Genomic DNA, 288,358 nt, shown 5'->3' on the forward strand with positions numbered 1-288,358 from the left:
ATTTTACAGTCTGACACACACACACAAACACACCCACACACACTCTGCTGACCTTGTCAGTATACAGGGTCAATAGCCCCCTTCCAGTCCATTAAGTAGTTATTGGCGAGGTTGCTGCTCTTTGTGAATAATGCAGGCTGTTGTGCAAACACACGCAAGCTTTTGACAAGCCAAGCATCCTGACATGTCGTTTGTAATGTGACAGACTGAACACCCTCAGAAATGAAATAAACTGAAAAAGTGTAACATTTATTTACGATAAAATCAAAGTAAGAGCAGACAGGAAGTCAAAAAGCTTCTTTCCAGAGAGCAGAAGGGAGAGAGAGTTTAATGGAGACATGTTGGCGGCCAACACAGTTTGCAACAAGCAGATAAAATGTTCCCAAAACAAACAGACTCCAGATAATCTCAGTTGCTGTGGTTTGCCAGGAACAATTAGACCAGGTGAAATGCTAATCTGATCCAGCTGTTCTTTCTAATACAGCGTCAGCAGAAACATAGAAACAAACCAAGGTCGTCTCTCTGTGTACGTTATTGTTGGGTTTTGGTGTGGACTCTCAGTCTGAGAGGAAGAGATATACGTGGATCATATTTGCGTGTGTATTTGTACACAAAGTGATGCGGATATCTGTTAGGGACAAGGACAGACAGGCTCACACTGATAAGCTCCCTGATGAAATATACCCATCCTTATTCATACACCCTGCTCTCAAACCAACACTGCTGCTCAGTCATAGCTTTTCCAATAACCTTTCAAAATGTGCAGTAAGAGATGATCATTTATTCTGATGTACCGTATCAACGAGCAAAACTTACTACAGTCGACTCGTCTTTGAGATGCCAGGGTCCATTAAAAGCTGTGAAATATGCTGTGGAAATCGATGCATTAGAACTAAGAGATGAGAACATGTGCTGATGGAGGACTTCTTTACTCTACTTTATCTTTAAAGCTGAATCCTGGGCTTTTTTCTGTGGCGAGCCTTTGCGATCAATCATCAATTATATTCTGAAAGGCTGTCAGACATTTAAATGCCAAATGTGCAGGACAGCAGCACACTTTCATCAAATAAAGGTTTGCTTGCACAAAGTTTGCTGCTTCAACGTACTGAAATATTCTAAATAAAACCTCTTCTTAGAACACTTTACAGCCAAAAGTATGTGGACACTCCTCAGTCCAAAAACAGCAAGACAACCAGAAAATGTTTTCACAGTCACAGTATTTCTGCTCATCCCAAAGGTGTTGGATGAGGTTGACAGTCTGACTGAGTCTTGATTTGTAAAGACCAACACCTCATGGGTTTCTGCTGTGAAAACATTTTAAATTTCTTCTTCTAAATGTAGATGTACCACACTAAGGCCATACGGTCAAATTTAAATAATTGATTTACGATGTAATAATAGTTATTTTATTGGGGTCCCCCCCCCCCCCCCCTTCAAAAAGTTACCATATCCTGTGGCAGTGTTCTTTTTCCAGTCAGATATATGTTCATGATACCTGCAAATTAATCTTTTTGTATTTGTTGTGTTCCCTGAAGTGGCGTATGGTATCTGCATGTAGCATAGCTTCCAAAGTAGTTTTATGAAAACAGCAAATTTGTTGTTTTGGTAACTCATGGGGGGCAGGAAGACTTCCATTTCGGTTGTTTCTCCTTTATTTCTGACTACAGCAGAGGTCCTGGTGTCTTAAAGTGCAGCTGCTACCAGTAAACCATGCTGTGCCGGCTTTGAAGTTGTTGTTTTTTTTTATCTTTGGCTGGGCTGCTTGCTTTTGATTTCAAAAGGTGAAAGTAAAAATCTCATTTCAATCTATTAAGAATCAAAATTGTGACAAACCTGCTAAACTCACAGCAATTTCTTTATGGACCTTGCACAGAGGCATGATCATGTGGAATAGGCCTTTTCCATATTCTTGCAAAAAAAGGGGAAATCGCAATGTTGTGTTAAGTATGATTGTGTGCACTGAAGCAATAGTTCTACATCTTGGGCTGGCTTAGCTTAGCATGAAGTTGAGGTCGAAGCTGGTGGAAACAGCTCTTTTGTGTTGGTGTTATCTAACTATCGGCAAGAAAGCAAATATATTTTACATTTTAATATTTTCCCCAGTGTAAAAATGATGTGGCTACAATGAATAGTTGGAACAAGCTCACAGAGAATTAAGCCTATGTGATGCTGGCTAACTTTAGGCTAAAAACTTCAAAATTTCATTGCTATCATGCTACAAACAATTCAACTTTTCTTTATTTCTAAAAAAGCTGACATTATGGAGCTATTAGGTTTCAAAGTATCTCCTTCTAGGCTGTAATGGCTCTGTTGCCAGGAGCGACCAGGTAGTGGAAGATGATGAGGGCCCGCCTCGGGCGGTCACAGCTGCCATAAATCTGCCCGGGCTGACGCAGGACTGTAATGGAGGAGATTGCTGCGATGTCCGTGTGTAGCCGGGGAAAATAATTGTATTGAATCACAGCTCAGGGGAATAGGTTTTTTCATGTTTTACAGTGCTGAGGTGAGGAAACACCTATTTCTTCTTGCTGTGTCGGCGTCCGCTGCAGCAGCTTGGTCTGTTTCAGCAGATGGATGGTGACCGAGGCGGTAATGATGCAAGTTGTTTCAAAGTGCTTGTAACATGGATGATGGTGATGAAGATGATTAGGTGGAGGATGGAGTGCAAGATGATTAAAAGGAAGAAATAATGATGATGAAGATAATGTTAAATGTGATGATGCTGCAGAGTTTGCAGAAGATTACAGAGAGCCAAAGTCCGTTTAATGCAATCTCTCATTAGGCATTTCTTTCATCATCGTCTATCGAACAGAATTAAGTCTGAGCTTTACTTTCTTTATTCTTAGACACATTGATGTACTACACCCGTTAGCATTAGCAAGTGTAACCTTTTTAATGTAGACTGTTTAATGAATAGTTTGTGTGGACAAAAAAAAACTACAGCTCCCATGAAAAAGTAGTATCATTTTTTTCAACCCCAATTCCCAAAAAGGGACTCGTTTAAAATGTGACTAAAAATTCGTTGAGACCCATTGCAAGTGAAAACCGTACAAAGACGATATATATTTTATGTTCAAACTGATAAACATTTGAATTTGACTATTTTTTCTATTTACATTTTACACATTGGAATAAAAAAAATGAATGAACAGCATCACAACTTTTGGGATTTGGGGTTGTAAACATTTTTAAAGCTCTAATCTTTCTTGTCAAAAAACTTTTACAGTCTTTATACATTATGTTCTGCTGTTATAACAGACCAAGATCCATTTTTCAATATAGTAAAATAATATATTTTTAGCTACAATCAGAGTGGCTCCGATGCTACTTTAACTTCAATCAATACCATGTTTTCCCACAAGACTGAACAGTCATTGTTTTTATTTTCTGTCATTGCTTGCCCTATCTTAGAACATCTGTGTTTTTTTACTCATACTTTACCAAACATTTATTTTTTGACCCTGCACGGCACTCCCTATTTTTTCCTCATAACCCTGGGATGATTTGAGACATGCCTTGGCAAGTAACACAGTGCTTTAGTGTTTGTATTTTCAAAAAGAAAGCTTTACTTTTACAAGACAAGTTTTGTTGTTTTCTGGGCCGATTATATTGGCAAAATCTATTGATGATACCTGCATCTTGTCACCCATGAACTGCAGGTTCAGTTCTGAAAAGCAATCTTAAGCAACCTGTAACCACACAAAATAAAGATTAGCTAATAACAATCCCCATGCCTTTTGGTTGAAATAATGCAAGATTACTTTATGAGGTCTGTGATTCAGACAGTAAGCTCAGACTGTTCTCACCTTAAAAATGCCCCCATAGGTTGTATTTTTTTTTTCTTCCTGTAAATCGCTTTGGATAAAAGTGTCTGCTAAAAGACTAAATGTAAAATGTGTCTACAAGCTGCTCAGTACGACCCATATTTATGATTTAGACCGTTCTCCCGTTAGAGGGGAGGACGGTCTAAATCATAAATAAACACTATCATGTCCCATGTGGAAACAAAAGTAAACATCACATTCAAACATCACTTCCAAAACAACTCATCATGTTTTTTTTTTACATAACTACATCGATTCCAGCATTTATATACATTTATTTACTTTTAAACTATTAAATCTTTAAAATCTAGTTTATCTAAGTTTTTTGTCCTAATCCCAGAGAATTGATTTTGTAGCCAAAATTCAACCAAACTGTATCCTTTTTTTTTACAACAGCGAACCTTCCTTGTATGTATAATGATGCATGCGCTATTTTTTGAAGTGACCTGCTCTGTAGCAGGAAACGCTCATATGGGTGGTTTTGGGTGGTATTGACAGACGAACTATTCTGTGGTTTAGGTTGGAGATCTTGTTGGTAGTTTGCTGGGCACGCTAATGTTTGCAGCTTACATTAGAGTAGATAAACATACATTCCTTACACATTTGTTCCTGTTTTTTAAGTTGTGAAAATGTAATAATAAAGAAACCACCCTTTAGTCTAGTATCTAGTGTGTGTTAGCCTATTTATGGTCTTTTGTTCCACTGTATGTATGAGTCATGCATATGCAGAAATTATATCTAAGTGTAAACCCCTGATGGAAAGAGTATTCCTCTTTCTGCAGCCCCATGCACACCTCAGAATGTGGGGAAAAATCAAAGCTTGGTGGACATGCCATGCCTAGTTATTGTAATGGTTATTGGACAATTGCGGTTTGGGAGGGGGTTTAGCGGCCAGCCAATGCCATTCATACTGAAAAATGTACATAATAAAGAAAAACCTAAGACTCAAACTGGCATGACCTCTCATAATGAAATGCAGCTGACCTGAGTTTGACTCTCAGCTGAAGCTTTTAACAAACCTCTCTGACTCTCTGTGGCCCAGGGATTTTTTTAGGCTCTTGTATTGATCTTTGCTTTGTGGCTGCTTCAGCTGACAAGCAGCAGAAATCTATCCGTGCTCTGTTAAGTGTCCTGTGGAGATTCATCGAGGCATGCCTTCAATTGCTCAGCGCAATCTCGGCCTTTTCTTAATAGCCTGCAGTGCTCCTCAGTCAGGTCTTCATTAACGCTTCCCTTTCCTTCTGGTTGTCATAGTCATGTCTGCGTGAGTGTGAATAGGTTATCTGAAATGTATATAATTATTACAAATAACTTAAAAAAGATATGAAAATACATCCAGTTTTAGTAATTTTTCAAACCATTATCTAACCTCCCTATCACCTCAGTTGGTCAAATTAGTATTACTGAGACAAGAAGTTTGTTTCTTTTTTTCAAATACATACAGTAAACAATGCTTTTTTGTCATTTGATGTTATTGGGTATCTACGATATCATCCTCCTTGTTTCTTTTTGAATTTTTTTTTTTTTTTTACATTTTTAAACCACACTGTGTCCTAATATTTCGTATTCATCTTTATGAATGATGATGAGCTTGAATGAAACCCTGATGGAAATAAGTCCAGGGGGCGATTTATCACATATTCCAATATGTTTTATTTTGTAAATATAACAGACAATAAACCAGATGAACAAGAAAGCTAAATGTGCCTATTTCCATTGTTGTCCTTGATGTAAATAAAATGAATTACCACCAAATCATACATGTATCATCAACAAGAAAATCAAGAAAATATAGAAATAGAAAATATCAAGAAATAAAATATGTGGATTTTTTTTCTCTTTCTCTTGGTTTAGCATGTTAGCATGCACGATTATTCTTGCCCGAGTTTGCTAACACTTACACACCTGGCATCACAGCAATAAAGCAGGGCACGTAGTGAACCATTTTTTATCTATTTAGAAATTAATGTAATGCTTTTAAGATCTTTTTAGGATCTTGACAGAGAAAATGTGATTTCACTGCAAATACACAGAAGCTCTATAACTGTATGCTATTGCCTCTGATTCACATTATTACGCTCAGTACCCATCTTATCAGTATTCACAAGACATATAGAAATTGTACAAAGTGACCAGGAAAGAACCGAACCTCTTTTCACACAAAATTCTGATAACATCTATTCTCAAATTCACTGGAGTCGATCAAAAAGTTGGCAGTCACTGTTGAGCTCTGTATGTACATTTGTTTCTGTGAATGAAAATAGATTAATAAATAATAATTATAATAAGATAATTGATTAGTCTTCACTGATGGGACAGATGATCATAGGTGCAGAGTTTCCACCATCATTTTTCATGGGACAGAAGAGTGGGAAGAGTTTCTCAGTGAAGTTGCAGCCAGTAAAGGAATACATAAGAGCTGCAGGACCTACGTCATAAAAGGAGACAAGACCGTCCTCATAGTCCACAAACACCCCCACCTTCTGAGGCTGAGACTTCAGAGAGAGACGAACTGGAGGGGTGTCACGAGCTGTGTAATCATTGCCATTTCTCAACCATAAACTGTAGTTACCGTACAGACGGCCCAGTGTGATGTGTGTCTTCCTGTTGATCGACTCTGTGGTCACTCCTAAATCCCATTTAGTCTTTCCTTCGACTAGAATCTCATAGTAAAATCTGCCTGAAGAGAAACTCTGCTTTCCTAAAACACAGCGATTGAGAGTAAATCTCTCCAGGTTGTCTGGAAGGTCTTTCTTAACACCATGATACACTTGTTTCCCATCATCAGACAGGGTGAGGTTGGGATGTGCTGTATCAGGATCAAAAGTCACGTCCACTGCATACTGCTGGACTCTCTTCAGCTCAGCTGTAAACAGTTTCTTCATCTCTGCACTGATTGTCACGTCCAGCTGAGACACAGCTCTCATCACAGTCCCCTTATATGATGGACAGATGCTCACCTCTCTCCAGTTCTTGGTGGGTGTTGGATGGAGGGTGTTTAGGGACTGGACAGTCTGGAGAAAATGGAGGTGGTCTTCAGAGTGTGAGAGCTGCTCCAGCTCTGTGCTCCTCTTCATCAACGTAGAGATTTCCTGTTCCAGCTCTCTGGTAAAGCCTTCAGCCTGTTTTTCTGTCGTTTCCTGCTTCTCTTTGACTGTGTCGATGAAATTGGCCTGTGCTTTCTCAACAGACTCCTTCAGAGAAGTGAAGACCTGAACACCTTCTGCAATCTCTCTGTCTGCGTTTTCCTTACTGAGGTCGACCAAGTCTTTAATCTCCTGAATCTTCAGTTGTCTCTTCTGGATCATGAGCTGAACTTCAGCCTCTGTTTTCCACAGAGTTGCCTTCTTCTGTTCATATCCTTCTTTCAGTGGAACAAACTCATGTGTCCTATGGTCCAAAACAGGGCAGAGCATGCAGACGCATGTCTGATCTGTCTTACAGACCAGCTCCAGGGGTTTATCGTGCTTCAGACACATCCTGTCCTCCAGGTTCGCCACAGGGTCGATCAGCTGATGTCTTTTCAGGCCGGACATTGTCAGATGAGGTTCCAGGTGAGTCTCACAGTAGGAGACCAGACACACCAGGCAGGACTTCAAGGCCTGTAGTTTGGTTCCAGTGCAGAGGTCACAGAGAACTTCTCCTGTTGTGGACACTTGTTGCTCTGAGCTGCTGATGCTGCTGAAGCTGCTGGCGCTACTCCTTCTGCTGTCTGCTTTTTGTTGAGCTGTCTGTTTGAACTGAGCAGCCATCTTCGAGATGAAAGTATTGATGTGAAGCTCTGGTCTTGTGTCGAAAACCATTTCACACATCGGACACTGGTACTGGTCGTGAGTATTCCAGTGTTCATTGATGCAGTTTTTGCAGAAGTTGTGTCCACAAGACGTGGTGACCGGATCAGTGAACACATCCAGACAGATGGAGCACAGAAACTGATCTGCAGATGGCAGATAGTTTACAGCAGCCATTTCTACACATGATGAGAAAGAAAAGAAAAACATTTTTATTCAAAATAGTTAAAGAAATAAGTGTAATAACTGCTACTTAAAGTAGAACATGATGATCCTATAAAAGTGATTTAAAATTATGTATGTGGCATTTTAAATTACAGTGAATCAACAATATATAACTAATTCTGGCTAATTATAATCAAATTAAAAAGGTTTTCCTTTAAAAGGGGGAAGGGCTCAGAAATACAATTGCCATATTTTTTTTGTTTTGCTTTTTTTAATGTTAATATAAGTATAACTGTGTTAAATAGGCACAATATATCGTCATAGGCACTTGAATCAAAATTGTATTGTGGCAGACTTTGTAATAACAGCAGTGTCTTTGTCCAAATAATCAATACATTATATTTTGATTGAACTTGTAAATTGTCACCCTTACTGTTCTCTGGCAAAACCGCACAGAAAATGTCTACACCCTGTTTGCTATAAAGAAGCAAAGTTTGCTATAAAGAATAGCACTGCCAACAAATCTCTGCTTCCTTGATGAAAAGCACATCACCTTTCCCCCAGCTCCTTCACATTAAAAGCCTCTGGTTCCTCTGGTGGAAAGCTTTTATTGTGAAACTGGCTGAGCAAATAAAGAATAGAAATATGTAGGAAGCGATCAGTATAATAGCTGGAAGGTAGGGCTGCATTCCAATCACATAGGTTGTCTTGTGACTTTTAGTGAATAATGTATCCTCCCTTACAAAGTATGTGCTGTTGCATGCAACATCAGGGTATTACTACATTGTCACATCATTAGGCCTTGAAGTTTGACCCTCTTTCAGTCTGTTGTTGCCAGCGCCATTTTCTTTGCTGCTGCGTGTTGGGGCAGCAGCATCAGAGCCAGCGACACCAACAGACTTGATAAAATTATCAAGAAGGCTGGCTCTGTACTTGGTCTCAGGCTGGAGACTTTTGGGACTGTGGTGGAGAGGAGAACACTAAACAAACTGCTGGCCATCATGGACAATGATCAGCACCCTCTCCATCACACAGCACCTTCTCTCACAGGCTGCTCCAGCTCCGCTGTCATAGGGACAGATATAAAAAAATCTTTCCTTCCACATGCCATCACACTGTACAATAACAAATAATAGTCTGGTTCATTACATACTGTCTATGCACATTATGTGTTCTTTATGCACACTGTTCATTGCACCTTATTTGTTTCATAGCACCAACATTTTTATACTCTATATTCATATTTATTCTGCACTGGAATTCTGTTCTACTCCTTCTTTAGACACTTTATATTTTATTGTATTTTTATTGTATTTTTATATTTTATTGCTTGAAGTATGCCTAGGTTGTTCTTTTTATTTAATTGTGTTGTCATTGTCTATGTGTGTAATGCTGCTGCTACACTGTAATTTCCCAGCTTGGGATAAATAAAGTCTCTCTATCTATCTATCTATCTATCTATCTATCTATCTATCTATCTATCTATCTATCCATCTATCCATCTATCTATCTATCGATCTATCTATCTATATCTATTGCCCATAAATGCGGAGGATTATGGGTCAGAAGAGCCAGAAAAGCATGCTGGCTTGCATACTGTGAAATGTGAACAGATGAAGTCAGACATTCTGGTATTTTTTGCATACTGCATTTGACATACAAGCTGTCTTGATGTACTAAATCCTTTTCTGAGTGAAATGATACTCCAAAACCACATATTTTCAGTAACAAGTTGCTAAAGTCCTGAGAACTAACAAAGATGCTGTTAAAGTGGGATTCTGTAGTGGGCCTGTGGAAAACAGACATAGTTACAGTATGTTGTCTCTGATTTCTTAGTAAGATGCGAGAAGCTTGAAACTTCTTTCAGTCACTCTGACGTTCTGTGTAATCCTGGTTGTTGTTAGTGTAAATATGATCAGCTGTACTCACCAGTGTTTGCTCTGCTGTGTTGTTGAGAATAACCTGATGAACTCAGTTTTATTCGAGAGAGAAACGGAGACTTGTCTCAGCTGCAGCTTGTCTGCCAGTTAACTTCCATTTCCTGAATGTGACGTTGAGCTCTGCTCAGTGTTTGCTCCGCCCCTTTACTGCAGCTCTGCTGTTAGGTTTTGTTTCCTCCCTCTGATTTACACAGTTATTGGGAAACACCAGCATTCCCTCTGGTTTATATGCAGCAAAGGTTGTAGCTATATATAGCTAAGGTATGTCAGAAGGTGTTGCTTAGCTTGAAACTTCAAAGTGCCTCAGGTTGACTTTAACCAGAAGAGTTTAGGTTAGTTCAATGGACACAGTAAGAGACACACAAATCTGTAAAATGTAAATGAGAACACAGTCCAAGACAATTGCTGTCCTTGATGTAAAGATGTTTTATTACCATAAAATCATACAGCAAATACAATATATATCAACAAGAAAATCATAAAATAAAATATGCTAGTAAATAGACAAAATTCAACCTGAACTTTATTCCAAGATTCAGGAACAGAAAAAAAGATCAAAAGCTGTTAAATTTATCCCGAAACACATGTGAGCTTGCTCATCTGTCTGACCTGGCACAGTTACTGTAGACAAAATGTGCTATTTGTCTTTCCAAAGATTTGATGAGGGCAAAATGAAACTTTCAACTACATCCACAGTAGAGCTTTATGGAGCTAATCCAACTGGCATGGTGCTAATACCTCCAACTGCCAAATGGAATCTTGTGAAATATTGTATTGTTGCATTATTTTTTACTTCTATGCTATTTGTTAGTGGAGTGATTTTACATTCTTGATCTGATGGATTTTTTATTATTAGGACATACAATACATTGTGCTGCTGCTGTTTTGTCTATGTTTCTATAATTGTCCTTCAGGTATTGCAGGTATTTACAGTAAACTGGGTCCCAACTCAGGGGTCGAGGTCCTTTTAAGGGGTCACATGAAAATCTGAAGGGTCACAAGACGATTAAAAAGATAATAAAAGAGAATTTGTTGGCCTACACATTTGCTTCATATATTAGTGGGCTTTTGTTGCCCTGTGTTTTGCCTCTCAGGCTTCACAGTAGCTACTGCCTAACCCTCTGATTGGTGGATGTTTGTGTCTGCAGCCTGGGAGAAAGACTGCAGGTGAGACTCAGGCCTGGGGGGGGGGGGAAATATCTTGAATCGGCTCTTTTTGATAAAAAAAAAAGCAGAAAAACGTATCCATAATTTTATTTGTATAGACTAATATTTGCTGACAGAAATACAGAATTGAACATATACATAGATAAGACAAGTGAAACGCAACAGGTGAATATGGTGAAAATTCTAACTAATAGACATCACCATGAAACTTTCTCAGTTTATTACTTACATTAAGACAATTCTTTTTTACATTACAAGTTTCCTGATATGTTATGTTTAAATATACAAATGAGGCATTATCTTATTGGGTAGAACAGCAATCTGAACATTTGATAAAGCCAGGTTAAAAAATCTTGTTTTATTTTGTTGATAAATTGCAGCCAAAAGTTTTTGCAATTTTGGACATCAGTTTTTATCACTCTCAAAAAACACTGTCAACAGCCATTAAAAAAATCAGTCTTGCAATATTTCCAGAAAAAAAACAAGTTCTATAAATTGGGCTATGAATAATATATGAACAAACCTCTGTGAAATAAGATGATTGATTAGTCTTCACTGATGGGACAGATGATCATACGTGCAGAGTTTTCATCATCACTCTTAAAGGCACGGAAGTATGGAAAGAGTCTCTCAGTGAAGTTGCAGCCAGTAAAGGAATACATAAGAGCTGCAGCATCTACGTCATAAAAGGAGACAAGACCGTCCTCATAGTCCACAAACACCCCCACCTTCCGAAGCTGAGACTTCAGAGACAGAGGAACTAAAGAGACATCAAGAGCTGTGATCTCATTGACATTTCTCAACAGAATACTCCATTTACCATACAGATGGCCCACTATGAAGTTTGTCTTCCTGTTGATTGACTGCCTGGTCACTCCTAGTTCCCATTTAGTCTTTCCTTCAACTTGAACTTCATAGTAAAATTTGCCCGAAGAGAAACTCTGCTCTCCTAGAACACACAGATTGACAGAAAATCTCTCCGGGTTGTCTGGTACGTTTTTCTTTGCACCGTGATTCATTTGTTTCCCATCATCAGACAGGGAGAGTTTGGGATGTGCTGTATCAGGATCAAAAGTCACGTCCACTGCATACTGTTGGACTCTCTTCAGCTCAGCTATAAACGGCTTCTTCATCTCTGCACTGAGTGTCTCTCCCAGCTGAGACACAGCTCTCATCACAGTCCCCTTATATGATGGACAGATGCTCACCTCTGTCCAGTTCTTGGTGGGTGTTGGATGGAGGGTGTTTAGGGACTGGACAGTCTGGAGAAAATGGAGGTGGTCTTCAGAGTGTGAGAGCTGCTCCAGCTCTGTGCTCCTCTTCATCAGCCCAGAGATTTCCTGTTCCAGCTCTCTGGTAAAGCCTTCAGCTTGTTTTTCTGTCATTTCCTGCTTCTCTTTGACTGTGTCGATGAAATTGGCCTGTGCTTTCTCAACAGACTCCTTCAGAGAAGTAAAGACCTGAACACCTTCTGCAATCTCTCTGTCTGCGTTTTCCTTACTGAGGTCGACCAAGTCTTTAATCTCCTGAATCTTCAGTTGTCTCTTCTGGATCATGAGCTGAACTTCAGCCTCTGTTTTCCACAGAGTTGCCTTCTTCTGTTCATATCCTTCTTTCAGTGGAACAAACTCATGTGTCCTATGGTCCAAAACAGGGCAGAGCATGCAGACGCATGTCTGATCTGTCTTACAGAACAGCTCCAGGGGTTTATCGTGCTTCAGACACATCCTGTCCTCCAGGTTCGCCACAGGGTCGATCAGCTGATGTCTTTTCAGGCCGGACATTGTCAGATGAGGCTCCAGGTGAGTCTCACAGTAGGAGACCAGACACACCAGGCAGGACTTCAAGGCCTGTAGTTTGGTTCCAGTACAGAGGTCACAGAGAACTTCTCCTGTTGTGGATAAGTGTTGCTCCAAACTGCTGCTGCTGTTGGTGGCTTTTTGTTGAGCTGTTTGTTTGAACTGAGCAGCCATCTTCGAGATGAAAGTATTGATGTGAAGCTCTGGTCTTGTGTCAAAAACCATTTCACACATCGGACACTGGTACTGGTCGTGAGTATTCCAGTGTTCATTGATGCAGTTTTTGCAGAAGTTGTGTCCACAAGACGTGGTGACTGGATCAGTGAACACATCCAGACAGATGGAGCACAGAAACTGATCTTCAGATGGCAGATAGTTTACAGCAGCCATTTCTACACACGTTCTGTAAGAAAAGAAAAACATTTTGTTCAATATCTGTTTGAAAATAAATAAGTGCTATTACTGGTTAAAGTAGAACATAAGATACTGGAAGTTTTAAATTATATATGTGGCACTTTGACATGCAGTGAACCATTTGAACCAGTTGTGCTGAAAAGCTCAGGCTTGCTATTAGGGGTGTAACGATATATATATATATATATATATATATATATATATATATATATATATATATATATATATATATGTATCAGTGATCCACCTCATCATCTAACTAATTCTGGCTAATTCTATTCCTATTTATATTAATTTTTGTTATTTAAAAGATTTTCATTTAAATGTTGGGAAGAACTCAGAAATAAAATTGCCATATGATTTTTTAAATTTCCTTTTTGTATGTGAATATAAGTATAACTGTGTTAAGTCTGCACAATATATTGTGGCACGCCTTTCAATCAAGTCAAAATTGTATTGTGGCAGACTTTGTGATAACAGCAAAGGCTGTATGGTTGTCCAATATAATATCACATTTTGATAAACTTATAAATTAACACATCTACTGTACTCAAAACGGCTCAGAAAATCTCCACACCCTGTTGTTTAAACCAGTTTGTCATAAAGAATAGCACTGCCAACAAATCTCTGCTTCCCTGATGAAAAGCACATCACCTTTCCCCCAGCTCCTTCACATTAAAAGCCTCTGGTGGAAAGCTTTTATTGTGAAACTGGCTGAGCAAATAAAGAATAGAAATGTGTAGGAAGCGATCAGTATAATAGCAGGAAGGTAGGGCTGCATTCCAATCACATAGGTTGTCTTTTTACTTTAAGTGAAAAATTTAGCCTCCCTTACAAAGTATGTGGAGGGACTGGGACATACTACTTTGTGTATTTTGGGTCAGAAGAGCCAGAAAAGCATGCTGGCTAGCATACTGTGAAATGTGAACAGATAAAGTCAGACATTCTGGTATTTTTTGCATACTGCATTTGACATATGAGCTGTCCTGACGTACTAAATCCTTTTCTGGCATAAAGTTTGAGTGAAACGAAACTCCAAACCACATATATTCAGTCACAAGTTACTGAAGTCCTGAGAGCTGACACAGAGGCTATTAAAGTGGGCTACTGTAGTGGGCCTGTGGACAAACAGACATAGTACAGTATGTTGTCTCCAGTTTCATAAGTATGAAGCAAGAAGCTTTACTCACCAGTGTTTGCTCTCCTGTGTTGTTGAGAATAACCTGATGAACTCAGTTTTATTCGAGAGAGAAACGGAGACTTGTCTCAGTTGCAGCTTGTCTGCCAGTTAACTTTCATTTCCTGAATGTGACGTTGAGCTCTGCTCAGTGTTTGCTCCGCCCCTTTACTGCAGCTCTGCTGTTAGGTTTTGTTTCCTCCCTCTGATTTACACAGTTATTGGGTAACACCAGCATTCCCTCTGGTTTATATGCAGCAAAGGTTGTAGCTATATATAGCTAAGGTATGTCAGAAGTTGTTGCTTACCTTGAAAAATCAGTGCCTCAGGTTGACTTTAACCAGAAGAGTTTAGTTTAGTTTAATGGACACAGTAAGAGAGACACAAACCTGTAAAATGTCAATGAGAACACAGTCCAAGTCTTGTTTCAATTGCTGTCCTTGATGTAAAGATGTTTTATTACCATAAAATCATACAGTAGATACAATATATATCAACAACAAGAAAATCAGAAAATAAAATATACTAGTAAATAGACAAAATCCAACCTGAACTTTATTTCAAGATCCAGGAACGGAAAAAACATCAAAAGCTGTTACATTGATCCCGAAACGCATGTGAGCTTGCTCAGCTGTCTGACCTGGCACAGTTACTGTAGACAGAAAGTGCTATTTGTCTTTCCAAAGATAAGAAGAGGGCAAAATGAATCTTTCATCTACATCCACAGAGGAGCTTTACGAAGCTAATCCAACTGGCATGGTGCTAATGCCTCCAACTGCCAAATGTAACCTTGTGAAAGATTGTATTATTGCATTATTATTCCTTATATGTTATTTATTAGTGGAGTGATTTTATATTCTTGATCTGATGCATTTTTTTTATTATTAGGACATATAATATTTTGTGCTACTGTAGGCTGCTGCATTTGTTGTAGTTTTGTCTATATTCCTATAAAAGTCCTGTGGGTATTTACAGTAAACTGGGTCCCAACTCTTTTTCATTTTCCAAATGATGCATTATCTTATTTGATAGAACAGAAATCTGAACATTTGATAAAGCCAGGTTAAAAACTCTTGTTTTATTATGTTAATATATTTCAGCCAAAAGTTTTTGCAATGTTAGATATCAGTTTTTATCACTGTCAAAAAACACTGTCAACAGTCATAAAAAATAGATTTTACAATGTTTTCAGAAAAAAGTTCTATAAATCAGGCTATGAATGATATATGACCAAACTGCTGTGAAATAAGATAATTGATTAGTCTTCACTGATGGGACAGATGATCATAGGTGCAGAGTTTCCACCATCATTTTTCATGGGACAGAAGTATGGAAAGAGTTTCTCAGTGAAGTTGCAGCCAGTAAAGGAATACATAAGAGCTGCAGCATCTACGTCATAAAAGGAGACAAGACTGTCCTCATAGTCCACAAACACCCCCACCTTCCGGGGCTTAGACTTTAGAGAGAGACGAACTGGAGGGGTGTCAAGAGCTGTGTACTCATTGACATTTCTCAACCATAAACTGTAGTTACCGTACAGACGGCCCAGTGTGATCTGTGTCTTCCTGTTGATCGACTCTGTGGTCACTCCTAAATCCCATTTAGTCTTTCCTTCGACTAGAACCTCATAGTAAAATCTGCCTGAAGAGAAACTCTGCTTTCCTAAAACACAGCGATTGAGAGTAAATCTCTCCGGGTTGTCTGGAAGGTCTTTCTTAACACCATGATACACTACTTTCCCATCATCAGACAGGGTGAGGTTGGGATGTGCTGTATCAGGATCAAAAGTCACGTCCACTGCATACTGCTGGACTCTCTTCAGCTCAGCTGTAAACAGTTTCTTCATCTCTGCACTGATTGTCTCTCCCAGCTGAGACACAGCTCTCATCACAGTCCCCTTATATGATGGACAGATGCTCACCTCTCTCCAGTTCTTGGTGGGTGTTGGATGGAGGGTGTTTAGGGACTGGACAGTCTGGAGAAAATGGAGGTGGTCTTCAGAGTGTGAGAGCTGCTCCAGCTCTGTGCTCCTCTTCAACAACGTAGAGATTTCCTGTTCCAGCTCTCTGGTAAAGCCTTCAGCCTGTTTTTCTGTCGTTTCCTGCTTCTCTTTGACTGTGTCGATGAAATTGGCCTGTGCTTTCTCAACAGACTCCTTCAGAGAAGTAAAGACCTGAACACCTTCTGCAATCTCTCTGTCTGCGTTTTCCTTACTGAGGTCGACCAAGTCTTTAATCTCCTGAATCTTTAGTTGTCTCTTCTGGATCATGAGCTGAACTTCAGCCTCTGTTTTCCACAGAGTTGCCTTCTTCTGTTCATATCCTTCTTTCAGTGGAACAAACTCATGTGTCCTATGGTCCAAAACAGGGCAGAGCATGCAGACGCATGTCTGATCTGTCTTACAGAACAGCTCCAGGGGTTTATCGTGCTTCAGACACATCCTGTCCTCCAGGTTCGCCACAGGGTCGATCAGCTGATGTCTTTTCAGGCCGAATATTGTCAGATGAGGTTCCAGGTGAGTCTCACAGTAGGAGACCAGACACACCAGGCAGGACTTCAAGGCCTGTAGTTTGGTTCCAGTGCAGAGGTCACAGAGAACTTCTCCTGTTGTGGACACTTGTTGCTCTGAGCTGCTGATGCTGCTGAAGCTGCTGGCGCTACTCCTTCTGCTGTCTGCTTTTTGTTGAGCTGTCTGTTTGAACTGAGCAGCCATCTTCGAGATGAAAGTATTGATGTGAAGCTCTGGTCTTGTGTCAAAAACCATTTCACACATCGGACACTGGTACTGGTCGTGAGTATTCCAGTGTTCATTGATGCAGTTTTTGCAGAAGTTGTGTCCACAAGACGTGGTGACCGGATCAGTGAACACATCCAGACAGATGGAGCACAGAAACTGATCTTCAGATGGCAGATAGTTTACAGCAGCCATTTCTACACAGGATGAGAAAGAAAAGAAAAACATTTTATTCAAATTAGTTAAAGAAATAAGTGTAATTACAGCTGCTTCAAAATTATATATTTGATGTTTTAAATTACAGTGAACCGACTATATATAACTCATTCTGGCTAATTATGAATCTAATATAAAAATATTTTCCTTAAAATGTATTTTGTAGGTTAATATAGGTATAATTGTGTTAAATAGACACATTATATCATTGCAGGCCCTTGAATCAAATCACAACTGTATTGTGGCAGACTATTGTCCATATTTGTCCAGGTAATCAATATATTATATTTTGATTGAACTTCTAAATTGTCACCCTTACTGTTCTCTGGCAAAACAGCTCAGAAAATGTCTACACCCTGTTGTGTAAACCAGTTTGTAATAAAGAATACCACTGTCAACAAATCTCTGCTTCCTTGATGAAAAGCACATCACATTTCCACCAGCTCCTTCACATTAAAAGTCTCTGGCTCTCTGGTGGAAAGCTTTTATTGCGAAACTGGCTGAGCAAATATAGAAAAGAAATATATAAGAAGCGATCAGTAGCCTATAATAGCAGGAAGGTAGGGCTGCATTCCAATAACATGTTGTCTTTTTACTTTTAGTGAATAATGTAGCCTACCTAACAAGGTATGTGCTGTTGCATGCAACGTTTGGGATTTACTACATTGTCACATCATTAGGCCTTGAAGTTTGACCCTCTTGCTCATAAATGCTGAGGATTATGGGTCAGAAGAGCCAGAAAAACATGCTGGCTTGCTTATTGTGAAATGAGATGTTATTGGACATTCTGGTATATTTTACATACTGCATTTGACATACGAGCTGTCTTGACGTATTAAATCCTTTTCTGGCAAACAGTTTGAGTGAAACAAAACTCCAAACCACATATATACACAAGTTACTGAAGTCCTGAGAGCTGACACATAGGTAAAGTGGGCTACTGTAGTGGGCCTGTGGACAAACAGACATAGTAACAGTATGTTATCTCCAGTTTCATAAGTATGAAGCAAGAAGCTTGAAACTTCCTTCAGTCGCTCAGACGTTCTGTGTTAATCCTGGTTGTTGTTAGTGTAAATATGATCAGCTGTACTCACCAGTGTTTGCTCTGCTGTGTTGTTGAGAATAACCTGATGAACTCAGTTTTATTCGAGAGAGAAACGGAGACTTGTCTCAGCTGCAGCTTGTCTGCCAGTTAACTTTCATTTCCTGAATGTGACGTTGAGCTCTGCTCAGTGTTTGCTCCGCCCCTTTACTGCAGCTCTGCTGTTAGGTTTTGTTTCCTCCCTCTGATTTACACAGTTATTGGGTAACACCAGCATTCCCTCTGGTTTATATGCAGCAAAGGTTGTAGCTATATATAGCTAAGGTATGTCAGAAGTTGTTGCTTACCTTGATGCTACATAGTGCTGCAGGTTCACTTTAACCAGAGTAAGAGAAACACAAATCTGTAAATTGTCAATGAGAACACAGTCCAAGTCTTGTTTCAATTGCTGTCCTTGATGTAAAGATGTTTTATTACCATAAAATCATACAGTAGATACAATATATATCAACAACAAGAACATCAGAAAATAAAATATACTAGTAAATAGACGGAATTCAACCTGAACTTTATTCCAAGATTCAGGAACGGAAAAAAGATCAAAAGCTGTTACATTGATCCCGAAACGCATGTGAGCTTGCTCAACTGTCTAACCTGGCACAGTTACTGTAGACAGAAAGTGCTATTTGTCTTTCCAAAGATAAGAAGAGGGCAAAATGAATCTTTCATCTACATCCACAGCAGAGCTTTATGGAGTTAATCCAACTGGCATGGTGCTCATATCTCCAACTGCCAAATGGCACCTTGTGAAAGATTGTATTATTGCATTATTTTTCCTTCTATGCTATTTCTTAGTGGAGTGATGTTATATTCTTGATCTGATGCATTTTTTATTATCAGGACATACAATGCATTGTGTGACTAGAGGCTGCTGCATACGTTGTAGTTTTGTCTATGTTTCTATAATATTCTTGCAGGTATTTACAGTAAACTGGGTCCCAACTCAGGAGTCGAGGCCCTTTTAAGGGGTCACATGCTAATCTGAAGGGTCACAAGACGATTAAAAAGATAATAAAAGATAATTTGTTGGCCTTCATTTATTTGTAAATGTTAGACTCACAAGTACACATTTTTTCATTTATTGTTGGACTTTTGTTGCCCTGAGTTTCGCCTCTCAGGCTACACAGCAGCTACTGCCTAACCCTCTGATTGATGGAGGTTTGTGGCTTCAGCTTTAGAGAAAGACTGCAGGTGAGTTTCAGTGAATGAAAAGCCTATTTTTAAGTTAAAAAAAGCAGAAAAACGTATCTATAATTTAATTCGTATAGTCTAATATTTGCTGACAGAAATGTAGAATTGAACATATAGAAAGATAAGACAAGTGGAGACATGACAGGTTAATAGGGTAAAAATTCAAACTAATAGTTATCACCATGAAACTTCCTCAGTTCATTACTTACATTCAGGCAATTCTCTTTTGTATTACAAGTTTAAATATACAAATGAGGCAATATCTAATTAGACAGAACAGAAATCTGAACATTTGATAAAGCCAGGTTCAAAATTCTTGTTTTATTTTGTTGATATATTGCAGCCAAAGGTTTTTTTTGCAATTTTGGACATCAGTTTTAACCACTCTCAAAAAACAGTCGACAGCTATAAAAAAAATCGATTTTGCAATGTTTTCAGAAAAAAACAAGTTCTGTAAATCAGTGTATGAATGATATTTGAGCAAACCCCTCTGTAAAAACCTTCAGAATATAGAATGACACAGGTAGGTTTGGTATGTAAGTGCTACTGGAGTGAAGATTCAGGCTCAGAAATTGAAAAAAAAAAAATACAAATGAAGCATTTTCTGATGCAAACTTTTGGTGATTGTAGGAGAAATCTACAGATGCAAGTAGATTGTGTTTTAAAATAAACACCTAAATGGGTATTTTGCATATTTTCTGTCGACCAGTCATATTGTGACAGCAAAATAAAACGTAGGATTACTTAAAATATAAAAATTCACAAGTGCAGAAAAACACTGTTTTTTCACTTAAAGGACTTGTTGTAGTAGAGGGGTTTATATATAATATTGAGTGGAAGGTCTCTTGTGAAATGTATGAACCGGTTATGTATTTGCTTGATAAATGTGCAGGAAACAGAATTAAGATATTTTAGCCTAGTTTATTGGAGTTTGCCAAACCAAATCTACACCCTTGAAAATATGAAGAAAGTATTGATGTGTATCAGCCTCATGTATGACTCATCCCAGGCTTTTCCTGCTGGCATTTGCTGTGCATTTTTTTTTATTTTTTTTGGTTACTTTTTATTTTTTTGGTTTGATGATGTGTGTAATAGGATTGCATTGTAATATCCGGGGGCCGGTCCAGAGTGGAGTGGGAGTGTCTGCTCTCCCTTTCTAGCAGGAAAACGCTGGAGGAGACCCACAGTGCAGCCACACCGCCGCGCACTGCAGAGGAGAGAGCGGGACACAAACACCACCGGGGAATATGTCCGCTTTCTCACGCACCGAGGGACGCTCACACCACCGGCGCAGCGCGGTCAATGCCTCCCCACTGGCCCTGCTTTAGTCCAGCAGACACACATCGCCGTGTTTACCACTTATGCTCTGCTGAAATCTTCCCTGCTGCTTCTGGTCCATCCCCGTCCCCTCCTCCCCTCTCTCCCTCCTCCTCCTCCTCCTCTCCGCCGTCCCGTCGCCAGGATGGACAAGACGCTCTGCAGTCCGCATCCCGTGACCAACAAAGCCAACTCTTCCTCGTCGGACCGCGGGAACTCATCGACGAGGAAGCCCGGGAGGTGCGGGTCGCACAGCCCCGGCTCCGGCTCGCTGGGCGGCCCGGCCGGAGCAGGAGGCAGCCGGGGAGCTGTGCTGGGGAACAGCATGAATTTGCAGCAGCAGCAGCCACGCAAGAGGCAGCTGGAGGGAGTGCTGAGCAAATACACCAACCTGATCCAAGGCTGGCAGAACAGGTAAGGGCACGGATGCACTCAGGTTCAGAGAGGAGAAGGGGGCGCTTTGGGTTCAGGTGTCAGATGGCCTCGTGTTGTTATTTGCTCCATCCACGTTGCACTTTTACCACCACGTCACTGTGGGGGGGAGGAGGAGGAGGGGTGAGGGGGTTTAAGTCCAAACCCAGCACACATGCCTGCAGGCCTCCTAATAAACTACTTTACTGGCTAAACATAAGGGTAAACAAACACTAAAAACTACAAAATCACATCATAATACAATTTTCAGAGAGACCCAACAGCCCTGCATTAAATCCTGTCTTTGGCTGATGTATCAGATTTCCGTTGACCCAACTCTGTGGTCATGTCTGATGCAAGATTCATTGCTGTTCTTGTATTTAGAGCTGAAACAGCAGCTATTTTGGTAATTGATCAATCGTTTAGTAGCCTGTACTGTGCAACTATCAGATCTGCCCCCTACATTGTTTAGGTTCAGAACATAGTTTAGCTTTGCTTGTGTTTCTGTTATTTGTGATTTTAGCTACCTGCTCTGGTCTGTACAGCATCTGGTTAACATGGGTGATTTTTAAATATGCTTTAAAAGGACATTTGACTTGATTTGACAAATTTATTATGCAGAAGGGCCCAAAATGAACTGTTTTTTCTCTCAGTCCAATAGTAAACTGATTATCTTTGAAGTGTTGTTCAGACAAAACAAGTAATCTAGAGATGTCCAATTTGGGAAATGTAAACAACAAATCTAAAATATGAACAAGTTATTTGAAAATGACAATAGCTGTTAGTTATAGGTAGCACTATTGTTGTGTTGCATTGCTTTTTCCGATATTATGGTGCTATGTTAGACTAGAGCTGCTGTTAGTTGACAGATCAGTGAGTTGATTGACCTAAAAAATATTCACCAAGTATTTTGGTAATTGATTTAACTGAAAAATTACTGATTTTCTGTTGATTGACTAATTGATTATGTTAGTTATTATATAATATTTGGTTATTTTGGACATGTTTGTATCGACAGAGTCTGCTGCCAGTTTAGAAACTGTGTCTCCATTACAGACCATAATTTATCCAGATATATTAGTCTATTTTTTACTGTATAATGTCAACTATTGTAGGGCTTTCCTCCACAAATTAATTTTAGTTGGCTCGATTAATTGATTTAATTGACAGATCTGTAAAACTGAGTTTCTCTACAAATTGTTGTGCAAAAGCACCACTTTAAATCTTGTGTTTAGCAGAGATACGCTCATAAGTTTCTTAAAAATAAGTAATTCAGCTTGAGAAAAGCATAGATACCTGCTCAAGGGGATGCATTCAAATTGTCTATTTTATTACTCCAAAAATATTTAGCTCAATATTACATATGACACAGGAAAGCACCCATTCACTTAGTGGAAATGTGACATTTTTTGGTGTTTTCACAAAAAAAATGACTGAAATGGTTATGAAAATAGTTGCTGTTGCAGTAGATGTTTTTTCTGTGGCTCACAGTTTTTTTTTATAAACTACCACCGATCTGAATCAACAGCTGCCCAAGTCTTCACGTCTTGTTTTGTCTAACCAACAATTCAAATCCTTAAGATACTCAATTAAATATTACATGAGACCAAAGAAAAGCAGCAAATCGGAAGAAGTTGGAAGTAGAGTGTGTTTTGTTTTTTGAAGCAATATCATTGAAACGATTGCTTGATTATGACGGTAGTTCAATAAATCAATCATTGTAACTCCAGCTATAAGATTCCTAAAGACGGCCTGTATTTTATTGCTGTTGTATTGGATTGTAAAGGTGGACATTGAGCCTGAAACATCACCACAGTTGCACTCATTCCTAATATGTTGTGAGTGATATTACATTTGCTTTATTTTATTGCTTTGAACTGCTCATAGAGCACTGCAGCCGCTCGCATAATGAAGTGCAGAATATCTCCGCGGAGATCACAGCGGTGCATTATTGTGCGACTGAACTTCATGCAGCATTTATGGGTTCACTCCCTGCCCTGTCCAATCCACTCGACTCAAACACAGAGAGAGTTTTTATTTTATTTTATCAGATTATGCTTTTAATTTGAAAATTCGACCATAACCTACACTTGTTGTTGTTGTTGTGAGCCACGTATGGAACATCTGGTTGTGGTTTGAGTTGAATAACGAAGGCTGTTCTTGTGAATTTCCTACAAGCTGCTCAACTTGTGCTCAGTTAACATGATTTATGCAGGATTTCTGGCCTGCAGCTGTAGTGTGACGATGAAATCATGACTTCTTTTTCATCAATATGCACACACAGAAATAACCGTCCCATTGTCGCTGTAGCGGTGCCTCTGCTGCAGAGAAGAAGAAGGAAGCTGAGGAGTCTGTATGATCTGGGCTGGAAGCCAGTGTATAATATGTGAGAGAGGGGTGAGGTAGGGAGGCGGAGGTGGAGAGAAAGAATGGCTGCTCCCTGCTCTGCCATTAAACTGACAGGCAGATGATGCACTGAACTGCTTCTTGATATGCACCCACAGGAATAATACCTGGGTGTACTATTCATCACTCACACATGTTCATCTCAGAGAGGTCACTGATCAAAAGAATTGCTTAACGTTCATGTGGGATTTGTTCTCTGCTCACACAAACACACACAAATGCAAACAAATACCAGAGTATATAACGTGCAGGATGCTGAGAGCAGGATGTAAGCTGAGTTGTGATCAGGAAACATGTTTTTTTAAAGGATCAGTTTGTTCTTTGGATGTGAAGGCACCTGTCCCGTTTCAATTTCAAAGTGCCTGAAGGTAAAGGTCTCACTTTCAAGTAGAGATTCAGGTAAATGTGTAGACGGAGAGCGTGTGAGCTGACTCAAACATCCTGAAAATGTAGCCCTTTTGAAGGAAACCAAAGATCATATTTTGCTTTAAGCAGGTTCTTCCAAAGTCACAATGTAGGTTGAATGCGACCACTAAAGTGATGGTGTTTATTCTATACTTGGAATTAAATGAGTTAACCTGTCTATAAGTATATTAAGTTGATTCCTGGAGTCGTTTTATAATTGCATATTGTGCATTGTGTGTTGTATGAGACCATTATGCTGCTTTCATGACCAGAAAAAAAGCAATTTTCTTTTTTAAAGATATATCCATTCGGAGGGTTGCATGACAGTCATAAGTGAATATTTGAAATATAGGAGACTGGGTATTTTTCTTGTGTCTTGTTGTCAGGAATGCTGTTTCTAAAACTTGATTTTGCTAGTAATATACTATAAATTTGAACTGCATGTTAGGTACGGCTCTGTATTGTTTAAAAATGTAACGAATCAGTACCAATGTCAGTACCCTAAAGTGACACTGATACCAGTACAGATACCATTTTTTTCATCCATATTTTTGAATGTCTTGAGCTTCGTACTCCATCAGATATCCTGTCCTCTGACTTCACCACTCCACAGACTGTAGGGGTTATAGCTGCTGCTGAGTGCAATCACGAAAGGGGACAAAGAGTATCAAATTCAGATATCGTTTGACTGGAGAAGTTTTGATACTACTCAGTTCTGCTTTAGTTCGGTCGATACGTAAGGTATTGAATACTGTTACCCAGTCCTTTTTAGGTCAGCTGTCATTTTTTTTGCATTATTTTGACTTTCTATTGCCTTTGAGACTATTAAACAATTAAATAATTAAATAACGTGCGAAGTAAAGCACAGTTTTACTCCAATTTAATAAGTGTAACTTGATTTTTTTGGGACATTGCTGTCTCCTTTTGTATTACAAGTTGCACCTTTGGTGGTAAACATTGTGTTTTTGGATTTTTATTTTTCACTTGTCTGTTCTTTTTCATCTTCTGTAGTCTCTGATCTTCTCTGTTTCTCTGGCCATTGTTTGGTAATAGGTTGTAACTTATTACATTACAATTATTCACATGAAAGTGTTACAATACTGTTGAGGCCCAAATCATTACTTTTAACCTTAAATTCTTGACAATTTCATATATATATTATAGCAGAGTTATAGTCCCACATGAAAAATAGTCATTTTTGTGTTTCTTGGCTTAACAAAATGTGAATAATGATCGGGTAAGATTTATCCTTATTATAAGCTTTTTTAAAGACCTGTTGGGTGGTAAGTCTACCACAATTTCATTTTTACAACTTTTCATTTAAATTTGCTCATAATTTTATCAGTTTTATCAGTGCTTCTTGCCACGTTATTGTTTTTACTAGAGAAATGTAAAAAAACCCAACTAGAATTGGAGAGCAAGTTCTGCATTTAAAATGACTTGTGATATTAGTTTTTTTTCTCTCCAAACCAATTAAAAGGAGAAGAGAAGAATCTTTTCTCAGGTTGTTAAAGTTAATCTCTTTAAGTGCCCACAGTATTTATAAATAGAAACATTTGAAGGAGGAGAGGCGGTGCTGGTGTGGTTTGGGAGTAATTACAGTCGTCAGTCACGTTCCAATATTTATCAGGCGGAGGAACACATTGTGTGTTTGGCAGGTGGTGTCGTGGTGGGCAGCAGACCTGAGTGGAGCTAATTCTGCCACTGTGTGGGTGGCCATGTGTCAGTGTGAAGTGCTGTTATGTTGTGTAGGTGCTGTGTGTGTGTGTGTGTGTGCGAAAATGTGCTGAAGGTACACATTTCTATACACATGCACATATACATACTATATTAGTGAGGACCCTTACATAATGCATTCCTTTCTCTTTTTGTTTCTAGTTTCTATTGGTAATAACAACAATATTGTACTACTCAAAAAGTTAATTGCAACTTGACGCTGTTCTTTTCTGCGCAACATGAGTAAATTGTCTATTGAAGTCTTCTGGAACAGCAGGAGAAATGCAGTGTTGGACCAGGAGGTTAAATATATTTATTCAAACAAACTTTATGTCATAGTTTTAATAAGAACAAAATTGAATAGAGGAATACAAGAAAAATAGAATAAGATAAATCAACATATAAACAACAAACCCACAAAATGGTACTAAATTCATATGAAGTTTAATAAGAAGCTCATCAGGTAAAAGCTGCCAAAATCAGGAGCACATCACATTAACTGTAGAAAGTGATTTGAAGTGGTGAAAAGACAAGAAGAGGGGTGAATACTAAGATAAAATTTCTTAACAATACTTTAACACAAGGTCTTTGGTGGGTTATCGTAGTTGCTTGAACAGATTCAAACGGGAGACTTGTTTTATTGGGTTTTTTTAGCCTGCTGTTATTTTCTTGTTTTTTGAATGCATTTCTGCAGATGCAGACACCAGCTCAGAGTAGAACTGTGCACCTGGCTGGTGGTTCCTGACCTGCTTTAATCTTCTTTTCAACTTTATTTGTTGACTACATCCATTTGGTTAGTGCACAGAAAAAGCTAAAACTGCCCGCTAGTGTGACATTTGTCTGTTGGGATCCCAATACCAGTGCAGTGCTCTATGCCTTATTTCGCAATGTTAATGTAGGTGGAAAATAATTCTGCCTTCTGCCTGGTGATTTTGATCTGTACTGTGTGTGTGTGTGTGTGTGGCTTTGTGTCTGTGTGTCTGTGTGTGTTTATGACCAGCTGCTGTGAGCTGCAATTGAGGTTTAGGGTTCAACTTCTCATGCAGGGGAGATATTTTACTGTTGTTCGTTAATAATCTGGTTTGAGTGTTTGTGCATCATATTTAGGTTTTCCAGAATTTGCATGCAGATCACAGCGTACAAAACAGTCAGAGCTGTCAGACTCCTTTTTCAGAGATGTTGTTCTACAAAGTGGGATCTGAAACGATTGCTTCAAATGTATGTCTTCCTGAGCGGTCAGCAGGGTGGGGAGGACTTTGTGAGGGATGAATCATTTCTTTGCAGATGTGCTCACTGGAAGAGGAGCACTGCTGTGCTGCTTTGATCAAAGTTGGGGTAATGCGGCTCTGCTGGGTGTGAGGAGTCTGATTTCTTTTGCTGCACTTATTTAGATTTTTTCTTGAGGTGGCTTGAATTTGTCTTGATTGTCTGACTGCAGTTGGTTGGTTTGCTGGTAGCTGAAAAAATCTTTTTCAGGAGTAAAGAAAACCATCTCAACTCAAGATTCATTTATTCATTTCTTTTGAGCTTTCGAGCATACAGTTGCTCAGTTGCACTAGGACAGCAGATGCAAGTCAACAAGGACAACGAGGTCCCTCTGAGCCAAACTCAGTCTGCTGCTGAGGACCATGTGAAACGGTTGAAAACTCCAGAGCAACAGAGTTAAGTAAAGATTGCTTTGTTAGGTTGTTTCAAGGTCAAGCTCCTTTTCTTGTAATATTTTGATCAAAGGTGAGACTTGAAACCTGCATTTGTGTTATTTTAGTGGTTAACTTTGAATCAAATCTGTGTGAAGTCACTGAGCCACTGAAAAACGCCAACTCAGAAGACCTAGTTTATGGTGTTACGACATGGTTATATTAAGGAACAAAAAACACTTGGTAAAGGTTAGGGAAAGATTTTTCTGTTTAATGTTAAAAAAACAACAACTCCCAGTATGGGACTCGGAACAATGCTGTTGAACTTATGGGATTTTGGTCCAATGGGAGATTTTTGGACAATTGGGGCGTCGGAACAATGCTATGGCACTTAGAAATAGACAGTATGCTGTATGCTTAATTTGACATGGCAGAGAGCCCAAATGAAAGAGTCTAGTTTTTTCTAGTTTTGGAGTTTTTCTGCCTCCTTATGGTTAAAAATAATTTGATGCAGCTTTAAGAACGATCTCCAGTCATGGTATGTGACAGTAAAATGTTGGCTTTACATAACCCCTTTGACCCCGCAACACTACACATCTTCTAACTCACATTTCCTGCCAATAACAAGGGTGATTTAGTGCCTTCCTCCTGGTCTGACGTTGCTTTGCTCTTTTGGCAGTTAATTCTTAAAAAACGCTCAGCAAATTCTGCTGACAAGCTATTTCCTGCATCAGGAAATGGCAGCGTTTCAGTTGATGTGGATAAATGTGTGTGACTAAGCTCTTTTAACACTGTTGTTATTGTTATGGTGGCAATTTTTTTGAATGATTTAAGCAAAAAAAAAAGGAAAAAAGGATCAGTATTGAAAAGCTCTTTGTTGTTACAGATGTCTACTATTGAGTGGGTGAGTGATTACATTTCAGAGCAACTGGGGATAGCTTTTGATTAAAAATCTGAAAAGTAACCTAAGGTAAATGTAGTGTTTTCCATGTCTGGGGAAAAAAAGCAAATTTTTCATACAGATAGATATATTTTGATCCTAATTGAACTGAAGGGTAGTGCAGTAACACTGCTGCAAATGCTCCACCAGTGTCCTATCATTATCGTTCTGTTAGCCCAGTCTGCTGCAGCCACAGGCCCCGAAGGTGAAAAGTTCACTGCAGGTTGGACATTATCAGCACTGCTTTGACACGAGAGGCTGAATGTAAAGCCCAGGGTTTGTTATCCAGCGCCATCCATCATGTTAAAGGTCTGCATTGTGGTTTAGCTGCAAAGGCAGGACTTGCCTGGAGGGGTCAACGGTAAAAGCCTCCGCTCTGCTGACTGAACACAGGATAAGACTTCATATACAGTAACAGTATGTGTGTGTGTGAGAGAAAAAGAGACGGCAGGATAAAAACTGACTCAGGCAGATCGTTCCCTGGTTGGCTGTGGTCGACATAAATCACCAGCTCTCCTGACGGAAGGGGGCAAGACCGCGAGTGAGGATCAATTTTCAGAGAGCAGTATTCACTGCATCCTCTCTGGGAAGATCTAAAGGGTTCATGGGAGAATGTTCGATGTGAAGGATGCAGTAACACACATAACTGAAGCCTGAAGCCATTCATAATGTGATATTTACTCTAAAATATCAAATGTTAGATATGTTTAGTGGTGAAATGGTTAGCTGATTAATCAATTAGAAGATGTTTATAATATTGCTTGATAAGAGCCCAGATTATTTACTGTCTCCAGCTTCTAAAGTTGCTGCTTTTCTCAGTTTTAAATAACAAGTTTAATGTGCCTCTGTTTTGCAATGTTGGTTGGACAAAACAGTAATTTTAAGACGGCACCATGGGCTCTGGAAGCGTGTGCACTTTCTTGTTCTCTAACATTTTACAGACTAAATAAATAATCAAAAACAATTTTGACAGCCTATTGTCATGCTAGCAGCTCTATCAGGCTGCAGTTGGACAGAATGGTGCTTTGAGCTAAATGCTAACATCAGCATGCTAACATGCTCACAGTGACAAAAGTAACATGTTGATTTTAATCAGGCATAACAGGGGTGGAGCAAAACTGTTATCAGGTTGCCATTGGCATTTATTTAGAAAAAATTGGGCACCCATTTTTTATTGTATACAGATTAGGGATAGCCAACTGTAAAACTATGCTTGGGAGACATGTTTGTTTGATAACCCAGTTATAACAGTCAAAATGCTTTCAGGGACGAGTTCTGGCTTGTGAAAAACTAAAGATTTTGATTGCAAAAGGCAGGAAAATATGAATGAATGGCCTTGATTGTTGTTCTTTGGCAAGTGACCATTGTATAAGCGGGATCATTCCCTTTGAGGTGTCATAATTGGGAATTAATGGACTCCACTGCACTTTGGACGGTTCTGGCCTTCCTGTCATCCATTAAGTCCTGATATTGGACCCCTCATCTGGGATTATCCCTCACATTTTTAATACGGATCAATCAATAAAGAAATAATCAGATTAAATGATAATGAATGTAATAATGAGTTCTAATCCTGTCTGTCCAGCAATGGATTGATTGGACCCATACCCAAGATATGTTTCATATTATTCGCCGATCGAATATTAATCTGCAACTATATTTTTGTTAATTGTTTAAAATCCAAACATTTGTGTAGATTTGCAGCACAAATGTTACGAAATTGGATGGACAGTCTGACAAAACAAGCAATTTGATGAGTGTGATTATGTTTTTTCACCATTTTTTAAAAACATTTCAACAATGGCTTGAGAAACAAATAACTGATATTGAAAGTAGCCTCTAATGTTTAGCCATACAGTACAAAAACAAGTCTTGTCAGTGTGTGAAAGTACAGCACGGGGGAAAATTGAAGTGAACTGTAGCTGCTCTTTGAAATCTGTGAGACACCTATTAAAAATCAACACCTGTGGGATGCTGGGGCGGACAGGTCGTATCTTCAATCATCACAACCCTGACGTGGCAGCAGGAAGAAGCAACAGCTGTGTCTGCAGAGAGCAATGCTTCTTAGTAAAGGCCTGATCAATACTGCAGCTCCTGTAATCGCGGATGGAAAGGGAGCATCGATTGTGAACAGGGGGATTATCACGGAAAAGAGGATGATACACGGAGCAGAACAGGACAAAGACAACTGCTATTACCTCTGGCCACTGTACACAAACATGGAAAGGTCAGCCAAAGCCACCCAGTGCCACTCTGGCCCGTGTTGAACTGCAGAACCAGAAAACAAAGCAGAGCAGACAGGCTGGTTTCTTGAATGTCATACACAATCCTTTCTGGCCGCAGGAAATGAAATGTCTCCCTCTCTCATGTGTCTGTCTGCCTCTGAATCTTTCCTGCTGCAGATGAGTGAGGCAGAGATTCAATTACGTGGTGATTGAATGTGATTCATTAATCACAAAGGAGGAAATGTGGGGCTTAATTTCCACGCCTCGAGCTGTGGCTTCAGCTCGAGATGACCGCACTAATCGCTACCTTGAGTAATTTGGAATTGAGCTGCTGGGCTTCATGTTGGTGAACGCGGGCTTTAATGTGCACAAAGGGGGATTTCTAACGCATCTTGCATGAAGAGAGCTGTGGTAAATAACATCCTGCAGGCGTTGTTGCATGGGAGCTGGGAAATTTAAGGGTGCTGTGTGTTTTACGGCAGCTCTCTTTTGCCTCATTCATCGCCCTCCTCCTCCTCGCTTTCTTAGCCTCACACATCCTGAAAGATAAAAAAGTTTTGCCCGTAAACAAGCTGCGATAATGAGAGCATAAAACAAAATGATGATCACATTAACGGTGCTTCCCTCTTCTTTCTCTCTGGCCCATTTACTCTCTTAACTCTGTCTTTGTTTTTCTCCCATGCAGGTACTTTGTGTTGGACCCGGAGTTGGGACAGCTGCAGTACTTCGTCAACGAGCAGGGGAAGTGCCAGAAGCCCCGGGGCTCGCTGCCCCTGATCGGTGCCTCGGTAATCCCGAGCGACGAGGCTCCGCATATGTTTGTCGTAAACTCTGTCAATGGAGAGCTGTACAAACTCAGAGGTATGACCTCATGCTGGCCTCAGGCTGCCCATATATGGCAAAGTGCAACCACAGTGGAGTGTGTTTTATGTTGGAGTCACATACTGGGGGGGGGGTATGAATGAACTTTTCCCGTACGGTATTTATGAATGCACAGGCTTATAGAAAGCACTTTGTAGAATTAAAGCTGCATCGTTTAAGTCTTGAAACTGCTTCAATCAATGTTTTCTATTTGAACAATGGATCTCACAAAGGATTAATACTGACTCTGCAGTTTCCGTCACCTCTATGGAGGACTTTGGTGTCCTTTTGCTCATTGTTTTGGTTTCATGACGTTCAACTTTATTGTTTGATTCAATCTCACTGCTCTCATAAGTTGTTTTTCCATCAATTAATTTATCTGCGCATTTTTTTTTTTGCATGAGAAAAGCTCGATGAAAACACCAAAATTCGATAAACCAATTGAAAACGCGCATAAAAGTATTCTTTAAGCTCGCTTAAGTGGATTTTTGTCTTTTTTGAAAAAAACAATCAAAAAAGTTGATGGAAATGTCCCTAATTCGCATTTTCTTTAATGCAACATTTTCAAATTTTCAATGAAAAAGCTGCACCATTTCACTCTACCCAGCACTTAACAATAGTAGGCAGACACAGTTAGCCACTGGCTGGTAAACATTGTGAAGCATTGATCAGCTAAAGAGGTGGATATTTCCCTTCGGTACAGGCTAAAATATACAACAGACAGAGAGTTATTATTGGACTTGTGTGTTCAGGTGTCAAAATCACAACTCTGAATGAATAATAATGTTGCTTTGTGTCTGCTGGATGTGTAAAAATGCAACTGTTTGACATGTAAAGCTGATGCAGCAAACTTGTTAGCGATTTTGTGTTCACAGCTTGTTTCCCCATATTTTTTACCTTTAGTTCCCCTTATTAATTTGAATCTGCCTTCTCTCTAATAAAACTAGATGGTGCTCTCTTGTGGTGTTCAAAAAAAGAAGAAAATAATCAACAACAAGTACTTATTTATATAAAGATAATCCACACTTGTTGTGAGCAGTTTCATGTAGGAACTAAGCTGGAAAGTAAATAGTTCCTACTTGGGGTGTAGATCAAAAAAAGCATGTTTAATTATTAAAACCAAAGTAGGATTGGTGGTTGACAAAAAATTGCAGATTTTGCCTTAGTGTGGTATATTACCCAAATAAATATTGAAGTCATATCACACTTGTAGCCATGTAGTCTATCATTTTAAATCACTATCACAATACTTTAAATGTGAATGACACAATTTCAGGACACAAAATCAATGATCTGCTTATTATTACGTATCATGACTCTAATGTCTAAGAAAGTCAATCGTCAGTGCTGAGAAAAAAAAGTTTGAATTAGAAAGTGATTTGAATGATGACTTTAAAACCAAAACTATGATCATGTTGTGGTGTCCTACATGAAGCTGCCTCCACACCAAAGGGAGATATCACTTTAAGACCCAGTGCCAGACAAAGAGCCTGTAGCCGGTCACTGTGTTGACGGCCTTTGCTTTCAGTGACCTGTATCTACCGAAGCGAGAGAAACTCCTTTTTACTGTTGCTCCACTTGAGCCGCTGGAATGTCCCCTTACACTCTCGAGGGGGAGGATTTCAGAATAACTTGGCCTATATTCCCTGAATAACTCAGTGATCTGTGTGTATTGAGCTAAGAGGAAACAATGATCCAACGGAGAACAAGTTGAGCTGATGTGTTTTACTTCCAATGCCTCATTGAGATTCGAGATTTATCTCAGAAAGCCATAAAGCGAGAAAAGCAATGTTTGATTCAGCTCAGCTAAACAAACATGAGGCCTGTTTTGAAGTTTGGCTGGCGCCAACTACAAAAACACCTTTTTAAATATTTTTCTCTGTAAATAATTAGTTTATCAGCTCTTGCACTCAAAAAATCTCAATTTCAGTAAACAGCAGGAACACAAAGAGTCTCATGTACGCCCTCCGCCGTCTGTGATTTGAGATTAGCCTTCAGATCTGGTATTGGTTATCATGGGAATCCCTGAAAGCCTGAGAGTGGGAAAAAAAGTAACTTCAAGGTTCAGTTGGGAGTCATTTTCCAGTATTTGTAAGCTGTGTATAATCTCGCTGATGGTCTGTGTCTAAAGCTTTAAATGATGCCTTTATTCTCATGTCGATACCTTTTTTTTCTCCAGAAGGCTTTGAATGAAGTTCCTTGTTGTTGCTAACTGGTGATACTGGATACACAGAATGTGTAGCAGCCTTGAAGTGAGGGAGTTTCAGTGATTCATTAACTAAGAAGCTACTGAAAGACCAAACTGTGTTATCTGACTGTCCAACCAGCAGAAACAAGGCAGGAGGGGCTCTGAGCTGATCAAAATGTTATATTAGTTATAACCTACACTCACAACTTTTAAACTTTAGGAAAAGTTTTTTTTGCTCCAGTTTTTGACTCAGTTTTTTGGGGCTGAATGCAGCTGGTGAGGAAGACTGCAGATTCTCCTCAGGGCTGAAAACAGTCTCCAACTCCACTGCAGAGAAGTGGAATAGAGCTGACAGATATATCAGTTGACTGATATTATTGGCCGAATGGCCGTTATTGGCCTATCAAAGACCTATTGGTATCAGTGTGTATGCTGTCTAATATGTGACATTACTCAAAGAGTGATTTAGAAATGGTGTTAGCTTATTAGTTATTTTTTTTAAATAGTTAGCAATTGACTGAAACTAAACACTAATGATGTTTATTTAGTTATTGCAGAGAGGTGAAAGAAATCGGTGCACAATCCACATAAAAAGATCTTTTTTCATTCCAGTTCAAATAATTACTATGTTGGCCACCATATCGGTTTATCAATTAATTTCTCCCCTCTATAGTCAGTATCAGCGTCCATCTGAAAAATCCCATAATTGTGACTTGAATTAACTAAAGACTTGACCTGGAGTTAGAAGTTAAAGACTTCTCACTGGACTTGACTTGAGACATGAAGACTTGAATGATTTGTCTGTATTCAATTCATGTTTTCAATATAAAAAAATTAAAATATTCAAAAAGGTTTGTTGCTGTTTGAATGAGGTGAATGCATTATGTGCAGCAGCAACCTATGTGTTTTTGTTGTACAATATGAATATCAAATTTAAATATGATGTATTATTTGCTAAACATACGTTTATAAAAATTAGGAAAATAACATTTACATTTATATTACTTCTTTTTTATTGTTGTCAAAGGACCTCTGGCTTCCTCTTTGGTGTCTTTCTGTGCAACAACAGACTCATAATTAGTTACAACTCAGTAATGTCTCTTAATAAATGCAAGAATATCTCATTTGATCTACTGGGGGACTTATATGTGACATCCTGCACAGCTGTAAAGTATCCTGAGAGTTTTTCTCTGGCTATAATCCAAATTGTAATTAGCTAAAGCGGAGTAATATAAAGGGAGTATTTCATTATCGGATATCGGGAGACTGTCAGGCCTCGTGTTTTGCTGCTGAGCAAAGGTGAAGAGCAGTGGGAATTTAATCATGTCTGAATGCACAGATGGCAAATTAAGCTGTTTATCAAACGATGTCACAATGAGACAGTTGGTTAATGAAAGGGTCAACTTGTGTTCAGCTTTCAAACTGGCTGATTAGGATGCATGACACAATCTCCTTTGTGCATCATTAAAATAAAATAAAAAATGGCAGTATTTTGATGCAGAAACCTGTCATTATGATTGAGCATTATAAACCAACTCAGAACATTCCTCACTACATATCTGACTAAATATGTTGGCCATTTCCAACTATTGGTTTGGATTTTGATGTGATTTTAAAGTTTGTTGAGAGTTCGATGCGGACAGTTAATCAGCTGTCCTTTGGCTCATGATCACAGACTTTACAAGAATATATTTGGAAGTAATGTACTTTAATGTGATGGTCCACTCTCACTGCCAAGCCGCTTTTAGCCAACTGGCATTAAAAAAACAAGCACACACCTTCTCACTCGCATGTTTTACCTCCGTGCCTCTTTTCAGCCTCTGAGGGTGAAGACTGTGGCTGCCAAAAGGTGGCAAAATTATTGTGGACCAACCAACTGACAGAGCGAGCTATAGAGCTGCCTGTTGCAGCTAGTTAGCGGATTTTCCAAAATGTCAAACTTCACACATCCACCCACATTTTCTCTGAATAATGATCCACTTAATACTTTTACTGGAATAGATTTGTACCATTTTCTTACTTCTAATGCAAAAAAATCAATAAATACACTTTTCTATCAAGTCTATAACAGCAGTTAAAGACCTGTTGGCAGGGTTCCTTTCTTTTCCTTGTGATATTTACATTTACATTTGGTCATTTAGCAGACGCTTTTATCCAAAGCGACTTACAGAAAAGGGAAACAATCAAGGTATATTGTGATAAGAGGCGAGAGTGCAGCAATAAGTGCTAGTTACAATTCTTTAAGGAGTAGAATTATTGTGTGGTGATATATCATTGTATTTTGAGAAAACATAACAAGACATTTAAAGAAGTCACATTTGCCTCTGTGAATTTGTGAATGCCATTTTTTTTGACAATTTCTTGACAATATTTTGATGTTTTATACACTAAATGGTAATGAATTAATTGAAAGAATAGACAGATTAATTTATTCTGCAAATAATCAGTAGTTGCAGCCTAACGGAGTACAACAAACGTGAGCTGCAGCAGTCTCATCACGAGTGAATAAAAGCCTTCTAAAAAAATTACGACAAATTTTCTCTTCGTTCTTAAAGTTTTATTATACATAATTACAGGGATAAAACGTCACTGTGTCATTGTGATAAGAAGAGGCTGGTTGCTGTAATCACCAGGCCACTCCACTAACCTCTCTAGTCTCCGTCAGCTTGTCCATTTCCTTGAAATATGCGTTTTAAAGTGCCCCGCTCATAATATCTCTCAGCACTTTAATCAGATCTAACTGCCAGTCCGAGCATTAATTCTCAGACTTACCATTATCATAACCAATAACGTCTTTTGCAGCGCTGTAATTAAAATGGGTGTAATTAGACTATGATAGTGTTGCTATGATTGACTGAGGATGAGGTTCGTCTCTCTCTCTCTCTCTCTGACTCAGTAGTGATCATTCAGCCGTCTCTCTGGGACGGGTATTGACATTTAAATAGGACACAGAGACCAGTACAGTCTATTGTGGCTCATTTTGAATGTGCAGACAGACCAGCTACGTTGTTTGTTCCCTCGGTTTCCATCTCCGACCAGATGCATTCATCACATGAATAGAGCTGTCAGCGTGTCACCTCCAAGTCTGCACCTCCTGTGACACAAAACCAGCTTTGAGATTTTCATCAATATCATCCTATTCCCCCTGAATGAGAACAGCGCTCTCAGCTATGAGCAGCGTGTGTATCTCTTGCGTCACCATGCGAACAGGTGCATATTAGCATAGCCACACTGCTCCACTCAATCCAGACAACTAATTATCTTTAATCACAGCTAGGCTTGTGCACATCAGAGAAAAATATCGGATTTAGACGTGTGATCGCTCGCAGAGTAAGTGGCCCCTTTACAGTGAGTGATTTCTGTGGGTGATGACAACAAGGAATAAGTGGGGGAAGGTTGTTACTTGGCATTTTTGCAGAAAGACAAGCTCAGCACAGGTGTTTCTGTGTGAATACTCTTCTCTCCCCGGAGAGGCGAGCAGCCACTCCCAGTGGGAGAGCACATCTCAAACGCCGCTCTTGTCAGGAGTTTCTGTGAACGTCTCATTTTCCCAGAGTTGCCTCTTCACTTAAAGAGACCTTTTGTAGGTGTTCGGAGGTGGGCGAGTGATTGACAAGTGCAAATTGAATCCTCCATACGTTGAAATACCTTCCATCAGTATGTCAAAAAACACTTTAACACTCACCAGAGAAGTTTAAAGTTTCATTTCAGTGGTGATGTAATTCCTTATGAATCTAACGAAGCTATCAATCCTCGTTTATCCAGTCTCTTAACAACTCTCAATTCCAATGTTTAAAGCTTTTCTTTGGATGAAAATCAGGAGAAAAATACTTTGATACCAAATGTCTGACAGCTAGAGCTTAAACAAGAGTGGATTAAATATGTCAGTTCGCTTCAAACAAACCAGGTCGTCCAACAAGTCATAAAAAAATATCTACCAAAATGATTAACAACTTACAGTCTCTTCTCAAAAGCATTGATGGGTTGTATATGCAACAAGTGACCAAAGTTGTTGTACAAATTGCTGAACTTCTAGTATTTATATCATCTCATAAATAACAAATAATGATGAAATTGGTAATCATGCTTACATGATAATGGAAAAGTGAGGAGAACAAAAATATGATCCTGAAAAGTCCCAGTGGAAATAACAGCCTATGTTTGAATCTGAATGATGTTTTTTGGCAGACCTGAAGCATTATTGTAATTATTGTCATTATTATTTCCTATTTTCCATCCTCAGTCTTGTGGGTCTGATGTGTACATTCATGCGCAGCTCTGTAAAGGTTTAGTGTGTACCATGTTTTTTTTATTTTAAATGGGTGCTCCTATGTGCTGCCAGGAGCCTTTGGTGATGCCTGCAGATGCAGACTTGACATTGATATATTACCCAAAACCACCAGTTGTGGAAAGAGTTTTCAGATCCCTTACTAAAGTAAAAGTACTAATACCACAATGTGAAATTTCCCCACTACAAGTAAACGTCCTGCATTCAAAACTTACTTCAGTAAAAGTAATAATACAAAAAATCCCACAAACAAACACAAAAATATATACTAATAATAAATGCCAAAAGCAGCCATATAACTAATGTATGTATGTATGTATGTATATAAGGTGTATAGAATGTATGTATATGACTTATTTTTTTATATTGTTTATTCTGTTATCTATGTGTCTATATCTTGAGCAGCTGTGATGACTAAATGTCATATCTTACCACACTGTTAAAGTACTCCACTGCAAGTAAAAGTCCTGCATTCAAAACTTACTGAAGTAAAAGTACATGCATATCAGCATCAAAATTAACTTAAAGTATCAAAAGTAAAAGTGCTTGTTATGCAGAATGGCCCCACTCAGATTGATAATAAATTATATTTTTGGATTATTATTATTGATGCAACTATGTAATATACTGTTATGAGGTTTAATAAAAAAAAAAGTTTAATCACTTTAAATTTTATGTTTTTTAATGATAACTCTCGACCTGAATAGTAACTAAAGCTGTCGGCTAAATGTAGTGGAGTAAAAAGTATAAAGTTACATAAAATGGAAATACTCAAATACCTCAAAATTGTACTTAAGTACAGTACTTGAGTAAATGTACTTAATTGCATTCCACCACTAAAAACCACTTCTATTGACTGATCACAGTGTTGATTAAAGTATTTATTGACACAAAACTCAGATGTCTTAAAAACAGTTTTTGGGCTTTATGCATCACTGGTAAGACTGACAGCAACTGATAAAACTAAAAATATACACACAGCTACAGAATGTGAGCTCAGCAGAAGTGCATGTTAAGTCAATCACTGCAGCTACTAGCCATGGACGTCATGTACAATATGTATGTCTGTGGTTGACTTCATTAGCCATCTCACCACTGATCTCGCAGACTGAATCCAAATGTCCGGACTTCAGCGCACTTGTGGATATTGTGGACACGTTCCCGGGAAGTCTCTGAGTGCTGAGGGGCATCCAAATCCACAATCCATTCAGCCCAAAAAGGACCTCAAGTGGATTTTCTGTCCGCTTGGGGACTTCACTAGTCATTAACAAAACAAACTCATTAAAAATGTGTAAAAAATAACAACTGTATAAACCCTCCTGTTAAGTTATTGACTCGGGGCATGTTTAATTATCCAAAAGGGTCAGAAACCAAAAAATCCCCAAAAACTTTTATATTTATATTACATGAGTAATTTAAAAACTCCATTACTAACCATTTTAATTAATATTTAATGGTGTTCTTTACCTCTCACAGATCATGGTTCATTGATGATAATTCATTCATTTTCCATAAAAATGCATGTTAAAACTTATTGTAATGTACATTGGAAAGACCTAGATATAAAATAACATGGTTTTACATTAAGTAGATTTTTAGTTATTTTTTATTTTACATTAATGTTATTATTATTATTTATTAAAAAAATGCTTTTAACTATTTGTTTTTAGATTTTTTTTTACTTTGAAATGGGTCAATTTGACCCGCAACATAACAAGAGGGTACCTTTGATCATATGGGGCAGGAATAATATTCAACCAGATCATGATACAAAAATATGTAGAAATATCTGCTGTGGAGGAAACAAAATATGTCTTATAACTTCAGTATTCAAGTAGTGAAACAGACTAAAAGGCCTGTTTGTCAGTGACTTTTATGGCCTTGCAGGCTTGAACACTTGCAGATATGAGGTAATGACGGTGAACTTGTCACAGTGTGTACGACTGAAGGACATTTAGATTCCAGGCAGAGTGTTACATAATCAAGCAAACAAGGCTGTGCTCAGGCGTACCGATTTGTGTTTTAGCTGACATTTTTACAAATAATGCAGGTCTGCTTTTTTGTTTATTTCAGTAGAAGCAGAATGTTAAAGTAGAGACTAGCACTTAACCACCAGATGCAGTCATTTGCATAATAATCTGAAATCAGGTGCAGCCATCTGCCATCTTTAAATCTTTTGTTCCTCTTTTCTTTTGTTGCTGAGACTGACCTACAGCTTGAACTCCATGTTATCAGACTCATCAGAGACATTGTTCTCTCATAATTAGTCAGTGAAATGGGATCAGAAGGATATTATTTTCCAGTCTGACCTGCAGCAGGTCAACACAAGTGGACAGTCAGCGTCTCCTTCGACTGGAAGAGCTGCAGCTCGCTGTGTTAGTCAGCAAGTCTCTGCCTCGACCGGCTATTTGTGTTTAGATAACAGGGCGCATTGTGTCTGTGCCAAGGGGAAAAACCACAAGCATGCAGAGAGTATCAAGCTGCTTCCTGCGCGGCTCACAAATCGGCCAAATGAATTGCTGCTGTCTCTTGAATACCGAATGTTCAATTTAGCATAGAGGAGAAAATGAAGGGGTTCAGATGTGAAACACAGCCCTCAGGACATCATTCAGGTGGTAACAGGGTCACATGTGTGCCAGCTGAATAATCATTTGGCTGCAAATGAGATCGCTGACATCCAGCAGGTCGTCCTCACTGATTTCTTTACAGCACAGCTTCACTAGTTACCATTAAAAACACTCATTAATACCACCTTTAAACCTGCTCTGTCATGGCTAGGCTGCTTTTCTCATCATTTGATGCACTTAAATGCACTTAAAGAGATGGTTTGACATGAGTAGTAGTCAACAGTAGACAGTGGTGAGTAGCAACTTGCTGTCAGAGAGAAGAAAGCAGAAAGTGCAGCTGGCAGTTGTGTATCAATAGTTTTGATGCAAACATTGACGGTATATGTGAAAAGGTGAACCAGTGTCTGTTCTTTCAACAAGTTCTCCAACAGAAACAGCAGAAGAGGTCGTGTGTCAGTACCACAAATTACGGCATGTAGACACGAATCGTAGCTCGCGCCTCATGCTACAATGTTGCGTTCTAAATATAGCACACACGTACTGTCCACAGTTTCTGTGGATTTATGTTGTAAAACCACTGACCTTAGGTTTAGGGCAAAAAACGTCTGTTAAGGCGTTATAAAAGACAGTTTTAAACTGAAAATAAATGTACGTAAATGCTGGACATTAGGTAGTTACAAGGGTCACGTGATTGCCGCAAGTTACGTAAAAAACGTAAGTTACGTAAACAACGTAACTCAAGTTAAAAGTGGTTTACTTTTGTTTTCATACGGGACGCGAACTTCGCTCTCCTGGGTGAAAGTCCACCTTTTGTTCGACCCATCCACCACCTATATTAACGTTTTGGACAGGAGAACAGGCTAGTTCTTTTTAAGGAAGCTGCAGAGTTTTAATGTAATGTTTTGTTCTGCTTTTATTGAGTCTTTACTTTCCTTTAATGTTGTCTTAAAAACAAAAAAAAAACTGGAAAAAATGGTAAGGCTTTGCTGTAAAACAACTGGTGTTTGCCTTAAAAATCTTAAGCAGCTATTTGAAGAAAGGTTCATCTCGAAAGCTTGGACCATTGTTTCTGACTTTATTAACCCCTTGCATGCTGAGTTCCAGCTGCTTTCTTCAGGACGAAGGTTTAGTTTCCCTAAATGCAGCACCAATAGGTACAGTTTCTCTGTTGTCCAATCTGCTATTGCCGCTCTTTACAAGCAATGATGTCAGGACGTTATGCTTCTTATAATCCTACTCCATTTAACAGTGAGTGATAATTGGGAACTGTGTTGTGTGCACTATTGCACTTGTGTGTATCTTGTACTTGCCTATGTACTCTAATTGCCCCTTAGGGACATTAAAGTTTTACCTTACCTTACCTTTTATTGCGGAGAATGAGTATTAAAACCTTAAAAAACTATTCTGAACTTCCAAACTCTGTAAATGAATATGAATGACTTCATACTGAAACGACAGGAGAGTGCTTTCACTCCAAACCAAGTAATCATGTTTCCCAAAATGGACAAACTGTTCCTTTAATGTGCATCGATCCGTTGTTTTCTTTTTGTGCCTTATGGAGCCATTTCTCCCTTTTCAAGGATAAGTGAAGCCTTCAGCTTGAGTTAAACTTACAACAAAACAACTTAAGTGCATAAAAGGGCTGCTGGCTTCAGATGCTGCCCTGTAAAAAAGAAATGAAACCACATTTGAAACCTCACACACCCAGGACGTGCCCTAAATACTAAATGTGTGCGGGTTTGTGTGTCTGCTTCCTATCACACCACATTTCTGCTCAGTAAACCATGATTAGGGTCAGAAGACTTTTTGCTATGTTGGTTCACACCGGATGAACATGATCTGATGATAATGGAGCTGAAAGTATTTACAGAAGGCTGCAACAGATAATAAGTTTTCATTTGCAGCTACCAGTACTTGATTATTTACAAAGACCGTGGTCCTTATCAGGCGTTAAGACATGCTGAGCTCCTGATTCAAGAGCTTAAACAAACAAGCAAAAATCTGCAACAATTTAGAAAATTAAATTAAAGGGACCATAACATGATTTTTCCTTATTTTCTGTCATACATAAAATGTTACAGTGCCAGACTTTCATATTAAACATGGCCAAAGTTTCAAATAATGCTGTAAATATACGTTAAAGCAATCCTTGTGAGCATATTTCTATAGAAATGCCTTTAAGTCTTTGCCTTCAGCTTCTCAAATGCGAATATGCTACTTGGGCTTTTGGGAAATTGAAAACCAATTTGACTTTTTTCTCCTTTTTTTGTCATTTTATAGCCTTAAAAATAAAATATTGGATAAAATATGGTAGTTTCCAGAAGAAACAACAATGAAAATATTCAATAGTTGCAGCCCTACATGTGAAAAGGAAAGTTTCTAATTTGCGTAGATTTTTCACCATTTAATAACATTTTCTTTATAGTACATTTTTTATTTATGTGCGCTCTCCTCCTAAACGGCACCAAGAATAAACTTGTGCAGGAACAGTGACTTCATTAGTCCTTTATTCACTTTTATGGCTGAAAATAGTGACATTTGAGTGTAAAATTATATGAATCAGACAATTAAATAACCAGTTTTTATTTATTACCTGGAAATCTCTACAAGGTTCCTAAAACTCCCCAAATTACATGGAGGACATTACTTCTGTGTCATCAGAAATTACAGTATTTCAGCATTTCATCTTTTAATTTTATTCCTACAATTGTGGGTTGAACTCCTGAAAAGGCACTTTGGGAATACTTTGACACTCAAACAGTGACCCTTTATGAAATAATCATCTTACAAAGATCCTCAAATATTAAAATGATCCTGTGATAACTGGCGTCTTGTTCCTCCAGCTGGCATTTAGCGCTCTGCATAAACCTTGGGCAATAATTTAAAAGTTCATCTGTGGAAATGGAATCCACAGTACAATAATAATAAAAACTGAATGGATGTGGAGACACTTTGAAGCAGATGGCTTTCTTATAACTGCACATTGACCTGACGGTGAACTCCTGTACGGCTTTATTGGGGATTCTGTCTTCTGTGTGTGTAAAAGAAGTTAAGACTTGTAATTTTATTAATGTATTTTTGTTCTGTGTCTCTCTGTAGCCTCAGACGCCAAGGAGCAGCAGTTTTGGATCAGTCAGCTCCAAGCGTGTGCCAGACGCCATTCTGACAGCAGTGCCAAGGTAAAACACACACACACACACACACACACACACACACACACACACACACACAGAGTAACAGAAACAGAGTTGTAAACATGACTCTGGTCCAAGCTCTTGGCATGTCTTCAGTTCCTGAGGAAAAAGAAGTGAGCGGAAAGCATCCACATTTTCTAGAGGTGTAAATCAGCAGAGGCCCCACGATACAATTTTATCCCGATACTTTAGTCACGATATGATATTATTGAGATTTTAAGTATTTTGTGATATGGTGAGTATTGCGATATAATGTATTGTGATTTAACTGTTTAACTGCATTTTGTGTCCACAAAATTAAATTCAATCAAGAATTGTTTTGTCAAATAAGAGAAAATTCTCAGTCTATTCACCTCACTTGAGTCTGTATTTCTCCACAATGAGTCAAACCCACAGACTGACCAACAAAGTGTTCTGTCAAACTGAACTGAACTGATATCAAACATGTATGGACGACAACAATTGCAGCATTTGCTCAAACTTTCCTCAACTTTAAGCTTCACTGCTCTGACGCACATGGTGCCTATAGATTCCTTAGATCTTCTAGTTTCATATGATAAAAGTGAGCCTACTACGGCCTCCGAAAACAGCGAAAATACTGACTGCCTGCCGCCACTAAATATCGATATACTTGGCGGCCATGAGTCGATATAATATCGCCATGCAAAATATTGCAATATTATACTGTATCCATTATTTTCCCCCACCTCTAACATTTTAATTCAGATTCCTGTTCTCTCCAGCTGTAAAAGTACCATCTTAATAAACTCTGGTCAGGTTCATGAGTTCAACCATTTTTGTGTCTGTGTGCAGGTGAAAATCCTCTGTACAGTCCTGAAAAGTTGTAGCCCTCTCTTCTTTTTCTGTTCTACTTTTAGTCTACTGTCTTTTTTAATGAATCTAAAGGTGAGATATTTTTCCCCCATGCCATTTTTCAATTTAACTGGCATCATCTCCCCTGAGTCTCATTTAACGCTCCCTCTAAAGTTTTAAAGTTCTTTCCTGACTTTCTTCATCTCCCTTCATTCTCATCATCCCAGCCTGCTAAAATGACTTGTTTTCTCTATGAAGTTCTTAGTCAGGAGATATGCTTGCTACTTGACAGTGTAAGAGTAGTACTCACATTTTTCACAACATGCTGGATGTCACGCATGATTGCGCACGCACATCAGTGCATCAGTGACAAAAGGCATCAGAAGTCGGCTTAAATCCACAAGAAAAATGTAATCACAGGAAGTTATAATTTGTTTTAAACATGTCTTGGTGTGTGGTGAGCTGCCAAAACCAAAAAGGTATGAATAAAAGTCTTAATTTTTATACATATACATTACATTATCATGTTATGCATTGCATCATGTTATGCATGTTATTCCTTTTTTATACTTGCCTATCCCCAAGTTACAAGTTGTGATAATATTTAGAATTATGACAGTAAAATAAAGAAAAAGTCCTGTGAGAAAGTAGTCTTTTTTGCCCCTTAGTTTTTTGTGTGGTCCCAGTGTGTATACAAATAATTGGTCTATTAGAAGTTTGACTTCTGTGCATTAAAAAAATTACCCGGACCTTCTGCTGCTCTTCCATATTTCATTTCATTTATTCAGTACTATTGGACTGAATGGATACAATTCTGACAGTGAAGCTAGTTATTTTGTGGGTTGTGATGTTGGTAAAAAAAAATTGCAGATGTTTCTTTACCAATGTTAGTCTATTGGAAAAGTCGGCATCATGTGACGCACCCACAAATTGTATTTCTACCAATTCTCTGCTATGTCAAATCGGCATCAATGCCACGCCACTCCTCCTGGGGGCTTGGATGTACCAGCCTACATATACTGTATACATGCTCTCTGAATTAACAACATAACAGAAACAGTTCAGAGGTTTCTATCTAGTATCTTTAAATATTGTAACCTACTGGTGTTTTGCCAAGATTGCCATCTACAACCTGCAAATCCGGTGTTTCTATACGGTCTGACTTCCCTGGTGTACCCTCTAGTTAAAACCTCCAGTAACACAGGCAAATATGTGGACAATTGTGTTCACAACGCAGCCCGTTGTGTTCACAGTTAAACAGCAAGTATATCTCCGGCTTTATAAATGGTGGAGCAATCACAACCTTCAATATGCAAACTGAGTTTAAGGGTGTTTCCATATCAATTTGTGGCTTAATGTGGGTGTGGAAATGAGGCTTGCGTAGGTTCACTCAGCTCCACAAGGATTGAGATTTATAAAAAAATCATGTGTACATGTGGTTTTAGAAATCTGACATGCACATGCACATTTCTGTCACACAGTTTTAGCTGTGAAATTAAACAGAGTTTTATGCATCTGGCTCCTGGAGTGGCACTCTTTGCAGAGCTCAGCTTCCACGTGTCATGTGTAGCTACTCCCGCTTGTCTAATTCAAGAATATTTTTAGCACTTCCATTGACAGAAGACTTAGCGATTTAGGGAAATATGGCAGCACGTTCCTGCTATTTGAGGAGGGGGGTGTCGCTAAATGTCCCTGGTTTCACCTTCCTCTTCATGTCTCCATTTCTGAAAGATTACTGTGATTGGTGTACAGTAGTTCTACCTCTTATCCACCACCAGTCTTTTTAAATATCATGGATTAATATTTGGGCATTTCTGGGGGGTTTAAGTGTGGGCTTCGAAGGATTAGTCGGTGTTTGTGTGTGTGGTGGGAGCTGTTTACATGTCTTGTTGGGTGAATCCCCATTGGCCTGATCCGGTGGAAAAGAGGCGAGAAGTATTCCAAACTTTATTTTTTCTTTGGCAAACTTTTGGTATTAAAGTTGATTTTATACACAGAGGCAGTGAGGTGTTTTTCTGTAGGTCTTTTGATAAGAATGTACAAAAATCCCTGCAAAACACAACATTAAGAGCCTAAGACCTTAAGCAATACCATAGAAAATATTTTCTATAAGAAGATTTTGGAGATTTGAACATTTGGATGTTTTAGCGATTGGATGGCAAGCACTTCTGTTCAGTAAACAGAGAAAGCCATCCATCCTCTGAATGCTCTAGGTCTATAGTTTGTTGTTATAAAGTTTCATGAGGCTGTGATTATCCTAGAGGTCACGGCAGGTAATTTTATACAGCAAGATGCTCTCACTGCAATAAAATGGCTACTATGGGGACATCATGCATGAATAAAATTGGGCTCATTGAATCCTCAAGGGTCTCAGCTTTCTAGTCATATCCAATTTATGTAATTCCAAGAATGTTGAGGGACCTGAGTGTGCAGAAATATTCAAATAAATCATTTTTAGAATGTGCAGAATTAACAGAATAATGCATGCAAAAAAACTGCATGTTTTTGCCCCAAACTTTGAAAATGACCATGTCAGTTTTTAACTTAAGAGGATTATTTACCCCCTTCCCAAGACAAGCTAGTATTACATTGTTGGTACCAATTGATACCAATTAGGTTGTCTAGTTTAATATGGTACTAATATCTTCACTGTAGCTGGAAAACTGAGTCTGGTGCAGATTTTTATTGTGGCAGGATGTCGGGTCTCAGAGGGTTAATCTGTGTGTATGTGTGTGTTTGTTTTCAGGTGAGGAAGCTGAAGGGCTCAGATGAACACTTGAGTGTGGAAAGAGCAGGAGGAGGCCAGGAGTTGCTGGTAAGTCAAACACACACATCCCTGAGCACTTAAGATGCTTTATAGTTCCTGTTTCACAAACATATTTCCGCCTTGAGACATTAGAAAGGACACAGAGCTGCAGCTTCAGTCCTTCAATGTGGGAAACATTCTTTGCCACTCTTTTACTCTTTCATGTGTCTTTTTAAACAATTAAATACTGCTGGCTCATTATGCTGCCTCATTGCCGGCTCGTTTATTCAACACGTTGCTCCTCACTACCTGAAACTGCTGCACAGCTGGCGCCAGAGGAAAGTCCAATTACTCTGCTCAGCCGTGATGAGAAAAGCAGTCAAAACATGTACAAAAAAATTGGATAAGCAAAGAAAAGTGAAAAAAGGGAGGGTGGCCTACCACTCTTTTTCCTCCTGGTCTGCGGAGCTGAACAGGCGTTTTGTTCCTGTTGGTTGACTGTGGGGCATTGCCACAGCAGCAGCTGTTATTACTGTACCCACTGCTGAGGTCTAATCCTTCCCTGAGCTGCACTGTCTGCCTCTCTGATCGTTATCGCAGCTACTCCGGTAATGCGACAGCCAGCAGTGGAGACACGGCTTCATCTCTGATAACAGAAAAGGTGGACCAGGATTTATTTATTACACAAAAGTAGATACATTTGCCGGTCTTGCATTAAGGAGGCTTTTATTTTGAAGTTGATGAGGGAGAAGAACAAATATGAGGTGTTTGGGTGGCAGTTTTCTCCTCAGTACTTTATCTATGGATAGACATGGACAAAATGGCAGGAAAACCTGAAGAAAAGCTGAAACTGTATTTCTCAGACAAAGCAAAAAAAAAAAAATCCAACTTCACAATCTCAACTCAAGGTCCATTTAATTGCTCCTCCAGAGCTGTTGACCAGATCTTATGGTTTGCATCAGCAGATGAAGTTACCAGATAGTCATACAGACATGTACATTTTTCTTCCCAACACCCAAATAAGCTTTGATATAAACAAGAAAATGGCCAAGTTTTGATACAAAAGAAACCCCCAATTGATGTGGGTTTCCACCCACTACCCTTATGTGACTACTAGGAGTTGGTTAATTGAGAAAATAGCAGCTGGTGGTGCTCGTTCTCCAGTCGGGTGCCATTAAATCATTGCAGGAGGAGAAGCTTTGAGGTGGCACAATTAAAAAAGCGCCAGTCAATCCTGAAACAAAGGAAAATAGTATCAGAAGCATGAATGAAATACAGCATTTATGTTTGTTTCACGCTTAAATTTTAGGAATGCTGATCGCTCCACACAGATGTGATGTTTCAGTCAGATGTTTTATGGATGTCTGATTAAATAGTTTTTATTGTTTTTATTGCACTTTTGTTGCATTTTGCCTTTATCGATGGGCCACAAAGCCTGGCATGAAAGATTTTTTTTCACAATACTTAAATTCAGTTGAATACTTTTTCTGCTAAGGAAGGATTTATAACTGCGTTGAAGTCATGATCAGAGTTGGACGGATTCTTTAAATGTTAAGAGAAGTTGCTTCACAGCTTCCTTTTTTTCACAGCTCCTTTAGTGTTGGATACACTGGACCATCTTTGAGCAAAGTAAAGGAGATAATGCCATCCCACAGTTCTTGCAGCAACATTAACTGTTCAACCATCATGCAAAAATCTGTTCTCAACACGTCATGCCACATCTTGCCACATCTCACATAAATTTAACAATTATTTTCATACAGTCATACTAACTGGGATTTCTGTGAATAAATATTAGTGGCCAGGAGGGACAGCGTGACCAACCATCCTTGATGTGACAACCACCTGGTTTCACTTTTTGACTGGCAGCTTATATTCCTTTCTTTACTCCAGTTACAATCTTGGTAATGAAGTAATATTTTTCACAGAGTTGTTGATATTTACACAGCTTGCATGAAGCAGCAAAGTTAAAATGCACGGGGTGAAGTATGATGTAAGATGTTTTTTTTGTCGTCCGTCTTCAGAACATAATTAAACAGCTTAGTGTAAGTGCAGTCAGATTCTCAGAGCATCGCTGTTTCTCTTGCTGTCTATCGCTTTTTTTCTTTATGAACCCTCCTTCACACCTTTGCTTAACCTAATGATGTTTTCATCAACAAAAGGAAAAACATTAAGAAAAAGACATAGGAAGTCATTTTTTTTAAACTATTCGACTGAAGCCCGGAGCTGCTGAGCCAGAGACTGAGCACAGCTGCTGATAATCAGCAGCCTGGCAAATAGACCAGTAACTACAGTGTGTAGCTACACACACACACACACACACACACACACACACACACACAGAACTCATGACAGGAAGGACACCAAGAGTCAAACTGTGGACTTTGACTGGTAATGGTGATGTTGTTTGCTTTCTTCTTGAATAAAGAAATTGTATGTGTGTCTGGCTTCTGCCTGCTGCTACGTTTGTTGGCTTTAAATGAGTTCTGTTGCAGTAGAAATATCTTCATATGTTGAAATAAGGTTGAATTTCACTTAAAGTAGTCGTATCTGTGTATATCCAGCTCTCTCTGTGTATTTTAAAAAGTACTTTTTTACCCTTGCTAACTAATGTTATTACTGAATAGCTAATTGTGTGTAATTAGTGTTGTTCCCCGTCGTGCAGAAAATGACAGGTCAGCAGCTGACCGTTGCACCAGCAGCTACCCACGCTGCCTCTCACAGGGCCAAGTCCGCCCACGGCCGAGTGACAGTGGAGCACCTGTGAAGCAGCCGGTGTCAGGGCTTTTTACCCCTGAGCTAAGTCTGTCAGGCAGAGTATGCACGCTGCCTCTTATGTAGAAGATGAGAAAACCGAAGGCCTAAATGAACATCTTGATCATATTTTCAAATTTGGTTTGTTTCTCTTATAATGACTATATTGCATTCTTTATTGAAGCGTTTCTGACATGTTTAATTGTTCTGTGCTGTGTTGTGACTCCAACATAAATCTGATTACAGCAGAAAATCTTCTTACTAAGTCATTTTTTTGACTTGAGTCCTTAAAGTCCTTAAAGTCTTAAGTTCTCGTACAAGGTGAAACCAGTCCAGTGAGAACATGGTTTTCCTTTATACTTTTTAACAGTGTAAGTAGTAGTAGTAGTTTGTTTCAAGTATTTTCTTTGATCAAGTTTTTATTTTCCTTCATTCTTTACTCTTGAAGCAACTCTAAATGGGTAAGATTCATAAAAAACAGTTAACTAATAATGTTTCAGCCCAATAAACATACAGTTTTGAATCTGATTGCAGTTATCCATAAAGGTTGCCTTTGTGCCAAGAGCACAGTTGGTTGAACAATGAAAAATTACATTTTCAGAGATCAAGCTACAGGTTCTGACTAACAATGTGGAAATTTAGTCAGAAAATATTTAAACAGAAACTGGATTTACTGGTTTTAATCCAAGTGTGTCATAGACGTAATAGAGGTGCTCCGCTTACCACCAACTCTTTCCCCATAACTGTGTGGCTGTTAGTGCTGATCTTAATGAATTGGAGTGTTTTTGCTATGAGGCTGTTTTTGCATAGAAAAAGGACAGTTTTGCAGTAAATGTATGCATACATTCAAATGGCAAAGGTGCCGTGAGACGCTATTTTTTTTGTGATAATCAAAGGGATATGAAAGAAATGCAAAATTGTCTTCTTTTTCTCTTATATCTCTTATTTTTACATTTTCACCCTTTTTGTGAAATCCTGGATACTGGAAATACTGGATACTAAGCCAAAAATATTGGGAATCACTACACCATGTCATGTATATTTACTATATTTCTGATAGATCTCTATTTTAGGTCAAATTCAAGCATTTCACTCCCTTTATTTAGCATGTTGCTCACACCTGTGCTCAATACTTTCCCTGCATCTCTGCCCCTCCTTTCTTTCTCCTCTTTCCACTTTCTTGGTCTGAAATCTTTTCTCCTTTCCAGTTTATTGAAATGCTCGGGGCTTTGTGCCAGTTTTGGAGAACGAAACCTTAGTGTGTCTTATCTGTTTGCACTTCCGAAGTGCCGTTTCCTTTTCTGCTTACTCACGCCTCATGGCTTAGCCTTGCACAATACAACAGTGTTCTCTCCTGTAAGCTGATTAGTTTCTACCGACTCGCATGGACCTGCCTACTTTAACTCCCTCTATTGAGTGTTTGCATCTGATCACCAGGAAAATGCTCTTAGTTTTTGTCAAAATGTGTTTTTTTCAGTCCCAAAAAATACTCAAAGGAGCAGAATAACCAGCAGTTATGTCTTGTTAATCATGGGGTTGATTTGCTGGGTCACCTCATAGCGAGCAGCGTCACTCTAAAAATCCAAAGCCAGTGTTTTCCCTCTCAGTGAGCAGTTTTTTGTATTTGATCTATTTTATTTTCACCGCTGCCGTAACCAGACCTTTGTGCTCTTCTGATGGATAAATCTCCGACGTCTCTCTGTGCTGCTGTAAACTAATGGAGAGTAAAGACAGAAGAGAGAGATACTGTGCTGACACGGCTGCCTGTGTGAGCTCAGAGGTCAGCGAACTGAAGAGACAAGAGTCACAGAGGGGAAGGGAAGGAGGCATCAAAATGAAGAATGTGATGTGACTTTAGCTGCGGTGCAGAGAACTATAAAACAACACAGAAAAACAAAGGGATGACTACCTTTTTTTTTTCTTTTATAAAACTCAGTCGAATGAATCCACAAACCTGGTGATGGCACAGACTGTATAGGTGCATTTATCAGGAAGAAATGTTGGAGTGGAAAAGGGGCGAGAAGTAATCTAAACTTTATTTTTTCTTTGACAAACTTTTGGTATTAAAGTTGATTTTGTAAACGGAGGCCATGAAGATGTTTTTCTGTTAGTCTCTTTGATAAAAGTTTGCAAAAAAATCCTCCAAAAACCACACTAAGACCTTAAGCAATACCAAAGAAAAATCCATACTGTGATTTGGTTTGAAAACCTTTTGGGGATTTCTGCAGGAATTGCATGTTTTAGTGATTGGATGACAAGCACATCCTCTGAATGCTCTAGGTCTCTAGTTTGTGGTTGTAAAGTTTCATGAGGCTGCGATTATCCTAGAGGTCACAGCAGGTAATTTTATACAGAGAGGTCAAGTTTAAAAAAAAAATGCTCTCACTGCAATAAAATGGTGTCAATGGGGACATCACACATGAATAAAATTGGGCTCATTGAATCCTCAAGAGTCTCAGCTTTCCAGTCATATCCAATTTATGCAAGGCCATGAGTCTGAGCTCAGTTTTAAAGCTACAGATAATGCCATCATGAAACTAGAAGCTCTAAGGAATTTAACTCAGGGAAAAACTGACATGGCCATTTTCAAAGGGGTCCCTTGACCTTTAACGTAAAGATATCTGAATTAAAATGGGTTCTATGGGTGCCCACGAGTGTCCTATTTACAGACATACCCACTTTATGCAAATCACATGCAGTTTTATTTTATTTTAATTTAACGGCAAATACCACACAGCTTTTGTTATTCATGTGTGATGATGTAAGTTCCTGTAGTAGCCATTTCATTGCAGTGAGAGAATTTATTGAAATGTGACCTCACTGTATAAAATGACCTGCTGACACTTGGATAATCACAGCCTCATGAAACTTTGCAACCACAAACTAGAGACCTAGAGTTATAGTTATATAGCTTTCCTATGTATATTGACAGTAATGGGGTTTCTCAGCAGTTTGCAGAACAGAAGTGTTCAACATGCTATCACCAAAAACTGCATATCTTGCAGAAATCTCAAAATATAAAAAGTTTTTGAAAGCAAATCACAGCATGGATTTTTTTTTTTGCATGGTGTTCTGGTCTCAGTTTCTTGATGTGGTATGCTGAAGGGATTTTTGACAGTTTTTATCCATTAAACATGGCAAAATTTAGCAAAAAATCTAACACATTGCATCAACCCAAACATTTCTGCAATAACCTAATTGTGCATGGGAATGGCCTTCATACTCTCACCATAATGTTCTGAGCCCTTAAACACCTTAAACTCTTCATTTTAATTGATTAATTAACAACTTTTCTTATGTTTTCATATACACCACTATGTGGCTTCTACTGTTAACCTGTTGTCTCCCTCTAAGGATCCTGTCCTCCTCTAAAATGTCTAGGGACGGGTGGATCAGTAGAGGTTAACATTAATTAAAAGTTCAACTAATTACTAGCTTACAGTTAGCGTTAACTGGCACATTTGTGTGTCTTATTTTGCATATAGTAAAGAAACAGATAAAATAAACTTTTCTATATTAAAAGGTTTATTTGGGGAATTGAAATTCTGGCATTCCTTATTGAAACTTTCCTTTCATGAGATAATCTTTAACAGCATGGACTTCCTTTACATTATCATGCTCCGTTCATATTTAAATTCCCACACTACTCTCTCTCTCCCTCTCTGTGTCACTTCCTGCTCCCCCCTCAGGGCTCCTCATCCTCTGGTCGGACCCGTAGCTTCTCCCTCCTCCCCCACCTAACCCCATCCTCATCCCCGGGCTCTCAGAGGCACCTGAGCCACGCGGCCTCACCCAGCAACATCGTCACCATCACCCACCACAAATCTCCGGCTGCAGCTCGGCGGGCCAAGAGTCTATACCCGGGACGGCTGCTGGAGGTCAAAGAGGTGGGTGAACATGGTGTAACAATATTTTATGATCCTTGGCCTTTAGACTTTGAAATTGAAAGAAGACGCAGGGGCATTTCTTTCCTTTATTTTTTTACTTTCAAAGGTATTACACAGTAATAAAGACACTCAGAAACTGCACACAACTAGTCAAGTATGGTGATGAAAATTTAGGTGAGAATCATGTGACTGATAGGGGCCAACTTGACACGTTTTCTGGCAGTTGTGTGAGTTTTCATTCTCCAACCCACACTGGCTGTGGGTTTGATGTTGTTTTATCCATTTTTTTTACTTTTACTTACTGTTGCACAAACTGATATTAGAAAACAGTTTTTTAATCTTTAACAACAGCATTCAACTGTTTCTTTTTTGATTATCTGATTCCAACTAGACTTTCCAAACAATTGGTGCAAGACTATATGCTGACAGACCCACACATTGCATAGAATTTAAGGCAAAAATGTATGATAACAGAACTGAATTACAAAAAGGTTAAGGTTAAAATTGTTGTCATAAATATTCACAAAGGTTATTTATTTCAAGGAGGTCAGCTTGATACAAGTCTGTAGTTTGTTTCTGTCATTTGTTTTTACATTTGAATATTTTCCATTGATTACATAAAAACAATTACAGTTAAGGAGTCTTATATATTCAAAATAAATCATATGATTTACAGCATATTTATATTTACAGAATATTCACAGCAGATTCCCCCTCACTTTAAAACCGAATAAAGTTTTCAGTGGCAGTTATGTTATGCAATACTTTTCTGACTAACTTCTTACACTACAGTTTAGCCATGCTAACAAGGCAACTGAAAACTAACTTACTAACGTCAAACATCATGTGCTGCTTGCTATGCAGGTCGTATTGCTTGCTTGATTTTCCAAAGTTTAGACACTGTAATGGCTTTAATTTTCCAAATAAGTTTAAAACCTGTATGCCTGCTGGATATTGCTGCTTCTTAGTAATTAACCTGGTAAAACTCAGGGTCAAATTTATTTATATAGCACATTTAAAACAAGTGTGGTTGACCAAAGTGCTGCACAGGATTAAAATACCAAATTAACAAATGTAAAATAGACAACAAGTAAGAAAGTAACAATAAAAGAAAAAAGAGAACAATAAAAGGCACAGGCACATAGAAGATGAAGTCAACGTTTCAAGCTTAACTTCAGGTGAATCTTCAGCAGTGAATTAAAAGTTTCGAAGGTCTGGACAGCTTTTATATGAACAGGTATACTGTTCCAGTGGTGGAGTGTAACTAAGTACTTTTACTCAAGTACTGTACAATTTTGAGTTACTTGTATTCCACTTGTACTTTCCTCCATAACACAACACTTTTTACTTCATTTAGCTAGCAGCATTTAAAAAAAACAAACTCATTACAGTATATTAAGTAGTAAAAATTAGCCCTGTCTGTAAATTATATAAATTAAAATTGCATCAATACAAATTAATCTAATAATATGTTTACAATATATAAAAGAATGAGTGGGTCCATTCTGCATAAAGAGTACTTTTACTTTTGATATTTTAAGTACATTTTTATGCTGATACTTTTGTACTTTTACTTTACTAAGTTTTGAATTGAGGACTTTTACTGGTATTGGAGTAATTTTACACTGTGGTATTCATACTTTTACTTAAGTAAAGGATCTGATTACTTTTTACACCGCAAAAGTCTGTCGTCCCCATTTCTTTTTCTGGTGTTTTATAACCAATAGAAATGGTTGTAGTTGTAACAAAACTTGATTTATTTTTGAAACAATGTTACAGTTAACAAATGAAGTCTTGTGTTTAAACAGAAAAAAGTTTGTTTAAGTGCATTAAGACGGCTCTGTCCTGTCTGATCATCACTTCGCTGGTCTCAGGTGGGACACTGGTGCAGTGAGTTCAGCAGATATTTCTGGCTGCCTCGCAGTCTTGACACTGACTGCAGCATGCTCAGTCTTTACTGTAAGTTCAGCTTTGTTGGCATTTTTATGGTGTATATCAATACTGATTAACATGGCCGCTGACAGAGGGAAGAGCTGGTGGAGCGTATGCTGTTGGATCAGGGTCAGAGTGTGCAGTAATCAACATATGAGGTGTAAAAGTGTCCGTGTGCGCAAAGAAGATAAATTAGCAAGTGGCGGGCAGATCGTCCATATGGAACATTTAATATTCCTGTCCATGTTTTCCTGCTAATCCCTCAATGTACACATTTTGATTTTACTACTATTTCCATAAGAGCTTAGACCTGCGAGTACATCCTGAGTTAATTAAAATCCCTCCACTTTAAATTTCCCAATCAGTTTTTGATTTAGTTTGAAGTTCAAATCCTCATTAATTCTCTCCGCCTCAGTCACCAGACCTGTCAGTTGTGGTTACCACTTCGTCCTCATCTGCCACATCTCCATACACTCAGCACCGCCATTCACTGTTGTCTGCTTATCTCTCAAGAGAAGATTGTTTTTTTCCCTGTCTCTTCTTAATAGCCTGTCTGCAGTTGGTGCATAGTGATTAATTGCGAAAGATTAGGCCTGAAGTAGAGTTTGTGAAGCGAAAATGATAAAGACATGATGGAGACATGATTGCACGCTCGTCTGGCAAACTATAGAACCATTAGCTGCAGCATTTTTTGCTTTCACCCTTTTGTTTAGAGATGAAATGTGTGTTTCGGATTGTTGCCAGGCAGCCGTGCATCTGGCCGCTGAATTATGGAGATAAGATGACTTAGCAGTTAGGAAGGAGGAAGAAACATGAACAAGGAGAGACAAGAGGCTTTCTAAATGTAAAACACTTCTATTTGTGTAAACTGTTGGCTTAGAGGAGGAAAATAGAAGCTGACAAGGAAGAAGTAATGGTAGCCATCATGGAAATGTTGTTTGATCTACAGTAGATACGAACTGACTTGTTTCGTCCTTCAGCTGGTGGAGCTGTAGCTTCTTCAACTGCTAAAACATAAATTGCATTTCCTTTATGAATAAACAAACATTTTGTTTTCATTTAGTGTTCCCCGTGTGTGTCCTTGAGGTCTAACAAACATGTTGAATGAATTTCCTCCCACATAAAACGTTGGCAAAGCTGAAAAAACATTCTCAGTCCTGTATCGATGACGTCCATGTTTGCTTCCTTGCAGTATCTCAGATGTCAAGGCTGCAACCAAGATGGTCACAAATTTGTTTACCATTACACCTGTGTGTGTTTTATAATTTCATGCAGGTACATGCATGGGGCATTTCTACTTATTCAGATATTCAGATCGAAGGCAGGCCATTGGGTACGGACTGAGGCTTGATGACACAAAACGTTGGTGGCGTAGAACTTTTCAAATCAATCAATTTAGCTGTAAAATCTTGCTCCAAATATTTCTGGCTGATTATTTTAAAAAGCAGAATAAGGAGAGAGTCGAGGAGGCTGGTGGGGAGTAAGAGACACCAAGAGCTTTGAAGTTGCACATCAACAGTCAGAAACACAAAACCTGCAGGGACCAATGCAAATGCTGAACTGGAACACTGGACCCCTCCCAACTTAAACTCTCCCAGTTTAAATGACAGGTGGTGCTCAGCGGAGATGAACGACATGGTCATGAAGTTCAACACCAAATAACAGGTTTGATCAAATCATGTGCTGTGTGACCAACAGAGAAAGATGTCTGGACCATAGACTGTAAAAAAGATTAGATGCAGCCACTGAGATGTCACCCAGTTGTTTGTGAACTGTTTTAAAGCCTTGAGTAATTCAAGGCATTTTGGCTATTTTTGGAACTAGATGTGACCATATTTGGGTGAGAGGGTGGAGCTGGGTTGGAGAAAGGTAACGTATTAACTAACTAACATGGTTTGCAAAGTGCATCTGTAATTTACAATGTAAAAGAGTTCTTAAAGTACAGCTAAACACAAACCAAAATATTCCAATTAACCTTCATGAACTGAAAAAAAATGGGAAAAAGTTCTAAAATGAAACCACATAGTCCAGACTAACAATTGAGACCATAAACTCATTTATGAAAATGTTTACTGAGGTAATAAATCAAGCATGCAGAAGGATAATTTTCTCATTGACTTATTTTTGCAGCCAGAGGAGTTGCCTCCTGCTGGCCGTTTGAAAGAATGCAGGTGTAAGACACTTTTATATCTGGAGCCCCGTTTCTTCTTCTTCCCTGCGTTTCTCCGCACATAACCTCCACCTGTAGATCAGCAGAACAGTGTGAAGCCATTGGCAGGAATGCATATTGTGTCATAAACATCTCCATAGTTCTCCAAGACTTCAAAAACTCCTCAGGTATCCTTTTAAATGGCTTATTTTGTTTGACGAACAGATTAAACCTTCACATCTGAAGAGCTGGAACCAGTCAAAGTTTGGCACATTTTCTGTGTTAAGGCTAATACATACTCAAGAACAGAGCAATGTGTTCTCTCTTCCAGGGCACACATCATCTGGGCAGAACTTTTTCTTGTGTGATTTTAATTTTAATTTGAAGTGTACTGCAGTGTGAGGGCCCTATGAGGACTTCTCAGGAGTTCTGCACTGTATGAAATGTCCTGGCCAGAACTAACTTTGTGTGTATTAGCCTTAAGCATTTCAGCACTAATTGATCATCTGAATAGCTTCTTCTTCTTTAGATTTTGTTCATTTGGACAAATTGTGTGACCTTGCCTCTCATTTGAGGTTACAGGGATAAAAACACCTGTCGCTATTGGATCCTCGCTGCAGAAATACAAAGAAAGCTCTCATACTGCCTGCTATAAACTGAGACAGAGCTGCTTTGTATGTTGTCTGCCATATAGGGGGTTCAAATGCACCACAGGAATAAAAACACTGCCTTCTTTATAACCTGTCATGTAATTGAGAGCTCACAGTTGGATCTGGGCAATCGTATCTCCTCTCCTATAACTGCCACAGTAGGGCGTTGACTGCCACGCCATTAGATAAACCGTGTTCTAAAAACTTGGCATTTACTTCAACAGCTCGTCTGCTTGTTATTCTGATGACACTGTTGGAGGAGCATCAATATTTCATGCAAAGATCTTTCTTTCAAGCCTTTCTTGCTCATTGAAGACCTGGCTGGCTTCGAGTTGTTAAATTCCCCATTCAGATGCGCCACGCTGCGCGTGTGTTTGTCTGCCTCTTCTCGCTAAGAATATCTTGCCTAAGTGATTCACTCGGTGACAGAAAGAGAGCAACTAGCGATCAGTGTGGAGTGGAGAGTAATTTCTCACCTCTCAGGAGCAGAGTCTGTCTCCTCAAGTGAACCGGGGACAGTCTGAGTAAATACTGAGCAGATGGTGTGATCATTAAGCAAAACAAACACTCCTCTGGTGCTTGTGTTTTCTGTGCAGACGGAGAAAACAAGGCCCTTTGTGATGTGTTCATCTTGGTACAGAGGAGTTGGGCTGCTGCTTCCTGTGACCTGATTCATATCTGCCATCGTTTAGCTTCTCTCTTCCTCCCTTCCCTCCCTCTTCGTGTCATTTTTTGTTCTCCGTCCTTCATTCATCACAGACCCATAAACTTGTGTGACGGGTTTGGCACAGGGCCGGCGGATGCTGGAGTAAAGGAGCGTGTTTGCACTGTGATTTATGCACCACTGTACACAGAAAGCTGCTGCGTGCTGCTTTATCAGAGGATTTATGGTGAAACAGCGGCATCGGGGACGTTGTGGTGTACATCCCATTTATTTTCTGGTCGATATCGCTGATAATATTCATAAACACCACTCTGTTACTTGCTGTAAGACACCTCCCCACCCAGCTAAAGATGCAAACAACTTTGGCTCTATTTCTCATGGACGTGGTCTTTGCGCCTCGGTGAATCTCCGCATGATCTGCCTCCTCTGCTCTGCCTTGTTGATCCACGACCCACCAGCACTCACTGAACCATCCTCGCACCGGGCAGGAGGCTCAGACACACAGAGTGAGCCCAGCAGCAGGAGCAAAGTGTTTGTGCTCTACCAGCGCGTTGGTTAGAGCACTAAAGAGCACTTTGAGGTGGTTCGTATTTCTCGGTGTTTCATGTAGTGTCAAAACACTCAAATGCAGTCCAGGAAGGCCGTGAGTTTGAAGGCTTAATTAGACTCCAAAACATGGAGAAAGGTTTAAAACACTATAGCTAGGTTTTTCTCCGACTATATTAGTAATTGTATTTATATGAAATAATACCATATTAAATTAATGCAAATTTTAACGTATGATTCTTTTGATAGGTATGATTTTTTTTCATATGTAGGCATAATATGGGGGATGGATGTTATACAGATTAATTTTAAACTTTGTGATTCATTAAATATGTTTTTATACTTTTTACATTTATTTTTTTAAATAAATATTTTAAATAAAATATAGTTTAATGTGAAATAAATACAATGTAATAAACTTTCACTTATCAATTAAATATATTTGCTTTTTAAAGTTTTAATATGAAACTGTTACTCTTCAATTAAATATATTTAATAAAAAAATGAAATTTCAAAAATAAAAGTATCAATACAATGTTGCTTTTCATATAAAACTATTATTCATAATTTTAATACATTTAATTTTAAAGTTATATGTAAACGCATAGATATTAAATATACTGCCACTTTCAATATAACACTGTTTCTCATGAGTTAAATAGTAAAAATACTCAGTTAAATGCAATGTGACTTTTATTTTACTTTTATAAAAGTAATACTCTCTAATTTTATATATTTAATTGTAAGTCAACAACAGTGGGTAGATTTTTTTTTTTTTTTTTTTTTTTAAGATATTTTTTGGGCCATTTTTGGGCTTTTATTGGGGGAGACAGAGGGGAAGACATGCAGGAAAGGGCTCAGAGTCGGATTCGAACCCGATCCGCCCGCTTACAAGGACAATGCCTCTGTGGTACGCGCTCTACCAGGTGTGCCACAATCTCAGGAGCCATCTCTTCAAATTTTATCCTGGTAAAGACTAACATTTTTACAAAATAAGTACACAGCATCTTACTGTGACAGTCTTGAAATATTTATTCAGTGTTGACTAAAAATAGTCCTCATTAGCTGGAAGCAACAGTTCCATTTCTCATATCTCTGAAGCGTAGCATTAGAGTACGGAGATATCGGTGAGGTCTTGTTTTGCATGTTCGGGACATTGTCATGCTGTCACCTCCCATCCATCTGTCCACCCATGCATGCATCTGTCTTTCCACTGGCTGTGTGACGGTGGGAGTCAGACCACATTACCGTCTCTCCTCAGCCAGCTTGTCACGGCTGATGTGAATTCATCAAACGCCTCGACTCTCGGTGCAGCAGCACCACCGGGCACTTACACTGCAGCCGCAGAGCTGGATCACTGGGGTTAGGCTATTTCTGGAACCATCACTGGTCCTGTTGGCTCCAGAGAGGTGTGTGTTTCTGTGTCTATGCACGTGCGTGTGTGTGTGTGTGTGTGTGTTGCTGGTGGGAGCAACCATTACTGTAAACCCCCCTGACTTTAGCTTTGCAGCAGATGTCTGCTGCAATTACATGTTCCTTTTATGTTTGTGTCTACCAGCATAACCTTCATATAAACCAAACAATAACAAGAGATATGAACTTCACATACAGAGAGCAACATTATTTACAAACTCAAGCTCAGTTTTGTCTATAAATATGAATTTAAAAGTCAATTGATGGTGACATTTGCAAGAGTATTTGTGTTTGAATATAAGGAAGAGGGGATTAGATTTTATTAAATAAACTATCTTAGCCAAAGAGCATCCTTTAGGGCTGGAAAATGAAGCCAACAGATAACAGTACATTTCCACCAGGTCCGACATTGGAAGGCAAGACAGCAATTTCTATTCATTTCCTGTGGAGAGCAGGAGAAGCAGACATGCAGTGCATGATGGGAGGATGGCGGGGAGTTTAGAGGAGAGGTATGATGCGTTCATCGCTCTCTATTTGCAGTTTTTGCAAATGATGCCATCACACAAAACTTTGATCAAGCTTTTAAACGAGGCGAAGAAGTTTTGATTCAGCAGTAGCATTCCCAATTCGACACCTAAATGATTTCAGAACATTTTAGTGGTGATAGTTTAGATGGAATAGCAGAAAGTTTATGAAAAAAACAGCAAAAAGCTCACCAGTTTAGATAATATAAAGGCGTATTCTGAGAGATAATACCTTGTTTTAATGGTGCCGTTCACTCTTCCTGACCTTCCTTTCTGATATGTGCAGTTTTTGTTCTTCTTTTTTGGCTTTAAATTACTTATTTATCTCCTCATCTTGCTTGAATCTTGAATGTGTGTCACTCTTGGCATTATGATTCTCTCCGCATTTTTCCATGTTTGCGAAAAAATGTCATGTTTGTCTTACATTAAGAAAGGTGGATGCATTCAAGTGAGCCCCATAAAATCCAGTGAACTGTATTATTTCTAAGCATGTTTTTAATTTAAGGTTGCATAGCAACACATTTCTCACCAACGTGGATTGCCACCCGCAAAGACCCCTTCAGTGAATACAGACCCTGAGGCAGCTTTGATTTCTGGTATTACTGATGCACAACAAGTGCAGTTATGCTTCTTCTACGTCACTTGCATGACTTTTACTTGACATAAAAGTGAGTAAGACTGACAATTATGCAGCTTTGCTACAATTATCCCATGACTTTAATATCAATATGTGGCTATATCAGCTTATAAAGCAATGCCCCACCCTAAATTTAGTTGTTCTGTATAAATCAATCATCCTATAGATTCACAAAAACACTGAAACTGTGGTCAGCTCAGATTCACAGCAGATACAGTTCCACAAATTAGAGCCCAGCCAATTAAAAATCTTTATGAAAGGGACCTATAACCTGGCTCAAATGACTCGGTTAATCACTTAATCGATTAACAGAAAAATTATTGGCAACTATTTTGATCACTTATTAATAATTTCAGTAATTTTTAATCAGTCATTTCCTACTTTTCTTTGTCATACATCATTGTAAACAAAAACTGTTGAGGTATTTGGACAATTGGCAATAAATTTGGCCCAGGCTCATTTAAGGTGGACTGATCTTAAAGCTATTCTCATTGTTTTATGCTGCATTATATTATAACATACAGATTGTCAAAATAATGGGAACTTAGATGAAATGGTCAATCTGATAGCTCTAGGAAAGCTGGAAAATGATTTAAATTAATCAACCAATTAATAATATAGTTGATAGATTTATCAAAAGAAAAATAGTTGCTAGTGGCAACCTTTGTGCGCATGGGATTGCATGTAAGAAAATTACTTTAATAAGCCAAAATGTTGAATTTTCAAAAAATACCTGTATGTATAACTTCAAATTGCAACAGATTAACTTATCACCTAGGATCATAAAATTTGTTTACCATGATATCTTCACACAGTATAATAAAAAGCAATTCATTATTTTTATACTCGGCCCTTTATGACCTTATAAAGAGCAGTGAAATTATGTCCACTGTGACTTGGACACTGAAACATCTGTCTCAAGGGTTTTCTCGCTGTGCACAAAATGAGATGCCTGTGTGAAATGAAAGTCCTTATTATTTGAAGGGCACTGTGAAAATGATATGGTACCAGCACGCTGAACACAAAGCATCTATTTATAACAAGCATTGGAGGAAATTTGAGCTCCATATGCCTGAGGAATTCAACAACCGACCCGAGTAAATAGCTGAATAATTTGACAAGGAAAAAAAATCCTTTACATGAATGTCTATGTCACGTTTAACATCACCGCAACAGCTTTCCGTGACTCCGGAATAGCTCTGTGTCCTGATGCAGGGAGACAGATGTGCTATTGAAGTGTGTACGGAGGACGAGTGTTTGTGAAGCCATACAATATTAATGAATACAACATTTCCAGGCTGATAAACAACCCAGATTCATTAGCCCCGAGAGAAGCTTATTACCCGCCAGCAACAACCGACTTTGTCTTCCTTTTCTTTTATGATACATTTAGACTCCAATAGGTGAGTCATGCAGATATAATTCTCAGTAAAAAAATGTTGTGTGTGTCTGTGGGAGCACAGGGGAGAACTTTTTATGTTTGAAGAGTTTTAGCAGTTCCTTTTTTGGCACCGCCGTCTTGGAGCAGATGGTTACGCCTGTAGTCAAGACTGAAGTGACACCACTAGAATTAATGCTACGCTGTGTCACTTCCTACGCACAAGTCAAACCATATAGAAGGGGGAAGATATAGTGTCACATTCACATTTGTTTCTGTCAGGCATCTATCTATGTTTTTTGCTGGCCTCAATTCTATTTGCTCACATTTAAAGCCATTGTTATATGTACAGTCTATATACATATATATTTCCGAAATACAAAAATGATGTCCCTAATGATCATTAACCAACTACAAAGCATCCATTAATGTAAATTATAACTAGTTTACTCTTCAGTGTCTTAACAAGTGGACAAAATAATCAAATTTTTAAGGATTTGATGATGCAGCTTATCACAATAAAACACCAGACATACAACTAATTAGGGTCTGTAATTTGCATGGCAGTTTAGGGATGAAGCTGGAGTTATTTAATGTTTTTCTAACTGTCAAAAATACCCATAAAAATACTCAAATTTGCAAGTCCATAACTCAATATGTTCTAAATTCCCCACCACAGGCCACATATCTATAGTGACATAGTCTAAAAAGGCCAAATAATTTCCATTAACAGCTGGGCACTGTAGTTATTATCAAACTTTACTCAAAAAGGATTAGCTAGTGCTTTTGTTGGGGACTATTTTCAGTTGCGGATGAAAATACATTTAATGTACTACTGAATATTTATGAGGTTGGGTTGACTCAAAATAAACTGCAGTGCCTCTGTTCATCAGAATCAAGAAACATGTCACCCAGTACAAATGTGTGGCTCATTTTGTGGATAACAATGGAGGTCTGTTAGCAAGATTATGGGACAAAGGGGAAAAGGGCCCTTCTTGTGACTGTTGTTTCTTTTATATTGCTTTGTAAGTTGTATTTTAGGATTGCTTTTAATGTATATTATGGCTTAAAATATTGTCTGAGAGATGCAACTCATGGCTTCAACTAATACATTTGAATCCACGCTGCTACCTGTGACTAACTGATGACATTTTATGTAAATATTTCGATCCATCTCTTTGCTTCAGTGGCTCACTGGTGATGTTAGTAATGTGACATGTATTTTAATGCTGTACATCACTGTTGTTCCCCAGGTGATGTCCCAAGCAGAGGGCCAACAGAAGAACCTGGTCCAGTCCATCGACTCTCTGCCCACCAGGGGCCCTCTCTCCTGTCTGGACCAGGACCTGCTGCTGCTAAAAGCCACATCTGCCGCCACACTCAGCTGCCTGGGAGAGTGCCTGAACATCCTCCAACAGACCCAGAGCCACAGCCAGGCACCACCTCAGTCCAACGCCTCCCAGTGCAACTACGGCGTCCATGGAGCCCCCTCCGGTGAGTCCGCCCCTGGCCCTGTTCCAGTGCTGCTACTGGAGCCCCCGACCCCTCCATCTCCCCCACCCCTCTTGTTTTTCCAGTCCCCTACTCCAGAGCCCAGTGCCAGCAGCAAGGGCCAGCTGGCGCAGCTGGACTGTGGCTCTTGTCCCTGCCTGATGGCTACCATGAACTTCAATGTTTGTAGTAAATGTTGTTGAATGTTGCATTTGTGTGTTAATTGTTTGATTTTGTCATAGTTTGTAGTGTTGTCATGTGCTGTTTTCAGTTCATTATTGTGTGTCGTCTCTTCAATGTCTTCAACTGCATTGAATTGCCAATTGTTCCTCAAAATGGTAGTGCCAAGTACAAGCATGAGTGTGAAGTATGAACATGATTTTACTGTCAATATTGTTTACAGAATCGTTGAAAGCATTTCAGACTGTTTTGCTACATGCATGTCAGAAAAAAAAATGTGTGAATGAGTAAACCTATATATAATGACTAATACTATGCACTTTTAAATCTCCTCAAAGGATTAAGTCTTTGCCAAAGGAATCCACGCTGGTGCCTAAAATGTCAGACCTCTGCCATGTTTAACCCTCTCTGTGCCAGATCACTATGGATCCAATAAAGTTGTTTCGATTTAAACCATTTGCAGCCTGAGGGTGGTTCTATTGGCATAACACCAAGGATTAGGATTCGGGAAAAGTGCCTAAAGGTGGAAGGTAGACCCCAAATACAGGACAAGACGTCCTGTGAAGATAATTTTCAATCCATCAAATGTTCTGGACCAATCTTTTCCAAGTATTTCTAATCCATTCACTGTCTCCAAAATGGTATAGAACAACAACATAAATAGTTTCTCCAGGAAAGAGGAGATGATTTTAAGTAATACTCGAATTCTACCGGGCACCAAACACTCACTGCCTAATGTGTAGCTGGCTCCTTCTGTGGAAGACGGCAGATGGAGTCAGTTTGGATTCACAGCAGTTACGATGGATCCCGATGGCCAGCCATAAGTTAAGGCAAAAAAAATGTGCCATTTTTCCCATAGACATTTCTCAACCCGTCTGCAGCATAATCCACTCCTCTGCTGTTGACAAAACAATCACTTCAAGGTCCGAATAGTAGCTTTCTGCACCTGTCATGGAAATGTAGATGTTCAAATTGGACTTAATGGTACTAAATGGTGAATAAAACACGTCTGTCTCACTGTAGTCCCAAAGCACGGCTGTAGGTTAAAGGATTTTTGTCTAAATGACGATTGTTTTAAGTAAAAACTAAAGAAGTGGACTGTGCTGTACGAATTGTTTGGGAAGTTTCTGTGGACTTTTTTGACGCTCTTCCGTGATGCCCAAATGAATTGGATCATGGATACAATTGGCTAAAATTAGTTTCCTGCCCAAGGTGGCTGGGCTCAACTAAAAGATGTGTTCAAACAGAAAGCAAGGTAAAGTTGCCTGCTGGACCTTTCTTGCAGTCCGAAATGGCCAGATGTGGGCTATGCGCTAGCTAGGAATGACCTCAACGTTTTTGTGGTGCAGCCCAGCATCAGACTGATCTTAGAACTCCTCAAGAACTCTAGTTCTTTCTGCCATTTCCTTCCTTGCCATTTAAATAAAAACATCCCTGGGTTAAGCATGGATGCTAAGAAACCCCAAGCAGTACGTACCCTATGTCGTAAGCCAGCATGTGGTGGTTCAGGTTGCATTTACATCACTGACGGATCCTCTTGTGCTCAGAGTTCTTACTGTGAATTAGTGTGAAAAGTCTCTCAGAATCGCATTCTAAGAACTATGATCGTAACTAGTTCTTGCAATGCTAACCCAATAGAAATGGGTATACTCTGGTCCGAAAACCTCCTTCGTGTCAGTTTGCATTGCCCCATGCCAAATTCTCTCACTTTCTGTCTGAACACACATTTAGAGATTGGGTGAGTAGTCTAAACATTTGCAAGAAATGATCCAATTCAAATGCTTGTCAAAGGCCTCCCTGTGGAGGTAAGTCCAACTAGGAGGAGAATCTGGGGCAGACCCAGGAGATACTGAACGGATGACGTATGCCATCTGGCACAGGAACGCCTTGGGTTCCCCTCTGGGAAAACAAGGCTAGTAAGAAAGACACATCAGCTTCCTTGTTTAACCTTCTGCCTGAGCAGTGTGACCTGATTCCCAAACCTGGATAAGCAAGAGGAAACTGGGTGGATAGTTTTGACAAATTGTTTTGTCACGACGTCTTGGTCCCTGTTGGAATCCATTGTATCTGCTGTGAATCCAAACTGACAACAGCTGCCAACTTTTGAACCTTACAGGTGCTTTTTTTGTTGAGTATTTTAGTCAAGAAGTTGTGGTTCACCTCCATCTATGACTTTACGAAGGTTTTTTGGGTACTGGGTTTGGGATGGGTGCCGGATCCCCAACAATCTGCTGGTCCTCAAAGTATGTTGGTCTTCTCTTTGCGCCAACAGTCACGCTGCCCTGTACCTGTTCATCAGACAGGGGGTGGTGTGGAGTGGGACCACCGGGCCGCAAGTACAAACCTCTTTCCTTCCGCTGCCTGGCTGATAAGTCCTGTGGGGGTCCAGCTGCTCCCCGCTTTCGGCATGTACCCCCCACACCTCAGTGAGGAGTTTTTTGTTAGAATCCTCGGTTTTGCCGAGTGATGGGTAGTGTGCGCTCACTGGCATGAGCAGTATCCAGATTCGATGCAGCTGATAAAGGGAGTGGCTGGCTGGTCGGTTGGTTGGTTGAATGGTTTTGTTACGCCCACAAAGGAAAGCTTTGCCACTGCATGGGCAAGATAACTCTTTGGTAGAGAGCCGAGCATGAGGTCGGACTGAGTTTGGCTGGCACGTTAGTCCCTCCAGGCTCCTATTACTACAAAACCAGAGCAGCTTGTTTGAGTCGGCTCTAGGAATTGCAAAGACAGTAAAGGAAGTCGAAGGATCTTTGTAAACTCCCACCAAAAACCTGCCAGTCACAAACCAGACAGCATCTTATCAGCTGATCACAGAGGATCTTTGCTGCTCGCTCTAGCTCCTCTCTGTCACTGCCATAAAGAGCTTGAAGCCCAACCCTCTGTCTCTCTCTCACCCCACACGCAGAACATTTTCCTTTAAGGAAATTAAAATCCATAAAGGAAATTTACTTTGTAAGCTACCCGCCCTTTGCAGCAAGATAGAAACAGAAAGTAGCTTTTCTTTTAACAAAAAAAGTAGAATATACGGGAAGAAAGTGTAGAGAATGAGTTGGATGTGAATCGATGTCACAGCCCAGAAATGGAAGGTAAAGCCATTGGAAACATCTACTGCATGAATGTTTGTTTCTCCACTGTTTGATCTGCGTCAGCCTTTTTGATTCACCTGCATGCCTCGATCCAATGGCCCAGACTCCCCCTCTGCTCAGCGAGCGTTTCTACTTCTGGTGCTTCGCTGTGACATCTCAGACAAAGTAGATGAATCTGTCATAAACTGTGTTTGTAAACCAGCTGCCTGTAAACACATGAACTATTTTCAGAATTGTTTCCCCCTATAACTCTATCTGGAAATGAACTCTCATGATCCTATTAACCCCCAAATGCCTTGAGAATAACCTTTTCAAAAAATTCAATTTTCACTTTATTTACAACTCACTCACTTCTCTCGCCTTCGGGCAGAGTCACCAAAGCTCAAGTCTCGATCTTATAGAATTCCTGTACCATTGGAGGTAGTTTGCTAACACTTTACAGGTTCCTGTCAGTCAAACTGTCAGTTGACCAAAGCAGAGGCCCGGCCTGAGGGCTATCTCAGCTCATTTGTCGAGACAGACTTGCCTCGGGCTCTCCAGCATGTCGACCTGTGTCAGCACAACTTGCTCCTCACTAATGGATATCAAAGAACGGCCTCTTGGTGCATTAGACTTTTAACCCAATTTGAGCGTTGGAGAGGAGGAGGGCTTGTGGTACCGCTCCATTAAGAGGACTTTGAAATGTGATCTGCTACTGTGATGTATATAAGAAGCTTTTTAAATGAGGAAAATTTGTAGCTTGGTTATAGCTTTTTTCGTGTGAATGACAGTTGATTATATTATCTTTAGACAATCTTCTGATGAGTCCGTTCATACAGGAGATGCAAAATTTAATCTGTGCAGTAGCTCTGCATTAAACACAGATTTAGTGAAGCACAATGTCAGAAGGCTGTCAGAGACTTATTTGATGTCTGTTTTTGAGGCTGTAGTGTTGTTAAGCACATATCCAGTCAGGAGTGTCTTAGTCAGTGTTTGATTCTCTGAGATAATACAGTTTTCTTGTGTTTGGCATGAGACTCTTCACATTACATCATTTTGTAACGTGTTCACCTGTAATTCAAGAGCCGAGGCTGCTTTAAAATGAGCAGTTGCTAGATGTGGGGCTGAATGATACTGTATGACTGAAAGCAACATGAAAATGTTTTAAAAATATGGTAGCCAAATGGTTACAGCGCATGCCATATAACCGCAGCGTTGCAGGTCTGATTCTGGCCTTGGGAACTTTGTTGCATGTCATACCGCTTTCTCTCTCTCCTTGTGTCCAGTATGCCTTCATTTCCAGTTCTTCCAGAATGATAAAAACAAAAAAATGCCCCTCAATCCCTTTTTTTTTTTTTTTTTTAATTAAAAAAGTCCTCATAATATCTGCAGATATCTGTAAAGTAAATGTGTGCAAAATCACACGTAAAAATAATCAAGTTAAAGTTCAGAAACATTTGATTGGACAGCAGAATTTTATGGAACAATGCAATATGTGAAAATTTCGAAACTATCTATATTCCCATCAGCCTCAGTTAGACTTTGCATTTTAATGTAAGAAAGGTTAGCATTTTAACTATGATGCTGAACATGACTGCTTAACATAGCATCTTAGCATTGTTACTGTGAGCATGTTAGCATTCTGACATTAGCAGATAGCTCAAAGAGGAACAGTTGTCAGATGTAAAAAACCCAACAACACTGACTAAAAGACATTTAAAAGAATACTTCACCCAAAAATTATGATTTGTAAATCAATTATTCACCCGTATTTTAATCTATGAAGAAAATTAACATTTTTCTTGGATTTCTTCACGCTGAATGAAGTATCAAGAAAATCCTTTACTCAGTTTCTGGATTGGATTTTGCTTAACAGTGTGAACTATGGCCTCAAAAAGTTGAATCATCACCTCTGACAGTCCATCCCCTGTAGGTGAAGACAGTAGAGGTTGAGTAATCTATGTAATGATTTTTATAATAGCTATATAATAACTGCCATTAAATTGTTTCAGTTCAAACTGTTTTAATATTTCTGCAGAACAATTTATCGTTTGTGGCTCAGAGTCAAAATGAATCAGCATTTCCGTATGTCTGACCTTAGTTGACTCAATACAACACACACACACACACACACAACCACCACACACAACCACACACACACACAATTTCCTGATGTCTGGTCTCAGTCAATAACAGAGCCTCAGTTCAGTATCATTTATGAGAACCTTGATATTAAATGTCAGAAATGAAGATACGGAGTGTCATAGGAGTTGTCTCCCTCGTCTCTCTTTCACTCTTATGACCAATTTAATCCAACACAAAATCCAGCACCAATACCACAGACTGTATAAAAGAAGTGGATGTAACCATCTATTTGTTTTGAAGCCTTGACTTTGGCATTCTGCCCATTGCCATTTTTTTTTTCTGGAGCCAGCAGTGACCATATTTGCTTGAGATGGTGGAGCCAACTTATTAGCTAATACTGGCACTAACAAGCTTGGTTAGCAAGGTACTTCCACAGTTCACATCATCTGTGAATTGGGATGCCAGTTTTGGCTTGCAAAATAAACAGCCATTTCCTTTGAGTGACTTTTTGTACAATTGTACAAAACCTTAAAAAAAGTACATTTTTATGCAAACAAAGGGGTCAAATTTCTTGGAAAACACCCAAAAACAAGTTTTCAGTGACTTAAATGCACAAGTAGTGACTTGTCAATTACAAAGTAGACATGTCCTAAAGCATACACTGCTTTGTCATCTATTTCACTGTAAATTGGACCATAATTTACAAAATGAAACCTGAGAAGTAGGGTCTTTTTCTCATAGACTGCTATACAATCCGACTTCTTTTAGCTACCAGTGTAGTTGCCAGTGTAATGCAGGTTTACGGCACTTCTGCTTTTGCTTCACTTTTCTAGCCCGGAGGCTCCATCCACTTAATTTTTAGTCTTATGATTAAAACACACAAGTCAGACAGCAGTAACTCTCATGTATCTCCCCCTCACTGTTGTCCTCTTAGATGTTAACTAACCCTGTCGTTTTTCAGATGGTGTTCCTGTGTGGACTGTACCAAAGTCGCCCTCAGGGGAGCAGTTGAAGAACGGAGGTCTGACTCCTCTACGATCAGCCGAGCCCTCTCCGGCCTTCAGGAAAAGGAGTCTGTCCCATGGTGCTGAGGTGGGAAATGTTACATAATTTATAAAACATCACCTCGTTCCTTCGCCTTGCTCTTTCTTCTTCCCTTGTTGTCTTGGTCTGTCAGAAATTTCATTTTATTGTGTCTCAGATGTGGGACCCAGACCACCGTGGGGCTGCAAAATTAATCTCGAAGATATTGAAACTGAAATATTGTCCTCTGTGATTTCTTGCTGGGAGTTTTTCTGACACATTTCTGTACAGATGGTTGTCAAGACGAGGGTTAGTTTGATGGTTGTGGAGAAAATCATTTTACATTTAGTCATCTGGTGCTTTAATCCAAGGTTGCAGGTGCATGAATGCAATGGGACAGTGATAGTGACTGTGTTGTTACAAACAGGAAACATGGGTAGAGAGAAAGAAGTAGGACATGCAGCAAGGGCTGGAATTGAACCCTGGGCATGGCACTCATATAGTTAGGGCAGTATATTGAATTGATTTTGATATTGTGATATGAGACTGCAGGATGTACATGTACATATTGTCTTAGATTTTGGATGTTGTCATATGGCAAGTGTGTTGTCTTTTCCTTGTTTCATGGATACAATGTTTGTTTAGTTTGCAGCCGGGGCAGCATACAGGCCGGCAGCATTGTATTTACCAGTTTATTGAAGAAAAAAAATTGTATTTTATATTGGCATGTATTTGTAATACAACTTAATGTCCAAAACCCGGAATTATCTCTTAAAGTAAAGTGATGTTATTTTCTGAACTTACCAGACTGTTCCGGCTTTTCTATTATTTGTCTTAACCCTCAACCGTACATTATCAGTGCAATATCAATACCGAGGTATTTGGTCAAAAATATTATAATGTTGTATTTTCCCCATATCGCTCTTTCAATAGCCAACACCAGCCTTCACAGACCTTACAAATCTTCAAATGATGAACAAAAGTTTTATGTTGTAGTAATAAGTAACGTTACAGACACTTGCAATGTCAATGTCAACATTTTTCATATTTTATATTTAACATTTAGTCAAAAACATCAAATGAACACAGACAAGTCATTTGAGTAAGTTATTTTTTATGTTATTTTTCTATCAAGTCAAGTTGTAAGTCATCAAAACAGAGACTTGAGTCCACATTTCTGGCTTCATACATTCATTTGGGCCTTATATTTCTGTTATGAGACTTTTCATTTGGTTAAAAAAGATTAGATGTTACAAGATCAGTCCCTTCCAGTCACCATGTCACCTCGATGTGTAAGCCAAAGTTTCATTATTATCACATATATTGATAATAGTGTGTTTTTATTGCTGTCCAGTGAAAACCATGTACATCATCTTATGTAAAATAAGGTTTTTGAGAGTCAGCTACTGGAGAAGCATCTCAATTCTGAGATGTTTCTCTTTGAGAAAATTCAACCTATTTGACAAACAATATGTAAACATGGAGATGCTGTAATTAAAAAAAGCCTTAAGGCAGCTCAAGTATTTAATGTTCAACTTCAACTGAAAGCCCTTGAAGCCAATACAAGATATATTCAAAACAGTGCCTGCTTTAAATGCTTTACCATTTTTTAAAAACACATCTGGGAAAAAAAAGAAGCTGACTAAAAATAGACTGTGACTTATTACTCATCTTTTCAAGGCCCTGTGAGTTTATTTTCATGCTGTAGTTAAGTGAATTAGAAAGCGAAAGGCTACTTGCAAGATGATATGAAAAACCTGAATGAAATAAACCACTCAAACAAATCTGTGGTAGTGATACCGTTGAGGCAGTGGTTTCTAGATTTCTGCCCCGCTTTCTGTTCATTCTCTCATGTTTGCCCTTGTTGCCCAGCAAGGGAAGCACTCATCGCTTCTGAAAGTTTTAACAGAGCTGCTGTTGAAAAAGTGGGTCACACAGTATAGAGCTGGAACTGAGCCGATCCCAGGAGGAGGGTTTCATGAATTCCTCCCCGCCTGCCTGCTGCAGAGAGGGGCTGTCTTAGTGTCGGGACCACCCCGTATCAGAGACAGGAAGCAGAGGTCAGGTGACACTGACGTAAACGTGTGCCAGTCGGGCAGAGAGAAAGAAGTGTGAGGCTTCTAGAGCTTTGCTTTCTGTCCCAAATGGAAAACAAACGTCTCAATGATTTTGTTAAAAAGCTGATTTGTACTTGAACTTGAAAGAACAGTATCAGCCCTGAAGTAAAGCATTTGATCTTTTTTATTTTTGGTGACATGTTTTCCTTGTTCCCATGGATACCTTGGAAACTTGTTTGAACTTACTTTACATCTAATTAGTACCAGCAACAGAGACAGCAGATTTTCAAAAAACATCAGCAGTAAATGTTAGGTTTTATATTATGTCTCAGAAACAAAAAGAAAGGTCAGGCTTGCATCTTTCTCTCTCTCTTTCACACATTTTTATCCTCCATGCACACCAAAGAAAGCCAATTATAAGTGTAGGGAAACATAATCTAGTGGAAGAATACAGGCAGGCTGAGAGGAAGGAGGGTCCCAAAAGGTTAATTGTAACACATGGACAAACATATGATTGTTTTGTATTCAGTGGCTTCCAAAGACATTCATTTTTTTTTCAACATAATAACTTGTATTTCCAGATTAAATAAGTAAGTAACTTTATTTATGTAGCAGTTAAAGCTGGGCATTGTAACATGGAGGTCTATGAGGACTGGTTCTCTTTTGGAGCCAGCCTCAAGTGGCAATTTGAAGAACTGCTTGGTCAAAACATACACAATAGTAGTAGTCTAGCTACAAGGTAGAGTTGCGAGTAACTTATAAGGATAGTTAACCAACAATATAGAGGCTCAGTATTCCAAACCAAAACAGATTCACTCCTGTTCTTCTTCACAATTAAAGACAGAGACAACTACACTCGCCTAGCTGTTTAACAAAGAGAACTCAATGTCACTCAGAGCCTTTTGCAAAAAGGAAACTCAGTGATTTCCCTGATATGAGAGAATGATGTTCAATCATCATTGTTTTTCATATGAATGAGCTGGCGCAAATCAGTTTTGAGCCGTTTGTTGAACAAGTGTTGCATCTGTCACAGTGTGTAAATGCTTACTTAAGATGCAAAATGTTCACAGGCGAGTATTTCACATTTTGGTGTTTTTCACTGCCACTCTCACAATCATGTAGAATGTTCTGTTATAAAGAATATATAGAGAATGTTCTTCCATGTAGAACATTTAATAGTATTCTTTCATATAGAATAGTCTTTAGAACGTTCTATCAAATAATGTTCTATCATATAGAATGTTCTATATGTTTTACAGATTATATAGAATGTTCTATCATATAGAATATTCTTTAGAATATGTAATGCTCTATCAAATGTTCTATCATATAGAATGCTCTATAGAATGTTCTATCGTATTGAATGTTCTATCATATAGAATATTTTATAGAATGTTTTACAGATTCTATAGAATGCTCTACCATAGAGAATATTCTATAGAATGTTCTATAAAATGTTCCAATGTATAGAATGCTCTATAGAATGTTCTATCGTATTGAATGTTCAATCATATATAGAATGTTCTATAGAATATTATATCATATAGAATGTTCCATATAATGTTTTAACATTTAGAATGTTCTATCATTATAGAACGTTCTATAGAATGTTCTAACATACAGACTGTTCTATAGAATGTTATTACTTATTAAAAAAAGTAAAACTGTCAGTTAAACTGCTTCAGTATGGAACTTTGCCAGTAGAGGTTGCTATAGCAACAGAATGTTCAGCTAAAAAAAACCCTTCCAGTGTCAGAACAGTAAAGGCAGAACAAAGACTGTTTGAGCATCGTGTAAACACAGGGTCACTTTCTTGTAACACCCTGTCACATTGATCCTTTTGTCATCCTATAATTCAAACATATCACAATAATGGAATCCTCAACTGTGAATAACAGGAAGAAGATTAACGGGGCAAGTGTCATCTCAGCAGCATTTACTGCCACACCCACTCATAATAGCCCTTTGTCAAATGTTAAACTGGTGTGATTGCTTGTCATAAGGCTCTGTTGTTAAACATTAAGGGAACTGCCTCTTAAACACTCAGATCTCATAATGGGCTGACACTTGTTTAAATCTAACCACAGAACAAGGTACAGGGGCCAGGGAGGGACATTTTACCCTTCATGTGTGCAGTGAAGCAGCACCCTGCCTAACCGCCACGAGGGATTTAACTGTGCTGACAGCAGTTTAATCTAGAGGCGTGGAGATGTAATCTGTCATGTTAATGATCATTTTCTATTGACATATGAGTGTAAAAAGGGTATTATGCCGTTGCAGTGTCAACCCATTTAAAGCTAATTGTCAAGCTGTTCAACATACTTCATGGTGCACAATTAAGAGCAGAGAATGAAGGGTGACTCATAATGGCGATTTGGCACCTTTAAAGACATTTCAGACAGTATTATGGCAGTTATGATTCAGGGGGCCAACCATCTGCACTGACATTCCCACCACTGTCAGTACGTCTCTGCTAAGTGTGTTATTAGCATAGTGTGCTCCGGTAAGGACTAATGCCAAGGCATGTCTGTCATAAATTAAGATAAATACATTAGGAAACTATAAAAGTGAGCATCTGTGACTTGCATGATTTGATCATATTTCTAATGAGACCCATGAGGGACGTTCAGGACCCCAAGAAACATTCACACCAGCTGCCACAACAATAAGACTTTACTAAGAATGAAGCTGTTTTCTACACAAATTATCATTATCCAGAAATATTAAGGGTGCAATTAAAAATGTGTATATTGTGGAAAAATCACTATGTGTAATGTCAAAGGTGTTGTTTGTTTTAATGACCCCACAGAGAATCATCACCCATCCAGTTTTGTGTGGTGTTGAAGCATCTTTCAGTTAATAGTTTTGGTTTTACGACCCACAACTTGACTGCTTCGGTTCACTGCTTGCATCAACCAATTTTTAGCTACTTTGTGCACTAATTGCCCAGCACCAAACTCACCTCAAAGTTGGCAGCTAGATGGTGAACAAAGAGACAGATATTTCCCTATAAGAGTTGGTGGAGACCAAAATAGAGCTAAAAAAGTCTATCAAGTCTATCAAGTTTATCAAGTGGCCAGAAACACTCAAAACTCAAAATGAATGCTAATTTTGCTGACTGGTGGGATGTACAAATGTTCACCATATCAACTTTAAAAGTAAGAATGCATTATATATATATATATATATATATATATGTATGTGTGTGTATATGTATATATCATATATAATATATATGTATATATTCTTATAGGTAAAATACTCTAAAAGACAAAGTATGTTTTTGAAGTTTAAAGTACTTTACTTAAAAAGAAGAAGATAGATTTGATAGATTTTTTAGATTTCAGAGCTTACCCTTAGGTGTGAGTAAACTACAAACTATGAAGCTCTTTTTTGAATACAAAAATGTAAATAACTGGTTACCATATCATTATCAGCCATGACAAGCAGGTAATTATAGGTTATCAGTGTAATCCATGTTATGCACTCCTATTTTTAAGAGAATAATATTTCATTGTTGTGCTTTTTAGCTTGTTCTGCTGTCCAAGAATACAAATATGCTGATTTAATTACTTTTTTTTGTTCATTTTTGAAACTTCATATGTTCTTTGAAAAGTTTTCTTTCCAAAAGACAAAGTACCATATAATTACCTGTCATCACAAAGCAGACAATCTGTGTAGGTGTCATTTAAAAAAAAGAAAGAAAAGCAGACATCTCATTTTGCAGTGACACATTTAAATTCAGACTTTTTAAAATGCACCCCGTCACTGCTCTGTAATATTTTTGCACTTTCCTCCTGCCTTCTTCTCTGCTCTGCCCTGCGGCTTGAACCAGATTTCATTAGAGCCTTCAAAGATGTTCTGGCTGGCTTTTGAAGACGAAGGGCAGAGAGACGGAGGAGATGCAGTGCAGATTGCCAAGGTGCATTAGACCCGCTTGACACTTGACGTTTATTCATCTTTTAATGAGATTCAGCAGCAGCGTCGTCCACATGATGACTCCCCGTCCGGCCGGAGTGATTGAAAGTTTTGTCTTGGCGTGAAGGAGATGGGAAGGTTGAGGGGAGAGAGATGATTGTATCAAACCTCTTCGTACTAAGAGTGGTGTTTAGATAATGAAGGACAGAGCTTGTGTGGGATGATAATTTATCTAATGTGCTTGGTTTGGCACGGTGAAGTTAGATTTGGCGGAAACACAATGCACATAAAGTTAACTGCAACATGCTTTGGATGACTGAAGGTTTCTTGTTAAGAATGTTTTAAAAATTTGATCTGATCGGTTTTGTTATGCAGTCAGCAATAGAGGCAAGAGAAAGTGCTTCATGGTTTTAAATAAATGTTGTTCTTTTTAGCTCTGATTTGAGTATCACTCCACCCTAAACGATGGACAGAATTTCCTGTTCTGCTCCTAATCTAATCTTCAATTTCTACTCTTGGTTGTTTGCCAGTTTACCATTTTCCCTGTAATCTCCTGAGTAGTCTTGAGTGCAAGAGAGAAAACACATTACCCAAGAATAATAAAGGTTTGCTATTTGAATTATGTAGCACCATAGTGGCGTTTGATATTCAGTCCTGGTACGCAGCCGGCGAGAGGGAGCACGAGGCCTGTGCGTGCCTGTTGGGGGAAATGCAGGAAAAATTGCTAGTGCTTGCAGAAATCAGCTCGGTTTATGCATTTGCAACAGCACCAGTACGCTCCCAAGCCACATATTAGACCTGTCCACTGAATTACTGTGGATATAAGCTGCTGCAGGAGAACAGCAGGCTAATGCAGAGCTGCAGTCAGTTCTGCATTTAGAGAGAAAGGCAGAACGGGGAGGAAGTCTTATACCTGTTGTTTGGGTGCTTTTATTTCTGATATCCAGGTTTAAGGTAATTTAAAATAGATGTTTAAGATCATTTTATTTCATTTTTATTACATTTTTGCACAAATGTATTTATTTCTATTACAAAAACTATATAAAAAGAGCTGAAAATCTTCCATAAAGGCATAAAAAATGAATAAAAAACCCATACATAGTAAGATAAATGGTGGACATGGAGATGGAAAACATATTTTTTCTAAAAGAAAGAAAATAAAATCAAATGTGTGCATATACATTAATGATGTTTATACGTTAAAACATTATCAAAGCCTAGATTAAAATAAACAAATTAATACATTTTTTATAAGTAATTTGCAGATTTTTTTATCTTGAGATTTCTGCTAAAAAGTGGTTTTATTCCTGATATCACGAATAAATAGAGCTTTTATTTATTTATTTTAATTTTTAATTTTTTTACACTTTTTAAAATGTATTTTTATTTCTATTCCAAAAATGAATTTAAAATTTGTTAAAATCCTTCATAAAGACACATGGAGAAAAGTAATAATAAATAATTAACAAAACAAGATAAAGCATGCACTTCAATGCTTTGCGCTTTTTTTGTATTGAAATGTTTAGTTATATTGTTTTTTACGTTGTTTTCTTTATACTTTTTTCTGTTCTTGCTTAACTGCTGTGGGCTGGGAAAAATGTTTAATGTATGAAAGTAGACAAGAAAAAGACAAGTAAGTCTTAAATCTGGAGTTGCTCCAGCAGGTGGTTTCATTTCCTTTTCTTTTATGTCTTTTGTGCACTTTTAGCTTAAACCTCTTTTCATATCTGAGTTATTATGTCGTCTTTATTCCAGCAGAGGGCAGCAAAGTCCTCTGATGTGCAACTCTTCTTCTCTATGAATCATTGTATTAGTCTGATCCACTGCCAGAGGGACATTACACTTCAACACCAGACTATTTGTAATACTTCAAATTGTGTCAATGACATCAGTGTCTAATAATCTTTATATTTATAGTTATGTGCACGTCTGGTGGTCAACTTGCAACCTGTAATGGAATAATACACTTATTTAAAACAAAATTAATAATGTTTTTCTTTTTTTGCTCCTAAACTTCCTCACCGCAGTCAGCCGAAGTAATAAAAAGTGATTGCATGACGGCGCCTCAAGTCTTATTAACAGGCATAAAGGTCCCGTCGGTCCCGGAGTGAAAACATCAAAGAGCAGCGTGTTCTCAGGTCTCGGCTCAGAGTGGAAAATATCAACCCATGACTCACTCTGTAATCCACTCTCTTTATTGAACTCCAGATTTAGATTAGGAAAGTGGAAATGTCATATGCCTGCTGGAAAATACTTTCTCCTTTGTCTCTCACACCACTTCTATAAGCCCTCTGTTGCATGAAATATTACATAAACATAAAAAAAAAAACTGTTTAGTAGTTGTTGTTTTTTTCACTTAAAACCATTTAAATAATAGAAATATTAAAAAATAAAAATATATATATTTAAAAGTGGGGACTTGGTAGGCTGTTCTCTATGGGAACAATGTGCAATCCTGTCCCATAAAAAGTCCCATAAAATCTACATTGTCCCATTTAATTCTATTTTGTGTTCACTAGCATTTCATCAATTTATATTACATAATCCATTCTGATCCAATCTAACCTCCATGCAGAAGAAGGGGACCACTTGACTGGGCTTTTAAAATAGAAATGTACACAAAAGTGCACCAACATTTAATCTGAGTGAGACTGGTGGAAAAAGAAAAAAAAGAGTTACAAAATGTCTAAAATGACAAAATATATAAAAAGTTGTAAACTTTTCCTTCATGGATCCCCAACCAATTCAGTTCATTTCTATATTCGCGTATAGTTGTTAAGGTGAAATAAATTAATCTTACTATTTTACAACATACAGTATCTAATATCATCAATCATAATTTCTATCACACCTAAACTGGCTTTAATGATGAAAATTAACAGTTTACTTACCTGAGTCTAAATATGGAACAATTAGTGAACTTTGGGACCCTCTTATTGTACCATGGCCTTCTCTGTGTCACATGTCCATGGAAAAAATAAGTGCACACAGGATTAATACTGTATGTGGTGAATTATTTGTCATTTAAAAGTGGAAAACACCCTTTTCACAACCAAGTAGTAAAACCTGGATTTCATCAAACATCCTTTTTAGAATAACTGAGATGAATTATTTGTTGCCTAATGGAAACACCATGCAATAACGGGTTCAAGGCCTTTTCCTTGCTGCTAGTGTTGCACACTGTTGGCGCTATAGAGGAGCTGAAAAGAGGCAAGGCACTCAGCACTGTGCATAGACCTCAAATCTTTTGAATTTTCCCACCAAAACAGTCCCAAGTCCTTTTCATAGAAATGTATTTACAGGCTGTTAGAAAGTCTGTGAAGTCCCAGTTTTTAGGTTATGTTACAAAGCGTTCACACATTGGCAATACAAAGCAGCTAATACGTGTAAATGCTTCACATACTGGGTATAAGCAAAGATGAAGAGTGTGTGACAAGTTTTGGGAAGAGATTTTATAGAGGTGTGTGTGTGTGTGTGTGGGGGGGGAATCAATAAAGCATAGTATTGCGATATTTTGTGTGGCGATTTTATATCGATTCATGGTCGCCAAGTATCGATATTTAGCATTGCTGGGGGTCAGTATTCTCACCTTTTTAGTTTTTTTCCAGAGGCTGTAGCGGGCTCACTTTTTAGGAATATACTGGAGATACTGGTATCATATGAAACTAGAAGATCTAACGGCACCATGCCAGTCAGGATATTGTGTTGTTGAAAATATGGAAATAACGCTGCAAAGTTAGGCTTTTTTTTATGTTTCATTCAAAAAAATGAATTGCAGTAAAGCTTAAAGTTGAGGAAAGTTTGAGAAAATGCTGCAGTTGTTGTCGTCCATATCAGTTGAGTTCAGTTTGACTGAATACTTTGTTGGTCAGTCTGAGGGTTTGACTCTCATTGTGGATAAATAAAAAGACTGAAGTGAGATGAATAGACAAACAAAACAATTCTTGATTGAATTTAGTTTTGTGGACACAAAATGCAGTTAAACGGTTAAATCGTAACATATGGTATCACAATACTCACCATATTGCAAAATGCTTAAAATCACAATAATATCGTAAAATCGTATCGTGGGGCCTCTGATTCACACCTCTACTGATTTCTCTCTTACTTCACATTGCACACATTATTTTTCACTTTAACTGATGTTGACTCAAGTTCACCTAATATTCTAATACATGTGAGCATAAAGATTAGTCTTCAGACCATTGTAACAGACAGTCTGACTGTTTCGTGCTGAGTGTGTTGATGTAATTTCACAGTTAAATTGCTCCACCTTTAACTTCTGTGGCGTCAGGATGACTCACCACAAAGTGTAGTAGTGTACAGTCTCTTTTACTGTTGTGTAAGCGTGTGTGTGTGTGTGTGTGTGTGTGTGTGTGTGTTCGTTCTTAACCACTGCGTCTGCACCGGCTGTATTTCACATCCTCTCATTAGATCCTGCGCTGATGAAACTGCTTGTTATAATTTATACATGAGGCACTGAAACTCAGGAGCCCCACTTGGCTCATTTTTTTGAAGAAGCAGAAGTGGGACAGATTTGGGAGGTCTGATTCTGGCACAGTGTTGTTTCCCATTCACATTTACAGTGGTGCCCCTCTGAGCCTGTGCTTTATTGTAGCAGTTATGTGTTTCTTGTGCTGCATCTGGGTCACTTCCCAGCAATTTCCAAGCATTGCATCGCCTGATTTTCTATACCTGAGAAAATACTTTGTCACAGTGTCACATTCATATTTTACTGTAACTCTGATGCTTTGTTTTGTGGTTTTGCAGGTACAGTATGGACAGGAAAACCTTGAGCTGGTTTAGCTAAAAAGGCTTATTTTTACTCTGTGTTGTCTCTGTTCTATTCACAAAATATTATATATACTATTTTGAGAATAAGCAATAGATGCAGTGCAGCCTAACCAGTCACCTGTGACCATTTAAACACATTTAAAGCTGAAAATCAATGAAAATTTATTTGCTAAAGGTCATATTACAGAGCTGCAAACCCATCACTCTGCAGCGAAATTCGGCATTTATTGAAAAATGAAACATTTGACACCATCATGATTTGTTTATATCTGATCGTATAAATGGATCGTACTTATCCAAAGTCAGTGTATCAGTAGATGGCGGTTGGCACTGCACAATGTATTACAGCCACTTAAACAAAGGCTCCCCTTAAAAATAATAAGTTAAGTGTAAGCTATATCAGACAGGCCTTTTAAAGTTTTTGTGAGGGAATGAAAGCTTTTCTCTTCAAAGATTCCAGACTTCACAGACAAAACCAGTAATTTAACCTCACAGAACACAGGAGTTGCTGTTTTTTCTGCCTAGATCGGTTAGTTTGTTTGTCTTATTGTGTACTCCGATGAATCCAGACTGAACCTATAAAACACAAACTGTCACTTTTTTTCCCATCCCTCTGGAGTTTGCAGGCCTGTTATTAGTGAATGATATAAACACTTGTATACTTTATATGAAGTGACAGCTGTAAGGCAGAAATTACCTGTAGCTTTGAGATTAACGCCAAACTGGAAGAAGCTTTTCAGTATCTCCCTGGAAGTTGACTTTCAAAACCTGACATTTAAGAAAGGAAGCCGAGCTTGAAAAATCCACACACAGTTGTTACTTTAGCTGTGAACCCGTCAACAAAATATCTCTCTCTTCCAGAGAGGGATTATCATTTGAATGAAGGATAAAAACACACAGACTGTTTGGAAGTTTGGTAATTGTTTGACTAAATGTCAAATCTTTGGGCAGGGGGTGTTTTAAGTGATTTCGGGATGCGGTGTTGGATGCACAGACATGCTGGCTGCAGGTTTGAGCACAATGCAAATGCACAAAGATAAGAGAGGTCAGGTGGACACAAATACTTCAGCAGCATCTTGGTATAACAGAGTTGTACAGAAAGCATCATGGGAAAAAATAACACATTGATGGATTTATTTTTAAATAAGTCGTATGTATGTAGCAATGGTATAATGTGTTAATCATACACTTAGTAGGTAAAAGAGACACAATTATAAAATTCAGCTGACTGATTAGTCGATTGACCAAAAAACATCAATCAACATCTATTTTGATAATATATTTGTTATTTATCAAGCCAAAAATGGCCCATTCACTGGAACTTTTTGTAAATAATTGTAAAGGTGTGATGTGATGGGTCTTCCAAACACTTCTGACTGCTGCAGAATTTCCACTACATGACTTTATCCTTGATTTCCACTCACTCACAGTTTTTTGGGATTGCCAACAAAAGCCCTAGATCAAAGGCAAATCTGTGCTCTCGTCTGTGAGAGCTAAGAGAGCTATGTGTGAATTTTCAAAGACACGATTTAAAAGATATCCAACAGTTTAAATATCTGGATCTTTGGGCGAATCCAATTTCTGCAGTGTGAAACTTGTTTTGACCAGAAGTGACAGCTAAAACCAATGAGAGCACACAAGGAAGAGTCATAACACCAGCAAGCAGAACAGACAATCCTTGCTGCTCCATATTGTTTTTTCTTTCCCTTCTTTTTTTTGCTGCAAATCAGTGCACAAACAACATGACATCCATTTTTGGAGGAAAGAACTCTTGTCTCACACTCTTGTCTCACACTCTTTTCTTATATCACTTTGCGTGTGTGTTTTGTTTAACAATCATAGTTTGGAGAGCAGACAGACTGCTCGGGGATTTCTCCTCATTAAATGCTTTTCTGATGAACAGTTTGAAGGTATTTCCACAAAATAAATGCATGAAATACGAAGATCTTCATCCAAATGTTTTCTGTTAATGTTGCATACCCAGAGCTTTAATCCCATTTGTCCCGTTGGAAGCTTTTTAACTCGTGTTCTACGTCACTGACACAACTACGGACTGTAACTCAGTGATTTTAAGCTTAACCCTGTTATTTTTTCCAAACCTCAAACAAGAGATTTTGTTGCCTAACCTTAAGAAGTTCCATATCATAATGTTAAAACAGGTACTGTTTGAAACAGCACCCATTATCTTACAGGACATCATAAGAACCGCATTGCAAAAGTTTTCTTAAGAAATCATTAGAGCTGCCCAAACATCTGTTTTGGAGAATTATGTAGCAGATCTTTGGACAGCAAATCCCATTTACATGTACAGCTATATATTTAGGGAACCTGCCAGAAGAAATAACATGAAAAGACAGATATCTTCTAAAAATACTGACTGTAGCAACAAAAAAAGCAATCACTCGCAAACTGAAATTGTCAAAGAGATTCATGAGTTTAAAAATACATTTATACAGTAATGGGAAAAAATATTAGATCACCCTTGTTTACTTCATTTTCTCGTTCATTTTAATGCCTGGTACAACTAAAGGTAATTTTTTTGAACAAATATAATGATAACAACGAAAATAGCTCATAAGAGTTTAATTTGAGAGCTGATATCTACACATTTTCCATGGCTTTCTTGATGATGATTTTGGTTATTATCAGGAAAACCATGGAAAATGGCTAGATATCAGCTCTTAAATTGAAGAAAAGAAGGATGGTCTAATAATTTTTTCCATGACTGTATATTGCCAAATGGACAAAATGGAAATCATAATGTCACTTGATTCTCCTCTACAGTGAACTCCATTTTTTGTGGTTTAAAAAACACTGATATATAATTGTGGGATTATAACGCTTTGGATTTGATGGCTTGAGAAGTCTGGATGTCAGGCAGGGATGCTTGTTGGACTGTGTGTTTTTATTTCTTGCTTTTATCAAAATGAAAATAAATCTAAGTGGTTGAGAAAAAAGAAATCATACAAACCTAGTCATGAGAAGATGTTGTACAACTTCAGGCTAATCTTTATAAGACAGACAGCTGTGTAATGTCACCAGTACAGCAAACTGTCATATAATGTGTACTGGCCCTTTAAGACTTTAGGATTCATAGCCAAGTTTAGCATCTAAGCAGGTGGAAAACCCAGCAGGAAACTAGCAATTAAAACCGACTTTTCTTTGCGTGTAGACAAAAAAATGTATTTGCACAAAAAACTGTCACCCTGCTGGTGATGCCTAATAATTCAGGTTACCATTTTAGCTTTTTTCCCCCTGATGTCTGTGCCCAAAGGAGGAGAAATCCACTTTACTGTAACATACACACTTCAAACGTAGAGCTAGAAAGAAGACACTTCAGAGAGAAGACAATTTCATAGCAAAAGGTTCAGGAGTTGAGTCTCATACAACTGCACTATCCCCCCAGTTCTCAGATGCTGTTTTGACAACAACAAAAAGAAGATGGAAGTGATGATGATAGGGAATGAAGAGGAAGGCCGGTGATGGAGGACAAGCCCTCAAAGTTTAGGCCGTTCAAACCGAGAAGGAGAAGGAGTCTTTGAAGTGGGAGCACGAGCAGACTTGCCCTATCTAAGCCTTCTGTAGACGCCCACACTCTCCCCTGATGACTAGCCAGAGAAGGAGAGAGAGAGAGAGAGGTAGACAGACAAGATTTAGAAACTGAATTCAGAGGAAAAAAGGGAACAGGAAGCAGGAGGAGGGGGAAGGAACCCGTGTGAATGGATGGGGAGACAGCTAAGGAGAAAGATGATGATGAAACAGAATAGCGGATGGCATGAATGAGGAGCTGAGGGAAGGAAGGGTGAATGGGAGAAACAATGACAGAGATGACAGCGCGAGGGCGGAGGAGGAGAGAGGAAGAATGAATCAAACATGAGATTGGAGTCAATTAAAAGGAGGACTGGCAGGCTGGAACGGATTTAGAGGAGAAGACGGTTACAGAGAGGCGGAAATGGAGGGAGAGAGTGAGATAGAGGAGTGAAGGAAAGAGTGTTGGAGAGTCACATGGCCGCCTCATGACTTCCCTTAAAAAACGGGTGACTACTGTAGGGTTTCCACTGTCAGACTGGTGGTAATTAAGCAAGCTGTACTCCTACCACATGCACTAGATACAAGCAGGGAAAGTGGAGGTGTAGATGGAGGGATAAAAGCAGCATCAGAGGAGGGAGGAGGGTGTAAAAATGGAAAGAGATGTAGGGAAACACACCAGAGGGATGGTGGGAGGATGCAGAGAGGAGACGTCACTGGGACTTTCCCTGAGCTTTCCCCCCCTCCTCCTTGTTTTTTTTTTTTTTTTTTTTTTCAGAGCGGGTGGTGGGCAGAGACTCTCTCTCTCTCTGTCTCTCTCTGCAAGTCACGCACAGCAGCTCACCACCTCAACTCAGCCACATTGCACGTCTCACTAACAAGACCCAGGACTCCTGTAAGAAAGCTGCTGCTCATTCAGTCAGCAAATCCAGCTGAGGAAGAAGAAGAGCGTTTGTTTTCGTCCGCAGACGGTGCCCATCAGAGCTTTAAACTCTTCAAAAGATACCGTTCTTGACAGGTTTTCCATTGAGAGTACACCTCTTTAATTGGATTTTTACACTGAGTCAAGCCTGGTGCAGTTCTTATCCTGGTTGTGGAGCCAGAAACTTCTCCCTCTCTTGCTGGATTGCTCGTGTTTACCTGAGGCCGCCTTACTTTCTACCTTCTTTTGGAGATGAGATCCAGTTTTATGCAGGTCAAGCCTGTAGCGACACAGCAATGCAGCGTGAGTGTTTACAAGCTGTTGTCGGTGTTTTTGCATGTTTTAGTGTTTAGTGGTGCTTTTTGTGTTAGCATCTGTTTTGGATGCGGGGTGAATAGTGTAGCTGCAGCCTGAGGGGGTTACACAGCGTTCACTCGGTGCATTTCAGCAGTAAACATCCCTGATCTGAAATGGGAAGCACAGTTTTTATCCAACACTGAGAGTCTTTGTTGACTTCATAAATTATGGAACGATCTGGCCAGCAGCGCTCGCTCTCCTGGTAAACATTTACACGTATGGCATCCTTAAAAGTTTTATAAATGTTTTTTTAATTGAAATAAGGTTAAACAACAAGCTTTTCCCACTCTATCTGACTGAGATTATTAAATAAATGAGTAGAAATTTGGACAGTGATAATCCGTCCTTTACTCAATAAAGATATGTAACTAATTGCGTTTTTAATGGTGACTATATATTTACTAATTCTTTATAGAATTCTTATAAGCTGTTAATGAGAGCTTATTTAAAAAGGAATCTCTCTATAAGGTATTCAACCTTTCTGTTCAGTAATAATGCACTTATAAATGTAGTAGTGGACTTAAGGAACAAAGTTGTTGATGTCATCTGGTCAAACTCTCCAAACTGTCAAAATAATTTTTCACAAACTGACAACTTAAAAGTTCTTCTTATCAATAGCTAATGATATTTGAAGCTTAAAATGATTTATTTACTGCTAATAAAGGTATTACTATAGTTGCAACATACACAATATAAAATCTAAAAACCATTGCCCCATTAAAATGTGGTACTGATGACCGTAAGGCCAACAGTATCCACCAAGTGTAGCAATTCAAGCAACAGTTCCCAGGTCTTACAGTCCCAAGAACAACTTTTCAAAAAAATATTCTTTCAGCTTGTCGTTGTCTGCAGCTTAAACACCCTTGAGCAGTTGTGGGCACCACTGTGCAGTGTACTTGTACCATTTTTATGACAAGAACTTAGTCTGTTGGTACACATCACATGTTCATATTCATCAAACTTTTCATAGTACTAGCAGTCTTTGAAAGTTAAACATAGTGCTAGCATCCTGCAGGCAGAACAGGGGGTGGCATGCAATATATATAGTAGGATGTTTTTTTCACTTTTATTTGATAGTACAGCTTAAGGTTAAACAGGAAAGTGGAGAGAGAGAGAGAGAGAGAGAGAGGGGAGGACATGCAGCAAAGGGCTGCAGGTTGAACCTCAGGCGCTGCAGTAAGGTGCATGTTCATCCAGGTGAGCTACTGTACATGGATAGTCCATTAGGATTTCATTGATACTGTACTTTCACAGTGCTGTGTCAGCACTGGAGAATGGCCTGGCTGCCCCCTTTAATGTTCTGCTATAGGAGAAAAAAAATGCTCTGGCTTGTTTGTATTTCTGTTAACCAATCACATTCATCTTGAGTGGTACTCAAGCCTGGATGCAGCAACAATGTCCTGTGAAGTAGATATTGTAAATGTGTAAAATAGCAGAGATAGTGGAAGATATTGAGGAGAGGTGACCAATGGCAGGCTTATAGAAAAGGTCTACATCTAGTGAGTCAGACTACTGATATCCTTACAGTTACTTTACTTTTACTTTTTTGCAGAAATAAGTTAAAGTGTTTCCTGAGTTTCCTATATATATATATTGTTACTAACCAGTCAATAACCAGTGCCAATTTAGTGGCACTGGTTCTCGATACCAGTCACTAATATATATACTAATACACGGTCACCCATAAAGTTGGAATAATTTTGTTTTCATACACAATCCTCTGTTAATTGTGGTTTCATTTTCATTGTGATATGTTTGGAAGAGATTGATTAATAAAGTTTTGAGAAGATACACACTTTATCTGTCAAGGATGTTTTCACTAGAAAATCAAATCAAATCAAAAGATGGCATGTTGTATAATAACAAACATCACTTGTACAACTCATTCTGAACCCTTTTTGTTTTGAACACTCTGTTCTCCTCCTCATGCTGTTAAGCCATAAATCAAAACACTTTCTGTACCTACTTATTCATTATTTGAGACAAATTATTACCCACTCCTGGATAAGTTAAACTGCATTAAAAAGTCTTAGCTAATGACAACCACTAAGTCCACTGTTACATCCACTTGAAGGTTTCCGCTCAGATGCTCCGACCTCTTCAGCAGTAATTTCCTGTTGCTGTCGAGAACCTCTTTAATTAGTTAGAACCACTGGAATCATAACACACCTCCCCCTTCCTCCTGCCTCTCTTTTCCCTCCTTTTACTTCTATATATATCACTCTGCTCCGAGAACCAACCAGCTCCAGGGAGTCCTGTACTTGTGTGTTCAAGCATGCCTCCTCGTGTGTGTGTGTGTGTGTGTGTGTGTGTGTGTGCATGCGTGTGTCTTTTGTTTAAAATGTTTAGGTGCAAATGTGTGTGTGCTGTGTGAGTGGATGTGTGGAGCCTTTGGCATGCATGCACAAAATGAAATATTCAGGTGACAGGGAGGCACTCCGGTCCTGGAAATCTCTTTTTCTTCACTGCACTCGATGCAATTATGCTGCCAGGAGTCTCACTTCAGATTCCTCATTTTGCTTCTTTTTTTCCCAGCAGCAGCTGCACTAAACTGGGATATTTAAGCACACATATGCATTGAATGTTATTGCACAGAGACACAGATAGATCTGGAAGATAAAGAGCAGTGGGGGGTGCACAAAGAGTTGTTGTTGCCCACAGGCTTTAGAGCACCTTCTGCATTATACATCACCCCCTTGTTTTTTGTTTTTTTTAATCTTCCTTCCTGCCCCAAGTTACATCAGGCAGGAGATATCAACGGCATCAGCTCTTCTTTTACCTCCACTGGATCCGTTTCCGGTTGAATGCCGCACCACAAACAAAGGACATAGCTTCTGTCCTCATGACTAGTTCCAAGTGTCGTACACCATGAAGGCATTGTGTAGGTTTGTGCTGAAGGCTGTTAGAGGCACTCAGGCTACTCAGAGGAATGTAGTGCTCCTATTGCCACGTGGGTTGCTGAAAGTGGCTCGAAAGGCTGGTTGACATGGCTGAATGGAGTATGAACGGGCTGCGTTGAAAAGTAAATGAGGTTATGTCCTTTGGTATTTATAGGTCGCTTCAGTAACAGGTCCTGTGCATGACCTTAACGTTGATATTGACAGTTAAATGTTGACGGAAGAAAATGGCCGTGACTTCCTCCCCTCTTGGCCTTTACACATGACAGGTGTCCCAGATAAATTAAGAATATTTTAAGCAGTTATATCAATGGTTCACAACCTTTTAACTCCTTGTAATGTCTTGAGATTGACATCTATTTAGATTGCTTAGTTTTAATATTTTTACAGGCCTGAGGATGTGAAAATATCAGAGCACAAACAATGAGAGAAAAGTCAGGGAAAAAGCACAATTCTGAAGACAGTTTCCCCTCTTGTTAAAGAAGAAAGCTGGCAATAGTAATAGTATAATTTTATTTTTCTCACTGAAACATTATCCCATTAAAAGGACCAAAAAGCACTCTTCTAACTGAAATAGAAAGGTACACTTCAGGTGTTTCTCTCTCCCCTCCAAAAACAAAAAAGACTTGAATTTCATTTAATTGTCCCTCCTGGCGTCCTTACTGTCAAGACGGTGCTGAAGATAACAAAAACAGGTTAGAGTCAGAGTTATTTATTCATCTACTATCATGTCTCACTTAAGTGGATCATAATTTGAAAATAGGCCTCAACAAATGCTTTATTTGAGTCAAAAACTACAGTGCAGACACTGATTTGGTTCAGTCATGTTACGCCAAAACACACTAATAAAGAAAGTAAATACCTTCCATTACTCCTTGCGCCACACTTTTCACCCAGATTATCCACCATTTAACTAGTTGACACACCCTTAATACACCTGTGCTATTTACTTTAGACCAGGGGTCATCAACTACATTTGTCCAAGGGCCAGACTTTTTCTAAGCAGACACTTCGGGTAAAGAAAATATAATGTATTTATGCCTAGTTAGCCTATCACTGTTTGATATTTTCACTTTCACTGACTAAATTCATGCTTTTTTTATTATTCAGTGTCAACAGACTCCTTAAAAAAACATGGGGAATCCATAATGATAACTAGAAACTTAACTAGAAAACGCTCTCAGACTTCTGCCAAGAAGACAGTTCACGTGAGGAGCGATGGTTAAGAACTGTGTTTACGGAAATGTAATTGTAAATATGCTAAATACCAGAGCATATTTTTTTTCCTCCTCACATTTTCTGAATTCATTAGGCCATTATTCTGTGGAACGGGCTGGAAGCTTTGGCGGCCCTTATGTGGTCTGCAGGTCGCTTGATGGTCGCTGTAAATGTTTTTCTTTACTATAAAGAAATTAAAAAGTATCTCTAAAGGAAAAACTTGAATTGATACATAAAGCAGATAAAATTATGATTACATTGAGTAGATAGTTTAAAGTTTGTGAGTTGGATTATGATATTAGATTATAAACAGCAGACTCAAACTTAACAGCACAACGTCCAAAAGAAAAATAGCACAAAAAACCCCCAAAACTTTTGATTGAAAAGGTAAAATTATAAAATTCTATTTTTTGTTTTCATAGCGTCACCAAGGGCTGGAAGACATCAGCCCCAGTGAAGAGGTGACGGATACAGAGGATAACGAAGAGGAGGACCTGGGAGTCCTGGACGACCAGCGGAGCATCATTCTCCACCTGCTCTCCCAGCTCAAACTGGGCATGGACCTCACACGGGTAAGAAACTTTTAAATCAGAGCTACAGAAAGAGACCATACACACTAGTGAAAATAAAATTTGTGTGGTGTTTAGTAGGATGTGTTACTTTAGCCTTTATCTAATAATAAATCAACTCTTTGTGTGTCACAGGTGGTGCTGCCGACCTTCATCCTGGAAAAGCGATCACTGCTGGAGATGTACGCCAACTTCATGGCCCACCCCGACATGTTCCTGTCAATCACAGCGGGGGCCACAGCCGAGGACCGGATAGTCCGCTTTGTTGAGTACTACCTGACAGCGTTCCATGAGGGGCGGAAAGGTGCCGTGGCCAAGAAGCCGTACAACCCGGTGCTGGGGGAGACCTTCCACTGTTCCTGGGAAGTGCCTCGGGACAAAGTCAAACCTTTGGTCAGGTCGAACCAGGGGTCCTCCTGGGAGCCGAGCAGGGGCCCCAACAACACGCAGCAGGGCGAGGACTCAGCGGGAGACTGCTACAGAGTGAGATTTGTGGCCGAGCAGGTGTCCCATCATCCACCTGTGTCTGGGTTTTACTGTGAGTGCCGGGAGAAGAGCATGTGCGTTAACGCCCACGTATGGACCAAGAGCAAGTTCATGGGAATGTCTATAGGCGTGTCCATGGTGGGGGAAGGTGAGCTAACTATATATATCACACTTTCTTTTTACTCACTTTTGCTTTTCACTTGTGGCCAAACAGCATTATGATTATACAAATAAGAACATAAGAAAATTGTGACACAAAACAACAGTGGTGGAAGAAGTATGAGACTCTTTACTTGGGTTTTTTAATTATATTTGTATGGCCTGCCAAACTATGGACTTTTTATGATTTTTTATGACATACTGTTCCATGACTTTGTAATAATAGTCTTATGGCATACTATTCTTTGACTTTTTTTAAAATAATATTTTTATGGCATACTTTACTGTAACTTTTTAATAATATTTTATGACATACTATACAGTGACTTTTTAATAATATTTTATGGCATACTATACTAGGACTTTTTAATTATAATTTTATGGCATTCTATATTATTACCTTTAAATAATATTTTAATGGGATACTAAACTATGACTTTTTAATAATATTTTTATGGCATACTATACTATTCATTTAATCATATTTTATGGCATACTATACTATGACTTTTTAATCATATTTTATGCCATACTATACTATGACTTTTTAATCATATTTTTATGGCATACTCTACTATGATTTTTTTTTATATATATATTTTTGGCATTTTTTTGTAGCTTTTATTGACAGGACAGATATAGAGAGTGAAAGGGGGAGACAGAGGGGAAGACATGCGGGAAAGGGCTCCGAGCCGGATTCGAACCCAGGCCGCCCGCTTACGAGGACTGGGCCTCTGTGGTATGCGCTCTACCAGGTGTGCCACCGGGAACGCCCCTACTATGATTTTTTTAATCATATTTTTTTACAACTAACACTTTAAAAAAAATGTAAAATAAAAAATACTTTATTTGTACAGCAGCTTTCATACAAGAAATTAAGTTCACAGTGAAATTAAATAACAGGGACAGAATGCCATAAGTAGTTGTAATATTAGTAAAAATAAGATAAAAAATAGTATATATGAATAGAATGGGTAACATAAGATGGAAAATAAACACACTGAATAATAATAACAATAATAATAATGGTTAAAAAAAAATCAAACACATTTCATAGACATTCAGTTGAACGATACAACAATACATGGCTCCAAAATGACCTTAAAACAAACAGTCGTTGAAGTATAAGTCACCTTTTATAACATAAAAGAATTGTTTTTAAAAAAGGTACTTGTGTCAGCTGAATCACAGGAGAAACTAAATGTAAAAAAAAATCCTCAAATATTGCTTTTTTTTCCCTTTTGGCAAGCGTTTCATATTTGAGACCCATACTGTCACAGCGTCCTGTTCTTTATGAAAGATTATGTGACCTCTCCCCTGGCGATCGATAAGCCGGTCCTCTCTGTCAGCATGTACGGGAGACTGTTGGGGATGAGTCACCCTGAGCGGAGAAACAGGAAGTCCTTGAGCCCAATCGACTGAATCTGGATACATGAACTGATTCAGACTGTACCGTACAGCTGACCACCTGTCAGCAGGGAACATGGTGACCCTCAACCAGGAAATATCGATTGCTGGGTGTTTTTCTCCTACAGTGGCTGCTTTCCTGATAGCAGTTGATACTGTATTATTTTTATGAATGGCTCCTGACTTCAATCACTGGCAGTGAGTCAGCGGCAGAAAACTACAGCAGCTGCTGCAGCCAGATAGCTTTTGACCATCTGGATTTTCATTTTTATTTGAGCAGCATCATTTTGAAGGCAGCCCACTGAAAACTGACTGGGTTTGTAGGTTGGTGGACACTCAAGATAAGCAAATATATGAACACAAGCACTGGAAAAAAGACTTCTCACTACTTTTCTTTTTGCCTTTTCAGCACAACCTCACCTGTATGACCTTTTTTCACTTTGACTTACTGGATTAAAATTTTGAACACCAAAAAAAACCCCACAAAGATTTTGAAAATGATGGGGGGGGGGTTTTCACAGTCATGCTCAATGAGGAATTTTAGATGTTGCAAATGTGAACACAGGATTCAAATATAACATATAAGAGGTAAAATGAGGATAACATATACAGTCATGGAAACAAATATTAGACCATTGTTTTCTTCATTTTCTTGTTCATTTTTTGAGTTTAATTTGAGAGCTGATATCTAGCCATTTTCTTGATAATGATTTTAGTTACCATCAAGAAAACCATTGAAAATGGCTAGATATCAGCTCTTAAATTAAATGCTTATGAGCTATTTTTGTTGTCATCATTATATTTGTCCAAACAAATAATTAGATTATAAATTGTTGTGCCAGGCATTAAAATAAACCAGAAATTGAAGAAAACAAGGGTGGTCTAATATTTTTTTCCATGACTGTAGTTATGTATTTTTATGCTAAATATATATTCAACATTATCTCCAGTTTTACTTGGCCTATCATCATAAAAAAAAACCCCAAAAAACTGGCATGGAGTTTCAAACCCGATTGTAATGACACCTTTGTTGTTAGATGCCACTGCTATGATTCATCATATGACCACAATCAAGCTTATTTCTGAAGGCGTTTTGCATGAAAGAAATGGCTCCACAAATGATCACATGTGGTAGAAAAAGCTACTCATGTGCATAAAGTGCTGCTGTTTATGTCAATTATGAGTGTTTAGTATAATAGCGTCTCTTATGGACCAAAGAGATGCAGACACAAACTGCCTAAAGGAGATATTAACTGGTTTATATAATGTTCTTCACAGTGGGAGCTCAGTTTGCAGTATTTCGTTCATTATATTTCATAAACAATTATTGCCGCCTCCAATCAGGTTAAATCTTATAACTGCTTTAATGCGGATACACACAGGACATGACAACACTGTGTTTCACTGTGTTTAATCACAAGATTAATTAGGATTGCTGCTGCTGTCATGGGCGCTTCAAAGACTGCTGAAAACAACTTAATTCTTACATAATATGAACTTTAAACATGAGCAACATAAAATCATTACACTAAGTTTAATGTTTATGTAGAATATTTAGCTTCTCCTCTGCCTACAAGTGCATGGTGAAAATCATTGACGGGCACATAAACGGCTCGGAGAAAACATCCACATATCGGCCCCGAAGATTAAATTATTGTTAATTATTCCAACATTCGATTCAGAGAAAGAGAGGCAGTCTGCAGGAAATCAGCTGGCTTCACATACCTCACCTCATTCTTACAAAACCACACAAAAAGTTTCCTCTCAGTGTTTTAAACACTGTCTTTTACTAACATGAGAAGATTTATCTTTGTTTTCTTTCTTTCTGTGCATATAAAAAAAGTTTTATTAAGAAAGTTAATGACAAAGACCTTCTAGACTTCACATATTGTAAAAAAAAGAAAAAAAAAAGACAAATGACAGACTTAAATAATCATTAAGATAGATCAGAAGATGATAAAAAAAGCCAGCATTATAAAAAAAATATATAGTCGACACAACCCAAATAATTGGTTATAATAATGTATGAGACAAACTTTTTTTCATGGCATTAAATTTCTTAAATCCAAAATATGTTTTCTTTAAAAGATCACCAAAAATAAAACATTTATCCTAGAAAGAAACTGTAAAAACTGGCATTATCGTTCAAATTTGAACTCTCTGACAGTCCTTGAAAGGATATATATATATCTATATATATATAGATATATATATATATATATATATATAGATATATATAATAAAATAAAAAGGGGAAGGTGAAGGGACTAGTGAAAAGTGTTGTATGTATAAGTTCCATTTTATTCCAATTTAAAAATATATATATCAGAGAAATTCAACCTTGAACCTTTCTTTATGATTTATGTCATTACAGTTTATATATATATATATATATATATATATATATATATATATATATATATATATTACAGTGAATTACAAGGGAATAGTTAGTAAAAAGAGCAAATAAAACCCGCCCTGAAAAAAATGGGTTGAGAGGGTTTAACAGAAAGTTTCTGTGTATTTATGTTCCCATCATGCATCGGATGTTTGACTCCTCTTCTGTTCTCCTCACCTGCTCTCAGGGGTCCTTTGTCTCTTGGAGCACGACGAGGAGTACGTCTTCACGTTGCCCTGTGCCTACGCCCGCTCCATCCTCACCGTGCCCTGGGTGGAGCTGGGGGGCAAAATCTCAATCAACTGTGTCAAGAGCGGCTACTCTGCCACCGTCACGTTTCACACCAAGCCTTTCTACGGAGGGAAGGTCCACAGGTGAGTGCCTCTCTCGTTCTCACTCTGACAGCAGCCATCACAGGCTGATTCTTGTTTCCGTTGTTTTTTATTCGGCTGTGACAGCGGCTTTGTGCTCCACGCCATGATTATAGTTTCAATGTGGCAAATTTTGACACTTATTATATATAAGATATCTGTGAATTATATGACTTTTTTAAAAATACATTTTATGACAAATTATACTATGACATTTACGATGTCTTTTGACATTCCTCTTTTTTTTGCTGCTTTTTTCGACATGCTATACTATGGCGTTTTTGCCATTTTTTTGGACATACTGTAATATGGTGGGGTTTTTTTGGACAAATTATGCAATCAAGATGATCAATGATCAGCGTACTGTATTAAATTATTAATACAATTATTTAACTGTGGGATGTCCAATAATTTGACTCCCCCCAAAAAATCATACTCAACTACATTATACGTATGTGGATTTTTTTGAGCATCCCAGTGGCACACCTGGGAGAGCGCGTACCATGGAGGCCCTGTCCTCACAAGCGGGGTTCGAATCCGACTCGGAGCCCTTTCCCTCATGTCTTCCCCTCTGTCTACCTCACACTGTCAAAAAGGCACAAAATATACCACAATAAAAATTGTCAACTTTTTAAAATGCCTAAAAGTGCTGAAATTACTTTATTATAGTATGTTGATACATATTTGTCCAGAAATGACAACAAGAAAAACATATTTTGGGATGTCCAAAAATTGGACAAAAACTCTACTCTATACTCTAGTAGTATGACTTTTTTCCCCCCAAAAAATTTGGACAAACCATAATATGGTGGTATTTGAATACTTTTGGACAGAATTTTTTATTTTAGCATTTTTGGACAAACTACACTTTGACAATTTTTTACTTTTTTTCAACATACTATTCTATTACTTTATATGTAGTTTTGAACAAAATTCAATTTCATTATTTTTTGTAATTAATTTTTACAGCATGCTTTATATTAGCATGAGTTTTTTCTGACATGTATCACAGCACAGCTGTTCATCTTGCACAAAAAATGAGACAAACACAGACAAAATGTTTTGCATGTCCTTTATGCTGTAAAGAAAGAAAATAATTATGCCTAGAGAAAAACTTCCCACACAGACCGGCTGTTGCTGCTGTGAGCCGTGTTCACCAAACATTAATCTTTTCTTTCTTAACCACAAGGTTTTCTATTAAACTATCATTTCTAATGAGTAGTATGAGAGTATTATATAAACATAATTACAAGGGGACAGGGTTCATAATCAAAGAAAATGTTTACACAATGGCTTTATTGAGTTCATCAGTATTGTAAAATAGCGTCACCCAGAATGCAGGTAGATATCTCACATTATTCCTAAGAAAGATGTCTTTGTTTGGCTGACTCAGAGTGACGGCAGAGGTCAAGCACAATCCAACCAACACCATCGTGTGCAAAGCGCAGGGCGAGTGGAACGGCACGCTAGAGTTCACCTACAGCAGCGGGGAAACCAAAGTGATCGACACGGCCAAACTCCCGGTCACCAGGAAGAAGCTGCGGCCTGTGGACAAACAGGGGAGGACAGAATCAAGGTGGAAAACTCATCACAATAAACTTTGAATTTAAAATTCTGTTTTGTAAAGATCGGGTGGTGCTGGATGTGGAAGACATTAATTGCTCATAAATGTAATTGTTGTGTGTTAAACCTGCTTGTAGGCGGTTATGGCAGCATGTCACCAAGTCGCTGAAGGAGGGGAACATTGACGAGGCCACGGAGCACAAACACCGTCTGGAGGAGCGACAGAGAGGAGAGGAGAAGCAGAGATCGGCTGATAACAAACCCTGGATGCCAAAATACTTCACGAAAGAGGTACAGTGAGAGAGATAAACTGTGTGAGGCTGGTGGAGGAGACACAGGGTCAAATAACGCCATGTAGGAGCACAACACATTCAGTTTAACTGGAGCTGTGATGTTCAGGGGTTACAGCAGATGGCACCGGAAATAAAAGTGCTCATGGGGTGTTCTCTACCTGACAGAAACAAGGTGTTTATGATTTTGCACCAACTGTTGAGCCTTTCAGCAGATGCAGGCCAGATTTTATTAAACTTGTTGTCCCCAAAGCGTGCGGCACCATTTGACCCCGTGTCTTCTCCTTCTACGAAGAGGGACACTGAGACGAAGCCGAGGTTAACTGCAGCTGTGTGTATCATCGGTTAGATTCCCCTGGAAACAGTTTTCATTGTCATGTGGTGCTACTTGCTGCACAATTCTGTATCTATTTTTGTTTTGTTGACCAATACTACAATACAATGTGTTTATTTTTACACCCATGTGACACTCAAAACCGTTAACAATGATGCAAAACATCCAATTTCTCTCCTCATAAGACAATTACTTCCTAGGTAGCGCACACATGCACAAAATGAAGCTAATCTTTTTTTTACTTGCATCCAAGCCGAAAGAAATACCAGACTAATGCTGCTGAAGCGACAGAGGTTCTTTTAGCAGGGCTGAAATGTGTTTCTGTGCAGATACCTGGGATTCATACATTGAAAGTACCTTATTTTTCATATCTGAATACTGACAGACATGTATTGAAGAAAAAATTAAAAAAAATTTAAAGAAGTAAAAATGACAGTGGTGGAAGAAGTATTCAGATCCTTTACTTCAGTAAAAGTACTAATACCACACTGTGAAATGACTCCACTCATTTTAACTACCTAATAAACTTTTAAGTGGTTTAATTTATTAAAGGGGTAATAATTTTAAATGTATCATGTTTTTCATTTTAAATCTTGACCTGAAATGTAATTCAAGCTATCAGCTAAATGTAGAGGAGTAAAAAGTACAATATTTGCCTCAAAATGTAGTGGAGTAGAAGTATAAAGTTACATAAAATGTACATAAAAGTACCTCAAAATTGTACTTTAAGTCCAGTACTTGAGTAAATGTACATAGTTACTTTCCACCTTTGCTACCTGCCTCTTCTAACTTATACATATCAGTTAAGAGTCCTCCTTCAGACACTGGATGAGGATTAAAGGGATAGTTTGTGCATTATTATACAAAACTTGGTACAATTATTGTCAATGCCCTCCTGAGGATAACACTTTAAGGTTTTATTGATCGGCCCCTAGGTGGCACTGTGGTGGCAGTCTAATTTCATATTTGGTACCGTGGACACACTTTAACACTTAAGGCAATGAAATTCATAGGGGTGGTATAGACTGGCCCCTGTGACGCACACACCCCGACGGCAGCATGCCCCGACACGCGTGTACTGTGAGGGCCTGTTCAGTACTGCTTGCAGTCCTAGTTATAATTAGGACTGTTGGTTTAAAAACTTTTAATTCCCCCTAGCACTCATTTACATCCTTTTTTTGTCATTTTTTCATTCTTATTTGTCTGAACAACAAAAACATTGACCTCTTTTCCTTAATTGGTCGCATGTGCAGGGAGAAGGTTGGATCTACAACAGCCCACTGTGGAAGTCGACCTGACAGCAGAGAGACTCTCTTCTGATGGACAGTAACAGATCCCTGCTCTCCACGCTGAGGTCAGAGGTCAGGGTGTCGAGTCCTCCGGAGACCTTCAGACGTCCAGCTACAGACTCACAGAGAGACACTGTGGAGACACAGACAGGAAACAAGCAAGGTGCCAAAGCGACCTCCACTGTCGGCTGGAGCTGTTGGGACAAAAGTACATTTTTATAAACAGTTAATAGTATTACTATTCAAAGTAGAGTATTTCTATTTTTCACCTTGCCAAGGCCTTTTTTGCACACGCACAGTAATGAAGTTTGCCACTGGTGTTTTACTTTTTTCTCAGACATTGTCAATGTTTGGTTCCAAGCTTTTAGTTTGTAATGCAGCGTTAGAATGAACGGATTCCCTGTCACACATAATACTGTAGCTGTAAATGAGTTGTTTATATAAAGCACTTTTACCATAGAAATAAATTTAATATTTTATATTTATGGCTTTTACCAATCAGGGTGGTCTCTAAGAGCTTTACGGGAAGTAAGAACACCTGACCAGATTTAAAGAGATATAAACTATGTGTTAGTATATATTATTATTATACAGTGAGCTTCTAGAAAGTAAAGATGATTGTTTTGTTTTGTCTGCACTCTGAATGTATCTGGGCACATTTTATTAGTACGCTACTCTCCCATCTTGTGCTGTTACACATGCTTTTTGTGTTTTACCTTTTAATTTTGCTCCATTTGAAGTATATCACACATTGAGTGCGACGCCTCTGCAGAAGTTTTCCATTACTACCTCTCTTCTTATTCAGCTTTCCAGCCATTAGTCAGCCCCCCCCCCCAAAAAAAACAAAAAACAAAAACAAAACACTGGTTTGTTTGTGACAAAATGTTCCTCGCTCCTCTAATCTTTTTTATATCTTCACCTCTAAGATGGCACTTGTGTAATTAGGCAGCCCGAGACTCCTGAAGTTAATACTTCTCCTTAGGTTGCCCGTGATGATGAATATGGATGAGGAGGCTCGCAGAAACACACAACCAGGTTCTCGCAGCTGGGGTTCACTGAGAGGTTGCCTCAGTGAAGATGAAAGGAAGGTCTAGCAGTTTAACAATCATTTGGAACTGGCAGGTATATAACTGCAGGACTCATGTTTTCTCTTTTTACAAACTGTGGTCAGTTTTCAAACTGAACGGTGTTTCTAAAAAAAAAAACTAAAGCAGACATTAACCCTTGTGCATCACTAGGGGCATTATTGGATTTTTAATGTTTTGATTTTGGCTGTGCATATGGCAATTGATGTCTCCCACATTTTTTACTTCAGCTGCTATAAATCTATAATAAACTGTGTAGCCAAAATCCAGTCACTCAACCACTTTAAGACAAAAATGTTCCCATCCAAACCCATTAAAACCACAATTTTGGACCCATAAAAGCATTAAAATAAAGCATTATGTCAGCTTTCAATCTTAAAATTGAAGTTTTTACTATTTTCTACCAGATCGAAACATTTTCTCATGTTTGTCCTATGGGTCAAATACATACATTTTTCTTGTTGTCCAAGAGAGTTATTGCTGATGTATTTAATGTTGTTGCCAAACATTCTCACACAGTGAAGAAATAAAAATCCCTTGGCTAAACTGTTTAAGGTTTTAAATTCTAAAAGTTGTATCATGTAGATAAATTGGTATTTAAAGGGATAAAATTCAGGTAAAAATGTAAAAGTTTAACTCTGAAAGGTGAGAATATGATGAATATATATTTTATGTTTATTTTAAGCCCTCTTAGCATTTTTAAAGGGACGCACAAGGGTTAAAATATTAGCATTTTTAACAGTATATCCACTTCATGTTCAAAATTATTTCTAATTTCTTAGTCATGACACCCACTGCTTTTTCTTTTGGTTGTTCATTCACTGAACTTTCCAGATTATATTTTCCAGCCAGGTGAGTTTACCAGACGCCTATTTGTAGCTGATGTCGTGACATTTACTTGACAGTTCAGAAAACTAACCATGTTCTGTTCAAAGACATTCGCCTTACATAAAACTTATTTTTCATATCCAGAAGGATCCAGACTCTGACATAGAGAGTGATTATGAATGAAGGAGGGATTGTCCATTAATAAAAACCTTCTACCTTTTTTTAAACCAAACATGTCTTCTCATGATGTCCTGAATGTTAAAATGTCCTGCATCGCATCCATGTGATTAATTATAAACTGTTACCTGCTGCTCCTCATCCACTCGGCTGACAGAGGACCTATGAAACGTCTCATCTATCATCACAAAGGTCAAAGCAGGAACTTGTTTGAGATAATTTTGTTCTAATAAATGTGCCATGGCAATTATGGACTCACTCTGTATGGAACATCTAGTCCTGAACATCGAAAACAAACAACTACTAATAGATTCACATAAATACACTTCACAGTATCCAGAGGATGAACTGTGACTAACTTTTCACCACCAGCTAATAAAACTGACATCTATAAAACTAATGACCAAACAACTGTTAACCTGCAGATTAATGCCAACATACTTAACAAAGCATGATAACTAATTAAGCTATATGAAGCATAAAATTGGCATGTTTACACACTTGACACGCTAAACAAGGCTGCACAAAATTCAGCAGTTTGATGTGGAAGTAAAACAGAATAAATATTGCTTTATGCGTGCACTTTTCCTGTGCAGCCATCAATCATGTGCAGACTCCTTAAACTGGCATTCAGCCATCAAACCTTTGAAAACCCCCAGAACATGACATCAAGAAAAATGTAAAAAAAAATAATTAAAAAATGTGATAAAATACTCAGTCATGAAAACTTAGTGAAAAATGTCAGAGTACAGTGTGTCATAAAAAAAGCCATAATCCATGTCATAGTATAATATTTCATAACGTTTATGAACAAGTTATAAAAAGGTCATACTATACTATGCCATACTGTCATAAAAATGTCGTAAAGTAGTAAAATAGTAAAGTTTGCTGTAGAATAGTACACGACAAATGTCAAAAAATTTGATAATACACAACGTATTCCAAAGAACGTTGGTATGCTGTGTAAAACAAATGCAAAAAATCTGAAAATATACACAGAAGAATGTGTATTTAAAAAATACAAAAATGTTCAAGTTTAAACATGAAATATATCGTCTTTGATTGAATATTTGTCAAAGGATTGGCAAATTATCCTAATTTTATTCTGTTTAATTAACAATTAAGTCAATCTCACTACTTTGAAATAGGGGTCAAAGTTATTTTTAAAAAGTAAAAAATCCCAGTTTTTTTTTTTTTTTTTAAATTGACAAGGGTTTGAAAAAAAAAAAGTCATAAAAAAGTAAAAACGTCATATCCCATATAAAAAAAAAAAAATGCCCCAAAAAATAAATATATATATATATATATATATATATATATACACATATATAAATTGTGCCAATTACTGAATCTAACTGTTCAGACTCTAAGGATAAACTATATTTTTTTTATGGCAATGTAATCATGCTTTTGTTGCTATCTTCATGCAAAATTTTACCAAAAACATGACTTATGGATGTAAAACCTATGTTGTCGACACCTTTTTTTCTGGGTCAAAGTGAGTCTAACAAACCCGTGTGGTAATGGTGCAGTTCACACTGTGAATATTTGCCTAAAACACCTGACAAAGATACATTTCTCCTCCAAATTCTGACATTTTTCTGCCTAATTTAAAGCATTAAACTATTAAGGTTGAAGGAAAGCTTCCCTTTACATTACCCATCAAAGATTTACCCTCACACCTCACCAGCTGTGCTCCCCAGTGTGACGGTTAAATTTTTCGGGGTTTTTTTTTTTTTTTTTTACATACTGTTGACTCTGAAGCAAATGTCTTCATCCACAGACTAATGCTGCCATCAAGTGGTTAGCTTTGTGTTCATGTGGAAAAACAAGGGGAAAAAAGTCAATATACTAAATGCACATGAATAATTCTGAATAAAGCTTTGCTGCAGTCAGAGAATAACTTCAATAACGACAACTTACACAGATGTTTTCATTAAAGTGTATATTTAAAGATGGCTGAACAGAACAACAATGTAAAAATGTAAACTTTGAAGGTGAGGGAGGGATTTCATCAAACGAAAACGGTGTTAAGGACAGACGGCACTGAGCTACTAAGATAAGAGTACACTTAGTAGAGGAAGGAACCGGTCTGCCGCTCCTAATTGACACAAAATGAAAACATAAGAGGGCAAAAGAAGAAAAACTTTACATCACATTAAGGCTTGGTCTGAACTCTTTCCTCTCGTCTTGACAAATGAGAAACCAAAAAGGACAGGACTCAGTTTTTTAGGCGTTTGTGTGACTGAATAACAATGTGGCATTGTGTTGAAGGTCTGTTGTCTGAAATGGTGACACTCAAGTTTCAGAGAAGATCAAAAAAAATAAAGCGATTCAATTATTCAAAAGACAAAAAAATTGTAAAGAGAAAGAAAAGAGGTGATACTAATAAGAGTCACTTTTTTCTGTGAGGTGACAAAACAAGTACAGCTGAATGATGTGTTAGTCTTTTGATGTGTCGTTTATTTGATAAGAAATGAAGAAGTTACTGAAGCGTGCACGTACAGAAACACCTCTAGTGTTCAGAACATCTGGAGAACCCAGAGACACGAGAAGAACAGTGCAGTGCCCTTAGAGTTAGAGGTCAAAGGTGACGGCTCTTTAGAGCTGTGTCCCAAACTATTCGCACATTAATCAATAAGTCGACTGGAAGAGATTTAATCAACTGTTTCAATATTTGATCAAGTGCTTCAGCATTTTTATTTTTTATATATTTTTTTTTAAAGCAGGATGCCTCACCAGCTGCCTCTTTGCAAATGTGAATATTATGTTTCCTTCATCTTTTATATTTATGTAAATATCAGCTAGTTTTTAAGCTTGGATTTAGGAAAATGGTGACGGGGCATTTGTTCCTCCTATTTTTGTTATTTTATGGATAATAAAAAAAAAGAATCAAGCAATTAAACAACAAGAATAATCATTTGCAGTACTACTATACTAATATTGAGTATAGCAGTGAAAATACAATTCAAGAATTTTTTTTTCTTTTTTTAGTTTTTTTTTTCACAGGAGATAGAGCATCACATCTAGTATGCTTACTAGAGTTAGAATAAGTCGATTGATTGACAGAAAATTAAAAAGGCCACTCCATCTATTTCATTAATTTTTTTAATTTATTTTTTCCCCCAGAAAACCTGTCACAAACTGAGCAGTGTGGAGTTTGAAAGACGCGTTTACCAGACATGTAGGGTCCAATTGTAAGATGCTATTGAATTGCATCATGGGAAATGCAGGATTCAGAGTTTGCACTAAAAGTTAGAGATTTCAAAAGCAGGAAAAGTCTGACCGCATATAATCCTTTCTAATCTCATGGAAGAACTCTTAAATTGGCATCTACTTGTTTAATAATCAAGTTTGTCATTTAAAGCAAAAATGCTACCTATTAGTTTGTACCATGTAGAGCTGCATAATTATTTTTTATTTAAAAATGCATTTTTATTTTAATATGGTCAAGTGCAAAATCCATTTTCAGGAGGGTGTAATATGTGTAAAAAAAAAAAGGAAAAAAAAGATTCCCTCCAATATTGTGAATCATATCGCAATAAAAGTAATAATTACATTTATTTCTCCAAATCATGCAGCTCCTTCAGTGCGAGTATTTGCTGCTTTTATATCTGTGTACATTTAATATTTAGAAGTTCTGGACGGCTGGTCGAACAACTCGACATTTCAAGAAGTCACCCTGGACTCTGGGACATTTTATAGACAAACAACAAATTGAGAAAAAATAAATCAGCAGATAAAAGCTAAAGCTTATGGACATTTTTGAGAATAGTGGTTAATTCTACAGTGTGAATTTTACAAAATATCTTTTAGATGTTCAGTGGAGTTAAGGACACAGCTCTACAAGGACCATAAAGACGGCCGTTAGTCCACCGTCGTCTCAGACAGAGATGGAAGTCTGGACCTCTCCTGACCTCGGGTGTCTTTTCTCAGTTTCAGTGCCTGTGTACTAACTACCCCCCTTCACAGTTCACCTGTCTATTCCAGACATCTTGAAAAATTCCCAGTTTTCCAATGCCTCAGTGTGGTCGAAGCACCCGACCCGCCGCCGCCCCCGCCGCCGCATTGATACATGATGAGCTGAAACAAAACGCTAACAGAGTAGACAGTCACAAATTATCGAGGCGATGGTGACCAGCAATGAGGCACTAGGCTTTGCACACTAAACTAGAGAGCTCCCTCTGCAGGAAGGGAGGCCTAATTTATTATCACTACTTTTTACACACAGTTGCTTGCTTTCCGTCTTTAAAACCCTAGCAGCAGAAATGTACAATCTATGCAATTTAATGAAAAAGGGGGTGCGTGTGTGTGTGTTGGGGGGAACATTGTAAAAATTCACATTCATTCTTCCAACAAAATCTCAAGCCCCTCTGTACAAGAATTATTGCATTCACTGTTCTATTTGCTGTCATACAAAAAACAAAATCACATAAAGAAATTAAGAGAATAACTGACAACTGCATATTTAAAAATCACCACAATAATCCAATATATTATCATCCTTTTAGACTTATTCTTTACATAACATATTTACACATTAGGCCAATTTTTTTTTCTAAAGAATTTGTTGCAAAAAAGAAGGTCAGGGAGCCAGGCAGACATAAAGGAGAGGATGATGATAAAAAGGTTAATATTACAGATGGGCTGTGCCTAGACGGTGACGTTCCCCCATACCGCATACGGTCCTCTGTACACGTGTCAGGAACAAGTCCTCAAGCTTTCACTTCTGCGCTTCCTCACTCTCAGTAATGAGTTCACATGTGCCATGGAGCAAGGTCGATGGGTCTTTGGTGCAAATGTTCCTAGTCTTCTCTCGTTCCCCCCTTCACCTCCTCACACCCCCGATGCCCCGCACTGATAAGCAGTTAATTAAATGTACCACAAAAATTAATCGACGCTGAACCAAGTAGAGCAGCCCTATGCCTCGCCACACATTCAAGTACAAAGAAAAAAAACAAAACAAGAAAAAAAACCAGGAGAAATGAAGCAAAAACAAAGATCTTCAGGATAAAACGGACAACAGTTCTGGAGCTAGCCAGAGATGAGACTTCCTCAACACACGGGGGCGCTCTAATGAGAAGCGCTTGAGACCAAGTGCCAGATAAACGGCCCCTGTGTTCTTCTTCATTGGTTGTTGGAGGTTTCTTCGCAGTTGTTTGTTTGTTTTCCTAGAAGAGTTCATCGTCACCTTTTATTTTTTTTGTAGTTTCTTGCCTTTCCTCAGGACAAGCTTGTTCTTGATGTGTCCTCGCTTCCTCTTGGCAGTCTGGTGAGAGGGGCAGAAATCATTCTCACTTAGAAAATGAATTCAATCTTTTAAAAAAAAGGACCTGCACATCACTTTTGGCATCAAACAGAATCTGCTCATATGATCTAATACTGAATGACTGAATGTGATGAATTTAGTGTCAGAGAAATGACTTTGAGACTCTGCTCTACAGAATAAATAATCAAACTCATAATATGCGCTATACTGGGCTTAAAAGCTTAAATTGGAGCACATACTCCGTTTTATTTGTGATTGAGAGTTGTTTATCATCATAAATATGAATTACAGAGAAACTTTACCAAATATAATCCTATTAAAGTTAGTAAAAATATATGTGCAGTCATTTAATATCCCCAGTGATTCCCCAATCATCATATTGGGAATTGGCCGCCTAAACATTTTTGATTGCATTTATTGATTGTTTTTAAATATAATAAATATTAAATACATAAACTTGACATTTAAGGTTGAAATAATGTCCCTGAAGCATGTATAGATCAAGTAGTGCATTTCAAATTTTCAAATTTTGTAGTGTCTTCAGGCGCATTATTCTAAGAAAAAACAGTACAATGCAGGGCTGGACGATATATCGATATAAAAAAATGTAACAATATATTTTTAGATGTGATATGGAATTAGACCATATCCTATATATCAATATAGTTGAAATTGGTGCTGTGATCCAGGCAAGCTGCTTTATATATAAATGCTGCCCTAACTAGGGTTTGTCATATTTAGTTCTTTTGTAATGTCCGTTTTCTTTTCTCCTATAAATATATTTATTTCAGAAAAAGATTGGCCTATTTTATTTCATAGGCTTTTTTTTATTTAAGATATTTTTTTATTTAAATGTGCACTTTATGAAGCTTTGATTTTTTTTAAAAAAACTTCTACTCCTGATGTTATACAGTATTTATGTTCACTTAAACAGTTTCAATAAAACTACGAGTGTCATATTTGGCTTTGACTGAACATTTGCTCTCACTATGTGATAAAAGTATCAGGATATACATCATATATCGATTTCAGCCTAAATATATCGGGATATGACTTTTGCTCCATATCGCCCAGCCCTAATAAGATATCAGCGTTTGTTTCGTTTAAAGAATATTGTTTTTACTGCTTTGTTTTTTTTGTCTGTCAAAATGGCACCAAAGAGATGCTGATGCTGCCTCTGGACTACCTGAGAAGTAAGCTGAGAAAAGACTGCATTTAAGACAGCCATCACTCAAAACTCTGTGGCAAAAGCAGCCAACACTAAAGTTGTCCAAACTTTACAGTAAATTGTACTGAAATGGCCCAGGATACATGTCAGAATTTCAAATTAAAGTTTTAAAATGTATGGGAATAATATTAACTGGATTATGTTAATCTTTTTTAGCTAAACATTTCTTTGTTTTTTGGGTTGCAGGAACAGTTGATCTAAAAGAAATACTAAAAACTTAAAACAAAGACTGTAAAAAAGGTGTGACGTAGTGAAAAAAGAAATAAAAACCGGATACAGTGATTCGCACAGCCTTTGCAACCTACATTCAGTTGAATACACAAAAACAAGATATTTTATGTTCAATCTGGGAAGGATCGGTTTATTTTATAAATATATAAATTTGAGAAAAACTGACAACTGTATATTAAAAAATCACCACAATAATCCAATATATTATCCTTTTAGACTTATTCTTTAAATAACATATTTACCCATTTTTTTCTGAATTTGATTCATTCTGATTTTATTTGCATTCATTTCCCAACTGTTTTGGAAATGGGATTGTAAAATAAAAGTTGGAGTGAACACAGTTATTCTTTCTTCCAGAGCTAAATAAATATAGAAACAACATCTGATGCTCCACACGTCCAAATTGGAGGGCAGAATGAATCCAGTAAATGAAACAATACAACAGGAAGTTTCCAGTTACCTTTTTGGAGGTGTACTTCTGCTTGGGCACCACGCTGCGCAGCTTGTGCTCCAGCGGCTCCCTGTTGTCCAGGTTCTTGACCTTGTAGATCCTCACCAGCCAGTGCTCCGAGGTGAACGCCTCCTCCAGGTGCTTAAACTTGATATCCTTGTTGCCAATCTCAGCGTTACGTGTTCGGTCAAAGCCGGGGGGTGTCCGGAAGTCCAGCTGGGAAATGGACATGAAAAGAGTTAGATGAGAGGAATGATACTGTTCTCATATCTGTGTAATAATTATGCGGCTGCAGCTAACAGGAGGTTAAATTAGCTTAACAAAAAGACTGGAAACAGACAATAATATGGCACAATGTCATTTTTACACTTCGGTTTCTATCTGAATAAAGGAAACAGGATCAAACTTGTTAATTAAGGAGCTTTATCTTTCAGCTAGGGCTGCAACTAACAATTATTGTCATTATCTACTAATCCACAGATTATAGACCCAGCGACTAATCTAGAATGTCTCAGGTTGTGTCTTTAAATGCCTTGTTTTGTCAGTCCAAAGACCAAAAATATTTGGTTTAATATAACTGGAGAAAACCTACATATCTAAGAGGCTGAAAACAGCATTTTCTGCCATTTCGGCATGAGAAATGCCTTTATCAAAAAATGTATTAGCATAATTAGAAATCAAAACAGTTTGTTTTGTTTTCCGTCAACCTACTCATCAATTAGTCGACTTATTGTTGCAGCTCTGCAGCAAAACCGGTCTGGTTGTTTCCCATCTTTATGCTAAGTTAAGCTAACATCATTATAATTTCCTCTCAGACCACTTTCCAGTTTTACTGATTCAAACTTCGTGCTCAACAAACAAAGACAAGGACAAACACAATTATAAAAGAAAAACATTAAAGCTTGATAGCTCTTTGATTACAGAGCAGCGGCTGCCCTTTGCAGACTATTATTACACTTTGTATGAACCACTCCCAACCCCTTGTTCCTATTATTCTGCTCTAAAAGTCTTTTCTGTGCCCTGCTCACTTTTGATTCACCCTCGTCACCTCTATTCTCAAAGCGACACACTCCATCTACCTTCCCTCCGTTGTGTGTCTCCTCCTTCCTTTCTTTTCAGACTGCACTCTAACTCTCCCTTTGTGTAAAACGTTACCGTCTACCTTGGCGCCTCGTTTATGTCTTCAGGCTGATACAGAGTGTGAAGTATTGAATTGTTATTAGTCACTAAAGTTTAATCTCTCGCAGTGTTTTTACTACCACTGTTCAACCTGTCATTTAAATGTCACGAGAAAGAGATAAATGACTTGGTTTTTTTTTGGGGGGGGGGGGGGGGGGGGGGATATAAAGTGTGCTTCCATTCATTACATACATTCTAATCTGTACTGTATTATGCACTGTCAGTATTATCCTTTAATCTCTACTCTACTGCTACAAACTGCATTCACAACCATCTACTTCGTGTCTTTTTCCTGATGTCCTCTAAGCCTCCGTTTCCCCTTGTCACATCCTGTTTCCGTAAACCTAATCTACACCCCCCGACTCTCTTTCCCTCTTTCTTTCTTTCCTCGTCGGGCTCACTCCCTCCTGTCCTCCGTCTCCTTCTCTCCATCTTTCACCCCTCGAAACAGCGCTGGGAGCCACACACAGCTTTGGCTGTCTTGTGTACGGATGGCGGCTGCAGTGACTCTCCCGTCTCTGCTGAGCTGTTGGCCGAGGCTGCATGCACAGCGGGGATGTAAGCACCTGGCAAGGAGGATCGCTCTCATCTCTCTGCTGCTACCTGCCAGAAGTGGCCGTGGCGCATTTGAAAGCTTCCGCCAATCCTTCATATTCTTCTTCCATCCTATTTTCCCCCCAAAACACCCTCCTCTCTGAACCTCGGGAGCTCCCTAAGGCATCTCCTTAAATCCTCTTCCGCCTGTCTGTCAGCCCGTGCTGCCTTTAAGATACAGTAGAAGAAGAAGTTTTACACCTTTGGTGGTGGCAGCTGCTTGTTATTCTCTAGTAAAGCTGCATGCGGCATAAAATAAAGTAGTGGTAGTTTTTACTTCGATGGCAGCTGCTTGTTACTTTCTGATCTTTGCAGAGAACTGAAACTCATTATTTATACCGATGTAGTGGATCATAACCCCCACAAAATCTCTTCAAATTCAGAGTTTCTCTTCAGCCTTGACCTGACCTCACCCATAGATGAAAAAAAAAATAATCAAAGACCTGCAGAGCTGTGGGTTGTTGGTGCTGGAACTCGGCTAGAGAGTAAAAGAGTCTTTGATAAATAAGTGTCTCCTCACCTGCATTTCACCAAATCGGTAGTAGGACATCTTGTACATGAGGCAGTTGAGAAGAGTTGGTGAACCGGCCTTGTCCACTCTGAACTCTCCCTGAGGGGTGAAGTAGTCGCTCTCCTAAAGCAGACAAGAATCAAATAATGGGAGGATAAGTTCCAGAAAATGATGGTGAATTAACTTGGTAAAACTCACTAACTCAAGGTGATACAGGTTGATAGAAGTGTGAGAAATCTGGCAACAATTTCACAGTAATTGACTAGGCTCAGATAGAGCACGGTGAATAAAAAATGAATAAAATCACTTATAATAGCACATGAAAAATATGGTTTGAAAGAATTCTCCCACATTCGTTGATTTTACAACATTTCATGTTACTGTGTGTGTGTGTGTGTGTGTGTGTGTGTGTGTGTGTGTGTGTGTGTGTGTGTGTGTGTGTGTGTGTGTGTGTTTGTGTATTTGTTTACAGGCCCCTAAAGGAACAGTCAAACATTTTGGGAAATACAGCTTCTTTACTTTTTTATATGCATTAAATGAGATACTTTGGGCGTACATCTGTATCGATAGCCAATATGAGCCTTGTTGACAGCCGACATTCACTAAAGTTTGTGGCTGATGTTCATCTGATGTTTTGCACAGTCCTGATTAAATGTTGTGTCGGTTATTTGCTGTTGGACTCAGACAAAGTAGTCTTTTTAAAGTTGTTCAGTTATTTTTCTTAATGAAGATTTCTTTGTTTCCCTGTCACAAAAAAGGATTCTATTTTATGTTATGTCTCTTGACTTCTGCACTGTATTTATATTCATACACCAAAACAACAAGACACATTTCTTGTATGTGCAAACCTACTTCAGAAAAAAAGAAAGAAAAAAAAGGAGAAACTTGGCATTCAACATTTCTGTTGGGTCTACATGATCGTCATGATTGTCTGGCCTTTCCTTTGTTCCAAACCATTTTAGTAGGGGGGGAGTCCTCCACATCAAAACATGTGACACCATCAAATGCCTTGTTCAGTTGATACACGGGATAAACATCAATGGAAAATGTTAAAATAAAAAATCTGAACTGAGTTTTGTCTTATTTGCCAAAACAATTCTTGATTGAATTTAATTTTGTGGTAACAAAATGCAGTTAAGCCGCAATATATTGTATCGCAATACCCTTCATATCGCAAAATGCTTAAAATCGCAATAATATCGTAGCGTGACTCAAGTATTGTGATTAAATTGGATCATTGGGCCTCTGGGAATTCCCACCTCTACTTATCAGGCTAATTCTGCACAAAAACTTCGGACAGGTGAAGTGAAGCTGTAATGCTGAACAGCAAAGTGGCTGCATGATAGGAGAGATTATTACATGCTTTAACAAACACAAAATAATCTCTTGAAGTCTATATTTCTATAGATTTACCAGCATGTCAACGTGTGACTACCTGAATATTCTGCTTTGTCTTAATAACCTTGTTTCTTAAGTGGATGTACTGAATGTGTTATTGTTCCTGCATGCTGACACAATAATGAGTAAAAAATGGGGATGCCCTTGAATGTGATATTTTCTTGCAATAACAAAGGTTGTTGTTCAGGATGTGCCTTCTAGTCACGCATAACGTGTCATGAATGTGCCTCGACGGGCTAAACAGAGTGTGTCCTTGGGCTTCATTATAAAGAGTGAAGAGGAAACATTGATTTCACTGCTGTGTAAGTGCTTGCTACAAGATTTTCTGGAGAATAGCTGCAGTGACGGGCAGGTCTCACACTCACCCTGATGTCCTTGGGGTGCTCTCCCTCTGCTATCCTCACCATCCAAAGGAACTTGTTTATATCATCGCCTGAGTAACCGATGACACCTCCGAAGATAATCAGCACGTAGTCCACATCCAGCGACCTCATGATTTTGTAGGCTGCGCTCTCGTTGGACGACATGGCTTTCCCCACCTATAAACAGCAGTGAGGAGTGACAAGTCATGCTTTAATTGGTGTTTCCTTAGTTAAACGTGCATGCTTCGAGAAGGCCATTGCATTAAAACAACCACAAAAAAAGCAGGAGTTATTAAACAGACATCCATCTTTTAGTCGCTTAATTACATTTCCTGTGGACAGATGCTGAAGAGACAACAGGCAGCAGGTAGAAAGCAAGAGAAGAAAGCTGCAGGGCTTTAACAGACTTATCTAAAAGACAAAAACATTCCCTTACATTTGGCAGCAAAGCGAGAGAAAAAACATAAATCAAACCCACAGAATCTGACAGCAATTAACTGAAATCCCCCTACAGTGTAAATTAGATGGGAAAAGTTTAAGCAAACAAGATTATCTGGCTTGTTGGAAGGAGCGGTTTTATACTACATAAAAGACTGACTGAAGAGATGGCTAATAAAAGCGGCTGTGAGGAGAAATCTTTTGTTTCTCCGTGGGCGCTCAAATCAAGGCTGGGAAAAGAGCAAAGAGATGAAGAATGAGAAACAGACTCACCAGCGCTATATGACTGTTGTTCCATGTGTTATTATCAACGAGAGTAGTCCTGTTGGCCATGCCGGCTATCTGGTAACCGTAGTCCCACCACGACATGACGCGTGCGTGCTCGTCAGTGTTCTGCCTCAGCCAGTAGTAGGCCTCCCTGAAGTCATCCAGTATGTTTCGCGTCCTAACAAGCAAAAGAAGGTTGACAGGTAACAGCGTTGACAGGCATATGGCTGCGGAGGCTATTAATATTTCAGCTAAGACTTTGAATCAGAAGGGCAACAGGAACTGAAAATAGACCATCCATGCATAATAAACCGAGGGTTAAGAAACACCTCACACTTTGAACGCTCATGTCCTAAATTTACCTCGAGGAGCAGACATGCAGCCGAGCAATCCAATTAACTGTAGGTATGGTAATCATATTATCTGTGTGGGTGTGTGTGCATTTATACGCGAGTGTGTGGGTGTATATGTGCGAGAGAGGAGAGAGCAGAGTGACAGCTGCTCCCAGTAGCACAGCTAAAACCATTGTCTGAGAGCTGCCGTGGTAGCATTAATATATGTATGAGGACTTGCATCTACCATTTAGTCTTGGCCTTCAATATTTCCTCCCTAATACTTAAAGAGAATAATTATGCCTGTAAAGAATCTCAGAGAGAATATTATATCAGCTTTTTGTAAATTCAGAAATGGTCCACAGATGTTTTCTGTGACCTAGAAACACTAAGTTAAGCAATCATATTAAAGCTTATAGGTGCACATATCAATATTTCCACAAAACCTCTTATGAAATATACATGCACTCCTACCATCCGGCTGCTCTGTGTATTCTTGCACACATATGGACTCATTTGCATGCAAGGTTGAGCAGCCCATTCTTCTCTGTTATGAACTATTACTTGAGACTTTTTCTCAGCTCCTTCTGGTTATTTAACATTCATTAAAACATTAAAGCTGAAGCGTGTGTGTGTGTGCAGGTATAACTCGTACCCGTCGTGGTTGTACGAGGCGAGCACCACGCTGGGGCTGGAGTAGGCGTTGCTGGTCACCCAGGTGCAGTGGACGGCGAACATCATCAGCAGCATCAACATGAGCATGGTGACGATGGACTTGATGTTTGGACCCAAACCCTCCTCGGCCTTCTCCTGCTCTGACACATGTTTACGCACCTTCCCGGCCTGCAGGGGGAGACAAACACTATTATGATCGACAGTAAAAGTCTGAGGCATTGCAGGGAGATGAATTATTGAGTGGAATAAATTATTGAATGAACTAATTGAGCCAAAGTATCTTACAGCATCCTCAAGTTTTCTGTACTGTGGGATGCATCAGTAAGGATTGTGAGATGAACCCTGTGATGAGTTAATATCTTTTCACACCAGCAGCAAAGAATTGTTAAGGCTATAAAAACTCTGGAGAGAAGGGAAATCTGCATAATGTGAACATTTTTCTTTACCAGCACCTCCAATTACTGGCTCCGACACATAAACTGTGGAGAAAAGTAAGCGAGGATCGATGTAGATAACACTATATGCACCTTACTGTTGGAATGAACTGCAAAACAAACCGTTACAGACACCAATTCCGCTGAGAGAGTCGTACTCGCTGTTATTTTTAATAATAATTGTGACTGTTTGGGTTTGTGAGGACTGCTTTGTGTCTTGTGGTGTGAAATATGTGTTATTTATTCTCAGACCCAAGGAGATCTTGAGCGCCCATCTTAACTCTTGTGCCTCACTGGGGACATTTTGGCCTTTTAATTTTTCAGTCATTATGGCTCTGTTGATGCATGTGGCGTACATATTTTGTTCAACCTCAGCCCCTATAATAAACTGTATCCAAAATACAGACACTCACACCCTTAAGGACATAATGTCCCCATTGAAAGCCATTAAAACCACATTTCTTTATCCCACGAGCATGAGAGCATAAAATCATGCATTCTATTATGTCAGGCTTTCCGGAGCCCTGGCTTCAAAATAGTAGTTTTTACTATTTTCCATTTTCTCTTCTCATATACATGCTACTTTCCTGTTTTCCACTAGGTATATTACTGCTGTATTATGGAGCACTGCAGTGCTTTGATGCAGTGCATCAAAATTAACGTTGTTGCTAATCATTGACTTAATACAACAAATACCTAGTGTTCGGTAAACAGGATTTTTTTTTTGTATTTGTTTCATAACAACAGAGGCAATATGGAAACAAACTAGCATTTAAATTCTAAAACAAATAAAAGTCATATTTGGTGAGAATGATTATTTATGACCTCAGTAAAATTGGAAAAATACTTATGTTTAATTTTTGTTTGAAGTCGACGTTTCTCACAAAACTCTTTGTATTCTTGTCAAAAAAAATAAACAGAAAGTGAAAGCTGAATATACATTTTGTGTTAAACACATATGAAAACAGAGTGAATCCAATTCAGAGTCTCAACTATTTTGAAATCAGGGTTGTGTCCATAGAAATGTGTGCAATTTTACCAAGCACAGCCATAACATTCGTCACTGCATTTTACCCACCAGTGCAGGGCAGCGATGATGTGTAAAAAGCCTCATTCCCCATAAACAGACCAACATTTCTGTCTTTATGTTCGGTAATTGGCTTAAATATGTCATTTTTTGAAGCATTTGTCAATTTTTCTGAAACGTATTAGCTAAAAGGTTACTCGAGCAACGTGTCTGAAAGGGTTGGGTTTTTGTGTACAGCACATGAAATGATGAGATTACTTGTTGGAGTGGAATAGACAAAGCCACAGTTTGGCTCAATGGAGACAGCAGTCGGATCAACATTCAACAAAGTGAGACAGTTGAAATTATGGCAACAGCATCAAACAGTTGCAGCTGAATAACAGTTGAATCACAGTTTATCCAAACTGGCGAGCTAAACTGGTGGGGAGTGAGCGAAGCTGACAAACATGCATAAGGTGTGTAAAGTCAGCGAGAAAATAACTTTGTGAATCTTTTGTCTTTTCCTGTTTGATGTAAATGTCCCGTATTGACCTTGTCATAAAGATTCCCAGAATTCCTCTTGTCGTCCTCGTCACTGCTGTCTTCAGCAGGTGGCTTCTCCCTCTTCGTGTCATCTCCCATGTAATGCTCAAAGACGCTGGAGAAGGCCACCGCAGACAGCATGCATACCACCGGAGTCAGTGTCAGCATCAGACGCACCATCACACCAGCAAAATAGACCGCGCTGATGGCATACAGGGCCACTGGAGGGAAATATATAAAGATGGTGGCGGGTGAGAGAGAGGGGGAGGGAGGGAGAACAAAGCAGAAAAAGGTCAGACAAGGACAAAGACGGTGTGGATGTAAAGGACAGAAGGGAAATGGGGCAGTGTGTGTGAGTAGGAGATAAAGACATGAAAAAGAGAAATTGAGTTGTAAGGCAGCATAATCAGTCTATGTTGGCACTGCGGAGCTCAAAACCCTAAATAGAGAGAGCATTGGCTGCTTCACGTCCTTGAAAAGTGCCGACCCGGCTCAACAGGTGCACGGCTAATCAATAGCTGTAATTGGCTGATTAAGTCTGAGCGAGAAACGGGCTGCTGAAGGACTGTTTCTAGCGCTCAAAGGTTCTCTGTCCTTGATCTCGGCTGTCTCACTCTGTAAACATAAAAGTTTTGTTTGAGTTGTTTGTCAAGTCCACCTTGATGTTTTGCTTTCGAGCAGATGGAAAGCTGAGTGCTCATCACAAAATACTGCAGAAAAAGAGATACTGTACTGCTGAGGATGTATCCTCCACCGGGAGGCTTCATTCAGATCCAGGGATAAGACTCAAGGATCACAACAGTCTCTGTTTTATAAATCATACAGATTGTAGCTCACCAGGCCTCAACTGTAATGTTTGCAAGGTTGATATCAGCAACCATTTTGAGTAATAAGCAACCAATTTTTGGCCTTTAGTTGCCATCACTGGATGCACTTTTACCATCTGGTGCCTGGTTGCAGAACGAACCGAACACAGAGCTAAATTATCCAAAGTTATTAGCATTCATCCTGAGGGGAACATGAATGTCAGTACCAAATTTAATGGCCATTCATCCAATTAATGTTGAAACATTTCAGTCTGGACTAGAATAGAAGGATGGATGACCGCCACTGTGATCCAAAGAGCAGCGCTGCTTGCATGGCTGAAAACCGAAACTAATCTGTGTAACAAAGTTGAAATAATTTAATTCGGTGGTCAAAACATAAACCTGTAGGACGGATACATTATCTAGGAGGGTTGAGTATTTATATGCTGAGTGCCATTGAGGATATCATTAAAGAAGAAATAAAGATGTGACAGCGGGGGGAAAAAAAGGTTGACTGTAGGTCTGTGATTCATACAAAATGTTCCTACCAAACACTCGTTCATCATTGATGTTCTTGATGCAGAACCAGAGGCCTGCTGGGAACGTGCAGACCAGGATGTGGAGGTCGAAGAAGAAGGAGACCCACGTGGTCGGCTGGTGCTCCGATACAGACGCTATAATGGGGATGTGGATCTTAGCATAGCTGAGGAGAGAAAGAGCGAGGGAGGGAGAGACAGACAGGATGTAATTCATGTTGGGTTGAGCGTGTTGGGAGTGTTGAGACAAATTATACAATAGATCCTCCTGATTAACTCCAGAATTATGAGGGGGGAAAAAAGATAATTTACCTCCCCGGCATGCTTACGGTAAAATATGAACAAATTGTGAGGAATAATGTTAATTTTTGCTGAGTTTTTCTGATCCCCTTTTTATTCACCATGGGCTTTTACGCAGCAGTTTCGATACAATTTTAAATATTTCCAAAGTGTTTTGTGATTACAGCTGGGAAAGAGAAAACACACAGCACATTAAGGAATTAGTATCAGCCTCAAGAGGGGAAAAAAACTATCCCATACTGCTACAGTCAGCAAACAGGAGGAGGGGGGGAGAATTGATTGGGTGTGCTGAAATATCAAACACGTTGCAGTGCATTTGGAGAACACAGGGTGCCTGGTGCTGTTTGCAAGTAAGACAATAGTTCAACACGGAGCCTTTGCTGCACTGTTTTCCCCTCTGGGATGGTGCAGGGGGGGTTTATAGCCATCTTAGAAAACACACACTCGATTGAACAAGTGTTCTATCGACAGCGAGAGTGTGAAGGTCAGCAGAGCTTACCCGGTGTCCCAGAGAGAGTAGAACCGACCACTCCATGGAGCAATGTATCCTGGGGAAAGAAGAGGTAGTCAATACAGAAAAATAACATTTGTATTTTTCATGGTTGCAAGTTTAGCCTTGGAATACAATGGCTGGCGTTAGGCGTGCAGGAGGTTTGTTGAATTATGTTAAGGCAAGGATAATATAATAAAACAACCTTAAAATGCTTTCATTAGATTGTCCTTTGAGACGAGAAAATGTAATTATTCATAAAGCAAACTCAACCCGAATGTGCAGTTTTGAATAAATAAAATGGCAAACACTATCTGACCCAGAGGCCTAGAAAAATGTTGCCTGAGGACGAAACAATGGATGTCTACAGCACAGATTTTTAATATTCACTGTGTGAAACGAAACTGAAGTTTACTGTATAATGTGGTAATGTGCAATGACTTATTCAAAGCCCCTGAAAATTTCTGATCTTACATCTTTCTCTATCACAGTAAATATTCATGAATAAATAAGATTCAAGGTGAAGATCAGAAAGAGAAATCTTTGAAATTGTTATTCATCTAAAAGTAAAAAAACACTGGTGGTTGTGTTTGACCACTAAGAATGCAGGAAGGTTTTAGACTTGTTTGTTTGTGTGCACATCGCCGTTGTTTCAAGCCGTTTTGCTGATCAACAGTTGGCAATATTGTCACCAAAAAATGCATCAACAGGCCAAAAACAGTCGTAAAGAAGGATGCTGCTAGCGAACAAACATGGATGTAAAGAAAACACATTCAGCATGTTTGTTAGACCTCAAGGACACACAGTGTGTTTTCATGAGACACTAAATTTAAACATAACTTTTGTTTATTTATTATAAAACTCCACAGGGCGCCTTTAACACATTTAAAAACTGGGTTTTTAATCAGGACTGTGTGGTGTGGTTTTGACAATGCTCGCTCCACAGGCAAACAACCCGTTTGATTCTAACGTTGCTAAAAGCTGTTTTGGGCCGCCTACCTGAAACCAGCGAGAACAGCAGAAAAAAACAACACAAAAACAAAACAGAAATCTCTGGTGTTGAATAACCAAAACTGCTCTAGCTTAAACAGAATATTTTAATGTTTCATCGTCAGGAGTCAGTTTAAGGTTTTCAGGACTTCAATAACATTCATGTGAAGTCCAGCAACTAAAACATCTAAAGCAAATTTTCTGCCAATTGAGGTTCATAACCAAGAAAATCCCAAGAATGTGTCAATGCTTAAAATGTATTCTATTGATGGTACTTAATTACTAGAATTGACTTGTTTATAAATGTAACTGAAACCATTTAAGCTGCAAATTAGACGGCACAGGGCATTTTATACGTGCATACAAATGTCTTATTTCAGTGAGGCTTTGATGTGGAATACATTTCAGCTCTGAACTGTTGCCTAGGGGGCTCACACAACCACTCACACACACACTCGCATGTGCACAGACAACACAAACAAAAGCCTAAGGCCCATATTTCAAATTTTGTGACATGTTTGCTCCACCATGTTGCCTTATTCTCTCCTTTGAAGCTCTTTAAAAAAGGTTGTGGGAAATGCATTTAATAATAATGATGAAATAATCAACACCACCATCATAAAAATACAGGAGTACTTTTTAAAACAAGATGTCACAAAGCGCTTAACCAAAGCAGGCAGGAAAAAGATATGAAAAAGCAGTAAAAGGAGATGAAGGAGCAATTTTGTGAAGTGATTTAAAGGATGACACTGATTTAACCGATCAATACTTGGCTCCGTGTTCAAGATACTGAGGAAACCCACCCGGCTACTCTGTAGCAGAGATTCTTATGAGATGAAAAAGTCTGGCAGACCAGAGAAGGACATGCGCAGTTTCACTGGAAAACTGGCACATCACCAAACAGTCACTGACTCCCACTGCTCTATTCAGATGGCTGACACATCACAACGTTCAGCAGACGTCCAGTTGAAGTCAGGATCCTCGGGAGACTTCTGCATCCACATGAGTGGGCCAATCAGTTCTAAAGCAGGCAGGGAACCAGTCTAAAGACGCCAATATCACTGTGGGTGTGATGTGCCACCATCTCTTTGCACTGGGCAAAAGGCCAGGCTGCAGTGTTTACATAATCTGGGGTGACAGAAAGTCAGAATGTTGATTAAGGCAAGTAAATAATCCACTGCCTTAATCAAGGTAAGACAACCTACAAATTATTTTGGGTATAAAACAGTCACATGCTTTATTAAGGCTTGTTACACGCTGCAGAAAAGGTGTTCACACACAGCCTCAGGGAATGAGTTACACAGTAAACTATACCAGCTTTCTTGGCTCCAGTCTGAGGTAAGGAACCACTGCATTAGAGAAGCAAAGCCAGTGTAAATGAATATGGTATGCTTTGTCATTTTAAATCTGAACACTTCAGCAGGAGACAAATGGAAATCAATAAATAGCAAGGAGGAATATTTCAAAGGTCTGAAACCTTGCTGCCACAAATTGCAGGCAGAGTAGAAAATAATGGAGGAAAACATTAACGAGGACAAAGTTCAACCAGCTGGTCGTGCACATCGGGGTTCGAGCAGGCCAGTCAAAATCAACACGTACTGTATACAACTCCGTGAAAAGACACTCGGTAGAGCTCAACCCTCCACCAACGCTCAACATTTATCCAACTTGCAAAGCTGAACCATCCATATCAGTTCCAATTTGTTTATCATTTGCCTTGCGGGATAATTTTTCTGATAAACCAAGCGCTGATTAGCAGCCCACTGGGGAGGCCTGAAGGTCAGACCATCGGGGCATAATGTATGAAAATACTGTAACTTCTGGCCAAATAAAAGAAAACATATTTTTCAAAATGGCTAAAATCCCAGATCTGGAACAGCATCAAAAAATCTAGTCAACTGATCCTTGCACAAAGGGCTATTTGTCCACCAAACCTTAGCCAAATTCAGGGTAATTTCAAACATATTGTGCTGTTAAAACAGACAAACAGATGGGGCTGAAACATTATATCATGATAAAAGTTGTGTTATCACGATGAGTGATATTGACACTGATATTCAAGTCTGGACCAGGGAAAAACACCCAGGACATACTAGATGAAGTTGTTTTTTTGGCAGTAGATTGGCTTACAAATTGACACATCCCGATTGGAAGATTATCTGCCAAAGTAACACTTGACTGCTCATCTTCAACAACTTCACAACATAACAGCACCTCATAAATGTGCCATTTTGTGCAACTGCAAAACCAACAGGAAGTTTCAATTTTAATGTGTTGACATTCACAAGAATATCATGACCGCACTTGGCAAACTAAAAACATATTTCCTGGTCTGGGCAGCCGTATTTCTGTAACCTAAAACACTTTATGTACCAACTACTGTATGTGGAAATTGGGTGTTGGTAGGATAGGCTTACATAGAAATATCAACTGAAAGCTGTTTGTTATTTCTGCAATCAGCACTTCTGATGAGGAAACAAAGAATACAGCCAGATAAAGTATAAAGAGCTCTGTAACATCAACATTACAGACATTACATAGTGCAACATTAACCGATACAGATTTCTTTGTTACTTTTTCTCTTTTCTTTTTTCATGTCAAACTTTGCTGGATTAGTAAGTAATATGCATATTGATTAATGACAAGTATCCCCATCTGACAAGCCTTGATACGGTTTGCAACTGATGATAATTGCTTACAAGCAGGACAATTAATTCATTTATTTTTTTTTAGAAATTAATCTATTGATTACTTTTTTAATTAATTTAGACATAATTTCTCAGAGCCCAAGGTGATGTCTTCAATTAGATTGTTCTGTCTGACTAACAGTCTAAAACCCACAGACATAAAGTTACAATGACAAGAAAAGCAGCAATTGTCAAAATTGTGAAGCTGAAACCTAAAAATCCAGGGCACTTTTGCTTAACTAATTGATCATTAAATAAGGAGTGATATATAGAGACAGAGCACATTTAAGTCTCGTCACACCGGAGGGGAAAACAATTAAAAGCTCTCCATTAACTTTGTACTGCGTGAAGGTGCCTTCTTGTCAATTCATTCTGCTAGCAAACAAGAGAAAATGTCTATAATCTGCTGTGTTGTGGGGTGCACTAGTAACAGGGTAAAGAAGCCATAACTATGTTTTTGTAAACCGCTGAACTGGAAAAAACTAAAAAAAGTGAATAAAGGCAATAAGACCTGGGGCATCAGTGGGAGGAATGGGAAAATTGTGGGATCCAGACGCTCAGTATGACTAATGTTATGTGCGTAACAAGCATTTTGACACTTTTTTTGACAGGCAAACTTTATACTGTAATTTAAGATAAAGCACATAATGATTTGACATGCTTAAATCGAATGTTTTTAGCACTTTGTTGTATATTGTAGTTTTCAGAGAACGACTTGTGCTCTATCTGTATTCTCTCCACCAACTAATCAATTGTTTAAGCTCTACTTTAAAGGACAAAAAATAAAATAAATGGATGGTTTGCAATTATATGAACTGTGAGGCCATGTGAGCAGACATACAGACCTGTGTATGTGAGATATATCACAGTGAGGAAGACCACGCCGGCAGCCAGAGAAACTCCGAGGAAGAACAGTGTCTGGAACTCCTGTCGGGTCAGCCTGTCCTTCAGGTACTGCAGGAAGGCATAGGCTTGGAGAAGTGCAAACACACCTGAGAAAGACGGAAACAAAAGAATGAGCAAACATACAAAGGAAACTCGCACTGAATATTTGAGGAGGGCCCTGTGATTCATGTTGCCTCCTGCAGGGAACAAAGCAGGTTTACGTGGCTAAGAAGCATTGTTGTCAGTTTGGCAGAATTCTCCACAAAGCAGTTTACGATGGCCCCTATGGCTGCTCGTGCAGATGTGAAAGACAAATACTGTAGGACAACATATTTCAAATGCATGAGACAGATTTGTGTGAATAAGCCCCTCGTCTTTCCTTCGCCCTTGTCTTTCTTTTTGGTCACACTTCGTTCCTTTGCTCTGTCACGTTCTCAGCGCCATTTTCTCCAGTGCCTCCGTCTGTCTGGTGAATTAAATATAAAAAATTTAAAAGAGGCCTGATTTCCCTCCCTTTCGTCACCTCCCATCCTTTGACAAATCTTGTGTGAAATCGCCCTACTCCAGCAGGAACACCACCACCGCCCACAGCAGGTCTCACCCACTTCCAAGGTTAAGCCCGTGCCCGTCTCCTGGAGTGCCGCCACGGTGCTAACACGCTTGTCAGTCTATGCCACCCCGCCTGCCTGCCTCGGGGGCTGACATCTCAACGGTACCGACAGGTCCACAGCTCTGTCACTCTCTTCCTGTCTCCCACTGTGCTCCCTGAATGCTACCACCAGATGTTCTGAGCAGCTGCTACCCCAGCGACATAAAAACACACTCAGGGAGAGTGGGGAGCCAAAAACAGAGAGGCAGAGATCTTTGGTGGTGAGTCTTTTTTTCAAAGCCTCTCATAATGCTGTTTGTGTTGTAGACACACAGGAAAACAGGGACACTTCAACGTAAGCCTGCTGCAGTGTTAAGAGAATTCTCAAAAAAGGTGTCGCTCAGCTTTCTGAAGCTGCCAACGACAGTCCTCTCCCAATCTGGATGTAAATGAACACAACAAGAGCCATGCACATACATAGGCACCCATCCGTGCTGTCAGGCAGCAGATGGACCCACTCTTGAGTGGTGAAACTGAACAAGCTTTAATAAACTACCCACAAGCCAAATATGAAAAGTACTTAAAGTGCTAAACCCATATGGGCGCCTTGTGAAGTCGCTTACTTCTATTTCTATTTTGCAAATATATCCTAAAGTGGTCCTGTGTTCTTCTACACACAGAGCATGACTAACGCTGTCAGCGCAGGAGGATTCAATTCCCGCTGCAGCCAAACAATCTTAAAGTGTGTGCATCCACGGTACTGTAAGGTGCTTCGGATAACAAGCCAGTGGCTTATGTAAAGTCACACCTTTAATCGTGAACTGCAGTAGTCAGCTGAACCTTTCCCTTGCGGTGCAGAATAAATTTGTTGGTAGGGTCAGGGCAGGTTGGAGGAAGATGACATAAATTCTCTGAAATATAATCTCTGCATTGTATCAATGTATGAAACCCAGACTTCCCATTCATGCATGCAACCATGCAGTGTGAAAATAAGATCTGATACTTGTGCAGTTCCTGTTTACGTGGCTGGAACGTAGTAGTGATGCAGCTTTCATTTAAATAACTGCTCATCCAAAGAACTTCACACTCAACACAGCACCTCCTTGAGTCCTGAGCAACACACCTGCTATGACATAGTGACGTCCCCTAGAGATGCCAGAGTGTATGCATCATTTGCTAACTGCTAGCTATTTCAGACCAGGCTATTCCCAGGAACAAAAGCCTTCTTTCTGAAAATTACATTGCTGATGCTTTATGTTTGAATTTGCTACGATGTAACAGCTCTGGTCTCTTTCTTCATCAGTTCTTAAATGGACTGTAGCGGACAACAGAACAAGTGGTACGCAGCATGCAGTTTGGCTGTGGGACAGTTAATAGTAACGCACTCAACACTACTTCCTTTGGTTTCTCAGCAAAACACCCGCAAAGAGGGAAGTTTATCAGATGAACAGTTGTCAAGGGCAAATATACAGAGATGGCTTCCCCTTTTTAGTTTGATGAATTGCAGCAAGTTAAATATAATTGTAGCAAAGACAAATGTAGCAATAAACCTGTATTACTGGATTTGTTTTGCCAGTTCAGGGCAGTGTAACAAGTTGTAAACGAAACACTGACATATTGTCACCCACTTCAGTTGATATGGTACGATAACAGTTGTCTGTTTATTTGAATTGACTCAAAGCAATGTTAGCATTCATTTGGTAATTGTGTTTCAAGCCATCTGATGAATATAAGTCCAATATTCTCTCTGCAACTCCTGTGGGAAATATTGATTTATTGATTTAAATTCAGCTGCTAAATGCATGTTTGCATTCAAAAACTAGTTGCTTGCTTTGTAAGTGGCAGATAGTATACAGGAGGAAATAAGGCGCGTGTGAATAAACCACATCAGTAAAATTGAGGGCTGTGCCATCACGTACTAAGATCTGAATGCTAAGATTGCTGAGAAAGGTACGAATGAGTCATAACCTAGAAAAAACATTTTCTAAGAAATGCTGACTGACGGCTTTAATGGTAAAACTTTCTAGAAGGGAATTTGTTCTTCTCAGAAGACCGCAGGATCAGATACTCTGCAGGTAGAGAGGGCGGGACTTACCAGCAGCAGCCATGTGCTCGCTGGTCCTGATTGGTTGAAAGCCGACGAAAGGAATCTGCATCGACAGCACAAGGCCCACAATGTAGAAAGTGCTGTAAGCTGTAAGGAGAGAAGAGACATAAGAGACAGAGGGTTGATCAGATATTAAATCAATCAATCAAAATAAACTATTGCACCGCTTAAAACCTTCTTTTCTGTGCCACAACTCCAGTTTGGGTCCTACGATGGGAAATCAACCTCAATAGAGGTATTTAAAGTCTATTGATTTTCAGTGTTGCACCTCAGAGGGAGTAAATACAAAATACCTAATCTAATGTCATTTACTGAGAAAATGGGAGTTGGCTCGGTGCAGTGTGGCGGGGAGGCCTGGAGTGAGACGACGGTGCTGAGAACAGTGCAACTCCCACCTTTGTAGCTGGGGGGAACCGATTCGCAGACGCACCAGCTTAATTAAGATTTCATACTCTTCCTGAAGAGTGTGCCTCGTTTTTGAAGTAGTTGTGACCGCCCTCAGCTATCTCTTTCTCACACATCTGCTATTGACTCAAGACAGAGAGAGATGAATTGTGAGGGAACATAGACTGCGAGGCATTTTATTTAACTGGGATTTTCTCTTTTTTTTCTGGCTTCATAGTGAATGAGAGACACCTGGCTCTGGAAAGAAGAGCTGCAAGATTTTAAGAGAATAGAAGGTGAGAAATATAGGTTGCGCCTGAAGACCTAATATCAGAATGAAGCCATATTCACACAGAACTAGTACTACCTGGGGAACTTAAGTGACTTGCAATAATTGTGGAGGTAGTCTGTGATCCTATTCCCATGAGAATGCACCATGTCTGTAATTGGTAAAGTAAAAATTCCACCACAAATTCCCTACCATATTTCACCAAACGCAGAGTTCATGTGATAATATAAGTCCTGTGCGAAGAGGCATCTCTGGTCGGCTAGATCTGAGCGATCAAAAAACTGCAATAGAATCAAGAGACCATGGCAGATCATATGAGAATAGGTCCCGTAGTGGAAATGGTATTGCCAAATTTCCACCAGTGGGCACATTTTTATTATCGCTCTGGCACATCTCAATGATTTGGAGATGTTGTTTTGTGGGTTGTCTTCTTCTCTGCCTCGTAACTAATTATAGAGCCTGCATTGGCAATTATAAATGAAAGTTTTGACAGCGCCTTGGTTGCACATTCAGGAGGCTCATCTCGCTACACAGACCATTTGAAGAATGTGCAAGATGATAAGATGGAGGACATGCATGGCAGCATAGCGTCAGGAACATTTTTATGTCTTTCAATAACAAACCCTTGACATTATATCCGTACAAATGCACCACATGAAAACATATGTGACGGTGTAATTTCTCAATCGCATGAGGTCCCCTGGTAGTACTTGTCCTGTATGAAAAGGGCTCATGTCTATAAAAGTACTTCTCATTTGCTACCAAGAGGTGCATAAGGTCACTAGATGATGCTTCTTTGGCTGCAGACATCCTTCAGGAACAATGAGGGCAGAAGGATATTCTCCACTTAATCTAACAGCCCTGCAACGTCAAGTAGAATTTCGCTGCTGAAGAACCGTTTGGAGATATAGCAGAGGTAGGTCACAGCCCTCTCACTGTGAAGAGGCCATCATTTATTTTCAAAGCTCTCAAAGACTATGCTTTGCCGTTACAGTGAGTGCAACATATAATCATGTGTAAAAGATACTTGGCATGGTATCATTTTTCTTGCCCACAACAGAAGTGTCTGCCGCGAGCTCACGGCTAAGCTGACGACGGATGTGTGGAGGGTCTGAAGGATAGAGCAGGAGTTCTCTGAGCCAACAGATAATGTGGTGGAGCTGCCACGTGCTCTGTGAAACCAGGATGTTCAGTGGAATAACAAGCCTATCCTCCTCACCAGCTCTGCCTCTGGTATCCACAAAACAAACAAATAAATAAATAAATAAAATAAAGAGGATCAGGTAGCAGGTGGCTGCATTTACTGTTAAGTGGTGTGTGGGTGTGTTGATGTCTGCGCAGCCGATGATGGAAGGCTTACGGTTGTGAGAGATGAGCACAGGCGTGACTGGGCATTTGAGCTTGTTTCAGGGTCAAACGCTTGGGCAACGATATTGAGAGACGCATAGGAAGGACAAGTGATGTACCTGTTTATTGCACACATTTTTATTCTAATGAGAGCATCTGAAAATGCTGTCAGTTTCCATTTCGGCGACTGTATGTGGGGGAGTTTTAAACATCAAGTCACACACTGAAAGTTATTGTGTGTGTGTGTGTGTGTGTGTGTGTGTGTGTGTGTGTGTGTGTGTGTGCAGCTTACCGATGTAGACTCTTCTGCTGTAGCGTTGCATCAGCATCAGCACAAACACATGCAGAGGAATCAGGTTGATGATAAACACGTAACCTCCCCATGCTGACACCTAAAACAGACACATACACACACGTCAGTCTTCTTTCTTCACTTAGAAAGAACTGGCTGGTATGATCAATTATTCTTCATTTTGTTTTTCTATTTCGAACAGGGTAACCCTGCTGAGTAGAGGATTTCCTGATAGAATAGTACAATTTAGCTTTGCAGGAAAGACATCTGGTTGCCTCAGTGACCGGAATCAAAACCTAAAGTCCTGTTGAGACACAAAGGGGTTTCCAGTACTGTGCTGTATTTACTTTTTGAAACTAAAAAAACATTTAAAAAACAGTTGAATTATTAGAAAAGTGCATGCAAAACTGAAAACTGAGTTGGAGATATAGTTATCACACAGCATTATATTTTTAAATATTTAATGTGGTCGAATATTTATTAAATTGACCTTTACTCTAGTTGAGCTGAAGAATTCAATGTTTGTTTCAAGCTGTTCCCAGCTTGGTCGAAAAAGGGCCGGTCAAGGCTTTCTGTGTCCATGTTATCCATGTTTGCTAAACACCTCCATCTCTCTCTCTGATAAATGCTTTTACATTAAATACAATGCCAGGGGAAAGACGAGCTCAGAAATGACTTTGACATCACAGACTGCGGGAGAAATTATAAAAAAAAATTTTTTAATCAAAATTAATGAGATCAAGTGCACATCCACAACCCACTGAAAACTACTAAACATAACTATTCAGTATTAATAACAAATTAGACCTCAAATAATTAGTTTAAATAGACTGAATGCCCTGCCACAACCTTTTGTAAAACATATATTCTACAAATTCAAGTCAGTAACTGTGGGCACATGTAACACTGCAAAGGAAAAGCTGTGCCGGATGTAAAACCCAAGATAACAGGAAAGCATCACTGCAAAACAGAACGTTGCACAATAATCTCTTTATCTCGATTATCTTGTTTCATAATCTTTGGAAGCCGAAATCCTCATTGAAAACAAAATTCAGTTATTCTCCCGGAAATACAACAGCACACAAATAAAATAAAAATAACTGAATATGTGCAATGTGATTGAAAATGAACTGGATAAAAATGTACATGCAAGCAGCCATTCTTATGTGCATGCATGCCTGCATCTCACACACCTTGAACTGAATCTTTCAAGAACGGATGTAAAACCGTCTTACTGCCCCTTCACCATTAGACCCAAGCACACAGCTATAAAAACCTGACGTATATAGAATCTATAAAAACTAGGCAATCATACTCTACATGTTAGATGCACCAGTAACTTTAAAAGCTCCACTAAAATTATACCTCAACTGTTTTTGAGGTCTGCTAAATATCACAGCGCTGCATGTGGGGGCTATAAAACGACTCTACAAAAACATCACTGACAAGTTTTCAATTGCCTATACTTGACTACAGCAAAGGGCAGATGGAAACAGTAAGAGCACTAGACAGACTGAGAGAAGAGCATAGGGAAAGACTGTTGAGAGAAAGAAAGGGAGACAGCGGAAAAGAGAGTTGGCGAGTTGTGAAGTGCTAGAAAGTGAAAAAGAGAAAGTGAGAGAGACAACAGAGAGGGAGAGTGAATTAAACAGGAAAAAGGATGCATGCAAATTGTTTGATCCTTTATTCGTAGCAGCTTGTCAGAAAGAAAGAGCCCCTCTGCACCTGCTCAGTACGATGAAAAGAGCATTCATTACACTTTTGCAATCACAGGGAAAAACAAGCACATCACGTCTAATTGATAAAAACATTAATATGCTACATTAAGGCAGAGAGCGAAGGAAAATTCCTAAATAAGTTCATAGCTGAATGGGTTAGGTGTAATTATCTTTTGGCAGTAGTTTGCATCTGTTCTCTCAGATGGTGACAGCCAATTAGTAGCATGTGAACCGTAACTTGAATGAATACCAGAAACGACTACAGTTTAAGGACTCATTTTAAGTGTTGACACAGAGGCGGCTGATCAAGTCTCAGTTGCTGGCTGGCTAAGAACTAACTAAAAATATTGTGTGCAGTGCTACCGGCTCTTTGGCTGTACAACTATAACATTTTTCAACGTCTAGGGAGTAAGCAATGCAACAGAAAGAGGAAAATGGAAAGAGTTTATTGAGAGAATGTAATTGAACCCCCCCTTTTCTCTGCCTTTGGCCAAAACTGACTGCAATCTACTGGAGGCCCAAAGACAAGATCGACAAGTCACCATGTCACTTAATTTTGAAGTTCTGTGAATCAATAGGCATGTTTGTGAAATCCTGGCATGTGTTAATTCCCCAAAACCCATACCAACCGTACCAGTGTTTTTCAGGATAAACCTAATAAAAAACCCTCTTTAAAATATTGATCCCTCTAAGTTAGACTCTCTGGCGTCACTGAGGTGTATTATTGACTCAGAGTCAAAGTCAACATTATTTTTATTTCGGCTTGTTACTCCCTTTGGGTACTTAACTGGGTAAAAGCGTAGGAGGTTCAATGCAATGTCAGAGGGATAGAAAACAGTGATTGGATAAATTCCCATGGTCACTTTTTGTAAGTGCAACAGGGCAACAGGGCAACAGCTCAGTTTGCCATGTGGGTTTAAAAACTAGAGTTCACTTACGAAATTGGTTTTAATGCAAAGTCGAGAATGGGTTTCAGCTGGCATACATGTTTGTTTGCTATGTGTTGCCTTTTAGCACCAAGTCAAATATCTATTTCTAAACAACTCTAATAGTTTACAGGCATGCTAGTGCTAAATGCTAATGTCAATATGGTAACATGCTCCATGCACGAGCCACCAGAGGTCAATCTGTTCTGGTGGAACAGGCAGAGACAAAGATGGCAACTGCAAACAACAACTGATAACGTTTCAGAACAAGTCAAATGAAAAATGATTTTGCCTGCTTTTCCCTGTTTGGGTGCAATTTGGATTTATTCCTGATGATAAAGTGGAGCCAGCCAACAGGAAGCTGTGTGCACTATATGCCTCAAGAAAGTTGTGGCTAATGGTGGGTCTGCCAGATCCACCTGCACATCATGTCCATTCACTACAATGATGTGTCCGTTTTTGCAGTGGAAACAAGTGACATCAGGTACTCCAGCAATAATCTATGAAAAAAGGTTGCTTACTTCCAATCTATTCTATTCTATGAGCTCTGAGACATTTCTAAATAGGCTAATTGCATATTAGACACACAGCATTGTGTGCTAGACAATGACTTCAACACTATCACCTGCAGCTTTTAGTTGTTGTTTTTAACCATAATACTGTGTTATACTGTATAGCACAGTATATTAATAAGGTATGAAAGTATAGGTTCTTCAAAAGATTACTGATGTATTGATTGATGTTTTGGTGTGTATGAAGTTAAAAGTATTCACAAGTCAGAGATTGTTAAAAACAGACATGATGCATTGTAGAGCATGCTGAATAACAGACGCTTATACAACCATCGTGATTGAATAGTTACCTCTTTAGTTTTTGGACCATGCAGTAGAGTGCACATTCAAAATCTGGTCACATTAAAGGGCCATGCAAAGATAAATGCCCAAGACAAAGACCAAAGCTGTGTGTGCATATACGTGTCTGAGTGCGAACGAACAATCGCTATTTGAAATTATGGTTCTAACAGCCAGCCCTTTGCCCGAGCCACAGGCAAACAGCTGAGGGCAGGAATCAGAAAATGTTTGGAGCAAAGTCTTTTAGCCGTTATCGCTCTCTGCATTTCATACTGGGCTTATCTGATGACCGCAAGGCCACTCTGAAGAGGATATAGAGAACACAGCATGCAACAAGGAGAAGGGTTTTACTGTGTACGTGTGTGCATTTCTATGTGCAAATGTCTTTGCAGTCTGCTTTACATGGTCTTGCTGGGCTTCATTTGGTCTTTTTTTTAAAAAGAAAATTAATATAAATGTTCTGCTTAGATGTGCTTATTCACTAAGTGCACCCTATCAAACACCAGCAGTGACTCTCTGGTTCATTAGGAAGACTTTAAGATGTCATTAAAATCAAAGAAACTTTATGACCAACGGTCAATAAAAAAGGTGCAGATACAACACAGGGGCTCTTTTTTTAATCTACATTAGATTCCACTGTTATGCAGACCTGCATACATACAAATGTGCTGCTTATGAGTCAGGTAGTGCTTGCTCCAGGGCTACGCCTTGAGCATAGGCCAGACTCCTGCTTAGAATGAACTCTTTTTACCACAATACTCTAGCTGTAAGCTGCAATTTCATCACTTTGAATTGAGCAATAAAAACAGTCTACAGCCATGCTAAGCAATGCTTACATGCTGGTATTCGGATGTTCATGTTAGTTTACAGATCTTAGCAGGCTTATATTTTTATTTCATAAACAAAGCACAGCTGAGGCTGGTAGGTATTTCTTTAGTTTTGCAAGCATTCGGCCATAAAAATGAAAAGTTTGACCTGATGACGATGAAAAAATGAAAGATCAAAGGATCCCCAAGGTTATTCCAACTCACTCTGAGCGGAACATAAATGTCGGTGCCAATTTTTATGGAAATCAATTCAAAAGCTGTTGAGACATTTCCCTCAAAACCACAAATGTCAATCTCTTGCTGGGGCAAGCAGAAAAAAATATGAGGATCACCAAAGTCATTTGGATACATCTTCTGGATGACATGATGTCTGTGAAAAATGTGCCAATCCATCAAGGAGATGTAGAGATATTTCACACACTTTGACCCGCTGATGGCGTTATTAGTAGGCTTCATGCTCAGGGGACCATGGATGTCTGTACAAAATTTCAGAGTAATTACTCCAATAGTTAGTAGGGATGAGAATCAATTTGATGGATTTCCCGAATGAGTTCCAAATTGTCAGATCCACTTGAATTGTATACAGACATGTTTTTCTGACAGTTGTACATTGCAGAACAATGATTGCAAGCTCATGCATCTACGCTAATGGAAAGTGGGCACTATAAGGAGTCAAGGCGTAGAGGAAGAAACAGTCCAAAGCATGGCTTCATTTCACTTAGCAAGATCACAAAAGTGCTGCATGTAACGTCCGTAAATTGATTACTTCAGGTTTAGGATGAAAAAACAAGCAATATGCTGAAACATCTTTCTACACAACGTGGGCTCATTCCAGGAATGCCATGTATTTGAGACTCGAGCGGCACTGCTTCCCAACTGAGCAGCAGGTCTGTAAGAGAGCGTAAACATCCTATGTTGAAATTACATCATCATCGTGCCCTGTCACACGCATGTCTTCTTCTACTCTGTTCCACTGAAGCTGAAAACCTGTGTAGGTCTACTTTGTTTTTTCCAAACAGCAAATTGATCAGGAATCAATGCGTTAATCAATCAAAACATTAAATATATTTCAGTCCGGACCAAAGTGGTGTCCTGGCTGACCACGGACCATCCCTACAGCTATGCCGCTAGCTTGGCTAAAAAGTTAAACAAAGTGACATCTTTTTAACAATGACCTGAGGGGTCTTGTGTTCAGGGCATTTAATCAATATTTGATTAAGCAAAAGGAGCTTTTGGTGTGCCCTGATGTTACATGTTGTTCTGCTAGAGGGGACTGTGGAGGGTTTAGAGAGAAAAGTAAGCCAAAGCTTTGGGAATGAGCAGTGCATCTGCCTTTTGCTCTGTCCTCGGTTTCTCCCCTCGCTCCACTCTCACCCACTCTACCCTCACCCCTGGAGGGATGAAAGGAGGATGCTGCACAGCTACCAGAGTGGTTCCCGTGGCTCCTGTCCATCAGTAAGGTCCTGCTGCTCTGATCCTCTTCTTAATCTTGTCCTTCTCTGTCCTCTCCCTTCTGATTATGCCAATATCCAGGCAGGGGATCTGTCCCTCTCTGTCTCCATATCTGCTTTACGAGTGTCAACTTCAATTGAGCCCTTCGGGAAAACGTAGCCTTGGCTATATCCTGATTAAAGTGACAGCGTAAGGTGATAAAAGTAGGGGTGGGTCAACGAGTGTATGCAGTACTCTCAGTGCAGGACCAAAAGGAGACAGTGGGGGCGGTCGGGAGGTTGGTGGTGCTGATGGAGACATACAAGCCTAGTTTGCTGCTCACTGCTAGAGGACTCATCTGCAACAGTGGGTGGGCTGCGGATACAGTACAGAGGAACATCACATCGCTGAGGAGAGGGGGGGGGGGGGGGCGAGTGTGAAGGAGAGAAAGTGGTAATAAGGAGAATGAACCATGGAGACTCAGTGTTCCTATTGCTTCTGGTGAGGACAGTACGGAAGTTACACATCACAACATATTCTCTCTCCTGTCTTATCATTCTGCTTTTCTCTCCATCTCTCCATCCACTCTATCCTCTTCCCCTCTTATCTCTCTACACCTCTCTCTCTCTTCCATTGTCTCTGCCTGTCTCCATTCTCCGTTTTGTCTCCTATTCTATTCATCTTTCCATCACTCCTCTATCTCCCCAATCCTCTCTACGCCCCCTCGGACGCTGTGGCCCAGTGTGATCGATGGAGCTGGATTTCGGTAATCTGTTTCATTTGATATCTGTCTCACTGCTGGCCACAGAGATTTAGCCTGGAATGAGCAAGAAGCTGGAGATTTTCATAGGCGCACATGCTCCCTCACACATACACACACACAAACAATCTGTCGCTGAGGCAGAGAGCCTGGATAGTCTTTTTATCTCATCTCTCTCATCAATCCCCTGATGGGCTTGTGCCTGAATTCATAAATAATGCAGACAACACTGGCTAAACTGCTCCTCCTCTTTTTCCATGCCTTGCCATGTCCATGCTGGACAGAGGACAATTGCCCCCAAAACCATCATCTCAGGAGCCCGGTTAATTACATAGAACCAGATCTGAATTTGAAAACTAGCTTCAAATACATATAAAGCGAGATTTGTTGAGAAACATTATTTTCAACTCCAAAAGGCAAAATGTTTAAAGAAATGGCAGACTAGAGCCAGAACTATTTTACAAAAGACAGTTGCAATACATGGCAATAATTTCATAGCAGGGTCTGACTAAAATGACAAAGCATTTCCTGCAGCAGTTTGAGAGAATACAGTGTTTTTGATGTCCACTCTTGTCATCATACCGTCGCAGAATCAGTTAGTGCCGTCGTATTCAACTCGAGTAAAGACGGGAAGAAAAGTGTGAATTTTCTTTGTGAGTGCCAAAATACGTTTATGAGATTTTTGCCTTACTTTGCACTTGAGAATCTTCTCTTTTCTAACTCAAATTATAGGCCAAGAAATGGAAAAGGTCAACAAGAACCTAAACTGGAACCAGAATTGATCATTTTTATTATATCATACCGAAAGACAAAAGGAAAGTTGGTTGCATATCAGTGAAACAAAAAACAAATCGTATCTATAAATCTACATCTGTGTGTGTGTGTGTGTGTGTGTGTGTGTGTGTGTGTGTGTGTGTGTGTGTGTGTGTGTGTGTATGTATGTATGTATGTATGTATGTATGTATGTATGTATGTATGTATGCATGTATATATATATATATATATATATATATATATATATATATATATATATATATATATATAAATAGATTGTGAAAAGAGTAAAGCACCCGATTTAAAGTCAAACTATAATCAAAAATATAAAGTCATAATATTATCTTGACTTAACAAATCCCACTGAGATATTTATTAAAATATTGTGTGTATCCAATTTGTTTGTGTAAATGTTTGTATTTAAACACTTCTTACCATGTAGAAGTAGGAAAGACAGCAGCCAATGGTCCAGAATACAGAGCCAGTCTTCACTGACTTCACCTAAAAGAGAGAAAGAGTTCGTTATGAATATTTCCATAAACACTTCAACATCAAATAGGACACCAAGACCCTAGGGTTGACCCAAATGCTTCAAAGCTTCGACCTTTGCCATGGTTATCAAAGTCCAAATCAGTATTCAAACACTGCAGGGTTTTTGGGTTATTTTGTTTTTTAAAGAGTGAGAAATGGAGCTCCATCTGTCTACAGACAATGATAAAGAAGCATCTGAAGAAGAAAAAAAGAAAGAAAATAAAAGACATGTCAAGTGAACTGAATGAGTACAGGTTCACCCGGTTTGCTGAAAAACCATAATCTCCTTGGAAGCTTTATTTACATAATGAGTTTCAGTGAAGATGTTTATTTTAAAACTAATATAAAAGGAAATGTGCAAATTAAATCTACACTAAGAATGGGTTAAAAGGTGCTGATTATTAATCTTTTGTGCATCTTATAAAAAAGAAGTTTAATGATCGCAGATGTGAAACAGCAAGCTGTGGTGAGAGAGACGATGAGGAGAGCAGTTCATCCAAGACCAACGAAAACATCTTGTAAACAAGCTCCTCTTCCCCACCACAGGCCGATAAAAGCAGACAAGTGTACACATTAACATTTAAAAACACACTGAGATAATGACAAAGTTACAAGTACATACACACACTTCACAGTGCTCTTTCAAATTATAAAACTCTGACAATGGGGGCAGGGGAGGTTGTCACAAGCTTGATCACATCCAACAATGCCTGAGATTTGCTGATGAATCAATGATCGCTGGACCAAGGTGGTCTCGCATCGCCCAAATACCCAGCAGAGCATCACTGACAGACCCCTGGATTAATTAACTGCACAGATAAACACACCAGCACTGAATCATACTGTCGGTGCTTGCAGAAAAACAAAAATAAACTGTCCTCTAGCAGAGCTTTCCTATGTGTTGAGGTGGGGCACAGAAAGTAGGTCTGTGGTGACCTGATTATTATGCTCTTCTATAAGAAGGTGGAACTTTTGTGGTTTTAGGGCCTTGTAGCTCTGTTTGGGTCAACAGGACTGACGCCCCATTTAGATTAGATTTATGTCTCTAGTGAATGTGGGGCTAATTTTAATATAACTCTTGCTAGTCACTGACATTGATCCACACGTCCCAGTAGTGTAGTGCGTTCACTAAAGTTTTTTTTATACATGAAGCTACATTTTAATGTGATCTAGTCTCACATAGCCAGGCCTATCGCTACATCAGAGCTGGAGAATAGTTTGGCTGCACCCAATATCGTTCTGCAATAAGGGAAAAAAGCGATTTCCCATTTTGTTTGGTTTAAAGAAATACAAACAACCGGAGTTAATCATAAAATTGATATTTATGTTCCAATTTTTGTTGTCCTGTGGGGTGCCAATCCCAATGGTCAAGCGCCTTATCTTCTAATCAGAGAGAAAAATAATTTATGTTTACGTCTCATGATTCAGGATACACACCAATATGTAATGGGTTCTTTTCTTGGGACCATGCTACACTCTCTACCACATTTTCATAAAAATCAGGCTAGCAATTTTTTCTTGAATCCTGTAAACAGACAAACAAACTGCAAAGAAAGCCTAACCTCCTTGGTAGAAGACAGGTTTAATTGTAGGGCCATTTTATTAGATTGCATTAGAAAAAAGCTAGGGGTAAACTGGCCAAAGGCAGAACCACCAAAACACTACCACATGGTTGACAGCTGCGTTTGGGACCCTCGGCTGTGATTGGTTGTTTTAATTCAGGTGAGGTGGACTCTCTCTGCAATTAGAAGCACTACGAGAAGGCAGAAAAACTCTCTGCTGCTGTTGATATAGTGACAGTTTCAACAACTGTTGCTTTAATGGCTCTTTGTTGAGTCTTTGCTTCCTTTGTTTAAGAGTGAAAGCAATCAAGCATGAAGCCAGATTAGGATGACAACAGTAACTGTTCAAGCTGCTGTGTTCTCCTCAGACAATATTCCCACTCAAGCTGAGCCAAAGCTAGCGTGCAGCCTTGTGTTGTCCATTCAGAGGCATGTACATGTTCAACTGGTGCCTCAGCTCCCTCTTCCAACTGCCCTCCCAGCCTCCTTCTCTTTGTCAAGACACAGAAGTCAAACAGTGTGATACCAGTCCAGCTAATTAAATGTGAGCCGAGAGAAAGAGTGGAATTACTGTTACAACAATGTAGGCCTGGTGCACAGGGTTAGAGCAATGGAGGGAGGCAGGGCTACTCTGTGTGTGTGTGTGTATTCATGTTACGAAGAGCTGTGGTGTTAAAAAGAGCAGCTCTCCTGGGTGTGAGGATTCAATTATAGATTATAGTGTGTGTGTGTGCGTGTGCGTGCGTGCGTGCGTGCGTGTTGGGGGGTAAACACAGAGATTAAGCGAGTGGAGTTGAATGGGTTATTAGCGGATAAAATGAAGGAGTTGGATAATGAAGATTGGGCCGAGACTTGAGAGCAGCTCTGCGCGTCTCCGCCACGTGGAGGAGAAGATGAGGGCTAAGAGACGAGGAAGAGAGCAGAAGAAAGGAAAGCGCAATAACGAGAAACAGGAAGAGAGCAAGGAGGAAACAAGAAGAAAGAGGCAGAAAGCAATACACATCTTGAGCAAAACAATGGCAGGGACAAAAGAAGACAAAGACAATTAAAGGGAGACGAGATGGAAGAAAGACTGAGAGGAGGAAAGGAAAACGCAAAGACAAATGTGGGTAAATGAGACTGATAATGGGAAGCAGTGGTGCATGGCAGAGATGATTGTTTTTCAGAGCCCTTGCCAAATAGAACAGAGGACGTGAGGGGTGGTAGGTGAGTGGAGAGGGATTTTTTCGATGGCGCTGCTTCGCTGATGACACATCACCTTAAGAGGCAGTGATGGCTGCTGCAGGGAACACCTGCCTCACTTGGAGATGTATTGTCCATACACACAGGATGACAAGAGGCCATTATAATAGCACAGAGACAAACAGATGTCCCTAACACACCCTAATACACATTTCCTGGTGTGAGACAAATGGTTATGGTTACAGTTTTGGGATAGGACCTGAAAATTAAATGGTGAATTTTGGAGACTCCTGCCGCGTTAAAAATGTTCTTAGATGGACACAGGAGGAAGCTCTTATGTATTAGGGAAAAAATGCACTGGATGTGCAAGTATGACGGTTCTGTTGTTAATGTTTAAAGGTTCCAAATGTCCTATAAAAAGGTTATACTTGCTGCGAAAATTAGAAACATATGTACTTGTTCACATAAAGAGGCTGACAAACATTTTAATTGTTAGGCAGATTATAATTATGATTAGGGCGCCCAGCTGCAATAATTTACTCATTGTTCTGAATTATATTATTTTGACATTTACAGAGTTAAGAGTATTATTTCATAATGCAGCTCGTTCAGATTTCAGTGCTGTTACAGTTCACCTGAAGTTCACCCTTTACATAGTTTAATTCTCTGCAGCTCTGCAGAGTTTGCAGTCCTTGTTGCCCAACTGTCTCAATATGCCTCATCTCAACAACAAAAATCTGACATCCCTTTGTTTTCTTGCCCTTTCTGCACAAATTTCAATACACAGTAAATAAGCAGGGCACACTGCCCTGATGGGCAACCCTTTTTCTTTTGGTGTTGTCACGCATGACTTATCTAGCTGCAGTCGTTTGATGTACTGCTTTGTTTTTGCTCAAAAATTCAATATGTTTCCGGATGCTGGTGGAAATGGTCATTACATGTTGGGTGTTAGTCTTGGTTGGTCTAAATAATCTAAGGTTCTGTTTCTAGCTTGAAAAAGTAACTAAGCCCCAGAGGTTTAACTTGTGCCTCTACCCTGGAAATTCAAAAATATGCCCCTAGAATTTGAAAAAAATAAAATTAAAAATCAACCAGGCCAGGGCTGGGAGGGAGGATTAACACACGCCCAGTCATTCACACACACAAAGGATTTGAATTATATCCATTAAACTACAGAAGCATATTCAGTCAACCATACAGCATAGTATAAAACTGAAATAACTAATTAGCAGGCATAACTGCTCCAACCATGTCACAAATAACCAGCACCTAGTTCTTTGGCTTGATGTTAGCATACAATGGGAATCTCTATTGATGCGCCAATTGTAATTAGCATAGCAATCACAACATTATCTAGCTCAACAATTGATCCATTAATTTGACATGCTCATACTTAGCTTGACATTGTGCACCAGGAGAGGACAGCACAAACATTTTTCAAACAAATAATGATAGCACAGTTTTTGCACGTTATGTTTCATCTCTCATTCACTTTTCATTACTCCTCTCTACAATCTGCAGAGTAAGGGGAGATTCTGGTTTGATGGGAGGGGCCTTGGTGGGATGGGGGTCATTTGTGACAAAACCTGCCTCCAGATCAGCCAATAGCAAAATTACATTGCAATAGTCAGGTTTCAACCAGTAGAGGGCAGTTGCTATGTATATTTATAACACAATATCATCAAAAATTGTGCACTAAAATGTTGAGATTTGGACCTGAATCAATTGACAACACTACTAAATACCCATATGTATTGGTTTCAGCTGAAAAGTGGTTGGGGGGTTAAGTTACACTTTAGAATGGCACACAAATTAGGTATTTCTCTGTATGTACATGTGTGCATATACATTCCCTAAGTATGTTTGGCTCCCAAATATGAACCTGTATGTTTAAGGATGTAAACTTGCCCACTGACACTATGATCTATTTGGTTTCACTCTGCTGAGCGAACAAACAGACACAGGGCCAGGTGTGTTGCCCTGGGAGTTAAACTGTAGACACAACAGCCGTGCTCAGCCGGCCACCTGGACACCGAACTGTAGGTCATTGCCAGATCAGCGGCAGTGAGCGAGTTGTCCGCAAGCTACAACCTAGTGACTAATATCACCATGAAATCACATGTAGACATGCATCCATGCATGATTTGACAAAGTGACATAAACGGGGCTGGCTGTATCCTTGGACAGATAAAAGCTCCATTCCAACCCAGCGGCAGCTGTACTTCCAAGTGTGTTACTCTGTGACAAACAGCAGTGAGGCATAGCATGACGAAATACCTGCATCACTTCTTCTACCTGGATGAAAGCCTGTGCCGCGCATCTCGTCTTTACGCTTGAACACAAAGGGAAATCAACGCCTTAAAGGTAAAATAAAAAATTGGACAAATAGCCTACAAGCTGCTGTTACCACTCACTGCTTGTGGCAAGCTCTTTTCTGTTCAGTTACTGAAACAGCTTGGATGAGGACAGTAAGACAGTTTTGCCCACCAGCCTGCGTCACAACTGCCACTCAGCAAATGTGTCTCTCTAGGGTTTTTTCCATGGAGGATTAAATTATATCAGGTAAAAAATAAAATAAATTAAAAAAAATAATAAAATACCAAAATAAAGAATAATAATTGTATAAAATAAAAAATATAAATATTTTAAATATTTATGATATAAAAATAATTCTGATTGAATAAAAAAAATGATAAAAAAATACAAAATGTTGATGCTGCTTCTGTTTCCTTTTTTATTAAATGCAAAGCAACATGCAGGTCCAGAGTTTTGCAGCAGGTATGGCCGGCCACACCTATACGTTTTATTTTCCTTTAAAGAGACTTATTTTTGCACACAAAGGTAACGTGAACAATATCAAGTGGCGCCTCAATTTCTGTGTTTACGAATAAAACATCTGTGACGATCAGAAAAACATGTCTTTGCATTTGTTGTGGGGATAGTTGAGGCTTATTCCCGTTAACTGTGTGCTGTGCACTTCAAACTATCCTCTAAGACAGAACATGTATACTGAATGCTGATGAGCAACTTTGTAAGGCCTCCAAATACATGTATGCATAAATGTGGGACTCCTGCGGCTCTGTTTCAGGATATGAGAGTACTCTTTAACAGCTGCAGGCAGACACGTTTGAACGCTACGGGTATAATGAAAAAATGATCAATCTAGTTTAAACAAAAGTGGGGCTTTATTTGCCTGCCTTATCTCTGTGACTCTGGTACACTTGATGTGAACCAGACATGAATGTCACGTCTCCCTGCAGCTACAGTTGGTCAATAACGGACTTGTGTGTTTTTTCGTGAGTGTCCAACAACGATGCGGCAGCTTATCAAGTAACAGTTTGAGATAATATCCAACTCTTCCCAGCTAGAAAAAAAATGTCATTTGACAAAGTAAACTGAGGTGCAGGAGCACTGAGATGCAGGAACAGATCATGAGTTTATCAATGAAAGCAATAGGTGACTGGTATTTGAATAATTCTTCTCATTTCTGTTCTTAACATATGTCTAATGGATAGTTTATAGCCAAAGATAAAAAATGGCAAATGACAGTGTTAAGTACTTAGCATCAAAACCAGAGGAACATCAAAAAAATGCTTATGTTTACAGCTAAGCATTTAATGGGACATATCATGAAAAACTCACTTTTTCTATGCTTTTGCACATCAATTTGGGTATCTGGAGAGCCTACCAAACTACAAACTGAAATGAGACAATACAGTCGATTCTTTTTGGGCAGTCTAGATCAAAAAACATTTGTGATTCAACAAGCCATTTAGATTTAGCTCCTCTTCCTGTCACATGTCATGAGTCATGAAAATAAGCTGCCCCCCCATCTGTGTATCTGCAGCCATGGCTTGATCACATTAACACTAAAGCATATAAACATGTTCGAGAAGAATCCCAAAATAAAATGATGAACCGGAAAATGAGCATAATAGGTCACCTTTATGGATAAATTACATTATACTGAACAGTCGTTTTTTCACTGCAGCAGTAGTTTAATAGAAGACCTTTCAGGTGAAGCCTCCTGGCTCAGTTTTAATAAATAAGGCCTGTGCAAGCCTCTAATTGCAAATCACTTACTTACAATCAATTCAGTTATTGGTCTGATCTCTTTTACATTGATAAATTCAACAATATTAAATTTGGTCCCCCTTTAAACATCCATATTCATTTGACACCTGTTCCTGCGTAGGTTAACTGTGCAGGAGTGGAATTCTTTCACAGTGCTGACTGTAATTGCTTCACAGTAACCCCTTTCCTTTATTTTCTATCACTGTAGTCTACATGTACAAGAGGCAATTTAGCTAATAGAAAATCATTTTATAGACTCCATGAGATGACAGGATATTGTATAAATAAGAAATATGCCCACGGTGCTCTAAATGCATGGTTATCACTGCCTATCATTAGAGTTTTTCCTCCAACAATCATCTATAACCTCAGCACCAGAAACAGGGCTACCTTTAACCATTAAACTCTAATATACTGCCCATCTATCTCATGTTACCTTTTCACATTTTTATCATCACATAAATTGTGTTTGAAGGCCTTCGATTTCTAAAATCACTATTCTTTGGCAGCAACTATGGCAATAAGCTGCAATTGCAGATGTGTTTTTGGATTTCACTTTCACTTGTTTGTGAAGTCCCATCATCCTTCGTCAAAAACGTCTGTTGCATTAAATCCACCCACCCTCTCTGGCAGACCAACCACCAACCAAAACAGGTCAGTCACTTGTGATGTTGCCACGGATCCCCAGTTTGTAATACTGAAAAAAGTAGTGACTGAACAGGCACTAATTGTAACGAAAATCTTCAAGATAATTACTTTAAAAGTGAAAAATAAAAGCATGCATCACTGAAGGTGTACAGCTTAATATATAATGGAAAAACTCCCCAAAGTTGTCAAGGTCAACTCCAATAACGGAGGAAGAAAGAAGATGGAAAAACTTTTTTGCCACACACACACACACACACACACCCCACACACACCACACACACACACAGAGAAAAGTCTTTCATAAATCCAGTTGGAAAAGCTCTTTCCTTCCACCTACTGTGGAAGACCATTTCCAAAAGTCTTTGCACTCCGTCTCCTGCAAACATCCAAGCTGTATAAAATAACAGTTTTACCTAATCTGCAGAATTTCGTTTCTTTCAAGGTTGGACAAATTATATTTTAATAATGACGAAAAAGACTTTTGCTACATACAAAATGAATCTGACCTAGATGAAAACAGGTAGGCAGGTAGGTGAACCTGCTGTGTGTGTTTACTTTGTGTGTGTTTTTTAAAAAGGAAGGTAATTTGGGAGGTGGGCTATTCAACCTTTAACCCCAGATCTTTTCAATTCCACTCTTAAAGGTCATCTTATTGTGGAGGTTTTACAGTGCTGCATGCTGCTTCCAGAGCTCCACATGGTCAGCAAAGATGCCCAGTGTGCCTTTCAAGCCTTTGGATAAATAATTCAAAACCTGAGGCCAAGCAAGATTGAAAACAGGGCTACATAAAGCCCATCCACTAAAAATGAACAGGCTGAGTGCTCACTATTGAGGTAGAAATGTTGACATATTTTTTCACCGAAAATAGATTTAAAAGCCGAGCGAGCACATGTGCAGGCTTTTTTCTTATTCCTACCAAAGGAGAAGTTTAAACTGAACATAAAGGACATATTAGAGGAGTGTTAACCTTTTTACATTTTCGTACAGAATAAGACTCTTTTAGTGCAACCTTTCACCAAGTGATTAATGTACATACCCAGAGGTAGTAGGTGAACTGCAGGGCAAAGATGGCGATGCCCTCATTGTCGAACGAGCCAGCGACAGAGCGGGAGATATAGCCAGGCACGATGGCGATGAAGCAGGCCGCCAGCAGCCCTGCACCCTGGTTCCACAGCTCCCGCGTCAGCAGGAAGGTGGAGATGGCTGTCAGACCGCTGAACACCGGTGCCAGAAAGACACATACATCACGGATGTGGACGCTGATGTGGAGCAGGTTGAGCACGTAGTGGATGAGGCCGGCAGTCACCATCAACCCCGGGTATACCTGAGTGACAGGAGACAGAAAAAAAGGTTGAGCAAAAATAAATGGTGGGACAGAAAGGAAAAGAATGTGCAACACGAATAGGTGTTTTCTCTGAAACAGAAACATTAATCAGCAGATGTTTTGATAATATTACACACATTTCACATGCCAGTTTTTTAAATGTGAGAATTTGCTTTGGGTTGTGGGCTATTGGTAAAAAATAAATAAAGCATTTCATGACAAATGTGGGCTTTAGGAAAATGTTGTGAGAATTTTTACCTCCACAGGACAAAAACTACTCGCAAATGTTAATGAAATTTGGTTTAAGGTTGTAGGCCAAGGGAGCAGATCGATACAATCACAGACACAAATGTACAAATTATTTTTCACCTTTGTTAACAAAAAAAATAGGACATGGCCTTAGCCTTCAAGTTTTCTGATGTTTTTTGGACCAGTCAACTAATTGATTAATTAATATAATAATAGGCTGATTAATAGATTAATATCTTTTAGTGCAGCCATGAGAAATTATAGAGAAATGAAGGGAAGAGTGATGATGGTGAGAGATGAGAGAAGAAGCATGAAAGGTACCACAGGGGTAAAAAATATTCAGTAGGAGATAAAAACTGTTCTGAGCATTACAAACAGGAGAACCTTGGAAAATAACAAGCTGCTTTATGAATACATTGTATTGTTTGAGACATGGGCTTTTATCTAAAACAATACATACTTATTTAGGGTAAATGTATGTCATGGTCCACAGCTCTTGCACTTCTTACGGTATATGATAAAACAATTAGATCTGCCTTAAGTCTTACTCCCACAGCTAATGGATTAATAATTTGGCTTGTAAAATGTCTGATTGATAAATAGGTTACACAAAATGCTCACCATAATTTCCCAGAGCCAAAGCTGAACTCTTTGAAATTCTTGATTTGTTTGTTTGTCAACAATCTAACAATGGAAGATAACACATTTTTTGCTTAATAAATTACTTCAACTTTTAGTCCATTATTTAAAACTGCTGCCAAGTATAATGTTCTAAACAAAAAGTTTTTATTAATAAAAGCCTCCACTCAGTTGAAGCTGGGCCTGAGTAGGCGAGGGCAGATCCAATTAGGGCCCTGTGCAGTACACTGGCTGTCTGAAGTAAAAAACAAGGCTATGTTTAACGTATGAGTGATGTCCCTGATGTGTGCTCAGTGTAGCCGCAGACCATGCTCTTTGCCTTGCCGCTAATAAACTCAGGTCTTTGCGTCTCTAATTAGCTGGTGCCTAGGAGACCTTAAGCTTCATCAGCCAATCTACTTCAATGAAAATCAACCATGTCTTGCTTCTCGGCTCTGAGGATTGGACTCCGTCTAATGGAGCGGTATTCTGCCATTTACAAAACTACTCTTGTAATTATTAGCCATTTTGAACTCTGTGGTAGAGCCGAGGTCCCCCAAACATTACAGAGATGATTGAAATTGTTCATCACGGCCTGCACTGAGTTTTGGCTTGATGGCTAAAAACATTGCGCATAATTTATCAGCACTTTCCTCTAAATTTGCATTCAAGAATGCATTACATCGCTTGTTCATTATGAAAATATCAACTAGAACTGTCAAAAGCTGTTACCGAAAAAAATCACTTGAGTTATTGTCCTTACGGCAACAAAGAGTAGTTTATTGGTTTGACAGCCCACTGTTGTTATGGACTGTCACATTAGAGGAGCCTTCCTTCCTTATCTACAGCTCAGGAGAAAGAGCAACTGACAGTCGTCCTCTGGCGAGTGGAGGGTGGGCTGGGAGTGAAAAGGGAAATAAAAAGGGAGAGGGCAGCTGGACTGGTCCAAGCAGGAAGGCTCTAAACTGTCATATTAACTGATATCGGCTCGCCTGTCTTCCAAACGGTGTGACCCATCCGAGTGCTTAGAGACTTAACGCTATCATACACAATTAATGAGGACTGTCAGGATCATCCGTCTGATTTTGCATTAAAAAAAGAGGGTGGGGGGGCAGGGTAAGGATAAGGATAAGAGTAGGAGCAAAGAATGGAGGGAGAGAGGAGTTGAGAAAGACAGCCAGACATTTGAGAGGCGGAGGCAGACAGTAAAGGAGAGATGATGAAAGATAAAGAGACAGAGGTTGGAGAGAATGAGGAGGAAAAGGGAACTATAGTGGATGAAAGGAGTGAAAGGGTATGTTAAACAGAGTGCAGGCGGGTAAAAGGTTCAATGCAACAGAAATGAGTCTCGTCACTGTTCTCGGGTAGAGCAGAGTAAGTTTGTGAATTCCACCTGGAACTCGAGGGGTTACAGACCACCCCTTGCATGAGGAAACTGGAGACAAAGACAGAATGTGACTCTGTAATTCATAAAGTTTTTAAACAACAGTCATGGATTGTGGCTGCATCAAGGGCTGTGAAACACACTGCATCAATCGGAGATGAACCCAGCCCTTCTCCACACCCCTGCATGTTTTAAAAGCATAGGCTTGATGCAAATCAGAGCTCTCACACATTCATTTTATGATTTGAATGCAGTGTGGGAGTAGACTAAATGCACTTCTTCCCTGAAGCCCGTCTATGTTCAGAATATTATCTAGCCCAGTCATGCAAACAAGTGGGATTTTGACAATTAGCCTACACAGTAAATTATTGTGTGGCTTTCTGTTACTCCAGCATCCACCATCACGGTGCCCTTGAACATGGCACCAGATTATTCTGGCAACCTAACTCTCCCTCTTATATAAAAGATACAGAAGGAAAGTCTAAAAGACTGTGGATCTATCACTGAGCCAGCTGGTGAAACCTCTACAGTAGCTCAGTCAGAGCTCCTCTGTGCATCAGTTCCTAGATCTTGGTCCATTTTGCATAGATTTGCATGTTATAGGGATACATTTGCATTTAGTATGGCCGACAGAATGACCCATCCACCTGCTATTAAAATTCCTGTGAACTCTATAAGGCAGAATGTGACCGACTGTTGAATGTGACCGACCGACCATCTGGCACTAAACTTCTTCCAAGTCAGTGTGGGTATTTAGCAGATCTAGCCTGTTAAACAGAACAAAGCTAGCAAACTTTTCTAGTTTTTATTGTCATCACATCACATGAAAAGACCAAAACCAAAAACTGGGCATGGAAATCTAGAACTGGCTCCTATTGAGAACCAACTCCAAATTCATCAGATCCATCCGAAACATATGCATCCAGCTCTGAGCTCATAAATTGCTTTTATCAATGCCAGTATGTTTATTGCATTGTCTATGTTGCTGGAAACTGAAATTATTTTTTTGCACACAAAAAAACGGTGCCAAATATACAGTTATTGCATAAGAAAAGTGGACCCTATAGTTTCTACAAATTGTTACTCAAGTTGTAAATAATGAATTTGTTAGAGAGATGGTACATGTGAGATAAACTCAAAAGAAAGAATAAAGCTTATGTTCATGGTAATGTAAGAGTGTGGCTCATGGACATGTTTTTAATAGTTTTGGACAACAATGCAGCTCTATGGCACACAGGAATAGGCTTCAACAAGCTTTGGCTACTGGCACAATACTTAGTAAGATTGGTTTATTGTTCATGTTGACAGGAAAAACCCCCACAAAATATCACAACACTTTAACATCCTCTAACAAAACATCTTCCATCTCTGATGCCATAACCATTCTGCTGCAGAGCATCTTTCTTCAGGAGTGAGATTACTGCAATTAGGTTGGTAAAGCCGCATGTTAAGAACCCCATTGGTTCCAGTAAACTACATTAGCTGATTCCAATATGAACAGTATCATTTCCCTTAGTGGCACTGGGGTGGACACAATCATCCGCCAACACTGTTCAAAATAACACATAATGCAAAGACAACATGACTGCTATAATTGCTTGGTAATTGCAGCACAAGACATATCCTGGCCAGGAAAATCACTCTACAATTTACACCGACTGTAATCAGTAATGCTTTTCTAACAAAAATTATACAAGCAAAGCCTAGTACCTACTTTTTTATAACCGTTTTTGTTTTAAAAGGGCATTTTAGTAATTATATACCATTTCATTTTAGGCATGGAATTTAACTTTTTACTTATTTCTCGTGTAATTGACGAAGTTAGAGAGCAAAGCAAATTTTCAGTCTTGTCCGAATGGATCATAAAGTTTAATCTGAAATATATGCAAGACCTTCTGGCAAAAAAATGGATGTTGAGGAGAACAGAGTTAATATTCATAAAGAGAAACGATCTACAGATAGGAGCCTGTTCTGCTGGCGAGGAAGTAATAAATTACACTGATGTAACTGCTCATCTCAGCACCTACTGTCCTCCCACCTCGTACAGAACCCAAGCTCTGATAAAACATAAGCTCTCGTACGTCCTCTATTTGCAGATTGGTCTAGCTTGAGGGCAGTCTGCTGAGCAAATTAAAATATTGAAAGTAATGTTAAACTGGAAAATGAAATGACTTTTAAGTGAAACCAAATTTGAGCAGAGAGATCAGCACAACTTGCTATAATCTTCTTGAAATGAACCATGTGTGAATTGCTCTGTAGTTACTTGTTGTTTTTGCTCATACATTCATGAAATGCCAATACAAGTCTGCAGGGAAAGACAGGAGCTTTGTAGGTTTTGTATGCTTATTTGTATGCAGAGGACAATGCATTGTGCAGCCCAGGGATCTTGTAAATGTCGTGAAAATTAACTTAAAACTATACGCCTTCCAATTCCGATTACCAGTCTAATCATGAGTTCCTGCTTTCCACCCGATGGGTACAAGGCCTTACCCAAGTAACCATGTTCTGTAACGGAACCAGCACATCCATTATTACAAGCAAGGCCTGTCATATGCAATTACCAGTAGCTGATGGTAATTGCCTATGACAGACGAATGCTGATGGATGGTTTTGGATTCCAGTTCCTTGCGTCTCTTGTGCAGCAGTGAATACCATATTCAAACATCAGCATGTAGCGTGGCTACTGCTCCTGCCCCGCACCATCTGCTTGGTGCTGTAATGATAACGGCATCTGATAGCAATGCACAACATTAACATGCCTCGCTGTCTCAATTGTGCGGAGGAACTCTCCAATCAGCCTTCATTGCGACAGGAAGAAGAAAGAAAAAAGAGTGAGAAAGAGAGTCGCACTACACACACCAAGGGCCAGCCTCTCAGCGAAAGCCAGTGATGGAAACACGTTGGGGTTCAAATCCACATTTGGCACTGAGGACCTGGATTATGTAGTCTTGATGCATCATTAGCCCATGCAATTACAGCTCACAGTGCAAACATGGCAGGTTCATGAAGCTTGGTTGCAAGAAAGAACAGAGATGGATAGGCCAAGGTTTTTTTTTTTACTCACACAGGCCTCACGGTTCACAGGATGCAGAGCTGAGAAGATGAAGTTGGGAGAAGAAATTCACAGAGGAGGGGGAGGTGGGGGAAATGGGAGATAAATTGCGTGGAATCGGCACGCTGTATTTTTCACTGAAAGGGGTCAATGTTTCACAACAATCGTTGCTGCTGGTAAACAGGGAGGCCATGGCAGCCGAGGGGAATCCGTCAAGTTAACAGCTCACTGTTGCTACTGGATTGTGACTTAAATCCATGCTGCCCAGCGGAGGCTTATAGGGCTCTATGGTATCCTTGCACTGCCTTGCCTAACCCCAGATAACCCCCACACGCACACATTCAGCAGTGGATACCCATGACAGACTGAAGATGTTCGTCCCATTTTTCTTGCATTAACCACTAATGAGGACATAAATACTGACTTTTTATCAATATCTGTGAGTAATCCGGATGTGCTCATGAAAATTACCAGCCGGCAGGTCAAGACATATTGTATTCTTTATTCATGCAGTAAACTGTACAACTGCCTTCCTATATGCCGATATTTATTATTGGTTCATTTTCTGAGTCTCTGTCATAGTGGCTATAGGTACTGTCATATGATTAAGTATGATTTTAAGCATAATTTGATGCCTGATTTTACTCACTTCATGGCTGACTGAAGACAGTTTGGTGCTCTGATTATCCTTTAATATAAAAGGGATTGAGACTAGAGATTTTGCTAATTCCCCACAAATTCTTACCATGGCTAATATAAAACTTCCATCCATCCATCCTCTTTTTTGCCACTAATGTAGGTCAAATTCAAATGACAGCACACTAAGCAAAGTAGCCCAGAATTCCTTTCTTAAAGCCAGCATCTCCCAAAGCACTCGCAGGCCATGTGGGATGTGTAATCCCTCCTGCATGTTCTTGGTCTTCCTGGGATGTTTCCCAGGTGGACAAGCCTGGACTATGTCCATAGGGAGGTGTGCAGGGACCCTTACTGATACGATTCCCAAACTGCTTCAACTATTATTTAACACAAAGGAGCTTTGGTTCTACAGAAAGATGTTTGTGTGTCCTCACCCTATCCCCAAAATTGAGCCCATTGTGAAAAAGAAAAAAAAACTCATTAAAGCTTGAATCTGCGATCTTATTCTTTCAGTGACTAGCCAGAGCTCATGGCCAAAGGTAAGAGATCAACTAGTAAATCCAGTGCTTAGCCTTCAGGCTTACCTTCCTCCACAGTCAAGTACAACACCCACGGGAGTGGCATTTTTCTACCAATATACCAGTTGATTTAAGGCTCCATCTTACCCTCACTCATGAACAAGATCCAAATTTACTTGTACTCCCTCACCTGAGCCAGCAACTTACTTCTGAGCTGAAGGGGGGCAATCTGGCAGAGTGGGATGGCCTCAGACTTGGAGCTGCTGACTCTTATCTCCGTCGTTTTATAGGCTGATACAAAGCAAACTAGTTCACACCAGAGGTCAGAGTCAGATTAAGCCAACAGCGCTACATCATCAGCAAAAAGTTGCGATGCAATCCGAAGATAACGAAACTGGACACCGCCTATGTCTCAGCTGTGCCTTTAAATTATACCATAAAAATCATCAGGGCAAAACCTTGGCAGAACCCAGTGTCTTTTGAAAATACCTTTGACTTATTGCTGTGGATAGATACACAGTTCTCATTCTGGCAAACGAGTATTGCATCAGTGGCGCGGACATCTCTTATACCCGGTCCTCCCCCACAAGACACTCTGCAGGACATGTCAAAAGCAATTTCTAAGTACAAAAACCACAAATTGTTGGGCAAGCTCCATGACCCCTCCAGTATTCTACGAAGATTTAAAAGATTAAATAGGTTCCACGACCAGGACAGAAGCTGCACTGCTCTTCCTCAATCTGAGGTTTATCAATCGCCTCAAGCGTTCTTTCTCATACCCTTACATAAGACCTCCTGGAGAGGATGAGCACAATGTTTCCCCTTTTTTCAGAAGTATGAACCATCCACCCACTCTTATCTGATTTCAATCACTTATTTTGCTCTACTTTGCAAGACGTTGGTAAATATGTATTCCTATAGAGACAGCCTAGATTTGCTGAACAATGAAACAAATGAGAAAACACTTAAAAGACAAAACCTGACTGCATCAATTTAAGGAAAAACTTACTGTGCCACCAACGATCCTGCCCAAGGGGTACCAGGCCCTTTCATCAAACCAGTTGAGGAACTCGTAGAAGCCATTTGTGGTGAGATGGTGCGTTGATCTGTAATTGAACCTGAAGCAAGAGAAGAAAAAGAGGAGAGGGCTGGCTGAGTACAAGGCAAAATAACAACCACACAGAGAAGAAACATCCATTTCCATTTATAGACCATATTTTGCTAAAATGTTATAGCTACTGACAGACCAGAAAACACTTAACTCGAGGAAAGAAAAGGTTATTTCATTTCCAGATTTTCTGAAGGCGGTCTGAATGGGTAAGCTGCAGAGACTTTGCCTTGTTAGAATAGGGAAGATAAAGCCACCATTCACTATGTGCGCCTTTGTGCTGATGCCAACATCTCTCAGGTCAGCCCTCGGTTAAAAAAGAGAGATGAAGGGCGCTCACACATACTGTGGCATTTTCCAGAACAAAGCCTGCTTATTGCACAGATAATTCTAACTGCAACCGCCGACATGTGCTGAGGTGACAAAGGCGTAAAATGGGCCTGGTGTTGGAACAGAGAAATAATAACAAAAAAATTACAAACAAAAAAAAACCCCTGAAAATAAATATAAGGAATATCGCAGCAAACAGGCCTTGATTCACACTGTAGCTGTGGTAAGCCGAGGGGGTTGGAACACTGTCAAGCAGCAGAACGAAAGAGCTGACACTGTTGAGAAGACTGCTGCCAAAGAGAACGAAGCAAGTGTTCAGTACATTTTCAGAGGCACCTTCTTCACTGCACAGCTCATTAATGTGGGCTGCATCATAGTATGTTCAGAGGCCCATATACCTCATATAATACACTTCATACATAAAAGGCCCTAAAGCTAGGCACAGCAGTTTGCCGAAGGACAATTACCTGTTCAGGCAGTCTCTAATAGAGGTATGTACCAGGGAGTACAGATAATCATCTGGTCTTTTAAACACTAAAGAGGGTCTTTAATTTTGACCATATCAAATATAATAAAAGCATCACTAGATGAACAAGGCACAGTTACATGGAGGAGCCTTAGATACAACAAAACATTTTCTATTTAACAACCTTTATTTTGGTGTATCAACTGCAAACATGCATGCGTGGCTGGCAGACTGGGGAGCCTTACAATGCTCTTTGAATTTGCATTTTAGATTTGAGTGACTAAAATCAAAAGCAGGATCAGCCATCTTTTTAAGAATATGTCAAGATGAAAAGCTGGCCAAATCTTACAAATGGCACAATTTCAGTCTAAGCAAATTGTAAATTAAGATGCATAACACCACTACAGTGGTGCAACAGTAATTCCAAGAGTGCTGTTTAGAGGCTAACATGTACGCAAATCACATTTAATCACAAAATATTCAGGGGTTGCCATCTGCATCTAGATTGGGATCTGCATCAAACACTGAGACAATACCATATTATTTATGTATGCACATGCAATAGTTCATAAAACATTAAATCTGTAAAATAAATTATTGGATGTGCATCTTAATCCAGATTTGTACCAAAATGGCCTGATCTATCAGTAATCAAAATTTCACAGAAATCTCTTGACAGACCAACAAAGACAAAAAATACTTTAGGCAACTAAGCATTGCTAATTAAGGCTAGGTTCATTCTGTGAGTTAAGAAATATCAACACACAAGCAAAAAATAGTATGGCCTCAAAAAGCACAAGTAACACAGGCCTGTCAACAGCCCCAAACCAAATCAACAGCATTTCCTCAGTTCCATTTACTCCACAGCTTGAGATTCAGTAGGCACTTATACAGTTTAAAAATGTTGTGTGTTTGTGAATGCAACACAGGAGGAGAGGCAGCAGCAGAGTTGTCACAAAGCTGCTGGAGTGTGTGTCGCTTACACTCACGATCAGGACAGTGTGTTTAAAATTGCTGGCACAAGGTGCAGCTCATTAATCATCACAAGATTTTCTACCGCCTGCACATCGCACCTGAAGCCGGAGCTTTTCTCCCTCATGCAGAGCCTCCCATCTTGGCTCTTGTTTCCGGAAAGAGCCTACGGTTGCCAGACATTAGTCATTTCAAAGCAAATGCTGAGAACTGGTCTCTTGTGTTCATCTTGAGCATCAAATGTCATTTCTAAAATATCCAACTTTTCCAAAAAATGATTTCACTCTAAATGTCTGTTTTGAGACTTCTCGAATGTGACTGCATCTGTGTTTATGTAAGATATGTAATACATAATGCATTTATATGCAGATATAAAGCATTAAAGTGCAACACATTAAACAGGTTTCACTGAAATTTCAATAATACTTTGATGTTCCTTGCCTCGGAATGGAAAACAACCTTCAAACTGAGTGGATTTCCAAATTGTCTGACATCAGTCATTACATTTATGAGTACATGGGAGCAAAGTGATCATAAATTAGATGTGCAAAATTATCTATCCCTTTTATGCAACATTGGGGCAAAAGGGGGGGAAGTAAAACTAATAAGCTTTGTGCCTCTTAAAGTGATCTTGAAATGTTATTGACATGACTGTTTGTCCTTGTGCTTCATATCACTCATCAAACGGAGGCCTAAGGGTGTCAATCTGGGCACAGCTCAGCCTTTGACAAACAATCCTTCCAGATGGAATCTAAGAGTCACATAGTCACATTTTTTGGCTGGAAAAGTTTACCTCAAAAATTGCCATCAAGGATTTAATCTTGGCATCACAACTTTGTACTTCGAAAGTTTGGTTGGCTATAGAAAAATCATGATGGTCCAGACAATCATTTTGTTCTCCCTAACTTTGAGTCCATTTCTTTAAATACTAAGGTGTGAAAAGAACCACAATGTTACAAAGTTAAAAGCTAAAGACGCAGCCAGGTGTGTGAGAGTTCTACCACAACAGGACTGCTGATGGAATTGTCCGGCCACTTTTGCGTCATTGTTCTGCAGTTGTCAAATCAGCGAGGCAGAAACAAAGGGAATTCAAAGAAAGCATTCTAAAAGACAACTTTGCACACTGGCAAGGCATATCCACAAAACCCATTTTCCAATGATCTCGTGGACAGCCGAGCGGAGTGCTTTATCCCTGCCCTTGTCACTTTGATGGGGCGGATAATGTAGCTCTGCCAGGCACATTAGCAATTTAATGCATAGCTGCCAATATGGTCTCAGGCCACAGAGCACATGATGACTAGTGATGCCACTGCAGCACCTCCAACCACCAGGAACTGAGCATCACACCTCTAATACCGTAAAAAAAAAAAAAAAAAAAGAATTGGATTGATAGCTAGGAGGAAGAAGGGAAATGGCCACTATATCAACTCCTCATAAGATATCTCAAAGCAAAAATGAAAATTAGGAGTGGCATATTGTGCACTTTAGATCACTTGGGGCCCCCTGCAGGCATCATAATTCACTTTAATCAAGGTCCGTTTCACTGATTACCAGTTTCCTGTTGAGACAGGGCCATCATCATCAGCATGACTAAGTGGGCTCCATAGCTGTTTACAAGCCAGTAATGCTTCATTCAGTATCGACTACATAATCAGATGCATCATTGCCTTTTCCCCACTGGTTCGCGATATGGTGAATGTCTAAATAGACTTTTGGTTCCAGGGGTGTAATCATCACCTTGACTAATTAGCAACCTCTGTCAAACTCTGAATGAATAACATGGAAATGAGAACCTGATTGGGGAACCAGAAGGCCAGCGGGCACATACAACATGAGCCTTACACTTATCAGATGGGCATGTTTGAGCATTGCCAAGGCATTTCGGGGTTTTTTTGTTTTGGGGTTTGTTAGTTTTTTTTAAATCAAGGCTGCCATTTTAAAAGACTATAATGAAAGGAGCAGAACTCATCAAACACCTCATTAAAGGGTTTGTCATGGAAGAAGGGGCCGTTGATAAACTAAAAGTGGGGGATATTGATACCATGCAATACCAGGTCAAAAGTATGACAGTTAATATCAGCTACGAGACACAATGAAGGTAGGGCACATATAAAAGATAATTGTTGATGTAGATATATTTTTTTTTTAAATATTTGGGATTTTATGTTAATGCAAATGTGTTTTGTTTGTTTATTTAAATGATCCCCATTAGCTACTGCCAGGACAATCAGCTAGTCTTCCTGGAGCCCACATCTAACATACAATGCATAACACATTAAGAGATGAAAATTGAAGATGTAGGGACAGGCCGATAGTTGCACTCATCAGAGACTATTGGCCTTCACCCAGCAATCACAGTTACTTCAGGGTGACAGCACAATATTTTGACCAGGAATGGGAAATAGTATTTACTAGATGTAACTGCAGTTCTATGAATACATACGAGGACCACGGCCTACTGTGTTGTGTTTTTTTATTTTTAAAAATAACTAAACAGATTTGCATAAGCCAAGCATAGTTGTCCACTCCAATGTTGTTGACTGTATATAATACTTGACCATCTCTTTTTAATGGTACATTTTGAACAAATGTGTGATTAATTTGTGATCGACTATGGACAACCAGGATATTATCATGATATTTTAATTAACTGACAGCCCCTAAAAGAATATACAAAATGAGTATTTCTGGAGGATGGGAAAGTTGATACAAGATAAAATAATTTTAAAACTAAGACAGAAAGAAACCAACCTAAAGTTGAGCTATATTTGCCAGTTGTTTAAATGTCTCTTCCACAACTGTGGTTGCTGTTTATGAGGCAGTAGAGTAAAGGGTTAGCAGCTAGTAAATTCAGACTCCAACTTATGAACACTTCTGCAGGACAGATTGCTGGGACAGCACAAAAATCAGCATCATCCAATTAAAGAACAGTCTTATAAACCACTAGATTTACCTGCAACCCTAACTGCAAACGTGGTTAGGCTTCTGGAAAAGCCCCTTACTTATCGTTTTTACAATAACTTGAATAGGATTACAACTATCTGCACCCCACAGAATTTTACCTTTTAATAGTCCTTCAATAGGATTTTCTGGTTGAATTAGCTGAGAATTGCATGATAGTTAGTTTTCCGTCACACTGCACACTTTCCCAGTCCTGCCCCAAAACTAATACCTCCATGCTGGTGGAAAAGGTCACACTAACTGGCTCACTGGACAGCTGCCAAATAGCTTTAATAGTGCTGAGTGTCCTGCATGCCTGCCATCATCTGACAAGATGAGGCATCCTGGCATATCATCTGGGGGCTATATCACTTCAATGGGAGGGTGGTGTATATGCGTGTGGTGTGCGTGTGTGTTCCTGATGGTTCAATGACCCAGTAAGGTAATTGCATTCTGTGGATGTGTGATGGCAATATTGTGCACATGGTACAAGACATCACTTAGTAAATCCGAAATTAAATACTGGCTGTAATTACTAGGCTGACAGCTTATGCAGTAGGTTCAATGAGGCAACGTCTCAGTTGATGGGTTGAGGGTTGTTTATAGAAACCAGAGCAGCAAAAACACATGAACAGTATCAGTGGGAGATAATTTCCAAACCTGCAGCTAATTATTCTGCCATTTTCAAAAATTCTTAACAGGCAAAAAATAATATATTATATATATATATAAAATTATTCTAATTGCAAATGTGAGAACACTAGCTGACACTGCAGGAAGCATTATTCCAATTGAATCTTGAGTACAGAGCTCATCTTTGGAGATGAAGAGGTCCAGGAAGCATCATTTAATCCTAATACTATTGGAAAAACTCGACCCAAAAGATTTTTCAATATTAAACACTCTCCTGGTCTGCATGCTTAAAACCTAGCAGTAAAAATAATCCCATTGTTGTTCTTTAGAAATATCAGTGGCTGTCTTTACTGTTAATTATTTTTGGTTGCAATAATTCCAATGGCAACAAGTCCAAAGACCCTCCCAAGGCCAGCAAATAGCATTCTTAGAGGCAAAGACAACAGTGAATATAGATACTGGGCAAGTAACGTTGGACAAAAACGGGCAAAATTGACAAATCGAAGTACTCCGTAAGACATGCTGAAAGTCTTTGCAAGAAATTCAAACAAACCTGTAACATTGGAATTTCAATTAAAATACTGGACTGATTAAATATGCATTTGGATCAAAGCTTGGCATTGGACTGATACAAAAAAATGCCCCTTAAATCCAAGCTTTTCTGAATGAACCAGCTGGCAATGGTAACACAAGCAGATGGTTTCTGTTTTTGTGCCTTGGTGGGGTGTAAGATCATCATGTCAATATGCAAAGAGACTACTGCCTGTTGGAAGTAAATGAATGAAAATTGAAAAATTACATTGCATCTTGAGGTAAAGAGACATAATGGCATAAATATTGACATGCCGAGGGGTATAATTTCAATACACATTACTGTGCTCCAGCTTTAACTGGGAATACCCAATAGACACAGAACAGCGATAAACTAGCATTGTTTATTTGCTTCAGAACCACATTTTGACAGTCAAGATAAAGATTCCACTATAAAACATTTCCGGTTGTGAAAAAAAGGCTGTTGGGAGCAGAGTTATTCAATTCTGAAATGGGGCACAGCCTGATAAAGACTAGGTCCTATTCTGTGAATATGTCAATGCTTTTTCTCTTACTCTAATAGCAAAAGGCGTAAAGAAGCTTGGTGTTGGACATTTGTTTAGTTTTAGAATGTGCTACTTTTTGTGTAAAATACTCAGTCAGAGTTATTTGAAGGCAATTAGCCAATGAGCTCTACATTTTCCTGACATCAGAGACAGCAGAGTCACTGCTATTGACATCCTAATTATCTTTTCACAGACGCACAGGCTCTTATTCACACCTGTGTGAGAACAGCTTGGCAATACCTATTGCAATGACACAGACTTATAATGCCTTGTGGGTCTAATAGAACAATCGATCTTGAATTAGGCTATTTTCTTAGCCAGGCCAGACAAGATGCTTACACAAGCTATAAGCAGACGAGGTGAGGCGCTGAATAATAAATTTCCCAAACAGGGCTAGGAATGCACAGTGATCATACATGCAGTAGTAGTAGATCTAAAGCAGAATAAGCCTGAAGTACGAATGCAAAGCATTTGTCCACTGCTCTGATTTATTGAGGTAGCACATGGCTGAGGTGAGTGCACATAGCTGAACTAAATCACATTTCTAAGAATCAGTTTTATATAGTGCTGGGTACCGAACTTCGGTTCTTTTAAGGCACCGACCGAAATGCTTCGGTAGTGCCGAGTATCAAAACAGGCCTCGTCTTTCGGTGCCAAGTTTCGGTACCAAGAGGATAATCACATGATCAAGACATGATCATGCTGCCAGCGATTGGCTGTAACATTACATGTGATTGCGGAAAGCAGGAAAAACGAAGATACTTGGATGTTTTGTGGTTATGCCCACACACAGGGTCCACGTGTGTCTGTGTTGGCAGTGTGTGTGCGTCATCGAAAAAATGCTACCGAGGTCAAAAGTGTGGCTCCATTTAAAGATTGATGCCACTGCGCGGTACAATATATGCCAAAAACTCATAGTTGCTAAGGCAGGCAGCACAACTAATTTGATGAAGCACCTGATGGTGCACAAAATCAATTTAAGAGCAGAAAGTTGCTACATGTCTGACTGCAAGATAAGTGGACCACAGCCATCCTCCTCTCAGCATCTATCCTGATTGTCTGTTTTTCTTCTTCTTTTTCTCCTTCTTCTTCTTCTTGTTTCCAGAAGAAGCCAAAGCTCTCTGCCCTTGAGGAGCTATTTGCTGATGAGGACATGGCAGTTGAAGACAGACAAGAAAACACTCTCAGCACCACAGAGAAGATACAGAAAGAGATACAGCTGTACAGAGGTCTGCCATCTACCCTAACCTCAGTGAATCCAGTGACCTGGTGGTGGAATATGAGGGATACCATGCCAATGTTATCAAACTTGGCAACCAGGTATCTCTGTGTGCAAGCATTATCAACACCCTCGGAGCGTACATTTTCTAGTGCTGGAGACACCATCAGCCAGCAGACATGTCCATTTTTTGGAAGAAAAACTGTTAAGTAATGTATATAGCAGTGCGCATTAGACACTGACCTGTCACTTGTTTGCAAATGTTCTTTTTCACTGGAAATTATTTATTTTTTTCTGTAGGAAAACTTTGAGTGGAAAAATTTGAGCTGAAAAATAAAACCCAAGATTTGTACTGTAATGTGTAATGCAATTTTCTTTTTGTTAGAATTGATCCTATAAAATTGGTACAGAAAAAAGTATTGTTCAGGAACCGGTATCGAAGTGAAGGTATAGGTATCGAAAATTTTTGATTGATACCCAGTCCTAGTTGTATATATGTATATTTATTAATAAAAACATGCCATATCTTGATATATATCAGTATGGAGATATTAACAGACCAATATTGGTCTTGATAGAGCTTTAGTTGAAGTTGAAGTTCTTTAATAGCATGCAGTAAATAATGATTTGACATGTAGCTGGTTTGAAAATGAAATAGTTGTAATAATAACCTGACATTATCTTTGTCATTTTATGTGCCAAATAATTAAATTAATTTTGGATTCAGGCCTAATTCAAACAACATTGACAATGATATTAACTATACCTATAAAAGAGCACCAATGGCTTTACCATTATTACAATATGCTCACTTGTACAGTTATCTACAATTTATTCAGTACATTAATGTGCTGAATACCAGTATCACCTTGGAAAATTCTGATTATTCATACTATATGAATTTCGTTACACCCAGGGTTGTATGTCTACAGAACTCAGCCATACCCTGTTCCAATTAAAAAGGAAAAAAATTGAGAAAATTTTAGAAACTGATCGGGCAAGCTCAACCAGAAACAGCACTAATCTTAAGGGGGTTGTTAAGCAGCAAATGATAAAACTTTAAAACGACTGTGTAAAAAAACAGGGAGAAACGGTGAGTATTTCATCTTTTTGCATTTGGTGGAGGCCTGCTGCTGCCTGTTGAGGGCACAGGGCAGTGGAGGTCTATTAAGAAATGTTAAAAGGTACACAGACTCACTTCACACTCCGCAGCATCCTGCATTTTGAACTAAACAACTACAAACAACAGATTAGATTAAACAAAGCCCTTGCTCAGTGCGATCCAACCACTCTCCATGATAGGATGACGAAGAAGAATGTGCCTGGTCAACCGAGTCCAATGAGGCCAACCGAGATAGACCTGCAACCAGAACATTTCTACACCCTACATAAGCATTACACCGCAGTAGGATTTGAGAAATAGCCTTGTTTTATTGTGTGGTGTGCACCCTTGCCTGAGGGAACACACCACACTGTCTCTACCTACTGCGGACACAACAAATTTATGATTACCGTCACAGAAAAAACACAAAAAGTAATACATAACAAAAAAAAACGTAGGATGGATCAAATTTAGTGTTGTGTTAGTAATGCAGTGGGAGATATGAATTCCGATAGGAAATAAATAACAGCAGCCTGTGGGACAACTAGCTTTTCTATGTATGCACTTCCCCCACAGTGTACCATACAAAATAAAACTTTTTTTTAGAGTTATATTTTCTGTTCCTTCCTTATATGCAAATGGGGGTGGACAAAACAGAATCCAATACACCACAAACTACTACTGACAATTTGCCACCTGCTTTCTGTCCCTACCAAAATTTAACATGACAGGCAGGAGTTGGTGTATTTTATTCATTGCACACGGAGTAAAGTATTTTTTTGGTTGTTCAGTATGTAAAAGAGAATGGAAGGAGAAAGGTATTTGTTTTGAAAGGCACCCTAAAAATAGGCTGTAATAACAAAAGGAAGACACCGAGACTGGGGGTCAGTCATAATAGGCTCGGGTTGAGATTACCAGCACTTGCAAAACTCTGCGCTGATGTGCAGAGAATCCATCAATGACAAAACCATTAGGCCACTGTGCTTTTTGTGTTCAATACCACTATACAGGGGTGGCCATGTGGCAAACAATTAACCAACTGGAGCTAGGTTAGTATTGATTTGTAATTACAGAAGATAGATGAGAAATCTGAACCCCCAACAAGTATTGGTTTAACACAACAGCAATTACTGTGCAAAATGTATTCTTAGACGCATGAGTATAACACGATGAGGCGGCCTCCCTTACACCCTTAAACTTGTATTAAGTTCATAGTGTGCCAAATGTAAACAACCTCGAAAAAAAAGAAGGTTTCACTGATGTTACCTTGATCAGCCTTCAAGTAGCTCCCATCATACCCTTAATATTCCACCACATGGTTGCATAAATGCAGCTGAATCTGTCTGAGTTCAAAGCAAACTGATCATCTTTTAAAAGATTATGCTCCTCTTAGTGTGGGCTGTAATACTATGAATTCCCCACAAAGCTTAGCTCCTCATCTCCCAAGAATGTCCCTGACTGAACCTACGTAGGACATGAAATTGGACAAAGCAGTGGGTACATAAGCAAAGCATTCACACACAAATCCCCCAACGGATGGTCAAGAATGAATTATAAAAGCACCTACAGCAATGAATTATCCTGCTAATTTACTAAACGTATTTGGGTCATCTTTGTATTCCCTGCAGTGAAATGCAAGATTCAGCAGGATGCTACTGATTTTACTATTTACGAAGACCAACTGGAATACCACTCCACAACAGTTAATATTACAACCTTACCTATACAGAGACTGCGCTTTTAGCATGCAAACGAGCACACATTACAGTACTTTTCAACTCAAAGTCAAAAGTCAGCTTTTTTCCTAATTTTTTATAGCCGATTAGCTGGTGCATTTCATTTGCAGCCCATCATCATTATTTCACAAGGTCTAACATTTCGGGTGTAAATCCATGATCTTGAGCCAAAATACTGCCGTTTGAATACATGTAGCCAATCCATTTGCACTTGACTCCTCCAAAGGGAGGCTCTGAAAAATCCTGTCTGATGAATATATTGGGTTGACAACTGATGAGCGGACTTGAATTGCAACAGATGTTTCTGTGACAGTCTCTGCACACTACATGGATGCCAGATGGAAAATTAAAAGCGCTGTTCTTAGCGCTGGAGATTAAGAGCACGCATGGAGAGTGTCACTGCAATGTGGACACACTGGGTGGCTACGACATTATGAGATCAATGTAATACAGATTTCACACCATATAGTGGCAGTGTAGAGAAAATACATCTGAGATGTATGCACTGTAAATGCCATTAAACCCATGATCACTCCGTCTAAGGACGGCCGATGGTGAAAGCCACTGAAACACTAAATCCACAGCAGTTCACTTTACTGAGTCGATAGCAGATGCCTACCACTGAGAGACCAAACAGAAAGTTTGAAAGAAATGTAAGCTTGTTCCACAGTCAATATTGAGTTTTTCATTAATAGATTATTACAGTAACAGTTTCTCAAGATGGAAGAAAAGAAATGTTGGTAGAGACTTAACACTATCAAATATGGTCAACTTCATGCAACTTCTTGTCTTGTTTTGTCACTGAATTTGGAATGCTTTCTGTATACATACCATGACCTTTGAAGTGGTAATAATTTATTTTAATTTCATTATCATTCAAATCTGCAGTTCCATTTAAAGCTCATTATTTGTTTTATGTTGCGTTTTCACCACCAAAGTTTGATGCAAGTTTAACTATCTACTTTAACCTAGTGTGTCACAAATTATTGCAAAAAAACATTTTGATAGGAACTATAGCCTCTCTATTGGTATATGGTTATGCATTAGCATGAAAGGCCATCAGACATAGAACTGTCATTTTAACGGCACCCACTGTTAATTGTTAAGGAAACTTGTCTCATTCAGTTTACTTCAACCAAATTGTCCAATCCAGTCCATCAGGTCACCAGCTCTCCTCCTGAACCTTCTTTTTCAATGCTGCAGAGCCAATAAGCCAAGCTACACACAGTTATGGATTTAGATGCATGTTAAACAACTTCCAGACAAGAGTGATTTAAAAGCAACTAAAGATTTCTACTTTGAGTCCATTTAAAAAGGTAAGGTAGGGGATAAGAAATGTGACGTTTACCAAAAGCACAGAGTCACTGAATTTCAAACTGCGGCATGTGAATCAAAGGAAATGGATGAAAGGCATGCCAATTCCACATTTAGCCGAGGAGTCCACTGGGGCAGAGGCTTCTCTTTTATCAAAACCCACTGTTACCATCGACCAAAAATAGGGAAGGCACTGGGAGGAAGAAACAGCAGGCAGCAGTGAATCCCAGAGATAGGGAGTAATTACTGGCACACAAAGAGCTTTGCTGTCATAACGGGCGGCTAATCAATTGGGTATCACAAACACAAACACCAAGGACAAACAGCAACAATAATTACAAGCCTAATCATCACAGGTTGAGATCTCTATTGAAGGCATTCTCATGAACTCACATCTGAGTGCTTTGTGATCTGGAAAAAGAACAGCGCAATTCTTTACTCTAAAGTACCAAGTCTAGCTATTGACAAGATTTAATGAGGAAGGCAATTAATATAGATGCTAAAATTCCTGATGACTTCATTAAAAATCCTTACTATGGATGTGAAAGAACACAACTCAAAGGTTGTAATGCTTAGAAAGACTAGTACATTTTAGAGCTACGCAAAAACATATACTCAATCCCCCCACTGTGTGCCTAAGGCTGAAAATCCTGCAGTGAGGGTAAACTGAGGGCAGCAGTCCACTGCTGTCTATAGCTTAAAAATCATCTTCTCTTCTTCCAAACATCCACCTGCTGCGGGAGAGCGAGAAACTGAGAGAAAAGCTTTATTAAGACACCACAATGACCAAAACTGAAACCATTACTGGATGTTAAAAAACACAGCTGTGGACAATTATGCAGTCTACATTACAATTGATTCCCCTGGACAAAAAGTTGTTAGTGCTCTGCCTTTCAGCATAATAGCTTTGCTATGAACTGTACAGTCACTAAGAGACAGTAGAGAAAGCCGGTAAGACATTTACGCCTCATTGGCTTAAACATCAGTGCAAGGCGCTCAATAACACTCCAGCCGAGAAGATACTGAGCACTTTACACCACCTCTCTCTGCAAACTCGACAATCATTAATACAGTGCGCCTACATCATAACACAAGTTATTGCTGCCCCAAAGCTGCCATATCTGCATGAATGGGCTTGCCACAGTGGTTCCCAAATCCTGAGGGGTCAAAATTTACTGCCAGGGCTGAGTAATTATACACTGTCTTCTGTACCACTGTGGTCCCTTCATCATTATTTCCGAACACATGGCTGCCTCTGCTGTTTCATATTCTATAGCTACGAGATAATGGAAGAGAACAGAAGGGAGTGCTTCTCTCCTGCTCTTCTTTTTCCCCCTTTTCCTACAGTGGTGACAAAGCAATGTTTCATTCTTCCACAGGGGAGTCTTTGAGGAGGCATAAACTTCCAAATCTTACAGCCTCTTCAGTGCACAGAGAGCACAGACACATGAAGTCTGCATTTTCTACTGCTCAGCTATCCATCTAACTAGCTAGCCTGGGGTATGGGTTTTTTATACTTGTATTAAAATGAAGAGATCATGTTAACAGCAGCAAATGGTTGGTTAATTCAGAGTGAACTTTCCAGGGATCCACACTTTACTCTTTGCATAGCAAAAAGATGTCAGCTCAATGAGATTTGACTGCACCTTACTGATAAGCAGGGCTCTGTTTTGTCCTGCTGTTAAATCAACAGGTGAGTTCTTAAAGCACACAATGAAGTCTTCATAGACACACAAGTAGGGGTTGGAATCATATGCTTCAGAGCTTATCAGTTCCTTTAATTGATGCCAGCATGTTTTTCTGAGAGTTGAACAATCCAAATTAATGATGTTAAAGTCGTGGGTCTACCCTGCTGGAAACTTGGAGTCATGGCGGAGATGAAGAAATGGTCCAGAGCGTAGCTCATGTTCAGGAATACCATTCATCAAGACTAATGGTGCATTCACATACTCCTTAGTCCCATTTACAAACATGGAAACCTACAAAGATGTGTTGCATTTTGTATTTTAAAACAGATGCATTGACATTTGTAGGCCTTTTTTCCACACAAAAAAAATAGGAATCAATATGGGAACCAAAAAAAGTGTTTGACCAAGAAGCACATTAATATTGGTTTTGGTATCAGGAAAATCAATTCTCACCTGTACTAGAAGTAGATTTTCTATCATCCAGGCAGTATTCCTGTGTGTTGATTTAGTTTTTCCACTCATCCAAAAAGTTTTTGTAGTTCTGACAAGTAGGGCGTACCAAGTATTTGCTAACTCAGCAATTAAATGTATGACTATTTTGATTTGAATGAATGAGAAAAAAAAAAACATTAGTTTAGTGCAAATACCAGTCAGCATGCCATTAGTGTCAGTCTGTGTCAATGACAAATCTCTGTGTATATAGCCAATCAAAACTATTTGTATTAAAACACCTTTCCATAAAGCAATGACTGCAAGTATGCCATCATCAGTATGACAGTAATACTGACTGACAGGTAATAAGTGGCCTACAACAAACAGGAAAGGAGCAATAGACTGTGTGCAAATATTAGCTTTCTAGCAACAATGTATTAGTCTTTTACTTTCACTACAGGCATGGCCATGTTTTCTGCTGCACCAAAACTTAGCCCCAAATGTATAGCTCTTATCTCAGATGCTGAATGTGTGGTCCATTTTCTTCAACAGCACAACTAACAAACACTGACACTCTGTATGTATGAAGTGTTAAATTGTGTTTGGAGAAACAGAAGAGGTGTTGAAACCAAGCCATTCTGTTAACAGACTGCACAATGCTCCCTGCATACTAAGCCTTTTGCCCACATTAACTTCCATTTAAATTTTATTTAACCTGAGTGAACTAGTGAGACAGAGTGCATTGCTCATGCTTACAAAAGATGCCAGCAAAGATCTTCAGTAATTCGGTAAGTGGCTCAGTGTAAACAGCAATTAGATGCTTTTTACTCAGTTACTTGGGTAGACTGATAACCGTTGTAGGCACTGTTATGCATTTTAAACATTAAAAACAAATCACATATCACTGAGAAGCAATATTAATTGCTCACACCAACATTGACAAAATAAATAAAAAAATACAAGACTGCCTCAAAGAATCGTCGTCAGATCAGGTCTCCTTTGTAGAAGACAAAGGAGAGGAGCATAGACAACACAGGCAACATGAGCTCAGAGCATGCAACCCAAAGAGCGCTTGTTTGATGTAGCAGCCCTTAATGATCCACGCAATCTAATGAGCAGCCATGTCGAATACAGATATCACCACGGGGGGCTTGCAGACTTTGTAAAACACAGAAAAAAGCAACTCAGTCATAACTGTGACTCTCCATGCATAATTGCACTGGAGGAAGAGGACATTGATTTGTTTGGTGGGGGGCAAAATTGCTGCAGTAATTTCCAGTCGAAGAAAGACAATGAGCCTTTTGTTATTCTTCAAATTAAATGTCACCCCAGACGTGGTGAGGCTTCCACGCTTTAGGGCTTCAGTGCCGAGAATGAAGGATTGCTCCTGGCTAAATGGAGAATACTGTAGCTGTACATGTTGCTACTCATCGCTCAGGCCAAGGCATCCCAAATGCATCTCGGTATGGGGATGACTTTTGTTCAGAGTCTGTGGCAGTGCAGCAGTAGCCTTTCCAACTGAAGTCTGAGTTAACACAGTTTTATACACCTCTGGACATGCGGCCTGCTTAAATAGCTGTGTGACCTATTTTGGTCTCATGACATGAGAAGAGCTGACTATAATGCAGCTTTTCCACTGCATGGTACAGCTCAACTCAACTCTGATTGACTCCACCCCCACCTTAGTGCCACCTCTGTCAAGGTTCTAAGCAAACTGAGGCGATAAAATAAACACTGCAGACTACTAATTAGTCGAAGAGAATAGTCACAAGCGCGACATTTTAAATAGCCAAACTACCAACAATGTCTGTATTCACTGGACCAAGATATTTCTTTAATAGCAGCAAAGTAAAACTATGCTGTGCACTACACTGGACACACTACACCATACAATTAACATAGTGAAGACATTGTTCTATTTGGTTGAGATGAAAAGATTCAGCCCAGTGTCTTGTTGAAGATGATGTCACTGTTTTTTAACGCGTCAGGGCTAAGGGAATTGGCTGAGAATGCTGCAGAATTATCCGCAGTGGAAAATGAAATAGAAAAAAGGACTTGTACCAAAAGTAAGTTGAGTCAAGTCTAGCTGAGCTGTACCATACAGTGGAAACACAACACAAGAGACCAGTTCCAGATCCTCCAACATGAATGACAAACTAAACCAAATACCTTTCCATGTGGATACATGCTCTTTTTTCAAACATATTCCCATCAGTGTATCATTACAGTTCCCTTTCTGTTTCTGTCAAGCTGCTACCGTTGGCCCGCTGCCTCAGGTTATCACTAAAACAACACAAGTATGGTCAACAATGACACAACTTACTTTAGAAGCACATCAAAGCTACTCTAAGCAAGCACTGAGCACTGCTATGATAACATGGTGTCTCCAAACTCCACAAGAACAGACATTTAATCACTCATTCCACACTGCAAACACACAGTTGCCCTAATCCGACTTTGAAACTTCAGCAATGATAAAAATCAAGCGGCACAAGCATTCACAGATAATGTATCTGTGTGAAATGCGTAGTGATAGCATCTTAGTAGAAAACGGGGCTCCGGGCAAAGAGAATACATAAAAGGCAACAATGAGCTCATCCTGGATGAAAACTCCACACTGGATAGATTTGGAGTGGTGAATGAGAGCAAAGGCTTCCTCTCGCTCGCTTGTCTGAGTAGCAAATCTCCAAATCCCAGCCAGAGGGGGAAACAGATCCAGCACCCTATTACAGGGAGCCTGAGAGATGGGACTGCGGTTCATTCGCAGCCAAATTCAGCTTTTGTCTAGCGGGCCCCATCAAATACAGCCCAACCTTCACTGGGAGTGCCATAATGACATTACGCCAGCTCTAGCTGCAGCAACTGCAGGTAGGGTGTGTGTGTGTGTGTATGTTAGAGGAAGAGAGAGGCTGATGGAGAAGGAGAAAGAGAAAGAGACAGATGACTCTCTCAGCCTGACTCCTGATTGAACTGCAGCCCAGAAATGCAGAAGGGGGAATCGTCCCTCTGATTTCCCTCTGCAAGTGAATGATGCTGATGCAGACAGCAAGACTAATATCATAAGCTGTAGAGCCAACACCTCAAAAAAAAAAAACACGCTTTGTGCCAGTTTCTGAGCTCGCCCTTTAAAGTCAAGGAGATAAATAATATTACAAACAAAGATGTCTGTCTTTTAACAATATCCCTTGCATTCATAGAAATTGCCTGGTAAAGAGGCAACATCCCAGTTACACACAATACCTGCAGCAACCGCTCTGGGAGGTAAGGTTCATTCACTTTTAGCCTGAAAGAAATTAACTCATTAACATCTCAGCTGGAGTAAGGCAGCCCAACTTGTCCCAGACTGAATAAAATGTTAATCTGGTCGAACCAACCATCCCTAAACATCCCCTCTGAGGAGTCCACTCACTGGAACAACATCTGGCTGATGGCTAACTATTGGTCCAAACTATGACCTCAACATAATGCACCCTTGTGCACCAGTGCCAAATTTAGCATGTATTACATCATCAAAAATCAAGGACTATGCCTGAAGAAATCTGGTTAAACCCACTCAAATAAAAATATGCACACAGTTCCAAGGGCTTTAAGTGAATTAATGCTATTGAGCCCCACTTCAGCTGTAATGCATTTTGCCTGAAGTGGAATACGGAATTGCAAAGTCAAAAGAAAGTTGGCTTGCAACAATCATTGTGAATTAATCTGCTGTTTCTTTTTTTAAAACATCAACAAAAAGTCAGAAAACGGTGAAACGTGCCAATCACTTTGCTGGAACTCAAGGTGACTATTGCTAAATTTGTCTGAAAAAGCAATCTTACTATATTGCATTCTATTAAAGGGCAATCTCTGAACTCATAGACTATCAGTTTGACAACAATTTAGGCACTGGGGGCAAAGACTGATATTAATGGGGTTTCAATGTAGCCAGTGGATATCCGTAAAACAAATCAGAGCCAAAACTTTTTCTTCCACGTGCAAGACATTGTTAACAGTTTGATTAGCAACTTGAGATGCAAGAATTGAGTTGCATTTGAGAGACTACAATTGGCCGGTTTAGCTAAGATAGCTAAGCTACTAAAAAGCTGAAATCACCATAAGACGATAGCCAATGGGTCTTGAAATTGCATTTCAATTTGTTCAATTTGTTTGCAGTCAACCAAAGCTTGCTCAAATGTGATAAATACAATAGAATTGGATTCTGTGTGAATGCTGCAGCTATATACAGCCTGTTACATGTACAGCATTGTGTACATGTGATTATGTTTTGATTAAGTGAGTGTGCATGGAGGAAGGGGTAAGTCTATGTGTGGGCCACACTGAATACTACTCTGACTACAAACACAATCCAGATAACAAAATATGGTCCCAATGCCTACAGATTGTATTCATAATCAAAATCTGTCTATAGCGATTAATTGTAGTGCAATGTATTATAGATATTCTGTTTACTGTTGCATTAGACAAAGAAAATAAGCCTATCTACAACATCGAAAGGCTAGAAAATGGTCAGGTTTGTCATTTTTGCTTGAAAATAATATAATTAAACAATTAACAAAGAAGGTGACCTGTTATTTTCAGCCAGTCTACTAATCATGCCAGCTCTAAATAATAGGTGAAATATAGCTTAAAGCATCCACTAAAATAGCTGAAAGAAAAAAAACATTATTTCTCCTTAATACAAATGTCGCATTTCAAAATGCCAAAGGTTTTTAAAAACAGTCCTATTTGCCATTTCAAAAGCTAAATAGCCTGAAATCCCTAACAAAGAAGAAAATAGATGAATTCTGGCAGCCAGATCCCACTGGAATTCACATAATTTGAAGTGCCAGATGGCAACAGTGAGAGCATTATCAAAAAATAATATTCCTTAACAACCTCACTGGCATACTGACTGACTGTGGGGGGTTAACATACAATCAAAGACAGGAGGAAATACACACAGACCTAAACATAACTGTGCCTGTTACAATACACAGAGGTTTAATACCGTTTCATTTATCACTGATGCAGGGGTCCGGGTTTGTATGACTTTTGAAGCAACTGGGATGACAGGTGAAAGAGCTATCCAGGGCTTTTACAAGTTCATCTTGCTTTGAAATGAAACTCTGGGTAGCTGGAAGGACCAGATGGGAGTAAGATCACAGTTTGAGAACAAGACTTGCTTGCTAAGTTACAAAGACATGCTCATGGGAAGAGAACAGAGAATACATAAAAGAAACCAAGGAAACTAACGAATAAGAAACTGAGAATGACGGAGAGAAGGGTACCTCTGTCAGTTTGCCACTTGGATTGAAAAAGTATGTTTCAAGGTCAAGATAAGCAGTCATGGTAAATGAAATTCTAATGACTGCGGTAATTGCCAAATTGCTGGAGCTGTATTGAAAGAGAAATGTCGAAGTCTGAGGTCACTTATCCCTCCTGAGTGAAATCATATCAAGTGCCTAATGATCTCCTTCATATATGCCAATGAAGCTTTGGGAGCATTTTTAATGGAGAGGTGCCATCATCAGAGCTGGATTTATTCCTTAAGTGTCTGAAATATCTCCCTTGATCTAACTAAAAGGGTGCATCCGCTTAAAAAGGAAACATGCTTTGAGGGTCACAGGTTGAGATGAAAAACTTTGGGAGAGAATGTGACACCATCACAAGCCTACATTAACATCAGTCTTTGATTCTAGTGTCACATGGAAGGATGAGGGAAGGAAAAGCAGGAAGGTAGTACTTTACAGTAAGTAGAAAAAAAAACCAACAAGAGCATAAAAGTAAAATCCCTTCATAAATAATGGCCCTATTGAAGATCTGTAACTAAAACATTTACATTAAGTCGAGAATTCATTATATTCCAAAGCAGTGGCATCATTAGACTGAGGAGTTGAGTTAAAAGGTCAAGACCAATCCAGATAATTAGCTGCAGATATATTTTTAATGGACACAGAGGAATTCCCAAGGAGCCAGAAGTTACTTTACAAGATATGCATTCTAAAAGAGTACCCTCAAAAAATAATCCATCATCTAATATTTAATGGCACTGGAGCCCTTCAACAAAGCAGAGGCTATTGGTTTTCACTGAGGCACAGCCAAGGAAGAAGGGGATACTAGGGAGGAACCGACAAATGTTACATCCAAGTTGGACGTGACCAAAAAGGAAGATTCAGTTATTGATATATTCAGCTTTTCATCCAGGCTACTGTTCCTCCTGACCCAGCTCATATATCAGCCCAATAGTGTAAAGAGATGGGCCTTTTCCCCATTTCTATGCAGCAAGAAAGTAACTCACATCTCGATTCTTCTCACTCTTCCTGTGAACCTCCAACATGACTCAGCAATTTTGTTGGAACATGGCTCCAAACCAAAGATGGAACATTTTGAGCAGAATGAATTGCAACTTTTTCTTTTCTAGTTGCTTTTATTGGAAATCAACCAAATCTGTGCTGAGAAATGGGCATAAAAACAGCAAAATTGACAGACAGGGGAGGAGAGCATAATCCTTATTGTACTCAGATGAAAAATTACAAAATGCAATATGTATACTTTGCTTGACATAAATTTCATAGTTTGCCCATGTCTGTGCTACGGCTGTCACTTTTGTTCAGTCGTAGATTGTGTTAAAACTGTCATGTGTGAATCAACACCAGGCAAGGTAGCAGCAGGCTTGAAAAATGTCTTGTGGACAGGCGTGGTCTAATGATAACGTAAAGGCCATTATCGAAATATGGTCAGAAGATCACATACCACAGTTGCTTGTGGCTACACACAAAAACAATCAAGTCTTCAAATTTTTAGCAACAGAATGTTGACTAGTGGATTCAATCGCACAACATATCAATGCCACATAAAAGTGAAAAGTCAGCCAACTTGCTCTTTCCCTATCATTTCTGTCCAATAGAGGAAGGACAGTGTGACATTTGTTTGAAAGCAAAGCAAACCAAATGAAAAATGCAACAATGTTGCAACTTCACTACTGAGTCGCACTACTGAGTCCACCAGAGTATATAGCTACAACCTACAAGACATTGCCTCTCCACCATGTTTTCTCCTCACAAACAAGAGTTGATATGAGGGATATGTTGGCATCACCATGACATCCATATGGTGGCTGACTCAGAGAAAAGTATTGAATTAGACTGCCAAACTGCTGCTGTGACTCAATACCAACAGAGCTGAAGAGTGGTTGCCTTACATCTACCCCACCAAGCAAAAACAGCTTGACAAAACTGAACAATGAAACCCAAGAGCTTTTAAGGCTGACAAGTAAGTTTCCAGGATATCAGTACAAGGCAAAAGACTAAGTCTCTAAATCAAGTGGGTCAGTCCAGCCCGTGGCTGGAGAAATGTAGAAGGACTACGGCTGACAAGAGGGAGTGTGGCACTCGGGACAATGATTAGCATTTGGAAAGAAAAGCTTCTCTACTCCTGTGGTGCTACATGTCTCAAGGACACATTAAATTGAAGAGTTGGCTTGGGGGGGGGGGGATCATTTTATTTATTAATTTCAGCAAATCTGTTCTGAAGACTTGGCTAGATCAGAAGGCGGCATCATAAAAGGCAAAGTGAGGAGGCAGAGTTGTGTCTCTGCAGACTAAAATGCTGCAAGATGAGACTAAGTGGAATGAGAAAACATTTTACACTGACCTCATCTTGTTGCATTTGTAAGATTTTAAGCAGCAACTAAGCAAATTTCATTTTCGTCAGTGTTTTTTTTGTTTTTTAAACATATCAGAATAGTGTAAATGTAAAGCAGGGTCGCTTGGTGCAGCAATTGAGGTTATTTAAAGCTGATAAATACTCAAAAAGAATGATATTATACAATACAGTGTTCGTGACGTATGGAAAGCCAAGTTGTATAGGTTTTGTTTGGTTTTAATTAGCAATAACCCTTTAGAATGGATCAAAAAGTGATGGCGTAAAGCCACAAAGGCAATGATTATCACACCTCTCTATACGATCGCAGGCTTTTCAATGCACTTTCAATTGAGGCAATGCGGAACAGTGACTCAAAAAAAAAATTACTGACAACACTGCCGAAACCACTTTCAAGAGCTTTAACTATAACACAGCTGTCACTTATTTTCAAAAGTCAAGTTTGTACAAATGCTAAATGAAACGCAAATTGTTCAAATGAATTATACTGCCCCATTGAATGCCCAAATTTTTTGTCCATACGATTTGATTAGTTGTGATGACTCAGTAAGCCTCAGTCCATGTGCTCAGCATTCAGTGGAGCAGAAATAAGAGACAGGTATGCATATACTGATGTGCAGCATACAAGGAGCTGTGTGCCTGAATATAAATTAGCAATATCAATCTTGAATTCAGAACATCACCCCAGATCAATCAGTTAAAATTATAGTACCTTTTCAGGAATAGCCCATGAGACGACCCCCACACAACAATAATACCATGGTCCACTGCAATGTTTTACGGATTCGGTAGACAACCACCCCCATTACAGGGATTTTTTTTTTGGCTCTACATATACGCTGAATCTGATCAAGATGCTTCTTTTCTTTTTTTATATATTACAACAATTTATAAAAGAGCTGTTACAATATTTATCTGTCAAACAGGGTGAAAAAAAGCAATCTGTGATAAGCCTATAATCTTTCACTGGAATTTGAAAGACTTGCTCTTTTTCCCCAAAGATGTCTTAGGGCTGAAACAAACTGTTTATCTAATGGCCTGCAAGTGCACTGATGCCTGCTGTGTGTTGCCTGGAGCCACAGTGAGTCATGCTATTCTCAAAGCACTCCTTAGACTTTTTATAGCAGCAGGTTAGCTGCATGCCAACAATGCCCACAGTTTCCATGAAGGAAATCTGTTCTCAGTGAGCGCTCACGTTACATTGTGCCTTCTGTCACTCTGACTGGCATGGAGTTGATAGTGGAAGGCAGGTGTTTAAATAATGACACTGACCTGAAGGATTTCAGCGGAAATAAAAGCATCTCCAGTATGCTGGGGAATTCTGTATGGTCTTTCCGCATGGAGTAGCAATTCCAGTGTCAAAATGTGACCAAAAAAAGTGATTTTCACATTATTGGCTACGACATTGTACTTCACAATAAACTATATCCAATTTTTTTTTTTATTCTAAAAGTTTGGGTTGAACTTCTCTTCTACAACTACAAAACACCTCAATAGGTCCTTCCTCGTAGGGGTTAAAGCTGAACACATTTAATATTACATGCTTATAATGGATTTTTTCAGGTCTTTCAACTTTCTTGATTAGTTTGTTGCAGATGATTAATTCCAATCTCAATTTCCCTCCCTTTTCCTGTTCAGCAGAAAATTCACCTTTGCCATGTAGAGATCGAGAACCGCCATCTGCTTTTAGAGGTCAACAGACAAAGAGATGAAAGGGAGAAGAGAGAGAGAGACAAAATCCTCTTGTATAGAGTTAACACCTGTACACTTGGAGAATGGGATGGAGAGCTTTGTCAAATAAAATATATTGATGATTCAGAGTGGCAATAATTAATATACATGTTGTATTTGTATTCATACAAATACGGAACATATCAGGCCCTTTTCATCCTCGCACTGGGTCCAAACTATCCTCATTGCTCCACCTTGTTTCATAGCTGCTCACCGAGACTACCTGCCAGCTGCTCTGCTTGATAACCGCGATATGACAGCCGCCTGACAGGCTCGTCTCTCTCGGCCAGTCACAGATTGACAACCTATTCCAGCTGTCATTCTGTCCTGCTCGACACCTCTCCATTCGTCCATCTGTCATTTCTCTTCCTCTGCCCTGAGGCCCCTTCTACCCACTTCTCCCTTCAACTACTCCTCCATTAGTCTGTGCCCTGCAACAAAACAAAGCAACCAAGAGCAGTTGTGTCCTTGCCTGGAAGTCAGCTTTTCTGGCAACCTAAAACAAAGCCATGGCCTCAGACCATAATGGTCTGTAATGTCACACCAGGTGGGGCTGCCGGTGGCTAGGCTGTGACAATAAAGTCATCCCCTCTCAGTGGACCGATGAGAATGAAACAAGCACAACAGCTGAACAATGGACACATCTGCACCAGAGAAGCAAGACACTGGGTATTGAGAAAATGGAAAGCTGCCTTTTGGCAGGCATACAATGGACAGAGTAATATTATACTTAGGAATTAAAAAATTAAAAAACAAAGCCAAACACACTCAGCAAATCAAGGAAATAATTATGAGTGTTCTGACAATCATTAAAAACATAATACTCAAAAAAATCTGTCTAAAAACAGTCATGGATATGAACATAACCATAATATGTAGTTTTGATTCCATTCGCTTTCTCTTACAGTAGTCATATCCGTCTCTTTCACATGAGGACCTGGCATTTGTTGGAGCGGCTTTTTAACTGTGTGGGGGCCTAAAATTATCAAGGTTTCTTGGTTTACATTAAAATTACAAAAAAATCACTGGCTCCAATTTCCCAAATGTGAATATTTGCTGGGTTTTATATAATAGGTAACTGAATATATTTCCCTTTTAGACTGTTGGTCAGACAAAGAAGACATCTCAATACGTCCTTCCGGTTTTGGGATATTGCAATGGACTATTTTTAATATTTTATTTACTTAATTATAACTCAAATAAATAAACGGAAATGACAATCCCAATAATGGAAATGTTCATTAGTTGCAGCCCAAAAACATGATCTAGCCCTTTTTTAGAGTGACAGGATTTCCATTATAGTCATCCTCTGCATTTGATTTGTCCCCATTTTCATAAATGTATGGGAAACCACTGAATGGACCCTCAGAAACCAGGCCAGTGCCTTGGTCAAAGGCAATAGCAGGAGAATCTTTAATCCCCAACGTTTCTCTATTGGTGTAGGAAGAAACTAAAGCACCCAGAACAAACACATGTAATCCCATCGGACAACATGTACACTCAAATCGGCGGGACGGCAGTTGCAGTTGAGTGTATAAATATTCTAACGAGCAGATACACTATTGTGGAGGATTTACTATGGTTTCTATAAAACAGAGTGGTGGGAGAAGATGCAACCCTTTCTAGGAAGTGCAATTATTATTACATGTGAGATTAGCTTTAGTTATGGGTTTAGTTTATTTTCTTTGTGATAAAAGAGTGAAACAGACTGTGAGAAATTGCAATAATTTCACACAACAATTTGAAATCTAAATAACAGTCATATGCATGATATACAAAAATATGCAAGAGGCTTATATAAATCTTACCTTGAAACAAAACAATAGGGAATAAAAGACTACCAATGGAGACGTAACAGAATCTAAATGACAACAGAACACAAGGCATTTAAGAGGTGCCAAATCTAACCAGGGAACTGGCCAATTGGCATATTGACACACACAGAATTAAGCAGGCAAATCTCCATGTGAAACATGCAGTGGCAACTTCATATAACAAATAATCAGCTCACCGAGTAAAGCACCCAAACGACTGAATTGTTTCACAATGCACCACAGTGTGAATACAACGCAACCCAAAGCAGACGTTATTATGAAAATCAGGTAGACTTTCATAATAACTTCTGCTTTGGGATTCATTTGATTAAGCCAGCTCTTAGCCATCTACCTGGTATTCCTGCTGATGCTAAACAGTGGGTTTCTAGGGAGTTTCTGTTGGGAGGGATTAAATTCAAAGGAGAAAAATTACTCAAGAATAAGCTGAGTTGAGCTATTTTAACTATTCAGTAATGCTTTTGAGATGCTTTGAGGAGCTGATCTTATTAAATGGGCTCTGCTGTAAGTAGTCTATCAGCTACAGAAGACATTCAATTTAACCTGAGGACGAGGCAGACAAAATAGCAAATCAACCCTATCCTCCCTGCATAAAAACATAAAGCACAAACATTACACTTGAACATGGACACACAAACAAACTGATGAGGCAGTTTTTGGAACAATGAAATCTCTTTGGCTTCACCACCAAAAACTCCCTCAGATTGGATGCCTGGCAGGCATTAATTTCTTCTCTCCCTCTCCGCCTCCTACCACTGTTTCTCTCACTCCGCCTTTCTTCTCCTCTCTGTATGCAGGTGTGCTCGCCCACAGAGCTGCACGCTGACTCCTGTCAGTAAGCGGACAGGGATGTATGATGAGCACAGATCCTCTCTGTTCCCTCTGCCCCATTCCACCCCACACCATCCAGAGGGCATCAAGGACCACTTCAAAGCCAACAAGAAGGAAAGAAGAAAAACAGCACGGCTGACGCAATATTCAAGAATTGTCTGACCAACAATGATCTTCAGTAACGGCAGACAAAGTCACAACACTGTCATAACAAGCAGATTTTGGGTTTTCTTGTTCAAGTAGAACTCGTTTCCCCCCAGGATAAGCCCTAGTTTAGGGTTGACTCTGCTCATGCATCATCGACACCTGTTGGTCTTACATTGTTAAGACTTTTACAAAGGATCTAATCCTTTAAGAACACATTCGAAGTCTGACTTTGTTACCCCCTTCCTAAAACAAAATATGCTTTCACACTGCTGCGCCACAGCAACTGCCAAAAAGGCAAGTGTCTAAAAGGTGGCTGTTGCCTACTCAATCCACGACTTTGATGACAGTGAGGTGCTTCAGTGAACGTCATAAAGGCTTTCTGGTGGAACCCCAGCGGTTAACTTACAGCTAGAAGTTCAGCTCGGTAAACTCTGAGCGGTAGAGCAAAATTTGTAAGTGTTAACGTGGGCGGCAAAAGCTTCATACCCCGATGCCGAGATTGAAACCACTTCCCCTCTGCCGCCTTCCCCTGACAGAAATGACTGCAGGCAGAGAGTTACGACACAGTGGTGTGAAGCCCTAAGATGACACCCTGTAAACTCCGGCCAATATTACTTTTCTCAGTTTACCGAAATGGAAGAGTGAACAAGATATCTATGGTGGCGGTGCTGGGGAAAGCGCAAAGACTGACTGCTGACCGGTCACAGATATCTACTTGTGATGCACAGAACAATCGCTTTAGGAGAACACAGAGGAGAATGCACTCACATAGGCATTCAGAAGGAGTGCCGTCAATTACAGTGTTGCATTTTGTTAAGCGGACACGTCGCTCCTTCTGTTTTCCCCCACTTCGATGGGTTCTGCAGGCTGGGTGGTCATGGAACAACAACCACATCAAAGCGCCCATGACAACACAGAACAAACAGCTTGACAAAAGCTGCATCAACCACGCATCTCCACTCTGCGTGACACACACTGATGTGTGAGTGCGTGCATGAAGTTTGTCCAATGTTTTCCCGTAGCACTTTCTGTAGATGAGAACACAGGGGATAAATTTAGTTCTGCTACCCAGGTTTGTTTCTTGGCCCACTCCAAGATCCGTTCAGGTAAAGGAAACTGTATCACACACAGTGCTACGTGGACATTTATTTCAAGTCATATTAGGTCTTCAAATGAAAGGAAAACAGTGCAAGAATATGGCCTATGATATGAAAACATCAATCTGTATTTTCTGAAGCACAATATGGAATTCAACCTTCACAACTCTAATCAACATAAAATAACTTACATCATCCATTTATCTGCAGCATCTTTTAAACAATTGAACATATTCCTATGCAAACACATACTGTATGAATAAAAGTCCAATGTCAATGCAGCGTTCAGTCCTGTGCAAACAAACGGTGTTAGACTTCAGCTTTCAGCAGCTGTAAGGAAACTATTCCTTCTGCGAGTGTTTCAAGTGCAAACTGTCCTTCAAACGAACACAAAAGCATTCAGAACAAGTAAATGTGAAGAACTTAAGACATTTTAAATACAAGATCTGTCTTTTTTAACCCTAACATATTGCCAAATGAAAAGTACTACTTCACTTCAGTACCACTCCAAATGCAATAACATGGAGAAACATAATAGCACTACAACATGGGAATATGTGGTGTAATTTTAATTATTTGGGAAAAGGTCTAACAGAAAGGCAAGATGCTGAAGCTCCAAATGGCTCGAGATGAGAAGGAGCATTATTCTCTATTTTGCAGTAGGTGCATTGTGCGAAATAAGGTAAATCAAACAGTAATTTAATTAAACTGTGGAGGCCTGCAGGTTATGGAGTGTACAGTGTAGGAAACACTGCCATCTACATTTTAGATGTAGAGATGTAAGCACCAGGCTTGGGTGTAATCAGCCGTTTGTGTTGACATGCTGCCATGTTTCAAAGTTATAGGAGTACAAGATTGCACTCTTTAGCCTTCAATAAAGAGCAAAGAGTTGGAACACAATGCCGGACGCCGTCAGAGGACAATGCTCTTAAAACCTCATTAGCGAACGCCTGCCAGAACTGGCAAAAAGCCTGTGGTAGAGCAAGGTGGGGCAGACGACCAGCTCAAGGTAATTCCAAATGAATAATAGCTATGTGGCCACATTTTACTCCAGCTTATGCAAACAGCAGGTTACGCCTAACCTCTCCCACCACCATGTAATTAAATGTAAAATTAAACAAACACTTAAACTGGCTCCAAACACCCCGTGAAGCTTATAATGTGCGGCTGAGCACTCAAATACAAATATTGCTCTCAATGCGCAGCAGAGGCAATTCATCAGGCTAACAAATTGGGCTACCTCACAGTGCCATTATCCTCCATCAAGACATCTGTGACTTGTGTGGCCTCCGGGCTGCTGACAAGCACCTCTTGTTAGGTGGTAATCTTGCCAAAACTTTGAGAATAGCCCCATCAAATTGGCTGAAAGGCAAATTTGGGGATAAAAACTAGGTCATCTCTATTCAGTGTAAATGAATCAACAAGTGTTTTTCACCTTTATACAGTATATTGTATATAACTTTAGAATAGCAGGTCTGAAAACAGGAGAAGATTCAACTAAGCAGTCACATGAATTGGCACAAAATGGCCAAAATCTTCTGATCCTAATATCAGTTATCTCATATCTTTATACATATTTGGCAATGCAGCTTCTACCGCTAATTCAGGGCTAGATTTTCGCTCAATTTTGCAAACCCAGCTGCCCCACAATGTAACATGATTCGGTCATGGAGGAGGCGGGTAGCTAATAAAGAGAAGGGGGCATCATGTTCACCCTAAAACCTAGAACACTTGACATTATTGTGCTCAGGAATCTTTAATTGGGCTGTGTTGAAGTAATCATGGTCATAGTTTTGCATTGATGGAAGCATTTGCGCCTGCCACAGGGAAACATTGCTTCTTCACCGCAGTGATACGAAATCAGCCCGCCCGTGTGTTGTTCATATTGCCCTACCACATGGTAAAGCTGTTCTTGTATAATGCTTATTTCCTGTTAACAATGTCTCTATGGTTCGCTCCAGCTTCCCTTCCATGTGCAAACAGCATATTGTTTTTATGGCTTCCATTGTGCTAGCCAGTGGTGTCACTGTGCCCGATGCTCTTTCCCATCTCACCTCATCTATACATGCCCCAGGTGCCCTGAAAACCATCGGTGGCTCTCCATCTCACACACCACGCAGCACACCTTGCATTCACAGAATCTCCTGCTGTTATGCCTGACACAAGTCCGCTGGGAGGCCCGGTCTGGGAAATAGTACTTAATCATCAGGGGCTTGACATCAAGTCTCCTTTCTGAGGGAAAAAGCAGCACTAAAAACAAGTTTTGCAAGGGAGAATTTAAAAAAAACTGAGCGTGTTTGCTTTCTCATGTCCTCAAGTGTTGCATTATCACTTGCATGCAAGGAGGCCTGGCCTTCAAGGCTGCAGTAGAGACAAAAGAGCCAGAGCCTTGGCACGGCTGTGAAATGGCTAATAAGTTGCTGTGGTAACTCCAATTTATTAAGCAAAGAATAATGTGAGCCTAGGAAACCAGCCTATAATACCCAAGGATGGCCACTCACTGCAACTTTTTCTGCTGCAGGTAACTGGACACCGTCTGAACGCTGAATATTTCATAAGCTGTTGGACAGTCAGTTGGGGGTTTAGGCAGAGATCACAGCTCCTGCCAAGTGTCTGGTAGGGAGATCAATCACAACTTATTCTCCATTTTCCCACACTACTGCACTAGCTAATGTGTTGCTGTGCCAGCAGCCGCTTCTGGTATGGCCCTAATCCACTCTGAGATAGACGTCATGTTTTTGTGTGTGAAAAAGGCAGAAGGGAAGAGAAAAAGAGAGGGAACACACACACAATAGCTGCTAGCTTGCTACTCCCTATAATTTTGCTGGCTTTCCAAAAAGAGCTGAGGTAGTAACATCTTGTGGGGAGATTTCATTTTCACAGCACTTAACAACCTTCAGCAGCAAAGACTGTATTATAAAAAGGGGTCAGAAAAACTACAACATCCTTTCTGAGGTGTTAACTGATATCAAAGTGTTATTTGAGATGGTGGAGGATTGTACAAGGCATCTGCGAAACTGCTGACATTTCAGGCGTTAAATCACACTTCTCTTGTTTCGGGATTAACAATCAAAAGCTGGATGTTTTCTTTGAGTCCTACATGAAGTAATGTCACAATCTCCAAAAATGGGCTGAAATTCTGCATCATGTCCCATCTGTGGTGGTGTTAGAGCTGCCAGTGTTGCAGGTTTCCAACCCAGATGATCAGCATATTACAAGAGCCAATGGAAGCGGTTGATACAATTTTCAATTCAACTTTACTGCAACCAAATTTTGCAGGGCACAAGAGGAGAAGCAAGTGATAGAGTGCGTGAGGCAAGCAGCAGGATCAGCTGAAAGAAAGAGCAGAAATAAGCCGATGTGTTCTGATAGTTTTAAAGCACATTAGGCAGTTTTCCAATGGCTCTTGGGCTGAATCTTCTATTAACCTGGTAAAGCCGCCGTAGTGAGTGTGCACACAGATGGCACACAAACAACAGGAGCAGATGGCTCAAATACTACAATTCCAACCGTCTCTTACCTTGAACTGAACATAACCTTTTTGACTTACCTTAACAACTTCAAGATCCATTTCTAATCCTGCAACAAACCGGATTACTGATTATGCATAGCCAACTGTCCATTGTAACCATTTTAGCACTACGACCATCTTCAGCCATCATATCCAGCACCAATGACTATGACTGCAACTTATTTTCTTTATAGATTTTTTACTTTAAAAAATTGGAAATGCAAATTACCAAACCCTTAAATGATCACGTTTATTCACTAAAGTTAGAGTTTAACTTTTCAGCACCAATTCTATTAGCCTGTCTGACCAATTCACATTACACAGTTTCCTCATTGTCATTTAAAAATGAGTGTTTCCACTAAAAGTTACATTCTCTTTGTCACAACTAGAGCCCGACTGATACTAGGCTTTAAAAAATAAAATCTGATAAATTGGCCAATATTTATTTAATTGTATTTATTTATCAGTTTGCTGTGTAGAGTTTGCCGTTTTACGTCCCAAAATTCAAATTCTACTTTTTGTTAGTGTTTGCAATGTGTCTGAATCATTTTGGTTATTGTAATTTTAGTGATGGTTTATATTTACAATTATTAGTGAGGTGAGATGTATTTTACCAGTGTTTTCTCCCCTGTGGTAAATTACACTGTAGGGTTAATTTCTTTGCAAGCTGCCACAGTAATGTTGGAGCACACTCTCCTGGTCAAAACAGCCCCTGAAATCTCCAAACTATGGTTGGGGTTATTTCATTAGCATATGCTAATGTCCACAGCCAAACATCACAACGGGCAGTGCTATCTTGAGGTTACTTCTATGAAGGTACTATAATTTTAACTGATCGAACTGTGATGATGAGCTCAAATTCTAAATTGATATATATAGGCATCTTGCTCCCTTTGTGCTCTTGCTGCCAACTGTATAATCCTATCTGTCTCTTCTCTGCCGCGCTGCCGGTCTAAGTGCTGAGTGCGAGTCATCCAAACTGATCAAATCATATGGGCAGAAAACCCACTACAGGAGCTATATCCCCCATAAGGAATAAAAGGATGTCTGTCATCTTATCAATTCTGATGTACTTTCACTAGAAATGAGTGCATTTGATTGACTGTAAAAATCAAAATAAAGATATTGGGCTCAGTGGTCTATGACTGTCAGCCACCGGCAATGGACAACAGCATCGTCCAACCCTAGTCCAAACACCCACCGCTTTCCTGGACTTAGCTACTAAAGGCCAACATCCTGTTTGACACACTGTGGGCATCCATCAAGACCTTGAACAAAGCTCCAGTCATGCGAAACAGCAGCAGTTCTGATACCGACTGGTCGAAGAGAGAGTAAGGATCTAACTGTGTCAGAGCTAAAGTGTAGGTCTGCAGCTATACCCTGGTATCCAGCTCATTATTTGCTTGACAGAGATGCTTCTTCTACCTTCACTCAGCTGTCAAAACGGACTCTGTTGCCTGACATAACCATGGTGGGAAAAAACTGACTTCTTCCAAGGAACACTCCCCTCTCGGGAAGTACACATATCTGCCTCACCATACAGCTTTCAGTCTAGTTACATTTTCCTTCTACTACCTCAATAAACTTGGCAGAGGATTTGTATAAAAGTCAACTCAGGAAGAAGGAACAAATGTTTCTCTTCTGAGGAGCACCAGAGGCAGTTTGGCAAATACTGGTACTGAAAAAAAGAGGATATTTTTGTACCAGCAGGCTGGAAAAGTTATGCCTCCACATGTCAAGTCTAGTAGGCATTTACAATATTCTTAGCAGGAACCATCTACTGTTTCTCACTGCCTTAAAAAGATTGAGCAATAATCTGCAGTATGCTGAAGAAAATGAAATGCATTTTAAAGTCAGAACACAACTTTAGAAATTAATTATTTTTCATGAAAGGAGAAGACAAACAAAATCTCACTTGAATGCAAACTAAAGCCTGTCTGCTCTTAAAATAATAAACAAATGTTATGAAGCCAAACTGAGCACAGCCAGATAACAGGAAAGTCATAGCAGGGACTCGCCTAAAAAATTATGTTTGCATATTACAGAATAAGCTTGACATTTTGGTGCTTGTAAATCCAATCTTCATTCCTCAAATTGCCAGCTTATTTAACATGATGGTTAGCTGCAGATAATTTGAAGCTCTGTGCAGTGGAAAATCAATAACAGCATCCAGACGACAACAGCACTAATAATGTGTGTCTAGGATTGACGGTCGCTTCCAATCAGTTTCCTATTCCTGCAGTTGTAAAATACATGTTTTCTTTTCTCACTGTCAAAAAAGGTGAGGACGTATTAATACGTAATGCAACATAATCACAAAAACCTGCCTCTAGTAATACACACTGATCTCATTCCTGACAGTCAACAGAAAATACAGAATACATCTATGAATAATGTCCCATTTAGTATTCTTGGCAAAAAGCGTACACACAGCAGGGGTCAGGTTTGTGTGTTAATCCATACAAAAATTCTAGTGTTATGGTTGCCATATAATCTGAAGAATTCCCAAGAGTGTCAACGATTGTAAGAATGTAGGGCAATGGCTCTCGGCAAGCTGATCAGGATTACACATTGGGTCAAAAGATGACTGCAGGGGGGGTTAATGTTGCATGATTTTTGAATAGTCAACAGATATATTTCTGGTGTAAATCTCTGTTTTGGAAAATGGATGTTCTAGAACCCAACCAATTTAATGGTCAACCAATATTATTAGCCAATCAAAGGCATATCCATGTATGCATTGTGTAAAATGCAGAAAACAATGCTTGGGGTAATAAATGATGTGTATTTTCTTATTTAAATTGTCAGCAATTGACAGACACTAAAACATACAGTTCTGATGTTTATTTAGATTTTTATTTTTTTAGTCTTCATTTTAACAATTTGTTGGCAACATAATATGCTGCATGTGTTATATATAATTATGTCAAATAATGTCAAATATTCTGTAATAAAGTTATTGTTTAAGAAGCAGGCTTGAGTATATTTACCTCGTCATATTGGTGGAAAAGTTTTCCCAAGTCCACATAGAAAATGGTTAATGTCATTCCAGCTCAAAAATCCTAATTAGCAATCTCTGAATTTTTCAACTCTAAAATCGGTCAGGCTCTAGTGTTTTCTTCTAAAATTATTATTTGCAGTCTCCAACACTGCTTCTGATAATTAAGTTGGGTTTTTTTCAAACAGTACTTTGTGGATGAAACCACCATTTTGTAAATTTAAGCCTGCAACAGAAGGTTTCATCCAAGCATTGCTTTATTTTTGGGGTCCCAGAGATTTTTTTTGAGAACAACAGATGTACACTACTCATAGCTGTAAGGGCTTTCAAATCTTGAAATATCAAAGAGCGCCTTTGCTTTCTCTTCTGTGACATGTTGCTAAAGAGAACTGTGCAGGTTTAACTGTGGAAACTGATGGCACTTTATAGCCTCATAGTGTGGAAAAAATGGCTCCCAATTTCACTGTGAAGTGCAGCAAAGAAATACCATAGGTAATATACCAACTGTGTGACCACCCAGGGTGTTAATCGGATATATGAAGGGTGTAAAGAAACAATTCTGCATCTAACCAGGGTATGACACTTGGGACTACTCATTAACACTGCTAGGGTCAGTTCTCGGTGCAAATTCCAGCCTCAAAAGCAGGATCAAGCTTGTCTGAACCATGTGGAACCTCTCACAACCCAAAGCCTTGGCCCTTGGCTATAAAATGCAATCAAGTTATCAACATAATTGAAGAGGCAAGTGTCACCCTGAACAAGATGGAGCACCTGTCCTTGAAAATTAATAAATGAATGCATCAGTCGTGCTGCCTGGTTTAACACCACAGAATAAACGACAGCAGTGGGGGGAATGCTCTCCAACCAGTCGGGCATTTGTGAGCCCATGTGACACTGTTACAAAGCGGAATAATCCTGCATTGTGATGACACACCAGACCAGATCAGTTGGCTTCCGGGTTATAAACGGTCTGCTGTTATGACGAGGCTGTAATTTGCGCAGAAAACCTGATACTCAAGTATGCATATTCTATTCTCGCTCAGCAAGTTGTATTAAACTCTAAGAGGAACGATTCAAACAGTAAAACGGCCTCATTGAATCATATCGACTATTACTAAAGCGATGTCACCATATAAGCATTATAAACGACCATATCAACTTCACCCTTTCACTCAAAACTCAACCGAGTTTTCAATGAATTAAAACACACCCTGATCACATAGAAATCATGCACATCTTCCCACACGTTTCCCCCACAACCCAAACAAAGTTGCAACTGCAGCTGAAAGCCTGCTCATGCGGCTCACTGCAGCTATTATTTTCCCGTTATTGTTAGGTGAATGCTAACTAAACAACATGAGAGCGGTCAAACCAGACCAGCTAGCTGCGTGACACTCGGTTCTTCAAATTTAAATGTCAAGGTCCTTCAGAGACTACACATAAGGCCACGAACCTAGTTTTCCCCACGACACCAGAAAAAACCGTTGGTCAATATGGGAAACAATCTTAAATGTGAGCAGCTAATGTTAACACAGCATATAAGTAGTTTAACGCTAAAGCTGCCTTATAAACACTCGCTGCTGACTTTTAAAGAGTAAAATAACACAGTAAAATGTATTTTTAAAATGTATGTACAATTCCCAGGGGCAATTTGGGCATCAATCTCTGCATTTCATTGTCGCTACAAGCACCCGTTTCCAGGAAATCGAGCTGACAGGCGTTAGCTAGCGTTAGCTTACCATGGATCAAACTCGTGGATGATGCTCTCGAACCGGATCACGGCGAAAAGTCTGGAGCTGAATCCGGCCAGGCAGGCCAGGAAAAGAATGCTAAACGAGAGTAAAGACTGCCACCCTGCCGGTTGTGTCAGTCCACCAGACAGGCCTCCCTTGCCCCCTCCTCCACCCGCGGCGCCGGGTCGGCTGTTCCCGTGCACCGAGCCCCCGGCATTGGTGGACGCTTTGTGCTTGCCGTCGCTGGCTGCGTGGTGTTCCGCCATTTCTGCGTGCGGTGTAGGTTGGATTTGCTATAGAGCGTCCCTCCTGCCACGCTCCCGAGTCTCCCTCCACTCCGAGCTGTCGTAAACTCCGTTAGTTTGTGCCCGGTCTCCTTCGGTACGCTATCTCCGGAGTCCCCCGGGTATATCTATATTTTAATTTAGTATCGCTACTCCGAGAAACAGCCGTTACATCCCGAAACGCATACTCATGCGCCACATACCCAGCCTGCAACAGTCAATTCGCTTCCCGATTGAACGCCGGTGGAAAGAGGCGGGAGATTTGCGATAGGCGGGGCGTTAGAAAGCCCTCACAGCCAATCACAAATCGACAAGTACGAGAGGGTGGAGGTTTTACGTCTGTAAGCCAATCAGAGCACGACGCCGGCTAGATGGACATATAAATGCACCAATGGAAGCACACTAAATCATGGTTGCCACTGATTGAAATAAGGATTATCCCCTGTTATATATGAATATTGAGTCATTCTGTTGCCCGCTATAAATACAGCCCTTATTACTCAGCTTTAAGTTGGCTTTATAGAGTTAAATTGGGTACTTTTAATAGAGAATAACAAAGATAAGATAAAGTGCACATAGCCCAAAATCTAGAAGGGGGTTTGTTTCTTTACAGCTAAAAGCTATAGGCAGGTGTGTGAAGATAAATGTTCTCTGTGAGTGCAATATTTCTGTTGCCCTTGGATGTTCTGGACTGGGTGGTGGAGTGGTAATAAAGATTGATGTGTCTCATCATTATTATGTCCCCCAGCAAAGACAAGAACACAGCATTCATCATTCTCTTAAACTCAGGATGTACTTTCACAACTTCCCCCGAAGCCTTGAAAGCCTATATTGGAATAAGACAGCCTTTTTTTCTTGAACATTTCAAATAAATGCTCAAGTTTTTGATTGATAGTATACATTCATTTTGTGCTTGCACTGTTTCATATAACAATGAGACAGAGGCAGGAAGTGTTATTGATTTATCTGAGATGCGATTCAGTCCCAAAGGGAGAAAAACAACAGTCCAACAGGCCTCTTCTGTGTAATATCATAGATAGAAACAACTTTCTTCTGAAGTCAGAGTGGACAAAAAACTCCTTTTCTCATCTCCTGCAACATTTGTTGCATATAATGCTGTTTTATGTGAATCTATGCCACTGTGCAGTGCTTTATCTTCCACAGAGGTTACCCGGGAAGCATTGTGTTACCAGAGGAACCTTGTTTCTGAACAAGTAATGTAATTTAATCACTGACCTCCATAATCATACATTCAAATTATGAATTTATTGTGTTTATGTATTGCACCTAATTTTGCTTTGGGTAATTTATGGGAATCTTTAAACAGATGCTGCAGACTCAATCAATAACTACTTAACAGAGGATATTGGTTTTAAAGGGAATGGATGCTTTTCTGTTTACAATATAAAACAAGTTGTTAATTATGTCCACTTTTAGTACCTTTGATTTGGGAATAGCCCATTTGCAAGCTTGAAAATTTCACAAGTTGTTCCAAAGTCCCATCCTTACTTTGCATCAGCAGTGTTTACAGCTACCCTGTCAGCCATAAGATCTTGATTTAAAAATGTAAATGAAATATTCATGTAGAAGAATTGGGCTGAAGTTTTGAGCCGGCTTAGCACGGCTGTGCGTTGAGGCTATCTTCTGAAGAGACGAGGAGGAGATAAGAGGGAGATGAGAATACAGCATTGGAGAGACGGGGAAGATGGAAGACTGATAATAAAGGGGAGTAAAGGGATGATTATGGAAATTGATGGGGGTCATCATGGAGAGTAGATGGAGTGGCAGAAGTGGATACGAGTTTTGAGTTCATGAAGAGATCACAGGGACCAAAGCTAAGCATCACAGTCAGTTTTTGCAGGAACGTGTTGCAGCCCAAAGTCCGAGCCAAAAAGAATTCATGCACACCCACACACACGGGCAACCGAATTTGTAAAGAAACAATGCATGCAAACACATGCAATCCTACACACTGATGAATACATCTTTATGTAACACACACAGCAATGCGTTCAATGCACACAAGGTTCCTCGATCATTCATTAAGGCCTGCTTATGCCATGATGAGCACTCTACCCCTTCACCCTTTCCCCTCTACCTCCACATTCTGAATGGGTGACCTTTGAAACAAATAGAAATGCAGGCTGTGATTGCTTCAATCGCATCTATTGTCAAAAGGCCAAGCCCAGATGAAAGCCAGCCAAAATGAGTGCTGTTGCCAGGCAGGGCAGCTTTGCTTTCCCTCCGTCTCCAGAGGCAGTCTTGAATGTTTCTCTTTGCTTTGTCTTTATTCTCTGTTTTTTCTTCATAGAACATTACAGACTCGCAGAGTTTATGCTTGGCATTCTTAGGTGTATACACTTCTTTACTTTGCCAAAGGCCAATTGTGCAAAAAAGCTTAAGATGCCTCGCATGAAACACTCTTTGCACCTCTGTCATCTCTCTCTCTCTCTGCTGTGACTGTATGTGTGAGAGAGTTAGAAAGTGGAAGAGAAAAAGAGGTGTCACAACTGGTCAAGAAGATTATAATTAATATGCCCATGATATAACATGTTTTGCCTAAGATGATGTCATTTAAAATGGTGGAACCAACAAGCAAATCTTGGAAGCTACAGACAGCTACAACATCATCTAGGTGCAGTATTTTCTGGCTTTAGTAATTTGTCTCAAGATGCATAATAATCTGAGATCTTTCAGTCAATTGTGCACAGTGTTATGTAAGCATGTGGTACAAAGCAAAGAATCCTCCGTGAATATGCAGTCTCAGATGAAAGCAAAGTTGCTGTATACTTTTTAAAGGAAGCCTCCCATATAATACAGATGGTACTCAAAGTGCTCTGTGGGAAGAAATCTGATGTTCTAATTTGTTTTTAAGGCACAGGCTGCGGTGTGAGAAGCAGGCACGTCATGTTCTCCAATTCCTGACACTCAGCGGTGGAAGCTGTGCAATGGAAGCAGGGGGAAAAAAATCACAAATGAGAATTATAGATCCGTGTTTTATCTATACCCACTTTTTCCTATTGAGGGCCATTAGTGGGGGCGGGAGCATTTCCCAGCATGCAATGGGTGGAAGGCAGGAAAACACTACATTGATTGCCAATCCATCACAGGAATAATACGCAGAGTCCTACACACACCTATGTAGTCTGGTATTAACAAGCTTCCTGTCTTACAAAATAAAAAATAAAAAGAGCCTTTATTGTTTTTTGTTTTTTTTGCATTGTTGTTAAGTTCTTATTGTCCCCTGCCTCTCTTGGCATTGTTCCTCTCTAATTACCTAGTGCATCATTTACAAGTGAAATCTAACAAGGAGGAAATCCATTTGGTATATTCCATCAAAAAGCACGGCATAAACAGGATGTTCGCTCATTGTGATCGCAGCAAGCTTTAAAGACTCCACAGAGTGTGTCTGTGTGATCCAGTGTAACAGAATGATTAGCCAGTGCCTGGGGATCGCCACTGCGCACACCGATCTGCACCGCAGTCATTAACAGAAATGAGAGCACTTAAAGAAAAGCACTTAGCATCCCAATGAGGTGCTGCGTCCAACTGTTATGAACTATTTATTTACCTGTAGCCGACAGAGAGTTAGACAGTCTGTTTTAATACTCTCTAAGAAGCTGTGCAGCATCATAATAATTGTCAAGGTCATGTGTCATTAAAATAATTCCTTATTTCCTTTTTTTAAAACGATGTATTCAGGTTTTAAGAGGTTTCTATGACAACACAGTTTAATGGAATCTTGAGTGCGAGTCTTGTGATGAGTCAGACAATGAAAAACAACAGAAACAAGAGTAATGACCTGAGTTAACTTCTGCTGGGGCTGGGCGGTAAGTAAAGTTGGACAACATGTTGAAAGTCTTTTCATATCTCAATAAAGACATATATCATCATATACATACATATTCTCATGAACAGGTTTGTATCATTTCTTATAATAACTTTTACTGTGCATGTGAGTGCTGTGCTCAACAAGTTGCAGACATTGATAACACATGACGATGGCTGCTTTAATCAAATTGTTCATGTTGTGAAACAGTTTGGTTCTTTTCCTTTAAGGATAGGAAAAAAATAACAGTGTTAGGCCTAATAAACACGACATAACTTCCAATAATGAGACAAAAAAATTGGTCTCCTGATGGAAAGTCCTCGGATTTTTCAGCTCATCCACCTCCCATCAGGCCCACCTGATCGGTGACCTACATGGCTTTTAACATGATGTTCGTTGCTTTGTTAGAGAACAAAATTTAGTGGGAAACCTACAATTTTCAGCGCATCACCTTTCTTAGGAATATTCTGCAATATTGCATGTTTTCTGGTAATTAAAAAATGAAATCTTTGTATACTCTATGCTCCAGGACTTAGTAAAACAATGCCTCTATGGTTCGTTCCAGCATTGCTCCATCGTGCAAGGATTAGAACATAAAGAGTTGTCGAGATTTCTTTACTTACTTATTAAGTTTTCCCATAATGCAGTTCTGCCACTCTTTGTTTAACATCACAATGAATGAAACAATGAAACAATATAAAAATATACGTACAAAAGACATTTTTTAATAAAGTTTTGATGACATACATTATCAAATTGCATATTTTTTTAAACAGGCTTTTAATCACAGAAATTATGCCATCAAATTGTACAATAAGGAAAGACAACTTTTGACTGAGGACAGCTCTCGAAAACATATCAGCATAGAAAATTGCCTGTAAAAATTCACAGTTCAACATATTCATCAAGATTGATTCTGATCTGCAATACATACAAAATGTTTTTTTATTGTTTTGATATGTATCATCATATCTCCCTACCCTGAGTCTCCTACTTGATGATTCAGGGTCTGTGCACAGGGTTACCTGTGTGGCCTGATCAGTGACACACCATTTCACACTGAGCATGCCTCATTTCTCCAGCAGTCAATGGGGCACACAGAGGCAGTTAATGTGAACATGACCGCTCAGACCCTGACTACATGTGGATGATACTCTGCAAACCGCACAACATCCTAATCTTGACTTTGATGGAAAGTGTGCTGGCACGGGATCAGCCATTGGTTTCACCTTGTATGATCAGACTGTTAATCTTCATAATGTCACGGGTGATCCGCTGATTATCTATAGTGCTGCACTTCTTAGCTATCCATATGCATCATGCACAGTCAAGCTCAGACTCCTTCTGTAAAGAAATTGCTTGTTGTAAGAATATGAAATAGTGTGATAAGTTCCTATATTTTGAAACAGAATATGGCGTGATCTATCATCCTGGAGATCAGAGAGCTTTTGCTCAATTTATAAGGCTGCATCTGCCTCAGGATGCTATTGCATTCATTGCATTCATCTGTCATTTTCCAAAGCATATGAAAAGTTATTTCTCCCTAAGAGGCTGTAAGCTGCAGAGACAATGACAGTTTCGATTGGAAATCTCTTTTCATTTTTATTTGATTGCAAAAATACTTTCATCTACCACATCTCCAAGAAGGGAACAAAGCAATCAACGCCATAATCTCGTCCATGAAAGCTTCAATGTTTTTTGAGAATTGAAATAAGAAATGAATGAGAATGTAAGAATGTATTCCAAAAAAAGTGACATCCTTGCATCCTTATTTCACCCGAAATCATAATTTCAAACAATAACACACAGAATCTATCGTTCTGATTTTTAATCAGGCTTTTAATCACAATAATTATGCCATGAAATTATACAATAATTATGCAATTACGGAAGGGAAAAAAAAGACTCATCTCGCATCTAAGCGCATAAAGCGAGCCTTAAACATAAATAAGGAAAGAAAACCTTTGTGTGAGAACAGTTCTCAAAAACATATCAGCATAGAAAATTGCCTGTAAACATTCACAGTTCAACACATTCATCAAGATTGATTCTGACCTGTCGACACAGCTGAAAGTGCCTGCAGTGATGCTTCAAATCCTATTGGCATGCTGTTAAAAAAGTTTTTAAGAAAGTTTCAATTGATAGAGTGAGAGATGAAGAGAGATGGGGGAAAAATAAAGTGGAGTGTGGTACTAACCTGAGCTCAACACAGATATCAACTGTCTGCAGGCAGAATGTCAGATTCTGAAATGTTGGCATGCATTTCTACCTCTTCAGAATAACAGCTGCCTTATCCACATTTCCCTCGCTTTGGTTTGGTTACAGCCTCTGCATGATGCCTTTTAAAGGGGCTCGCCATTGAGAAATGAGAAATGTAGTGTGTGGAAAACAGTTGAACTTGGTCTGACATTATCCCCACAGGAGAGAAAAAAATATGACTCACGTGTTGAAAATTGAAGCAAGCCTCCCAATTTCCCAGCAGCCTCGGCTTGACAAATGACCCTCCTTTCACTTTCCTGAGTAGCCAACATGGGCTGTCTCAATTCAGAAGACAACAGATTTATGTGATATTGCTTCAATGACAGCCCTGAAACCTCTGCGGTGACATTACGGCAGCAGCATCCAAAACAAGATGAGTGGACACGAGAGCCGCCTCACTGACATTTATTCTGCTGTGATCACAAAGTTTGTCTCGACAGTTCTTTGAAAGTTCACAAAAGATACCTGTCATATATGTTTCTCACAAACTATGGACACTTTCAACTGAATTCCAACAAAGCTTCTTGCCTCACTCACAGACTTTTTTGCTATATGACAACCAAATTAATGCTATACTTTCTTTTTTACTGCCCTTTTTCGTATAATATTCAGATACATTATGCCAACACTGGTCTATTTTCTTACCAAAGAGCACTCTGTAAAGATGGTTCAATACCAAGTGGCCCCTCGGTCAGGAATGCATCTCTGTGCTCAGCCCCGTGTCCAATCGATTCTCCTCTTGGATGCCCTCGATCGGTCATCTGACAGAACAAAATTCACGCCTCCAAAATAAAGTTAAACGTAGCAGGAATCTAAGATTCATATAGGAGAAATAGGATGATGTGGAAGCCTGTGGTTACATCATATAAACTACTTATTTATTGAATTGCCAGAAAACATGCTGTATTAAGATATGAAATGACCAATTTTGGGACAGAAGATTTTGGCCTTAACTCTATGCAAGAAAGTGTGATCATTTCCCCAAAATGTTTGTCTCTTCCTTTAAAGATGCAATGTGAAATACCTGGTCACATGCTCCAAACTATAAGTGGACGGCATTTCACCTCCTCCCACATAAAGATAGAATAAAATATATATTTTTCAACCTCTTTCCATGAAATGATTGTTACAATGTGGTTTATTATTGACAGATAAAGTGTATCTTCTCATAAACGTTATTAATCAATCTCTTCCAGACATATCGCAATAAAAATGAAACCACAATTAACAGAGGATTGTGTCTGAAAACAAAATTATTCCAACTTTATGGGCGCCCATGTATCAACACAATTTGGAATGTTTTTTTTGGCACGCGGTGTATGTTGTCTTAGCTGCACTAAAGACACGCTCCACTACAGAGCAAACACTTTACTTACCAGTCTAGGACAAATGTTGATCATCTCTTTACTGACAAAGGACTGTTTGCAGCGGTGGAAAGCCACGGCAATGTTTATTCTTCTTTGTACAGCATAATTTATCTCCCACCAGACATGGTTTACAGACAGGACAGGCTTGTTATGGACCGGAGCTTGCGGTTAGCATGCTCATTTCAGTGGTTATCTCTGCAACACAATAGAAAGACCTGTTACTTCTTCACATTCAGTTGAAAATGTTAGTTCAGTTCTGAACGTTGTGAATCTTATATTCTGGCACAGGTGTAAATAATAAAACAAGTGTAAGTTTCGCAATGGCTTCATCTAAGTGGTTGTAGTGGGAATATTTTTTTGTGTTTTTTTTCCGCCTAGTCTCACCCTCCTCTGCTATGACTGGCCGTTACTCAAGTATGGCGGGATTAGCAAGCTAGCTATCTAGTCAGTCGCTAAATATTTAGCTATTTAGCTAGCTAGCTAACTAGCCAATTACTAAATTAGTATAATTTAACAACTAAATGTTTCAACCTCACACTCTTGCCACATGATTTGCGAAGCACAGCAACAATTTTGTTAGGATCACTTTCTGTTACCATTGTAATATTAAAGCATTGTATACTAACTAGCTAACACCTGGCTAGTTAGCATGCTAATTCTTTTATGATTTCATGCCACATTGGTGACAGAAAATAAGCCAAAAAAAGTCGACCGGTGGCAGTGCTGGGCCTTCATTAGGAGACTTACATTAATTAGAGAGGACAGCATCTCAGAAAAAGAATTAGTAAGCTAGCTAGTAAACTAGCCAGCTGCTAAATTAGTAAAGTTTAACTTCATGCTTCATTTACACACTCCACAGCAGAGGAAAACACTTTGCAGTTGCCAGAAAATCTGCTAATTACAGCACTGTAGTAGTAGCAAGTGATTGTAGGGCGGGACTACGGGTGGGAGGAAAACATTTCTGTACATTAGTTAATAATGAGCTGTCTATAAAGTCCAGAGAGGTTTTTAACACTGCTGAAGCAGAGATGGCGGGAGATTAACATCATCACATCAAGCTCGCAGCAGTCTATCATGAACATTAAGTGGAACAGGACAGCAATCAGTAAATACACAAATTAATATGGAACACAGATTAAAGGATATACTGCGCCAAATTAGTCCCAAATCATCATCACACCCTGCACGCAACTAGGCGATGATTGATGTGGGGAATTAAGTGGAATGGCATCGCCCTTGTTGGCTCAAATGATCAAATCATTCCTGCTTGTTGTTGGAGGGGAAAACCGTAATAAAACTGCCAAGAACTGGTCTTGTTAAATGTAAGCAAACAACTCTCTGAATGTATCCTCCCAAGACAAACACCGTCAAATCAAACATACTGCCATTTGTGACACAGCTGTGTTTGTCCTTGATAGAATGCCTTTTAGTTATTTATTTATTTATTATTTTATTTTATTAAGCACTCTTCAGGGGTTCACTAGCTGAGAGCATAAAAGCTCATTCAGGCATACGGAAATTAGAGTAATATCAGAAGCATCAAGTCCACTGCCATCAGACAAAAATGTCTGAGAGGACAGCAGGGGTAATGGCTCCTAATTCACCAGCAGTCTCATCTCTTCGTCTCTGGGCCTGAGCTGCCTGCTGCTCTTATCTTAACAGGCGCATCATCCCCTGGACAATTGCTGCATCATGCAATTGTGGCTCAGGGCCTTAAAGTTTCTCCAACATGACTCCTTCTGCTGCAACTTATGCCAATTGCAAAGCTGCACAAGCCAAAATTGCTGCTCTGTAATCTGTCAAGTATACAACTCAATCATCTCAATCATATGAGTATTTGGAATAAAAAATAAAACATCTATAAACGACTGGGATGGTGGAGGAAATGGTCTCTGACTGGACCTGGAGAGCAGAGAGAGGAGGGAGAATTTGTCTTACTTGTCATCTCCTTACTGGAGTTCAAAATATTGTTTATAGCTTGCGCCCCAACCAACGCACTCCTCAGCAACTTTGATTGATGCATGAGGCGTTACCATGGCAACCGTGGCAAGTGGGAATTATAAGTGACTTTGGCAGGAGAGTATCTCCTGGATTATTAAGACCACCTAAGGGTTGTGTGTGAGCGTTTGCCTCTTTGTATATATACGTGTAAGCAGTGATGAGCTGTTCTTGGCTAAACGCTCACTGCCTGCTGTCGCCTCCCACTCGAAGGGTTAATCGGGTTAAGAAGTATCATGATTGAGCAGCTGGCAAGAATACATATGATGCCGCAGGTGTGGAGTCAAAACCAGGACTTATGGAGAGGCTGTAGACTGGTGTCTTGAGCCTATACTCTGTGATACGTTGTGACAGGCGAGTGATGGAAAGTGCTGGTAGAAATAAATAGAGAGAGAGAGAGAGAGTCAACAGAGTGAGAGAATCACATGGAGAAAAATTTGTGAAGTTATGCTTGCCAGCAGCAGGGGTTTAAATGCAATTAGGTCCCACCAAGATACAAAATGACTCCAGTGTTTGGTGACTGGTTAGTGCCACTGAGTGTGGCTCTTCGTAATGGAAAGACCTGTCACATCTTGAGCTCAGCCCCTTCATTTTCACAGTGCACTGCTTCCATTTTTTACCCTCAAAGCACAAACGTTAGCTCCTACACTTCAGCACTCAGTTGGCTCCAGAAGGCACAAATGATGTCTTTGTATGCAGCATCCAGTAGAACCACTACGCCCTCTACTGGTCAAAAGCAAAAATGCAAGTGTTAGTTACCACAGAGGCAAAATGCTATTAAGAATCAAGTAAATAAGTGTGCACAAGCTCCCATGTTGCCTTAATTAAAACACAAACTTGGATATCACAGACAGGATGATTTGAGCTAAAGAAGAATGTAAAGTAAAAAAAAAACGACAACAACTAAATGACACAAATATTATTTGTTCTCCTTACTATGACCTCTACTGCTGAACCTAAAACTGAGTGAATTAATTTGCAAGGTACTGCAGTTTAAACTGGCATAACAGGATTAAACATAACAGGATTATTGGTGACTGACTCTATGTGCTACATGATTTGTGTTTAATTGCTTTACACTTGTCCCACACTGTTAACCAAACTGCACCTGACTGTGTAGACCTGTTCTCTAGGATCCTTGCACCATGGCTCCTGCAGTACAAATGTATTTGGATTTTGCTCTAAAAAGAATTAAATCTCTTACTAACGCTAACAAATGTTATATCAGCTTCAGGAGGCATTTTCTCTTTCTTGAATATGCATCTCCCTTTCGAGAACTTGACTCCTTTGTTGCAGTAAAATTGACATCACATTGTTTGATTTTGAAAAATGAAGAGAAATGTTACTTTTGTTACTTTTGACACCCCTGTGGTAATCCATTTATAATGTAGAATTATAAATCATTCATCATCAGCATGTATATCCCGCGGCGGTGTCCAATTTATCTGTAGTGCAGCCCACACCAAGCGTGCCTGTAGCATAGTTTATGTAAATAGAGCATGTAAATGTAGGAAGGGCAACGGAAATCTCCCTGTGAGACGACAACTCAGCCCACTGCAGCTGATAAATCACTTTCGTACTGTTCCCAGGTGCATTTTTTTTAACAGTTCATGCATTTTTATTGGTGCTTCTTCTCAACTGCAGCACAGGTTAATGCTTTTTCAATGACATAACAGAATGAGTGTTGGAGGGAGAAATTATCACGTAGCACATGAATTGATGAATGACAGTAAAATCAGATGCACAATCTTAATTCCAAAAAAAGTTGTCTAGAACAAATAAATCAGAATGTTATAATTTGTGAATCCTTTGTAGAATAAATTAAATTGAAAACTGCACAAAGATGTATTTAATGTTCAAACTAAGCTTTTATTTTTGTAAATATACACTTTGAATTTGATTATTAATGTTTTTTACGCATTGTCCCAATTTTTTGGAATCAGGGTTTTATCTAAAAAATACGGAAATGACCACTTAAAAATACATACTATCACATTCTAATCCCACTATAAGCACTGATTTATAAGTCTATATTGGCCTATCACAGACATTTTGTTATTTATTGGTATAAGCCTATATGTTTTTCAGCATGTGCCAATATGACATTTGTTTACAGAACATATAATGCAGAAAATGATTCTTGAGGTGACTTGGAAATGGCGTTAGCTATTTATATTATTGTTTATTATTTGTTTAAATAGTCAGCAAATAAAATAAATAGTTAGCACAAACACTGGTGTTTATAACGTTTTTAAATACGTTTTATTTATTCTTTATTTAAATCGTCACTGAACACAAATACTGATGTTTATTTAGTTAATTATTTAATTAGTATTTTTTTTTAATTGACTGATATTGACGATACAATACTGATGTTTATTTTATTAATTTGATGTATTATTTTAAATTTCTAGAATTGGTTGACAATGTTTGTAATATATTGTATGAATAAGATAAAAAAATGTAAAATGTAAAAAAAATTAAAATAATGTTAACAATTATTTTAAAAAGTTTTTTGTTTAAGAAAGCAACCTTTGCATAATATTGGTGCATAGTCCACATAGGAAATGTCTATTTTAATTCCATAGTGCAGCATTATTGGTAACAGGTGAATTTTTCCCTCTAAAATCAGTATTGGTCTTGAAAATTGGTTGGGCTCTAATTTATAGTTTAGTCTAAGTAGTCAGCTTTTTCCTACTGGATTCTTTTTTAAACAGAATTTTAAAATAGATTCTGGGAGTCAGTGGATGAATTAAAAGCAGCTGCCTGCGAGACACAGACAGACGGGTAGAAACAGAGGGAAACAGACAGGTAGGCAGAGCGCCACAGACAGACACATACTCCATTCTGAGTCAGCTGTGGGCTCCGGATCAAAGGTCTGTCAGCGTCAGTCAGTGCAGACACACGCAATGCCAAAACACTGCGTGAACCTACTGAACCTTTTCACCTGAATCTCATCCAGCTCAAATGCACACATTGTGAAAACGTTAGGCACAGTCTGTCAATCAATAGTGCCACCATTAAGATGTGTGACAATGCAGTCTGAGAGATGTGTCACATTTCTGGAAAACAACCCAAAAAGCGTTTCGGAGGCCTCATTCATGTAATCATGAATGAAGGATGAAGTAGTTTTCAGTGCATGAATGAGTGAATGCCAAAATGAGCATGCTCATCTTGTGTTTATACTGCAGTATGCATGATGGAATATGCAGGTTTACATGCTCAAATGATGCATTTGAGCATGTATGCATGAGTCACACCAATATGATTTTAGTTTGTGTGGCAGGACCAGAGCACAAACTCTCTGCTCCAACTGTCACAATCATGATTTTAGTGAGCTTGTCATCCTGCAGGAGCTGATAAATCAAATCCCTCCATAATAAAAACACATTTTCAGTGCATTAGGCGTATTAAAACTTTTATAATTGCAATGCATTTTTTAATTATTGTTTAAAAGAAATTCTTCATCGAGGGAGAAGACAAAAGAAGACATCTCTCCACTAATAACTTGTGAGCCTATGGGAGGCTGGGAACCCCTGGACTAAACTCCTTAACTGCATTTAAAGTATTCAAAACTAATTATACCTTGTTTAATTACAAGTTTTTACACAGCAGCTGCTGACGCTTACCCACAGATGCATTAGATTAAACAATCTAATAAAGCATTTATATTAATATATCACTCACACGTTAATTTACAGCTAAGTAAGATTTATAATTGAGGACTTTTGAGAATATTTGCAAGGTTGTATTGGTACTTTTACTAAAGGAAACGAATACTTTCTCCACCACTGTCAACTAATCATGTATGCTGGAGACTCCAGGGCTGGAAAATGAAGCCAAGTGCCAAAAACTGCAGTTCTTTGAATGACCACTTGGGGCTGACTCCAAAAACAAGTCAATCCCCATTGACCCCCATGTTAAAATGTCCAACTTTACAGAACAAATAACATGTCATGACAACTGTCAGGGGGGTGAATTTTCATAATTTTTAAAAACTCATCAGTTTGAATTCTATCGAGGCTTAAAGTTATACATATAGTAAAGGTTTGGTCGCTTTGAGTGACAGGAGGCTGCCGTCACAAGTGGTGGGTTTCAGCTACTAGGTTACATTTGGCCCACCTCAGCTCATCATTGCTCTGCATTTTTGCCCATTTTTGGATTACCTGGGAGTTAGGAGAAGTCAGGCACTTCCAAGGGGGTGACGGCTGGAGCTTAAACACTTTGAGCTTCACTTTGGCTCATCAGAGACAATATTTTATACAGTCAATGCTGCCCACACTGTTATATGCTGGAGGGACTTAACCATAGGGTCTGGTGAATCAAAACAACAAGCTAGAAGCTGCACAGACCTGTTGGTTATCAGAAGAATCAGCAGGATGAACATAAACAGGGAGTCATTTGATTCAATGTTTGAAATATCACCAAATATTACACAATACTGTCGGGCAAAGTGCCGCTGCCAGTGCCCATCGCTGTTGGCTGACAGTCATCGACCGCCGAGCCCAACATAATGATTTAAAAGTACTTCCACATTCCAATGAAATTCGTTGCGTGCTTTGCGGTTACAATTGTGATTCATCAGTGATGCACAGATTGATTCTGCGAGTGCAGCTGAAGTGTCCCAGCTGGTGGGACACTGGGGCTGTCAGTATTTACCAAAATCAAGTTCAAAAGATTCCCAAGTAAAAGAGAATTTCAAACTAATTCAAACTTTGAAGTTATCAGAATAATTTTCATATAAAAGCTCATGTCTTTCCGTAGCATCACAGCAATCCAAAACAATTATTGTCATTGGTAATTGCATGTTGCCTTTGGACAGAGAAACACAATATCATCATCCATCATAATAATGCCAGTTCTGTAGAGACTGCCTGGCCCTTTTACATAATGGAGCTTTAAGTACAGCATTTATGAGGAATCTTGGATGGTAATGTGCTTTTTTTTGTTGTGAAATAATTCATTTTGGGCCGTAAAGGTGTTCAGATTTTCAATGAAAGTGGTTCACAGTGTAAAATTAACAGCCCCTGCCAATGATCTGATCTAACAGCCTGAGAAGGATGAACATAAGTTGCACCAAAGGTCAAAGTATAAAGCAGTTTGATAGTGATAAAAACACCAGAATTGACACACTGAGATCTGTAACACTTTTAATTATGGCTTTAAAGTTTAATACAAAAAATGACTTTGATATAAATCTTTTCTGACCACTGGATCAGAATTCCCTTTTCTGTAACAAAATGTCTAGATGAGCTTTTATAGCATATACATAGGCAGCGAGCTGGAACGTCCTGTTTAGTCCTTTACAGTTATCTCTATTCCCTTTATTCTCTTGGTCTGATTAAACAGACCGAGATCAGAGTCCTCTGAGTAACACACACACACAGACACACAGACACACACACACACACACAGACACACACAGACACACACACACACACACACACACACACACACACACACACACACACACACACACACACACACACACACACACACACACACTCTGTTTCCTTTTTACCTTTCAGGCTGAATTTGCTGTCTTTATTTCACAATTCATAGTCCTTGAGATATGGTATCAGCTTTCCCTGCAGATTACTGCCTTGGATGGGTTTTCTATTTCTTTGCTGTGGGTAATTTCCATTTCACGCCACAAGAAATTATACCTGCACCTTGAATCCAGTCCTGCAGACATCGATCCAAGGCCACGGAGGAAAAAAATCTTAAAGTATGCAGTCAAATACGCTATACAGGGGATATTAGCGTTATTAAATGTCTTAATATATTACATTGCTCCCCTTTACCCTCTTTTCTATATACACATGCTATCTCTTTATTTCCTATACCTGAAATGTATTGTCAAAAAAAATTATACATATCACTTGGTGTGCATAGATAATGATAAAGTGCAAATAGTATTTGGTTAAAAAAAGCTTTATAACGCAATTTCCCTGTTTGCTTATGACTTGGTCCAGTCTTTAAAGCATGTAGAAAGAAAATCAAGTCGGTCATTGGTGTTTATTGTATGGTTGGTCCTGATGTGTCCATCTGTGGTATCAGTTCATCTAAATGTTTTTCCAGTTTGCTCCTGTGTCAGTACATATTTCTGATAGCAAACAACATCCACTGGAGTTTCTTTGTCTCCCAGCTGCTTGGTTGTAGTTCCTCTTCCACCCTGGTGGGGGCAGTGTTTCTGTTGAGCTCTACTTCTCATCCACCATTAGGATTTCCTCGGGGATCTTCTCCTCTGAGTCGGAGCGATCTGACAGCTTGTCCAGGTACTCCATGTCGTCGAAGCGCTCAGCAACACACTGGGCTGTCAGACGGGCCTCCGGGTCGTGGTCCCAGCACTCGTCTATGGAGGCGCACACCATCTGGATGCCCTGCACGGAGAGCAGTGGAGCACAGATATAATCAGTCAATAATACAGACCTGGGGCAAGTCAGGCTGAGACAGAATATCATCACCTCAAGCTGAAACTATGAATGTTCATGTGTGTTTATGTGGGTCAAACTGTGTCTGTGTACCAGAAATTTGTCAAACTTGTGCAGTCTAATACACCAGTCCTGCAAGAAATCCTCCCTTCATGACAGTTAGAGTGCTTATTTTGTATTACATTTGTTTAAATGGTAATAATTAGGAGACTATCATTCTAATGTAAGATTATATAAGTGAGCTTAAAGGTGCCCTGTGGAGTTTTCTTGAAAACAAACAAAAATTATGTTTACATTTAGAGTAAACACTATGTGTGTCCTTGAGGTCTAGCAAAAGTGCATTTTCTTCCTCATAAAACATTTAATATATCATTTTTTCAGTACTTTTTATTTTTTTTATTTTTTTTAAGATTATTTTTTTTGCTTTTTTGATAGTGACAGATAGAAAGGGGGTGATAGAGGGGAAGACATGCGGCAAAGGGAGCTGAGGCCGGATTCGAACCCGCAGCAAGGACTCAGCCTACATGGTAAGCGCTCTACCAGTGTGAGCTACCGGGACGCCCCTTTCTTCAGTACTTTAAATGTGTATTGTTTACATAAGCTTGCAGTCTTCTTCTTCCCTGCTGTGTGAAACTAGTGGCATGTGTGTCCTCATGTGTGCAAGAGACAAACAAAACAGGGACAAACTCATAAAAAAAACAAAAACAAAAAAAAAACTCCTCAGTATTTTTGCTAGAGGTTTACTGTAATGAAGAAGAGTCAATATAAGCACTGGAGCTTAACTTACCAATTCATTGATAACCACTTATCTGTTTATGATCTCCAGTTTATAATTCTATTTCTGCGGTCCACACAAAAATTATAGTCATGCTAAGACTTGTGTGTTTTGATGCAGAAAATCCAGGTAGAAAGTTCAAACATAAGTGCTGCCAACAAAGCTTTGCAACTTTCATCATTGCCATCCATGATGTCCCGAGCCAAATAAATGTCCAAAAACATCGCTGACAGGTTGAACAAAAATTCCACAGCTGCTTTGGCTATTGTTCAGCTTTTTGTAAACTAAATGGAAGTACTGGGTGACAGTATTTTTATATTTTGACAAGAGATTGACATTTCTTTGTTCCGTTATTTCAGTAACAACACAAAAATATTGTCCAAAGAACAACAGGATGACTATATTGTTTGCTTGTGTGTATGAATTGCATCTCAAACACTGTTGTCTCTTTAATCTGCCATCTGTCTAATTTTACTCATTTTTGCGAACGGGAAGAGCTCCTAGTTTTGTCCCTTTTAGTGTTGTCTAAATACTGGGATTTCTGACTGTAATTAAATACCTTGAAAAATGATTCAATATTTTATATTTGCTATTAACATTTGTTATACCACAGGGACATCACCCACATCATTGAGGGCATAAAAGTTTAGATTTGTATCAAATGATAAATGTAATTTGTCTACAACATGACAACGACAACTTTTGTTTACTTGCAGAGAACAGCAGAATGACTGTAGTTAATATAAACAAACAATATAGGCAGCGAGCTGGAATGATAAACAATAATTAAAACTTTTTCACATTAATGAAAACAACATTGTTCTTGAGATTTGCAAATGTTATAGTCGAGGTACTCTGCACTTGCATGTTGTTGTTTTTAAGCCACATCGCTCGTGGATGTAGTTGCTGCAGTAAACAGTCGTTTTACAACAATCTGCTGTATATGTTAGGTTGTTGTGAAAAAGTAACAAGACGTGTTTGAGTTGTTATGTTCAGCAAATGAAACTATAAAGTTAAGTGTGAACTGAAGCTGCGGTCCACAAGTTGTTAAATGTTACATCATCTTTAATGAGAAAACACCATAAAAAACCCACAAAGTTTTGTATTAAACTGTAGCAAATGAGACAAATTAAGAAAAGACAGCTGGTGTCTTTAAAATGGCACTGTGAGTATCAAACGTGTTATAATGTTCAGTATTGTTATGTATAAAATAAAATCAATGTTTCTGACACTTTGACAGATATTATGATATAATGATATATTATGAGCACTATCAGTGTGTATGCTGTCCTATGTGCTGTTATAAAAACTTTTTTTTACACAATATATAACGCAGAAAATGTCGCTTGGCATGATTTAGAAATGGTATTAGCAATTCTTTTTTTTTTCTAAATAGTCAGCAATTGACTGAAACTGAACAGTAATATGCCAATTTATTTTATTCATATTTGTTCTATATTTTATCAATTATCATTTATAGAATTGGCTGGCAATGCAATACATTGTTTGCATAATCTCTCATAATGTATAAGAATTTTTAAGAAAGTTTAAGAAAGTAAAGAAGAAGACTAAGTGCAGTGTACACTAAGACTAAGAGTAATGTAAAAACTGGTGCACAATCCATAAAAAAAACATTCACCTCCGCAAACAGGAGATCATGGAGTTAAAACATGAAATCTGCACAGCAGCAGTTTTCATTAGACAGCATGGAAGTGCATATGTGTGTGTTTATGTGTGTGTGCTTGGTGTCTCTTACTGGGTGATTGATCCAGCTGTTGGGGATCTCAGGTCGTCCTCTGTCTCGGAGAACACTGTCCTTCATGCTCTCTACACACGGGTGTTCCCTCAGGTTCCCAAAGGGCGGCTCGTACTCTTTCACCTCTGCATACACACACACACACACACAAAAAAGAAAAATCAGCCTGAGAACTTATCAAACAGGTGAGCTCCGGCTGTTTTATTGAAGCAATACAGTTTGAAACAGATCCACATGCACTGAAAGCTACAGCTCTGTTGAATAGAGAGGCGAGATCAGATGGCAGAGCCCAACAGCGCACACATCAACAACACCTCTCAAAGGATTCACTGTGTGCTCTAAATTAAAACTGCAGGTTGCAAACTTTAAATAGCACCGCAGCAGCACAAACAACTAAAAGAATCCGGTGCTGCTGATAGAGGGGCCGAGGGGGAGATTTGCTGAAGAGACACACTTATTATTATCACATTTTTACCCTCAGCGTCGATGGGCTTAAAGTATCTCACCAACGCAGCTCTGGCTTTGTGTCAGCTCTCTTACACAACAAAATCCAGGGTGCTTGTCAAAAGCAATTTACCAGTTGAGTTTACTCAGGGCGAGATTTCAAAGCACTGGCGTGGAGCATATAGCCCGGAAACGGCGGGTCAAGAGTTTCCAAAGAATATTTATCTGTACATGAATTAATGTATCCTCGGAGTGAAACAACAAATCAAAGTCCAATTTGCCTCGAAGCGTGAATAAAGAAAACACAAGTTTCAGGGAATTCATAGAGATAAGAAAATTACTGTGTGACGAATGTTGAAATGACAAGTGGATTTTCAATAATTAAAACATGACCAAGAGAGGAAATGGCAAATATCGCCTCGACAACAAGACAAAAGCCCTCAAACAGCAAACAGACAAAAATAACACAATTTCCACTTGTTTATTTTAGGCTGTACATGTTTTCTCTCTAACATGTAGTGCTCTTTATCAACCTAATATAGGAATACAGACTAATGGAACTAGATGGCACTCATCTTGTGGTGCTAAAAAAAACACCACAAGTACACGTGCCAACCTGTATCACTGCGCAGAAATAGTATTTGATTCTTCTAAGACTTTTGCACAGTACTGTATGTATTTTTGAATTTTGGGTGAACTGCCCCTTTAAATCAATGGTCACAGAATGGATAGCTTTGAGAAATTCCTCTCTAAGAAAGGCACATATGTACTTCCAGAGTACACATAACTATCAGCTTGAACCTGACTGAGTGAATAAGTCTAAGACAGAATCAGTTGTATTGCACAATAAGTATTACTGCATTTTCTCAATAAGTCAGAAATGTATAGTTAGTCATGAGTACCGTCAATTACATGACTAACAATGATGATGGGAATCAAAAGTAAAACCCTATAAAATATGCAGTATCAGCTGGTAGTGGCTACAGAGTAACTGCTTTGCAATTTAGGTCTTTATTTGGATAAAATTAGACTATATTGCATTTACATACTGTTAACCTGTTACTGTTGTTGTTCAGTTGGATAGCTTTGAGAAATTCCTCACTAAGAAAGGCACATATGTATTTCCAGAGTACACATAACTATCAGCTTGAACCTGACTGAGTGAATAAGTCTAACACAGAATCAGTTTTATTGCACAATAAGTATTACTGCATTTTCTCAATAAGTCAGAAATGTATTGTTAGTCATGAGTACCGTCAATTACATGACTAACAATGATGATGGGAATCAAAAGTAAAACCCTATAAAATATGCAGTATCAGCTGGTAGTGGCTACAGAGTAACTGCTTTGCAATTTAGGTCTTTATTTGGATAAAATTAGACTATATTGCATTTACATACTGTTAACCTGTTACTGTTGTTGTTCAGTTATCATTTCTTTTTCTAAGTGTGCATACAAACCTAATGTTGGATTTGGCCGCTTTGAAACCTTTAATTACTGAAAGAATACACCTACAATGCAGTCCCAGTCACTGACTGTGCAATTAGCAGTAAATCCAGCTCTAAACACACACAGGCTACAAACATAAACTGAATTAAAAGGCACAGCGCGGAGTTTTCTTGCATTTTCCTGTATATAAATCTGCCCCACAGAGTTTATATGAGTGGAACAAAGCATTACCAGCCAAGAACATGTTCTCTGTATTCTGTGTTTGTCAACATTTCCAAATAAAAAATAATGAATAGAAAAAAATCTACTGTGTAATAAAGTGTTGATTCTTCTTCTTAGTATACATTCTGTAGGATGAACCAGATGAATCTCATTTCACTCTTCAAAAACATGTTAAAAAGACTCACAGGGAGTTATAATGCCTGCAGACAGGCATTGGAGGCTTCAGGGACACAGACTAGAGGGACAGAGGACTCTTTTCAGAGGCTGAAACTTCCTATTTTTCTTTTGCTCTGGTTTGGTACTGAAGCTTAAACACAACCCCACCCAACCATCCGTCAATATTTAACAAAAAAGGACACTTTTCTTTTTGTTTTGACAGGTCTGAGGGAGTGTATAACTGTGTTCTGGGCTGAAAACCCACTTTGTAAACCGTTGGGCAAACATGTTTATGTGTTCATCTCCAAACAATGGGTCCAAAATATATGAATCATTCCAATGAGCACTTGGCAGTCAGTGTAAACAAAAGTGTGTATTCCAGGATGGAAAAATTGGCCAACCCTGCTCTAAAAGGACAAGATGTTTTTTTTTCTAGGCAAACCTTAAATTAAACTCTGAACTAGCAAAAGCTATTGAAAACACAACACAGGGCAGGCGAGGAATGCTGCGGTTTGCAGAAGTCACACACTGCATATTGACAAGATTTCTGCTCAGCAATGTAACAAGTTCCGCAAAGTAACAATGAGGAACTTACACTGTGTCTCCTACGACAGCTGACATGTTGCAATGTGAATTTTGCAAAGCTGGCACATATTTCATCCTTAATGTCTACTTTCCATGCCAGTTGTCAGCCATGCCTGTAGAAACTGTCTGGGAATCTGCAGCCAAGAGAAACTCTGTTAAATTTAGTTACGACGGCAGACTGGGAAACTTCTCCGTGAGGGTCACCCTTCAGGAGCTTTGTGATATACATCCAGGACTGATAGTTAATGAGCATACGGCCTCTTTCACGTCTCCTAGTGAACGACCATGTGCTTCACTCAGGCTGATTAATATGGACAAAATACCTAAAATCCTTATCTCTTTATGTGTATTTTCATTTTTCAGTACATCACGATACAGCATGTTTTCTTGTAATTCAATAAGTTAACAGTCCTCATGAAATAACACATGGTAAAGTCTATTTTCTCTACTCCAAACAGCGCCTTTATGATTCGCTCCAACTATGTTCCCATGTGCAAGGATCAGAACATAAAGTGCTGTCCAAACACCATAAATATTGTTTGAAACACAGTTATATAACATATATAAACACTATAACATATAGAGAATAATAGGTGTTCAGATATTAATGGCCAAGCCAAACAGGACCTAGACAAAAAGAGAGAACCACAAACTATCTTAAGTTGTTACAGAAAAGTTGAGTGCGAGTATAATCTAAACCAGCATCTGATGTTGTGTTTGATATTCTTGGTCTACTGCCTTTCACATTTTTGTCTAATTACGCTCAACAAAAAAAAAAAGGAAAAGAAATCCTATTACTTAAACACATAAATAATGCAGGAAAAAAAATTGGATCCAAAGAGACATTCAACATGTGCTTGGAAATGAATTAGTAATGTGATCACAATAACACTGCCTGTTTCCCAAAGTCTGTCTGAGTCTTCAACAACAGCTTGACTAATCCACTCCCAGCCGCCTCTGCTGCTTTTCATTAGGCTGCGGTGGCTGTGACACTTGTTTTGTGTTCCTCACAGGTTGTTAAAGTCATTTAGTACAGATGTATGCGTGTGCGATACACGTTAGCAGGGCTTACTTTTATACATATGGCACTGACTCACCCTGGAGACTTAACCCTACCATTAACTATAGCTGATACATGCCCTAACCCTCACCTAACCCCATTAAAGCAGAAAACTATTTTAGCTCTCGCTGGATGCAGCTTCAGTGAAACCAAATTGGGCGCACACATTTTGTCCCTAATTCGTCCACAATCAAGCGGTTTGAAATCCCAAATTTGTCCCCAAATGTGGATTATGGCCGACCCCACACACACACACACACACACACACACACACACATACACACACAGGACCATCAGGCCCTCCAGTCCTGGAGGAGTTGATGTTCTGACATCTGGAGAGCAGCTGCCCTAACCTCTCTTCCTCCCCAGTCTAGCCCAGCCTCTCCCTCTAGGGACTGAAGGCATTTCTCAGTCTGCAGCTCCACATTCACTCCACCATTATCCCCCCGTGTAGCCCCACCCACCGGAGGAACGCCCTCATAGTCTTTCCAAGCCCTAAATCTGGACCAGCTAAATTATACAGGGGAGACATTTTAGGGAACAGAGGCAGAGATAAAAAGGCCTGAGCCCTGAATCCAGCTTTTCCTTCTTTTCCGAGGTGTGTTGATCTCTCGGTTTCCCCCTCGCTCTAACTTGTCCTCTGTCTTCAGAGTCTGGGAAGATAAAGAAACCAAAGTGATGGCTCATGGCTGGCTGACTGGCGCTGCAGACAGACGGCTGTGTTCTTCTCGCCTGGCAGATCTCAGATCAGACCACGGCCCCAGGAACTGTGACAGAGCGGCTATGTGGCTGCCTGCCACCGAGACACAGAGCGCTGATCAGACATCTGTCTTCCACACACACACACACACACACGCAGGTGGCATCTGAGACAAGAGGAAACCAGGGCATCACCCCAGCCATTATAATGATGCCCTGGGATGTGTCACTCTGAGTTTCTCTGTGTGTGTACATGTGTTCATATTTTGTCTCAAAGGAGGTAAGGATTCAGGGTGTCATTAGTGACTCACTGACCTCCAGGGACAACTTGGCAGCTTCAGGAAGTACACGAGGCCAGCAGTGTGAAAGCATGAAACTCTTGAAGTGCACTCTGTAAACACATCAGTTTTACTCTTGTGGCGCTCTGATTTCCAGAATCAATACCAGATCTCTGCCAGCATACAATCCATGAGGAAATTTTTTTAGCTGCCAGTGGAGCAAAACCAAATTACTGCATCTCATTTACGCAGCTTATTCTTTCCACTTTCCTCAGGCTCTGTCAAGGTAGGAGGCTGCCTGTGTTTGTACAACGTTTTAACCTTTCAGCATGAGAGCGTCTCCTCGGGTTTTGGCCTTAATGAACTACAGATTTCACCCGTCGCCTTGTCTCGGAGACATGCCAAGTCTGGGAAAAAAGTGGATAGAGATATACAGAAAAACACATGAACCATTCCAGCTGCTTCTATCTGTCGACTCTATTCTGGTCCAGGGGTGGAACGGGAACCCCTCTACTTCCCCTTTCTTCCAGTAAATCTACGCTAGCTTGTCCTCCCTGTCTGCCTGATGGCTGTCTACAGAGTTTGGGTGCAGTGGGAGAGTGATTAACTGATGCTTCACCTGCCCGAGGGGAGGAAGAAAAGAGACAGAATAATGTCTAGGAACTGAGCTAGTAAAAGTGGCAAGTTTAGAACTTTTTGTACAAGGACACTCAGAAATATGTTCACACTGGGTCTAAAATAATGTTTGCTACAGTGTACAGAGTTTCCAGCATGGTTGTCCTACGTCACTCCTACTATTTATTTTAGCCTTGGAACCATTAGCTACATCTATTTGAAGAAAAAAAGAAAGAAATAAAAACATGTAGAGGGAAGGAGTCATCAGCACAAGCTTTTTTTTATAAACCTCAATTCCTCCCTTACAAATATTCTCCAAGATATAAAGACACAGGAATGATTGGCATGAATTAAAAAGCAATGCTCATATCTGTAAGCTGCACATCAGATATGGTTTTCTATTTCAATCTTTAATGTTTCCATACTGGTATTAAATACCTTGGCATGTCACTAACTCCAGACTTGGACACAAGTGTAAATCTGAATGTAATACCAGATTTACAGAACATAGAGCAACATTTTGCTTCCCCTGTCAACATCTTTTTTCAGTCTCATCACCTCTGTCATGATGCCTCCATTAGTCGTGTCTCCATCAATTAAATTGTATGCACATTCTGAAGATTCGCATTAGAAAAGCTTGATGGAAACACCAATTTCATTAAACTTTCTAAAATGCGCATAAAGGTTTTTAAGCTCCCTTGAGGTGGTTTTTGTCTTTTTTGAAAAATAGTTAATGCTCTAAACGGGAGATGGAAATGCCTTTTCTGAATAACATACGAACATTTGACTGACATGACTGATCAGCTGTCTCCAAGCTGACATTGGAGAACATATCATAACATATATATAAGTTTCCCATCCAATCCAATTCCTGGAGACTTCTCTCCATTTTCTCTTGTGGGTGGCCAGTTGTCAGATTAGAAACCTCTGTTTTGTTGTTGTTTTCTCTCTATACTTCATATACTTTCACTGACGGATTAGCCTACAGCAATACATTACACTGCCATCTTCTGACACAAATATGTTTATGCAGTTAATAAAAACGTCCCGATTGGCATTTTCTTGAATGCAACATTTCAAAATTTGACTTTAATGGAAACACAAGGCTGCTGAATCTGGTTCTGTTGCTCGCCCTTCTCCAGTTCTGGAGAATCTCCTTTTAAGCATTTGTCCCAGCCTGATGACCTCCTCCTCCTCCCTGCAGCCCAAAGCTGCTGTACTAGTGATGTAAACACTGACACTCCCCCGATTAGTCCTGGCAGCAGAGCTAACTGAGCTAGTTTACCATAGCTACAGTTAGATGTTAGCATCACTTTTAAAAAACAAGTAAAGCTTTCTGTTCCTCAGGAAACTCCATAAATCAGAGAGTCAAGGCAGAACAGCTTAAAGACTTCAGAGGGAAAATCAGAAAACATTTTTCTACATAAAATATGATCTTGTTTCATCAAAATGAATGAGAATGAGGGTGCAGTCTGGGTATGACCTACATAAATCTTCCTTTTCAAAGTCAGTGTAGCATCAACATGATTTTGAAGTTATAAAAATAGTTACATAATGTTGCTTTAAAGATTTTCCTGCAAATGAAAAAGGCCTCAAATCCGTTTGAGACCAAAAGAAATTGGAGGATGACTCCCAATTACTGAGCAACATAAAATGGCATTTGAAATGTCAAATCTGGTAAAAAGTTGGAAACTGTGGGGAGAAAAAGGCAAAACTGCAACTAGAAATAAACATGACAGCTGGATTTAAACCATCACATGACTTCAGTCTCATGAAATAAGACAAAAATGCATGTGTGCAGGATATTAATCCTATTAATGACCAGTCCAGGAAGGAATAGCATACATGGCACACAAAATTAAGGTACGGAGTGTCTGTTTGTTGAGATTTAAATAAATGCAAAGTAAGCGAATGAAAGACTCAGAAATGGAGGAAACGGATGGAGGAGGATGAGTGGGAAGAGTAGGATGAATAAAGCTCTTGTCCCTCAAATCCCTTAAGAGGAAACCAAGCGAAGCCACACTAACTTAGCCTGGATTCGTTTAGTCCATCTCTACCAACATGTATCCTGTGTGGTTCTCTCAAGAGACGTTAGCCGCAAAACATCCTCGTATAAAGGAGACATCCATACTTACAACTTCAGTCTAAGAACAGAGCGTCTTGGGGACTGTGTTCTTTGCAAAACAGGAAATAGTCTATTTTCTTTTCAAAGGTGTACCCGCAGGGCTCGAATATTCTTACTGTTGGGAGAGGAAAGTGAGGGGGATTGCGGGTCACACTGCCATGTTTTTGTCTTCAGAGGACTCCAGGGCAGTGTGACTGAGCGATACACTTCAAGGAGGGCCCCCAGGGGTGATGGTGGGGGCAAAACAGGAAAACGCCAAAGTAGAAGCGTTCATGCCCAAACCGGGCTTTCAATCACTGCTCTGACACAATGGAGACAGGAGCAGTCACAGAAACAAACTGCACCACAGAGACACTAAAGGGAAGTGAAAACAAACGAGTGAGTGTCGACATGAAATACTGCCCTGTGTTCTGCCTTCAGATAATCACCCATTTCTATTATTTGCACATATCCTGGCCTTGTTTTTGCAACAGAATGACAAACACCAGTAACGGTACATTAGTAAAGCGAAGGTTGATCCTTGAGACTTCGGCAAGATGGATTGTGTGTTTGACACTTTGAGATTTTGTTCCCACAGTGATAAATGGCTCGTGGAAGACACACACATAAGTCCTGTCGCACGTCGTCACACGTCTGGTAAGTGAACTCAAGGTGGAGTTGGTCGCTGCGCTCCTAATTGGTAAAGCCATCAATGTGCTCATATTCCTTAGAGGTCAGGAGAGCTGCAGAGGCAATTTTTCTTTTTACAGTATTTCTGAGGAGATTTACACAGGTCCTGAGGGGGAATTTCATCAATCAGTGCTGCTATTGATTTCCTTTACACTCAGCGGCTCGGGCTAATCTCTAATTTACCAGGGAAAATGTGGTTATGTCTATTATTAACTAAAGATTACATGTGGTGTTTACTGTGTGTACAGTGAGGGCACCATGCTATTGTCCAACTGCTTTATCTCAACTTTAGGTTTCAAAGATCGGATGTTTACTATAACAGAAACAATTCCTAAACTCAGGGCTGTGTCCTCTCCGATCTCAGACCTCCTCTCTTATGTCTTGCACTGCCTACACATTCACAATATGTGTTCGGATTTTTAATATGATACACGTTGATTTTGAATACTGATTATGTACTACACAGAATTTACTACAACAGCTGCTATGTAATATTCTGTAAAACAAGGAACAACAGTGGTGGAAAAAGTATTCCCTTACTTAACCCTCCTGTATGAACATGTGTTTTTTTGTTTTTTTCAGGAACAGCAATAACCCGAGGCATGTTTAACTACCAAGTGTCACAAACTAAAAAATCCCAATAAACATTGTTTATGTTTCATTAATAACTAAATTACTAACCATCTTAATCAATATTTACTGTCACAGATCATGGTTCAATGAGAATAGTTCACCAGTTTTTCATTTTAAAAAATGCAGTTTAAAACTTTTTATGTACATTGGAAAGATCTACATGTAAAATACTATGGTTTTACATGACATTGATTTAGAAAAAAAATATATATATTTAAAAAATTTCAATTTTTTATATTTATGAAATAATGATAATAATAATAATAATAATAATAATAATAAATAACTATATATTTTTTAGATTTTTAAACTTTGAAATAGGTCAATTTGACCTGCAACACAAGAGGAGGGTTAAGTAAAAGTATTAAAACTACACTATGAAATAACTCCCCTACACTACATGAATCTTGCACTGACTGCACTTTCGACTAATCTTGCTGATAAACAGACAAACAATCAAACAAACTGCACTGAAAACCTCCCTCGCTGGGGCTTGAGTAGCCTTTTAATCATTTATCATTTCAGGGTCCGAGTTGTTCCCCATCACTGTCATTGCCAAACAAATCTAAACCTAAACAGTGCAGTTATTATGAGTCAAAGTCACTGCCATCCCAACTGGGACATCCTAAAGTCAGGATGGCACTGTTAATAGCTCCTATCCTGAGATAAGATCCTTCAAGCAGACAGGACATTTTTTTATATAATACCAAAAATCCTAAATGTCATCATAAACTGATAGTGATAGCTGAATTCCTGTGATACGGAAGTGTCTCTATTGAGACTCTAGTATCTTAAATCACAACCGAGCAGGATTAACACACAACAAACACTCTGATTTGGGACATGAGAGGGCAGCAAAGTGGAACAGAATCAAAGGAATAGTTTGACATTGAGGTAAATGTGCGAATCACCTTTGTGTTGAGAATTAGAGGGGACAGAATCATGTAAGCCTGATCACATCTTACCTCCGATTGCGTTACACCTGGAGATGATCTCCCACAGAACAAGAGCCATGGAGTAAACATCGGCCTGTTTGAAAGACTCAATGTTTTCCAGGTTGATTCTGGACTCCAACACCTCCGGGGCCATGTACCTGGCTGTTCCCACCTGAGAGAAAAAACATTAAACATTAACATTATGTCATTAAAGTCCATGATATAACAGGGTAGATGCTTAGCTAAGTACACCATCTTAGCAGTAAGAGTTATTTACCTGCATTAATCAAGTGACAGGTGGTAATTTAGTGCTATAGTAAGCTGTCACATCACATTTATCTGATTCAAAACATGTTTGATGTACAAAATAATTGGAAAAACAAAAGGTAGCGGTGAGCTCAACAACACGCTGCTCGTCTTCACATAATTACAACTTTGGTAAATGTGTTTCGCCGGCGCTTCCTCCAAATGCATTAACGGTATTACAATGCATTAGGTGTGCTGCGCAGCAAAGGGTGAGGCCTTTTTTTTATAATGAGTCATTTTCATAACACAGTCTAATGTGACTATGGCCTATTACATCAGCGTAATGAGTCCATTAAGAATCAATCAAGCCTGTTTTTCTTGTGACCATAATAAAAGGACCACCTCAGAACACTTACAACACTACTTCTATCAGCTTTATCCATCAGGGGCAAGATATAGAAGCAGCCAAACATTTAGAGATGGTGTCCCTGCGTGATGAGGATCACAAATGAAAAGTTTGATTGATAGCACGGCTCCCTTCAAGGTCTTATAAATATCTCTTAAGACATTTATTGCAGGGCTTGGAGTGGCCTGTGTCTGGGGCGCAATCAAAATTATTAACAGGAGAGGGTTATATTTTTTCTATCTGTGAGGCGATCAATAGCGAAGTAAACCCAAATAAAAAACCCAAATTTAGGATTAGAAGGCTTTACCTGCCCACTGTTGGCCAGCTCGTCCACAGACAGAGCATTGTCCAGGCGCAGGGCGAGGCCGAAGTCACACAGGCAGCAGGTCAAGTCGCTTTTCACGAGTATGTTGGAGCTCTTAATGTCCCTGTGTGCAATTGGCACCTTGTAGCGGCCGCAGGGTGTGTGGTCGCTGTGAAGGTGCGCCACTCCACTCGCTAGCGAGCCCCCCAGCAGCCACAGGTCGTGCCAGCTGATGATGTGGTGAATCAAGAACTCCTGGAGGTTTCCTTTCGGGTGGTACGCTGTGATCAGCCAGCACTGTCTCTGTACCTTCCTGTCCTCTGCCGTCAGGAAGTGAAGCACGTTCTCGTGTTTCAAGTCTGCGTCAGAGAAAATCTCTTTCTCGTTCTTCCAGGAGGCGTACTCTTCGTACTGGAAGATCTTAATAGCCACCGTCTCGAAGCCCTGCTCCTCGCTGACGGTTGAGCCCTGCTTCAGCTTGGCTTTGTACACCTCTGCAAAGCGTCCCTTTCCAACCTGAACGTCCAGCTCGATGGGCAGCAGCTCCGTGTTGTGGTTGAGGTTGTTGGCGTGCGTGGAGCTGCTGTCTGAACCCTCGTCGTCTATCATGATGGCGTGAGCGTCGCTGAAGTCCAGTGGAGGACCCCTCTTGCGTCTGGAGTTGGCCTGCCGCTGGCGGTAGACACGATAACAGTAGAAGGAAGTGATGACGAAAACCGCCATAACCAGCAGAGGCACCAGGCTCACTAAGATGACGGCCACCACCTGGGACTCAGGGGCTGAGGGAACAAAGGCCAAAAGATTAAGATAATGAAGATGGCCACAGTTATATACAGGTGCATCTCAATAAATTAGAATATCACAGAAAAGTGTATTTATTTCAGTAACTCAATTAATAAAGTGGAAAAAACACATTATAGAGACCCATTACACATAAAATGAAACATTTCATGTCTTAATTTATTCAGTTTATTCTAATTATAATGATCATGGCTTATATTTAATGAAGACCTAAAATTCAGTGTCTCAAAAAATGTAATACTACAAAAGACCAATTTTAAAAAGTATGTTTAATATGGAAATGTTGAAAAAGTATGTCTCTGAAAAGTATGTCCATCTATATGCACTCAATACTTGGTTGGGGCTATTTTACTTGAACTACTGGAAATTGACTTTTCCATGATATTCTAATGTATTGAGATGCACCTGTATAGTTGAGTTGAACAAGCTAAACATGCCTTGAAATGAAACGGGATGGACTAAATGCTTTTGTCAGACTTTTTAAAAGGAGGGAAGACTTTATTGAAGTGCACATATCTATCTATAAAAGCAAGAAGTGTCTGTTAGTGTGTGTGCGTGTGCATGTGTGTGTGTGGATGTGTGTTGTGATGATCCCCTCCCCCTCTGTGTGTTTTGGCATGCTTTCTCTCTTCATGTGTAGGAGGAGCCACAGGACATGCCGCTCCTCCAGTCTGCAGAGGCTGGAGAAGCACACCTGAATCCAGTCTCAATCACTGAGGCTATATAAAGGAGCGGAGGCCTCAGCTTTCTCCCTCTCTCTCTCCTTTCCTTCACAGCCACCACCTTGGTTTGGTTTAGTTGGTCTGGTTTAGTTTGTTTGTTACTTTCAGCTTATACACCTGCATTTCACTACATCGTATGCATGCACACACCTCACCACTGATATACTGATCAACATAATTAAGTTTCTTTGTGTTTTTTTCGTTTAATCAAATAAACATTATTTCCTTATAACTTGAATACATGTGTGTATTATATCATATCTTGCTGACCGTTAGTCAGACTGACCTGAGATTTCGTATGTGGCTTGCGCATGGCACGAATCCTCAATTTTGAAGATTTTTGAATTTATTTATTAAAATATCATTATTTACATAGGACGTGTTGCGGCATTGCACTGTTTCCGATCGGACGCCTTTTAGGGGAGCTCCGCCCCATTGTGTGATAGACCTACACCTGGTCAGTAACACAATTCACTCTGGATTTCCACACCTAACTCATCTCAGCTGTAAGTCTATTTAGCCTACCTATCTTTAGGAGTTTTAAAGGGCCCTACAAGGTTCGACTTCCCAATAGTATTGAAATAGTTTCCATCGAATATCAATGTTCAATGTGTATGTGCTGGATTGTGTGCGTACCTTATCAAAAGAAAGTGTTTTATGGAGTGGCAGACGTTACACATACATACTTCCTACGGGCACTGCACTCGTAGTATATGAATCAGATTGAAATAATATTTAAAACATTGTTTGAATGCTCTGCTGCAGTTTCATAAGCTTTGAAGGAGATGGACAAATGTACAGACGTAATGCTGAATGAGTGTGTTCGGCCTTTACACAGCTTTCCTACACTAAATATTGCCTTCATATCAGCCACATCCAAGTTTTCTTAACGTATAATTGATTTTGTCTTGTTTTTCTAGTGTTTCTAGTTGAATTTGTTGCTTATCTAACATATATTTTACATTCAGGAAAAAATAACACTGGCATTGTGTATTAAGAGTGGAAATCGTGACACCATTCTTGTGTTCAGGTTGTCTTTCATGGCGTTTTGAATGCAAAATGTTGCTTTTCACTGCTCAGACATCCTCTACATTGTGGGCAGACAGAGACCTCGGGAGGAGGTGCTTGTGAACAACAGGTGGTGTAACCTGCCTGAGGCACATAACCGTAAAACAAAGCATCTGTTACCCGGATATTGAACTGTTAGCTCCTGTTGTTTCCTCTCCGTACAACAGAGAGGAAACAATTTGCAAGAATTGCTTTGGTTAGGGACAGTGTGACACATTATAATTGAATCGGTCTTTGATTTTATGAATCATTTGTGTTCAATTTGCATGTTAATGTATGGACAGTGTCAGTTGTCAGCCATGTGTAGACTGTTATCTCTGAAAGTTAATCTACCCGAGTGTTCTTTAGTGTTCTTGTAGTTCATTTAATAAAACATAGACGTTATTTCCACGCTTTTTCTCTTTCAACTGCTGCTCTAAAAAAAAAAAATCTAAAACGGAGAAGGCATGTGGTGCTGACAAACCCACAGAAAATGATCCCAACTATATAAAACCAGCAGTTCTGTAGAGCTGCAGAGAACGGGAAATATGCAACATGTGCTACACACATGATAATATGTCAGCGTTTATTTACAGCTTGTTGTTCTACTTTGGAGTTCCCAAAAACAAGTGATGGAAGTTTAAAATGTCACTTTTATCCCTTGGAAAAAGACAGTTTATAAATAAATGCAAGCTCAAATTATGTTTAGTATTTTATCAAAAGATCCAAATTTTGGGATTTTCATCTAAAGAACTGAAAATACTGAAAAACCTTTGCTGTAAAAACTCTGTCTACTAATGAAGATCTTGTAATGATCAGTTGTGATTATTTTGTCAGTGACATTAGTTTAGTTTACACTGTATTTTCCCACTTGAGCTTTTTATGAAGTGATCATAAATATAAAACTTTTTGTCTTCCAAAATACAAAAGATATAAGACTCAAATTCAGCCTGGGCAGATTGTATCAGACTCTAGCTGAGGGTAAAGTAATAATCTCCAAGCAGCAGAGGAACCTGAGCCGTCCCTGTGGAATGTCTACAAGCATCAGGAAGCTAAAGTTAGCGTCTGGGCCACAAATGCAAGCTGCTCCAAACCCTGACCCAGTCAACCACATATTGTGTCTCTTTATAGTATTCTTATAATTTAGTCGGTGGTGTGTCTGGGAGCTTCTACAGTTTTGGCCAGCAGTGAAAGTTTATGCCTGTGCTGTGTTTATGGTCCACTTTTTGAAGCTGCAGTTATAAAGAGACCTATAAAAACTATATCAGCAGACACAACACACTAGACAAGAAAACCCCAACTGGAGCACAGTTTGATGAGTTCTAAATTTAATCGTTTATACAACGTTTTGTCTAGTTGCTAAACAGCCACGTGACTTTCTGAGACATTTTAAAATAAGCAGCTATTACAGACCTTAAAGGAATACTTTACTCAAGAAACAATCATTTGTATAACAATTACAATCACAGTCAATGTTACTTTGAATTCTTGAAGAATACTGAGAAACTGAAATAAAGTAAATGAGGGCCACGTTTAACAGCGGAACTACAGTCATGGAAAAAATTATTAGACCATGTTTTCTTCAATTTGTTTGGACAAATATATTGATGACAAAAAAAAATAACTCATAAGAGTTTAATTTAAGAGCTGATATCTAGACATTTTCCATGTTTATCTTGTCAATGATTTTAGTTAATATCAAGAAAACCGTGTACAATGGCTAGATATCAGCTCTTAAATTAAACTCTTATGAGCTATTTTTGTTATCATTGTATTTGTCCAAACAAATGTATCTTTAGTTGTAACAGGCATTAAAATGAACAAGAAGGCAAGGAGAAAACAAGGGTGGTCTAATATTTTTTCCATTACTGTATATCAAAACATCTGTTTCTTCATAAACTCGAGAGACTTACTGATATACATATGGTAATTTTGAGGCTGAAGTATATTTTTAATCTAGCTGAAGATTTTTGTAGAAAAATGTGAGCAAAAATAATACGCTCATGCTTTCAGATTTTGCTCCTTAATAAACTCATTTTAAAGGATGGTGTACACTTGATGAGGAGAGTCGGGTGAAATAAGGGCAACAAATGGGGAAGGCATCTCCCAGTCAAGCCCTCTGGTTCTCTCCAATTTCTTTTTTTCTAAACAGGAAACCACATGTCTGAAATCCTCAACATGGCCCCAGACAGTTTGTTTTTATTTTCGTAGAGTGAGAAGCTATTTCTCACAACAAACCTGTCACTGTGCCTCCCGAACGCTCCCAGCGTCGGCCACAACCCTCATTTAAAGGAGAAAAGATCCTGGGATGCTGTACCCAGCTGGTTAAACCTCCCTAATTTGAGATTTTCCTGAAGTTCAAAGTTTTTGCTCCGAAGCTATGCTTGCTTTAAAGGAATAGTTTGACATTTTCAGAAATAAACTTGTTTGCTTTCTTGCTGAGAGTTCAATAAGAAGATCAACACGCTCATATCTGTCAGTTAAATATGAATGAAGAAACCTATTAAAGCTGTGCTGGCAGATTAATTAATACATTTATTAATATCTGCTTCTTTTTCTCAAATTAGGTCTGTTTTTGTATCCTTCGTGCCATTTCCAAAGGGTTTTGTAAATCTATTTCTGGTTAAAAACACCATTAGCTCATACAGTGGTGTGGAAAGAGGGTTAACTGTTACCATGGCATCTCTGAGGTATTTCAGCTGGTATGTGACAAACAACTTAGTATTTCCTGTAGCTTAAGTGGTGGCTTTCCTAAATGTATTCTTCAGTTATGGAAAAAATAATACCATGAGTGAAAGCACAAGGAGAGAACAAAAATCAGGTGATCTAAATTGTTTTCTCTCAAGTGTTGATGACTTAGGAACAGGTGGAAAAAAGGTTTTGAAAAGTTCCTAAAAATATTTTTTTATAATTGAAAAAGGTACAAAAGTTATTCCAGGGTTCTTTTGTAGATAAAAAAAAGTTGTTGTTTTTTTTCCTCATTTTAAGTCATTACAAGAAACAAGAGGGTGAAGTGCATTGCACACCTCCATAAATTAGTAGAATACTGACTTTAAATTGTGTAAATATAAATTGACACACAATTATTTCAGGGCATTATCAAAAGCAAACTCAACATAGACGGCAAGCAGCGCCACAGCAGCAGCAAGTATGAGTTAAAACATTTCTTTGCATGTCTGCGACATATTCTACAGAAATTGAAATTGAAACTTTTATGTGATGCTGGTACGACATCAATGCATACATGTCAAAACATAATTTCACAGTCTATTTTTGTTGAACAAAAAGGGAAGTCACGCAGCTGAGCCATGCTGCTCTGGCGGTTTGTGTGGCTGCTCTTATCTGTTAACTTGGGCTCCAAAATAAAAACCCAGAGGTTGTGCATTGGAAGAAATATCCTTACTTATTTTTCCACCTGCCAAAACTTTTCTTTCAACTATTTTTACAGGTGAAAGTAAGCTAGACAAACTTGCCACTTATTTCATATCAAGAACCTAAGAAAGATTATGTTGTAAAAATATATTTCACCTGTTCTTAACTCATTAACACAGGAGAGAAAACTATTAGGATCAGACTAATTTGTCTTCAGTAATGGTCACCTAGAAGAGGCAGGTTCACTTATATTTACAGGTATTGTTGCCTTGTGGAGTTTAGCTGGATTTGGAGCTCCTTCATCAAACACTGCCTCATGTTAGTCACTGAGAAGTTACAGACAGTGCACAGACATTCTCAGCAGCCAGCAAATGTGTTTCCATTACGTGGTTTGCACTGCGCTGCAGATGCTTTCAATTTAGCCCTGTGTGCAGAGCCAGGTCTCAGAAATGTACCTCCGTGTTATTATTGCCTGGATGCTGTAGTCAAAATACATCTGATTCCAGGACCAATGTTGTAACTGGAGTCTACAAGCCAGTGTCTCCGAAACCTGTTTGTAATCATGAATCTGGAGAGCAGAACTGTGCACACGTGTTTGCATTCATGCATGACGCCTTACATGACGAGCTGATAGAAACTGGCATGATATTAGACCGACCGGGACTATGACGTTACCATGTTATGTTATACAGAGTCCCTTTTTTTACATGCATAAAACACTGTTAGTGCAGTATTACTCCACTGTTAAAGAATGCAAGAGAGACAGACGAATAAGGAACTTATGTAACTTTGTAAGACTTGAAGGAGAAGGAGGCAAAATTGAAGGAGAAATTTTCGCAGAAAGTTAGATGAAAAGTTCGATAACACTCTCATGTCTGTCTGTTCAATGTTAGGGCAGACAGCTAACTTAGCATAAAGACTGGATAGGGGAAACAGCTTGCCTGATTTTAGCAAAGTTGGATCTTTTTTCAGAATGAAATTCAGTCTGGGCCGGGATTACTTAAACTTGGCTTTCACCAAAGTGTGACTGACATTCAGAGCCTGAACCGGGATAGATTTAACTAAATAAGCCAGGCTTATTGTGTCTCATATTCAGCTGATTCTGTTCACTTTCTGGGTGTATATGCCTTAATGGCGCCCGAACCTGTTGTCTGCATGGATGTATGAAGAGAACTGGATACAGGGTTGGAGTTGCGGCACTGCTCATTCTCTATAAAAGCTGCTCAGGGGCACAGGCTGCCAAAAAAATCAGACTTCGATACCCAGATATTCCACTACTCTTCCATATCTATTGGGCCCATAGGACTCGTCCACTTCACTCTTCCACCGGTAGAGCCGTCTACATCTGGTTTAGCGCTCCGATAACTTGAATGCAAATAAAACTATATAACTTTACGGTTCTTCTAGACTTTCCATATGTTATCTGACCAAATGGATCAAATTCTGATAATGAAATTAGTAATTTTTGACGTTCAAAAAGAATTCATCAGATGATTTACAGATGTTTCTTCTAAGTCTATGGGAAAAGTCTTTCTGGGCCCAATGGCATCATGAGATGCAACTGGATATTGAAATTCCAGCCACCATGTTAAATGGACATCAACACCTGGCCCTTTTCCTGTGGGCTTGGTTTGCTGTGGTTAAGGTCTGCAACAATATAAATATTCTGAATGTCGTATACAGCACCTCTAATATATAATTTCTGGTACATGCTGGTTATATTATTTTAAAAAGGAACAAAAAAACCCCAAATTAATTGGTTGGAGAAACTCACTCAGCTCGACAGTGGGTGAAAACAAAGGATTAGTAGATGAAATAAGCGTGTCTGTACTCACAGGAGTTAAAGAAGATGTGCTCGTTGCACTCATCCTCAGAGCAGGAGCAGATAAAGAACTGAGAGCCCATGCCCTTCTTCTCTTTCATCTCACACTTGCTATTGTTGTAATCCTCCAAGACCAGGCCGTGCAGCTTCTGAGAGCGGTTGTGGCAGAGTGTATCAAAGGTGTAATTGTCATCTTTCTTCCTCCTTGGAAAAGAGAAAACAAACATAGAATATATAGGCATTTACTGGATTAAGTTTGATTTGTAGTTTTTGCTCATTCTTTTGGTTATGATGTCCCCTTTTCAGAGATCTGCATTATCATGTAACAAGGCAATGATGGCAGTTGTGCAAATAATGCATTTTTTAAGCCGTACAGTGATAAAGCGGTAACTATAAGTGGCATATTTGTCTTTTTCAGCACTCCACAGTCTCAGCATTATGTAAATGACTGCAATACAAGGGTCACATTTACAAACAGCGAGGTTTGTGAAATACCATTGAAAAACAGGAAACAAGGAAAACCCTGAACCTGCATAAATATACATATTTAAATTTCGCCTCCCTGCTGGGCAGCGCTGGCCATGCAGCTGTGAGGAACATTTTAAAGAGGTGCTGCTGTCCATGTGCCATCAGCTTTCTGCTGACCTCAGCGCACAACATGCACACAACATCGCTAATATAATGAGAAACAGCAGCGCAGCCTTAAGCTTTTAACACCAACACAAATCTGCTTCCTGCTGCTTCTCACATTCACAGTCAGATTTGACGCTGACGGATGTTTCGCCGCTCACGTGCCGCCGTAATGGAGCCGAGCGGCTTCACCAGAATGCTGACCGACAAAGTGTTCAAAGTAAAAGGTCACTTCAGGAAAGACATTTTAGGACACCTGGGAGGAAATTAGACCTGATTAATAAAACCATCCATTGTGCCCTCATTTCCTCACTTACTCTAGCTGACTGAACAGGGGAATGTGGCGAAAAATGCTCTTGTCACTTTCACCTTGCATAAAAAGGTATATTATGCAGGATTTCCCTAAAAAACAATGTTTAGACTTTACAAAAGTAATCCCTCTCAATCATCATTTATGACAAGAAGATCAAAATATTACTGCATTGTGTTTAAGATTGAGTACCCAACCTCAAGCCTGTCAGTCACCAAGGCATAGCGTTCCGCGTGAGAACACTGTCGAAGGAAGTGTAATTGCGTCTGCTTTTGTCTCGCTATGACATTATATTATATTGTATTGAAACATGCATCTGCATGGTGATTTGAAAGGTGTAAGCAGACTTGCGACATCTTTTGACTCGACATTGCACCGACTCAATGAACAAACTTCAAGGTTGATTCACTCCCTCTCTTTGTCTCTATTTAAAAAAATATATGTAATAACCCTTTATTTAACCAGGAAAGGTCCCATTGAGATTAAAAATGTATTTTTCAAGGGAGTCCTGTCCAAGACACACAGATAATATTAAAACACATAGTGGTCTATTAACGGTCGTTCACTCTGCACCAAAGTGTAAATGCATGTGTGTGGAGGAGCGTCTCTGCAGTGTTATTTGTTTAATGTGAATGAAAAAAACCCATCAGTCTCTCAAACAGGTGCAGACACAGGAACCAAAATGTGGTACATATTGATTTAATATGAATTTTGAACTGGGTAGCAAGGATGTGGTCAGAACACTCAAAAGAAACAAGTTCGCTACACAACATTAATTGTGTTCTTATTGGCAACAATAGTTTCCTCAAAAACAATGTATAGACTTATGAAGAAATAATAAATAATCCCTCTCAGTCCTCATTTATGTCCCACTAAAAGTGTGTGGCGGTGTCTGTATCTGCAGAGACTCTGCTCTCTGCCTGTTTTTCTTTTGCTGTATTCAGGACCTTTATGAGTGTCAGCCTTTGGGCACAAAGCTACAAAATAGTGGACACAGCACAGAAAAAAAATCTAAATAGAGAGAGGTGAAAAGGCAAGTGGACAAAGCTTGTTCCAAAACAAAAACAAAGAGTGAATCTGGGGTTATCTTAACTTAACTGCGGAGGAGGAGCCAAGTTTAAATATTGTGTTTACAAACAGTAAGCGACAATTCCTGCATCATATGCCTTTGACCCTAACTTAATCATTCATTTATCTCTAAAACCATTTTGCATCATAACCCTGGCTTGTAATTATATAGAAATATGGTTTGTAAATGCAGCTTTGGTGTTCAGACACTTACCAGATACTGACACACACATCGTCGTCGTTGGGGCAGATGGCTGTGATCTCACACTCCACCTTGCAGCTCCCTTTACCCTTGCAGCTGGTGGGATGCACATCACAGAACTTGCACAGCCTTTTTATCTTCATTATAGAGGCTCCTGGAAAAGGAGAAGTGACAGAGGAGAGTCAGGTTTAGTTTAGTTTTAGTTTTGGGCAGGTGCTAGTGTACAACACCCATCCCTAGAGGGGTTTTTATGACACTAAGAGATCACAATGAGGAATAAAAGATGAGAGAAGGGAGACGAGGATGAACTCAATATATCAAGACACAACAAAGTACACATTAAAAATGTCATTAAAATGACGAACAGAAATGAGAAAACCCTCCCATGATGATCAATAACAGGAATATACATGATATTTATTAACATGAAAAGCAAGAAAAGCATCTAATTAAAGGGTGGGAGTCTTTTGGAATCTGCAGATAAATAGAAGCAGATATTCGACATAACCACAAGAAAATCCAAACTATTTCATCCTAGAGGGCTGGACAGATTTTTTCCCTGTGAAGTCTGAACAATAAGAGCAGCAGCACACACTGGCATCCACCTCTTTGGTCTTGTTCAGACTTGACTTTGCCGGCAGGCAGACCCATATCAGTGAGACAGACAGGATTGTGTGATGAGTGCCTGTGGGTTTGATAATCATCTAAGGAGACTACTGCCAGACAGGCAAGAACAACAAACAAAGGAAACACGGATGCTTCTCCTCGCTGTGGAGTCTCTAATTTGTCATGCCGATGAGTCGGCTCCCCATCTAGAAAGGTGTAGTGCCAAGTCTGTTCATGAAGATCAAAAAAAAGGAAGGGCGACATTATGTATCTGAGTGTATGAATGTTTGTAGAGAGAGTGTGCATGCTGGTGACTGTTTGAATTTGTGCAGAAATTCACCCTGCAGTTTGTCCTTGCATTGACAAGCTATTAATGATAACAATCAGCCGAGCAGCATGCATCAGTTTGGCACTGAGAGCAGAGATGGAGCAACCACGAAGGTGAACAATCTCTAATGTCTTCTCTGTTTCTACTTTTCCGAGAAGAGAGTACGCTGCACCACATAAAAGTAAAGTAGGAAGTTGATTTTGTGGCTTTAAGAGTTGGATGTGATCCTAAAAGAGGATACTCCACATTTTCCAGGATCAATATAGCAACAGTGGTTCAGGGAAAAACTTGTCTCACGGACAACACCACATGATTTTGTTAGTACATGATGTGATGAGTTTGTACAAGTGTACACAATGCAGACTTAAGTGGTACGATGAATCTCGGCCACTCGAGGATATTGAGTAAACAGTGAGGGAGAGAGTGAAAGGGAAAGACTGCACACGGTCCAAATCTCAAGAGTTTGTGTTGAGAAGTTGTACAAACTGAAAGATAAACTTGCCGAATCACAAAAACAGGAAGAGAAAACACCATGTGACAGCGCTGCTACAGTAAAACCACACAATCACACTTACTGTACGCTGACACAGGAAGTTGAACCTGTTTGTGCATCAGAATACGCAGCAAGAAAGAAAGTGGGTTCATTTCTACCTCATTTAAAGATATCCCCCGGAAGAGGCATTGTAAATACATGTGATGTGTGTGAAACAGTAGCTGGTTGTCTGAAGATGACACTGACAAGACATTCACGTGACCACAACGTGAGTGGTTTTTCTCGGCAGGGAAGTGTAAGTGAAAGCAGACTTCTTGAAAGGAGACAGTGAAGAAGTCTGTTTGCCTCTGACTTCACACTGACTTGAGGGAAAGGTGCCATGTGTGTGTGTGTGTACGCTCTTAACCTTGCACAAAAAGCCTACTGTGTCATTTCAGCCAATCCGCAGGGTGGGGTTAGACCTGCATGAATACTGTACAACCTGCAGCGTGAAAGAGCAGCAGATCTAATGCAGCATACGTTGACGGCATCCTCTTCCTGTGCCAGAGTTGAGATACTTTCACAGGAAGCTAGCAGGATATTGCAGTCGGCTATTGCTTTCTGGCCTTGTTTTAACCAAGAGACTCCCACACAAATAAAAACATCAAAATATTACACTTGAACTCCAGACTAAACTACTTGACAGAGCAATTTAAAACTCTGCCTGGCGGGTTGGTGAGGTGTTTTGAAGTAAATCAGCACTGAGGGGATAGTCCATGCCTGAGTGCTGGTGGTGGGAAGGTGGTTGAGCCGGAGTAATTATATCATTAGAGCAACTCCTCTGAAAGAGCATGTCATTTAAACCCAGGGGGCGGGCTATGGAAGGGATGAATGGTAGTAATTGTCACCCAGGGCTACATATAATTGCAGAGAGGGGGAAAGAGGATTAGGAGCAGCCAAAGCCACTTGGTGCCTCTGGGACTGAGTCTGAGACAGATGAAGGTAAAACACTGTCCTCCTGCAGGGGGGCTGCAGCTAGACCTGTTAGCAGTGTGGCTGCGCATCAAAGATGGAGATAACCCATCAGAGGGGGCCTTTACAGGCTGTGACTTACAACAGGTGACCTCCTCCCAAAAACTAACAGACTGTATCATTCAAAGGGAACAGTATCCTACTGCATGGTGTAAACAGATAAGAATAGACGAAGTAGTAATAAGAAAAACAAAAGCTTGTTGATAAATGAAACCTTCAAGGCTCAATAACCTTTGCACTTGAGAAATTTCTGTTGTTTTTTGTAACTGAATTCGACTTTTTATAATGAAAGTGATGTACTTTTGTACTACAGCCCTCTATAAAGCACCTGTATAAACATATATTAAGTTACATTTCAGGAAAACATTGGAATATAAATAGTGCTGGCAAGAAAGACAAAAGTTTGTTGATAGATGAAGCATTACAGGATGAATATCCTGCACATTTATGGTCATGTGAATGTCTTGTCAGTGTCATCTTTAGACAACCAGCTACTGTCTCAGACACACAACCTAAATTACTTTTACTTTTCATAATGAAAAGAGATGCAATAATGCACTATAGGCCTGTATAAACACCTGAGTAAACATAAATTAAGTTACATTTCAGGAAAACATTGTAATATAAACATTGTTAGGCAAGCAAGACAAAATATTGTAGATAAATGAGGCATTTAGGGCTCAATAAACTTTGCACTTGGGGAGTTTCTGTTGTTTTTAGAAAATCAATTTGTCTTTTTATAATGAAAAGCCATGTAGTACTCTACTACAGGCCCTGTGTAAGCATATATTAAGTTACAATTCAGAAAAACACAGTAGCTCAATATAAATAGTGCTAGCAAGAAAGACAACAACTTGTTGATAAAGAATCATTTGTTTGTTTTATCATTTTTTATGATGAAAAGCGACATAATAATGTACTACAGGCATGAGTTAAACACCTGTGTAAACATTAATTATGTTGTATTTAGAAAGATAAAGGAATAGTTATAGTGCCATGTGGAAATATTTTGGGATATAGTAATATGGCACATGTTGTCTTTTAAAGGCTGCATTACAGCAAATCGATATAATTTTTGTTTTAGCTGTCCTGTTAAATGCCTTTACCCGTTTAGTCACTTTATCAACATTACAAGTGATTGGTTATAAAACATTAAATTGTGAACATATGTCATAAGGTCAATTCACAATATCGCCACAATATCGATATAAAGGTATTTGGTCAAAAATATCGTTATGTTTGATTTCCTACAGGCCCATTTAAAACACCTGTGTAAACACAAATTAAGTTGAATTACGTGAAGACATGGAGATAGTAATAGCTAGAAAAGAAGCTGTAGTATAAATGAGGCATTTAAAGCTTAGTAACTTGCCCACTTTGTGAGTTTCTGTTGTTTTTATTAAATTAATGTGATTTTTTATACTAAGAAAGAGGTGTAACAATGTGCCACAGACCTGTTTAAAACACCTGCCTAAACAACGAGTGTAATAATTTTTATAAATTAGCCAAGTTGTCACTTTGAATCGCTTGCTGACGCCTCAGAGATGCGCCTGAAATCCCTCCGCCGGAGCTCTGGCAACTTTTCTCGGAGTATAAAAGTTGAACTCACCCGCCTCCTCGAGCTGAATACTACCAAAGAGTATCGCTCCACACCAAAAAGCGGAAAACCGAAGTAGCTCCATTTAGAGACGGACTATAGACTGCCCTCTTTCTCATTAATTAACCGAAGCCTTGACACCGGGTTTAATATCCAGACTCCGCGGACTTTCTTCGGTCCGCCTGTTGCTTCTTCCCCAAGAACGCCTCCACAGCTCCGGGTAGAAGGAGCAGAGTAAACACACCAGGCAGGACTTGCCCTATATGACTCACACAGTATGTGCACTTTTCATGAAACAGGAAATCTTCAGAGGGGTTGGACAGTTTTTTTTTCTCTCTTCTTCTTCTACTTCTCAGTCATGCTCATGTGCCTCAGAAAGTGAACCATGTCATTAGGAGGCTGAAACCCAGCAGAGCAGGACTTGAAATGACATGCTCTAAAATAGCTTAACCAGAAGGTTCACCTATGGGCTGCAAGCATATGCAAACACCCTGATTTACTTCAAAGCCGTCACACCTTTCAGATCTTATTTAGAGCTCCTGAAAGAAAGCTGCCGGGTGCTGCTCATATTTAATTTAAATGTTTTATACACACTAAACTCATTTAGGTGTCCATTCCAAGTCACTAAATTAAATCCCTCTGTTTTTCTGGAGAGGTTCCAGGCTCACAGTTAATCAAAGATGACACGAGGAGTGTCGAGAGTCACTCCATATCTCTCGTGTTGTTTTTTATTGAAGACACACAGAGGTTAAGTCCATTATAACACCCATAAATTAGCCGACTATTGCCGGAGCTTTGCAGACATGTGTTTTTGCTCTGCATGCTTGAGCCGTGATGTCAGGTTTCAGTCTTGACCCGGTGACCCGATGGCTTATAACTCTCCATACGGGACGCCCACTCCGTCTTGCACCACTGGCTCGCTGAGATTTATTAACAGCTTTTGGTGAGCCTGTTTCAGCGTAGGTGTGGTGTAGAAAAAGATGTGCCTTGTAAATTCACAACTTGCCTGAAACCATGGATGGATTACTGAACGGATGTTCTGAGTACAGGCCCAGGGCTTTAAATGTACAAAATCTTACTCAAGAGACTCAAACTGACATAAAATTACAACTACTAAGACATGCACAAACAGCTGTGAAGAGGCGTATGATATTAAAAAAGGGCACAACAATCACAAAGTGACACAAAGCAACTATAAAAGCTCACACAACCTTAAACAAACAAACCAACCAGAGGTGGTGCCAGGATGTTTTCACTGAAGTAGCTTGGTATAGTTGCTACATGAGTGAGCGGAGCTGCCCATGAATGTTCAGAAATAAATCTACAAATGTGGCCTGTGGCCTCTTGCACAAGCAGCCTTAAGTACATTTAGTCAAGTACTATAATTAAATACACATTTGAGGCACTTTAATTGAGTATTTTAATCACACTTTCTAGTTTTACTCCACTACGTTTCAGAGGAAAATATTGTAATTTTTATTTCACTACAGTTATCTGACAGCTTTAGTGACTTTACAAATTAAGACACAAAAACAAGTACAGCTGGACAATAAATCAGTTAGCAGAAAATGAATTGGCAGCAATTTTTTTAATAGTCATTTCAGTCACTTTTCATGTACAAACATTGAATGGTTCCAGCTTTTAGTTTGAATTATTTTAAACCATTTTATTACATTTAGTTGCATGTTATTACATGTAGTTTTTCTGCATTGAAACTATGCACAGTGGTCACATGTTACTAGAAAACATTTTACCTTTTATTTAAGTTAAATTATATGACAATTTAAGTTACTTTACAAATTAAGACATAACATATGAAAATGTTAATGGTCAAATGATCATTTAATGCTTCCAGCATTTATTCATAAATATTTTATTAAATTTAATTAATTTCACTTTCAGTTTTCTGCATTGAATGTTTGATTATAATAGCTTGAATATTTAGCAGATAACACTTACATACTTTGATTTAAGGAACACTTAAACTTTGTATGTAAAAACATAATAGATCATTCTGTATACTTTTAATGGTATTCATTTCCCAAAATGTCAGCAAAAACAGGCTCCTTGTGGTTGTTGTTTAACCCATTTTACTGACCCTATTTCACTTTTTGGCTCTGAAGGGTGGGTGTGAGTTACTCATTAATTAAAGAAAAAAAAAATATGCAAGGGCATGCACAAGCAGCCTATGCACAGTGGTCGGATGGAACTAGTATTTTTTATTTAACCATAATTATATTAACTTACTTTACAAATTAAGATATAAGAAAATGCTAATGTTATATGTTTTTGTGTTAATGTACTATATAAGCTTAGTTCATGACCCCTGACCCCGACCTGTTCTTGTGAATTTCGTCATTAAGTTTTATAAAATAAAGTTATATTTGTTGTCTGTACAGACAACACATTGTAAACATGATAGCTAATTCTGTATACTTAAATGGTACTAATTTCCCAAAATGTCAGCAAATACAGGCTTAAAAATCCCTTTGAAAGCTTGTTTGCGAGAGATGTTGCTGAGCCCATTTCACTGACCCTGTTTCACTCCTGGCTCTGGGGGTGTGTGTGCGTCTGTTTGTCCAAGCTTGCGTGCCAGGCAGCCGATCAGCACTGCAAGATGAAGTCCAAGCCACAAGGTGGAGACCCGACAGCGCTGTGAGCCCAAAAACAGCCCTTCCCCACTGACCTCAGCACATGTGGGCTCCCAGAGGGTCACAACATCCTGCTCACTGACCACAACACCCAAACAAACTGCTATTTAACTTCACTTTATCTGCTTCACTTCAGCAGGAAACCCACAACACTACTGTGTGCCCAGGCTTATTTAAACACCGTCTTTTTTAGTGTTACTTCACGTGCCTCTTTCACTGTTACTTTTAGCTTCCCCCTGCACAAGTTCCTCAGTGTTCCTTTGCCTTTGAACGGTTTCCCCCCCCTCCTCATCGCACAAACACAGATAAACAAGCGGCAGGCAAACATCCTGAGTGGTATTATGCTCAATAGCAGGTGCTTGGCGTTCCTGTAAACTGCTCGGGTCGAGTGGAAAGGTAAACAGAGCAACCTGATGACAAATCTCTGGACGCATGCCTCGAGATAACACCGGTGGCAAACAAGCGCTATGTGCAGCCCATTCCAAAGAAGATGACAGTCTCTTTGCACCTTTCTCTGCATCTCTGCAAAGTGGGAACACAACCGCAGTGTCTCTCCCACACACAGGATTATATGCATAGGCCTATATTGTATGCACATTTCTTATAAGATCTCTCCTTCGCACTGAGAGCCAACTGGAGGGATGCCACAAAAGGAGAGGGTGCGCAGGAATATTGAATTATCAGTCAGAACTAAGCTGAGGAGAGGCAACTACTGCAAAGTTAGAAAGATGCTGAATTGCTGTCAGAAACTGCGACTTTATGGCGTGTACTGCAAAACGATATATGACATAAAAAAGTTTTAAATTTTAAAGGAATATTTTCTGGATGGAGGTTGATCAGGTGTTATCAGCCCTTTGGGAGTGTTCCTATATATGTCTTATTTTACTATAAAAGAGATAAAAAGCGATTTAAAACTCTGATGTCATCACAATGTAAAGTCTATGAGCCGAGCAGGAACTCGCGGCCTGGGCCAGCCAGACAAATATTGCTCTGCATATTCAATGCAACGAATAATACAAAAGTTAACCTTGAAGCCAGAAAACTTTTATTATATATGTGCCAGATGAGCAATTCTCATTGGACTGAATAAGCCCCATATTTGGGTCCGGTGGCAAGGTCTCATAATACAGGTGCCTCTCAATAAATTAGAATATCAAAGAAAAGTTTTCAGTAATTCAATTCAACAAGGTGGAAATAACACATTATATAGATCCATTACACACAGAATGAAAGATTTCATGTCCTAATTTATTTAATTTCTTCTAATTATAATGATTATGGCTTACATTTAATGAAGACCTAAAATACTGTGTCTCAAAAATTTTTTATATTACAAAAGATCAATTTTAAAAGTATGGAAATGTTGGCCTCTAAAAAGTATGTCCTGCCCTACAAAGCCTAACTGCAGTAACTACATTTTTGGTCAAAATTGAGTTATAGCTAAAAATGAACCCATTGATGTCTGTTTTATTTTTTGACAAAATTTTAGATTTAAATTTTGCTTTATTTCAGAGAAATAATTATATAAAAACCACAAAATCCAACTAAAAACCAAGCAGTAATTGCACTTACCACGGTCTGCTTTGGATATACATACTAATTTAAACATAAAAATAATAGAAGTTATAGGTTTATTTGAAAGGGAAATTATTATCTAGATAGTGATGAAGTAAAAAAGTGAGACAAAATTATATTAAGACTAAAATATAACATCACTTTATAATATTAAGTCTAAAATAAAACTAAGTATTTTAGACTTAATATTATATTATTCATACAAGTTGTAAATACACTTATAACAAAATCAATGTGAAAATGTTTCTTCACTGAAAACAAAATATAAAAGCTGAAAGTAGACAACAACATTGTAGTTACTACACTCTGTTTATCATTACTATTAGAACCTTTTACAGAAATGCAGTAATTACATTTTTGGGGTCAAAGATCAAATAAATCAATAATGATTTTACCTTTTGCGTAGTTACTGCAGTTAGACTTTGTAGGGCAGTATATGCACTCAATACTTGGTTGGGGCTATTTGACTTGAACTACTGGAAATGGACTTTTCCATGATATTCTAATGTATCGAGATGCACCTGTACATCCATGGTCATGAAATGCACCTGACTGGATAAAAGTGCTGCAAATTTTGTGGTTCTCTGCTCCAAGTAGATCTATCTTTGGGTGCACAGTACCACAGAACATGCCCTCCAAATGGTTGCAGCTTGTTTAGGTTTAGGCACCAAGACTACTTGGATAGGGTTATGAAAAGATTGTGGTTCGGATAAACATTTCTGGGGGTGTGACATGCAATAAAGTGTGTGTAATATTTGTACGTCGCTTTGGATAAAAGCGTCTGCTTAATGACATTGTAGAATCTCGTAGTAAAGTGGCCGTGTTGTGTAACCTGTGAGACTGCAGATAGACCCTTCTCCTCAACATAGAAGCTTGCTCATAAACGTTCAGTTATTCCATCAAAACAATCCACAAAAAGCCATTTCTGAAAACATTTGAGGCGCAAAATAATAGGCAATGTCACTTCTGAATCTTGTTTCATTTTAGAACATTTCACAGCTTGATCCAAGTTTTGTGAGCCAGGTGCATCACCCTTGAAATACTGGATAAAGCTGAAGTCTAGTCTGATCAGCAGGTATAGACCAGACACAGTAGCCTTTCTCCAAACTGGCCCCAACACACCATGCACTGTGCGACTGCTTCTTCTGCTCTCCACAGGAAATAAATACAAGCAATGATACACCTGTTATTATCTAGTCAAAATGCACGGTAGCGTGTACACCGGGCCTGGAATTTCGTAATTTTAGGGACACGGCCACTTGGCCTTTTGTGTTGTCAATTTTTTAAGGGCACAAAGGCCAAAAGCCAGGGCACCAAGGCCATAAAATAAAACAATGATTTTAAGACAACGTTCATATTGAAACTAATTTAAGGACTACGACTCTGAGGAAGATTGGAGTCTCGGTTGAAACTGTCAAGCAGGTAAAGAAACATCTCCTTGTAAAGTAAAATGCATTAATCTTGTGCTCTTTGAGACAGTCGGTGTTTGACTGACTGACGGGTGACAGACACTCTGCTGAGCAACTGCAACACAATGCAAAATAAGTTTATATTATATATCATGTAAAAAAAAACTTTCAGTAGCTTGAAATGTGACGTTAGTGCAGCACATGAGACTGTGGCGGGACAGATTAGAGCGTTTGATTAAGTCTCCTTGCTTGGCCAGTGATAGGTTTGTGTTGAACTGTCATTATAGCCCGTCTGAGCGGTTCATGCCAGGCTCAATTCAAACCCACCACTGATGATGAATGTCATGAAAAGATGCTTTTTTTCCTCAAAAATTGCTAGGGCACGAGGGCCATGGCCACTTGTATACATTTTTTTAAACAATATTTTATTGAAATGTCAAGTTCTTTATCAGAAAATAGACAAATTCCGCTCATACAGTCACAAAAAAGAAGAAAATAATAATAAAAAATTGCATCATGATACACACATGGCTGGACAAAAAAGTCAAAAGCACAGAGAATCTTGAACTACAACACAGACAGAGAGTGAATGCGACCTCTGCTCAGTCTAGCCAATTACACCACTATATCTTTAAATAGCAAATATTTGTTTGTGGCTATATTAATGTTCTGAATATCACATAACACCAACTCTATAATCCCTAAAGTTGCAAGGTGCTACATTCTTCCTACTGCATGGGATTTATTTTCTAATGTACCTAAATTTATACAACTGCACACAAAGGATGCCTCAGTGAAATTCATATTCTGAGCTGTAGATTTCACTTGAGAAATGTGACTTCTGTAGCAGGTTTCTTCATGTTATATATAGAATTGCAGATTGTATTTTCTTTAGATATATTTTTGAGTCAAAAGGAGTCAGGAAAACAGAAAAATCTAACAAAATGTGAAAGCTCCTTTTCCCCCCATAAGGGACTTGTTGGCATCAGTTTGGCAGGTCATTGTGTCTCAGATGCTCAAGATTTGGAGGTATCGGTATCTCAAAAAAAAGCAACATTCTGTTAGTACATGTTTGCTTTTACAGAGGTTTAGTCTTAATCTTCTAAAGCCCACCTGTCCCGCCGGCGATCAGCTTAAGCCGTATAGAAACTCCATGCCTGTTTTTTATTTAAATATAGTTTTATATTGTATAGTTATATTGTAGGTTCTTCAGGGACACCAGTGATGCCACAAAAGAAAAACTCCCATATGGTTAAGCCTAGAAGTCTGGAATTATATAGAAATGTAGTTGACAAGATGTAGGAGGTCTGTGATGATTGATGCGCAGAATTCTGGCACAAAGGATGTCCTAGTTATCCAAATATAACTTGTTATAGACTGGGAGAAAAAACAAAACAAAAACAATCCCAAAACTTTCTTCTTTTAGAAATTTTGAACTGATGTAGTTTAGGTTGTCTTTTCCCCGACATGGTTAAGATAAACTATAAGATATTACTAAATAAAGCATCACACATTAATTTCTGCCTTTTGTTTTAAGCTTTTTCCATTAGCCAAATAGGCATAAATTCCACACAAGGTGGGTGTTAAACGGATAAAAGCAGGTGAAATATGATTAGTAATGATATGATTAGCCACGTACAAAGTGTCTTTAATTTGTCTGTCTAATCTCTTTAGCAGTGCCCACTGGCTTTGGATTTCACTGTCATCAACAGAAGAAATCTCCCTCTCCAGGTCACCTTGAAGGCAACTGATTTCTAAATATAACTTGTTCCCCTCTGGGTGTTTTCAGCAGTCATCTGAACAGAGAAGGGTTACTCTGTGATTTGCTGATGATTGGTCCACTGGCTGTGAAAGCAAGCAAGCTGCTGGATCACTGCACCCACCGCCAGCCAGCCACCTCACACCGTCTGTCTTTGTAAACCACTTTCAATCAAGACTTTGTTACAGGATGAAATGCATAAATACAGCTCATGCCAGAGAGAGAAAAACCACATCTTTAAACACAGCCCTTGAGTACGTCAAGCCTTGGCATGTGTATTTGCACAGCAGAGAGATAGTAATACAACTTGCAAATTGCTTGTGAGAATAGTGGCACAAAACAATCAGGCGATTTTAAATCTTCAGTTACATTGCACATGATTAAGGGTCCCTCCTACACAACTGGAATATGATTTTTTTTCAGATTGTGGACGCTTTTTTTCTCTAGCTTTCAGTGAGTCTTTTGAACGTCAATCTATCAGGTGAATGTGCCGGAAGATGTGCCGCTTTAATCCTCCAGACACCACTTTCACTCCATAGACTTCTCATCATCTCTGACAGAATTACAGTAATGCTGCACAGAGTTACAGTACAGTGCAGCTTTCAAGTGTCTTCTAAGGATTTCAGATGAATGTACATCTATCATAAAAAAGATGGAGTGTGGGGGCAGTAAGTGAAAGGTGAAATCAAGATAAAAGGAGAGGTAAGGAGAGAGCAATGAATCCACCCACCCACCTACCTACTAGGGGTGTAAAGATACATTAATCTGTTTCTATATATTGGATAATATATCCAATAACATTAATGCAAAGTGATCATATATCAATGCATGTCCACCTTTATATTCTTGTCATTAAAAATAATAGATTTCCATTTAAATGACTGGAAGGCTCAATAAAATTGTCAAATCATATTTTATTTGCTTTTTGCAAGTTGAATCCACTTGAGATTGAATTGTGGCAGACTGTGTGATATCAGAAAATATTGGATTGTTGCCCAAAGAATAATCAATATTGCATCATGATGAAACTACCTAAATTAGCATCCCAAATATCACATTTACATGAATCATGGATGCACTAGCCAAAATGTAAAGTAACAAATTCTCAAAATTTTTACAGAAAGCATACAACAAAGTAATATAATAAAGTATGACTTTTTGTATAAAGCCCTAGAAAACAGTTAAAGTTAGTGTTTGGGAAAAAAATGATCTACTTTTATACTTTTGACAGCTACGATTCCAGTTTTCAGAAAGTCAATAAACAATTAGTTTACCACATCAGGCCTGTTTCCCATCAAATCTCATTAGATATAATTTTACTGACACCTCGCTAATTTAATTTGTGGGCCTGCTGGCTTTTAAGTATTGCACTATGAAATAAATTCTTCATGATGGAACTTGTAAATATCAGATTTACATGAATTATGGATGCACCAGCCAAAATGCCAAACTCAAGATGTCAAAAAAACATATTCCACACCAATAGGTATTGTCACAGTGGTTATGTCCACTTCTTTTATACAGACTATTACTGTGGCTCTATTTGGATACTTCTGTACTTACACTTGCTAGCATGAGTGTGTTGACAAGTATGAGAAAATATGTGACACTTCTTACCCTCAATGGTCGCCATCCTCTGCCTAGCAGAAGGGAAGAGACCATAAACATCAAACATGTGAAAATGGCAGCTGAGAAAAATGAAGTGATGAGATTAAAACGGAAATCACTGAACTACAGAAATTTGAGTTATACATATGCTTTTTCTCAGTGACTACCACTATACTGTAGTAGGATTGAAGCCACTTTTGAGTTCATTTATCATCCAGAACTGAATTACTGCTTGATATCTGTCTATTGAGATGTCTGTGGTTGACTATCAACAGCTAATCTACGAGCTTCTGCTAAGTGCATAATGTCTGTGTGTGATTTGAGACAACACTACCCTGATTAAAGCCATGCACTACACTTTAATACAAAGTTTACACAACGTTCTGCATGGAAGTGTACTAACAGAAGTATCTGAATTGAGCACAGAGCATTAGCGTGCTGATGTTAAGCACATGGGATATTCACCATTTTAGTTGCATGACAGCATGCTAACCCTAGCTAACTAGAAATGAACAGCTGTAAGTAAAGCTGAGGCTGATGGGAATGTCATTAGTTTTGCAAGTATTGGATGTATTAAAATTTCGACCACATTCCAGCGCTAGACAAGAAGTCACTGGATCAGCAGTAATAAGGATTGATCCTCATCCACATTTTAATGTGGTGGACCAACTGAGTGTCCCTAGAGCCACAATGTCAGCAAGGCCGACATTCATTTTGAATGATCATGAGCTTTCATCTCACAACTGCAAGTCATAAGAGGACTATGACTAATATAGCATGCATACAAACACGTTTGATTCATTTTAAACCCACGGACATGTGTAGGAAGGCTGTCCATGTACGGGAAAGATAGTACTACTAAACACGAGCTCCTGCTTTGATGTTCGATGCACGCGCTTTACCACAAATTCTGTCAGAGAGCGACGGACTGAGGAACTCTGACTCAACACGGCTTGCATGTGGGGTTGTGTGCAAACTTATACAAAGTCATGCAAAACAACAACACACACTCCCACACAATGAATTGGCACAGTTTTCTTGGTGCCACTGGTAAACCTAAGGAAGTAGCAATGGCCCGCTCTGACAACAACAGCCCCTCTCTGTCTTCTCCCACCACTGTGAACGGGCTTTGTCCCCCAGCATTAGTCAGACGCTGTGAAGGAAGGGAAAGTTTATCTTAAACGCTCCAAAGGTCACAACCTTTGGTATCACAACACTTTTAGGGCTATTGTTCTCCGGCAGAACATCGATAGGTGTCCAAAACTGTGCCAAAGCTGGTTTTAGAAGGCGAACACATTGTGGAGGAGGGGAAGCATGTGAGCAAACGCTGCAGCGTGTGACTCCGTCTCTGTGTGACAGGCAACATCCTGTTTCTTGGTGTGGTTTGACATAAAGTGACAGAGGTAAAGTCAGATGAGATACTCTGAGGTAAACACTATGATCAGTTTGTGTAAGCTTGTATACTGACCATACGTTAAAGGACATAAAATGTGCTCACACAACTCAAAACTCTTGCTAGAAACTCATTATTTAGCATCTGTAAAACAAAAACAGCACTCATAATTGGGATACACTGTGAACTTGAAAGCCTGCTAAATTTAAAAGACCTCAAAGCAGCAAAAAGAGGAAACAGACAGAAAACAAACAAGCCAGCAAAAACAGCTCTCTTCCTCTCCTGATAATGCTTGGAACCATCTTCTTCCTGAGTGCATCACATGAACCATTTCAGTGGTTTTGCACAACAGATACGACAGAAGTATCCAATCACTCTGTGGGCGACCGTGCTGTGATCTGTGCAGTGTTGGGGTTAAACAAGCCTATGAAGCCTGTGTCCTGCCATCAGTCCCCACACAGCCTGTAAGTACTTCTGCGGTGAGAAGATGATGAAGATGATGGTCATGCCATTCACCAAATCTTGATTACAGGGAAAAGACTATTTCAGCAAAGAGAGGGGGGGAAGATATAGTTGCTCTGTCACCGATTAAATGTTTCAATATGAAGCCTCTAATGTGGTCGAAGATACGGTTACACGCAAACACAATCAAAGTGTCTTCGGCTGTGAGGGAGTGAATGCAGTATATCAAAGAATTTCATGCATACTAAAAAGGAAACATATGCACTGCATGCAGCCCCTGCATTAATGAAAGCCATGTGAATTATAATACTGTGTGTGTGCTGGCCTGTACTGCATAGCAACATACTGTACTTTATCACAGTGGGGGGAAAAGGTACTCTTGTTATCTTTTAACTGAGCAAAAGTTGAAATATCATAATCTCAAAATACTTTCTGACAAGTGTAATTCCTGAATTCAAAATATTATTAGGGTACATTTGGCTGATAATATTGTTACTTAAATTAACTTTAAGGAACATCAAAATATATTTGTTATGCAGAAAGTCAGATATAGAATATTTAATAAAATATTACATTATTATGTTGTTATCACTAACATTTTGATGTTAGATTTTGTCAATAATGTGGAGCCAATCTTAGATACTTTGTATACTACTGGGTCGATTTGTAGTAGTACGTAAAAAGTATACTTAAATACGGCAAATGTACTGATCATAACACACAACTACTAAGTATTAAGTAAGTACTTAATTACAGTTTTATGGTTCTTTATGGAAAAATGTGTATACTTTATAGTTACAAATTCTAGATTTTAACAGAAATCATACAACAAAGATAATAAAATATGACTTTTTGTATAAACCCCCTGACTATATATCGGTTAAAGTTAGTGTTTGGAGAAAATATGATCTACTTTTATTTGACAGCTACAGATCCAGTTTTTCAGAAAGTCAATAAACAATTTGTTAACCACATCAACCCTGTTCCCTGTCAAATCTCATTAGATATAATTTTACTGACACCTCGCTAATGTGATTTGTGGGCCTGCTGGCTTTTTAGTATTGCACTAGAAAAAAAATCCTACAAATTAATTTGGTGACCGAAATAAAATCTTCTGCAACCCTCGTGAGGGTGAGAACATATAAAGCAGTGGTTCCCAAATGGCGTCAAGTCCAGGTGTGCCATGGAATTTTGTGACAACCATACACTACTAATGCAGTATGACTCACAGCAGTATTGCCAAAATGAATGCCTGCTACTAGTAGCCGTGCAGTCAGCATCACTTGCATCTGCTGAAACAACCCATAATGAACTAAATGAGCCTTTGGTCAACACTACCCATATCGCGGTTCATGGAGCATTCTTAAAATAATGCACGTCATTATACATACAAGTACGGTTTACTGTTGTAACAAAAGGCTGCCGTGTGATTGAATTTAGCCTGCAAAACAACTGATCTAGGTTTAGGTAAAAAAACCAACAACTTACTAGTAAGTCTGTCCGTCTAAAAGACAGTTTAAACAGTAAATAAATATACATAAATGCTTGAAGTGAAGTAGTTATGAGGTCAACGGAAGTTCAGTGATGTTTAAACCACATTGTTAACGTTTGTTTTCACATGGGAGACAAACCCTGTTCTCCTGGGTGAAAGTCCAGGGTCTGCAGCCCCCTGGACCCCCATAGCTGGCTACTCTATGTCCGAGTGGAAAGCCCTGATGATTGGATACACTGAAGTAAAGGAAAAAAATCATTCACAGAGCGATAAGAGTGATAACGTGTAATAGAGAATATTTTGCACTCTGACGTGCCTTGGTCAAAAAGTTTGAAAACCACTGATGTATGTTTGTTCCACCTGTAGCATTAAAATCCTGCTGACATGTTTCTGATGATCAGAAAGTATACGGTATATAAAGCTATATTGTTGTGATTGTAGCCATTGTGCATAATAAAACGGTCTACATTTACTTTTAATACTTGAAGCTGCCCGCACCAATACTTGTCTGTGATGTAAAAGGTTTCACTTGTGAAAAAAACACAGAAAATTATCATTTGACTATGCAGTTTCACTTGTCTGCGGAGTTTTAGGGATTTTTATGGCTTCTGTTTTATGGCCCACAACTTCCCTCGACCTTACTTCACCGTTTTACTCATCAGCGTCGTTTCCAGCGGCAGCAGGCAGCTGTTTTCACCAGATACGCCCCAGATAACCTCAGATCAACGGACTCGCACTCCACCTGCCCTGCGTCAAACTGCGGAAAGTTAGTAACTAACTGTTGAGACCGGTGGAGCCTTTAGCTGTTAAAGAGCCAGTAATTTGTGGTGACCTAAACAGAGCTGAATGCTTCCTCTATAGATCTTTAATATGGAAGTCACTTTCACATGTGACAATAGAAAAAGCACAGGTGTACGTCACTAAAATGATGGCTAATTTTTTTTTGTTTCTTCAGTTTCAGGATCCTGGTATTGTGCATGTTGGCTCACTTCAATAGAACTGAGTCATTGTTATGAAATGTAATTAGTAATACCTGTGTTTTCTCTGCTGTGACAATAATGTGAATAAGCTGTAAGAGGTGCTGTCTGGCTTTTCCAAGGTTGTCTGCAAGAGTGGTTTATATCTAAGTGTATGTTGCCATGAGATAACGAGAAATAAGGTGATACATCTGCAGCTTTACTGCCCTCAGCTTGGTAAATGCAGCTGCTGCCAATATGAAGCTTTAGAAGTGAAAATGTCAGCGGTTCACTGGAGGTTGTGATGCACAAACAGCATCCACTGATTTACAGTCGGCTCATTGTGGGATGCAGCTCAAAGATGGAGGGGATGGGCGTATGCAAAGAAAACCCCGATTCTCAATGACATGCAACAGGCCGCACTCCAAATATGTTCAGCGAGTGAGCCCAGTGATCATGGTTTCCCAAGAAACCCACTTGTAATAAACATTCAACATCAGAGTGTTTGAAGGGCAAGTCCTCCCTGGTCTCAGCAGCCGCATGCGTATTTACAAACATCTGCAGATTCCCCCTGATGAGACCAAAGATTCTTGTGTACTTCCCATGGGAAAGGCTGCGCCGGCATCGGGATGAAACAACATTCCAGACAATATATTAATGTCACATCTCTACCCAGAGGGGCCCTTTTGGAGTCGTGGGGTCTCTTGAGGGGTTGGTACACAAAGATGAAAGCACTTAATTGGAGGATATTGAAACAGCATTTAAAAATATCATAGGCAAAGTTAGACTTGTGAAAGGGTTTGCTGACATTTATCCTTTTATTTAAAATCAAATAGCCTGTTGTTGAGTCAAAGATCACCCTCTGAAAGCATGGACATGATGTGTTTTATGCATTTATCACAGAAATAATTCATTCACTGGTTATCTGAAGGTCCCTGAAGGGATAGTTTGGATCTTGCTGTGGGCAGGGGCAGCAGCAAAATGTATTTCAACCACCTAAAATAATATCCACCTACAAAAAACACACGTTTATAAAGTTGAAGAATTTTTTCACTGTTTTACCTTGCCATTAGACAGCACTTTCTGATGGGGAACTAAAGCCTTTAAATCAGGCATATCCAAACTATTCCAGAAAGGGCCATGTGGCTGCAGGTTTTCCTTCCAACCAAGCAGAAGCACAACAGGCACAAGTCATTTAATCAACTGATCTCAGGGTTCAAACAGCTGATCAGTCGAATCAGGTTTGTTCTTGATTGGTTGGAACAAAAATCTGCAGCAGCATGGCCCTTTATGGAATAGTTTGGACATGCCTGCTTTAAACCCATCTATGCTCTCTTCAAAGCCAGCAGACTCCAGACAAAAACACTAATTTTGCACTAATTTTACCTCACAGAACACACAAGTTGTTGGCCTCCCGCTGCCTTGAACATTTAGTTTGCTTGTGTTACCCTGTTACTTTTGGGTTTTCATAGGTAAGTTCGGATTCACCAAAATCACACAATAACACATACAAACTTATCAATCCAGGCAGCGGGAGGCCAGTACCTCTGCTGTACTGCAAGGTTAAACTACTGGTTTTGTCAATGGAGTCTGGTGGCTTTTAAGAGAGAATAGAACACCTTTAATTCTCCCCGCGTAACTTAAACAGGGCTGTCTGACAGCAAGGTAAACTTGTAAAAGTATTCTAAATACGCACATAAAATGATACAGATATTTTTAAGTGGCTATATAATAAGTTTTGCTTAGCTTCTGTGTCAACTGGGGTGTGGGTCGACCTCCATCTACTGTAAGTAAAACACTGACATGGACAAGTAGGGCAACTCATACAACCCCACTTCAAATAAATTTGAACTATCCCAGTAACATTAATTGGCATTTTTAATGGTTACCCCTGTTTTATTGATATTTTATTGATTATTTTCCTCATTCTCTTAATCTTTAACTGATGATTACAGCAGTGTCTGAATCATTATAGATTCATGTAAAGTTTCCTGTGATCTAATATCTCAAATGCTGTTTGAGCAGTTTTTTCATTACTCTGCTGGTGATAAAATGGAATTTTCTAGTGAGTTAAGGTTATTCATTTTGATAAAATATCCGCAGAAATTATTGACTATTCATGAAATTACTATTCATGAAAGTTGCATGAATTGAAATTCATGCAACTCATCCTGTCTTGACTGAGGCAGCTTGCAGCTTCACTGAGGTTAAGTTTAATTTCTAAACACTGCTGCAGGTTTGAAATTACTTCAGACACTTTCCCACCTTTTCTGTCACTCTATTGCATATTGTCCAGTTTGCACAAACACCTTCAAATAATCCCAGCTAAGATCAAATGAATAACAAATGAACCGCTCTCAGCTAACCACCAGTCAGCATCATGCACCTATCTTTGATCTCAGGCAAACAGATGTACAGTTTGAGGTATTAGATGAAAACATGCTCTGTATATCGAGGGCAACTAAATAAGTTCCCCTTTAACACTTCCTCTGACTGCAGCGCTGCGTGGCCAGGGCCAGTGGGTACATGCTGGGTGTGCCAGCACAGGAAGCAGCACTCATCCTGTGCCACCTTCTGCTCTTGTTGCAGGCAGGAAATACCACCATGACCCAACACTGATAAGGACAAGGAGCTGAGCCACGGCCACGTGGTAAACAGTGCCGGACAATGGAGGAACCGTATACCCCGTGTTTATGTGTGTGGGAGAGAGAATGAAAGAGAGAGATTGATAGTGATGGGAAAATAAAAAGAGTTTTGTTTTTTCAAGGACATAGTATGTATTCAATGTGGAAATCCTGGCAACCCTTTACTTTAACTCCCCATTATCTTGAGCAATTATCTAACTGATATAATGTTGTACGTGCATTTAAGTACGTGCGCTTACTTGTTTTTGCGCCGAGAGTTAGATGAGAATATTTATACCATCTTCTGTAGATATGAAGCTACAGCAAGCAGGCAGTTAGCTTAGCAAAAATACTAGAAAAAAAAAGAGAAAACAGCCTGTTATCTCCGTTCAAAATTGAAAAATTTGCCTACCAGCATCTCTGAAACTGACTCATAGATGGCAAAGTAACTAACAAAGTTGAGGCCTATTCGTGGACTTCCTGGACTTCTACAATGGCAACGAATTAGTAGATTCACCTGCTAGCTTTCTACCCAAGTGAGGCAGCAGAGGGATCATAAATGGGCGGAGCAATGTCATGAAATGTAATCAAAAGTTGTTTTGTTGTTAAAAACAGTATTTGTTGGGGGTCGTTTGAATTAATTAGAACAAATTGCGTTTGACCTTGATTTTGGGAAAAATGTTTACATTTTTTGTTGGGTGGTGACCTCTACTGGCTGTAGTAATTATGGTGGGAGCAAAGAAGGAAGTCAGGTGAAGTTGTATAAAGAGCGACAAAGACCGCATAGGGAGGAGGTCAGACTGGATGGATGGTGTCATACCAGAAACCGTCTGGTTCATACCAGAAAAAATAAATTGTTCTATGGATATATGAAGATGGTTGAGGTTACACACTGACCATGAAGGGTTAGAGTCAAGAAAGCCCATTGGTTGGGGGATAGGATCTGAACAAATCTGGTTTCCAGTACAGATCAGGTTGTGGGAGATGGACTAAACAAACACCAGCCTTTTACCCAGGAGTCTGCTGTTTGTATCCCATTCATAATGTTGGACAATATGCACCTCCAGGCCTGCTGTAGGTGCAGTTTCCTCTCTATCTGAAGCATTGTAATAGTATATAGCAACTGATAACAGCCATTTAATAGGCTGATAATAATCAAAACACACTATAACTGTGTTATATTGTAATTCTTAATGGGAGAAGTTATTGACAATATGAACTAAAATGTCCTGCTTACAATAACATTACAGCGGGATGTAAATCATTTATTAATTTGTTTATTATTGTAATTTTATACCCTGGGAGTTAAAATGGTGTAATCCCTTATATGCCAGTGTTAATGCATTAGCTTTGTGTGTGCTCCAAATGTGTGATTGTGTGTGTGTGTCTAAAATAACTAACAAAACCAAGCGCTCAGCCAACATGTTCGTTGGCTCAGCAAGAAATATGTCAAACATTTTAAGATGCAGTAGAAATGCATTGATGTGACGTCAATAGTCCAAATGGATTTAATTTAACGCCTCATTCCATGAGCTTTTCCTCGGCCAGAGCAGTCATTTTCCCTTGCTGCTTTGTAAATTTACCGTGACTGTGAACATGCATTTATTTTCAGCCACTCCATGGAAATTGAGGCGAAGCTCAGCTCTTGTGGATGACTTTGATCATGGAAAACCTGCTTGCAATTTCTTCCTTTTAAACAAACTGTGCATGACATAAAGTGAGATTGAATCTCTGTATGTTCCCTCACAGCCTGTGCATCAACACAGCATGCAAATGACAAGAAAATTACATCCCTCCTCTAATAGAGTCATTGCAGGCTTTGTTCAGAACATCCAGTGTATTGCAGCTCCATACAGTGCAGCTAATGAGCCTCAGAACAAGCTGCTGATGGAATATCATAAAATATTCTCCACTGAATACAAGCTGCCGCACATATTTACAGATAGGGGCTGAATACTGATGTCTGTGTTGAATACACTGCTTCCAGATAAAATGATTTTTCCATTTGGATAAAGGCACCAAGTTCACATTTCCTCATCAGATCTAATGAAGTTCACTCTTGCTTTTGGAGCCGACCACCTCTTTTTTTCTTTGCCAGCTCCCAGTGTGCTTATCCAAACAGAGCGACTGCCAGTTTTCTCGCTGCAAGGAATTTCCTTGCAGAGCACTCCCACCACCTCCCCTGACCTCAGGATGATTTAGATATTTCAGGAAATCAGACCGAAGCGCTTAGATCTGCTCCGATGCAGAGACACTATTTTTTGTTGCTTTTGGAATTTCATCAGGTCGAAACAGAAATATGTTTTTTAGATGAACAGGACAGAGTCAAGAGATTAAGTTTACCAGCTACAATAAAAAAAAACATTAAGTAATAGTTTCTTGGGATCAAGTGTTCCAGTGATTTAAAGGTGTAAAAAGCAAGATTTCCATGTCTTTTTTTAAAACATAAAGGAGATATAGCTGCTATATGAATACTGTGAAATCAAATCATCAATGCATCTGTAAGATTGTGATTTTTAAACTATAGGCTATATTAAGACAGAATGTGCTGCTCATACCAAAAGGACATCAAGCAATGTTTATGGAAAGCTGCAGGGCCACTCCGAGCTGCAGCCATTTCATTCTGTGGCAAAGTGTTACCAAACTAAAAGTTGGAGATAGTTTGACTTAGTTTAACTAGTGGTGAATTGCAACTTGGAACCAATCAGTAAAGAGTTTTGTTACATGTAGACCCATGTGTGATATTGTGGCGAACGGTTGCTTTTCTGCAAGTAATAATAAGTAAAAGTAATTCCCCAGCTGCAATGATGGTGCCGATACACTGAAAGCATGGATGCAGAAGACCCCGGAAACACTGACCAATCAGAGACCACTGGGATTTTTCAGAAGAGTGTTTCAGGCAAAGGACTTTCACCCAGGAGACTGGCTGTTTCATTTGAAGTAACGCAACTTAACTTCAGTGCATAATGTTTTACATCTTTCTCTATGTGCATTTATTTCTCTTTTTAATCTTTTTAATGCCTATACCAACAACGTTTTTGCCCTGACGTGAAGTGATTTGGTAGCCTTAACAGAAAAGAAATGTGGCCATTTTTTTGTCCCTTAACCTAACGATCCTGAAAGTGAAATGTAGCAAAAACAATGACCCACAATTGAATGGGCTGTTAACTTACTAAAAAGAGTAGGCCCATACTTGCCCACACTTATGGGATGATAAGCGCTGACAAACCCTATTCTATAGTGTGTTATCGTCCAGATCAGGTGACATGTTACAAACTCATAGTACAATTATGAACCTGAAAATGAACAGAAGATGTCCTCTTTAAAAGGCCTAAAACAAAAATCCCAAGCAGAGATGCACTGTTTGACTTAATGTATTTAGAAAAAGAACCAAACTTACGTGATCCTTCATCTGTAGCTTTAGATCCCATCTTTCCTGTTTGGTTTTGCATCTGGTCGCATCAGTGGATGAAGAAAACTGAGGAAAGAAAGAGTGTTAACCACTTTGCAAAAAAAGGGTCTTACAACATAATCAGCTGCTACATGCACAATAGCAGCACTGTCAGAGATGTGTTGGCCTTTGTTGACACGGATAACAGAGTTAGTCTTTTCTTTGTAAAAGCCGTTTTCTGTCACTCCACTTTAAAGATGAGAACTTGAAGTGCTTTACATGTCTCAGACGGATGTTGAAATAGAAAGAAAGAGTATTCATGATATTTTTTTTGAAATGCAAGATTAAGAAATCCATGGTTGGAATTCAAAGCTACGTGTATCTTACATCGAATTTGCAACATTTATATGTCTCTTTCAGGCAGCAGAGCAGACCAGCCCTCAGCCATAATAGATTAGCAGAGGAAGGTTTCCTTAAATGTGCTTTCAATGTGCTAAGATTAAATTGTGAGTGGGAGTAGGCAGAGCAGTCCACAGTGATCCATTCAGGACTATATATTCTGGCATAATGTGTTCTACATTAAAGCCTATTTCCTCCACAGCAGCCCATTTTCATGCAGGCTGGCCCTGTCCTGAAAATCTGCAGAGGAAATGGACCACACTGCATCTATTTCCAGGACAGCCTCCGCGGTCCAGCCTCATTAAAATGCATTACCGTTATGGCTCAACTTATACCACAAGTTGCTGCCTAAGCTCTTTTGTTTTAAGTGCAGCTGCTAGGTGAGGGGATTTTTCCCTTCGCTAAGAGATGACGGTAACCTCAGCACATTGGCACATGAGGTGAAAAGGTTTCCAATCTGATAAGAGTGACAATAAAAACATTCAGAGTGTGTATATGCGTGTTGGTCAATCTGGATTTATCGTTGGGAGATTTTCCGACTGACCCGACCACGTCTGCATTATCTGACCACGAGAACAATGATAGTAGTGGCTGTGTGTTGCAGGATTGTTGCATTGTACTCACAGGAAAACCGCTGCTGCTACTGCAGGCTGTTTCTGTCCAAAGGAAAGAGTGTGGTCACCTGAAATCAGCCACAAAATTACAGCTCACTTCCAAGGCTCGGATATTTAAAGTGGGCCTATTGTGTCTGAGACAATTTGTGGTGGTCTGGAAGAGGAAAGCGTAGCAAAAAAGTATGCAAAATATGTTGAGAGAATAGTTTGCATGACTATAAATTATAACGTCCTAATTTGGAGCCAATTAGTTACAAATAGAGGGACGTGGTCCTGACTGCCAGCAGTAGTTGTGAGACAACACAGAAGCAAACTGAAGAAACGGTTTTATTTTTTTTTCATAAGTCAAAAGGTCAGGAGCAACACTTCCACATACAATGTCAACAGATACATATCCTTGAATGACTCACTTCAGGAAATGTTTTATTGCGCCAAGGCCTCATCTTATCAGCCACTTTCTGCCTTTCACTGCTCAAATAATAGATGGCTTTGTAGATGAGTGCAGAACAGATACATTCAACCATATTTTAATACTATTTTCTGTGTATTTGATGCATTAAAATACACAGAAAATATGTTGCAGAGTGATACATTATGTCAGACAGTGTACTGAAGTTTGGAAGCACTGACAAACCAAGAATATATTTTTCTCTCTTACCTGTAGTGCAGTTTATCAGTCTAGATCGTTTCGTTGTGAGCTGCAGAGTGTTGGAGATATTGTCCGTAGAGATGTCTGCCTTCTCTTGAATTTAATACAACTTGATGATGCTTTGCTTGTGCAAAGCACCAAAAACATTTTTTCGAAGAACTTGACAGCAACTTCTCTTTTCAGACAACATGACCAGGCTACTAAAAACAATAATCTACAGATACTTATTGTGAGCAGTTTCATGTAGAAACAATACTAGAAATAAATTACTTCCCACATGAAACTGCTCAAAACAAGATCTGTGGATTAATATGAGGAAACCAGGTCATAATTACTGGAAAGAGACATTACTGTTTGGTATTTTGGTGGTTTGAGCACCGAGAGCAGAGCGCCATATAGGGCAAATGTATTATAGAGATACCAAAACAATCTAGCTGGTTAATAGCGCTACAGACAGTGGTGGAAAGTAACTAAGTACATTTACTCAAATACTTTTCTTAAGTACAATTTTGATGTTTGAAAGTTGTACTTTGCTTGAGTAATCCCATTTTATGTAACTTTATACTTGTACCCCATTACAGTTTGAGGTGAATATTGTACTTTTTACTCCACTGCATTTAGCTGACAGCTTTAGTTACTTTTCAGGTCGAGATTTAACATAAACATTACAGATTTAAAATGATTTGACATTGGTTGAAATTAAACCTCATAACAGTATATGAAGAAGATAAAATGAATCCTACCTTGAGAAAATTAAAATGCTGCTTACATAAATGCAACAATAATAATATACAGTCATGGAAAAAATAATTAGACAGCCCCTTTTCTTCAGTTTCTTGTTCATTTTAATGGCTGGTACAACTAAAGGTACATTTGTTTGGACAAATATAATGATAACAACAATAGCTCATAAGAGTTTAATTTAAGAGCTGATATCTAGCCATTTTCCATGGTTTTTTTGATAGTGATTTTGGTTATTATATAGAAAACCATAGACAATGGCTAGATATCAGCTCTTAAATTGAAATCATATATTTGTCCAAACAAACGTACCTTTAGTTGTACCAGGCATTAAAATGAACAAGAAACTTAAGAAAACAAGGGTGGTCTAATATTTTTTTCCATGAATGTTTGATAATAATAATCCAATAATATATTTAGTATATATAAAACAATCTGAGTGGGGCCATTCTGCAAAATAAGTACTTTTATAACATTAAGTACATTTTGATGCTGATACATTGGTACTTTTACTTGAAAAAGTTTTGAATGCTGGAATTTAACCTGTAGTAGAGTAATTCCACAGTGTGGTATTAGTACTTTTACTTACTTAAGAGATCTGAATATTTTTTCCACCACTGACTATAGGTTAGTTTGATTTTGGTGAACTGTCCCTTAAAGGATACACACACTTTTCTATTGAATGGGGGTTTTCTTTCATGTTGTGTCTAGGCTATGATCATTCCTTAACAGAAAGTGAGCTCACGTGTGTTTTAAAGAAAACACACTCAACTCTGGCTGGCAGTGAGAGAGTGGTTTTGGGTTTACCTGGGCATTTACAGCTCAAGCAAAAGCCCCACAAACTGCCAGCCCAAATAACGTTTGTCCGAGAAGTTCTTGTTGAAAAAGAAAAGCAAATTTGTAGGAAGCTGACTTAATACTTCTCAGAAAAAGACAATAGACAGGTGCTGATCCCAACGCTGCATCTGCAAATAATACACCTGGATGTCTGACTTTATTGATTAGCCCCGCCCACTACAAGCCAGCCAATAGCAAGAAGGATTATGACAATATGGGCCTATGATCCAACCTAACAGGAGCCTGCACTGGCAGTTTTTATGACATTCATGAATTATATTAGGCAGATACATAGATGTCAGACAGCCGTGGTAGGCAAGATTTCAACCTCTCTCTCAAGCTCTTTAAAAAAATAAAATCTTGCTGAACTACTTCTGTCATTTGTTTATGGCTACAATCAAGTGCAGCACCATGAATGCCCCGGAGGAGAGACAGTTTAAAGCTCTCATGTCTGAACAAGTAAATATTAAGATACAGCATGCAGCCAAGAAATAATCTGGCACATTTCTGCCTTAAAACCGCATGTTGTTGGTTTTACACTTTGGTTTTTATATGGATTAAACAAACAGGAGTGTGTTAATAATAAGCTTTAGCTGTGGATTGTATAGTTAGACGGAGCCAGGCTAGCTGTTTCCACCTGTTTCTAGTCTTTTTGCTAAGCGAAGCTAACACAGACATCATCTAACTCTGAAAAAGAAAGTCAATAAGTGTATTGTGACATGTTAAACTACTCCTTTAAGAATAAATTTGTTTTGAAGCACACCTCAGCTTTTACTCAGCGCTGCCAGTGTGATAATGTGATGCATTAGACTGACAGTAACCTGCTCGTCCCAGGCTCAGTCTTCCCATCAACAGTGACACACAAAACCTCCACAGTATTTATTTTAACTTTACAGAGACACTCAAACTCATCCAGCACTCATCTTTCATCTAATGAGACCCCTAACTCCAGATGTTCTGACCGAAGCCAGCTGTAGCCATCAGGCACACTACATATAACCTCGACTCTTTCCACGCCGTTCACATCTCTCTAACTGTCGCTTTTAATCCCTCTTGAAATCCTTCTGTAGTTTCATGGAAAAGCGGTAAGGAATGCCCTGGCTCTGTAATACAGCATCATTAGCCGCAGCAGAGCCCTTTGGCTTCTCGCTGCCAGCTCCAGCCTGCACATCTTAATCTTCACCACTGTGTACACTTGTTGTCCAGCTGGTGCCATGGCAACAGGGCTGCGTTCTGCTCCTACTCTGCTATGATATCTGGAGAAAGAGAGGGACTCACACACACACACACTCGCACGCACACGCACGTGGGCAGGAAGACAGACCAACAGGAGGAAAAGCAATAAAGAGAGAGCATTAAAATGCCAGCTCAGCTCCCAAAGCAGAGCAGTGAAATACTGACGGGAAGGGAAGGTCAGCATGGACGGATTATGAGACACTGGGCCCCTGGGCACGGCAAGTCAGAGGCCCCCAGCCCTGTCTACACAAGACACCCAACTTCAAAGAGTCTCAAGAGTCTACTTTCGGCATTTTGCAGCCACTTCTAGTCGTTTTGCATACATTTTTTTGTCATTTTGTGTCTGTTTGTTGTAAATTTGTGTCTCTTAGTGATCTATTTTTAGTAGTTTTGCACCTTTTTGTGATTATATTGTGGTTGTATTGCATCTCTGTGATTTTTTTGCATCCATTTGTTGTTTTTCATTTTGCGTCTGTATTCATTTTGTGTAGTTTAGTTGTTTTATTCCTATTTGTAGTCATTTTACATCTATTTTTAGTTGTTTTGCACCTTGTTTTGATCATTTGGTGGTAGTTTTGCATCTCTCTGTAGGCATTTTGCATCTCTGTGATCTATTTTCAGTAGTTTTGGACCTTCTTGTGATCATTTTGTGATTGTTTTCCATCCATTTGAATTTATTTTTTGGCCGTATGTAGTCATTTTACATGTCTTTGTTCTGATTTTGAGTTGTTGGTAGTAATTTTGTGTCTCTTTGTAGTCATTTTTTTTTGTAGTTGTTCTATTTCTGTTTGTCGTAATTTCACATTGTTTTTATTGTTGTTTTGTATCTCTTTGTAGCTATCTTGCATCTATGTGACTGTTTTGCATCTAGTTTTAGTCATTTTGTATCCCTCTGTAGTAATTGTGAGTCTCTTTGTGGTAATTTTGCATATCCCTGTAGTTGTTTTGCATCTTTTTTTGTTCATTTTGGGTTGTTTGTAGCAGTTATGTGTAATGTTTTTGGTAGATTTATCTATTTCTGGTCATATAGCCGCCCTTTGTGGTTGTTTTGCATCTCTGTAGTTATTTTGTGTCTCACTGTAGTCATTCTGGGTTGTTATGTGTTTTATTTTGGTCATTAGCCTGTTGTTCATTCTTTGGCTTTTAGTGCTGATCATTAGCCAATTACCAGCCTAACCAGGGGATGTACCACATGTCACAAAATAGGCCCAGCCCTGCTTAAATAATGAAACATATTACAGTCATAACCATGTCATAAAAACAAGTCTAATTGGTTATGGCAACATGGACGGGCAGATGTCCAAACACATGGAATAAGACAACTACACGTCATATTTTTCAACTAAAACTCCCCATTAGAGCTGATTTTTAGAGGCCAACAGATGTTTTAGGCTCAGTTCCTATGATGATGGTGGAGGCAGTGACAGATAAGTGAGATGAGGTTTACGTGGCCTAACCTTCACAATCATGCAGCTCATTTATTATTTATCAGGGCTAGCAGCGCTGAACAAATGCAGGACCTCAAAAACATGCAGATTCTGAGCCTTCCTGTTTTAAATGAAAGGCGGCAAGGCCTTGGTAAAGACCCATTTATTATTAAAGTGCAGGCAGGAGTTTGAAATGAGTTCCCTTATGAAGGAAAAGCATGGCTGTATTCTGTCATACTGCAAGGGTACATTAAATTAAAAAGCTTCTCAAATCGTTCTGAATCACAGACAAAATAAAAGTAGCCTTAGTATTTTTTGGTTTTGGCCATCATCATTTCAGCTCATCAAAACAACAGACAACCACACAACCAACTGGAAATGTCTCCAGTTAAACATTAAAGTCTAAACGGTTTGTTAGAAAGTGAAAATGTCAAACGTTTAAGTTGTTACCAAGACTTTTACAAAAATAAGTAGATTCAGATGAGTTTACTTTTGTTGTGTCCAAATAGCTTTGTTAGACAGCTTTGTTAGGGTTTAAGTAGTACTTACTCTGCTTTAAAGAGCAAAATTATCTAAATAAAAGTTTTTATAACAGGTCTGAATTATGACCAAAACTGTTTTTTGTTTTGGCTGCTTAGAAAAGAGTTGTGTTTAGCTATTTTGGTCTTTGTGAACCCCTGAGGGAAATACATGGACTGTATATAAGAAGTAGACGTAGACACTCTGACAACCCACCATTGATTTGATGACTACTGTTTTGAGGCCTTGAGTTTGGCATTTAGGCCAACTCTTTATTTTATTTTTGGAGACAGAAGTTACTGTAATTGGATGAGTGGGTGGAGCTAAGTAATCAGCATGTGCTAGCATAAGCTAGCTTGGTTAGCAAGGTGCACAATGAACAGCAGTGGCCTTAGAGTATCTTTCATTACAACTAAACACTGAACAAGTCATTTTTACACAACAAAAATGTTACAGTTAACTTGCATGAACTGAAAACACATTCCCACCTTGAGGGACTTCAGCATTGGTTTACTTTTTCAGATCTGGTGGTTGACACTTGCAAAATCTTGAATGTGATCTTAAATCTGGCTTAAATGTGATGTTAAACAGCCAGTAATTAACTCTTTGTGCTATGAGAGATGAGAGATGTGTGACTGGACCAAAAAAGTAAAACTGCTGAAAGATCAAGATGATTACTAAACTAGAAAGCTTCTTAGACCTGAAGGGAACCTTACTAGCATACTAATGCTGATTATAGTGGCTTTAGATAACTCTAAATGCATTTAGGGACCATTCCTGTGAGTCAGTCCACTCTAGTCACGTTGGGTTGTGATTCACACGTTTGACTCGTAAAAGTCTGAGGGAAAAAACCAGTCCAGACAGTTTTGAAGCCAAGACTCTGAGACAGCTAATCTCCGCTGATGGCTGCCCCGTTTTATCCTCAGGCCTGATGTGTGGCTCACACACACACACACACACACACACACACACACACACCCACACACAAATACTACAGTATTAGAATGATGTCATGCATGCATACATCTGCGCGGGGTGACTAAATTCCTGAAAATTAATTGCATAGTAAAATGCAGACATGAACAAAAGTTGGCGCATATACACATTCAGAGTTAAATACCGCACATGTGGGAGTACTTAAGAACTCGGGCCCCCTTCTGACTCAGCCTCACCTATGTCGAGTTACTTTGTAGTTCAGAAGAGGGTTAGTCTGCCGCAGCCATAACATGTGTAATGTACCATAACTCTGGAGAGATTAGAAAACATTCTGCTGGACGCAGGAAACAGTGTGGGGAGCAGTGTGTATGTGAGGGAGAGGAAAAAGCTTTTGCAGTATATCAACTTAAGCTGTGTGAGGTGTATAAGTGTGTGTCTGTGTGTGTGTAGGCCATGGGCCACTGACCCAGAATAATCAGCACCCATTTCTTTCCTCTGCTTACAGTCTACGCCCCTTTACAGCGTCTTAAATCCAGAAGCGCCGCAGTCAGTCATCACCGACCTTTCACAGACTCAGACGCAGCGCTCGTCACGTATTTATAGCGTGGTATTTCCCCTGCTTGTTACCCTTAACCACGTCCACCTTCCATTGTTATTCCTACTGGAGAGGGCATGACATTTGTGGTATATGCACCATTCTTTCACTAGGCTCTCATAACACGCAGACTGACGAGGGCAAAGGGTTATCCAGTTGACAGACAAACTGAACACCCAGTGATTTGAAAAACAGGAGGAACAATGACATCCGGCGCATTACAAAATATTAGAAAACACTATAGAATAAAACAAAACCATTATTACACATCATATTTATTCTGAAGCTGTTATTAAATGTGCTTAAAATATTCGGCTGTCAAATTATTTTACTCACTAATCAGTATTAGAAACTGCAATGGACAAAGTGTCAATTTAAGAAAGTTAACAATTAAATCTGTATTCTTAATCAAAATCACCCATGCTAGGGACTTTTACTTCCTTGTATGGGCCAAACTCCTCACCTTATTAATGACAAATCCAAATGAACCATTAAAAACACCAAAGTCACACAATATAACAACCGAACTAACAAATTAAAGCAACTGCCGTGTTTTTTTTAAAGGTAAAATCACTGTTTTCGTCAATGGAGTCTGGTTGCTTTGAAGAGAGAAGAGAGAACATTTTCAGTTTCCTCCACATATACTCAAACAAGGCTGTCTGGCAGCAAGGACAAGGGGTGCAAATATTCTAAATATTGTGTATACTTAAAGTGATACTGATTTTTTTTAGGTGGTGTAGCTTCTGCCCCGTCCAATGCAGTACATTGTTTAGCTTCCTTGCTGGTACTCCTGCCTGCTTCTGCAAACTGTAGATGTGCCGACCTCCATCTTCTGCAGGTAAAAGACTGACTATGGATAAGTACCTCATTCAAACACACTTCTACTATCCATTGAAGTTGAAATAAATTCAAACACTATTTTCATTACATGATTTAACTGAAAGTAACTCTTCTTGCATTTCCTCAGTAAGGTTCAAATAGCTTCAAACCTGATGTTTAAATGTCAAGTCCTAAATTCAGCTACATTACTACATATTATAGTTTCAATCACATTTACCTAAAAAAAATGTCTTAATTGTCAAGCTTTTCCTCCCTAGTTTCAAAGGAATAGTACAATTTGTAATAGACAATTTGGGAAATGTGTTTATTTGCTTCCTTTGCCGAGCTTAACTGTTTCTCCTCATTTCCAATATTTATGCTAAGCTAATTAGCTAATCATTTTCTGAATCCAGCTTCTTATTTAGTGCACAAGACATGACGGTGGTACTGATCTTCTCATTTAAATCTCGGCAAAAACAACAACAACAACAACTTATAAGCACATTTTCTGAGTCAAATTTAGATTTTTTTTTATACTAGCAAAATTCTCTGGATAACACACTGGTGAAATTGATAATTGGTAAGCCATGAGATTTGATTCAAAGCTCTGGGAAAAGTTAGTAATTGGGCTTTTAAGTTTAAATAACAATAATAACAATAAATTTGGTCCCACTAGTATTTCCAAGGTAAAGAATGGCCGAGGTCAACATGTAGCTTGTTTGTTAAAGTGGATGTTTTTAGTGTATTGCTAGAATAAACTTCGTCTCTCCTGATCATATATTTCCAAACACATCAGGGTCACATCTGGTGGGACTGAGGTGTTTTACGGCCCTACATCTCAGTAGCTTACATGTGTTCACATTACAGTCCCACAACTCTGCGGCGCCGGGCCTGCGGGTTGGCCCCTGGAGCATGTGTGGTCTTCCTCCTGTTACGGGGAGGACTGTTTATCCACCTGCACACTGTTGCTCTGTGGTCCTGGAGGTGATAGTGAGCCATTAGGAATCCTGTCTGCAGCCCTCAAGGTCCAAAGGGCTGCAGGGGGAAGACAGGCGGTGAATGATTAATCTTCTCTTCTCCTTATTTTTCTTCCTACATCTTAATTATCTTACTCTCTTGTCAATTTTCTCTCTCTCTCCTGCTGTCTCTCCCTTCTTCTTTGTCACACTTTTCATATACTAATACACCTTTTTCCTGCTTATTTATGCTCTTTTTTATCTTTGCAACCCTTCTCTTCACCTTTCTACACTATTCTCTCTGTTCCTTTTACACACACCTGCATCTACTCTCTGTTTACATATTCTTTTGATCAATTCCTGCTGCCATTTTACAGCTCTAACCTCTCGTTCTTCCCCTCCGTCCCTGCCCTTGCCCTCTTCACTCACATGCACACAAATGTGTTGAATGCACACAATCATTGACCAAATTCCCTCAGAACTGGTCATTCATTCAGTGTGATTAGCAATTCTCTCTTCAAGGTAAATTTTATCCGGTTTGGATTGATTATTTCGATCAGTGGCTGGCTGTAAAGAAAGATCATAACCCCAAGTGATGTCATATTTGAGAAAAACTACCTACAGGATCTTTGTGTTAGCTTAGAATAGGGGAAACTGCTGATCGTGGGCTCTGACTTACAGCAAGTTCAAACCGGAAGGTGTTGACTTTCTGTAAGTTAGAAACCTTTTTCTGGAAATGTTTATGTAAAACGGGAGGCTACAGATGATTAACCCATTGAAGCCTGGAAAGCGGATACGTCGTTTTGTAATATTTGTATAAGCTCTCAAATACTTTTTGAATTTCATTTCTATCTGCTACAGAGGCTGAAAATCTATTATTTAGTAGAATCGTTGACACTTCTGTTGAATTTCCAGAAAAACTTCAGGTTTTAGGGGCTTATTTTAAAATCGCCCAGAGGTTTTACAGGAAGTTTTATCTCAATGGGTTAAATTGCTTGCATAGTTGATGTATATTCAAGCAACAATCATCAAGTATTCAATCATTTGTGACCTGCATCCAGTTGAATACAGTACAAAGAGAATATATCTATCTTTAATTCTGAATTTGATGCATTCTGCTTATATTTATGCCGCATCCCAATGTTTTTGGATTAGGGATTGTTCCTCCAAAAATAGCTCTGCAGACATGATTTTTTCTTCTTTTTCAGAAGATATAAACAATAAACTCTAGATTCATACAGTTTCTAAACTATGTTCACACCTCAAAGATCTCATGTTTATATTTTACGATCATCTGGGAGAACTAAACTAAATTACTGTAAATTTGCTGCAGATAATGTATTAGTTTCTTGTGTCCCCCCGTCTCTATCACACAAACACAATCACACTGTTAAAACTATTGTTATTGTTTTCTGTTACCAATTCATATTCAGTGGGAAAGAGAGCAAAGATCAGCTCTTGTGTCCGGCCTGCTGGGAAGCTCCTGTCCAAACATATTCTCTTACACACACACACACGCACACGCACATGCACGTGCACGCGCACGCGCACACCTATGAGGGGTATTTTATGCCAGCACACTATACTTAAACGCCTAGAATGCGTCGCCTGTGCCAGCATAAAGTCTGATTAATAGGCGTGCTTACAGACACGCGTATTGCGAGTACACCAGATGACATGGGTGACGGGTGAAAAGTGCCACGAGCGAACGTAGTGGACGCCTGTGTGTGTGTGTAACGCGTGTACGTTAACAGTGTGTTACTCTATGTAACAGTTCAGCTGTTACACAGAGTCTCAGCTTCATATGGTATTGTTTATAAGAAAGCACAACTTACAGATGAACTCCAAGCCCCCACAGAGCTGTCAGGATATTTCTATTATTTTCAGGCCAGTTTTTATTTTCTTGTTAACGAAATCTCTCTCTCTCTCTCTCTCTCTCTAGGTTTGAATGATATCTAATTGATATTTAATGATAGCAAGGGTGAAAGGGATAATTAAAATAATTTCAGCTACTTAAAAATAGTAGGCTGATAGTAAAGTGCAACGCTCACAGCCAGTTCCCAGCTTCGCGCGCGGACATACAGTTCATTACGCACCAGCTGTAATTAGGTAGGTTTACCTGCCTGCAGAAGCCGTAATCGCTGTCACCCCTGAATATTAAGTAGCCATGCGGACCTATCTAATGAATATTCAGTAGCCATGTGGACAGCAGTCCGTTCACAATATGATTCCATCGGACCTTATATCTACACTGTTTAACCCAATTCGGCACTTATGCACAGTCCCATTATTTTTTACAGACATTCGTAGTTAACTAATGAGGTAAAACATTTTGTTTAAGCTGCATTTTGCTGACTTTCACTCCTAAAACAGGCTAATTAAGCCTCCGGTTTTGGCCGGAAAAACGTTAAGTTTATCTGGTACGTACGAGATAGTCTTTCTCTTCATCTATAAGTTGTGCTTTCTTATAAACAATACCATATGAAGCTGAGACTCTGTGTAACAGCTGAACTGTTATAGGCGTACACGCGTTACACACACACACACAGGCGTCCACTGCGTTCGCTGGTGGCACTTTTCACCCGTCACCCATGTTATCTGGTGTACTCGCAATACGCGTGTCTGTATGCCTATGTAGAATTGTACTTAACAGTCACGCGGGTCTTCATGTCACGTATTTGAGGCGTAGTTCACCCGTCACGCAGCCGTCACGTAGGCGTATGTGCAACAACGCGTGTACAGCGTCTGCGTGACGCCTACGTGACGCCTGTCTGTCCATTGAAAGTGAATGGAATTTACACGCGCACGTTAGACGTTTGATGTCATCGCATAGGCGCTGTACACGCGTTTTAGTATAGTGTGCTGGCATAAAATGCCCCTCATACACACACACACACACACACACACACACACACACACACACACACACACACACACACACACACACTGTGTTCAAGGTCTTATTATTTCCATAACTGGAGTTAAATGTGATATCTAGATGTGTTTTTCGTTCTACTGAGCGCTGCAGCTCTTGTGTTTATCTGTTGGCTGAATTTTCTGCTCTGAGCTCTCCCAGTCAGATGATGGTCTCAGAGCCAGATCATACTGGCATAAGTCCTCTAACTCTGACTGGCCCAAACCAGATGCAAATCATACAGATGGGACCAGAAGAAAAGCTCATAGCTTTTGAACAGCTACCGTATACATGCTCAGTTAGTAAATACAAATCTTCTGTTGAAACTGTAGAAAAAAATCTGTGATCCAATTCTAAGTCGGATCTAAATTGTTTTTGCTGTTGTGTTTATGACTTTTTTCATTCTTTTAACCAAGATAATCTTTCCTTTGTGTGTGTGTGTGTGTGTTTTTTTAATTTTTTTATCTGTGAGATGGGTTGAAAACATGTTTTCGTCAGGTGAAAAATTAAGTGAGATAAACTTAGAAAAAACACCTGGAAAAAAAAAGATAAATGCTTTTAGCCCTGTTTGGAACTTGGAATAGTGTTGAAATAGTCAGCTTCTAGTGGCCAAAAATGAATATTGCAACAATAAACACTTCTAACTCTACAGAAAAAAGAAAGAAAGAAAGAAAGAAAGAGAGGAAACACTGTAAAACTGTAAAACTTGAAAAGTTACTACTGTCATACACAGCCATATATGCACTCTTCCAAGTCAATAAAAACATGGGCACTTAAAAAAAAAAAAGCTCCAGACAGTTTGTGACAGGACTCCAGCCAGGTGCAGAAACTTACAAACCGTCGTTTTTGTTTTCTCCACAGTGACCTCTTTGAAGTGCAGTAAAAGAAGAGGGACCATGTTTTTATTGACTTGAAAGAGTTAATATATGGCTCTGTATGACAGGAGTAACTTTATTAGACATTACAAGTTTTACAGTGAGGTCTAGACACACGAAACAGCAAACACACACACACATCTAACAAAACACAGCAAATCTTGTTTTCATAAGAAATATTAGCATAATGTAGTCAAACTGGCATTTTAAGGGTTAAATTCCTGATTATTATTTAATATTTGATCGTTTTGATTAGGACGGAAGTTGATCAAAAGATTTAACCCAAAAAAGTTGAAAAAAATATATATCAGTAATAGTTTTATAGTGTTTTTGGAAGTGGACATGTCTGCCATAAAAGGGTAGTACATTTTAAATCTGACACTACAGAAAAAACTATAAATGCATCAAAATCAATTTTGTTGCTAATCTTTGACATAGCCAAGGCTGTGATAAAAAATAAATGCCCCAGCCAAAAATTATTTATGAAATGAAAAATAACTCAATTTTTGTGCGTTTTTTATTTGAAAAACAGTGACATCATGGAATCAAACTGGCATTTAAAGGGTTAAAATCCTGAAAATAATTGAATATTTGATAGTTTTTATCAGGACTGAAGTTGATCAAAAGATTTAACCCCAAAAAGTTGGAAAAACATATATTTCAGTAATATTTTTAAAGCGTTATTTAGAAGTGGACATGTCTGCTATCAAGTGGCCAAAAAGGGGTTTTTACATTTTAAATCTGACACTACACAAAAACTAAAAATGCATCAAAATCAATTTTGTTCTTAATCTTTGACCTACCCAAGGCCGTGATGAAAACCAATGCCCCAGCCAAAAATTAATTATTATATGGAAAATAACTCAATTTTTTTGTGTTTTTTCTTTGAAAAACAGTGACATTGTGCAATCAAACTGGCATTTAAAGGGTTAAAATTCTCAAAATCTTTGAATGTTTGGTAGTTTTGAGCAGGGCAGAAGTTGTTTAAGAGGTTTATGCAGAAAAAAGTAAAAAAAAATATTAATCTGTAAAGTTTTTATAGCATTTTTTTGGAGGTGGACATTTTCAGCCCGAAAGGGCTCGAAAGGGTAGTAAGCTTGTACACAGTGTATTATAGAGCCATTAGAAAAAATTAAATTAGAATTTCAAAATATATCAAAAAAGAAATCCTTCTTCCAAAAATCATGTCATTTGCAGTATCACAGCCAAAATTATTGCCAAAAATCAAGTGAAAAATTTCTGAAATGGCTGAAAATGTCCTTAGTGGGCCCTGAGGGTTTACAAAAAATTGTAACGTGAACATTCAATTCAATCCTGAGAATAAGAAATAATTTCCTTCCTGTCCTCTGCATCTTTGCTGTGTGAGGAAACAGCTGCTTTCCTTTGACTGTGAGTTATCTTAAAGGCATTATTCTGCACTATTACCACTTGGATATATTTCAATCTAATTCTAATTACAACCAGTTATTGTTTCTGTGATAAACACAAGCAGTCAGAGGATCAAACAGGTTGTAAAAAAAGTCAAGTTCAGTCATAATATGTAAATCTATTTGAAGCAGGGTTTGAGTCAAACTGATTGGTTAAATAAGTCAGGAAGTGGTGAATTCATGTAAAAGTTATGAGGTACTTGCTTTCTTCATATCCTCAATTAACACTTATTGTCCCCAGCACATTGAGACAGAGCCGGGCCGCTGGCACGGACCCGCCGCTCTGCCACCTGGGGAACAATGCCTGCTGTGCAGCCCCCAGGATCTCCTGGGACACAATTGTTCCACTAATGTCATTGTAAACTTCAATAGGCTTTGGCTGGGCTCCCAATTCCTGCTACACAATGATAGTAATTCATCATGGGAATATTGAAATGGAGCTGCTGTCTGACTGAGTGTGTCGCCACAGTAGATGTAGGACAAGACATCTGTGTTTTTCATTTGTCCTTCTGTTGGCTTGAGGAGCACATCTGGCAAGATGTTCACACCTTGTTTATCAATAGATGCTAAAAGGTCACATGTGATAAAACTCAGGTGGAACAATAACTGGACAGATTTAAAGCTGAATTCATCAGTTTATTTGGCCACTGGGGGGCAGAACTTCCTTGGAACTATCTATCCAGCAGACTTCCTTCCTTCCTCTTTTGTTCCTGTAAAATTTAATAAGTTTGCTAAAGAGCTTTGCATGTCATTTTTGGGGCCTTGGTTCTGCTGTTTTTCTCTGGAGAACAGTCTCTATATTACACACAGTGATTTCACCAATTATTTAATTTAATATAAAAATGATTGATTAGTGAAGCTTCAAACTTATTTAAAGCAACTATAAGGAGTTTTTTTAACTGGTTATGAAAAAGATTATTCTTAATGCCTGTTCTTACGTCTGATTTCCTGCAAAATCACATGAAACAGCTTTTGCAGACCAGGAAAACCATGTTTATATAATTCAAGGTAAATTTTGTCAGTTAATAATATGTCAGCCAGTAAAAAAGGAAGCAGGAGGAGATTTTTCTTTAGAGAAATGTAGATTCAATGCTATGTTTTGTAGTTATAACTGATACTAGAGCAGCACCAGCAAAGAGAAAAGGGAAAAAAATGGCAGAAGAACAAAAAACTTTTTATTTTTTGTTCTTCTGCCATTTAAAAAAAAAAAAAACTAAGATAGACAGTGAAAGGACAGGGGTGAAAACAATCATCCTTGGTCGGTCATTCAACATAGAATTTAAAAAAGATTTAAAATCAATCCCGAATTTCTCCTCTTCCTCTTAGACAGCTATGTATTGTCCATTTTATTTCTAAAATACAACGACCAACATGGTTTTACATCAATATAAAAGATAAATTGATGGCTAAAATGTATTTTTGCTTTTATTTCATCATCATCTAATTACAGTTATTAATCTTACATAGCCACACCTTGATAAATAATCTCATCACTAAAAGAAAAAAGTATAAAAAAAAGTTTCTCTTTGCTTCTAAAACAAATGCATTCATTAGCCGGACAAGATCTTTTCGACATGATGGTGATCATGGAAACAGTACTGCTGTTGGCCACAGAGGACCACCTGTTGCTGCCTGTTTATTACACTTGTGCCTAATTTGTGTGGTTTTGGCTCTTTTTGGTCTTATCGATGACATTGTGCTCACTTAAGTGAGAACATGACATCATTAAAGTTCAAAAAGGCAAAAAGAAGATCAGACAGGTTGTAAAATAGTCAGGTTCAGCCAGAATATCTAAATAAGTTTGCAGCAGGTTTTGAGTCAAACTGATTGGTCAAAGGTAGGCAAGCTGACTTCAAACACTTTATTTCGAAAGTCAAATCAAGCATGAGTGCACCTGACATATCTGCAAGAATCCCTCATTGTGCTGAGAAATCCCAAGCATTCACTCTGGCCAATAGTCGGTCAAAGTCGAACCTGGAAGTCAATATTTAAACTGTGATGGATGCTTCTTTTATAACTGACAGTTAATATTTAACTGCACACTTCAATTTCTCTTCCCGGAAACTGTGGCTAACCTGGACATTTGTTTAAACTCAGAATGAATTTCAGACTGCTTGGGTTTAATTATCAAATTTTACAATAATGAAGTCACTGCAATCCCACATCTCAGCATATTAAACTGGTGAATATATTCTTTTTATCACTGGAAGGCAAAATTAGCAGAATCAGACGTCGGTTGTAATAAACTGGAATAATCCATAGACAGTCTCAAATTTGTGCCGGGGTTATAGACATGTTACTTATGCAATATGTCTTCCTGTATCTAATAGACCTAGATAGTGTATAAATATGAATCATGCATTTCCCCACTAATGAGATATCCACATTTAGCTTCTTGTAATGAGGTTTACTGGCCTAATGTTGCATTCACATACTCCTAGATTAGGCGAATAATGAATTCCCCCTCAAAACACACCAAATCCCTCTTGGGCATTATTTAGATTTTAGCTCAGCAGTGCAGATCCCCCCTTTGGTTAATTATGTCTCTCTTAGTGGGCTATAAGCTAATAAGGCAGCACCAGGTGCGGTTGCTGACGATCACACATTCTTGATTGGATGCGAAAATCGCTCGGACTGCACCTGAGAGCTCGGGGTCGTTAAAGGTCCCAGACCCAATCAACCCAATTTCACTGAGTCCCCTCTTTAAATTGGTCTGGAATGAAATCAATTGTGTTCAACTAGCTGGAACCTGGAGCCTCGTCACCCTGGAGGTCTGTACAGATCATTTGTTGTAGGCAAATTGATATCCTGCACAACCAAAAGAACAGTTACAACTAATTTACTGGTGCTTGTTTTGTACCATGTGGGTCATGTTTATTATTGTCAGGACATTAGAGAGTGCTGTGGTTGCAAAGTGACACCCAGATGAAGACAAGTGGGAATAAAGCTGATGTCAGAGCAGTGGCCAGAATAATTGTTGGTGACTGCCAAGCTTCTTTTGTCATCATGGGTTGCTTGTGAGGATCTTTTTTTATCATGATTTCTTTCAAAAAAATTTTTTTCATGAAACTTAATGTAAGGGTGTAGCATGGGCTGAGGAAGAACCCATTACATTTTGGAGTGGGTCAAAATCATAGGACGTACACATAAGTTATTTCTTGCAAGATAGGGCATTTGTGCTGCATTCATGTGGTGTCGGAATAATCAGAAAAGTGGATTTTTGACTAGGAAAATTTCCATGAACACAGTTGGCAAGCTGGTGAAAGTATATAGCTCACAGGATCTGTTTCCTTTGCTTTTACACTAGCCGCCAACGTGTTTAATTGCTCTGAGCAACAGTATACAACAGTTCTTTGTAGCGTCTATTGTTTCCAAATTACGTCTTAAAGTTTATAAAAGAAGTCGGATGAGCATGTGAATGCATCATTGGCCTTGGCACAGGTTCGCACTCTCTAAATGCCATTCTAGATTTAGCATTTATTGCACTGTAAAATAACAAATAATGAATTCCAAATGCCAAATTACACATTTAAGCCTGTACCTATAAATGTACATGGGATTTATCTGTTTCTATAGACTTGTAGCATGGACTGAGGAAATACATGTGTTACATTTTGGAGCAAAACTGAATCACAGGACGGACACATGGATTATTTTTCAATTCCTCCAACTTTACAAGATATGCAAGGTATTTGTGCTGCGTACATGGGATGTTGGAATAATCAGAAAAATAGATTCCCAACTGGAAAATTCACACAAACACCTCCTTATTTCGGAAAGATTCGGAAAGTAATGTTGAAACTAGCAATAAAATAAAAGTGTCCATGTTCTCTCCACTTGAACACTTATAACTTATAAGAAGAGAGACTTATTTGAGGAGCATTTGAATGTCTGTGCCCTGCAAGTGCCATTCTAGTTTTAGCATCTATTGTAATGAAAGAAAAACTCTCTCTTTTAGGTCTGTAACTTTAAATAGACATGGGATTGATCTGTTTCTATAGGATTCCAGTCGTCACAGTGAAGCTCTTGCCCTGCCAGGATTTACCACCAGCTCCCTTATCAAAAATGCTGCATCCAGAGTCCTCTCAAAGAGCACGCTTATATATAAATACACATCAATCAGACTATTTGCACCGCAAATGCACATCCAGGCTTTTTCTTCCTAATCTTCGCATATATTCAGCAGATGGCAAACGCTCGATGAGAAGGCTGGTGTTGTTGTCGTGTTTCCCCCAGTGGAGATGCCCTTGATCTGTATCCAGTAGTGGTGGTGGTGGTGGTGTGTGTGTATGTGTGTGTATGTGTGTGTGCATGGAGAGCTCCTCACTCCTCTGTGAAATAAACACACCAGATAACATCTGTGTTGGTATGCTGCACCCTTGTGGTGCTCAGCTGCTACATCTCTATAAGTCCAGATAAGGAGGCTGCCTGGCTCCAAGGGAGTGAGATTGAATCTGTGGCATTTCACTCGATAAAGGATCCCACTGCATTTTCCCCAGATTTAACAGCCTCCAGTGTGTAGCGGAGAAAACCATGGCACCACGGAGAAGTCTCTCAGAGCAGTAAAATGTTTTAAATTGCTGTAAATGTACCACACAGACACTTATCTCTGTCAAGCACCGAGGTACTTCCATGTATTCTCAGATGCAGAGAAGGAAGCCGCAGCAGCCAAATCATGCACATCTTAGCGCGCATGCACACACACTCAGCCCAATGCAAGCAGTCAATTGTTCTCTATTAAGATGTCCTTTGTCTTGGAGTGCTGGCCTTGTTGCCTTGATCTTGCAGAGACGTCTCGTGGTGGAAACTTGGCTACTGTGCAGCCGCGGTATTGACAGCACAGGCGTCCCTAGGAGGCGACAAGGACAGCAATTGATTGGGCCTAAATGAGAGTGAAGAGGAAGATTGATTGCCATCGATCCACTTCTTCCTTCAGCAGGCTCCTCCATCTTTGATTATGACCACTTTACGCCCAATCAAGTGCGATGGGGGAAATCCCATTGAGAGGTATTAGCTCCATTTGTGAAGGCTGTAATTATGAGCGGATGTGAGGGCTCAAGGTCAACGCGCAGCAGGTGCCATCAGGCTGGATGATAATAATAGGGCTTCCTCTTGCTTCCCACTGCAATTTAGTCATATAGATAATAGGCTATGTGGAAGATGGTGTGTTCTGTGTGTGTGTGTGTGTGTGTGTGTGTGTTCCTCGGAGGATGCTTGCTGCATAATAAATGTTTCCATAATAACGGCTTGAGGACAGGAAGACAGCTAGCTGCGGTGAAACACAATCATTTGCGATGCAGACGAAAAGAAAAACAGCGCTCCTTGGTGCTTTTTTCCACATTTTTTTATTGAAAGCTTCATCAGAGAGAAAAAAACAACTCATAAAACCCAAGTCAAATCCTAACATCCACAGATGTACAGATAGTTTCTCAAAGATCACACACACTGAGCAGCGTGTGTGAGGCGTGACCATGTCCTCCTCGGCGCTGAAAAAAAGAAAAGTGAAAAAAACAAAAACAACAACAGAAAAAGAGAAAACTAACAAAAAGCAAACAAATTAAAAACCGCTCTGCTGTCCTAATAAATAGTTCCTCTTTATAAGAATCCCATGCACTTTCTGTGTGCTGGCTATCTCTAAACAATGTGGTCGGCCATTTCCTAGTGATTGTTGGATTTTGTATTTCTCAGGGAGCCGTTTGAACTCCACGAGGGGCTGTGCTGGCTGGCTGACTGGCTGCGCTCCTGGGGTTGTGTGGCCAATCGATAGCTCTCATCAAAGGTGGACCGAAGCATCAATTAAAAAAGCACAGGGCCTCGCTCTTGTGGGGGGCAGTTTGAGCAATTTTCCCACTGCATTATGTGTGTTAGAGTGTGTGTGTGTATGTGTGTGTGTGCATGTGCTGGTCTGTGATGAGTTATTGAGCCACGGTTCTTCTTTCCACTCTGTGGGAGACAGGCCGGGAGAGTAACTCTGAACTACTGTTTTTCTAATACACCAGAATCAATGTGGAATGGCTACAAGTCTGTTCACGAGGAACCTCGCGACAACTGAGTATGACATGAAAGATAATGAGTTTACTCCTGTGACAGTGTGGACGCCGCATAACATAAATGACCTTTTGGGATCATGTCAGATTTAAAGATGGCGGCAGTGACTGTGAGAAACGGTGAGCTAGGGATGGATTGTGAAACATTAAAAAAGAAAATGCTGTAAAGTAAGCACCTTGTGTTGAAAAACTGACACTGGAGAAGACCAGGATGCAGGTAAAGTCTCAAGATCTGTGTTTATCAGAGAAGGTAAGCTCACAGAAGATCAGATTCACCTCGCAGAGAGAGTGTGAGTTATCCGCAGAGGACTCACGGGGGAATGAAAGCTCTAAGTGTACGGTATTCTTCCTTCTGCCTGCATCAAGTAGAAGTTGGAAAGCAATTCTGAGCATCTGATTACTTTCTTGAGGAGATGAGTGAGATTTACTGCATTATGGCAGTTCAGATATCACGAAATAAATAGTCAATCTCACATTTTTAAAAACACTTTTATATATGATTGCATAAACTTCTGTCTTTTTGGCACCATGGAAGCAAACAATATCATCCGGACACTTTAGCAGGCAAACTGTTAGAGCACCAGTAGAGCCCAGGTTTAATCAGCAACGTGAATGACATTCTACCTCAAACCTGCTCTCCCTGCAAAGACAAAATAATGAATGCAATGGTGGCACATAGTTTGCAACTGGTGGAGCATCATGTTTCACACATGCTCATTCTCCAGGGTTCATGCATGGACAAAAGTCTGCAGCTTCTTTTGATTGAAAAAAGGTGTCAAAATTGACATAAAATGACATGATGTCTTGCTGAAAATCACAGCTTACATGTTGCAAATTTCTGAAGCGGGCCTGTGGATCTCCAGCCAATGAAGCTGGGTATACACTGTACAATTTGAGTCCTTTTTTGACCTGAATGTTAAGCTGCATGACTCATTTTAGAGTCAAACCGAAGTTCAGCTTTCTCTAGCGTCATGCAGCGCACAGAAGGTGGAGTGAGGTCAGACAATGCCCCGATCTACAGCTCCGGACAACATAAAAGTAAGTTTTTGCTTAACATTCCAGAGGATTTACTAGTACTGTAGGAGGAGGAAAAGCATACAGTGTATGCCAACTTTAAAGGCATACTATGCAGGAATCGACTCAAACTTGGCCCCTCCTTCCCGGCTAAATGAAAGTGAAAGCAAACCCTAGATTCACTCTCATTTTAGAACATAGCTAAGCTTTGTCTGCTTATTTGTGTTTTTTTCCTGCATTATGTCTGTTATTTTTGTGGCTTTGTGCCTGAACACAGGAGAGAATCTATACTTTTTTTTCCTATGAAAATCCTGCGTAGTGTAAGGTTAAGGGTAGGTGAGATCCTAAGAGTCCAACTTGAAGGAGAAGTCGAGGAATGTAACTTATGCAAACGTGTGGATGGAAAGTGGTGGTGATGGATGTAAAATACAAATTTAAGGACAGAAGAGGTGGAAAATGATGATTGATTGTATAGAAAACGAGAGAAAGAGCCTGTCTTAGTATGATGCCGTTGGAAAAGGAAGAGTGTTGCTAATTAATGAGGGGTCAGGGCGGTCACCTCCTGGAGTCCTGTACAGGGGACATACTGCCGCATGAAGACGGAGAAACTCCAGGCTACGACCACTTCTGCCCGGCAACAGCAGCTAATGATCCTTCTCTCCTTCTCCCACCACACACACACACACACACACACACACACACACACACACACACTTTCTCTCCTGGTATAGCTGGCTCCTGGTTTGTGCTGACACATGGGCTGACTGGGAGCAGAGCGTTTCTGCTACAGCCTCCTTAAAATTGCAGGCATGCCTTCTGTACACTTCCACAAAGGTATTGGTATTCTGAAAAGGTACATTATGCCATTGTGCTATTAAGAAAAAGCCATTTCTGTTTGTTCAGTTGGGTAATCTTTCAGATCTCTGTAAAATATTGGTATCATGCACCAAGAGCAAACACCTGCCTTAACATCTTTCTCTTCCTTGAATCTCCATTAGCAAAATAGAGCTGATATTCTTTGTTGTGCATTTTTCCCATAATCTCTTGGCTATTTGTAATCCTATTTCCCATAATGCCATTACTATTGAATCTCAGGCCATTTGTGGGACGCTCTGCTCTCCGATGTGCAACTCCTGCATTATGAGTCCTATTAAGCTTCAAAAATGTCTTCTGTACTATAAAAACAGCAGCTGTAAAAGTCTCCGTTATAGCTATGCTGTATTCATAACCTCTCTAAAAGTTGAACTGTTGAGTAGAAGAACTCTTCACACACACACAAACACACACACACACACACACACACACACACACACACACACACACACACACACACACACACACACACACAGGCACGCTGACACACACATACTAGCTTAAAACTGGTAAAGTTATGGTTTAGCAGCTCTGTTCACACTTAAAATGACTCAGAAATGGAATACAGCGAGCGTATGCAACAGATGAGCCATGTGGGGGAAGTCCGGGGAGCTCTAAAACCCAACATTTGTCAGTTGTTAAAAAGACTTGTTCATTGGCAGATGAGAGCAAATCATAGCCTCAAGGCAAGTAGAAGCAGATGTTGAGTGGCAGATTGGATGAGAGGAAATGGGCAGGTGTTGATTTGATTGGACAATAAACAGCTGAACGGTCATTGAGAGACAGTTTGAGTGACACATCTGGCTTTTGACCTCCGTTGGCGGGTGGAAGATTGTAATGCACTGACTGAGGAAAAAGAAAAAATGTACATCGTATGGCTTAAAAGGTGTAGTTCACTTTAGGAACCTGTGTGCCTGTTTCTTTTGTGTGTCATCAAGCGGACAGGTGGCTTGTTAAGAGCGGCCAAATGATCAACAGTGTCCGGCTCGTCACAGAGATCAGTGAACACGATGAAGGCACAAGCCCGAGACCGCTTCCTCTGTAGCACCATGGAGTAGCTTCGATATTGTGTCACATTCTTTAGCACATCAGAATCAAACAAACTCTTTTGTGTGCTTTGATTCTTTTAAAGTATCACAGATAATTTGGAATCATTCTGAAGCTTCGTTAAAAGGCACTCGATGTTCAGTTTGATTGTTAGTTACAAACACAGCTATGCGTGGTGACGCAGCTCGCCTGTGATGTGCACAAACACGCCATCACGGTCCAAAAATGCACCGCTGGATTTAAATTTGAATGAGTCACATGAACTGCAAGAGCTCAATTGCAATTGTCACCAAACAAAAAGCTCCCTCTCTGTCTGGAAGAAAGGGGTCTTTTGAGGGACACTGGAGTGGATCCTATTGCCCCAGAGGGAGACAAATTGGGCCCGTCAAGCCTCATTGCGAGAGTGACTGAAATTGGTTTGTGGTTCTGCTTCTGCACCATCCAATAAAGAGAAGAAACCTCAGAGAGAGCACGAGAGAGAGGGAGAGGGGGAGAAAAGAGGGGAAATGAGAGCACAAGGAGCCTGGCTTGGCCATGGCACATTAATGGTGCCAGTGAAGCACAAAAAAAATGCCGTCTTTTTAGCGCCGTAGCCCCACAGTGGGGCAGAGCGAGCGGGTGCAGGCCAACATAGCACACACACGGTGCTCCTGTCACACAAAGGCTGCTGTAATGGGGGCAGAAATGGCCGCTGTCCCACAGGCAATTTCTTCAGGGGACAATCCTCGGAGATGAAATCATTGAAAACCTCACACAGCTCCGGGATCGAAAGACCGGATAAGATGTGACGGGGTGTTTGTGCAACAAATTGGGACAACCAGGAGTGTAACTGACACTCGGTGGTGGGGCCAAGAAGGAGCTGCCATCAACATCTTGTTACGGCTGCTGAGGAGACGAGTTAGTTCCCACAGGTGTGCTGACCTCCTCTGCTTGTGTTGGGCAAATGATCCCGAGGATGTTCAAAACAGACCATCTTTTACTGCCCCTTAAACACAACACACTTTCATCCATGCCTTGTTAGTGTCACACACTGATGGTGCAATGCAATGCAAACAGGTCCAGCTTCTGTTCAGATGTGTTTTAAAGGAATTGTATGACATTTTTTCTGCTGGTTTCGTGTCAAACTCACGGTAATAACGCCATGAACCAGATGAATCTTCCATCATAAGAGGACCTGGTCTTGCCAATCACAACTGTCTATTTCATATGGGGTGGGGTTAATATGATGACTGGAGTCCAGAGCAGCTCACCAAACTCAAACTGTCAAACTAGTCAACACTGATTAAATATCAGTCTGACTCTGTTACAGCGTTGCCTATTTCTAGCATCAAATCATTCAGGAAAAACATTTTATTGACTGTTTGGCTGCAATTTGACAAAATTTGCAGCCGCCATTTTTTACTGGCTTGAAGCATTATTTTGTCACATTTTGTTGCTGTGATTGGTTGTAGCTCTATCCAGAGGCAATAAGTCTAGTGTATTACTGTGCCTTGCCGAGAAGCAGTCCGGCACATAACTAACTATAAAACTACTTCCGTTTTTGTACAGATTAAACAAACAGACATTTAACATGTTAATTAGTGAGCTTTAGAAGTGCTGGTAGGTAGGCTTTGTTACCTTTGGACGGAGCCAGGCTAGCTATTTCCCCCCTGTTTCCAGTCTTGCTAAGCTAAGCGAAGCTAAGCTAAGCAGCTGCTGGTGGTAGCTTCAAATGTACCGTACAGACGAGAGAGAGAGAGAGAGAAAAAGATCTTCTCACCTCACTCTGGAGAAAAAAGCAAAAAAGCATATTTTTAAAAACTGTCAAATCATTCTTTTAAGCATTTATATGTATTTTTCACAGTTGTTCCAATATACGTTAGCTTCCAAATAAGTCAGTACCATTGAGTGACAAAGTTTATGCAATCATCGCTAGACTTCAAGCTGTACACTTTTTTGTTTTACTAACAACTGACCTGCTGTCCAGCATGCAGCAAACATCACTCATCTGGTATTCTCAGCAGGTAAATACTCAAAAAAGTGACCTAGGTTTGGTGACACGTGACAAGAGATTATCAGCAGCAGGGAGTTTCCCAGTTCAACACTGAAGCTCAGTATGCTGACTTAGTTATGGTTGAATTGAAGAGATAAAGGACAGAAATCACTAAGGGGAGAAAGCTGGAAGCAATGTGTTGACAACCACGGAGCGTAGCGAGCAACATTCCCCAATCTGTTTCCTAAAGTTTTCCCTGCAGGATCTGAGAGAAAGAGAGAGGAGAGAGAGAGAGAGAGAGAGAGAGAGAGAGAGAGAGAGAGAGAGAGAGAGAGAGAGAGAGGTGGAATGCACCCACGGCGTGTGAAAGCATCATAATGAGACACAAAGAAACAAAAAGACAAGAAGAAGAGGTGAACAGAAAAAGGACTTTTGGTAGGACTGCCACTGGTTGTATCACACTTTAAATACTGTTTGATGTGTGTGTTTGAGCTTGTACAGTAAGTGTGTGTATGTTTGGATATGTGTTCATGTGTGTGTGTGTGTGTGTGACAGCTTGGACAACCATGGAAACTAGCTTAAACCCGGCGAAAAAAAAGATGTTAAAGAAGGATAGTAAGGACTGGTCCGGCCATCAAGGTCAAATAAAAAACAACGACAACAGCAACATCAACAACAACAATATCAACATTAACATCATCAACAACAACAACATCAACAACAACAAAATCAAACTGAAAAATGAAAAGGAAAGGAACACAAAAAAAAAACAAAAACAAAACTCTGGTTCAGAGTGTCTCTTCATCTTTGGTATAAAAATGGCCATCCATGGGCTGCATTTGATCCACAACTAGGAAAGACTACAGAAATTGTCAACAATTTCTTCTATTGCTTTTGCACTGATTGGTTTAAACCGTAAGCTCCTACTGAATCTACTGTTTTTTATTTCACTGCCAGAATTTTTTCCGTAGTTTTTTTTTTTTGTTGCTAATTTTATAATTTTTTTCTTCTTGTTTTTTTCTTTTTTTTCTTCTTTTTGCAGTGTGACAAGCAAAGCGGGCTAAAAACATCTTAAAGCTCATAAAAAAGGTAAAATGTGGCAGATAAAAAGCACTAATGTCATTGACAGCAACTTTTGCCATGTAAAATAATAATTATGATAATAAAAAACAAGTTCAGCATTTGCAACAGACTGCATCCACAATGCAGCATGTTTTTCTTATGTTTTCATTTTTTCCTCAATGTGAAAAATCTCTTCAAAGCTTCTTCTCCCCCCCGAGTCTTTCCCCCCCCAACAGACATTTTGTTTTCTTCTGACACTTAGTTACCTCTGACATAATAATTATCAAAGTTTTCTTCTAATGAAGAAAAGAAAAAAAGCTCTTCTCTATTAAATCTGTACAGCTTATGTGATAGATTCTTTTTTTCTCTTTAGAACAACTCAGCTAGTGTCTTGTACCCTCCGAGTGGTCCAAGAGACTGATCTCGTTTGCTTTTTTTTTTCTTTTCTAACCAGACGTCAGACTTTAACTCTGTAAAAAGTTTCTGCCGCCCTTCAAATTAAGGCCATGAAGATTCAAGAAAGAAAAAACACTTTGTTTTCGAATATATCTAGAAAACTAAAATTTAACACTAGAACATAAAAAAGAGTGAAAAGAAACTGTAGCTTAATATCTGAGGAAGACAATCTCTGTGTGTATCTCAAACTTGACTCCCCTTTTCTAATTACAAAATAAACTTCATCACCTACCTGCGCATTCAACCTTGTTTTTTTTGTCGTTTTTTCTTTCTATTTTTTTCCTTTTTTTTTTAACTGGTTGAGAATTTTCTTTGAGAAACTTTTCAAGCTTCAGCCCAGCCCTTCAGGCAGGTTCCCAGACTAAACAATTTCACTTCTTTGCACTGTGCCCAGCAATTTTCCCAACATCCCCTTCCTCAGCACTCTTTGCCTCCGTCTTGCGTTTTATTTTTTTTCATGTTTTTTTTCTCGTAGGCCAGGTAGGAAATGAAAAAAGTGTCTCTTTTTTGGTGCCTGGGCAATCTGGAAGCAATCTCTTTCTTTTTCTCTTTTTCCTCACATTCACAGTGCAGCCACCTTCTGTCTCAAGGCAACGCTGTCACAGGAACATTCGCTCAGGCCGTTGCTATCTGATGAAAGAGGAGAAAACAGAGAGAAAGACAGAGAGAGAGAGAGAGAGGAGGGGAGGGGTGTGTGTGCAGTTGTAATCAAAGCACAATATTACAAACACAGAAAAGCAATAGAGCTGACAGCTGACAGCTCCATCACAAGACAGAAGCACGTTAAACATTTCTGATCGGGTCACAAAAGCAAAAAAAAGTGCCGCCTAAATGAAGAGCAAATGACAACAGCAGCCAGGAATAATTTTAGTCATTTATAACTGCGTCTCTCAGTACTCTCATTTTATTTAGATTAGTATTTATACTGAGCTGCTTCACTATGACTGTTTGTCAAAAAGAGATAACTTGCAATTTGACTGCTTTTGTTATTACAAAGTATAAAACAGCTCAAAATCATATTTCGTAAGATGATATCCCTTCAGATCACAAATGATTCACAGGCAGGAAGCTTCTCTTTACGAGTTTGATTTAGTTTTGAGAGTGTTGATGACGGAGCTGACATACAGAAACATTGCATGCCGGCTATATGAATATAAAAATACCTGACAAATCAAAGTATTTCATCACAAGCAGGTCAGCTTCATGGTCATAATTTCACCCATATGACCATAAAGCTGACCTGCTCATTGATTTGCAATATGACCTAATATACACACATTTAGGAAATGCACAATATATGTAATTTCTGCAGCTAGGGGACTTTCAATCAGTCAAGCAATAACAAAAGACAGACTTTGATGATACCATGCAGTTACGTGTGATCATGAGAGTTGTGATGAAAATCTATCTTAAGTTACCTTTAGTCATGTTTATTGACATTAAGTCACTTTATTCTAATGAAATAGCTGCATGTAAAGTTAATATAACCTAATATTAACTTGCTGACTTATTATTAGGTGAGTCGGCTACCCATAAATCTACTGTAGCTGACCTTCTGTGGCAAATTCAATGGGACTACAAAATAACTTTATGATTGTGTTCAGTGTTGTTGCAACATTATAATATTACTGTACATATTAGCTTGGTGGCTGGTGACATGAGTCATCTGTGATAGTGCAATGTTGTCGTAAAGTGGATCAATATTGAAATATATCATTAAATTAGGTTTCTACTGTGTGATAACTGCGTTGCAAAATGGCAGTAATTCATAAATAAATAATGCTTTGTGGCTGAAAAATATACATACATATCATAATGCTGACTGTCTACCTTGTATATAATGTTCCTCAAGTTTTTATTCTCTTTTTCTTTTAATTGTTAATACTTCTTATATTTCTAAATTTTTTATATTGTAAATTGTTAATCCTTTATTATATATTTTACTTGTTTATTTGTTAATACCTTTCTTATATTTCTAGTTTATACTGCTGTTTACAATTTAGTTAGTAACCTTTTTTTCCTATCCACTTTGGTGCTGTAACTGGGACTAATAAAGGAAATCTTAAACTTAATAAGAGTCACAGAAATGTTACAGATACCTTAAAAGGGATAAATAGTTTGGAATAAAAGGTATAAAAAATATCTCATGACAAATGTATATTGAAAATATGAATTATCATAACGCTCATGCATTTTAAGTGTAAAAATAATGTGAAAAAGGTTAATGATAAACAATAAAAACGCCACTGAACGAAGAGGACGGCGTGTTGAAATGGACAGAGAGTGACTGCTTCACTGTGGGACTTACTTGGACTGGTATGAGTAAGCAGGAACATGGTCGGCAGCACTGTCCACTTGGATCTGTTGCTGCTGGCCCGCCACCTCCTGTGACGAGGGAGCCACTGTCTGGGGGGAGGCGTCCGTCACCACTCCCTGGGGACACACACGGGAGGAAATGTGTCAGCTCTGAACTTTAACAAGCAGCTCTCTGCCATGCTTGGCACTTCCTGCTGAACAGCAAAGGACTGAACTGAGTAAAAATTCAGCTCCTGCTACTTCTGTCGCCTATACATGTGTACTGCTGGACGTCCTTTCTATCCTGCAAGAAGAACACTGAGCTTTTTATATATTTTTTCCTAACTGTACTGACTGTAAAACCCCTGTCAGACACACTGGTAATATTATACTTTAAAAATATTATATAATATAATAAAAAAGCTGTTTTGACATGACATAAAAGCAGACCAAATAAAAACGTCATGATTATTAACTTCCCAGACTGACAGGTCCATCACTCTGTCTGAGTGAGACAAACAGTTCTCACACCCACAGAACTTAATTTAAAATATTAAACTTTTCCATCCAAGGATGCCAATATACGGTTTGTCAGAAATGCATATAAAATAATGGTGGCGACATGTAGAAATGTTCCATTTTTGCACGGTAAAATGTTATTAATTTGGACATTTCACTCCAGTGTGATGCCGAATTGTAAGGAAAATATGAAGAAAATGTGTCTTTTATAGAACAATTAAGCCATTTAAGCAGAAAACTGAACTGAATATTAAAAAAACTAAGTGATTAAAAGAAAACACACAGCAAACAATGATAGGGATTAGTGTATAGGAATCAAATATCTATGAAGAATAAAAAAGGTCTTTAGTATAAAACGTTTATTAAAAGTTTCTTGCAGACTTTTATTTCTAAGTATGTAAAAAAAAAAAAAAGTAAAAAAGTCTTTAAAGTGGCCATGTGCACTGAATTCATCACAACAACCTCTTAGCCCTTTTTATGTCTCTAGCATAACAGATAGCCCCCATCATTGAGTCATCTCAATCACCTTTAACAAGCTCTCAAGGATACTGCGTCCTGTCCATACATCAGCCCTGCAGACACAGGCTGATGCAGTGATATACACCCTGCTGCTGACGCTGGCATTGAGAGGACGATGGCGAGGATGAAAAAGGTAAGAGGCGCCATGGGCTACACTACAACTACATTTCTCTCCTCTGTCCCGCTCCTTCATGAGGAACTTTCAGAGAGGAAGGGGCGCTCGGGAGGAGGTGGGGGGGAGGAGGGACTAATGGGTCTGTCAGGGGAAACTGTCATTGTCCGTGGCTGGTGGGCTAACCAGAGCGCCGTGGCTGACGGATGTGTGTGTGTTCCAGCTACCTAGCAGCCTGGACCGGCTGAGGAGAGAGAGAGACAGCACCGCCGGCACTGTGTCTCACTTGAGCTCCTGTCATCTGATACACGACTGATAGTCCATCTGAATACGACCGCACTGTCAGCCGCCAGACAGCCGTCCCGCTCTCCTCGCCGGCCCGCCCGCCTGCCTGCTTTCCACGTTCATCATTCCTCAGGCTGGACTGCCCGAGCCTGCCAGGAGCTCAGACAGCCGCCGAAGAAGTGACAAAGTCTGCGCTGCACTTCAAATGTCTTTCCCAAATACTATAAAACTTCTGACTCATCCTGCTTTGCTTGCAGTTTTCATCCTTGTTATTTGCCCGGTGGTGCGAGGCCATTTGTTCAGAGAGAATACGAGCAATTTACAGCCTGCTTCAAATGTAATCTGTCTATTTAATGACTGTTTTGCTCTGTTAATGTGGAGAGCAGGTTTGGGAATGATGAAGTGAGCGCTTGTGCATGTAAGCGAGTGGGCTGTCAGGAGTAATGATGTGCTCCTTTGGGCAAACATGGACAGATTTTTGATTATTAGTAAGTACTGTGTGCATGCGTGTGGCTCTTACTTCGACAGGGACGGCTGTTGGAGGCACAGGAGTGTACTGGGGAATGTAGGTCCCTTGCATAGGTGCCGCGGCAGCTGCTGCAGTCATGTACTGAAACAAAAAGGGACAAGAAAGACTTCACATATCCAACAGTGATATCACAATTCCCTCAAAGTCTCATTCACTGCAATTATCCCCCAAAACCACTGGGAATGAGAGCCTGCTGTGCCCTCTGCGTCCTTCGGAGGGCGCTAAAAGAATATGTGAGAGCAGAAGAGAGTATGTGAGGTAGAGCAAGGAGAAGGAGGAGGAAGAGATGTCCAGCTGTTCCACCAAGACTTCACAGGGAGGCAAATACACCAGGCCACAGCTGAGAAGAAGGTAAAAAAAAAAAAGAAAGTTGAAGGGAATGAAGGGAGAATGAGAGAGGAGAGAGGAAAGAGAAAGCAGGAGGTCTGTTGCCTGTGGCCTATATTCCTTTAGACATGCCTGCTCCGGCTTTTAACTGGGTGCTAGCTCTCTCCATGATGGCCATTTTACAGACGTGACACAAGTTCGGTTACATGACAGCCAGGGGGCTTTCACATGCAATATGAATGAGGACACGGCACTTTGTGTGAGGCTTTTTTTCTTCTTGCTGTGAATGCATGCAGTGTGTGAATGTGTGTGTGTGTGTGTGTGTGTGTGTGTGTGGAATGGTGAACATGCGTGCCAGTGTAAGCCTGATTTACCAGTGTGTGTGCTTCTTTTTAATTAGCGCATGCCTGTGCATAAAAGATGACTTATCGCTATTTGTCTGTCCAACTGTGCATGTATGAGCTCTCTTGTGTGCAGCTGTTGGGAACATACATGCATGTGTGTGTGTGTGTGTGACAGAGACAGACAAAGACAAAGAGGCTTGGAATGATAATGCTGCAGTACAGCGCCAACGGATGTGATCCCAGATAAAAGCCACCAGGCTGCCTCTCCGCCTCTCCTCGTCTTCCTGCTGCTTTTCCGGACCAAGGAGGAAAAAAAAGGGAAGTAGAATCTCTTTCTTTCCGTCTTATTTTTTTTCTCGTCGCCTCTCAGTCCCCCTGCCAGTGCTAAAAAGCGTGGCGGCAGTATGCAGTAGGAGGCAGTAATGGAGGGGCTGTGCCGGGCTGCGGAGCCTTTCTTGGCCGTGGGCCCGGCGGTGCTGGTGAAGTGTCATTACCGGCAGCGTTGCTAATGGATCGGGTACGGCTCCACCGCTCACCGCTAATGAGAGCAGCTAAAGGCCATGGACATGGGTGATTAACTCCCCCACCGTCGCTACACATGGCCAGGAGGATGCCCTGGGATGGATGTTAGTGTGCGTTCGTATGTGAGTGTGACTGTGTGGGCATGTGCGTGTGAATTTAAGGTTATCACACCTTCAGGCCTGTCACGCTGGACGGGGTGAGGCGGCACATCCAGACTTCCTGACACATTAGCACATTACCTCTCTGTGTCATCCCTTCTTCCCTCTCACCTTCCTGTCACTCGCTCTCTCTCCACTTCTCTCTCTCTCTCAACCTGCTATTGTCTAAAAGGGCCTATCAGGTTGTTGAAGTGACCTTCTCCCTGGTGAATCGAAACCATGCATACCAATTTTCCTCAGGACTTTTAGTCTACGCTTCTCCTTCCCATTAACTTATTCAGTCAACTCACCTGTGAGGGCTGCATGAAAGCAAATGAAGGGAACCAGGAGATAATTAGCAATATCAAAATCTCCCTGTCAAAGGCACGATGTCCATTTGAAATGTTATATTTCTCTGCAGGACTGCAAAAGGAATTTAAATGAGATTTAACAAGAAAATTTAATAAGATAAGATTTTTTCCTCCTACCATAACCATTAGTTAACCTATTTAATGTGGCAGGTTGAGCGGGGCATATTTCTGCAGTCGCTGCTGTGGCAAGTCAGAGGGATGTCAAGCCTGGCTACAGTGAATTGGGTTGCTATGGCGATAAAGATGATTTTTGTCCAATTTCAACTCTTTTAATACTTCCCCGTCCATAGTCAGGGGACAGGTTTGGGCAATATAAAACATCCCTAATTGGCAATAAATGGTGTTTCACTCTCGCATTCACACACACACACACACACACACACACACACACACACACACACACACACACACACACATCACATATCCATGCACATGCACATGCACACATCCATGCACACACACACACACACACACACACACACACACACACCTGCGACCGGAGCAGATGGCGTGTGCGTATGTTTGATGAACGGGAGGCCTGAATAGTTCCTTAACGAGGCTGGTGTGAGTAGACTCCTTAAGTCTCTTCTCTACCATCACTCTCTATGACATACCACTATAACTACAGTATAAAGTCACACCGCAATGCAGCAATGCCAGGACGACACAACTTATGCCGCATTTCCACTGCACGGTACGGCACGGCACAGCTCAACTTTTCTTTTTCAGTTTTCCATTAGCAGAAGTTATGGATATTACCTTGTGGTGTTTTGGTACTACCTCGGTTGAGGTTCCAAGTGAGCTGAGCTGATAATAACAGATGATTTTTTTTTTTGGGCCACTTTTTGCCTTTTATTGATAGCGGTAGAGATACAGAGAGAGACAGAGGGGAAGACCTGCAAGAAAGGGCTTGGAGTCAGATTCGAACCTGGGCACTTTACAGATGACGGCCCATAAAAGCGGAAGTTAGAACACAGTTGGGGAGACTGAATCGTTACTTGCACTACATGGGACATCCTGCACAAACCCGCTATTTTTAATATATTGCTACTGTCAATAGCTACTGCATTCTTCATACAAAAATTGCAGCCTGCAAATTTACACCACTCAAAAGTAAGTGAAGTCGGGTGCGTAAGTTTGGTGCTTACACGGATGATCCCACACTTATTTTTTTGCTTTCCATATTAACAAGAATTTCTGTCTGTCTGTCTGTCTGTCTGTCTTGTGTTGACATGCTGTTCTGTCGCATCGTCTGCAAGGTGGAGGATAACAGTTGATCAAGGCAAGAGCATCCAGCTCCTCAGTGTATGTTATTAATGGCGGAGCAGTGTGGGGATGGGCTCTGATGACTATTGATCTTAGCTGTGGGGCTCCGACACAATGGGAACTATGTGAGATGCACACCAGCGTCTGTGAATCACTTCATATCCTTCATTTCGTGGCCCCCGGGCTTTTATAACACCCTGCCTGCAGAGATTTGTACCAGAAAAATCAGTGTCATCTTTTTAATCACTTCCTTAAACACATTCTTATCAGCAGGCTTTTACAGTATATACTTTACTATTTCACTAATTCAGTATTAAAGGTACCCTGTGGAGATTTTGTCAACCCCCAATTAGAACTGTGAAGCAGTTCTTTGCGTCCACATTTTGTTTGCATTCACAGATAGACACGAGTATGCACACATATGAGGCACAGTCCTGCCAGTGGTTTCACATTATCCCACTGATCAACAGGTTTTACTTGATTGATTGTCAATATAGAAATATTAGCAGCAACTTTGATTCTAAATCAAGAATTGATCAAGCAGTGTTGATTCCGACCTTGGGACCTTTGTTGGATTTTTGGATCTCTCTGTCTCTGCAAAGATGTCAAAAAATTATCTTTAAAAATGTATTTGTGTTTAAATTAAGTTCAAATAGTAGAATGATCTGCCTGTAGAGAACCAAATTATGCAGCATGTGGTTAACAGCTGACTCTGTTACATGGAGTTAATGTTTATTTTAGATAATTAAGACAGAAAAGTTTCAGGCAAAGATTTTACTGCAGTGTAGAGTCTGGTTCTTACTGTAAGCTGATGCATTTGAGGCATATAAATTGAGAACATATTCAAATTCAGAAGTTCACAGTTTAGATACAGAAAACATAATTTAAATTCATAAAAACTTTACATTTAGAGCACATACTTGAAATTCAGAACATTAAAATTCACTCAAGAGGGGCACAACTCTTGCACCATAATTCTTGGCTGAGAGCCTTTAAAAACATTCAAACATACATAGTAAAGCTTAAAAATGCCATAAAAGGTTGTCCCGGCTTTAACAATTACCTTCAAGGTCCTGCAAGGACCTTACTGCTCAGCGGTTCAGGGAATCACCCAGTTGTCAACATATGTTACTGTTTGGATGTGAAGCTACAGAGAGTGGAGTGCATGCTCAGTCAACTTGTCCCGGGTGAGTTCAGGTTAAATGTAGCCGAGCACGGTTATGGAAATGTAGAATAACATACTGTACTAAGACTTCCCCACAGAAAACCCAGGGAAACAGCCCAGATAATAGAGGGAAGCACTTCACACAAATCTGTCTTCCAGGGACAGAGAAGCTGTCAATCACCACTGTCACCATGACAACAGAGACCTGGGTTCTACATGCCATGACAGGAATAGGATGGAAACACAGAGGGAAGGTCACCTCTTGTCATGTCAAACACTCTGTCGCTCACGCACAAACACAGGCACTGACACACTGAAATGATCGAGCATGTGCACGTACACACGTGCATGGTAACTAACAAGCATGAGCAAACACAAAGCATGACAGATAGACTCCTGCAAAGTGGTGAAAGCTCAGAGATAGTAAATAAATCAGTAACAGAGCAATATGCACCAAACATGGTCAAATAAATCAGTGAGGAGCTTGGCTGGCATGTTTATGTGCGCCATCCATAAAGAGTGAGCCTGCGGTTCTTTAGCATTCAAGTTGTTCAGGATAGACAGGCACCAAAGTGACTATAAAAGTTGTCGAAAACAGAATATTTTCTGGTGCAGCAGCTAAATTCCAGAGCAGTGACCATCAGACGGCAGCGATCCATGCTTCCTCATTACGAGCCGAGGTTTTCCCTGCTGCTCCTTTTTAACAGGCCTAACCCCTCCAGCCCGATCCGCACTGCAAAATAACACAGTTTTCTCGGAAAGCTACGGTCACCACACCAGTGTCACGGCTTGGGCGGACCGGGAACATTTGGTTCTTTTCCGCGCCACAGCCATACACAAACAGCCGCAGAGAGCGCTGGAACAGCCAAGAGTATTCTGAGGTGTGGCTTGTCTTCCAGCAGCCAGAGGCGGCCGTGATAAGTTGTTGACTTTGGAGACGCCACTCATGGCAGGTGCTGTTAAATCACGTGACCAGAGGGGGGCAATGAAAACACCACATGCGTGTTCACTTGAGGAATGCGGTGTCAGGTCCAGTTTACTACACGGATAGTTTCAGATCCTGGTTCCTAACCCCTCTTTTAACAGGCTTTCTCAATCAGGCATTATGAAAGGGCTCTCACATCTGGCTTGAGAAAAAGCTTTATAGGAAACATGTCTCAATTCCCATAGATGATCAAGAGTGGCATGC

General features: G+C 39.4%; 7 protein-coding genes across 9 annotated transcripts in view; 1 reads left to right on the forward strand and 6 right to left on the reverse strand.

Annotated features, from left to right (window-relative positions):
* Positions 1-5,404: 5,404 nt before the first annotated feature.
* Positions 5,405-9,795, reverse strand: LOC131985108 (E3 ubiquitin-protein ligase TRIM39-like). Its single transcript, XM_059350149.1, has 2 exons — positions 9,710-9,795; positions 5,405-7,794 (listed from the first exon to the last, which is right to left on the reverse strand). The coding sequence occupies exon 2, from the start codon at positions 7,790-7,792 to the stop codon at positions 6,122-6,124; it is 1,671 nt and encodes a 556-aa protein (XP_059206132.1). The 5' UTR covers positions 7,793-7,794; positions 9,710-9,795; the 3' UTR covers positions 5,405-6,121.
* Positions 9,796-10,149: 354 nt separating this feature from the next.
* LOC131985028 (zinc finger protein RFP-like) lies at positions 10,150-14,396 on the reverse strand. Of its 2 annotated transcripts, none has more exons than XM_059350045.1 (2): positions 14,291-14,396; positions 10,150-13,089 (listed from the first exon to the last, which is right to left on the reverse strand). In XM_059350045.1, exon 2 carries the CDS (start codon positions 13,074-13,076, stop codon positions 11,433-11,435), a length of 1,644 nt encoding a protein of 547 aa, XP_059206028.1. In that variant the 5' UTR covers positions 13,077-13,089; positions 14,291-14,396; the 3' UTR covers positions 10,150-11,432. The 2 variants fall into 2 exon arrangements, with proteins under 2 accessions (XP_059206028.1, XP_059206029.1); XM_059350046.1 differs by having other exon boundaries at positions 10,150-13,078; positions 14,291-14,391.
* Positions 14,397-14,718: 322 nt separating this feature from the next.
* Positions 14,719-18,431, reverse strand: LOC131984323 (E3 ubiquitin-protein ligase TRIM39-like). The gene is made up of 2 exons (XM_059349180.1): positions 18,322-18,431; positions 14,719-17,208 (listed from the first exon to the last, which is right to left on the reverse strand). The coding sequence occupies exon 2, from the start codon at positions 17,204-17,206 to the stop codon at positions 15,536-15,538; it is 1,671 nt and encodes a 556-aa protein (XP_059205163.1). The 5' UTR covers positions 17,207-17,208; positions 18,322-18,431; the 3' UTR covers positions 14,719-15,535.
* Positions 18,432-20,584: 2,153 nt separating this feature from the next.
* On the forward strand, positions 20,585-102,317 carry LOC131984607 (oxysterol-binding protein-related protein 10-like). The gene is given in 14 exon segments (XM_059349494.1): positions 20,585-20,660; positions 20,663-21,251; positions 31,263-31,438; positions 43,581-43,660; positions 47,235-47,303; positions 53,678-53,875; positions 65,022-65,262; positions 71,554-71,684; positions 91,729-91,878; positions 92,011-92,509; positions 96,513-96,699; positions 98,090-98,272; positions 98,397-98,550; positions 100,137-102,317. Coding segments are annotated over 14 exon segments (2,763 nt in total). The 5' UTR covers positions 20,585-20,599; the 3' UTR covers positions 100,182-102,317.
* A 2,872-nt stretch (positions 102,318-105,189) lies between these two features.
* stt3b (STT3 oligosaccharyltransferase complex catalytic subunit B) lies at positions 105,190-189,008 on the reverse strand. Its single transcript, XM_059349320.1, has 16 exons — positions 188,512-189,008; positions 152,957-153,065; positions 145,203-145,490; positions 136,605-136,670; positions 128,883-128,982; positions 126,559-126,657; positions 123,835-123,981; positions 119,322-119,370; positions 118,535-118,689; positions 117,190-117,401; positions 115,178-115,365; positions 114,197-114,368; positions 113,489-113,662; positions 111,735-111,848; positions 109,451-109,657; positions 105,190-107,531 (listed from the first exon to the last, which is right to left on the reverse strand). Exons 1-16 carry the CDS (start codon positions 188,769-188,771, stop codon positions 107,457-107,459), a joined length of 2,415 nt encoding a protein of 804 aa, XP_059205303.1. The 5' UTR covers positions 188,772-189,008; the 3' UTR covers positions 105,190-107,456.
* A 14,367-nt stretch (positions 189,009-203,375) lies between these two features.
* Positions 203,376-232,280, reverse strand: LOC131985515 (TGF-beta receptor type-2-like). The gene is made up of 7 exons (XM_059350668.1): positions 232,056-232,280; positions 228,021-228,162; positions 225,812-226,002; positions 218,038-218,813; positions 217,109-217,250; positions 207,208-207,332; positions 203,376-204,625 (listed from the first exon to the last, which is right to left on the reverse strand). The coding sequence occupies exons 1-7, from the start codon at positions 232,126-232,128 to the stop codon at positions 204,446-204,448; spliced, it is 1,629 nt and encodes a 542-aa protein (XP_059206651.1). The 5' UTR covers positions 232,129-232,280; the 3' UTR covers positions 203,376-204,445.
* Positions 232,281-277,290: 45,010 nt separating this feature from the next.
* The window catches only part of rbms3 (RNA binding motif, single stranded interacting protein), a 340,839-nt gene continuing 329,771 nt past the window's right edge, over positions 277,291-288,358 (reverse strand). The window contains exons 14-16 of one of the 2 annotated variants that reach the window (XM_059350713.1): positions 283,029-283,118; positions 281,087-281,211; positions 277,291-279,404 (exon numbers count right to left, since the gene is read on the reverse strand). In XM_059350713.1, coding sequence (XP_059206696.1) covers positions 279,341-279,404; positions 281,087-281,211; positions 283,029-283,118 — 279 coding nt within the window. In that variant the 3' untranslated portion in view covers positions 277,291-279,340. Of the gene's footprint in view, positions 279,409-281,086; positions 281,212-283,028; positions 283,119-288,358 lie in introns of both variants that reach the window. The other variant, XM_059350712.1, reaches the window with a different exon arrangement.

Source organism: Centropristis striata, chromosome 14, assembly GCF_030273125.1.
Source record: "Centropristis striata isolate RG_2023a ecotype Rhode Island chromosome 14, C.striata_1.0, whole genome shotgun sequence".
NCBI classification, from domain to species: domain Eukaryota; kingdom Metazoa; phylum Chordata; class Actinopteri; order Perciformes; family Serranidae; genus Centropristis; species Centropristis striata.

What these genes read in the sequence shown, in the direction of transcription:
- LOC131984323 (XM_059349180.1), bottom strand. Translation starts at nt 17,206, where the DNA reads ATGGCTGCTGTAAACTATCTGCCATCTGAAGATCAGTTTCTGTGCTCC.
- LOC131985108 (XM_059350149.1), bottom strand. Translation starts at nt 7,792, where the DNA reads ATGGCTGCTGTAAACTATCTGCCATCTGCAGATCAGTTTCTGTGCTCC.
- LOC131985028 (XM_059350045.1), bottom strand. Translation starts at nt 13,076, where the DNA reads ATGGCTGCTGTAAACTATCTGCCATCTGAAGATCAGTTTCTGTGCTCC.
- stt3b (XM_059349320.1), bottom strand. Translation starts at nt 188,771, where the DNA reads ATGGCGGAACACCACGCAGCCAGCGACGGCAAGCACAAAGCGTCCACC. An exon ending in TACTCTCTCTGGGACACCGG is followed by an intron (nt 118,690 to 119,321) that starts GTAAGCTCTGCT and finishes TTCTCTCCTCAG; the next exon opens with CTATGCTAAGATCCACATCC. An exon ending in CTGGGAATCTTTATGACAAG is followed by an intron (nt 115,366 to 117,189) that starts GTCAATACGGGA and finishes CTCCCCCTGCAG; the next exon opens with GCCGGGAAGGTGCGTAAACA.
- LOC131985515 (XM_059350668.1), bottom strand. Translation starts at nt 232,128, where the DNA reads ATGGAGCTACTTCGGTTTTCCGCTTTTTGGTGTGGAGCGATACTCTTT. An exon ending in GATGTGTGTGTCAGTATCTG is followed by an intron (nt 226,003 to 228,020) that starts GTAAGTGTCTGA and finishes CTCTTTTCCAAG; the next exon opens with GAGGAAGAAAGATGACAATT. An exon ending in GCACATCTTCTTTAACTCCT is followed by an intron (nt 218,814 to 225,811) that starts GTGAGTACAGAC and finishes TTGTTCCCTCAG; the next exon opens with CCCCTGAGTCCCAGGTGGTG.